Raw genomic sequence first — 288,358 nt, 5'->3', positions numbered from 1 at the left:
GCATATAGGTGTTGACACTATTATTATTACTAAGTGATGAAAACATGTTTGGGTTTTGTGTTAGGGTTTGTTATCCCTGCGTGGGTTTATTGGCTAATTATTTTCCCGAGTAAAGTACATTATTTTACTCAGTTCTGTGTCCTGTGCCTGACTCCGTCCTCACCTCTGCACAACTGACACTTGACAGAATCACGCACCACTTTTTTATGGAGTCAGCAGGTGCACCCAGTCCTCCGGTACCAGTGGAGGAACACGTCCAGTAGCACGCAATGATGCTCCAACATCTTGGCACAGCCATGGATCGCGTGCTGCTCACCATGGAGCGATGGGGAAAAGTTTTTTTTCCCACAACCCCATCAACTTCACTCCAACCAACACCACAACCCACACCGCTGTCCACCCCTCCGTAACCTGGACCCAGTGGGATTCGGCTCTCGCTCCCAAGCGCTTATGATGGGACAGGTGCCAGGGGTTCCTGCTCCAGTTGGAGTTCTACCTGGCGACCGTCCACACGGCTCCCTCGGGATATGAGAGCGTGTCCGCCCTCATCTCCTGTCTGTTGGGGAAGGCGCTTGAGTGGGCCAACTCGGAATGGGGAAGTATAGACGCAACATTGGTCCACTATGAGGATTTCACCCGGTCTTCGATCATCCACCTGAGGGGAGAGCGGCGGGGGAACGCTTGTTCCATCTCAGACAAGGGATGAGGAGCGCACAGGAATTCGCACTGGACTTCAGGACACTGGTTGCTAGCGCGGGATGGAATGAGAGGGCCCTGATCGACCATTACCGGTGTAGTCTACGTGAGGACGTTCGTCGGGAGCTGGCCACCCTTACCCTCGACGACCTGGTGGATTTATGCATCCGGCTAGATAACCTGTTGGCCACCCGCGGACGTCCGGATCGGGGTCCGTCTATTCCATCCCCCAGCACCTCCGATTCTACACCTATGGAGCTCGGAGGTGCTGCTCTAAGGGTGACCGGAGGGGGGGCTGTTTCTTGCACTACCTGTGGCCGCAGAGGACACACTGCTGGTCGGTGCTGGAGAGGTTCACCAGGAAGTCGAGGCAGCAGGCAGGGCACTGGTGGATCATCCCAGGTGAGTATGCACCCAACTCACCCAGAGCTTCCTGTTGCGCACGTATATATCTATAGAATTTCCTGAGTTTTCCCCGCATTCCCAGCATAAGGCACTACATTTACATTTACATTCACGTCATTTAGCAGACACTCTTATCCAGAGCGACTTACAAATTGGTGCATTCACCTTATGATATCCAGTGGAACAACCACTTTACAATAGTACATCTATATCTTTTTAGGGGGGGGGAGGGTAGGGGGGTGGGTTAGAAGGATTACTTTATCCTATCCCAGGTATTCCTTAAAGAGGTGGGGTTTCAGGTGTCTCCGGAAGGTGGTGATTGACTCCGCTGTCCTGGCGTCGTGAGGGAGCTTGTTCCACCATTGGGGTGCCAGAGCAGCGAACAGTTTTGACTGGGCTGAGCGGAAACTGTGCTTCCACAGAGGTAGGGAGGCGAGCAGGCCAGAGGTGGATGAACGCAGTGCCCTTCTTTGGGTGTAGGGACTGATCAGAGCCTGAAGGTACGGAGGTGCCGTTCCCCTCACAGCTCCGTAGGCAAGCACCATGGTCTTGTAGCAGATGCGAGCTTCAACTGGAAGCCAGTGGAGTGTGCAGAGGAGCGGGGTGACGTGAGAGAACTTGGGAAGGTTGAATACCAGACGGGCTGCGGCGTTCTGGATGAGCTGTAGGGGTTTAATGGCACAGGCAGGGAGCCCCGCCAACAGCGAGTTGCAGTAATCCAGACAGGAGATGACAAGTGCCTGGATTAGGACCTGCGCCGCTTCCTGTGTAAGGCAGGGTCCTACAGGATCGGGTCACCACCTTGATGTTAGCGGAGAACGACAGGGTGTTGTCCAGGGTCACGCCAAGGCTCTTAGCAGTCTGGGAGGAGGACACAATGGAGTTGTCAACCATGATGGCGAGATCATGGAACAGACAGTCCTCCCCGGGAGGAAGAGCAGCTCCATCTTGCCGAGGTTCAGCTTGAGGTGGTGATCCGTCATCCACACTGATATGTCTGCCAGACATGCAGAGATGTGATTCGCCACCTGGTTATCAAAAGGGGGAAAGGAGAAGATTAATTGTGTGTCATCTGCATAGCAATGATAGGAGAGACCATGTGAGGATATGACAGAGCCAAGTGACTTGGTGTATAGCGAGAATAGGAGAGGGCCTGGAACTGAGCCCTGAGCCCTGGGGCAGCGCAGCTGGGAACTTAATTGACCGTTCGTTTGCTCGTAGATTAGGTATCCCTATTGTTCCTGTTGATGTGCCCTTCCCTGTACATTCCTTAGATAGTCGTCCTTTAGGGTCGGGTCTGATTAGGGAGGTCACAGCTCCACTATGTATGATAACGCAGGAGGGTCATGAGGAGAGAATTAGTCTCTTCCTGATAGATTCTCCTGCGTTTCCTGTGGGGTTGGGGTTGGGGTTTCCCTGGTTGGCCCATCATGACTCCACTATTTCGTGACAACAGAGGGCTTTCAAGGGATGGTCACGTCAGTGTTCAGGGAGGTGTAATGGTGTCTCCATAGGTGCAACTACAGTGGAGAGTCCAAACCAGGTCTCTACCATGCACATCCCCCTGAATATGCCGATTTGGCTCTCGCCTTCTGTAAAAAGAAGGCGACTCAACTACCACCCCATCAACGGGGGGATTGTGAGATAAATCTCTTGGTAGACGCAGCACTTCCCAGGAGTCACATGTATCCTCTGTCACAGGTGGAGACGGTGGCTATGGAAACATATGTCACCGAATCTCTGGGACAGGGATACATTCGGCCTTCCACTTCACCTGCCTCCTCGAGTTTCTTTTTTTGTGAAGAAGAAGGATGGAGGTTTACGCCCGTGCATTGACTATAGAGGTTTAAATCAGATCACGGTGAAGTATAGTTACCTTCTGCCTCTCATAGCCAGTGTGACCAAGTCATTGCATGGGGCGCGCTTCTTCACCAAATTGGATCTCAGGAGTGCTTACAACCTGGTGGGTATCTGGGAGGGGGATGAGTGGAAGACGGCATTTAGTACCACCTCTGGGCACTATGAGTACCTCGTCATGCCGTACAGGTTGATGAATGCTCCATCCGTCTTCCAATCCTTTGAAGACAATATTTTCAGGGACCTGCATGGGCAGGGTGTAGTGGTGTATATAGATGATATTCTAATATACTCCGCTACACGCGCCGAGCATGTGTCTCTGGTGCGCAAGGTGCTTGGTCGACTGTTGGAGCATGACCTGTACGTGAAGGCTGAGAAATGTCTGTTCTTCCAACAGTCCGTCTCCTTCCTAGGGTATCGCCTGTCCGAGTCAGGGGTGGAGATGGAGAATGACCACATTTCAGCCGTGCATAATTGGCCGACTCCAACCAGGGTAAAGGAGGTGCAGCGGTTCTTAGGGTTTGCCAACTACTAACGGAGGTTTATCCGGGGCTTTGGTCAGGTAGCAGCTCCCATTACCTCAGTGCTGAAGGGGGGACCGGTGCGACTGCAGTGGTCAGCTGGGGCGGACAGGGCTTTTGGTCACCTGAGGGCTCTGTTTACCTTGGCTCCTGTGTTGGCTCATCCTGATCCCTCCTTAGCGTTCATAGTAGAGGTGGACACATCCGAGGCTGGGATAGGAGCTGTGCTGTCTCAGCACTCGGGTAAGCCACCTAAACTCCGCCCCTGTGTGTTCTTTTTGAAGAAGCTCAGCCCGGCGGAGCGAAACTATGATGTGGGGGAACGGGAGCTGTTGGCTGTTGTCGGGGCTCTGAAAGAGTGGAGGCATTGGCTTGAGGGGGCTAAACACACTTTTCTAATTTGGACTGACCACCGCAATCTGGAGTACATCCGGGCGGCGAGAAGAATGAATCCACGCCAGGCAAGGTGGGCCATGTTTTTCACCAGTTTTGTGTTCATTCTATCCTACAGACCATGTACCCAGAACACTAAGGCAGATGCACAGTCTCAGATGTATGACACAGAGGAGCGGTCCACGGATCCCACTCCCATAATTCCGGCTTCTTGCCTGGTGGCACTGGTGGTATGGGAGGTTGACGCAGACATCGAGCGGGCGTTACGTGCGGAGCACACTCCCACCCAGTGTCCAATTGGACGTAAATACGTTCCGTTTGATGTTCGTGATCGATTGTTCTGTTGGGCTCATACGTCACCTTCCTTTGGTCATCCTGGCATCGGTCGGACAGTGCGCTGTCTTAGTGGGAAGTACTGTTGGCCCACTTTAGCTAAGGACGTGAGGGTGTATGTTCCCTCCTGCTCCGTGTGTCCCCAGTGCAAGGCACCTAGACACCTGCCCAGAGGGAAATTACAACCCGTACCCGTTCCACAACGGCCGTGGTCACACCTATCGGTGGATTTCGTGACGGATCTCCCTCCGTCACAAGGAAACACCACGATTCTGGTTGTTGTGGATCGGTTTTCTAAGTCCTGCCGTCTCATTCCTTTGCTCGGTCTCCCTACGGCCCTACAGACTGCGGAGGCCCTGTTTACACACGTCTTCCGGCACTACGGGCTGCCTGAGGATATAGTGTCTGATCGGGGTCCCCAGTTCACATCAAGGGTCTGGAGGGCGTTTATGGAATGCCTGGGGGTCTCGGTCAGCCTGACCTCAGGGTTTCACCCCGAAAGTAATGGGCAGGTGGAGAGAGTTAACCAGGATGTGGGTAGGTTTCTGCTGTCTTATTGCCAGGACCGGCCGGGGGAGTGGTCGGCTTTCATCCCCTGGGCAGAGATGGCCCAAAACTCCCTCCGCCACTCCTCCACTAACCTGTCCCAGTTTCAGTGTGTACTAGGTTATCAGCCGGTTCTGGCACCGTGGCATCAGAGCCAGATCGAGGCACCTGTGGTGGATGAATGGTTTTGGCGCTCGGAGGAAACCTGGGACGCTGCCCATGTACACCTGCAACGGGCCATCAGGTGACAGAAGGCGAGCGCCGACCGCCACCCTAGTGTGGCACCGGTTTAAGCACCGGGAGACCGGGTCTGGCCCGGGTCTGGCTCTCGACCCGAAACCTGCCCCTTCCCCTGCCCTGCCGGAAGCTGGGTCTGCGGTTTGTGGAGCCATTTAAAGTCCTGAGGAGACTGAACGAGGTATGTTATAGGTTACAGCTTCCCCCTGATTATCGTATTAACCCCTCGTTCCATGTGTCTCTCCTCAGGCCGGTGGTGGCTGGTCCGCTCCAGCAGTCTGAGGTGCGGGAGGTTCCTCCGCCCCCTCTGGACATCGAGGGGGCCCCAGCGTATACTGTGCGAGCCATCATGGACTCAAGGCGTCGGGTGAGGGGCCTTCAGTACCTCGTGGACTGGGAGGGGTACGGTCCGGAGGAGAGATGCTGGGTGCCGGTGGAGGACATACTGGACCCTTCCTTACTGCAGGAATTTCACAGTCTTCACCCAGATCGCCCTGCGCCTCGTCCTCCGGGTCGTCCCCGATGCCGGTGTTGGCGCCCTGCTGGAGCCGCGCGTCGGGGGTGAGGGGGGGGTACTGTCAAGACTTCCGCCGAAGTTGGTGCCACTCCTTGTTCGGGCGGCGTTCGGCGGTCGTCGTCTCCGGCTTTCTAGCTGCCAACGATCCACGTTTCTTTTTCCATTTGTTATGTCTTGATTGTTCACACCTGGTTCCCATTACATCATTATTATTTCCCTATTTAACCCTCTGGTTCTCATTATGTTTTGTGCGTGATTGTTTCCTGGTTTTTGTGTTAGTCTTTTGTGTAAGGGTTTGTTATCCCTACGTGGATTTATTGGCTAATTATTTTCCCGAGTAAAGTACGTTATTTTACTCAGTTCTGTGTCCTGCGCCTGACTCCGTCCTCACCTCTGCACAACTGACACTTGACACCCTGGCCTGGACTGTGTCGAACAGGGCAGAGCAGAGAAACTCTCAGTTATTCATTCAATTATGAAAACGAGGCAACCCAGAACCTCCCTGTGCATCCAACAGATCTGCTGTTTGTTTATCCTCTTAGGGCTAGGGGGCAGTATTTACACCGCCGGATAAAAAACGTACCCGATTTAATCTGGTTACTACTCCTACCCAGTAACTAGAATATGCATATACTTATTAGATATGGATAGAAAACACCCTAAAGTTTCTAAAACTGTTTGAATGGTGTCTGTGAGTATAACAGAACTCATATGGCAGGCAAAAACCTGAGAGATTCCTTTACAGGAAGTGGCCTGTCTGACCATTTATTGGCTTTCTTTGACATCTCTTTCCAAAACAAAGGATCTCTGCGGTAACGTGACACTTCCCACGGCTCCCATAGGCTCTCAGAGCCCGGGAAAAAGCTGAATGTCGTCATTCCAGCCCCAGGCTGAAACACATTATCGCCTTTGTCAAGTGGCCGATCAGGGGACAGTGGGCTTAGGCGGGTGCACTGGTCGCCCCCGTCTTTCTTTTTTCCTCTATTTACCGAAACGCAGATTCCCGGTCGGAATATTATCGCTTTTTTACGAGATAAATTGCATAACAATTGATTTTAAACAGCAGTTGACATGCTTCGAAGTACGGTAATGGAATATTTAGACATTTTTTGTCACGAAATGCGCCATGCTCGTAACCCTGATTTACCATTTCGGATAGTGTCTAGAATGCACGAACAAAACGCCGCTGTTTGGATATAACGATGGATTATTTGGGACCAAACCAACATTTGTTATTGAAGTAGAAGTCCTGGGAGTGCATTCTGATGAAGAACAGCAAAGGTAATAACATTTTTGTTATAGTAAATCTGATTTTGGTGAAGGCTAAACTTGCTGGGTGTCTAAATAGCTAGCCCGTGATGGCTGGGCTATGTACTTAGAATATTGCAAAATGTGCTTTCACCAAAAGCTATTTTAAAATCGGACATATCGAGTGCATAGAGGAGTTCTGTATCTATAATTCTTAAAATAATTGTTATGCTTTTTGTGAACGTTTATCGTGAGTAATTTAGTAAATTGTTAGTAAATTCCCCGGAAGTTTGCGGGGGGTATGCTAGTTCTGAACGTCACATGCTAATGTAAAAAGCTGTTTTTTATATAAATATGAACTTGATTGAACAAAACATGCATGTATTGTATAACATAATGTCCTAGGTGTGTCATCTGATGAAGATCATCAAAGGTTAGTGCTGCATTTAGCTGTGGTTTGGGTTTATGTGACATTATATGCTAGCTTGAAAAATGGGTGTCTGATTATTTCTGGCTGGGTACTCTGCTGACATAATCTAATGTTTTGCTTTCGTTGTAAAGCCTTTTTGAAATCGGACAGTGTGGTTAGATAAAGGGGAGTCTTGTCTTTAAAATGGTGTAAAATAGTTATATGTTTGAGAAATTGAAGTAATAGCATTTTTAAGGTATTTGAATATCGCGCCACGGGATTAGACTGGCTGTTGCGTAGGTGGGACGATTTGGTGCCACCTACCCTAGAGAGGTTAAGGAGAAGAGGGTCTGCGAAGGGATAATTATCTTCAAGGAGGACAGGCCAAAGGATTATTAAACCGAAACAAGATAGATGTAAGAGAAGGAGGTGAGAGAATTTACAGATGCTCTACCCCTATAGAGTACTGAGCATTTTGATGTGGTAGGGATCCAAAATAGAGAACGGAGGGGAGGAAGGGAGGTTGCTGTAGGATATTCAGGAGAAAAACATAAGTAATTGAAACGATCCACAATGTTGAAGTTCAAATGAAGTTTATATGAATAAAATTACGCAATGAGCTAAGCACTTCCATCACTCCTATTTTTTTTCTCTCTCACAATTTCAGTCTTCAATACAACCCTAATTTTGTATTCAGAATGCTGTTTGGAGAATACGATCAGTATGCAATCTAAGTATTTATTAATCACACAAAGACCCCTGATATGCTCCCCTCTTTTCCCCTCACACCATCATATTTCACACAGTGTCAAAGCAACCCATGAGTTCTTTGTCATGAATTTATAGGCCGGCAGCAGCTAAAAAAAATCTTCCTGCAGAATATGATAGCCTGAAGTGCAGTGACATAGATAAGTTCCTCATTAGTAATCACTTGAAATATTCATTAGAGGGGGCGATGCAGCAGGATGAGCAGCATGTTTGAATGTTCCAGAGGTTAAGACACTCACTGTTTCTTTTTTCTGGTATATTATACAGTAGACTACACATATAATGATGCATTATTGATGCTTAAAGTCTTATAATGCACTAGGATTGTGATAAAGGACATCGTAAATGAATTGTACTCAAGTGTTATCACAAATGTTTCGAAATATGCTGTATTACAGTGCAGTACATCTACGTTTATTTCAGGCAAGTCATTTGGCAATCTTCATTTTCACTATGGTAGTTCTCTGCTCTCTCTTCAGCTACTCCTTAGTCTAGCCTTGCATCCGTTCAGTAAGTACAGAGACCGAAACTGGAGACCAGATTCTTCTGATGGTTCTAAATGAGACCATAGAACCATAATCCTGTGTTGCTACTGACACAAAGTACTTTTTAATACCGCCATTAATCAGGATGTATAGTCATTTTTGGGCCTAAGCCATCCTGATATGTGAACATGTTGAATATGGGCTTTGTTGAGCCAAGGTCCTCATCATGTCTGGATGTGAATTGGAGTGTTAGGAAGGATGGAGATACAGACAGAACACAGTCAGGGGATTAGCGCCACTACCTCAAATGACACTAAAATTTCCTTAGTTGATTTTTACTATCTGTCTCTAGTTAATTTACGAACCCACCATATAATTATACACAGTAGCTTAGATTAATTAACGTAAAAGGAAAGGACCAACAGACCAGCTAATTTACATAGCTTGGTCGATATCAAACTCTAGTCCCAAGTCAAATCCAGTGTTTGGTATTGGTGTTACAGGTTGAATAAGGGATGTACTGAAGGCATTATGGAAAGATCCCTCTAATCCCATCAACAACATTCATCCATTACCAGGTTCCATCCTGTGAATACAATGTCCTTGGTCACAATGGGTTTACCCACACTCTTTTGTTGTCTCTCCTTAGAGGTGGACAGGGGACTATAAATAGTGTTGTTGTGTACCGTAGGATCCTCTGAGCTAATGGTGACAAGGAATGTGAGTGAGTCCGTTCCAGGAACCAAAGGCTTAGTGGGCTGGCCTGCTTATGGAGGTAACCAGGTTCAGAGTCACCAGCCCCGAGACCATCAGCTTCGCCTCATCGGCTTTATCTCCCTGAGCAATCAGTGAAAGGGGATCAGAGGTCGATGACCTCCCTTGACATGCTGCAAAAGCATCATGACCTATGTATGTGTCATTAAGGAAAACACAATGGAGCGTATGCTGGGTCAGGCTTAGCAAGGCGATACAAAAACATTGAGGCATGTTTGCTGTATGATGAGCTATGGACTGTAAAACTTAAAAGGGTTTGCATTAGAGATTAGTAATCTGAGAAGTTATAGGTTGAAGGTTTAGGGTCAACTGTAATCACAGCTGCCTGGACACACAATAACATAGGGAAGGCCAATATCCTTGAGATTAGATGCAGCAATCAATCAATGTGGCACAGCAGTCACAATGTTATTCTTCCCTTGAGCAGCTTTACCCCAGTGCAGGTTTGATTTAATTTCTGCTTTTGACTGCCAACAAAGCCAAATCCAACAACCATATTTCAGTTAAGCTCACTGCAGCATTGTGAAAATACCATAGTCATACATAGCAAACGGATTCAATAGTTTTCTCATCACAATACACAACTCACAAAGCACAACACTTCAGTAAAAGCTGCTGAATCCAGCTATCCATTTTATACAGTGCCTTGCAAAATTATTCACCCCATTGGCATTTTTCCTATTTTGTTGCATTACAGCCTGTAATTTAAATGGATGTTTATTTGGATTTCATGTAATGGACATACACAAAATAGTCCAAATTGGTGAAGTGAAATGGAAAAAAAATCAAAAAAAAAAAAATGAAAACTGAAAAGTGGCGAATGGTGGAAGCATCATGCTGTGGGGATGTTTTTCATCAGCAGGGACTGGGAAACTGTTCAGAATTGAAGGAATGATGGATGGCGCTAAATAAAGGAAAATTCTTCAGGGAAACTTGTTTCAGTCTTCCAGAGATTTGAGACTGGGACGGAGGTTCACCTTCCAGCAGGACAATGACCCTAAGCATACTGCTAAACATTTGTATTCACCCCATTTGCTATGAAGCCCCTAAATAAGATCTGGTGCAAACAATTGCCTTCAGAAGTCACATAATTAGTTAAAAGTACTTAAAATATTAAATAAACTCCACCTGTGTGCAATCTAAGTGTCACATGCTCTCAGTATATATACACCTGTTCTGAAAGGCCCCAGAGTCTGCAACACCACTAAGCAATGGGTATCTCCAAGCAAGCGGCACTATGAAGACTAAGGAGCTCTCAAAACAGGTCAGCGACAAGGTTGTGGAGAAGTACAGATCAGGGTTGGGTTATAAAAACATATCAGAAATTTTGAACATTTCACGGAGCACAATTAAATCCATTATTAAAAAATTGAAAGAATATGGCACCACAACAAACCTGCTAAGAGAGGGCTGCCCACCAAAACTCACAGACCAGGCAAGGAAGGCATTAATCAGAGAGGCAACAAAGAGACCAAAGATAACCCTGAAGGAGCTGCAAAGCTCCACAGCGGAAACTGGAGTATTTATCCATAGGACCACTTTAAGCCATACTCTCCACAGAGCTGGGCTTTACGGAAGGGTGGCCAGAAAAAAGCCATTGCTTCAAGAAAAAAATAAGCAAACATGTTTGGTGTTCGCCAAAAGGCAAATGGGAGACTCCCCAAACAAATGGAAGAAGGTACTCTGGTCAGATGAGACTAAAAATGAAGCTTTTTGGCCATCAAGGAAAACGCCTCTCATCACCACAACACCTCTCATCACCCCGAGAACAACATCCCCACAGTGAAGCATGGTGGTGGAAGCATCATGCTGTAGGGATGTTTTTCATCAGCAGGGACTGGGAAACTGTTCAGAATTGAAGGAATGATGGATGGCGCTAAATAAAGGGAAATTCTCCAGGGAAACTTGTTTCAGTCTTCCAGAGATTTGAGACTGGGACGGAGGTTCACCTTCCAGCAGGACAATGACCCTAAGCATACTGCTAAAGCAACACTTGAGTGGTTTAAGGGGCAACATATAAATGTCTTGGAATGGCCTAGTCAAAGCCCAGACTTCAATCCAATTCAGTATCTGTGATATGACTTAAAGATTGCTGTACACCAGCAGAACCCATCCAACTTGAAGGAGCGGTTTTGCCTTAAAGAATGGGCAAAAATCCCATTGGCTAGATGTGCCAAGCTTATAGAGACATACCCCAAGAGACTTGCAGCTGTAATTGCTGCAATAGGTGGCTCTACAAAGTATTGACTTTGGGGGAGTGAATAGTTATGCACGCTCAAGTTTTCCGTTTTTTTGTCTTATTTCTTGTTTGTTTCACCCCAAAAATATTTTGCATCTTCAAAGTGGTAGGCATGTTGTATAAATCAAATGATACAAACCCCCCAAAAATCAATTTTAATTCCAGGTTGTAAGGCAACAAAACAGGAAAAATGCCAAGGGGGTGAATACTTTCGCAAGCCACTGTGCCTTCAGAAAGTATTCACACCCCTTGACTTATTCCAAATGTAGTTATGCTACAGTCTGAATTCAATTTTTTTCCTCACCCATCTACAATACCCCATAACGATAAAGTGAAAACATGTTTTTAGACATTTTAGCAAATTTATTGAAAATGAAATACAGAAATATCTAATTTACATGACTATTCACCCCCTTAGTCAACACATGCTAGAATCTCCTTTGGCAGCGATTACAGCTGTGAGTCTTTTTGGCTAAGTCTCCAAGAGCTTTGCACACCTAGAATGTGCAATATTTGCACATTATTGTTTTAAAAATTCTTCAAGATTGTTGATCATTGCTTGACAGCCATTTTAAAGTCTCGCCGTAGATTTTCAAGACGATTTAAGTCAAAACTGTTACTATGCCACTCAGGAACATTCAGTGTCGTTGTGGTAAGCAACTACATTGTGTAGTTTAGCCTTGTGTTTTAGGTTATTGTCCTGCTGAACGGTGAATTTGTCTCCCAGTGTCTGTTGGAAAGCATATTGAACCAGGTTTTCCTCTAGGATTTTGCCTGTGCTTAGCTCTATTCCGTTTATTTTTATTCTAAAAACTCCCTAGTTCTTGCCGATGCCATGCATACCCATAACATGATGCAGCCACCACCATGCGTGAAAATATTAATAGTGGTACTCAGTGATGTGTTGTGTTGGATTTGCCCCAAACAGAACGCTTTGTATTCAGGACATAAAGTTAATTTCTTTGCCACATTTTTTGCAAATTTACTTTAGTGCCTTATTGCAAACAGGATGCATGTTTTGGAATCATTTATTCTGTACAGGCTTCTTTTCACTCTTTCATTTAGGTTAGAATTTTGGAGTAACTCAAATGTTGTTGATCCATCCTCAGATTTCTTCTTTCTCCTAACTCTGTAACTATTTTAAAGTCACCATTGGCCTCAGGGTGAAATCCCTGAGCAATTTCCTTCCACTCCGGCGACTGAGTTAGGAATAATGCCTGTATCTTTCTAGTGACTGGGTGTATTGATGCACCATCCAAAATATTATAACTTCACCATGCTCAAAGGGATATTCAATGTCTGCTTTTTTTGTTGTGAAAAATTATATAAACATAATTCCGCTTTGATATTATGGTGTATTGTGCTACATGGGGCTGTAGTCTTGTTAATCCTCTGGAGCCTGTGGCCATGGGAGGTGTCACTGGTCCTTTTGTAATGAGGAATCTGTATGGGGTGGTGTTGAGCTGGAGGGGAGTAGCATGACACAGCTCTCCCATAATGGTGACAGGCCACCCTGCAGGTCTATTAACAGAGCTCAGATAACCCATTGTGACATCTCTCCACGCCAGGCTGTCCCTGAGGGTGAGAGCTACCTCACCCCTTTTTTTTCTCTCCCCTACTTCTCAATTTTTACAACTTGGCCAGCTTGCCACAGTGCAGCATCAAACTGCTGTGCCGACACATAGCCGGAGAACATTCTGTCTTAAATGAGAGAGGTCTGAGACTAGCACCCACACTGGCACAGTACACTATGTTCCAGCCAGGGAGGTTGGTTATGGAACAGATAATAGAGTCATGATGGCACATTCACTATTCCGCACACAGCCTCTGCGTCAGGCAACCCCTAAGCTATGGCTTCTGTCCCAAAACATTTTATATTTATGCAGAGTGTACGTGCATCGAGACTCACTATTTAATCTCATCAGATCCACAGTCAAAACACAGGACCGTTTTGGTGTGCGCTCTGACAAAACAGGTTTATTTACAGCGTCCTCAAAACAGGTAACAGGTGCGTGACAAATATGTAATATCTGACTACATTACAGAGATGAGGAAAAAGCTAATTTACATTTCTCTATGTCTAGGTCTTTGGGTTGGAGATATCGGACAGTTTTTATCCTCATCACAATGAAACCGGATGATCGAACATCCTGCTACTAAACGTGTCATAACCCCATTGATCACAATCAACGTTCATTATGTCCTTTACCAAATGGCCCTACCCAGTAGTACATGCAGTCCTGTACTGTTTTTAGAGTGGGTTTGGAGGTTTTGGTTTGTTTGGTTCTTTTGTCAGATGTTCCTGGCATGGTACAGATATTTCCACAGCATTGCGAGGCGTGGGTGTTGATCCTCCTGAGGTGACCACTTTGTAGCTCTACACCAGCCGTCTACTGCAGACCCAGTGTGGGTGTGAGGAGCATGGTTACACCTGATGCCAACAATCAGAAGGCTGAAGCCAAGCTGCAACTACAGAACAGACCCCTTGTGTAGGTGCCAGATGCACAAATGGTACTTGGGGAGTTACTAGGCTATGTAAAACAAAAGTATTACTGTTAGTCTGCCAGGGAATGATCACTGTTTAATCTAACTGCTCTGTCCAATTTACAGTAGTTATTACAGTGAAAGAATACCATGGTATTGTTTGAGGAGAGTGCACAATTTTGAACATGGAAAGTTATTAATAAACAAATTAGCCACATTTGGTCAGTCTTGATACAACATTTTGAACATAAATGCAATGGTTCATTGGATCAGTCTAAAACTTTGCACATACACTGACACAATCTAGTGGCCAAAATCTAATTTGCACCTGGGCTGGAATAATAACAGTTTTTTTCTTTGTATTGTCTTTTACCAGATCTATTGTGTAATATTCTACTACATTCCATAAACTTCAAAGTGTTTCCTTTCAAATGGTACCAGGAATATGCATAACCTTGCCTCAGGGCCTGAGCTACAGGCAGTTAGATTTGGGTATGTCATTTTAGGCTTGTGAAATATTTAAACTTAATAGGCATTTATACTCACATCAACGGTTAGCCAATTGATGTTACATTTTGGCAGGTAATGACTTCTGAGCATTACAGAAATGTCTTAATTGTGTTCAAACTTGGCTTTCAAGTGTTCTCCTGTTATTATGCATTTACGCCTCTACACTGTTTCATGGCTTGTCGCTGGGGATAAGTGTCAACTAAATCACACAATGCAAATATTCCCCGGCAGGTTATTCAGATTCAGGGGGGAGGCAATCTGGTTTGCATCTCAGTTACTATTTCTAGTTGTCCCACTTATAGTTCATTGCATTTTCTCTCACCTCCAATATTCAGAAAACAACACACTAAGATGGTCACATTTAGCATGATACTGCTAACAACTGCTTATTAAACTAAAAGTTCCTCCAAAGGCAATTATCTTGAACATGATACCTCTTCTGGACGTGTTGAAGAAGAAGTAATTTGGGTTGGAATTATTTGTCATGGCTTCTCAAAAGAACACGTTATCTCAACTGTTGTGAATTTCTGAGTAATTTGGATGCAATCTGCTGCTCTTTCCCTTCTCTGAACACAGAACAAGTTAGGCAATCATTCAGGGAAAATAGGTCATTCACAGCAGACCCAAATTATGCAATGCACAAATCTCCTAAAGGAAAATGTCTGGGGCTCCAAAGCACTTCACATTTTACAGAGACTTGAGGGAGAGGAGCACAGGGCAGGCAAACACTTCAGAGGACTAAAAGCACAATGACAACAAAGTGTGTTTATACGAAGAGATAAGGACATCCTGTGCGGCTACCCCATCAGGGAGTAATCAAGTTAAACTCTCTTTAGTCATTGACCATCCAAAGAAAACATGCAAAGAGCATGTGGCGGAAAAGGGGAGAAGTCTGGCAATGAAATATAACCTCTTGTCTCAGAGGTGACTGTAATTCTGGAGCCAAGATTGCAACAGCCCAATGATGGGTGAAGTGGGTTTCTCTGCACCATTCCCATGGCAACCAGTCACATGACTTCTGGGAAATGGCAGCATGGTCTCTTATTTCATTATGATGAGACAGACGGCCCCTCCTCCACAGCTCCTCTCTACACTATCCGCAGCTCTCATTCAATTCACATATTGATTCACTAACAGAAAAAGAGCTACACACGTAAAATGCTCCTTCTTAAAGCAGAAGATTTTAAAGCTCTTACTTGAATTCTCTGAAATGTACCTAATGATTCTAGACAGCTTCCATGCATTATTTACATGAGGTAACCAAGAGACAGACTACTACTGATCATACAGGCACGTTGTTCATGGAAAAGGCCTGTGATGAGGTGATTCATAACAAACTGCCTGGTTTAACACATAGGGAAGTTGAATGTCCAGTCAACCAAAATAAATACTGAATAAATTAATCATGAACGTAATGGGCTCTAATGAAAATCACTGTGTCTCAGGGGGCCAGAGCTGAGACCACTTAGGTAGGAGGGGAAATTGTATAATTGCCTCTGACATAATAACAAATGATATGATTGTTGGTGGTGATGTGTGTGTGTGTGTGTGTGTGTGTGTGTGTGTGTGTGTGTGTGTGTGTGTGTGTGTGTGTGTGTGTGTGTGTGTGTGTGTGTGTGTGCGTGCGTGTGCGTGTGTGATGAATGGAAAAGGTTCTCTCGTTTATACAGATTATGGTTTGCAGAATTTGACAAGTATGTTATGCTTTCAGATGTCAAAGCTCCCTCATCCACTCAACACCCAACACCTAACTCCCTAGCCACCACCCCCAGACCCGACGCCATTAAGTCACGGCAGTTTAAATCAGTGAGGGGGCACAATTTTGAGGGTTATTGTATTGGAATTATATTGAATTCTGCTTATATCAAGCTATACCATTATAAACATAAAGTTCAAATGCCTAGACTCCAAAATCATTGAGTGCTTTTGATGTGACAGGTAGGCTACAGATTTTGTGCCAATCTCTGCTGCGCTATCAGCACAATGGACAGCGACCTACATGCTAAAGCACGGCCGTTTTGGTAATGAATATAGGCAAAAAGATAGATGGGGTAATTCACCTATTACAAACAGCCTATGTGAATGCAACCATACACACAGTTGTCTTCCCAAAACAATGCAAACTACATGCTGAAAGTAGTAGCCTAGTTATTCATGCATACTAACAAAAATACATGCATACAAACAAAAATACAAATGTGAACGCAAACAAATTAATGTCAATAGAACAAAACAGCGATATCAAGTAGTAGGCCTAGTAAACAAAACATAAAATCTATAAAGACATGACACAATCTAGATTTATTTAGGCTAGTTACATTAACATTAAACAAATGCAGTAAACAAAAGGTGAATGGAGATCCAAATAACCAAAACATAGCCTATTACATTGAGATGCAGCAATGCACAGCTGTCTTAAATAAATAAATAGAACTATAGGCCCGCTTCAAACATGGAAAGTCATGCTGCTCATGAGTTCAGCAACATATTGTGATATGGCACAATACACTTCTGTGAATCAAAATCGAACACGTTTCCAATACATACAGTTCCATTTACAACCATGAAATCAAATAGGCTACAAGAAACCCTTAATAGAATGTATCTATGTCTATGATGAAATAAACCCAGGGGCGTCATTTGGGTTCTTGTATTGTAATTATATTGAATTCAGTTATTTATTTATTTATACATTTTTTATTTCACCTTTATTTAACCAGGTAGGCTAGTTGAGAACAAGTTCTCATTTGCAACTGCGACCTGGCCAAGATAAAGCAAAGCAGTTCGACACATACAACAACACAGAGTTACACATGGAATAAACAAACATACAATCAATAATACAGTAGAAAAATCTATATACAGCATGTGCAAATGAGGTAGGATAAGAAAGGTAAGGCAATAAATAGGCCATGGTGGCAAAGTAATTACAATATAGCAATTAAACACTGGAATGGAAGGATGTGCAGAAGATGAATGTGCAAGTTGAGATACTGGGGTGCAAAGGAGCAAGATAAATAAATACAGTATGGGGATGAGGTAGATTGGATGGGCTATTTACAGATGAGCTATGTACAGGTGCAGTAATCTGTGAGCTGCTCTGAGAAATGGTGCTTAAAGCTAGTGAGGGAGGTAAGAGTCTCCAGCTTCAGAGATTTTTGCAGTTCGTTCCAGTCATTGGCAGCAGAGAACTGGAAGGAAAGGAGGCCAAAGGAAGAATTGGCTTTTGGGGTGACTAGTGAGATATACCTGCTGGAGCGCGTGCTATGGGTGGGTGCTGCTATGGTGACCAGTGAGCTAAGATAAGGCGGGGCTTTACCTAGCAGAGACTTGTAGATGACCTGGAGCCAGTGGGTTTGCCGACGAGTATGAAGCGAGGACCAGCCAACGAGATCAAACAGGTCGCAGTGATGGGTAGTATATGGGGCTTTGGTGACAAAATGGATGGCACTGTGATAGACTGCATCCAATTTGTTGAGTGGAGTGTTGGAGGCTATTTTGTAAATGACATCGCCGAAGTCGAGGATCGGTAGGATGGTCAGTTTTACGGGGGTATGTTTGGCAGCATAAGTGAAGGATGCTTTGTTGTGAAAAAGGAAGCCGATTCTAGATTTAATTTTGGATTGGAGAAGTTTAATGTGAGTCTGGAAGGAGAGTTTACAGTCTAACCAGACACCCAGGTATTTGTAGTTGTCCACATATTCTAAGTCAGAACCGTCCAGAGTAGTGATGCTGGACGGGCGGGCAGGTGCCGGCAGCGATCGGTTGAAGAGCATGCATTTACTTTTACTTGCATTTAAGAGCAGTTGGAGGACATTGAAGCTCACCTGGAGGTTAGTTAACACCGTGTCCAACGAAGGGCCAGAGGTATACAGAATGGTGTCGTCTGCGTAGAGGTGGATCAAAGAATCACCAGCATCGAGAGCGACATCATTGATGTATACAGAGAAGAGAGTTGGCCCGAGAATTGAACCCTGTGGCACCCCCATAGAGACTGCCAGAGGTCCGGACAACAGGCCCTCCGATTTGACATACTGAACTCTATCAGAGAAGTAGTTGGTGAACCAAGCGAGGCAATCATTTGAGAAACCAAGGCTATTGAGTCTGCCAATAAGAATGTTATGATTGACAGAGTCGATAGCCTTAGCCAGGTCGATGAATATGGCTGCACAGTAATGTCTCTTATCGTTTAGGACCTTGAGCGTGGCTGAGGTGCACCCATGACCAGCTCTGAAACCAGATTGCATAGCGGAGAAGGTACGGTGAGATTCGAAATGGTCGGTAATCTGTTTGCTAATTTGGCTTTTAAAGACCTTAGAAAGGCAGGGTAGGATAGATATAGGTCTGTAGCAATTTGGGTCTAGAGTGTCTCCCCCTTTGAAGAGGGGGATGACCGCGGCAGCTTTCCAATCTATGGGAATCTCAGACGATACGAAAGAGAGGTTGAACAGGCTAGTAATAGGGGTTGCAATAATTTCGGCAGATAATTTTAGACAGAGAGGGTCCAGATTGTCTAGCCCGGCTGATTTGTAGGGGTCCCGATTTTGCAGCTCTTTCAGAACATCACCTATTTGGATTTGGGTGAAGGAGAAGTGGGGGAGGTTTGGGCGAGTTGCTGTGGGGAGCGCAGGGCTGTTGACCGGGGTAGGGGTAGCCAGGTGGATTTTTTTTATACCAAGGTATACCATAATAAACATAAAAGTTCAAATGCTTTGACCAAGAAGTGACAGGTTAACGTGAAATCTCCACTGTGCTCTGTCAGCACCATGCACATCGCCCTAAAAACTAAAGCAAAGTTTTGATAAAAAAGAATCAGCTAGATTGCTTCTTACCTTTTCAGAAGAGCCACATTTACATGTCCTTAAAAAAAATGGTGTTTCAATCTGTAGAATATGCCAAAACTTTATAGCCTACTGTTTTATTGTTCCTAAAACAACAATTGTCCAACTCACGGTTCAGCTGTTTTGAGCACTAAATGCATCAGGGCATTAAATGCATAAGCCTATTGGCTTAGGCGTCCACTGTATTAATATCAAAAAATATATATACAGTACCAGTCAAACGTTCGGACACAACTACTCTTTCAAGGGTTTTTCTTTATTTTTACTATTTTCTACATTGTAGAATAATAGGGAAGATGTCAAAACTATGAAATAACATATGGAATCATGTAGAAACCAAAAAAGTGTTAAACAAATTGAGATTCTTCAAAGAAGCCACTCTTTGCCTTGATGACAGCTTTGCACACTCTTGGCATTCTCTCAACCAGCTTCATGAGGAAGTTACCTGGAATGCATTTCAATTAACAGGTGTGCCTTGTTAAGTTAATTTGTGGAATTTCTTTCCTTCTTAATACATTTCAGCCAATCAATTGTGTTATGACAAGTTAGGTTGTATACAGAAGATAGCCCTATCTGGTAAAAGACCAAGTCCATATTATGGCAAGAACAGCTCAAATAAGCAAAGAGAAATGACAGTCCATTATTACTTTAAGACATAAAGGTCAGTCAATTCGGGAAAATTTCAAGAACTTGTAAAGTTCCTTCAAGTGCAGTCGCAAAAACCATCAAGCTGATTTGAAACTCATGAGGACCAGCACAGGAAAGGAAGACCCAGAGTGAACTGCACCTCAGATTGCAGCCCAAATAAATGCATCACAGAGTTCAAGTAACAGACACATTTCAACATCAACTGTTTAGAGGAGACTGCTTGAATCAGGCCTTCATGGTCGAATTAATGCGAAGAAACCACTACTAAAGGACACCAATAAGAAGAAGAGACTTGCTTGGGCCAAGAAACACAAGCAAAATACATGTCCTTTGGTCTGAGATTTTTGGTTCCAACCACTGTGTCTTTTTGCAGAGTAGGTGAACGGATGATCTCCACATGTGTGGTTCCCACTGTGAAGCATGGAGGAGGAGGTGAGATGGTGTGGTGGCGCTTTGCTTGAATTCAAGGGACACTTAACCATCATGGCTACCACAGCATTAGTGGGATTATCATTTGTTTTTCAACAGGACAATGACCCAACACACCTCCAGGCTGTGTAAAGGCTATTTGACCAAGAAGGAGAGTGATAGAGAACTGCGTCAGATGACCTGGCCACCACAATCACCCGACCTCAACCAAATTTAGATGTTTTGGGATGAGTTGGACCGCAGCATGAAGACAAAGCAGCCAACAAGTGCTCAGCATATGTGGGAACTCCTTCAAGACTGTTGGAAAAGTATTCCAGGTGAAGCTGGTAGAGAGAATACCAAGAGAATGCAAATCTGTCAAGAAGGCAAAGGGTGGCTACTTTGAAGAATCTAAAATCTAAAATATATTTTGATTTGTTAAACACTTTTTTGCTTACTACATGATTCCATATGTGTTATTTCATAGTTTTGATGTCTTTACTATTATTCTACAATGTAGAAAATAGTAAAAATACAGATAAACCCTTGAATGAGTAGTTTTGACGAGTACTGTGCAGTGCCTTCAGAAAGTATTCAGACCCTTTGACTTTTTTCCACATTTTGTTACGTTACAGCCTTATTCTAAAATGGATTAAATAAGAAAAATCCTCGGCAATCTAGACACAATACCCCATAATGATGAAGTTAGAGCAGGTTTTCTAAAAATTTTGCAAACATATTAAAAAAAACATATTTACATAAGTATTCAGACCCAGATGTATCCTGTTTCCATTGATCATCCTTTAAAATGTTTCTACAACTTGATTGGAGTCCACCTTTGGTAAATTCAATTGATTGGACATGATTTGCAAAGGCACACGCCTGTCTATATAAGGTCCCATATTTGACAGTGCATGTCAGAGCAAAAACCAAGCTCCGAGACAGGATTGTGTCGAGACACAGATCTGGCAAACGGTACTACAACATTTCTGCAGCATTGAAGGTGCCCAAGAGCACAGAGGCCTCTGTCATTCTTAAATGGAAGAAATTTGGAACCACCAAGACTCTTCCTAGAGATGGATGTCCGGCCAAACTGAGCAATTGGGGAGAAGAGCCTTGGTCAGGGAGGTGACGAAGAACCCGATGGTCACTCTGACGGAGCTCCAGAGTTCCTCTGTGGAGATGGGAGAAACTTCCAGAAGGACAACCATCGCTGCAGCACTCCACCAATCAGGTCTTTATGGCAGAGTGGCCAGACGGAAGCCACTCCTCAGTAAAAGGCACATGACAGCCCGCTTGGAGTTTGCCAAAAGGCACCTAACGACTCTCAGACCATGAGAAACAAGTTTCTCTGATCTGATGAAACTAAGACTGAAATCTTTGGCCTGAATGCCAAGAATCACATCTGGAGGAAACCTGACACCATCCCTACAGTGAAGCATGGTGGTGGCAGCATCATATTTGGGGGATGTTTTTCAGCGGCAGGGAATGGGAAACTAGTCAGGATCGAGGCAAAGATGAATGGAGCAAATACAGAGAAATCCTTGATGATAACCTGCTCCAGAGCGCTCAGGACCTCAGACTGTGGCGAAGGTTCACCTTCCGTCAGAACAATGACCCTTAGCACACAGCCAAGACAACGTAGGAGTGACTTTGGGACAAGTCTCTGAATGTCCTTGAGTGGCCCATCCAGAGCCTGGACTTGAACCAGATCGAACATCTCTGGAGAGACCTGAAAATAGCTGTGCAGCGACGCTGCCCATCCAACCTGACACAGATTGACAGGATCTACAGATTAGAATGGGAGAACTCCCCAAATACAGGTGTGCCAAGCTTGTAGCGTCATAACCAAGAAGACTCAATGCTTCAACAAAGTACTGACTAAAGGGCCTGTATACTTATGCAAATGTGATATATATATATATTCTTTTATTTTTATTACTTTGCAAAAAAAAATGTTTACTGTTGCTTTGTCATTATGGGGTATTGTGTGTAGATTGAGGAAAAATAACTATTTAATACATTTTTGAATTAGGCTGTAATGTAACAAAATGCATTTCCAAAGACACAGTATATAAAGGAAGAGAAGCTAAGGCCTAGCCCCAGAAAGAGAGAGAGAGACAGAGATATGCCGGCAGCATGCTATTGACATTGACATGAATTTCTTCATACTTGTCAGATAGGCTACTGCGTCTGCTATACAGATATAGGCATTCAGAAGGCGGCTATATTGTTTGTTATTCTGGTAGGCCTAAAACATTCTTCCACACCTCAAGTGCAACAGTTAGAGCTGTCGGAGTCATTTGGAGCACCCGTTGCACACTGCCTTCATACCATAGGACTGTAGTATAAATCCTCTTTGGGCTAGGGGGCAGTATTTTCACTTCCGGATGAAAAGCATGCCCAAAGTAAACTGCCTGTTACTCAGGCCCAGAAGCTAGGATATGCATATGCATGGTGGTATTGGATAGAAAACACTCTAAAGTTTCTAAAACTGTTAAAATAATGTCTGTGAGTATAACAGAACTGATTTGGCAGGCGAAACCCCGAGCACAATACATCCAGGGATTTTTTTTTTTAGGTCATTTTGTTTTCCAATGTTTTTCTATGGGAAACCTGATTTATTAGGACCCAGATTGCAGTTCCTATGGCTTCCACTAGATGTCAACAGTCTTTAGAAATTGTTCGATGTTTTCCTTTTGAGAAATGAAGAAGTAGTCCTATTCTTTCCATGTGTCACTCAGATGGACTCAAGTCTTTTGGTGCGTGTCAACAGGAGCTCTGCCTCAGAGGTTGGATTAGAAACTTTGTTTGAAATGTTTGGACCAAGTTTACAGGTAACTTATTAGATACTTTGTAGTCATGTTGGGCGAGTTGGAACCGGTGTATTTCTGAATCAAATGCGCCAAATAAATGGACATTTTGGGGATATAAAGAAGGAATTTATCGAACAAAACGACCATTCATTGTGTCACTGAGACATTTTGGATTGCAAAAAGATGAATATCTTCAAAGGTAAGGCATTTATTACATCGCTATTTCTGACTTGTGTCGCACCTGCCTGGTTGAAAAATGGTTTTCATGTTTTTGTATGCGGGGCGCTGTCCTCAAATAATCGCATGGTGTGCTTTCGCCGTAAAGCCTTTTTGAAATCTGACACAGCGGCTAGATTAACAAGAAGTTAAGCTTTATTTTGATGTATTACTCTTGTATTTATATGAATGTTAAATATTTATATTTCTGTAGTTTGAATTTGGCACTCTGCAATTTCACCGGATGTTGTCAAATCAATCCCGGTAACAGGATTCGAGCTTAATGGATCCCTAAGAGGATTTATATAATAGGCTAATAGCCACAACAAACCTTCACAAAATATTCTAAACTTTACTAGGTTAATATAAAAAGTAAGTCAAGCCATTGTTTATAGGGAAAATAAGAGCAGGATATTATATTGCGGCAAACACAACATTACAGTTGGAACTTAATTTTGCCAAAGAAAATGGCTTGAATGAAACAAAACACTTGATCTGGTTTAAACCTTCACAAAAGTTTTGAAGAGGCTATTTTGCAGCAATTAACAAGAAAGGCTTGTGCCTACCATAAGCAAAAATGACAGCAATAGACTACTGATATTTATTTTACAACAGGCCTACTTATAACCCATCTTAAACTAAATACTGATCACACAATTAAAAAACAAAAAACAGATCAAACAATTCAGCCAACAAAAATGTCTCAACACAACAAAGAACAGGTTTGGATTATTAAATAGGCCTGCAATAATAACAATGGTATACAATAATTGTCACGTCCTGACCAGCAGAGGGAGTAAGTGTATAAGTTTTGGTCAGGGCGTGGCAGAGGGAGTTGTGTTTTGTATGTGTGTCTATGTTCTGTCTAGGTTGGGTTGTTCTATGTATAGTTAATTGGGGTGGACTCCCAATTGAAGGCCGGTGTGTTGTGTTGCCTTTGATTGGGAGTCCTATATTAGTAGGGTGTGTTTGTCTGTGTGTTTGTGGGTAATTGTTTGTGAGCACTGCTTGTTTAGCCTGCCACACTGTTTGTGTCGTGAGTATCGTTTGTTTTTTCTGTGGATGGTTTAAGTATTTCATTAAAAGAATGAGTATCCACATATCCGCTGCAGTTTGGTCAATTCAACACGGCAATTTTTGTGATAATAATGATAAAACAAATGACTATAAATACCAAAAAAATCTATAAATTAAAGTTCCAAAATGGCATCCTACCTGAATAGCGAGATTCACAATAGCCTGCTTTGGCTGCTCCAACATTCTTCTCATCTCCAGGGCTCCAGACTAACAATTTTCATTTGGTGGCACCAGCCCATAATTTGGTCGCAGCAATTTTTTGGTGCAGCATCATGCAATAGAAAACACTAGTAGGCCTTTCATCTTATGAAGTCATTCACAGTGCTTTATTAAAAACTGTAATAGACCACTGAGATGGTATTGAAGAAATATGTTATTTCATAATTGTGTGATGTTATTCAACATATTTTAATGTGTAACTTATCAGTGAATGTCATGATTTTGGATAGACAATTATGCTACTGTTAGATATTTTTTGTTGAAAAAAAATATATATATATTTTTTAACATTCAAATAGAGATACATTTGCCAGCATCTTTATTTGCTCTAATATAATAGTCAAAATTATTTGGGGCTAATTCACCACCTAAGTAAGTGGAAATTCAAAACACATTAGCTAGATCACTAACTCTAAAGATAATACCCACTCATAGTAGCCATGTATTAATCAAACAGTACATTTAATGTCCAAATGAGGACAATGAACTCGCAATGGTGGGCATTTTGCATGCCCCATATCTCAGTCATATCAAATATCTTTGTAAAATAGTTGCTATTGAGCTCATCATTGAGTTGAGAAATAAAAAGTATGCCTAAAGAAAGGTGAGAACATCCTCTCTCCATCTGTGACAACAGGATAGCTATTTTTTCCCAGCAATTGGATTTTAAAATGTTATACAATCCGAACACTTTTCTTTCTCCAGGAGCATTTTTTGCCCCCAGGAAACGTGAGAAAAAGAATGGCTCACTCAACACAGCAGCAGGTCCCAGCAAAACAGGTACAGGGGCAGGCAGGCAGACACTTTCATTACAGGATAATGTACTTTACTGTTTGACCAAATCATGGTTTTTGCCACCTAAAAAATAGAATGTTTTTAGTGGTTAACCCTTTCACACGTACCATCACACGGGTGTGATCTTTCTACAGTGGTCCCTGAAGCGTACGATCACACCCGTATGATTAGAATGCTTATTTAGAACGCTTATTTAGAACGGCCAGTTTCGAATGACGCAACAATCAGCATTTGAGCTGGCCATACTTTTTTCAGAAACTATTTACACAAACACTGTCCTTACAAAGTTATGTCCAGAATGTGAACAGTTTATTTTTGGATGCAATGTTCAGATATTCGCAGAAGTATCTATAGCATGACACAATCATCCAAACCAGAAAAATGTAGGCTACAGTTGTCATATTTTATAACTCTCGGCTGACATAAACTACAATATGAATTAGCTAATAGAAATTACTATTTATAATTAATCACATCACGGGTGAGCTCACCATTGATCTAAATAATTGAGTAAAACACTTTCTAGAGATCAAAAGTAATCCAACGATGATTAGTTTCAGTGCGCCGCCATGCTTTCTTTCCTCACAGAAACCAAAAATAAGAGAAGACAAGATGAGTTTGGTCTGTTTATAGTATGCATGTTGAAGGGGTGTGTCATCTACCATCGTTCACATCCCACCATTCACTTCTTGAAGTTCTCAAAAAAAGAGTGAACGCTTACTCACCTCCTTTTGTTATAGAATCTTTGGTCCGACAGACGACTACGTGAAACCCAGAATGCATTGTATGTCAACAAACATGGCTCCACACATAGCTGGAATTAGCTTAGCTCATCATAATCAGTACAACCTTTAAAAAAAGTATTTTACACATATAACATCACCGGTACTTGAAAACATGTGAATAAAACAGTAAATATATCAATAATTACCACACAAAACATTTTCTGATAGTGATTTATTGATACAAATGACGCATGCAGGCAGTCAATCACGTAACCTCTCACTCCCACTCTGAGCCATTCAGTGTTGTTGTTTATGTATGTAGCTAGTGAGCTAAGCTGTAGCATTAGCAATGTTTTTCAAAAAGAGACAACTCACAAATGTGGAAATTCTGGAGATTTTTTAAAGTCAGGAATCAGATTCTGATAGTGACAGTGAGGAGCTTCCCCCAGCCATTGACAACCCTGAATCTGAGGATCCCTTGTCCACTGACGAAGTTCCAGGTCCCTTCGAAGATGCTGGTGGTGATGGAGGCAGACCGACAGTGGATGAAGTACAGGAGTTCTGTGGTAGCTGGAAGGCTGCCAGCCATTTCACCCCTCCTGGCCCTGCTGTTGCTTTGATGAGTCCCAGTCTGGAGTGCAACGCCCCTTGCCATTTCCATCTGAGGCAGAGTGCTTCAAGTTGTTTCTGACAGAGGAGCTGGTGGGAGACATAGTAGAGACCAATTGCTATGCCTTGGAGCTACAGGAGAGGAGAGAGCCAGGAGTGGGGGGGACAACCACAACTAGTATACCTTCCTGGTGACAGTCCTTCTCATGGGGATAGTAAAGAAGAACTCCCTAAGAGAATACTGGAGCACAGATCCTATGTTTGCAACTCCCTTCTTTGCCACCCTCTTTTCCCAAGACTGCTTCCTAATTCTGCTGTGATGACTGCATTTCATCAACAATGCTACTGCCATCCTAAATGACCCGTTATACAAAATAAGAAATGTCAACAGCTGGCAGTAAAGTGGCATGACAAACGAGATATCCATGTCCTCTCTACTGTCCATACAGCAACCATGTCGGCCACAGGGAAGGTGGACCACCTGACGGGAGAGAGAAAAATCAAACCAGACTGTGTACTTGACTATAACCTCAAAATGGGGGCAGTGGATAAGGCGGACATGATAAACAGCTTTGTGGAATGCACTCAGAAAACAACCAAGTGGTATAAGAAGATATTTTTCCATCTGATCAATGCAACCCTCAATGGCCACATAGTTCACTGCCAACTAACAGGTGAGATGATTACTGAACAAGGGATTTTTTGTAGTTGGACAAATAGTTCACATGCAAATCACATACAGAAACTATTAACATATTAAGGCACTTACTTTGATAGAAACACTGCCTGGATTTGAACCAGGGTGTCTGTAGTGACACCACTAACACTGAGATGCTGTGCCTTAGACAGCTGCACCACTTGGGAGTCATAAGGGCAGGGTAGCTTCAAAATACAACAAGCCAATACTTCTCTGATGCAATTAGCATTGTTTTTCAGAGTAAATAGTAGAATGTAGCCAGCTACAGAAGCACGATTGAATATAACACCATAAAGGTTATGAAATGAGTAACGTTACCTCGCGTGTCCACGGTTATAAGGAATATACACAGATATATTATGCTCCATACACACAGTGAGCTACAGTATAACACAACATACAGAAACTATTATAACGTAATAAGGCACTTAGTTTGATAGAAACGCAGTCTGGATTTGAACCTGGGTGTCTGTAGCAATGCCTCTAGCAGATGCTGAGACGCTGTGCCTTAGACAGCTGCACCACTTGGGAGTCGTAAGGCATCTCTCTCGCTTTCTCTCTCTATCTCCTCAGCAGAAGGGCAAAAGCGGACAATATGGCTTGCTACAATTTTATCTGCTTTTTATTTATTTGATCGTCCAAAAGCCAGCAATTACCAGCTAACAGAAATCCTGCGACCCAGTGGCTTTCCATAACCCCTCAAACACTGCGACGCTCTCTGTTCATTGTGTTGACACAGCGCAGCGGAGATACAGATTTTGCACCAACTTGTCACTCAATCATTTGAACTTTTTGGTTATTTTTATATAGGGACATAAAACTTAAACTGTGGTTGCACAAATCTCAACTGAGGGGGCTAAGCCCCCTTTTGCCCCCACATGGATCCAGGTATGCACCCCCTTACTCTAAAGCAATCCCCATTTCTCTGTATGGCATAACGGATACCTTATATGCCAAAATACATCTTGGAGTCCACAGTTGTGTACTAATCATTACATATTGTAGGACATTCACACACAGACCCACACTCATGCACAGCTACACACAAACACACATGCAGTACAATACACTTCTGTTTCCACACACACACACATACACGCAAACGCGCACACACATTCCCAAACACAAACAGACTGTCTTTGATGAGAGTGCAGGCTTGACTGGGTTGCCATGCCAACAGGATAGAACAAAGACTGAAGCCATAATGCCAGCGTTCATGCGAGATGTAACAGCTATCGCTGTAGCCTCTGAGCAACCAGAAATAGAAAAGCAATTAAATCGTTCAATTCGTGTCTGGGCTTTTTACTCTTATTTTTCTGCTTTACGTAACCTAGATTGATTTCTCTAACAGGTTGTATTCTGTATTCGACTGTGGCTTGAATGAGATATCTTCTAATCAGAATAGGTTTCACTCCAGCTGGGCATCTCAGTGAGAAAATGATTAATGTGGTGGAGCTGGTGACATATCTCAGTCATAGTGAAACACCAAGAGCATGCAAAGAGGAATCACCAAAGGCCTTGTCTTTCCCCATGCTGTTTTGAACTTGCAAATCCTAGCAGGTTTTCCTTTCGTTTGAAATGTGGGAGGTGCGGGATGGAGCATCCCACTGCGACCGTCGCTGACAACTTGTTTTTCAGACGCCACTCATATCTCCCTGTGGGATAAGCCTCTAGTGTCCTCTGTTCTGTTCTGACTGCAGCAGCATTTCATCAATTCACATAACACCACAGTTAAAGACCAACCCCCATTTAAAACACCTGAACACCACTGATATATTGTATTCAACACTGACAACATGCTAATTACTATCTGAGCGTGGCGAGCATGACCATAAACATACAGTATGGCCCTTGTAATGCACTGCAATAAGCACATGGCTTCCAGGGCACATACAGTACATTCTTATGATCTGTGTTTGAGTCTGCGCCAACATATCCTCTGCATGAGAGAGTTTCCGTGTCAAAAGTCCCAGCTATTTTTATCTCAGTCTTAGCTGGTATTTTCAGTCCTGGGGGATTTGCTGTTGTTGCTTTTTTCCTTTTAATCTAAAGGCTGCAGTGAAGTGTAGTGCCAATGCTAAACAGTTTTAATTAGTCTATAATGCAGTGGCATATTTACAATAAACAAAAATAAAAATGCAACATGCATCAATTTCAAAGATTTTGCTGAGTTACAGTTCATAAGGAAATCAGTCAATTGAAACAAATTCATTAGGACATAATCTATGGATTTCGCAACTGGGAATACAGATATGTATCTGTTGGTCACAGATACCTTAAAAAAAGGTGGGTCAGAAAACCAGTCAGTATCTGGTGTGACCATCATTTGCCTATTGCAGCACGACACATCTCCTTTGTATAGAGTTGATCTGGCTGTTGATTGTGGCCTGTGGAATGTTGTCCCACTCCTCTTCAATGGCTGTGCGAAGTTTCTGGATATTGGCGGGAACTGGAACACTCTGTCTTACACGTTGATCCAAAGCATCCCAAACATGCTCAATGGGTGACATGTCTAGTGAGTATGCAGGCCATAGAAAAGCTGGGACATTTTCAGCATCCAGGAATTATGTACAGATCCTTGCGACATGTGGCCGAGCGTTATCATGCTGAAACATGAGGTGATGGTGGCGGATGAATGGCACGGCAATGGGCCTCAGGATCCCATCACGGTATCTCTGTTCATTGAAATTGCCATCGATAAAATACAATTGTGTTTATTGTCCGTAGCTTATGCCTGCCCATACCATGACCCAACCATGGGGCACTCTGTTCACAATGTTGACAACAGCAAATCACTCACCCACAGACGCCTTAAACGTGGTCTGTGGTTGTGAGGCCGGTTGGACGTACTGCCAAATTCTCTAAAATGACATTGGAGGAGGTTTATGGTAGAGAAATGAACATTCAATTATCTGCCAAGTGCTCCGATGGACATTCCTGCAGTCAGCATGTCAATTGCAAGCTCCCTCAAAACTTGAGACATTGGTGGCATTGTTTTGTGTGACAATACTGCACATTTTAGAATGGCCTTTTATTGTCCCCAGCACAAGGTGTACCTGTGTAATGACCATAATGTTTAATCAGCTTCTTTATGTGCCACTCCTGTCAGGTGGATGGATTGTCTTGGCAAAGGAGAAATGCTCATGAACCTTTTAAGGATAGGGGGCAGTATTCGGAACTTTGGATGACTGAGATGCCCAAAGTAAACTGCCTATTACTCAGGCCCAGAAGATAGGATATGCATATACATGGTAGTATTGGATAGAAAACACTCTAAAGTTTTTAAAACTGTTAAAATAATGTCTGTGAGTATAACAGAACTGATTTGGCAGGAGAAATCCAGAGGACAATCCATCCAGGAAATGTATTTTTGAGGTCATTGGACTTTCCAATGCTTTTCTATGGGAAAGCCTAATTATTAGGACCCAGATTGCAGTTCCTATGGCTTCCACTAGATGTCAACAGTCTTTAGAAATTGTTCAATGTTTTTTTTTTTTTTTAAATGAAGAAGTATTCGTATTCTTTCTAAGTGTCACTCAGAAGGACTGTAGTCTTTTGGTGTGCGTGAATGAGTGCACGCTCCTCGTTGTTTTTCTCCGGTATTGAAAACAGTTTATTCCGTCTTAAATTTTATCGATTATTTACATATTAGGGTACCTGAGGTTGGATTACAAACATTGTTTGAAATGTTTGGACCAAGTTTACAGGTTACTTTTTACATTCCTTTGTAGGCATGTTGGGTGAGTTGGAACTGGTTTATTTCTGAATCAAACGCACCAAATAAACTGACATTTTTGGATATAAAGAAGGACTTTACCAAACAAAACAACCATTCATTGTGTAACTGGGACCTTTGGGATTGCAAAAAGATGAAGATCTTCAAAGGTAAGCGATTTATTTTATCGCTATTTCTGAGTTTTGTGATGCATCTGCTTGGTTGGAAAATGTTTGTGACGCGCTCCGGTGAGGGCGCACGCTTGGTTATTGATCTCCGGTATTGAATATACTATTTTCTGTCTTAAATCATATAGTTTATTTACATATTAGGGTACCTGAGGATTGATTAGGAACGTTGTTTGACATGTTTGGACCAAGTTTATTGGTAACGTTTGGGATTCATTTTGTATGCATTTTGAACGAGGGGAAATAGGTGGATTATTGAATGAAGCGCGGCAAATAAACTTACTTTTTTGGGATATAAAGGACTTTATCGAACAAAAGGACCATTTGTTATGTAACAGGGACCCTTGTAATTGCAACCAGATGAAGATCTTCAAAGGTAAGGGATTTACTTTATCGCTATTTCTGACTTTCGCGATGCATCTGCTTGGTTGGAAAATGTTTTTAATGCTTTTGTATGCTGTCCTCAGATAATCGCATGGTATGCTTTCGCGTAAAGCCTTTTTGAAATCTGACAAAGCGGCTGGATTAAAAGGTTGACTATAAGAGATATTTGTACTGAGGCGAGTTGGGAATCACCATACACTTTTGTGAGGTTTGAAGGTTTGAATCCGAGCCTCACGCTTATCACCTGTGGAAGATTGGACTTCCAGCAAGGCGTGGATTTCCTTTGCCCTGTCAGGCTTGATTGTAGATGCTTCAACCGAAGTCGCGAGTGTGTGGCTCCCCATAATATTTTGTACCTTATTTCCCTCCTTCAGGGAAGAGTAGTCATAGTCATAACCTTACGATTTACAGTGGTAGCATTTATGCATGGGGCATACCCTCACCAGCTCTAACACAATGGGTCAAACCAAACCACACCACAGCAGAGCATGTTGAGTCAGCCACATGCAGCCAGGGGAGGGCTGAGGAAGAGGGGCCTTTGTGAGAAAGTGGCTGTCACATGGTAAGCCACACCGCCCCTAGGCATCACTGCCACAGTCTGACTCCTGCCAGAAGCTCCTTTTCCTGAAAACAAACCCCTGCCACATGTAGTGTGGACAAAGCACTGTCAAGAAGAAAGTTAAACAACCTACATCTCTGCTCTGTAATCCCACTCTCTTATTCCGTCTCCCCTCTCTTTCACTCACACACTCCCCCTCTCTCTCTTCCTCTGCCGCTCTCACTCTTTCATGCGCTTTTCCGTCATGAGATTCACCGTTGATGGTGGAGCCACTTGGTTGGTCGGCTCACATGAATAAGCAGTTGACATTCCCTGAGCATGATCATGGCTGGCCTGTCTCTAGATTACAGACAATTTGGAAGGAGGGTGAGGGCAGGCATGTAAATAGCAGTCTTATGGGTGGCTAAGAGAGGCCTCCAGTTCCAGGCCACGTGGGTCTCCCTCCAATGCTCCACTCCACCAATCTGACCCACATTGTCTGTACTACAGTACCTCTCCCTATCACCAACATGAGCTCAACACACCACAACTACAATGGATCCCCCACAACTACCTACATCTCATTACTGATCATGCCGGCATCCAGGCTACATCACTTGCCTAGTTAAATAAAGGTTCAATAAAAATTTAAATAATAATAAATAAAATAAATCCTGTGTTAATTTGTACACAAACGCATTACGCTGGTTAATGGTGTTAAAATGGTCTCCGTAATTGGAAGTCAATGGATATATGTGATTTCACCATTCGAATATGTTTTGTTGATCCCTCTAGTGCCAATGTTTGGGGACTTTTTATGTGAGTTTGACCACATCAGAAGCCATTCCCGTTAAGAGGCCTTGATTTAAAAACTAAGCAACACCTTAAAATCAATGTTCAATGTATGGTTTTGGAAAATAGAGGACCAAACCCAAGGGGGGAAATAAAAAAGAGACGTCACTGCTGGAGTTTTTATGGAAACAGACACCAAATTGAAGGCAGCTGAAGCACAAACTGTTCAGAAGAATGGGAAAAAATGTAGGCTGTGCCCAATAGAAATGAATGGTAAATAATTTATTGTGTCATTTTGGAGCCACTTTTATTGTAAATAAGAACAGAATATGTTTCTGAACACTTCTACATTGATGTTGATGCTACCATGATTACAGATAATCATGAATGAATGCTGAATAATGATGAGTGAGAAAGTTAGGCACAAAGTTCATACCCCTAAAACCGCTCACCATTACCCATAACAAGTGAGGTTAGCAGTTTTTTGGGGGGGGATTATATATATATGTACATTTCACACTAAGTGAAATTGTCCAAATACTTATGCACCTTCAAATGGGTGTACTAGGGCGGCAGGTAGCCTAGCGGTTAGCCAAGTGTTGGGCCAGTAACTGAAAGGTCGCTTGTTCGAATACCCGAGCTGACAAGGTGAAAAATCTGTCCATATACCCTTGAGCAAGGCACTTAATGTCAAGTCTCTCTACGAGAGGTGGGTGTAGAAGTCAGGCGCAAGAGAGGGGTAAATACGAAGAAGGCAGATTTATTAACAGTTCATAAAAACTTACAGGCACAGACTAAATAGCAGTCCACAAAATCATCTAGAACATAGTCTAGGAAAAAACACCTGTAAAAATGAAACAAAAAAATACACCACCCAAAACCAAAGACAGGAAAACACAAACAAACCCGCATGAAACAAAATGGGTAGGGCGAGATAAATTCCCCAACTAATCAACCTAAACTAGACACAGGTGAACAATCAAAACAGACATGACCAAACGAAAAAGGATCGGTGGCAGCTAGTAGACCGGCGACGATGACCGCCGAGCACTGCCCGAACAGGGAGAGGAGCCACCTTTGGTGGAAGTCGTGACACTTAACCCTAATTTGCTCCAGTAAAACAACACATTTAACTGCACCTATATGACAACAAACCATCCTTTTAGATACATAAAGTGCTTTAATTTCTAAATGGTAAAACAGATAGATACTGATACTGAACAAGAATATAAACGCAACATGTAAAATGTTGGTCCCATGTTTCATGAATTGAAATAAATGATCCCAGAAATTTTCCATATATACCAAAAGCTTTTTTCTCTCAAATTTTGTGCACATATTTGTTTACATTCCTGTTAGTGAGCATTTCTCCTTTGCCAAGATAATCCGTCCACATGACAGGTGTGGTATATCAATTAGCTAAATAAACAGCATAATCATTCCAGACACGTTATACTGAGGACAATAAAAGGCCACTCTAAAATGTGCAGTTTTGTAACACAACACAATGCCACAGATGTCTCAAGTTTTGAGGGAGCTGAATGCTAGAATGCCCTCCAGAGCAGTTGCCATGTTCATTTCTCTACCATAAGCCGTTTCCAACGTTGTTTTAGAGAATTTGGCAGGACGTCCAACCAGCCTCACAACTGCAGACCACGTGTAACCACACCAGCCCAGGACCTCCACATCCAGCATCTTCACCTACAGGACCGTCAGAGACCAGCCTCCCGGACAGCTGATGAAATTGAGGATTGTTTCTGTCTGGAATAAATCCCTTTTCTTGGGAAAAACTAATTCTGATTGGCTGGGCCCTGCTCCCCAGTGGATGGGCCAGTCTCCCATGTTGTCAAAATCGGGTGTATGAGAGGCGAAGTCAGGTGCAGGAGAGAAGCGAAATGTAACCAAGCACACTTTATTATAGTTCCAAAATACGAGAGCACTACGTAAAATAAAAATGCGCTCAAAACCACGGAACATAACCAAAGTAAAGCGCGTAAATCAAACACCACGAAAAACATGAAACAATTACACACAAAACATGATGGGAAACAGAGGGTTAAATACAAGTAGATTGATTGGGGAAATGATAACCAGGTGTGTATGGAAACAAGGCAAGACAAATGGATAATAGAAAAATGGAGCGGCAATGGCTAGAAAGCCGGTGACGTCGATCGACGAACGCCGCTCAAACAAGGAGAGGAGCCGACCTCGGCGGAAGTCGTGACAGTACCCCCCTTGACGCGCGGCTCCAGCGGCGTGCCGACACTGGCCTCGAGGACGACCCAGAGAACGAGGCGCAGGGCGATCGGTGAAACTCCCGCAGCAGTTCAGGATCCAAAACATCTGCAACCGGAACATCTCCTCCGGCCCGTACCCCTCCCACTCCCACTGAAGGCCCCCCACCCGACGCCTCGAATCCAGGATGGAACGTACGATATATGCCGGGGCCCCTCGATGTCCAAAGGGGGCAGAGGGACCTCCCGCACCTCAGTTTCCTGGAGCGTACCAGCCACCACCGACCACGATAATCAGAGTGAAGCTGTAATCTATAACATACCTCGTTCACCTTCCTCAGGACTTTAAATGGCCCCACAAACCGCGGACCCAGCTTCCGGCAGGGCAGGCGGAGGGGCAGGTTACGGGTCGAGAGCCAGATCCGGTCCCCTGGTGCGAACACTGGGGTCTCACTGCGGTGACGGTCCGCGCTGGCTTTCTGGCGATGCGCGGCTCGCTGCAGATGGACACGGAAAGCTCCCCATGTCTCCTCCGCGCGCCTAAACCAGTCATCCACCACAGGAGTCTCGGTCTGACCCTGATGCCATGGTGCCAGAACTGGCTGGTACCCCAATACGCACTGAAAGGGGTAGAGGTTAGTGGAGGAGTGGTGAAGCGAGTTCTGTGCCATCTCGGCCCAGGGCACAAACACTGCCCACTCCCCCGGCCGGTCCTGGCAATATGACCGCAGAAACCTGCCCACATCCTGGTTAACTCTCTCTACCTGCCCGTTACTCTCGGGGTGAAAACCTGAGGTAAGGCTAATCGAGACCCCCAGACGTTCCATGAACGCCTTCCAAACTCTCGATGTGAACTGGGGACCCCGATCCGACACCATATCCTCAGACACCCCGTAGTGCCGGAAGACGTGTGTAAACAAGGCCTCCGCAGTCTGTAGGGCCGTAGGGAGACCAGGCAGAGGGAGGAGACGACAGGACTTAGAAAAACGACCAGGATCGTGGTATGTCCCTGTGAGGGAGGAAGATCCGTTAGGAAATCCACGGACAGACCAAGGTCGTTGTGGAACGGATAAGGGATGTAGCTTACCTCTGGGCAGGTGTCTCGGAGCCTTACACTGGGCACACACCGAGCAGGAGGAGACATAAACCCTCAAGTCCTTAGCCAAAGTGGGCCACCAGTACATCCCAGTCAGACAGCGCACCATCCGACCGATCCCCGGATGACCAGAGGGAGATGTGTGGGCCCAAGAGATCAACTGGTCACGGACAGCAGACGGAACGTACTTACGCCCAACGGGACACTGGAGGGGAGCGGGCTCTGTACGCAACGCCTGCTGAATGTCCACATCCAGATGCCACACGACCGGCTCTACCAGGCAAGAAGCCGGGAGTATGGGAGTCTGATCCATAGGTTGCTCCTCTATGTCATACAGCCGGGACAGTGCGTCTGCCTTCTTATTCTGGGAACCTGGTCTGTCAGATAGGGTAAACACAAAACGGGTAAAGAACATGGCCCACCTTGCCTGACAAGTATTCAGTCTCCTCGCTGCCCGGATGTACTCCAGGTTGCGGTGGTCAGTCCAGATGAGAAAAGGGCATTTAGCCCCATCAAGCCAATGTCTCCACGCTTTCAACTCTTTAACCACAGCCAACAACTCCCGGTCCCCCACATCATAGTTACGCTCCGCTGGGCTGAGCTTCTTCGAGAAGAAAGCACAGGGACAGAGTTTCGGTGGCATGCCCGAGCGCTGTGAGAGCATGGCTCCTATCCCAGCCTCGGACGCGTCCTCCTCCATTATGAATGCCAAAGAGGGATCTGGATGGGCCAGCACTGGAGCCGAAGTAAACAGAGCTCTTAGTTGCCAAAAAGCCCTGTCTGCCTCAGCCGTCCACCGCAACCTTACAGGACCCCCCTTCAGCAGTGAGGTAATGGGCGCAGCAACCTGACCAAAACCCCCTGATAAATCTCCGGTATTAATTGGCAAACCCTAAAAATCGCTGCACCTCCTTTACCGTGGTGGAAGTCGGCCAATTACGCACGGCTGCAATGCGGTCCCTCTCCATCTCCACACCTGATGTGGAAATGTGATACCCTAGGAAGGAGACGGCCTGCTGAAAGAACAGGCATTTCTCAGCCTTGATGTACAGGTCATGCTCCATCAGTCGTCCAAGTACCTTGTGTACCAAAGACACATGCTCGGCGCGTGTAGCGGAGTAAATCAGAATGTCATCGATATACACCACTACATCCTGCCCGTGCAGGTCCCTAAAAAACTCGTACGGCATGACGAGGTACTCATAATGCCCTGTGGTGGTACTGAACGCTGTCTTCCACTCGTCTCCCTCCCGGATACGCACCAGGTTACACGTACTCCTGAGATCCAGTTTCGTGAAGAAGTGCGCCCCATGCATTGACTCAATCGCCGTGGCGATAAGAGGTAGCGGGTAACTGTACCTCACCGTAATTTGATTGAGACCTCTATAGTCAATGCACGGGCGTAAACCTCCATCCTTCTTCTTCACGAAAAAGGCACTCGAGGAGGCGGGTGAAGTAGAGGGCCGAATGTACCCCTGACGCAGGGATTCAGAGACATATGTATCCATAGCCACCGTCTCCGCTTGCGACAGGGGATACACGTGACTCCTGGGAAGCGCAGCGTCTGCCAGGAGATTTATCGCACAATCCCCCCGTCGATGAGGTGGTAATTGAGTCGCCTTCTTTTTACAGAAGGCGAGAGCCAAATCGGCATATTCTGGGGGGATGTGCACGGTGGAGACCTGGTCTGGACTTTCCACCGTGGTAGCACCAACAGAAACCCCTATACACCTCCCTGAGCACTCTCGCGACCACCCCGTGAGAGCCCTCTGTTGCCAGGAAATAGTGGGGTTATGCAGAGCCAATCAAGGAAGGCCTAGTACCACAGGAAACGCGGGAGAGTCAATGAGAAAATGACTCCCCAGCATAACCATAGCAAAGGAGATGGTGGCCTCCTTGATTAGCCCGGACCCTAATGGTCGACTATCTAGAGCGTGTACCGGGAAGGATCTAACTATAGGAAAAATGGGGATCCCTAACCTAATGGCTAATGCTCTGTCTATAAAATTCCCAGCTGCTCCTGAATCGACGAGCGCCTTATGCTGGGAATGTGGGGAAAACTCAGGGAAACGAACAGGCACAAACAGTTGATCAACAGAGGACTCTGGATGAGTGTGCTGCAAACTCACCTGAGGTGACGTCAGAGTGCCCTGCCTGTTGCCTTGACTCCCAAAGGAACCAACACGGCACCAACCGGCAGTGTGTCCTCTGCGGCCACAGATGGCGCACGTGATGGATCCTCCTCCAGTCTCCCTATGCAAATCAAATCATATCAAATCAAATCAAATCAAATTTATTTTTATATAGCCCTTCGTACATCAGCTGATATTCTCAAAGTGCTGTACAGAAACCCAGCCTAAAACCCCAAACAGCAAGCAAAGCATGTGAAAGAAGCACGGTGGCTAGGAAAAACTCCCTAGGAAAAACTCCCTAGAAAGGCCAAAAACCTAGGAAGAAACCTAGAGAGGAACCAGGCTATGAGGGGTGGCCAGTCCTCTTCTGGCTGTGCAGGGTGGATATTATAACAGAACATGGTCAAAATATTAAAATGTTAAAATGTTCATAAATGACCAGCATGGTCAAATAATAATAATCATAGTAGTTGTCGAGGGTGCAACAAGCACGTCCGGTGAACAGGTCAGGGTTCCATAGCCGCAGGCCGAACAGTTGAAACTGGAGCAGCAGCACGGCCAAGTGGACTGGGGACAGCAAGGAGTCATCATACCAGGTAGTCCTGAGGCATGGTCCTAGGGCTCAGGTCCTCCGAGAGAAAGACAGAAAGAGAGAAAGAGAGAATTAGAGAGAGCATATTTAAATACACACAGGACACCGGATAAGACAAGAGAAATACTCCAGATGTAACAGACTGACCCTAGCCCCCGACACATAAACTACTGCAGCATAAATACTGGAGGCTGAGACAGGAGGGATCAGAAGACACTGTGGCCCCATCCGATGATACCCGGACAGGGCCAAACAGGCAGGATATAACCCCACCCACTTTGCCAAAGCACAGCCCCCACACCACTAGAGGGATGTCTCCAACCACCAACTTACCGTCCTAAGACAAGGCCGAGTATAGCCCACAACGATTTCCGCCATGGCACAACGCAAGGGGGGGGGGCGCCAACCCAGACAGGAAGACCACGTCAGTGACTCAACCCACTCAAGTGACGCACCCCTCCCATGGACGGCATGGAAGAACACCAGTAGGCCAGTGACTCAGCCCCTGTAAAAGGGTTAGAGGCAGAGAATCCCAGTGGAAAGAGGGGAACCGGCAAGGCAGAGACAGCAAGGGCGGTTCGTTGCTCCAGCCTTTCCGTTCCTCTTCACACTCCTGGGCCAGACTATACTTAATCATAGGACCTACTGAAGAGAGAAGTCTTCAGTAAAGACTTAAAGGTTGAGACTGAGTCTGCGTCTCTCACATTGGTAGGCAGACCATTCCATAAAAATGGAGCTCTATAGGAGAAAGCCCTACCTCCAGCCGTTTGCTTAGAAATTCTAGGGACAATTAGGAGGCCTGCGTCTTGTGACCGTAGCGTACGTGTAGGTATGTACGGCAGGACCAAATCGGAAAGATAGGTAGGAGCAAGCCCATGTAATGCTTTGTAGGTTAGCAGTAAAACCTTGAAATCAGCCCTTGCCTTAACAGGAAGCCAGTGTAGGGAGGCTAGCACTGGAGTAATATGATCACATTTTTTGGTTCTAGTCAGGATTCTAGCAGCCGTATTTAGCACTAACTGAAGTTTATTTAGTGCTTTATCCGGGTAGCCGGAAAGTAGAGCATTGCAGTAGTCCAGCCTAGAAGTAACAAAAGCATGGATTAATTTTTCTGCGTCATTTTTGGACAGAAAATTTCTGATTTTTGCAATGTTACGTAGATGGAAAAAAGCTGTCCTTGAAACAGTCTTGATATGTTCTTCAAAAGAGAGATCAGGGTCCAGAGTAACGCCGAGGTCCTTCATAGTTTTATTTGAGACGACTGTACAACCATCCAGATTAATTGTCAGATTCAACAGAAGATCTCTTTGTTTCTTGGGACCTAGAACAAGCATCTCTGTTTTGTCCGAGTTTAAAAGTAGAAAGTTTGCAGCCATCCACTTCTTTATGTCTGAAACACAGGCTTCTAGCGAGGGCAATTTTGGGGCTTCACCATGTTTCATTGAAATGTACAGCTGTGTGTCGTCCGCATAGCAGTGAAATTTAACATTATGTTTTCGAATGACATCCCCAAGAGGTAAAATATATAGTGAAAACAATAGTGGTCCTAAAACGGAACCTTGAGGAACACCGAAATTTACAATTGATTTGTCAGAGGACAAACCATTCACAGAGACAAACTGATATCTTTCCGACAGATAAGATCTAAACCAGGCCAGAACTTGTCCATGTAGACCAATTTGGGTTTCCAATCTCTCCAAAAGAATGTGGTGATCGATGGTATCAAAAGCGGCACTAAGATCTAGGAGCACGAGGACAGATGCAGAGCCTCGGTCTGACGTCATTAAAAGGTCATTTACCACCTTCACAAGTGCAGTCTCAGTGCTATGATGGGGTCTAAAACCAGACTGAAGCGTTTCGTATACATTGTTTGTCTTCAGGAAGGCAGTGAGTTGCTGTGCAACAGCTTTTTCTAAAATTTTTGAGAGGAATGGAAGATTCGATATAGGCCGATAGTTTTTTATAATTTCTGGATCAAGATTCGGCTTTTTCAAGAGAGGCTTTATTACTGCCACTTTTAGTGAGCTTGGTACACATCCGGTGGATAGAGAGCCGTTTATTATGTTCAACATAGGAGGGCCAAGCACAGGAAGCAGCTCTTTCAGTAGTTTAGTTGGAATAGGGTCCAGTATGCAGCTTGAGGGTTTGGAGGCCATGATTATTTTCATCATTGCGTCAAGGGATATAGTACTAAAACACTTTAGTATCTCCCTTGATCCTAGGTCCTGGCAGAGTTGTGCAGACTCAGGACAATGGAGCTTTGGAGGAATACCCAGATTTAAAGAGGAGTCTGTAATTTGCTTTCTAATGATCATGATCTTTTCCTCAAAGAAGTTCATAAATTTATTACTGCTGAAGTGAAAGCCATCCTCCATTTGCGAAGGCTGCTTTTTAGTTAGCTTTGCGACAGTATCAAAAATAAATTTCGGATTGTTCTTATTTTCCTCAATTAAATTGGAAAAATAGGATGATCGAGCAGCAGTAAGGGCTCTTCGATACTGCACGGTACTGTCTTTCCAAGCTAGTCGGAAGACTTCCAGTTTGGTGTGGCGCCATTTCCGTTCCAATTTTCTGGAAGCTTGCTTCAGAGCTCGTGTATTTTCTGTATACCAGGGAGCTAGTTTCTTATGACAGATGTTTTTAGTTTTTAGGGGTGCAACTGCATCTAGGGTATTGCGCAAGGTTAAATTGAGTTCCTCGGTTAGGTGGTTAACTGATTTTTGTCCTCTGACATCCTTGGGTAGGCAGAGGCAGTCTGGAAGGGCATCAAGGAATCTTTGGGTTGTCTGAGAATTTATAGCACGACTTTTAATGCTCCTTGGTTGGGGTCTGAGCAGATTATTTGTTGCAATTGCAAACGTAATAAAATGGTGGTCCGATAGTCCAGGATTATGAGGAAAAACATTTAGATCCACAACATTTATTCCATGGGACAAAACTAGGTCCAGAGTATGACTGTGGCAGTGAGTAGGTCCAGAGACATGTTGGACAAAACCCACTGAGTCGATGATGGCTCCGAAAGCCTTTTGGAGTGGGTCTGTGGACTTTTCCATGTGAATGTTAAAGTCACCAAAAATTAGAATATTATCTGCTATGACTACAAGATCCGATAGGAATTCAGGGAACTCAGTGAGGAACACTGCATATGGCCCAGGAGGCCTATAAACAGTAGCTATAAAAAGTGAGTGAGTAGGCTGCATAGATTTCATGACTAGAAGCTCAAAAGACGAAAACGTCATTGTTGTTTTTTTTTTGTAAAATGAAATTTGCTATCGTAAATGTTAGCAACACCTCCGCCTTTGCCGGATGCACGGGGGTATGGTCACTAATGTAACCAGGGGTGAGGCCTCATTTAACACAGTAAATTCATCAGGCTTAAGCCATGTTTCAGTCAGGCCAATCACATCAAGATTATTATCAGTGATTAGTTCATTGACTATAACTGCCTTGGAAGTGAGGGATCTAACATTAAGTAACCCAATTTTGAGATGTGAGGTATCACAATCTCTTTCAATAATGGCAGGAATGGAGGAGGTCTTTATACTAGTGAGATTGCTAAAGCGAACACCGCCATTTTTAATTTTGCCCAACCTAGATCGAGGCACAGACACGGTCTCAATGGGGAAAGCTGAGCTGACTACGCTGACTGTGCTAGTGGCAGACTCCACTAAGCTGGCAGGCTGGCTAACAGCCTGCTGCCTGGCCTGCACCCTATTTCATTGTGGAGCTAGAGGAGTTAGAGCCCTGTCTATGTTCGTAGATAAGATGAGAGCACCCCTCCAGCTAGGATGGAGTCCGTCACTCCTCAACAGGCCAGGCTTGGTCCTGTTTGTGGGTGAGTCCCAGAAAGAGGGCCAATTATCTACAAATTCTATCTTTTGGGAGGGGCAGAAAACAGTTTTCAACCAGCGATTGAGTTGTGAGACTCTGCTGTAGAGCTCATCACTCCCCCTAACTGGGAGGGGGCCAGAGACAATTAATCGATGCCGACACATCTTTCTAGCTGATTTACACGCTGAAGCTATGTTGCGCTTGGTGACCTCTGACTGTTTCATCCTAACATCGTTGGTGCCGACGTGGATAACAATATCTCTATACTCTCTACACTCGCCAGTTTTAGCTTTAGCCAGCACCGTCTTTAGATTAGCCTTAACGTCGGTAGCCCTGCCCCCTGGTAAACAGTGTATGATCGCTGGATGATTAGTTTTAAGTCTAATACTGCGGGTAATGGAGTCGCCAATGACTAGGGTTTTCAATTTGTCAGAGCTAATGGTGGGAGCCGTCGGCGTCTCAGACCCCACAGCGGGAGGAGTAGAGACCAGAGAAGTCTCGGCCTGCGACTCCGACTCGCTTAATGGGGAGAACCGGTTGAAAGTTTCTGTCGGCTGAATAAGCGACACCGGTTGAGCATTCCTACAGCGTTTCCCTCCAGAAGCCATGAGAAAGTTGTCCGGCTGCGGGGACCGTGCGAGGGGGTTTATACTAACGTTACTATCTGTACTTACTGGTGGCACAGACGCTGTTTCATCCTTTCCTACACTGAAATTACCCTTGCCTAACGATCGCGTCTGAAGCTGGGCTTGCAGCACAGCTATCCTTGCCGTAAGGCGATCGTTCTCCTGTATATTATAAGTACAACGACTATGCACAGCCTCTCCAAGCTCCATGGGCATCAGAACGGGGGTGCTGGATGATGGAACCGACAGAGCCCCCTTTGGACGTCCGCGGGTGACCAGCAGGTTATCCAACCGGATGGACAAATCCACCAGTTGGTCAAAGGAAATGGTCGCATCCCTGCAGGCCAGCTCACGTCGGACGTCCTCTCGTAGGCTGCAGCGATAGTGGTCGATGAGGGCCCTGTCGTTCCAGCCTGCTCGGGCTGCCAAGGTCCGGAATTCCAGAGCGAAGTCCTGGGCGCTCCTCGTCCCCTGTCTCAAATGGAAGAGCCTCGCCCCCGCCGCTCTGCCCTCAGGTGGATGGTCGAAGACGGCCCTGAAGCGACAGGTGAACTCCTCGAAGTGGTCTGGTGCCATGTCTCCTTCTCTCCACACGGCGTTTGCCTACTCCAGCGCTCTTCCTGTGAGACAGGAGACGAGAGCGGCCACTCTCTCCCCTCCTGAGGGAGCTGGGTGCACAGTGGCCAGATAGAGATCCAGTTGTAACAGAAATCCCTGGCACTGTGCTGCTGTTCCATCATACTCCCTGGGAAGGGAGAGACGCATCCCATTGGAATTCATTCCGGATGGAACGGGTGGTGACAACCACTGTCTCTCCCAGTGGTCCATGGTCTGGACAACGCGATCCATCATGGCACCAAGATGATGTAACATGGCCGAATGTTCCTGGACGCGCTCCTCGACTCCTCTAACCGGGGTACCTGCTCCTGCTGACTCCATGGTAGGTGTGTAATTCTGTCAATATCGGGTGTATGAGAGGCGAAGTCAGGTGCAGGAGAGAAGTGAAATGTAACCAAGCGCACTTTATTATAGTTCCAAAATACGAGAGCACTACATAAAATAAAAATGCGCTCAAAACCACATAACATAACCGAAGTAAAGCACGTAAATCAAACACCACGAAAACATGAAACAATTACACACAAAACATGATGGGAAACAGAGGGTTAAATACAAGTAGATTGATTGGGGAAATGATAACCAGGTGTGTATGGAAACAAAACAAGACAAATGGATAATAGAAAAATGGAGCGGCGATGGCTAGAAAGGGTGGGCCCTCCCAAGCCCACCCATGGCTGTGCCCCTGCCCAGTCTTGTGAAATCCATAGATTAGGGCCTAATGAATATATTTAAATTGACTGATTTCCTTATATGAACTGTAACTCATAAAATAATTGAAATTGTTGGATGTTGTGTTTATTTTTGTTCGGTATATATGAAAGTATCATGAAAAAGAAGGTGACATTCTGAAATGTCACCTCATATAAAACATTTGATCTCAAATCCAAAAGTTTAGAGCCAATACCAATAGGAGTGTACACCAAAATACACTGTGGTTTTATGTGTTGAATGTGCCATGTTTATGAAAGATCATGCTGTTATTATGGCAGTGTTAAAATGCCTCTAATGTAGCCTTGTGTATCATGTGATGTGATAGCAATTTTAATCTGAAAGCCAGACTTTGCCTCACTGATAAATGTATTAAACTTCACATTTTATGTTGTGTTGTGTTGTACATGATTTTCCAGATAAGTTTCTGGTGAAACAGCCACTGTAAGAACATAATGTAACCTTCCTGACGTATGAATCCATACTGTACAACCCTCTAGTGGAATAAAGGAATACAACTAAACATTTTTGTTCCTTTCATATCAGAATATGTCTAACTGCTCCTCCTACTGATGAAATCAGGACACTGAAGTGTGGTTACCTGTTTCCTGTAGCCCTTACAGGATTTACAGATATGTAAAACAAGAGGCTACCGGTATATATTTAAATGTATAATCAGTACATTATGCAAATGTAAATAAAATAGTCCCAATTAAAGAAGCATAACATACCCATATACTCATAATATCCTCATCTGTATGCAGACAGCAAGACTCGTGCCTGTTCATTGATCATTTATTTGACATGAGGTAACAGACAGCGAAAGTACAGTAAAGGATGATACTGTACTAACTATACAGACAATTGGTCAAAGTCCACTCGCAAATGCCCACTAGCAAATTTGGCTTGACATGCAATTTGTTACCATGGCTCTTACTAGTGACCTTTCTGCACTAACATAAGAACATCCTCCATTTCTTGGAAGAAAAAACACTTCAGGCCCTAGCAGAGTACAACGCAATGAAACAAAGCAGTTACACCAGGCGACACAGAGAGAGAGTGGGGTCAGCTCGTCTTCTTTTTTATTTAGCCTTTGAAGAAATTATTATTGTGGCTCCTGTTGATGGACCTCTGATTACTCTTAGCTGTCCTGTACTATGACTCTAGATCAGTGCTCTACAAGAGGGTACTATTAGATTAACAATTAGGACAAACATGATAAGGAATGAAGATATTACACTATCACTTTTATGTAATGACAATTACATTTCGGGACTTTTACTATCTGTAAGCCTGATTTTAGGAGTGTAGACCAAACAAGTGAATGTCCAGTCACATACACCTGTCATAAAGCCACTCAGTCAGGGTTCATGTTGATGTTCAGTTACATGTCTGGAACAGTGTTCTGGAGCATTATACTGTCTTTTCTAACTCAGGATTGCATTGGTGTACTTCTACCACTAGATGGTAATAGAGGAGTGAGTAGAGACATGGTCCTCATTAGACATAGGTGCTGTCACTGTGCCCATATACCTTACCTTACATTACATACATTCAGTGGATACAGCAGGACGGTAGAACGTTTGGGATTGCTTAAATACACTTGTGACAAAACATTTTCTAGTTCTGTTTTTTTTTATAATGCATTGGGTGTATGACCTCTTACTTTATGTCTTGAAAAAGGGTTTATTAACATTAAACAAATGTCTGACTGAAAATCCAAACTATAAATCCAAAATATGGACTTCAAGAGCCAATATTCAGATGACTTTGCTTCTGTCAGAAATCCACACAAAAAAACACAGCATCTCTTTCTCACACTCACACTCACACACACACACACACACACACACAAGACACACACACACACAAACTCATTTTAAGCATGAGTGAGGGGTAGACAGTCCATTGTGCCAATCACTCACATTGCACTGTAAGTTATGTCAAACATTTTGAGCACACATGCTTACAAAAGGAGTTAGCGGGGCTATGTCACTAATAGTCCTCAGAAACTGGCTTAACCAACAGGACATCTGCAGAGAAGTTCAAGCAACTGCTAACAGTCTCATCTCCTCAACTTGGTATGGGATTATCAATAAGAGAAGTTTAAGTAAAAAAATCTAGACAGATTAAGGTAGGACCTGGCAAAGTCTCAGCACCAAAACGAAACACTGTTTCTACTGCCGTTTCCAACTGCTTTGGGGGACTTAGACAGATAGATGGAAATGCTCTTGTGAACTGTTACTAAACATAGTTATTGTACATTCATTGAAGATCTTAGCTCATTGTTTGATACATTGTTCATGACTTAATTGAATCACTGAGAGTAATGTAACTGGTCTTTCCTTCTGTCAGTCCAGTGTTGTGTATGATGTACTATCGTTGTTGCTTCTTTTGCATGAACTTGCAATGGCATTTTTTCAGTTTAGTTTGTGAGTTTATTTGATTGCTTGCAAGGGGGCAGAGAAAGAGTAAGTCTAAATGCCATTATGTGCATCCATACCAAATGTTAACAGCCTAGAGATAAGAAAGAGATAATGTTACTATTTTCCACTTTCACCCTCATATTTAGGATTCCTCTACATCCCTAATTAGACTTAGAGTACTTTTTGAAGGTTCCTGAAAGCTTTGATTGTGTTCTTCCATGATTTAAAATCATTGTATTACATTTGCATACATATGCACCACACAGAACGCAGTGCAACTGCCTCTGCAACACAATGCTGCAAGGCAAACGCTGCATTCCATTGGAAATTAATATATTTCTGGTGTACCAAAACGCAATGACGCTGTTGGTGTGTTCGAGGCGTTACCGCACAGTCTGCGCAGACAGCCAGAGCAGCCCAGCCCGTTAGCATGTAGTACGCGGGAGACGCTGGCACGCTCACCACAGACATCCTTGTCAATCCAGCTGGGGAAATGAATGGTTCAGGTAAATATAGCCTATAGAGGAGGTAATGCCTACCCACCTCTTACTCTGAACTCGACCCGGTTCGAGCCAACACACGCTCTGTTGATGATTCTGAATGGATTTGTTCATCTGGGGTTGGTATTGTAGCTCAATTATATCCAGTCATGTGATGACTAAATTATATAAAAATGGCTTGAAAGCCTTCTGGTGAATGGATGCAGTAATGGTCCAACGATGACCTCTTTTCCCGTTGTCTTAGGGATTCTTGATATAAATCTAGAGATGTTATCACTTTTAATGAATAATGATCAATAATACATGCAAGAGCTTCCTGGACAAAGTCCCAAAACATCTGTATGCCTGTACGGCAGCAGTCCAATTAACTTAACTACATAGCAGGACTGCTTCATATGTTCCTGATATGCAATACAGCTGTCAATACTGTCTTCACTGTTAGTATTCGGTACATTTCAAGTAATCAAATAGAAAGCCTAAAGGTATGCTATTTAACTTATAACACAAAGGAAAGAATACTGTCTCAAGCCCATGCTGACTAAACAGTCAGGTGCCAAGTGCAAACTGCACATCCAGCAGACAGAAATAGCACTCCAGAAACAGTCAATGACATCATGGGTTTTCTCTAGTGGGCATAATGTGGGGGGTGTTTTAAATGATGAACATTTCAACTACGATAGCCACACAGTTTTAGCATATGACAACACCAGTCTGTTCAGTGTGCACTCTGTTTGCCACCTGATGCAAGAGCGAACAAGTCCTGGTGGGTTATTTGTTGTTGTGATACATAGTGGGGACGAGGGATGACTTTTGACAAATCTTTTGGCAAAAAAAATGTGTGTATTCTCCACAATATACACCTTGCACTGTTAAGAGTCAGCTGCCGCCCGCTCTGCTGTGTGTTGGCGCTACTATTAGGGGAATTCCTGTCCAACATGCAGACCATTTAAGCGTTTGACCACAGAGCCATGCCTGCCGTGCCCCTGTGACACTAGAGAAAGGCACACGCTGCCAGTGACCTTTTTAAGAGAGGTGATTATGAAGGCTATTTAAAATAACAACAGTCACCAATGAAACACTATAATATCCCACTATCAGATTTTTTTTAAAAGTATAATTTAACTAGGCAAGTCAGTTATGAACAAATACTTACTTACAATGATGGCCTACCCCGGCGACACTGGGCACTGCCCTATGGGACTCCCAATCACAGCAAGTTGTGATACAGCCTGGATTTGAACCAGGTTTGGAAATGAAGCCTCCAACACTGAGATGCAGTGCCCTAGACCGCTGCACCACTCGTTCAGACAATCATGCAACAATCCATTTATACTGCATGTTTCGTGGAATCTACGCATCTTTCCGTAATTCTGATTGCCACTGTTTGATGGATTGGGGTAGTGATTTGAGTGGAACTTTTCTGGTAATGCAGAAGAAAACACCTTTGTGTCAATACTGTGTCAAATTGATTTTGGGACAAAAGACACAGAGGAGTATATTACTGCTGTGGAGCTCAAAGAGTTTATTGAGGTGAAATGGATGCTGAATGGAACTTCATAAGTGCTTTAATGACAGCGATTCTGATAGTGGGAGGAGAAATAGCAAGGAACATTTCCAGAATTTGCCTTAGTAGGGAGCTGCTGCCAGCAGTAGACAATATACAAACAAGTCATCTTACTCTGCTCTCTATACCCACAGCACAGATATCATGGCTTGGTCTGAGCTCACTGAATAGCGACTACAGGTGTGAAGACTGCTATTGGTCTACAGGAGAGTCTTGTTATTGTGCTCTGCTCAAGACCAGGATACTGGAGACATCTTTAGCTACAGTGCCTTCAGAAAGTATTCACACCTCTTGGCATTTTCCCACATTTTGTTGTGTTACAGCCTGAATTTGAGCTTTTGTGTCACTGGCCTACACACAATACCCCATAACGTAAAAGTAGAATTATGTTTTTAGAAATGTGTACAAATTAATACAAAATGAAAGGCTGAAATGTCTTGAGTCAGTAAGTATTCAACCCCTTTGTTATGGCAAGCCTAAATAAGTTCCGGAGTAAAAGGTTGCATGGATTCATCTATCTGTAAGGTCCCTCAGTCGAACAGTGAATTTCCACCACAGATTGAACTACAAAGACCAGGGAGGTTTTCCAATGCCTCACAAAGAAGGTCACCAATCGAGGGTGGGGGGGCCAGAAGCTTAGTATCCTTTTAAGCAAGGTGAAGATATTAAATTCACTTTGAATGGTGTCACAACAATGATACAGGCGTCCTTCCTAACTCAGTTGCCGGATAGGAAGGAAACCACTCAGAGATTTCACCATGAGGCCAATGGTGACTTTTAAACAGTTATAGAGTTTAATGGCTGTGAGAGGAGAAAACTGAAGATGACAACAACTTTGTAGTTACTCCACAATACTAACCTAAATAACAGAGTGAAAAGAAGGAAGCCTGTACAGAGTAAAAATATTCCAAAACATGCATCCTGTTGCAATAAGACACTAAAGAAAAACTGTGAAGAATTTGAAAATTAAATCTAAATCAAATCAAATCAAAATCAACTTACGAGCTCCTAACCAACAATGCAGTAAAAAAAAAAAATAGGAATAAGAAATAAAAGTAATTAGTAATTAAAGAGCAGCAGCAAAATAACAATAGCGAGACTATATATATGGGGGCGGGGGGGGTACCGGTACAGAGTCAATGTACAGGGGCACCGGTGAGTCGAGGGTAATTGAGGTAATATGTGCATGTAGGTAGAGTTATTAAAGTGCCTATGCATAGATGATAACAACAGAGAGTAGCAGCGGTGTAAAAGGGGGGGGGGGCAATGCAAATAGTCTGGGTAGACATTTGATTAGATGTTCAGGAGTCTTATGGCTTGGGGGTAGAAGCTGTTTAGAAGCCTCTTGGACCTAGACTTGGCACTCCGGTACCACTTGCCGTACAGTAGCAGAGAGAACAGTCTATGACTAGGGTGGCTGGAGTCTTTGACAATTTTATGGGCCTTCCACTGACACCGCCTGGTATAGAGGTCCTTGATGGCAGGAAGCTTGGCCCCAGTGATGTACTGTAATGGGCCGTTCGCACTACCCTCTGTAGTGCCTTGCGGTCAGAGGCCGAGCAGTTGCCATACCAGGCAGTGATGCAACCAGTCAGGATGCTCACGATGGTGCAGCTGTAGAACCTTTTGAGGATCTGAGGACCCATTCCAAATCTTTTCAGTCTCCTGAGGGGGAATAGGTTTTGTCGTGCCCTCTTCACGACTGTCTTGGTGTGCTTGGACCATGTTAGTTTGTTGGTGATGTGGACAACAATGAACTTGAAGCTCTCAACATGCTCCACTACAGCCCTGTCGATGAGAATTGGGACGTGCTCGATCCTCCTTTTCCTGTAGTCCACAATCATCTCCTTTGTCTTGATCACGTTTGTTGTCTTGGCACCACACGGCCAGGTCTCTGACCTCCTCCCTATCTCGTTGATGTTGGTGATCAGGCCTACCACTGTTGTGTAATCAGTAATCTTAATGATGGTGTTGGAGTCGTGCCTGACCGTGCAGTCATGAGTGAACAGGGAGTACAGGAGGTGACTGAGCACGCATCCCTGAGTGACCCCTGTGTTGAGAATCAGCGTGGCGGATGTGTTGTTACCTACCCTTACCACCGGGGGGCGGCTCGTCAGGTCGTCCAGGATCCAGTTGCAGAGGGAAGTGTTTAGTCCCAGGGTCCTTAGCTTATTGATGAGCTTTTAGGGCACTATGGTGTTGAATGCTGAGCTGTAGTCAATGAATAGCATTCTCTCATAGGTGTTCCTTTTGTCCAGGTGGGAAAGGGCAGTGTGGAGTGCAATAGAGATTGCATCATCTGTGGATCTGTTACGGTAGTATGCAAATTGGAGTGGGTCTAGGGTTTCTGGGATAATGGTGTTGATGTGAGCCATGACCAGTCTTTCAAAGCCCTTCATGGCTACAGACGTGAGTGCTATGGATCGGTAGCCATTTAGGCAGGTTACCTTAGTGTTCTTGGGCACAGGGACTATGGTGGTCTGGTTAAAACATGTTGGTATTACAGACTTGGACAGGGAGAGTTTGAAAATGTCAGTGAAGACACTTGCCAGTTGGTCAGCGCATGCTCACAGTACACATCCTGGTAATCCATCTGGCCCTGCGGCTTTGTGAATGTTGACCTGTTTAAAGGTCTTACTCACATCGGCTGCAGAGAGCGTGATCACTGTCTTCCAGAACAGCTGGTGCTCTCATGCATGTTCCAGTGTTATTTGCCTCGAAGCGAGCATAGAAATAGTTTAGCTCGTCTGATAGGCTCGTGTCACTGGGCAGCTCTCGGCTGTGCTTTTCTTTGTAGTCTGTAAGAGTTTGCAAGCCTTGCCACGTAATACGATTCGATCTTAGTCCTGTAATGATGCTTTGCCTGTTTGATGGTTCGTCGGAGGGCATAGCGGGATTTCTTAGAGTCCCGCTCCTTGAAAGCGGCAGCTCTAGCCTTTAGCTCAGTGCAGATGTTTCCTGTAATCCATGGCTTCTGGTTGGGGTATGTACGTACGGTCACTGTGGGGACGACGTCATCGATGCACTTATTGATGAAGCCAATGACTGATGTGCTGTACTCCTCCATGCTATCGGAGGAATCCCAGAACATATTCCAGTCTATGCTAGTAAAACAGTCCTGTAGCTTAGCATCTGCTTCATCTGATCACTTTTTTATTGATCGAGTCACTAGTACTTCCTGCTTTAATTTTTGCCAAATGGAGGGTGAGGGAGAGCTTTGTATGTGTAAAGGTGGTCCAGAGTTTTGTTCCCCTCTGGTTGCACATTTAGCACGCTGATAGAAATTTGGTAAGACGGATTTAAGTTTCCCTGCATTAAAGACCCCGGCCACTAGGAGCGCCGCCTCTGGGTGAGCGTTTTCCTGTTTGCTTATGGCGGAATACAGCTCATTTAATGCGGCCTTAGTCAGTCTGTGGTGGTATGTAGACAGCTACGAAAAATACAGATGATAACATTTTAGGTAGGTAGTGTGGTCTATAGCTTATCATGAGATACTCTACCTCAGGCGAGCAAAACTCAGAGACTTCCTTAGATATTGTGCACCAGCCGCTGTTCTATCCTGAACTTTATGTCCTGAATACCAAGTTATATATTGTGGCAAATCCAACATAACACATCACTGAGCACCACTCTTCATATTTTCAATTATGGTGGTGGCTGGATCATGTTATAGGTATGTTTGTCATCAGCAAGGACTAAGGAGTTTTGTAGGATAAAAATAAATGGAATAGAGCTAAGCACAGGCAAAATCTTGGAGTAAAACCTGGTTCATTCTGCTTTCCAACAGACACTGGGAGACAAATTCACCTTTCAGAAGGACAATAACCTAAAACACAAGGCCAAATGTACACAAAAAAAAACTTTCAAAAGTTTGGGGTCACATTTTTGAAAGAAAAGCACATTTTTTGTCCATTAAAATAACTTAAAATTGATCAGAAATACAGTGTAGGTATTGTTAATGTTGTAAATGACTATTGTAGCTGGAAACGGCAGATTCTTTATGGAATATCTACATAGGCGTACAGAGGCCCATTATCAGCAACCATCACACCTGTGTTCCAATGGCACATTGTGTTAGCTAATCCAAGTTTATAATTTTAAAAGGCTAATAAACCCTTTTGCAATTATGTTAGCACAGCTGAAAACTGTGGTTCTGATTAAAGAAGCAATAAAACTGGCCTTCTTTAGACTAGTTGAGTATCTGGAGCATCAGCATTTGTGGGTTCGATTACAGGCTCAAAATGGCCAGAAACTCGTCAGTCTATTCTTGTTCTGAGAAATGAATGCTATTCCATGCGAGAAATTGCCAAGAAACTGAAGATCTTGTACAACGCTGTCTACTACTGCCTTCACAGAACAGCACAAACTGGCTCTAACCAGAATAGATAGAGCAAAAGGACAAGTACACTAGAGTGTCTAGTCCTCAACTGGCAGCTTAATTAAATAGTACCCACAAAACACCAGTCTCAACGTCAACAGTGAAAAGGTGTTTCCGGGATGCTGGCCTTCTAGGCAGAATTGCAAATAAAAAGCCATATCTCAGACTGGTCAATAAAAAGAAAAGATTAAGATGGGCAAAAGTACACTGGACAGAGGAACTCTGCCTAGAAGGCCAGCATCCCGGAGTCGCCTCTTCACTGTTGACGTTGAGACTGGTGTTTTACTTATGTAAGTTAGATATTTCTGTATATACTGTATATATACATACAGTACCAGTCAAAAGTTTGGACACACCTACTCATTGAAGGGTTTTTCTTTATTTTACTATTTTCTACATTTTTACTATTTTCTGCCATCTGCTCGGTACAGTTGAAACCGAGATTCATCCTTGAAGAGCACACTTCTCCAGCATGCCCTTGGCCATCAAAGGTGAACATTTTCCCACTGAAGTTGGTTACGACTCCAAACTGCAGTCAGGTGAAGACCCTGGTGAGGACGATGAGCACACAGATGAGCTTCCCTGAGACGGTTTCTGAAAGTTTGTGCAGAAATTCTTCGGTTGTGCAAACCCACAGTTTCATCAGCTGTCCGGGTGGCTGATCTCAGACGATCCCGCATGTGAAGAAGCCGGATGTGGAGGTCCTGGGCTGGTGTGGTTACACATGGTCTGCAGATGTGACGCCGATAGACGTACTTCCAAATTCTCAAAAATTACATTGGAGGTGGCTTATGGTAGAGAAATTAACATTTTAATTATATGGCAACAGCTCTGGTTGACATTCCTGCAGTCAGCATGCCAATTGCACACTCCTTCAAAACTTGATACATCTGTGGAATTGTGTTGGGTGACAAAACTGCACATTTTAGAGTGGCCTTTTATTGTCCCCAGCATAAGGTGCACCCATGTAATGACCATGCTGTTTAATCAGCTTCTTCATATGCCACACCTATCAGGTGGATGGATTATCTTGGCAGGAGTATAAATGCAGCTTAACGTGCTGTGTCCTCTTGGTTAGGAAGTCTGTGATCCACCGGCAAATACATTCAGCTGGGTGAGTTTGTGCTGTAGCAGGTCCGAAATGATTGTGTTGAACTGCTGAACTAAAGTGAAATAAACAATATCCTTATGTATGTCCTTGGATTCTTGAGGGGTTGTAGGATGTAGCGAATGCCCATGTTGACGGCATAGTCCACAGACCTATTGGCTCGTTAGGCGAACTGCATGGGGTCAAGGAGGGCGTCAGTGGTGGTTTTCAGATGGGACAGGACGAGGTGCTCAAAAGGTTTTTATGGTCATAAAAGAAAAGATTGTTGACAAACAATTCTGTATTTAGCTTATTGTGCACAGAAGGTGATGGGATGTTTTGTTTGTGTTCTACCGGTGTTTAGTCTTTCCTAAGTACTGTTTGACTAATTGGCTAATTCCTGAGAGATATTCTGCAAATTACATTGAATCAAACTCTGAATCAGTCATTCAGAACTTCTGACAAGCAAAACAAAAATAAGATATTTACAGAACTCAAGCAACCAAACCTATCCAAGTAACGTATTATTCAAGTTGCTTATTTGCTTTAGGGTGATGTAAACAGTAGTGTAAAGTACTTAAGAAGAAATACTTTAAATGAAATCAAATATTATTTGTCACATGAGCTGAATACAGCAGGTGTAGACCTTACCATTAAATGCTTACTTACAAGCCCTTAACCAACAGGCAGCCTAGTGTTTAGAGCATTGGGCCAGTAACCGAAGGTTGCTGGATAAAATCCCCAAGCTGACAAGCAAGGCAGTTAACCCACTGTTCCCTGGGCGCCTGAAGACGTGGCTGTCGATTAAGGCAGCCCCACGCACCTCTCTGATTCAGAGGGATTGGGTTAAATGCAGAAGACACATTTCAATTGAAGGCATTCAGTTGTACAACTGACTAGGTATCCCCTTTCCAATGCAGTTCAAGAAATAGAGTTAATAAAATATTTACTGAAGTTCTAAGAAAAGGTAACACAAGAAATGTACATAACAATAACGAGGCTATATACAGGGGGTACCGGTACCAAGTCAATGTGTGGACGTACAGGTCAATGTAAATTGTGCGGGTGGCCATTTGATTAGTTTAGTTGTTCAGCAGTCTTATGGCTTGGGGGAAGAAGCTGTTAAGGAGCCTTTTGGTCCTTTACTTGGCGCTCCTGTACCGTTTGCTGTGCAGTAGCAGAGAGAACAGTCTATGACTTGGGTGACTGGAGTCTTGACAATTTTTTGGGCCTTCCTCTGACACTTCCTAGTATATAGGTCCTGGATGTCAGGAAGCTTGATCCCAGCAATGTACTGGGCCGTACGCACTACCCTCTGTAGAGGTAATGCAACCGGTCAGGATGCACTCGATGGTGCAGCTGTAGAACTTTTTGCGGATCTGGGGACTCATGCCAAATCTTTTCAGTCTCCTGTGGGGGAAAGGTGTTGTCGTGTCCTCTTCACAACTGCCTCGGTGTGTTTGGACAATATAGTTGGTGATGTGGACACCAAGGAACTTGAAACTCTCGATCCTCTCCACTTCAGACCCGTCGATGTTAATGGAGGCCTGTTCGGCCTTCCTTTCTCTGTAGTCCACGATCCACTACTTAAATCGTTTTTTGGGTTATCTGTACTTTACTTTACTACAGTGGCTTGCGAAAGTATTCACCCCCATTGGCATTTTTCCTATTTTGTTGCCTTTTAACCTGGAAATAAAATATTATTGGGCCTGGGGGGGGGGTTGTATCATTTGATTTACACAACATACCTACCACTTTGAAGATGCTAAATATTTATTTATTGTGAAACAAATAAGAAAGAAGACAAAAAACTGAAAACTTGAGCATGCATAACTATTCACCTCCCCCAAAGCCAATACTTTGTAGAGCCACCTTTTGCAGCAATTACAGTTGCAAGTCTCTTGGGGTATGTCTCTATTAGCTTGGCACATCTAACCACTGGGATTTTTGCCCATTCTTCAAGGCAAAACTGCCCCAGCTCCTTCAAGTTGGATGGGTTCCGCTGGTATACAGAAATCTTTAAGTCATACCACAGATTCTCAATTGGATTGAAGTCTGGGCTTTGACTAGGCCATTCCAAGACATTTAAATGTTTCCCCTTAAACCACTCAAGTGTTGCTCTATCAGTACGCTTAGGGTCATTGTCCTGCTGGAAGGTGAACCTCCATCCCAGTCTCAAATCTCTTGAAGACTGAAACAGGTTTCCCTCAAGAATTTCCCTGATTTAGCGCCATCCATCATTCCTTCAACTCTGACCAGTTTCCCATTCCCTGCTGATGAAAAACTACCCACAGCATAATGCTGCCACCACCATGATTCACTGTGGGGATGGTGTTCTCGGGGTCATGAGAGGTGTTGGGTTTGCACCAGACATTTTCCTTGATGTCCAAAAAGCTACATTTTAGTTTCATCTAACCAGAGTATCTTCTTCCATTTGTTTTGGGAGTCTCCCACAGGCCTTTTGGCGAACACCAAACATGTTTGCTCATTTTTTTCTTTAAGCAATGGCTTTTTTTCTGGCCACTCTTCCGTAAAGCCCAGCTGTGTGGAGTGTACAGCTTAAAGTGGTCCTATAGACAGATACTCCAATCTCCGCTGTGGAGCTTTGCAGCTCATTCAGGGTTATCTTTGGTCTCTTTGTTGCCTCTCTGATTAATACCCTCCTTGCCTGGTCTGTGACGTTTGGTGGGCGGACATCTCTTGGCAGGTTTGTTGTGGTGCCATATTCTTTCAATTTTCAGGGCAGTCTGGCCACTCCGGCAGTTCAGGGCAGTCTGGCCACTCCGGCAGTTCAGGGCAGCCTTCCCTGTGGCTCAGTTGGTCGAGCATGGTGTGTGCAATGCCAGGGTTGTGGGTTCGATTCCCACGGGGGGCCTGTACAAAAAAAAAAAAAATGCATGAAATGTATGTATTCACTACTGTAAGTCGCTCTGGATAAGAGCGTCTGCTAAATGACTAAAATGTCAAATGTAAAAAAAAATACGATTCTGCTGTCCGGTTTGCATAACAAACTCAGCAAAAAAATAAACGTCCTTTCACTGTCAACTGCATTTATTTACATTAACATTTGTATATATTTGTATGAACATAACAGGATTCAACAACAGATATAAACTGAACAAGTACCACAGACATGTGACTAACAGAAATTGAATAATGTGTCCCTGAACAAAGGGGAGGTCAAAATCAAAAGTAACAGTCAGAATCTGGTGTGGCCACCAGCTGCATTAAGTACTGCAGTGCATCTCCTCCTCATGGATTGCACCAGATTTTCAAGTTCTTGCTGTGAGATATTACCCCACTCTTCCACCAAGGCACCTGCAAGTTCCCAGACATTTCTGGGGGGAATGGCCCTAGCCCTCACCCTCCGATCCAACAGGTCCCAGACGTGCTCAATGGGATTGAGATCCGGGCTCTTCACTGGCCATGGCAGAACACTGACATTCCTGTCTTGCAGGAAATCACACACAGAAGGAGTAGTATGGCTGGTGGCATTGTCATGCTGGAGGGTCATGTCAGGATGAGCCTGCAGGAAGGGTACCACATGAGGGATGAGGATGTCTTCCCTGTAACGCACAGCGTTGATATTGCCTGCAATGACAACAAGCTCAGTCCGATGATGCTGTGACACACCGCCCCAGACCATGACGGACCCTCCACCTCCAAATTGATCTCGCTCCAGAGTACAGGCCTCGGTGTAATGCTCATTCCTTCGACAATAAACGCAAATCCGACCATCCCCCCTGGTGAAACAAAACAGCAACTCGTCAGTGAAGAGCACTTTTTGCCAGTCCTGTCTGCTCCAGCGATGGTGGGTTTGTGCCCATAGACAACGTTGTTGCCGGTGATGTCTGGTGAGGACCTGCCTTACAACAGGCCTACAAGCCCCCAGTCCAGCCTCTCTCAGCCTATTATGGACAGTCTGAGCACTGATGGAGGGATTGTGCGTTCCTGGTGTAACTCGGGCAGTTGTGATGGTGTGCAGGTGTGATGTTCGGATGTTCCGATCCTGTGCAGGTGTTGTTACACGTGGTCTGCCACTGCGAGGACGATCAGCTGTCCGTCCTGTTTCCCTGTAGCGCTGTCTTAGGCGTTTCACAGTACGGACATTGCAATTTATTGTCCTGGCCACATCTGCAGGCCTTAGGCATGCCTTAGGCACGTTCACGCAGATGAGCAAGGACCCTGGGCATCTTTCTTTTGGTGTTTTTCAGAGTCAGTAGACAGGCCTCTTTAGTGTCCTACGTTTTCATAACTGTGACCTTAATTGCCTACCGTCTGTAAGCTGTTAGTGTCTTAACGACCGTTCCACAGGTGCATGTTCATTAATTGTTTATGGTTCATTGAACAAGCATGGGAAACAGTGTTTAAACCCTTTACAATGAAGATCTGTGAAGTTATTTGGATTTTTACGAATGATCTTTGAAAGGCAGGGTCCAGAAAAAGGGACGTTTATTTTTTTGCTGAGTTTATTATAAGGAATTTGAAATTATTCAAATTTTCTATTAAGGTATCTTTTATTTTACTCAAGTATGACATTTGAGTACTTTTTCCACCACTGGATATAAAACATATCAGTGTCACATAAAATCTTTCATTAAACCTTTGCCTCAATAGCAAAACAGTTGACACAAACAGTTGAGACAAAGGCAGTTGTGCTTGCGTATGTAGCTGAAACAGTGAAGGAAATGACACTTTCAGGATACGTATTATTATTGGCCAGTCTTGATACGTGGTCTTTGTCGGTGTGTTGCTGCAGCAAGGCCTCTGTGAATGGGTCTGAATGAGTGTGATTAAAAGCCTGCTGGGTGGATTCCTGCCTGGAGGCATGGCCTGAGGAACACCACAGGTTTTACATTAACCAATTGATGGCTGCTGCCGGAAGCCTCCTCTTTCCACTCACAACAATATTGACAAATGCTCAGACTGCATTGACAAGAGTGGTGTGTAAATCTTGCTGCCTGTCGCTATCGAATAGTCTACTGGCAGACAGTGCATGGGAAGTCCCAGTGGTAGTGTAGCGAGCGGCCATGTTGGATGACTCACCAGAAACACTGACCCCTGACTCTGCTGCATGCCCATCCTCTGGAACAAAGGTGAGATTCAGGCTGTTTTGATACTTAGGTTTAGGGCTACTCTCAGTCTGGTTTCTCCTCTGCTGCATGGTTAGAAAAGGCTGAAAGCTCAGTGAAACAGGCAGGGCTTTACCATGAAGAGCCTGAGTCACCTGAGTGCATGCTCACCCTCAAACAAATATTTACAAGGACCTCGCTTACATTGATCACACTCATTTCTTCAGCAGCTACAGTATGTCTTTCATGACACATTTACTAATAAAGTGAACATGCTGTTGGAAGGTTTCTTTGTTCAATATTTAGTCCAACGTACTAACTCCCATTCCAGTTATAACCAGGTTCTTACAAATGGTCCCAAAAGACCAACCATGATGTCACATGATTGTAAATTGGGAGTGATTGTGTACTTGGTATAAATTTAAGATATGGATGAGGAATGTTTGAAACAAACAAGGTAAGCTACTGTGTATCCACTACATTTCTCTTTTTGAAGTGAACATTCTACAATATAATCTCTTTGTAGAATCAACAAGCCTTGTGTTGTCGTCTGGAATGGAGGACCAAAACGCAGCAGGAATGTGGATGCTCATCTTGTATATTTATTTAAACAACAAGAACAACAAAACAAACTCACGAACAACAAAACAGTCTTGTCAGGCACACTCAGCAAAACAAGAAACAATCTCCCACAAACACTAAACCAAACACATACCCATATATAGGACTCTCAATCAGAGGCAACGAGAAAGCACCTGCCTCCAATTGAGAGTCCAACCCCCATTAACCTAAACATAGAAATACAATCAACTAGACTAAACATAGAAATACATAAACAAGGAACAGTGCCCCAAAACCCCGGAATACATAAATCAAATACCCTTCTCCAAAAACACCACCCCGAACCACATAAAACAAATACCCTCTGCCACGTCCTGACCAAACTACAATAACAAATAACCCTTATACTGGTCAGGACCTGACATGTGTATTGATGGTCCTGGGTATATAAGCTGCGTGTGTTTGTTGCCTTCTACTTTTACAGTGTCCTGCTTGACACAAATATTTTAAGAAAATGTGTTGAACATGTACTGTCTGGGCTGCTACATCCTACACTATATGATGCCCCAAAACTGAAAAAAAATATATAAGTCTAATTTAAGCTTTTTTTTTATTGTTCCATGGTAAAAAGCAGAGTCCTAATTAGTCTTAAACGAACAATGCATCCGGTCTGGATATAAACACTTGCAATGTGTTCTTTATTCAGTGTGTGCCTTATTACAAAAAGTAGAGTGAGTAAACTTAATTTCCAAAACAACTCTGAATTTCTTACAATTATGTATTTTCCCTATGATAAGTCACGGGAGCATGAACTGTTACTTTTTGACACATACTGCATACTTCATGTCACACTGCTATTAAGTTGTGTTTATTATCTCACTACTAGGATAAGACATGACATTGAACAGTCAGTCCAAGAGAACCACTTTGTCCCTCACAGATTTGTCTTTAATGGAGAATGATTGATATCAAAATGACAGGAAGAATAGAAGGATCTTTTCAAGATGCCTCAGAGGAAGGTCAAAAACACAATTATAATCATAATGACACTGCCATAGCCTGCTATTTCTAAATCACGAGAACTAAAAATATCAAATATATAACACACACCATGTTCCAAGTGCTACTGATTCAATGACATAAATGTCCTCAGTTTGAAAGCTTAACTGGGGCGCTAAATGTTACCCCTGTGCCCAGTTATCATTCCCTAATCATGCCCTCCATGGACAGGCTCTGCCCACCCTGCCTGGGTCCCTGTAATTTGGCTTCCCAGCAGCTCTGGAGAGAAGCCTGGACCAATGGATTGCTGTAGTGGCCCGGCACCAAGTCCTTAGCCTCTATTTACAGACCACAAATAGTACAGCACCTGCTTTTTAAACACACCCCCTGCTCTCCATCCATCGATGTAGAATTCCAACCCCTTCGCCCTCCTCACTGACTCTGTTACTATCACATAGGATCATGGTGGTATTTGGGAGTGATTATGGGAGTGATTGACGTACATTTTGTGTTTTTGAAATCCAAGGAATGTCTTATTGACGCTATGTTGCCGAAGCCAGCCCTCTTTCCCCGTACAGGAGGTGTCAAAGATCTTCTGGCACTATGCACCTTCAGGAAGTCCAGTAGGGTACTCTCTCCCCTTTCTTACAATACTTTGAACTTGACCAATTTGAAATAAACTGGCTTTTTGTGAGGAAAAATCTCATACTGGATTCAAGCCATTACTGTAAAAAAATGTTTAACATTGAGACAGAAGCCTCAGCCCAAAATGGCCACTCAGGCAAGCAGAGCTACAGTAGTTTAGTGCTCAGGTGGAACCAGGTTGATGCTTAACACATTTAAGCATTATGGATTTGTTTTTATGAGCTCATTAAAGTCTCTCTTTTTGGCAGCTAATGCCTAATTAGTTCTAATTTTGCAGATGCACTGCCATGGCCAAGCTGGAAAGGACTGCAAGTAGACGCAGGGCTTTTAGATGTAAGCAACTGGCTGGCAATGTATAAAGATGAGCGAGAGGGACGGGGAATGGAGAAAACTCTCTACATTTCCCAGAGAACAACTTTATTGAAAGCCATAAAACATTTTAAGGGTTCCCCATGTTTTGGTTATTTTGCTTAAATAGTACAAGTCTACCTGCTGGTAGCCTACACTTTAAAGTCACTGCATTACTCATGCACTTTGGAGGCACTATTTGAGTTCTGATGAGGATACTGTGGAATATATATGATTGTCTCCATTTAGCTAAAAGAAAGGAAAGTGCAAAGGGAAATACGTAGGGGTTGTACAGAAGATTTGTCTGGGGGAAGTTTTTAAAGATATTCATTTAAGGACAAACCTGAAAGTCACTGTGTGTGTCACGCTGGTGTCCAGGGAGTGTTGCTCAGAAAGCTCTGGAGGAGTTTCACCCAGCTGACCTTGACATATTTTCTGAATGAACAACATGGTTTTTCCACATGGCCTTAAGGCTTAACACAGTGGAATGGTTGGCATATGCTGCTGCCTGCATGTCAGCACCATACGCTGTCTTGGAGCACTGTCCTGTTTTACTGTGACACCCCCCTGAGTCATTGATGATGCGGTCTGGCAGATGCCTCCTGGTAGTTCTCTTAAATCAGGATTGTAAAACATGAGAGCACACCATGGTCCTGTGTGTGGAGACACCTGTGTCTGCCTATATGTCCCAGGCAGCAGAGCTGTTGGATGCTCCTGTTCACTCTGCAGCCATTAGCCTCCGGCAGTGGATAAAGTTTACATAATGAAATTCTAATTAAAGCAATAGACCTGAAAAAATGCTCCCATTAAAAGATCATAATAATTGCCTGATGATGACAGTAGATGAATACATGCAGACAGGGCAAGGTTTGCTTTATTATTGTGTAAAACTTGCAAGAGAGTGTGACAGACAACAAGCATCTAAATGAAATGTAGTACTAGTGGCACAGGTTCTTTGAATTAATACATCTTTGTAGACAGTCTTCAATAGACGGCTAAACACATTTTATATGTGCAAAGGCAGACTTTAGTGAGACAGACAACAATGAGCAAGCACATTCCAGTGAATCCCCTCATGTCATTTATCGTATTACCCCAGACTCCTGACTTTTCTGTCAATACTTCATGACACTAGGCACAGACTCAAGATAAGGCATCAGTCTGTGATCACTCTGATTCATCTAATTGGTCTGCTGTGAACAGAGATGCAGCTATTTCACAGTAGCCAGAAATACTGTCAGCATCTAAGTGAAGGCACAAATTAAATAATAGGATACAATACCGCTTTATCTCTATGTTTTAATCTCATCAACAATGTTCTCCTTTGGAGTTTACCTTTGGTAATGTCATTAGCGCAATTTCATGCAAGATTAGGCATGTAATTATGTGTTAAATATGAGAGGTGAGCAAATCACAGGGCTAATGAAGCCATCTCTGCCAATGGGACACTATGGACACTAGATGCAACATAGCTAATCATCCTGCTACTATAATAGGAGGCAACAGGTTGCCATTTTAAACGGGATGCATTGTTTTCTACATTTGGTCTGACTCAACAGCAGGCATATAAGGTGCATTCTAGTTACAGTGTGTAGTGTACTGTGCACATTGTGTTGGTCTCATGTACAGTATAACTACCCCTCTTGATGAACTTGTCAACAATTGTCCTTTCATAAAGACAGAGCTCATATGCAGGACTGTCCCTAAAAAACACACTGCTAAATAGATTATCCTATGTGCCACATCAGACATCCGGCAGGTAGTTAGGTGAGAATAGTGCAATAATCTGTTCTCGTTTCAATGTGTCAGGGCTCCAAAAGGCAGCATTAGCACATCGCTTGGCTAAAGACACCGTGACAGAAAGGTACGCCCCCTCAATCTGCTTCCAGGCATCCCCTGACTAGTGTGTGGAGCCATGAAATAACAATGTTTATTTAGAGAGAACACTATTGAATGTAGAGAGAATATGGTTACATGTACTGATTGGTTTGAAAGCTTGAAATTCAATGTCTGATATTTTGTTTATTTATACAAGTTTTAATCTGTAATCACTGTGCTTCATGATTTGATTTGATTTTTTTGATTTCATCTAATAGCACAACCAAAATGACCTGGATTGCAGTTGAGATTACATTAAAGTACATGGTGCAAGTCATAAATGCCTTGCAGAATATCATAGCATTTGTGAAGATTTCCATAGACCTGCGACCTTGAACATGTAGGCTTTCTATGATTACATAAGAATATATTTATTGATACAGTAACCTCAAAATGTGGCCATGGTGTGTTACTCATTTTAAGGATGAATAAATACTGTTACATTCGTTTGTAAGATATCCTTAATTGTAGGCTACTTACTATATTATAAAGGTAATATTGAGTTTGGTTGTGTTTGGTTGACAACGCAACCAAATATCAACATTTAAAGGAGATGTATTTACTGCTGGGATAGTTCCATCTGAGCTACTTGCTTAATTATACTCTTTCACTTGTATTTTTGGTTGAGAAGTAAATCCAACATAACATTTGTTAACTTGTCAACAAGTTAATAGGTTATTTACTGTATCTTGTATCAAGTTTATCTTGCCCCCATGCACAGTGAGGAAAATAGTTCAGGAGGCAAAGAAAAATCCAAGGTCCAAAGTTGGAGAATTACAGAACTTGGTCGCATATTTGCGTTACCAGGTCTCCAAATAAAATTAGACGCCACCTCCATGCCGATAGGCTCTTTGGAAGGTTTGCCAGAAAATATTTTTTATTGAGAGCAACCAGCAAATGTATCATCGCTCATTCAATAGCCAAGCATGCTCGAAAGTAAGTATTCAAAATATTTCACAGTATGGGTAGACTATTCCTGTGCGATAGGAGCACAACATCATAGCCTATTTATTCATCTCAGAGTCTTTACTAAGGCAGGAGATAGAATGACGTAAATGTAAATGTAAATGAAACACAATAATCTATTGATAAGCAAAGACAGACACACACACACAAACACACACACACACACACACACACACACACACACACACACACACACACACACACACACACACACACACACACACACACACACACACACACACACACACACACACACACACACACACACACACACACACACACACACAATCAAAACCTTCTCTATGAACCTTATCTACATAATGAGAGTGGATGTTTGTGTTTAAATCTCCTAATATGAACAAAAAGGGTCTGGGCAATCCCACTACTTTCCTTACTACTCCGAGCAGTTATTAATTTTCCCTGAAAACTCCAATGCAACTACATTGCTAGGAGGCTCTCCATTATGATCAATCAACAGAGAGAGGTTGGGGAGGAGGTTCAGGGGAGGAGGGAGGCTTTGAATGCCTCTCGCCTCAAACTGCTGAATAGTCGGAAGGGATCAATGCTTTCGCAAGTCCTCTGCGCCTTGAAACCTCATCATTATTCCACCAGCCCGTCACCGTTGCTCAGACTATGAATAGTCAATAACAAATGAACAGGCAGGAAATTAAGTGCCAGACGAGTGGGCTTGAAGCACACAGGAAGGCGTGTGTGCCATGAGTGCTGTTCGTGTGCCTCAGGTGGATGCGTGCTGCTGCTGCTCCCTCTCTGCCTCTGTGAACTCCAGCTCTTCAAACATTCAAAAGATGATTCGCCTTGGTGACTATCCTAGTAGATGGCGAGTGGCTCTAAACTCTGTGGAATACGTGGCTTTTTCTTTCTGCAGAAGATGAATAGGGTTGATTAAGTCCTTCAGTGAGAAAACTCTTCTCACCTGGCTGTGGGGTATCCTGACCAGGCTCTGAGGGGGTGGCACTTCCAGCATAGGTGTGTGGAGACTGAGGGGCACATGGGTCACTGAGTGTTTGTGTCTGTCCCTGGCAGGTGGTCTCAGCAGCCCTGTGTGACACCCTCTGTGAGTGGTAGTGGGCACAAAGAGTCCTCAGAGAGGATGTTCCTATGGGCAGGAAGCAAAGGAGCTCAGGGATCAGGAAGTGAGAGAAGGTATGGTACCCTTTATACTTTACACAGCACAAAGAATCATGGGGCAGATCTATGATGCACTTCTGAAAAGTTTGTAATTTTGTTTTTGAGAGGGAACAACAGACTTAAGACATGAAATTTGTCACCGTAACAAATGCTTGGTAAATCTGACATTGAGTTTTATATTAGTTTTTTTAAATCAGAAATCTAGTTAATGTCATTATACTTACATCTGTAACAAGCTTTACTAAGATTGGGATGTGCTTAATTCTACAATGTCAGATTTTTTTTGTTGGTTTGTAAAAGCTTATCAGCTTAATTACATCAATGAGAATCAAATTTGTGCACCCAGCTTTAAGCTACAATAATTTTGAATAAAAGGGAAAATCTGTCAGTTTGTATTTGGAAAAACGAATATCTCATTATCTACTGGTCTACCAGTCAACAGTAATATTAGCTATGACGTTTTCGCATTATTCGTGATGGAAAGTAAATCACATGATCAGTGTGCAAAATGTAAAAAATCATTTATTTCAAGCGTTGCATGTCCATGCCCAAGAGAAGAGAATTAAATTCATATTGACCCTTAAAAGGCTATTAATTATGTATTGATTTGACTAATTCCATTTGGTCAAGCCAGATGACCTCATGATGCAACCCTGTTAAGTGTGTGTGTGTGTGTGTGTGTGTGTGTGTGTGTGTGTGTGTGTGTGTGTGTGTGTGTGTGTGTGTGTGTGTTGGTAATGTATGAATCAGGACTATTTATCAGAAGGTCCGGGAATATGACGTGCTAGACAAGAGGAAGACAGTGACAGCGCTGAAGGCTGGGGAGGACAGAGCTATTCTCCTGGGACTCAGCATGATCCTCTTCTCTGTGATGATGTACTTTGTGCTGGGCATTACCATGGTGCACTCCTACTCAGACAGGTAATTTGCTCTCACTCACCAAGTCAATCACAATGTCCTGAAGTTTGTTTTCTTCATGTAGCCACATGCATGTCAAAGAAAAAGCTGCTGTTAGATCTTCATCATGTGTCACCATGTGTATATTACTTTGGCTAGTCTAGGATAATGGCTCAAATGCTGTCTGAACTGTCACTGAAACACACCTGTTAGCCAAACTGTCTTTAAAGTGCATGGCAAACTATACAATCCCCCTATATTAGCCCCTCCCGGGAGCTAGAACTGTGTAGCTAAAACTGTGCATTCCAAATGGTGTGGTCCCTCTATACTTTAGTTGTGAACATAAATTGCAGTCAGAGGCATTTAAGATGCCAGCTGAGGCTTATGAGTAGCATTTGCGCTATGAGCTCAATGTAACTGTTACAGCATGAAAGCAAGGGACACAGGGGACAAACTTCAGTACACAATAGCCTATCACAATACAGCACCAATTACACTGCAAGGCACCAACGTCATTCCAAACCACAGTGTGCTGCAATTTTTTATTTAATTCCACCTCAAGTCGTTCCTTTTCTATTTGGATTCAGTGAAAAAGTAGTGCAACATTTATCCTTAAAGAGAAAGTTAAAAGCAAGTTATTCAGAATATTACTTTTCCCAAGATCTTAGATTAATAAAAAAATGTCAGTATGTACACTATAAAGCATGCTGGGCTATTCAGACTTTGTAATTCAGCTGGAGATAATCACTATAATCTGCTATTTGCTAGTGTTGTCGATCTTTTCTCCCATTTCTACTACTCAACTGATTCAGTCTGCTTCATATCATGCAGTATCCTGAAAATTCCTACAACTTCTCCTTTTTCATTTAATTCATTGTTAGCCATGGGTGTTGTGTTGTTGGATACAGTTGTTGTTGATGTTGAACTTGCTTGTGTGGCATCCAGACAGCAATATGTCAGAGAGCACCGGGGTAGAGCTAGCTATACACAGGTCAGTAACTCTTTAATTCTGCTCCCTACCCTCCCCACCCCTATGCCATGTAGTGTGTGGACGGAGGAATCCAGCTGCACTGTGCTCAACTCCACCATCGTGGCGGAGATTAACTGTACCTACAGCTGCGGCTCCGAGTGCTGGAAAAGCTCCAAGTACCCGTGCCTACAGGTGTTTGTCAGTCTCAACACATCTGGAAAGGTTGTCCGACTCTCCCACAATGAGGAGGCACAGGACACCAACCCAGAGGTGAGACAGAGGACATGCCTAAACGTAACATGTCTAACAGTAACCCTATATTTCATTATCTTGCTTCAGCTACAGAAATATACACCGGGTTTGATCTTTACTAGCAACTTATGTGGTAGCAATGTGCAATCAAATGATTCAATACAAAACAGTATATAAGCACAACTATGAAATATGTATTTACCATGTCATTAATTTAATGTAGGGCAGTTCCATGGTAACAGAATGATGCTGAGACTCAGATTTTTTTACTTTAAAATGTCTATCAAAAACCAATGATTGCAAAGTTAAACAAACCATACAACTCTATGCACAAGGACTACTTTTAACAATTTCCACAGAAAATTGTATAAAAACACATTTACTTGAAGAGCAGTGCAGATGCGAAGTTTGGTAACAGAATGGCGGCACCAACAGCACAAAACCGTCATTCTGTTACCATATTTTGCATTCCCACTAGGCACAAATTGGTTGAATCAATGTTGTTTCAACATAATTTGTCAGCGTATTGTGATGTGGAATTTAAGTGGAAAATACATTTGATTTAAAAAAAAGTTAGCAATTCTTGTTTTGAGGCTGAAATTTAAAGCACAGGATTATGTCATCACTATGATCAATTTTCAACATAGGCAAACCTGGCATAAAATATGTTGAATTTGTACCTTTGAAACTGTATATCCACTATCAGAAAAACAATTATAGTTGGGGAGCACCTCTTACTGGTGAATTGATCTATCCACAGCTATTCATTTGGTATCCCATCCTGGGTTTTAACTATGCCCAGTCCTGCTTCGCTTTGATATTTGTCACTGACTAATACCAATGTGCTACCATGAGAATGATTGTTGAAAGATCTCTTAATAAATCAATATATTCACTGTGTTGCTATCAAAGTCATTCCAAAGGGTAGGCTTACCAAAGCAAATTAAATGTTTCCATACTTTATAAGTCATGTATATCATCAATGATACTATTTAGGCCTATACAGTGCATTTGGAAAGTATTCAGACACCTTGACTTTTGTCACATTTTCTTTACGTTACAGCCTTTTTCTAAAATGGATGAAATAGTTTTTTCCCCTCAACAATCTTTGCACAATACCCCATAAAGACAAAGCAAAAACAGTTTTTTCGACATTTTTGCAATCGGTGTCATGACTTCCGCCAAAGTTGGTCCCTCTCCTTGTTCGGGCGGCATTCGGCGGTCGAAGTCACCGACCTTCTAGCCATCGCTGATCCTCTTTTCATTTTCCTTTGGTTTTGTCTTGTCTTCCATCACACCTGGTTCCAATCCCATCAATTACATGTTGTGTATTTAACCCTCTGTTCCCCCTCATGTCCTTGTCGGTGATTGTTTATTCTAATTGCTTGTGCACGTCTGTTCTGGTGTGCGTCGGGTTATGTACCCATTATTTAATTGTTCTGTTTTCCGGTGTTTTTTTTGTTATTAAACTGCAACGTTTGGAAACACCGTTTTTGCTCTCCTGCGTCTGACTTCTCTGCCGCCAGTACGCACCCTTTACAATCGGTCTGAATACTTTCCGAATACACTAGGTAGAATTTGCAAAGTTATCATCAACTATTGTTTCAATTCAACCTAGGGTTCAACTAAAAATAGACAACACATATCGGCCTAGGGTTTCTGAACTTTGGTTGATTTCAAATGTAATCCTTAAGTTAATCATTAATATGTTGGATTCACGTCTCCATCTCAAACAAAAATCAAAGTTATAACCCCCAAGGTCGATGTCCGCGCCCCCGCGGAAATCTAATTAGCATAATAAAAAAATCCCCATATTCATCTGTCAGTTTAAAATAGAGATATCTGGTTTTACATTGGATGCGTCTCAATCAACCGCATTCGCTTATATCGTACTTCCACATCTGGGGTAAAAGGTGACAGAGCTAGAGCAGTGTTGATCAGACCATGATACATCCCGAAAAAAAATAAAAATAATCTGTAGCGTCTGAACGGTTTGACCTACAAAGTATTATGACCACTCTGTGGAAAGATGAGATACACAGTACCAGTCAAAAGTTTGGACACACCTACTCATTCAAGCGTTTTTCTATATTTTTACTATTTTCTACATTGTAGATGCGTTTGAGCCAATTAGTTGTGTTGTGACAAGGTAGGGCTGGTATACAGAAGATAGCTCTATTTGGTAAAATACAAAGTCCATATTATGGCAAGAACAGCTCGAATAAGCAAAGAGAAAAGACAGTCCATCATTACTTTAAGACATGAAGATCAGTCAATCCAGAACATTTAAAAAAAAATGAAAAATTCTTCAAATGCAGTCACAAAAACCATCAAGCGCTATGATGAAACTGGCTCTCATGAGGACGCCACAGGAAAGGAAGACCCAGAGTTACCTCTGCTGCAGAGGATAAGTTCATTAGAGTTAACTGCACCTCAGATTGCAGCCCAAATAAAGTAACAGACACATCTCAACATCAACTGTTCAGAGGAGACTGCGTGAATCAGGGCTTAATGGTTGAATTGCCACTACCAAAGGACACCAATAATAAGAAGAGACTTGCTTGGGCCAAGAAACACAAGCAATGTACATTAGACCGGTAGGAAATCTGTCCTTTGATCTGATGAGTACAGATTTGAGATTTTTGGAGCAAGGATGAGGTGTGATGGTGTGGTGGTGCTTGCTGGTGACACTGTCTCCAACTAAACCAAAAATAAAAGTCACAGAATAGGATTAAGCCAGTGGCTCAGTTGAAACTATCCAGGCATTAGATATCCTCCAAATGTTGATATTTGGTTGCGTTGTCAACCAAATACAATTTATTATTTATTTTGTAATAACCTTAAATTGAAGCAATTTACTTTGTCTTACAAACTAATGTAACGATATTTATTCAACCTTAAAATGAGTAACACATCCATGGCTACATTTTGAGGTTAGCCTACTGTAACTATAAATGTCTTCTTATTAAGTAATCATAGAAATGTGCATGTTCAAGATAGCATGCAAAGGTCACAGGTCTGTGGAGATCTTCATAATTGCTATAACTGCAGACACTAGGCACTCCATAGAATTAGTTTGACACCCCTGTTTTAATGTAATCTCAACTGCTATCCAGGTCATTTGGTTGTGCTATTAGGTGGAGCACTATCAGGTTTCAGGTAAGACCCAAGTGCATACTGTGTTGAAGTAACAATGTTTATTGCACAACAGGGGCAGGCAAACAACAGGTCAAGGCAGGCAGGGGTTGATAATCCAGAGTAGTGGGGCCAAGGTACAGGATGGCAGGCAGGCTCAGGGTCAGGTCATCCAGAGGTCGGTAATCCAGAGTAGGGGCAAAGGCACAGGATGGCAGGCAGGCTCGGAATAAGGACAAGCAAGGGTCAAAACCAGGAGGACGAGGAAAAAGAGAGACTGGGGAAAAGCAGGCGCTGAGACAAAACGCTGGTTGACAATCAAAGCTTGATGCCCTTCATCTCACACAAATTATCAATGGACCTAACAGGTACAACCCCAAATCCGTAAACATGGGCACCCTCATAGATATCATCCTAACCAACCTGCCATCCAAATACACCTCTGCTGTCTTCAACCAGGATCTCAGCGATCACTGCCTCATTGCCTGCATCCGTAATGGGTCTGCAGTCAAACGACCACCCCTCATCACTGTCAAACGCTCCCTAAAACATTTCAGCAGGCAGGCCTTTCTAATCAACCTGGCCCGGGTATCCTGGAATGATATTGACCTCATTCCGTCAGTAGAGGATGCCTGGTTATTCTTTAAAAGTGCTTACCACACCATCTTAAATAAGCAGATATAGACCTTGGTTCACTCCAGACCTGACTGCCCATGACCAGCACAAAAACATCCTGTGGCGTACTGCATTAGCATTGAATAGCCCCCGCGATATGCAACTTTTCAGGGAAGTTAGGAACCAATATACACAGGCAGTTAGGAAAGCAAAGGCTAGCTTTTTCAAGCATAAATTTGCATCCTGTAGCACAAACTCCAAAAAGATATGGGACACAGTAAAGGCCATGGAGAATAAGAGCACCTCCTCCCAGCTGCCACTGCACTGAGCCTAGGAAACACTGTCACCACCGATAAATCCACGATAATTGAGAATTTCAATAAGCATTTTTCTACGGCTGGCCATGCTTTCCACCTGGCTACCCCAACCCTGGTCAACAGCCCACAGCAACTTGCCTAAGCCTCCCCCATTTCTCCTTCACCCAAATCCAGATAGCTGATGTTCTGAAAGAACTGCAATACCAGGACCCCTACAAATCAGCCGGGCAAGACAATCTGGACCCTCTCTTTCAAAAATTGTCAGCTGAAATTGTTGCAACCCCTATTACTAGCCTGTTCAACCTCTCTTTCGTATCGTCTGAGATCCCCAAAGAATAGAAAGCTGCTGCGGTCATCCCCCTCTTCAAAGGGGGAGACACTCTAGACCCAAACTGCCACAGACCTACAGTTGAAGTCGGTAGTTTACATACACTTAGATTGTAGTCATTAAAACTCGTTTTTCAACCACTCCACAAATTTCTTGTTAACAAACTATAGTTTTGGCAAGTCGGTTAGGACATATACTTTGTGCATGACACAATAATTTTTTCCAACAATTGTTTACAGACAGATTATTTCACTTATAATTCACTGTATCACAATTTCAGTGTGTCAGAAGTTTACATACAGTAAGTTGACTGTGCCTTTAAACAGCTTGGAAAATTCCAGAAAATGATGTCATGGCTTTAGAAGCTTCTGAAAGGCTAATTTACATCATTTGAGTCAATTGGAGGTGTACCTGTGGATGTATTTCAAGGCCTACCTTCAAACTCAGTGCCTCTTTGCTTAACATCATGGAAAAGTCAAAAGAAATCAGCCAAGACCTCAGAAAAGAAATTGCACACATCCACAAGTCTGGTTCATCCTTGGGAGAAATGTCCAAATGCCTGAAGGTACCACGTTCATCTTTACAAACAATAGTACGCAAGTATAAACACCATGGGACCACGCAGCCGTCATACCGCTCAGGAAGGAGACACGTTCTGTCTCCTAGAGATGAACGTACTTTGGTGCGAAAAGTGCAAATCAATCCCAGAACAAAAGCAAAGGACCTTGTGAAGATTCTGGAGGAAAGAGGTAAAAAAAGTATCTATATCCACAGTAAAACAAGTCCTATATCGACATAACCTAAAATGTCGCTCAGCAAGGAGAAGCCACTGCTCCAAAACCGCCATTAAAAAGCAAGACTACAGTTTGCAACTGCACATGGGGACAAAGATTGTACTTTTTGGAGAAATGTCCATAATGACCATCATTATGTTTGGAGGAAAAAGGGGGAGGCTTGCAAGTCGAAAAGCACCATACCAACCGTGAAGCACGCGGGTGGCAGCGTCATGTTGTGGTGGTGCTTTGCTGCAGGAGGGACTGGTGCACATCACAAAATAGACATCATCATGAGGAGGGAAATTATGTGGATATATTGAAGCAACATCTCAAGACATCAGTCAGGAAGTTAAAGCTTGGTCGCAAATGGGTCTTCCAAATGGACAATGACCCCAAGCATACTTCCAAAGTTGTGGAAAAATGACTTCAGGACAACAAAATCAAGGTATTGGAGTGGCCATCACAAAGCCCTGACCTCAATTCTATAGAAAAGTTGTGGGCAGAACTGAAAAAGTGTTTGCGAGCAAGGAGGCCTACAAACCTGACTCCATTACACAAGCTCTGTCAGGAGGAATGGGCCAAAATTCACCCAACTTATTGTGGGAAGCTTGTGGAAGGCTACCCGAAACGTTTGACCCAAGGTAAACCATTTAAAGGCAATGCTACCAAATACTAATTGAGTGTATGTAAACTTCTGACCCACTGGGAATGTTGGTTAAAGAAATAAAAGCTGAAATAAATCATTCTCTTTACTATTATTCTGACATTTCACTTTCTTAAAATAAAGTGGTGATCCTAACTGACCTAAGACAGGGAATTTTTACTAGAATTAAATGTCAGGAATTGTGAAAACTGAGTTTAAATGTATTTGGCTAAGGTGTATGGTAACTTCCGACTTCAACTGTATATCTATCCTAACCTGCCTTTATAAGGTCTTTGAAAGCCAAGTTAACAAATAGATCATCGACCATTTCGAATCCCACCGTACCTTCTCCGCTATGCAATCTGGTTTCCAAGCTGGTCATGGGAGCACCTCAGCCACGCTCAAGGTCCTAAACGATATCATAACCGCCATCGATAAGAGACAATACTGTGCAGCTGTATTCATCGACCTGGCCAAGGCTTTCGACTCTGTCAATCACCACATTCTTATCGGCCAACTCAACAGCCTTGGTTTCTCAAATGACTGCCTTGCCTGGTTCACCAACTACTTCTCAGACAGAGTTTAGTGTGTCAAATCGGAGGGCCTGTTGTCCGGACCTCTGGCAGTCTCTATGGGGTGCCATAGGGTTCAATTCTGTATACATCAATGATGTCGCTCTCGCTGCTGATGATTCTCTGATCCACCTCTACGCAGACGACACCATTCTGTATACTTCTGGCCCTTCTTTGGACACTGTGTTAACTAACCTCCAGATGAGCTTCAATGCCATACAACTCTCCTTCCATGGCCTCCAACTGCTCTTAAATGCAAGTGAAACTAAATGCATGCTCTTCAACCGATCACTGCCCGCACCTGCCCGCCCGTCCAGCATCACTACTCTGGACGGTTCTGACTTAGAATATGTGGACAACTACAAATACCTAGGTGTCTGGTTAGACTGTAAACTCTCCTTCCAGACTCACATTAAGCATCTCCAATCCAAAATTAAATCTAGAATCGGCTTCCGATTTCGCAACAAAGCGTCCTTCACTCATGCTGCCAAACATACCCTCATAAAACTGACCATCCTACCGATCCTTGACTTCGGCGATGTCATTTACAAAATAGCCTCCAACATTCTACTCAGCAAATTGGATGCAGTCTATCACAGTGCCATCTGTTTTGTCACCAAAGCCCCATATACTACCTACCACTGCGACCTGTATGCTCTCGTTGGCTGGCCCTCGCTTCATATTCGTTGCCAAACCCACTGGCTCCAGGTCATCTGTAAGTCTTTTTCTAGGTAAAGCCCCGCCTTATCTCAGCTCACTGGTCACCATAGCAGCACCCACCCGAAGCACACACTCCAGCAGGTGTATTTCACTGGTTACCCCCAAAGCCAATTCCTCCTTTGGCCGCCTTTCCTTACAGTTCTCTGCTGCCAATGACTGGAACAAATTGCAAAAATCCCTGAAGCTGGAGACTCATATCTCCTTCATTAACTTTAAGCACCAGTTGTCAGAGCAGCTCACAGATCACAGCACCTGTACATAGCACATCTGTAAATAGCCCATCCAACTACCTCATCCCCATGCTGTTATTTATTTATTCTATTTTTTGCTACTTTGCACCCCAGTATCTCTACTTGCACATTCATCTTCTGCACATCTATCACTCCAGTGTTTAATTGCTAAATTGTAATTATTTCGCCACTATGGCCTATTTATTGCCTTACCTCCCTTATCTTACCTCATTTGCACACACTGTATATAGACTTTTTTTCTATTGTGTTATTGACTGCATGTTTGTTTATTCCATGTGTAACTCTGTGTTGTTGTTTGTGTCTCACTGCTTTGCTTTATCTTGGCCAGGTCGCAGTTGTAAATGATAACTTGTTCTCAACTAGCCTACCTGGTTAAATAAAGGTGAAAATAAATAAATAATAATAATAAAAACTTGAACAAACAAGACGAACTGGCACAGACAGACAGAAAACACAGGTATAAATACTCAGTGGGGAAGTTGGGCGACACCTGAAGGGGGGGTGGAGACAAGCACAAGGACAGGTGAAACAGATCAGGGCGTGACAGTGCACAGTGATAATACATGAACTTGTGGTATAAACACAACATATCTGACATTGTATTACCATTTGAACTTTGTTGTGCTTTTAAATTGTTGGATGCGCACTGAAAACACATTTAGATGACAACTAAACCAAAATCAGACACTGTTTTTCTATTGGAATTTGGTTGTTCTTTTAAAGATGGTTGAAAGCATAGTGATAACACATTGGGAATTCAACAAACTTCTGGCTGTCTTTTTGAGTGGGTGAATAAAGGTTGAAATCTCATTGATCAACTTCTCAACCAAATATTACCCACATTTCCACGTTGAAATTATGTGGTGTGCCTAATTCTTCATGTTAATGTGTTTTTGTAAAATTGTCTGTGAAAATTGTTAAAAGTAGTCCTTGTGCATAGGTATTGTTTGTTTTACTTTGCAATCATTGGTTTTTGTTTGACATACATTTTAAAGTGAAAAATAAAATATATATTTTTTTTATTAACTGTGATCTGATTCTCAGCATCACTCTGTTATCGTGGTATTGCCCTGTAACAATGAGAAAACAATATGGTTTAATCCACCATAATTCGCTAAAAATAAATAAATAGTTTATCACATTGCACCCACATAAAAACACTAGAAACGGAAGGACATTGAGTTCTAATTAACTTCAGACGACTCCATCTCAATACATTACGTGAGGTGAGGGGAAATGGGGGAAAAAACTTGCAGCTGACAACAAATTCTAGAGGTTACATTTCAATTCAACTCATCCAAGACACGCAGTTAACCCACTGTATTCATAATAAATCTGTCTTTGTTCTCTTAGTGCTTCTATGTGCCCAAATGCCAGAAGGACTTCAATGCGATCCACACTGTAGTCATGAAAATCTTGGAGCGTCTGAAAACACAGCAGCAGGTGCTATGTTACATGGACCCAGGTGAACAGCAGGACAGTGCTCTACTGACACGCATCTATGGACGATTGGCAGTGTTCCACTCACTCTTTTGGCCAACCTGCTCCCTCATTGGTGGAACCATCATCATCGCCATGGTGAAGCTCACCCAGTACCTGTCCATCATGTGTGAACAGCTGGGCAGAATCAAAAGGTGAGAGACAGGGGACAGGGGCCAGGCTACAAGGCCAGGGCACAGGGGCCAGGCTACAGGGGCCAAGGGATAGGCTACAGTAGCAGCACAAGGCCCTGGTTTTCATACGCAGCCTAGGAACCTTAAGGAAGCTCTTTATATTCCATTTGTGCTAAAGACTTGTGTACGAGAGCTGAGCAACAGGGGATCTGGGGGCTTATATTCCCCACATGATTCTTCTAGGTCTTCTGAGGAAATCAATAGGACTGATATGAGCTCCCGGTAGCTGTGTCATGGCAGGTGAAAGTCAATGACTTTGGGGCACACTGATTTTTCATGGGATCTCTTTTCTGCACCTCCATAAGTGGCATAATCATAATAAGTGATGGCTTGAAAGAAGTGGCCAACACTGGACCTAATCTGCCCTTGAACCCATAGTCAGCATTGATGATCCATTCACACTGCGACAACAAGGCAGTGACGCCAAGCGAGTTTGACCGAGACAACTATGTCAAAGCATTGTCCAAAATACTGATCTAAACTTGGCTCCTTGTGTTACTGGTATTGGGTGGAGGGTTACACAACTACAGGCGGCTGGGGGCGACACCCCTGAACGAGGTGTTGACTATCTATGCTGTAACCCTGGATCTGTAGAGACTCCATTCCAAGCTAATAGTTTGGGATAAATACTTCCTTGCAATATGGTGTAGCAGTAATTACACATCACAATAGGTCTTAGTCACTAGGATGCTTAGATCGAAGTACAATGCAACTTCCCAGGGCATCTGTTCAATACAAAATGCCTTAATTTCTGGCCCTAAGACTGTGATAGATTGCTCAGCATTTCAGACAGGAATTCTACAGGACCTTCTCTGAAATGGGTAGATATACTGAGGCAAACTGTATTTTCAGTGCCTGGGCCTGGCTGCATAAAACACCTTAAGTTAATTTCCCCCTCATCTTTTCCTTTAAAGTTTCCTAAACTTTAAGTCAGTTGCACAAAACATTTTAAGGTGAATTTCCCCCTTAAATTTAGTGAAAATTTAAGGGTTCCAGTGAGGTCCTTTTAAGTGTTTCATTCACTATGGATATCAATGTAAACAGCATTTGTGGAGGTGAATGTTGCTTTCATCTGCTCTGGTGACAAAAGGAAAACATCAACCAGCTAGCTACTTAGCTAAACAATGGAAGGTGCACAATCCATGGATACAAGCTAGCTGGCTAGTTAGCTATAGCTACCCTGTAAGCTACTGTGGCTTGACGTACTATAAAGCAATATAAACAAGTTGAGAAAAAAGTATCTACAAGAAAAGCGGTTTATTATCTTCTGAAGCAATGTGGTTATCCTGTCTTGATTGTAGAGGTTATATTTTGCTTTCTCACAAAATCAAAGCATCTCTTTGACCAGACATTTATTCAGTGAATCAGGCTGTCTCCATGGTAACAAGATACTCTTTCTGCCATACATGCCTTCAAACTACCATAAAGCCCCTTTAAGTATGCCCTTAACTAATAAAATATGTGAAACGCCTTTAAACAATTCCCTTAGGTAAGGGGAAATTATTCCTTAAGGTAAACCCTTAAAGGAAACTCTTAAGATGTTTTATATAAAACACCTTAAGTAAATTCCTTACCTTTAAGTCAGTTGCCCTGGTTGCAAAAGGAAAATGTCAACCAGCAAGCTTGGTGTATAGCTAGCTAGCTAGCTACATAGCTAAACAATGGAAGGTGCACAATCCATGGCTATAAAGCTACCTGGCTAGCCCGCTAGCTACCTACTAAGTGCGTTAACTTGAGGTGGTAGAAAGTAATAGAAACAAGTTGAGAAAAAAGTAACAGCAAGAAACGTGTTTTTTCTTCTGAATCAATTTGTTTCTACTCTGTTGAATGTAGAAGTTCTATTTTGCGATCTCCCAAAATAAATGGGATTTATTTGACCAGAGATCACATTCAGACAGTGAATTAGGTCATCTCCATGGTAACCAGAGACTATTACTGCCGTACATGCCTTCAAACTACAGTAAACCCCCTTCAGTATGCTCTTACCTAAGGGAAATGATTGAGGTGCTCTATGCAACGCCCTTATAGAATTCCCTTAGGTAAGTGGAAATTATTACTTAATAAGGGAAAGCCTTAAGGGAAACACATAAGATGTTTTATGCAACCAGGCCCTGGAGCACACGTTTAATTGAGAAGAAGCACAAATCCATGATGGAAATGAGTCATGGCATGTTTTACCACAAATATTTACAGAATGATGATTGCACACATTCAGACCAAACTGGGTAAATATTGACAATATTTCATTATTGGTTCCATGATCACTATTATTACTGTTTGTTAATATTATTTTGCTGTCACTGTCATCTTATGCGGTCATCAGCAGTTTATCCCTGACTATAATTGTTACATTGACTGTTGCTTACTTATCAATTGATACAAACCAATTGTAAATACAATCTTGTCTTGCATTCATACATTTAAAGGCAAACTCCGCAATTACAGAACATCCCTGGTTTGTATTTAGTGATCATTGGGTTGGTCAAAGCCGTTCTAAGGTTCAAGAAATCCACTAAAAACTGAGCCTTACTATAAGACTAACGTCTGTTAACTGAAACCAGGTCAAATTTGCTGGTATACTGCCTTACTTTATGATTGATAGAGTGTGTGGATGAACAGCTCATGTCTGTCCTCCATTAATCCTACAGTTTACTGTACAGCACGGTCCTTGGGATTTGAAGAGTTTCATTCCAAAATGCTATATATCCATTTCCATTAGCTTTTGTTGTTTAAAGAAACTGTAAAAGAGATTGGGGTGTTTTTTTACAATCTAATCATAGTTTGGAGTTGTTCAATGACAGACATGTAGTTGTTTAAAATGTATCACTTGATGGTTTCATTTCAGAGAGACAAATACTCATGTTTTCTTTGCAAAATGCTATATATCCGCCTCACTCAGAGAAATAAGTAGTACTGCTAGGATTTACACAGTGAAATGTAACAAATAATTACATTTTTAATAAAGAACTGTACACATTTGTGACATCAATATATAAAAAAAAACCTAAATAATTGTCACAAAAAGAGCCGTGTTGAATAGACCAAACTGCAGCGGGAATATGGATGCTCATGTTTTAATTCAAAAAAGGAGTAACGCATCCACTGGAAACCAATATACACGACAGGAACAGTTTTGCAGGCACACAACACGCAGTGCAAAAACAACTACCCACGAAAACCAAACAAACACACTACTTATGGGACTCCCAATCAGAGGCAACTAGAAACACCTGCCTCCAATTGAGAGTCCAGCACCCAAAACTACACAGAAAAACAAACCTAGAACCTATACCAAACTAATACACCCCACTACACCACACACAAAACCCCATAATACAAAACAAATATACCTCTGCCACGTCCTGACCAAATATAATAGAAATAATAGCTAAATATTGGTCAGGACGTGACAATAATTCTATACAGTAATATGAGATCTGTATGTAAAACTATTACATTTGTAATTTAGCAGATGCTCTTATCCAGCGTGACTTATAGTAAGTGCATTCATCTTAAGATAGCTAGGTTAGACAACCACATACTGTATCACAGTCAGATATACAAGATATGAGCATTCCATTCCAGCTAAACAATGGATATATAGCGTTTTGCAAAAAACACAATTTCATACACATCTAAAATCTATTCATAAAAATCTGATAACAATAACATTTTACAAACACATGAAGGTACCCATAAGCAATCATTTATGATTTAAAAAAAACACAAATGCAAAAAATGTGTGAATATACTGTAGCAGTACTTGACTTGGACTGAAATAGGTTCCTGTACTCATTTTGAAGCTCTGCAATACTTTTGAGCTAATATTCTATAAGAGGAACAGGAGCACAAGCAGTAGGACATTTGAGGTGCTGGTACTCAGCTCTGCTAAGCTCCTGCCCAAGTCAAGCACTGTACTGTAGCATTTTGGAAATAAACTCTTAATTTACTCTCTCCTCAGCTCAGCAGTATTTCCAGACAGACCAGTTGATTTTGGTACCTGAATAGTGTCTTCAAAGGGCACCTTATTTAAAGTATACTGACTGGCTGTGATGAATCTGTAGTTGGAGAGTAATCAGTCACTGGGCCTGTACGTGCTTTCCACAGGTGGCTGGACCCAGCTCTGGTGACAGCAATCCCTCACAAATAGGTCCTCGGAAATCTTCCTTTCATTGAACAATTTCCAGTGTACAATTTCCAATGTAGTGATTTTAATAGGAATGACTAAAAAAGGGAAGTGCAGTCCGAGTGCTTGGTGGTTTGAGAAAGTGTGGGTGTTTGTCATTGACAGGGGATAAATGCCCTGGCTGATGCAGACGGTGATACGTTCCCACTTCTTGTGCGAGTGAGAGAATGGTACAATGGCCATGTCATTTCATTCTTTCCCCATTCCATTAGAGACGGGGCACTATTAGTCACAAGGTAGCCAGTGCTGCTGACACCCAGACTGCTGTGGGGATTATAGTGTGAAATGAGACACTAATCGAACCAATGCAGTCACATAGACCACATTTTATACTATTGATCAAAAAGTAAATGACAGGAAGATATCTACTTTACAAAATAAAGATATTCCCATTGAATTGTACTTAACATAGCTCTGTCAATTACATAGTAGCTCAGAAGAGAGTGAGAGTCAGAGGATGCTATTGATATATTTGGCACTATATTTAACATTTCTTATATCTCACTATGAATATGGAGTAACATAAAAGTCACCAATAAGTAGCCCCAAATTGGCTTTTTGGCTCAATTTTGGTATTCAAACAATGAATGAGTAATGAATACTTCACTATCATACTGTATCTGAAAACAGTGGTGGAAGGAGGACGCCGAAGGGACATGGGGTCAAGGGAGGGTATTTCACAACTATGGAGAACAAAAACTGAGCAGTGGTCATTGTGTCAATTGAACCAGCCTGCTCACCTTAACCAATGTACACAGCATAGCTCTAGGAGGCTTGAGGAAACTCAGTGCTTCCTCTCCTTCCTCCCCAGCAGCGGAAGAACTTAAGCCAGTGCGAGACTTGCTTAAAAATGTACACTTCCTCTGTATTACCATGGGAACATGGTAATTTTTTTCCTTATCTAGAGGGACCTGTTTAAAATCCAGAGTGCTATTCCCTAAGAGGCCAGGGGGGAATTTGACAAGGGTGGATAGCATTTCTTATGGTACTTCACATGAGAGAACAGAATTATTATGAAAACAAGTCTCCTCATCTCTCAAATATGGCACTCTCCAAGCTCAGATACCCCACATGTCACTTGGATACAGAGCACTTAGTGCCTGCTGGTTCCAGCTCTTAATGAGGGTATATTTTTTACAGAACCCACTTTGCCCCTTTCCCTTGGTGACCAACAGAGAGTCATTCTACATTTTAGTCATTTAGCAGACACTCTTATATCCAGAGCAACTTACTGGAGCAATTAGAGTTAAGTGCCTTGCTCAAGGGCACATCAACATATTTTTCACCTAGTCGGGTTATGGATTCAAACCAGCGACCTTTCGGTTACTGGACCTATGCTCTTTTCTGCTAGGCTACCTGCGGAGTCCACAGCTAAATGCAGGATCTCTATGGCGTGGTAAGGACAGATCCATAGCCCCCCTCTGATTTCATTGTGGGGGACAATAACAATGTTTAACCTTCCACATGAAAATAGAAATAAGAAAGATAAAATTGAAAGAACAAGCCCTCCACACAACCTATCCAATCAGTCTTACAAGAGAAAGAGCTTGGTGACAGCTTGGTAAGTGAGTGCTGTCTCGCATGACTGCTAGGTGTATCACTAACCATGATCAAAAAAGGCAACAGTAAAGATGTATGTAGTTCCCCATGAAAGATGCAGCGCCCCCCTTGGACCAATCAGTGTAATTTTGTAAATGACAGATCTCTATGGCAAGACTCATCATTCACCCAAGTTTTGTCAAAATCGGGCCAGTGGTTAAGATATCGCGTGTGGCTAACTTATGTAGAGTTGATTACTATAGCGCCCCCCTTGGGCCAATCAGTGTAATTTTGTAAATGCCGGATCTCTATGGCAAGATGCATCATTCACCTAAGTTTGTCAAAATCGAGCTAACGCTGTCTGAGATATCGCGTGTGACTAACTAACGTACGTACGTGCAAACGTACGAACAGAGACAGAGACACAGTCGCCGCCCCGATTTCATCACGGAGGACAACTAGTCCAGAGGTCACGCCTATCACCATTAGCTGTTTGCAGGTCTGTGACTGTGATTACTCTTGTGATGTCAAGTGACGAGTGTAGACTAAATGTGACCCTTTGGCACCCTCTGCTGTGCAGGAGTCAGCTTTACTTCAGAGCCATAACAGTTCAGAGAGCTAGATCCCTTGATATATATATATATCAAATAATACTGTAGGTGGTTTGGTTGTGAATCCTGCCCATGCATTTAGGACAGTAGTCCTAATGTCCGAAAAATACATTCAATTGATGTATTTCCTTTTATGTTGCACTGACAATATCACAAAAGGGTTGCTCTCCCCAATTGGCACCTTTAAGTTTGGGTAAAATCATAAATATTTTCCACAGACAGTTATAAAACATCTGAGGTCCATTTTATGTCTCTGTCAGGCTCCTGAGGTCACTATTGGCTTCAGTAGGAAAATACCCTAACATCTATCAAGGCTTTTTAGTCTCCCTTTGGGAAAAATTTCAACTCTCAGGAGACTTCAAAAGCAATATTCAAAAACAAATCTGCCATTTTTCAACAAGCGAGAACATGAGAGAATCTTACAGTACTAGGATGTTGCCTGGGAACTCCAGGTATCTGAAACTGAGGTTATCCATCTAGTTACTGCATCTCAGTGCAAGAGGTGTCACTGCAGTCCCTGGTTTGAATCCAGGCTGCATCACATCAGGCCGTGATTGGTAGTCCCATAGGACGGCGCACAATTGGCCATAGCGTCGTCCAGGGTAGGTTGCCATTGTGAAAAATAATTTGTTCTTAACTGACTTGCCTAGTTAAATAAAGGTTAAATAAAATAAAACATTTAATTTAGATCCTGTCAGTTACTGTTGCCTTTCAGGAGTTATTCATCAGTGGTTTCCTATTATGAGTATGCTATTAGCCTATACAAATACACCAGCATATGGTGGAATTATACACATACCAACCTGATTTCCTGGGACTGCAGGCCTTTTAGTTTGAGGGTTCTTTAGATGATGGATGGATGACTATGTAGACAAACACTAGGGGCACTATTTTCGGCTGCCGTTAAGCCAGCTCAATTGTCAAACACATGTTTATTTGCAATTCCGACCTGTTAAAGGCGGCGTTCTTCTACACTGAACAAAAATATAAACGCAACATGTAACAATTTCAAAGATTTTACTGAGTTACAGTTCATATAAGGAAATCTGTCAATTGAAGTAAATTCATTAGGCCCTAATCTATGGATTTCACATGAGGAATACAAATATGCATCTTGTTGGTCACAGATACCAATGGTAGGGGCGTGGATCAGAAAACCAGTCCGTATCTGGTGTGACCACCATTTGCCTGCAGCGCAACACAGCTCCTTCACATAGAGTTGATCAGACGGTTGATTGTGGCAGGTGGAATGTTGTCCTCCAATTCCTTTTCAATGGCTGTGTGAAGTTACTGGATATTGGTGGGAACTGGAACATGCTGTCGTACATGTCGATTCAGAGCATCCCAAACATGCTCAATGGGTGACATGTCTGGTGACTACGTAGGCCATGGAAGAACTGGGACATTTTCAACTTCCAGGAATTGTGTACAGATCCTTGTGACATGGGGCCGTGCATGCTGAAACCTGAGGTGACGGCAGTGGATGAATGGCATGACAATGTGCCTCAGGATCTCATAACGGTATCTCTGTGCATTCAAATTGCCATCGATAAAATGCAATTGTGTTTTTTTTCTGTACCTTATACCTACCCATACCATAATCCCACCGAAGATCCCGCAGGTGAAGAAGCCGGCTGTGGAGGTCCTGGTCTGGCGTGGTTACACATGGCCTGTGGTTGTGAGGCCGGTTGGACGTACTGCCAAATTCTATAAAATTATGTTGGAGGTGGCTTTTGGTAGAGAAATTACATTCAATTCTCTGGCAACAGCTCCTGTGGACATTCCTGCAGTCAGCATGACAATTGAACACTCCCTCAAAACTTGAGACATCTGTGGCATTGTGTTGTGTGACAAAACTGCACATTTTAGAGTGGCCTTTTTTTGTCCCCAGCACATGGTGCACCTGTGTAATGATCATGCTGTTTAATCAGCTTCTTGATATGCCACGCCTCTCAGGTGGATGAATTATATTGGCAAAGGAGATATACTCACTAACAGGAATGTAAACAAATTTATGTACAACATTTGAGAGAAATAAGCCTTTTTTGTGGGTATGGAACATTTCTGGGATCTTTTATTTCAGCTCATGAAACATGGGACGAACACTTTACAAGCTGCGTTTACATTTTTGTTCAGTATAATTTCTTGCAATAACCATCTGTGACTGTAAAGAATATTTCTCTCAAAACTGTGATTCCTAAAAGATTTGTCCGGAGATTTGGTCAACTCCGTCAGATTTGCCTAAAATCCTAAATTAATCAGGAATGAGCAGGGTCAGCTATACCATAAGGACCACTAATTCATGTCCTCATTACATGTAGTGCAACAAGACAACTCATAGTCTGTAAATTTAAACTAAGAATATTGGAATCACAATGGTCACAACCAAAACTGTCAACTCCATCTGCCTGATAGATTAAGATACATTTAGTTAGGTTTTAGAGTCATAAAGCAACTGAGGAAAAACACAATTGCTACTGTGTATTCCCCATGAATGAAGCAGAAAATGCAATTTTTGTCAAATCAAATCAAGCTTTATTTATACAGCACATTTCAGACATGGAATGCAACGCAATGTGCTTCATATTGTCATCTACCTAAAACATAAACTCAGTCAGATTTTTGTATAACGTCAACTCCATCAGAGTGCTGAAAGGTCTGATGGTATGGTTATGATTTAATTGGGGATTTTCAAATTAATTATTTTCGATATTTTACAAAAAAAATGCCTGTTTTGAGAATCTGTTGTCAACTCCACCAGTGGCTTGTCAACTCCGTCATTGATGGCTAACCCATGTACAATAGATTATTTTTGTTCAATATTCTGTTTTTTTATCACTGTTCTAAAAACATATGCTTAAACAATTGAAGTATTTGCAATGCTAGCCCTTAGGGATAGGCTAATGTTTGCTTTATAAATGTACTTTTAAGTTCTAAATCTAGAAAAAACATGCCAAAATGCTAACAAAATTAGCCCTGGAGCATTAATGCTTTTAAACAAAACAAAAAACAGTTTGGAGAGTTGTATTAAATATTTGAATAATCTAATGTTAGAATTAAACAATCAAGGCTTTTAAACACTTGTTGGACAATAATTGTAAACATTTAATTGCTTTTATGGTGTCTGACAAAGTTGACATAAATCCAGTTAGATTATTATTTTTTATTTTTTGGGGGGTTGGGGGGGTTGTTGTTCCTTTACATGGTTTGTCCCCACTTTCAAGAATCCCTGAGCTCTAAAAAAGCTAAATTGTCTCTCAGCCTCATGGCAGAATGTGTAAAATAGCATGAGATTAGCTATAAAACAGCACATTTTTATTTCTGACCACTTCTACATTAATGTGGATGCTACCATGATTACGGATAATCATGACTGAATCATAAATAAGGATGAATGAGATGATACAGAGGCATAAATATCATACCCCCTGAAAAACGTTACAGATGCATGATTTTTGTAAGTTTGTAAGTTAAGCACTCATCATTGATCACGATTCATTCATGATTATCCGTAATCATGGGAGCATCAACATTAATGTAGAAGTGTTCAGAAACATTTTATATTATTAATTACAATACAAGTGACTACAAAATGACGCAATGCATTATTTACCATTCATTTCTACGTTTTAGCATCATTGTTCAAATAAATAAGTAGGGGAGTGTATATATGAAGGGTTACAGCAGGTTACAGCAGCCGGGTCACACTTTTCGCACCACTTCAATACAAAGTGATTTTCGTAGCAGTTTAGGATAGCATTTTTGTTAAGCCTTGCCCTTTTCCTAACTTTAACCTCAGTCTCATAACCTGCTATGTTAATTCTCCTAAACTGCTGCGGAAATTCTCCTAACTTGCTACCATCCATATAACATAACATATAACATAATTACTTCCTGTTATCCTCCAACAATTGACAAACCAATCAGAATAGAGCAAAGTAGTTACTAGGTCAAAATTTGATTACCATTACGATCCCAAAACAACTGATTCATCATATTTTAGAACTACACAACATTTAGAAAGCAATGTCTCCTATAAAATAATCCTAAACTCCTTTCAGTCATGCATTCAGAAAACATAACATTTGCCATAGTTTATCTGAGCAGTAGAGGGGGAAAAAAAACAAAGATACTTTAGGGTCATATCTTGCCATACATACTGTACACTAATCAAGATTAACATTTCACTAGAGAGATGCTTTATTTTGATCAACGCAGAGTATTAGAGCAGTATTTATGTCTGGGGGCATAATCTGTAGACCACAATATTAACGGGGAACACAAGTTTGTCAGCTGATCCTGTCATACAATGCACACATTCTCTCTCACACACACACTGCCACCATGCAACTCCCAATCCCCAACCCAGTTTCTCAACTCAATACATCCAGACAAATAACATGTATAAAATTTTTTTATTAAATAGTTAGTCAATATTGTACCGTGACCAAAATAGGTGCTTCAATTGTTTCTAAAACAACTGTTGTCATTCTGTTATTCTTCAAATATACGTACATTCAAGACATTATAGAATTATTTTCTCTAAAGGGAAGTCAATTCAATTTAATTGGGATCTTTGGATCCCACATTTGCAATATTGCACCAGAGGCAATATTTCTGCCTCCAATGGAAATGGAGTTGATTGTTCTTGAGAATCATGTTTGTGCCGAAGGCAGCCATGAGATCAGATGTGATTGTGTGACATTAGAAAGGCACTGCAGCTATCCCTTATTTTCATCCCTTATCCCTAGATATAGTTCACTTCTTTCGACATTTATAAATCCATCTGTCTTTGAGAAATTATATTTCTGAACAACAGATAAAGCGAGCCAAACTCCTGGCCAGCCATGCATAGCGGACAATGATATCTTGTTGGAGGAGAGGAGAGTAGGAAATCAACAATGGTCTGAGTACATAGATAGGTCCATTGGATAGTGTTTGTTGTGCCTGTGTGGATCTCCCTGGGGTATGGCCTGTTCCCATGCCAGGTCACACTCCCTGATAGAGCGGCAAACAGATGTGCTGCTGCAGCACTACACTACTCCCAGCAAGGAATGGCTCCTGCCTAATACCTCAGAGGACAGAGCACAGACTGCACAGCCACAGCCATAAAACTAGCATGGATGGATGTGTAGCAGCAGGCAAACACAACTCCACTTACTTAAACAGAAATAGGGCATCGAATGAGATGACTACTAACATTGGACTAAGGAATTGCACTCAGACCCACACTGTATACTCTGAGATACACACTCCCCTTTTAAGGGGTATGTTACATATTATTATGAAAGTGGTTAATTCCACTGCTGTGCTAGTTCCAGATAGAAATAGCTTATTTGCTCTGGGTGGTTAAGCTGAACAATATAGATCACTTAATGTGTAACATAATTAATGTATCCCATTTAATGAGTGGTTTCAACTTCCAAGAAAATCACAGCCCTGGGTGCAGTCCATCACAAAATGAAGGTTGAGAGGCACTGAATATGTATTAAAACAGCTTGAAAAAAAGTGGAGATGAGATTGCTGGGAGAGTTCCAGTAGGCCATTGCAATACAAGACAAATTAGGTTTAAGGAACGGGCAACATGTGGATGGACCCAACATTAAATGTGATCAACTTCCCTTTGGACCACTCTCTGTAAACATTTGATACAAATCAGATCGAGAAACATCAATAGAACTTTAACAAATAACAATAACTAAAGCAAATCCTGTAATCGTGTAATGTTGTCTCCGGCTGGAGAAGCCTGCTACTTTTAAATATCTAACAAATTCAATCAATCAATCAGTATGAAACTCCACCCACTCCTCTATAACAAGGGCAATACTCCTTCCCATACACTACCTTGTGTCCAATATAATGGTCCCTTCTCTATCTCTCGCAAACTGGCCTAGTTCCTCCACTCCCACTAGTAGCATATTATGAATACTTAAATATATTTCTATTCTGATAATATCATGCACACATGTACATTGCACAAACATAATTTATACAGTGAAATATTAAAGTATAATCAAGTGTATACAAATAAAGTGATGTTGCACATGAAGCTCCCCCCTACATTAGATAACAGTAGATATTTTCTCTGGCTAATTGTCTATAAAAACAAACACTCATAAAGACAAAACGATACACAGTAAATCTTATAAATCAAAAGGCAATGTTAAATTAAGACAAATAAACCATGGTCTGACTAGAACTACAAAAAAAGGCCATTTTAAAATAGGTTACAAGAGCATTTATGAAAAACACATCATCTGAGAGCCAGAGAGAATACACTGTTAACGAGCGATCATTTTTCTGTGACTGCAAAAAAAAAAGAACCAGACAATGAATGCCTAAATTTACTTGTACACATGCATTGGATTAAGGGGTAGATATATAGGAACAAGAACTCAAGCTTTGTGTTCCTCCTCTGAACAAATTGGGCTTTGAACAGCCTAAATCCCCTTTTCTCTAAATTAAACAGAGTAGAGGTCATGTGGAAATAACCCTAAATCCCCCCAATTAAAGCTAGTCCTGCTCTGGCCTGCTCTATATTCTCCTGAGTTACTCTGCTTTTCAAAAAGCACACCTCCCATAGGGAAGTCAAGGGCTGACAGCAGCTGGCTTTTATAGCATCCCAAAATAATAAGGGACCAGGACCAGAGGTTGAGTTGACTGGCATGTCCAAGATGCTTGGAGTCATACCAAACCCATGTAAACACAGATGAGGAAAGAGAACAGTCAGTCAGATTTTTACAATTGAAAAAATACCTATCACTTAATAATTGTCATCGCAATCACAGTACATTCACCTGGTCTGGTAGAAGCCTGTAATAGAACTTTGCTTTCCTCTACTACACATAGCAATATTCAGCTACTCAAACTCAAGTAATAACAAGGTTTAAACTGGGGAAAGGAAACCGATTGTGAGATAAAGTTCCCCAATACCCCACAGCCTGGTGGGTTCTTTCTATACTATTGGCAAAATTCAGTGTGAATCCACCCCCCCATTCCCCTCTCCTCCCCGTGCTGCGGCGCTGCCCTCCTAAGTGTAGCCCAGATTCTCCATCTCGCTGCGGTAGCGCTGCTCCGACACCTTGCTCTTGTGCTGCTTGCTCTCCAGGTGAAGGCGGAAGTTGGCCTCCTCGCTGGCCCCAGAATTGCACATGGAGCAGTAGAACTGGCCACTGGGCGTCACACACATGGCCAGGTCTCTGGGGATCCTCTGCCTGGGCCGGGGGTTGTAGTAGGGGGCTGGGTCACACATCAAGACATACACACCATAATGATGGCGAGTGAGTGATGGAGTGAGTGTTGAGCTGCTGCTCACCAGTGAACACAGTGTGAAAAGATGAGTGTGGCAGATAGATGCCAGGCACTGCAGGGGATGGAAGGCTGGCTGTGCATAGGATGAGCTTTCCACTGCCATGTCCATATGAATGTTACAAGAAGAAATACACGTGTCCCTCATTAGAAGAAGGGAGACATACTGTATGTTGGTCAGAAAATAGATGCTCTGCTGTATCTGTGTGTATGGCTGGAGGCAACCATCACAGGCCCTTGCAGAGTAACTCTGACAGACAAAGCACATTTCTCTGCGAGAGACTGTTACACAGTTCTATTTCTGGAATTAAATCAGCAAAGTCTCTGTGCCCTGAGGGAAGGGAAGGGAGTGGTTGCAGTTGTGTCCTATGATCCAGGGGGAGAAGGCCATGGTGCAGGGTATGTGGAGTGGGGTGGTGGGGGGTTGGGGGTGGATAATAATAATTCAAAACAATTGGTGGGAGTTTATATTTGTCCTATTTCACACATGTACAATTCTGTATTAATATGCATATCGCAACTCTTCGGAGAGTGGTAAGGGGATGAACAGTGGACTGTGAGGGCTCTGTCTGATGGACACCTGCCACCTGAGCAGGCTGTGTCTGTGGATCAGCAGAGCGGCCGTCGGTTGCTGTACTAGTTTACATATCCAAAGCGCTGGGCCTGTGCTTAGTGAGTTCACAGTGACTAACCAGCCTCAGCCTCGGCCACCCCCTCAACTTTCCTACGACATTTCCCTGGCAAAGGTGGTGATGAGAGAGGGGTATTCACTGCTGCTACGACCATGGAGCAAAAAACAATAGCCTCCATCTGCTGGCTGCCTGGACATGTGATATTTACATTTCATACATATTCACATGCATATCAGTCTCATTCACTAGCCGTCAAAGGCTTCATTAGTATCAATGAAAAGGAAATGGGCAACCACATCTACCCTCAAACATATACTGTACCTTCTGAAGACTATGAATATCCCTGAATTCATCTGATCGTTATGGGCCGTTCTGGCTCTGACAAGGCTTACTTGTCCAAGGCTTACTTACTTTACTTACATCTGATCTGTACATCAAAATTGTGGAACAACAACACATTTTTCCTTACATATTGTTAAAAGTTATTTGCTGTTTGGTCATACTTTATTACTGGCATGTCTTTGGTTCAGTGTGCTGTACCTGGCATGGCAGGAGGCACCTGTGAGGTCCTGCGGTTCTTGATCAATTTGTACTCGCTCCCCTCTTTCTTCGGACGCCTCTGGACACACTCAGTCGACTCTCTGAAAAAATGATAGATCACGTTACTGAGAGCAAGTCTTTAAAGTAACCCATGTGCAGTTTATAAACCGAACAATCCTTAAATAGCTAACAATCTAACAATAATAGCCACTATGATGGACAACATAATGGAATGCATCTTTCAAATGCTATTGCATTTTTCTTTAAATGGAAGCATTGAAACATAATCTGGATTGCATTTCATATAAGAGGGCATGGCTGAAGGGGCAGGATTTCTGTGTTAAGTATGGTTGGTTTAATAGCCATGTGCACATTGCATCTGTTGTTTGTCTTCCTGGTGGTAGGTGGGGAGGCAGTAGAAACACCCACTCACATGATGCTACTGCTCTGCTGGGCCTCAGCCAGCCGCAGTCTCTTGGCATGGTTCTTGCCCTGGTAGTGCGCCTGAGCCACGGCAGGTGAGCTGAACGAGGCGTCACACAGCTTGCAGTAGTCGTTCTCCGTGGCTAAGATCACCCTGCTGGCACCGTTAAATGACACCGGCTGAACAAAAAACAATGAGTGAGTTTATACAAAGGGCTCTTTCACCAGCCAAAATGACACTCTTGCCAGTTCCAACGCTACATATCAAAAGAGTTAAAAACTTCAGTGCTGACAGTTTTCTACAAACCATCATGGATGTTTCTAATGAGGAGATTCTATTTGATTGCGGTTCTCTAGATCAACAACAGAGATCCAAACAGTGAATGTGCTGAAAATCCACAGGCCTTGTACTTGCTCATACAGTACTATACTTTGCTGAACAATAACACATTCCTTGTGCCAACGCCAAGCGTTACCTGTTTTGGAGTTGCACTCTCAGTTGGTGCAGTCGTGAGGGGTTGCTGGGAAACTGGTTCTATTACCTCTGTAATCCTGATGGCAGGCAGCTGCTGGCTGCCTGCATAAAAATTTCTCAACTTCTTACTGTGGTTTTTACCCTGGAGAAGAGACAATGTATGATTCAATCCCACAGCCACAGTTCAGTCCACTCATCGCACTGTCATTGTCATAGTGTCATATAGCAAATCATTGCATCATCAGTGAGCGCATGGGTTAAGCATTCTATTTTCTACTTACATTTATGAGGGGATAACAGTGATGACTGACATGCCAAATAAACAAACATGGAATATACACTAAGTGTACAAAACATTAGGAACACCTTCCTAATATTGAGTTGCACCCCCCTTTGCCCTCAGAACAGACTCAATTTGTCAGGGCATGGACTCTACAGGGTGTTGGAAGCATTCCACAGGGATGCTGGCCCATGTTGACTCCAATACTTTCTACAGTTCTGTCAAGTTGGCTGGATGTCTTTTGGGTGGTGGACCATTCTTGATACACATGGTAAACTGTTGAGCGTGAAAAACCCAGCAGCTTTGCAGTTCTGACGCATTCAAACCTGGCACCTTCTACCATACCCCATTAAAAGGCACTTAAATCTTTTATCTTGACCATTCACCCTCTGAATGGCACACATAGACAATCCATGTCTCAATTGTCTCATCTACACTGATTGAAGTGGATTTAAGTGACATCAATAAGGGATCATAACTTTCACCTGGATTTGCCTGCTCAAGTCAATGTCATGGAAAGAGCAGGTGTTCCTAATGTTTTGTACACTCAGTGTAGTTGACGTGCATGAGAAACATTTTCTGCCATCAAAATATATGTGTTGGGGTAGGCCTACAAGTAAGCTTGTCCCCAGGCTCAATTGCTAACACATATAGAAAGAGAGAGAGCCTGCTGGTGGACGAGATTAGGGTACAAGCTACATGTACAGTAAATCAGCTCACCTGGTAGTGGGCCTGTGCCTGCTGGGCAGAGTTGAGGGTGACGTTGCACAGTTTGCAATACAGAGGCTTACACAGCTCATCCAAGGTAGCGTCCTGGTCTGTGGCCCCGATCTGAGCTTCTTCCTCCTGGGGCTTGGTGCTGAGGGCCACCTGGGCAGTGGGAGGTGGGACAGGGCAGGGGACAGGGCAGGGGGGGCCCTGCATCAGCTGGAGGTGAGCGGGTGGTTTGGCAGACAGAGGGCTGTAGAGGGGGAAAAGGAGGGGGTCTGGGGCCACTACCACTGGTCTAGACGGCCTGAGGGTCTGTGGAGGGGGTCCAAGGGTATGTGTAGAAGGCATTGGCTGGAACAGCGGCTGTTGCTGGCCAAAAAGGCTCATTGAAGGCGTCAGCATAGACTCTGGTCCTGAGGGCCAATGCAATGATGGCAAAGTATGTATTAGACTGGATTCTACACTTATTATAGCCATGTAATAGCTGTATAACATTGGGAGGAAGCAAGAACTACAGTCATCAACTGTGTTCATTTCTCCCTGGTGAAACTGACACTAACAAATAGAACAATGGTGGGTTTCACAGTCCAGAGGTCATTGTGAAAATTACGCTTCCCATGCAGTCAAGCATGGGCTCTGCTCCTTGCAAAAATAAGTTCCTCAATCATCTCTTGATCTGGCGCTGATTCAAACAGACTATTGCTTGCTTGACTGGATACATTTCAGGCAATCATGTGCGGCCACATTTTTTCTGCATAAGGGTTGATGTGGGGGATGGGTCAGTGACTGCGCTCATGTCTGATGTTTCTGCTGCATCAACTCAGATTGGAGACCCAATAACAGTGTGGGATGTTTTTGATTCCAGCAGCCATGCAGTGACACCAAGTGAATGGCATGCTTGAAATGGAACTTTCCGATAACAAACAAAATTATTTTCCCGGCAATACTAGGCCCACTGTGTACATCAATGTTATTCTGATAAATGACAAAATGTAATCCAAACACCTGAAAATTCTCAAATATGAGCGTGAAAAAAATTATCCAAGAAAATAGCTTACTTAATACATGTCACATCCTGACCAGCAGAGGGCGTATTGCTTAGTCTTGGTCAGGATGTGGCAGGTGGTTTGTTTGTTTAATGTTGTGTTGGTGATTGGGACTTCCAATTGAAGGCAGGTGTGTATAGTTGCCTTTGATTGGAAGTCCTATATAGGTGTGTGTGTTTGTCTTTGGGGTTGTGGGGAATTGTTCTTGCATTGCGTTCTGTGTGCCTGTAAGACTGTTCCTGTCGTAGTGAGTATTGTTTTTGCCTGTGGATGCTTTACTTAAGTTTATTAAAAAACTATGAGTATCAACATTCCCGCTGCGCCTTGGTCCTTCTCTCTCACATACGACATATTCGCCGAAGAGTACGACATATTCGGTGACAGAATTCCCCACCAAACCAGGACCAAGCAGCGGAAGAAGTCTGGCGAGGACTGGGGAACACGAAGGGTAAGGGAGACCGAGAGGCACCCCCAAGATTTTTTTAGGGGGGGGCACAAGGGCTGTTTGACAGGGCAAGACTGGAGTGCCAGTCAACAGTTACCAGAGCTGCCCGCCAGTCAACAGTCACCAGAGCTGCCCGCCAGTCAACAGTCACCAGAGCTGCCCGCCAGTCAACAGTCTCCAGAGCTGCCCGCCAGTCAACAGTCGCCAGAGCTGCCCGCCAGTCGTAAGTCGCCAGAGCCGCCCGCCAGTCGTAAGTCGCCAGAGCCGCCCGCCAGTCGTAAGTCGCCAGAGCCGCCCGCCAGTCGTACGTCGCCAGAGCCGCCCGCCAGTCGTACGTCGCCAGAGCCGCCCGCCAGTCGTACGTCGCCAGAGCCGCCCGCCAGTCGTACGTCGCCAGAGCCGCCCGCCAGTCGTACGTCGCCAGAGCCGCCCGCCAGTCGTACGTCGCCAGAGCCGCCCGCCAGTCGTACGTCGCCAGAGCCGCCCGCCAGTCAGGAGCCGCCAGAGCCGCCCGCCAGTCAGGAGCCGCCAGAGCGGCCCGACTGCCAGGAGATGCCAGAGCGGCCCGACTGCCAGGAGATGCCAGAGCGGCCCGACTGCCAGGAGATGCCAGAGCGGCCCGACTGCCAGGAGATGCCAGAGCGGCCCGACTGCCAGGAGATGCCAGAGCGGCCCGACTGCCCGGAACTGCCCGAGCGGCCCGACTGCCCGGAGCTGCCAGAGCGGCCAGACTGCCCGGAGCTGCCAGAGTGGCCAGACTGCCCGGAGCTGCCAGAGTGGCCAGACTGCCCCGAGCTGCCAGAACCGGAGCCACCTCCAGATATAGGTGGGTTGGAGAGGGGGGGTGTAGCACAGTGCCGTCGGTGACGGCAGCCACCCTCCCTTCCCTCCCTTTTTGTTTAGGGGTTATTGTTTGTTGGTTTTGTTGGGGTATTGGGGATTTTCTTGTGTTTTTCTTTTTTAGGTGCATCCCGGAGTCTGCACCTTGAGGGGGGGTACTGTCACGTCCTGACCAGCAGAGGGCGTATTGCTTAGTCTTGGTCAGGATGTGGCAGGTGGTTTGTTTGTTTAATGTTGTTGGTGATTGGGACTTCCAATTGAAGGCAGGTGTGTATAGTTGCCTTTGATTGGAAGTCCTATATAGGTGTGTGTGTTTGTCTTTGGGGTTGTGGGGAATTGTTCTTGCATTGCGTTTTGTGTGCCTGTAAGACTGTTCCTGTCGTCGTGAGTATTGTTTTTGCCTGTGGATGCTTTACTTAAGTTTATTAAAAAACTATGAGTATCCACATTCCCGCTGCGCCTTGGTCCATTTCTGAAGACAGATGTTACAATATACATGTTTTCTGGGTTTTGCAATGAAGTAGAAACAAAACTGCTAATCTGCTTAGCCTTGTAGTGCAGTATACTGTAAACTGCTTTTCTTTCCCCATGCAGAGTAACAAGGAGACAAACCTGAATCACATGCTCATTGGAGAATATAGCCTAATCCCCAAAATAGTCAGGAACCTACATTGTCATCGCCCAAGGTCAAAGTAAAAGTAATATTTTAGAATCTTGAGTATAAAACACTTCTCCTGAGACTTAAAACACTGGGATCTCAAGTAAAATGCAAGTCCTGGGATATTAATGAGTATAGTAGTCATTGGCCATGTATCATGAGGGATGGCCTTGGGACTCTGAGTTGGAGCGAAGTATCTTAATAAGAAAAGTATTTTAGGGTTTTAAAGGACAGGGTTCTAATTCCATCATTTGGTATCTGTGCAGAAGAAAAAAATAACCAAGAACCTTCAAAAGTTGAATAGCCCTTCACACTGAGAGGTTTTTGTCCACATACTTATAGTTATTTCATGCCTTTTATACTGTCACCTATGCCACATCAATTATGGAGTGAAGAGTGTATCGCTCATGCAGTGGAATCAAGTGCATGACTAGTCTTTGAATGGAGAAAGGTTGAAGGGAACTCATAAGAACTTCATATTTTAATTTCAGAATTACAGTCCTCTTATTCTGACAAGCATTTCGCTACACTCGCATTAACATCTGCTAACCAAGTGTATGTGACCAATACAATTTGATTTGCGAAATGTTCAATGCCTTGCAAAGTCTCAAGATAGACATGGTTTTAGCATGGAGATGTGTTGAAAGACCCTGAGACCTATGGTATTTTGTTAATACTCAGTCATGCAGATAAAACAGATTAATTGCGGCTTAAATGTACCCATTAGTTAGCCTAGTTAGAAATGGCAACACAGCAGTTAGGCTATTGAGGTAGCAGTCTGAAAGGGCTCATTATTGCCAGTTCAAGTGAGGGATAGTTGATAAGAAGACTATAGGCTAAGATTAGGGGGCAGCTTGGAGGCTGTCATAAAACAAGACTGAATGATTAAATCTGTCAATACTAATGTTTACCAATAAAGCTATATGAAATCAGGGTAAAGTACAAAATGAAGTTGCTTATCAAGCATTTATAACATCTCCAGGGATGTGACCTGCCAGACTCAGCTCTCTCGACCTAATTTAGTGGACAATGCCATTTCATATGATTACAGCAGACTGAGTAGACCTATTCAATACAATTAGGTCTGGAAAGATGATGTTGCAAAATATGCTATATAACAGGTTTAATAACTTAAGAGAATATTGCTTGGATAACAAGGTAAACTCAAGTCCAGACCCAAGCTGTTATTCATAATAATCCTTATCAACACCATTATCATCATGTGAATAATGTACACTACACCATGTGTCAACGAGCTTGTGCCATGACAAGAGTAGACAGATTTCAAGAGTTGGGAACCGAGACTGAAAAACATGGTCCTCCCCCTAAACAAGGGGACCATCATGTCATTCTACACCCACCGGTCTGACCATTATTACTTTTGCTGATTTTACATGAAACACCAGTCCACCGCATCACACCTGCACTGAAAGAGAATGAGGAACAGAGAGGGTGCTGTGGATATAGCAAATCAACTAATTTAGGTTGACATATATATTTTGGGTTGAATTGATCAGCAACCGATTATACCTCTGATTACAGATTTAATTTCAACATGACTGTTGGTCTAATCTCTTCAAATTAATGAGAAGGCTCAACCTCGACAAAAATGTTTTATAGCTGTACACTAGGCTAGTACAACATACAGTATAATACCAACATGTTTACACCCTCTTCAATCAGCAAACTGCACTGGTTACATTGTAGCTGAGGCTGCATGCATCCATCCATTCGCAATGTCACGGCTACTGACAGCAATGAATGCGACCCTTTTCCTACCTGGTAACCGGGCGAAATAATGTCTGTTATTCCGATAGTTTAAAGGCACCGAATTTCTGTAATAATCGGCACTTTGATAATAAGCAGCATCTCTATTCTTGACATGTAACGCCATCATTGCATCCTGGCCAACTTCGAACCAGTTTAGACGTGAGAACCCAGCAAGCTACTTTCACCAGGGAAGAGGAGGGGTGTGTTTTCAGAGTTATACACTATTCTTTTTACGTTGGGCTACATTTTAGTAAAGCCTATCATAATAAACCCCAAACATGGTAACTACATATTTAAAACATTTGGTAAAGGTGCATCTTTGAAAAATATGCTTTATGAGTGTGTTGTTCTCTTGTTGGTACAGTCCACTTACTGCATTCAAGCTATCCGACACTCGGAAATTCATGGTCACCCTAGCGTCAACACACTACATTTAACGATATGATATCACACCGAACACAGTTGATCAGAGCTGTAGGATTTGAATGACATTTTGGATGACATTTTGGTGTAGATAAAATACCATACTGATAACTCTTTATACTCAGTATTAGGGTGGTATGGGATTTGATCTTGAATAATCCAGGGAAATTATGAACTCGACTAGCTAAGGGACAGTTCGAGGTGTCATGAAAAAAATGCATCCCCCAACGTGAAAAATATTTTCACATGACCCTCCCCTTGTACTGTAAAATAAATTGTGCACCCCTCATAGAATTAACCCAAAATAATGTTTACGACCACAAATATCAATAACAGTAGCGACCCTGTGTTTATAAACGTGGATACTGATTTTGCTACTTAAACATGTTTTTGTGGCATGGTCGATGCCACGCAGGGCTGTGGGCTGGATAATGAGGCACATATATAAAAAATAGACAGATATTTCACCGGATGTAAAAATGTGAAGCATCCGCTTGGCATTTCGACTCACTACAAAATGTACTTGTGAGAGGAAGCCAAGTGGCCAGCAGTTGGAAAAGATGAAAGCAGATGGATTTTGGCCGGTATTCTGCTAATTTTGTCATTGATAAAACATTTGATCTCAATACCGTTTGCTGTTCCCAAAGCTAGAATCTGTTTTGAACAGAGTTGACTAAGTTTTGTATACTTTGCCCTTTGCCAAAGTTTTTACAAATCATGTTGTTTAGAAGTGAAAAGGTGAATTGAGTTATTGCACACGCGCACTTCACAGTGCAGGCATTCCCTAACGGAAATATGCAGATGTATTCTAGAACAGGCAAACAGGATCTCGCTAGCTCCCTCCTTGATTGTTCTGCCCACTATGATTTATTTGTTCCCATTGAAAACAACAGGATATGGTCTATCTTTTAGTTATAAAAATCTTCGTTTGAGGGTTCGCGGACCACCACGGACATGCGTACTCTCCATGCCTGTTTCTTTACACTATGCTCACAGCCGGCTGCAGACATTGATCAGCTGGGATATCAGATTTTCTACATGTTGATGCCATATTTCTAATCATATAAAATATATGCAACGAATTAATTTTTCCACCAACATGTTTCCGTGCCAATGCACCACGCAACCAATAAACAAAGCATACCTTCTTCGGGCACTTCAGTATCATAGTTTGCGTTTTCAACACCACAATAAACTATGTCAATCTCGACACGCAGATAATGCATACCACCCAATCTTTGTAGGTTTACCCAATTCGAAGGCTTGGTTTGACAATCTCTGAATGTCATTCAACTGTTTGGTGTTTTGTAACAGATGTCTCTTTCCATTCATCAAATGGCCAGCTGCACAGTTTGGATTAATTTATTTCATTTGTCAATTTTTTTTTAAATACATTGATATACACACACAGTACATTTTTAAGTGACCGGGATTGCACAATAAATCTGGGATTTATTTCCATTGTGGTCCCTATTTTTTACATGAACACATTTACATACTGTAGATACAGACACATTATAGATTGGAGAAACAAATGCTCGACCTCCAAATGACTATGAGGGGAGAGTTTAAGTACAGTACTTACAAGCTTGTTTTGGTTGGTCTGTAGTTTATTCTTTAGATGTTTGGGGCTGCTGGTGAACCATGATGTGCAGGCATCATCAAAGTGACACTAGACTAGCAATTTGCCAGTCGATAGGCTGTCTATAGCTAGATTTCCATCCAATTGGCGACAGATTTTCATGCGAATAGACTAGAATCTGCAACAACAAAAAAAAGATGTGCATTTTCCCATCAGAGTTGTGTTTCCATCAAATTGACTTGTTGCGGATAAAAGTCTACGCATAAATTTGTAGTGCACATGAAAACAACGTATGCAGCTAAATTCCCATACCAAATAAAAAATAAAAATGTATCGTTTTCCATCGAATTTTCAACTCCAGGCCTACAGATGGTTTTGACACTGTCACGTCCTGACCAGCAGAGGGCGTATTGCTTAGTCTAGGTCAGGATGTGGCAGGGGGTTTGTGTTTGTTAAATGTTGGGTTGATGATTGGGACTTCCAATTGAAGGCAGGTGTGTATCGTTGCCTTTGATTGGAAGTCCTATATAGGTGTGTGTGTTTGTCTTTGGGGTTGTGGGGAATTGTTCTGTGTTGAGCCTATGCTTTGCCAGACTGTTGGTTGTTCGTTCAGTCTTTGTTATTTTGGGTGTTCATTTTTGATAGTTAATAAAAGTCAAGATGAGCCTGCACATACCTGCTGCGTTTTGGTCCTCTTCTCTCCAGTACGACATTTTTAAGGATGAGTACGACTTATTTTATGACAGACACAAAGAATGTTGATTAGGTATGTGGCACATGCGCTCTAGCCAACAGTTTGCAGATACAGTGGGGGAATTTGGGGTATTTTGGATACCTAATGAGAGTATTATGGACAAAAGTGCAAGATCATTTTTATTTGTCAAACTGCAGCCAAACATCATCATGTCACCAGAATAAGACCATCGATATTTACTGAAAGGAGCATCAAGCTCATCACCATGCACTTTCACCACCCTGTGAAGTTCATATTTTATTTCATCTGTAGCCTAATAAACTGCATGCTTTCCCGTGATGTCGTGACATTTTATCTGACGTACTTTACTCGCATAAAAAGGTTAGATGGAAACATGGTTAATGTCAAGTCATTTTGAGGATGCTGGAATTATAGGCTATTTTGGACCAACATGCACATGCCTACAGGATTTTTTTTAAAAGTAGCCTCATTAGATTAAAACATTGTGACTGGTTGTGTTTATGCCACATGAAACAGTTACATTAATAATATTTAGGCTACATTGAAGAGCCTGATACATTTTCCTGAATAACCAACCTGGTTGGTATGATATGTTACGTTTCTTATGTTATGTATTAATTTGTAGATGTCCGTCACCATAGCTACAGGAAGAAGTTCGGGGTGTGTGTGTGTGTGGGGGGGGTTAAAAAAGATTTACATTTATACAGTACCAGTCAAAATTTGGACACACCTACCCATTCAAGTGGTTTTTCTTTATTTTTACAAAAAATTGTCCCAATAAGCGCAAACCAGATGGGATGGTGTATCGTTGCAGAATGCTGTGGTAGCCATGCTGGTTAAATGTGCCTTGAATTCCAAATAAATCACTGACAGTGTCACCAGCAAAGCACCCCCACACCATTACACCTCCTCCTCCATGCTTCACGGTGGGAACCACACATGTGGAGATCATCCGTTCACGTACTCTGCGTCTCACAAAGACACGGCGGTTGGAACCAAAAATGTTACATTTGGACTCATCAGACCAAAGGACAGATTTTCTACCGGTGTAATGTCCATTGCTTGTGTTTCTTGGCCCAAGCAAGTTCCTTCTTATTATTGGTGTCCTTTGGTAGTGGTTTCTTTGCAGCAATTCAACCATTAAGGCCTGATACACGCAGTCTCCTCTGAAAAGTTGATGTTGAGAAGTGTCTGTTACTTGAACGCTGTGAAGCATTTATTTGGGTTGCCATTTGAGGTGCAGTTCACTCTACTGAATTTATCCTCTGCAGCAGAGGTAACTCTGGGTCTTCCTTTCCTGTGACGGTCCTCATGAGAGCTAGTTTCATCATAGCGCTTGATGGTTTTTGTGACTGCACTTGAAGAAACCTTGAATAAACTTTAAAAGTTCTTGACATTTTCTGAATTGACTGACCTTCATGTCTTAAATTAATGATGGTCTGTCATTTCTCTTTGATTATTTAACCTGTTCTTGCCATAATATGGACTTGGTGTCACGCTTATCGACGGTGAAGGAGGACCAAAACGCAGCAGGCATGCGGTTGTTCATTTTGAACATTTATTAACGCCAAAATGAACACAAAAATAACAAAAGAGAACGAACGATAAACTGACAGTCCTGTAATGTTGACAAACACGGAACAATCTCCCACAAATGACAAACACACCCTAATATATGGGACTCTCAATCAAAGGCAAATAGACAACACCTGCCTTCAACTGAGAGTCCCAACCCCAATTAACCAAAACATAGAAACAGACACACTAGACTAAACATAGAATACATGAAAACCAAACAGTGCCCAAAAACCCCGGAATACTTAAATCAAATGCCCCTTCAACAAACACACCACCCCGAACCACATAAAACGAATACCCTCTGCCACGTCATGACCAAACTACAATACCAATTAACCTTATACTGGCCAGGACGTGACACTTGGTCTTTTACCAAATAGGGCTATCTTCTGGATACCACCCTTACCTTGTCACTACAAAACTGATTGATTCAAATGCATTAAGGAAAGAAATTCCACAAATTAACTTTAAACAAGGCACACTTGTTAATTGAAATACATTCCAGGGGACTACCTCGTGAAGCTGGTTGTGAGAATGCCAAGAGTGTGTAAAGCTGTCATCAAATCAAATCAAACGTATTTATATAGCCCTTCTTACATCAGCTGATATCTCAAAGTGCTGTACAGAAACCCAGCCTAAAACCTCAAACAGCAAGCAATGCAGGTGTAGAAGCACGGTGGCTAGGAAAGACTCCCTAGAAAGGCCAAAACCTAGGAAGAAACCTAGAGAGGAACCAGGCTATGAGGGGTGGCCAGTCCTCTTCTGGATGTACCGGGTGGAGATTATAACAGAACATGGCCAAGATGTTCAAATGTTCATAAATGACCAGCATGGTCAAATAATAATAATCACAGTAGTTGAGGGTGCAACAGGTCAGCACCTCAGGAGTAAATGTCAGTTGGCTTTTCATAGCCGATCATTGAGAGAATCTCTACTGCTCCTGCTGTCTCTAGAGAGTTGAAAACAGCAGGTCTGGGACATCAAGGCAAAGGTGGCTACTTTGAACAATCTCAAATCTAAACTATATTTTGATTTGTTTAACACTTTTTTGGTTACTACATGATTCCATATGTGTTATTTCATAGTTTTGATATCTTCACTATTGTTATTCAATGTAGAACATTTTTTTTAAAATAAAGAAAAACCCTTGAATGAGTAGGTGTGTCCAAACTTTGAACTGGTACTGTACATTTTTCATTCAAATTTATCAGGGGGGCTGCAACACCCTCAGAACCCCTACTTCCAGCAGCTATGTCCAACACTAATTTCGTATGATATGTATGGAATAATACAAAATGCTCTGAGACCAGGTTGCTCTAAAACACGGAGCGCGAAAGATCAGCAGACAAACCATAGCTTCACTTTCTGTGAGATGTGTGCAGCTGAATCATGATTGGTAGGCTACCATGCATTTGTTCGTTATTTTTTATAATGCAATTTCATTGCAACTGCTAGCTATGGTAAAATAAAAAATAAAACAAGATTCATCATGGATGATAGGATAAATCTGCTGTCAAGTCGTGAGTAGCCCAAAGCCTCGCACTTGAGTTGTATAATCGAAGGAGCAGTTTGTGCCGGGGAAACAGTCGTCAGTCATTAGTTAACACCAAATCAGATGTTATTAGTCACATGCGTCGAATACAACAGGTATAGACATTACAGTGAAATGCTTACTTACAAGCCCCTAACCAACAATGCAGTTTTAAAAAATGAATAAGAACAAGAAATAAAAGTTACAAGTAGTTAAAGAGCAGCAGTAAAGTAACAGTAGCGAGACAATATAGTCAATGTGTGGGGGCACCGGTCAGTCGAGATAATTTAGGTAATATGTACATGTAGGTAGAGTTATTAAAGTGACTATGCATAGATAATAACAGAGAGTAGCAGCAGCGTAAAGCGGTAGTCTGGGTAGCCATTTGATTAGATGTTCAGGAGTCTTATGGCTTTGGAGTAGAAGCTGTTTAGAAGCCTCTTGGACATAGATTTGGCGCTCAGGTACTGCTTGCTGTGCAGTAGCAGAGAGAGCAGTCTATGACTAGGGTGGCTGGAGTCTTTGACAATTTTTAGGGCCTTCCTCTGACACCGCCTGGTATAGAGGTCCTGGATGGCAGGAAGCTTGGCCCCAGTGATGTACTGGGCCGTACGCACTTCCCTCTGTAGTGCCTTGCGGTCAGAGGCTGAGCAGTTGCCATACCAGGCAGTGATGCAACCAGTCAGGATGCTCGCGATGGTGCAGCTGTAGAACCTTTTGAGGATCTGAGGACCCATTCCAAATATTTTCAGTCTCCTGAGGGGGAATAGGTTTTGTCGTGCCCCCTTCACAACTGTCTTGGTGTGCTTGGACCATGTTCGTTTATTGGTGAGGTGGACACCAAGGAACTTGAAGCTCTCACCAAGGAACTTGAAGCTCTCAACCTGCTCCACTACAGCCCCGTCGATGAGAATGGGTGCGTGCTCAGTCCTCCTTTTACTGTTGTCCTGGCACCACACGGCCAGGTCTCTGACCTCCCTATAGGCTGTCTCGTTGTCGGTGATCAGGCCTACTACTGTTGTGCCATGGTCAAACTTAATGATGGTGTTGGAGTCATGCCTGGCGGAGCAGTCATGAGTGAACAGGGAGTACAGGAGGTAACTGAGCACGCACCCCTGAGGGGCCCCTGTGTTGAGGATCAGCGTGGCAGATGTGTTGTTACCTACCCTTACCACCTGGGGGCGGCCTGTCAGGAAGTCCAGGATCCAGTTGCAGAGGGAGGTGTTTAGTCCCAGGGTCCTTAGCTTATTGATGAGCATTGAGGGCCCTATGGTGTTGAATGCTGAGCTGTAGTCAATGAATAGCATTCTCACGTAGACATGATGAAGGTGATGAAGCTAGCTTGCGCGAGCTGTTAGCAAATGAGGTCTAATCGCAGTGCCAGTAACAGGCAGCATGCCTAGGTAAATGGTAACATTTAACGCTAATAGCTGGTTAGCAAAATCTTATTAAATTAACTAGCTAGATAGATATCTTTAGATTTCAATGATAACTCACTGACCATAACCAGAACAGGAGCCTTAGCTAACTAACACGTAACATTGTTGGCTACCGTTACCTGGTTGCTAACGTTACGTTAGTTAATATCAAAACAGATCATGAGTAGGAAAGGTCAGCTTGCAAATATCTTGTGAATGCCAACTATAGTACTTAACGGGATTTTGTTTTCTTAACTTCTGACTGTGAATTATATGATCTAGCTAACTATAGTTAAGTCACAGCTAGATTTACTAGTTGTGATAATATTGTATGGCTATTGCAATCCATCTAAAGTTAGCTAGCTATCCAACTAACTAACATTATTAAACACAGCTGTAACCTTATGCTATAACTTGGTGTTATTAGAATAACAGTCTTATCATGAAACTACCAGCAGAGTCGTTAGTGAAATTTGCTACATGATTAGGATTGGACTGTTATTTATCTCCCTCTTGCCTTGGTAAGCCAGCTACACACACCCACTCATTGCTGCATGATTTTCTTGCTCGAGCTAGCTACCTACATTTGTTGAGGGGTTGTATCACAGTTTGATGTGGGCAATTTATTGTGATGATAACGATTCTGCTTCTTCCCTGTCTTCACACAGTCTGGTATCACAGACTAGACGTAACATAGTAAACGAAACACGGGGACACTCAAATTCCTATATGTTATGTTTGGTGTGGTTCCATGAGACAGATGGTTACTTAAAGGAGAAGTTTAATTTTTTTTACTACCAAATCAAAAAAAATATGTAAATGGCAAGTTATTGAAGGGTCCAGACACGGTTCCTGATTTGACCTCGTTTTGAAGATTACTCATTAAGAAATGCTAGCAGCCATGACTTTTTAGTGATTTCCCATGTTTTTGAGAAACTTGCCCCAAACAGAAAATCACTTCCTCATCCTCGTTGTGTAGTATGGGGGCCCTGGAAAACATCCAAATACATCCTTTTAGAAAAGCCAAAGTCATATCAGTTTCTACAAGAAAGCGCATTATCAAATTTGATCACATTTCTGTAGAAGTGTTGGCAGAATGTTTTAATATTTTGCATAGAATTTTTACAAACAAAAGTGCATACCACCTGTAGCGAGTACCAAACGCTGGCCGCACATTCTGCATGATTGATTGTTTATTGGAACAATTTAAAGTAGGGGAGTGCTGGTATGAAAGTAATATGGGGCGAAAGTAACACAACCATTTTCTCAGATAACGCTAAAGCTAGAATGACGTAGTGAAGTCAGCACGTTCCTAATGTGGAGGACGAGCTCCCTGCAAAAAAAAAGAGGCCCATTCTGACTATGTTTCACCGGGTTACCAACAAAAAGTGTTTTTCAGTTGTATAGTTGTTTAAGGTTCCAAACATATTGTCATTTTCGTAACCCATCGAGTGACTAAATGACAGCATATGTTTCAAATGTCATACTAGCTAGTTTGGGTGTTAGCCGGGGAGGGATGGGTGGGACGAAAGTAACACAATGTAAATTGATGACCTGGAATACTTTTTTTTGTGACTGAATGTTTGAAAATTATGACATCATTAGAATTATGCCTTCATCAATTGACTTGATGGATCAGCTTCTCACAAGCTTTTATCGGCAGGTTAGTGGTTAAAAATATTATTTATGATTCTGGGAGTCAATTACCTTATGTCAAGCCATGGAAATTGGATAAGTATGATGAGTTTTCTGTTTTGTGAAGAGAATAAAGACAATAAAGAGGTTTATTCTATCAAGACCCGAGAAACGCACTAGCCGGCTACCACCGGGTTACTCAACCCTGCACCTTAGAGGCTGCTACCCTATATACATAGACATGGAATCACTGGCCACTTTAATAATGGAACACTAGTCACTTTAATAATGTTTACATAGTGCTTTACTCATCTCATATGTGTATACTGTATTCTATTCTACTGTAATTAGTCAATGCCAGTCCGACATTGATCGTCCTAATATTTATATATTTCTTATTTCGCTTTTACATTTGTGTATTGTTGTGAATTGTTAGATATTACTGCACTGTTGGAGCTAGGAACACAAGCATTTCACTACATCCGCAAAAATATCTGCTAAATATGTGTATGTGACCAATACGTTTGATTTGATTTGACAAGGCCAGCTGGAGCGCACCTGACTGGTAGGGCTAGGCATGAATAGTCATTGAAAATTGTGAAAAACATCTACTTGTCACGTCGGTTGAAAGGAGAGGACCAAGATGCAGCGTGGTGAACGTACATATTATTTTTATTAGAAAAGGCGCCGAACAAAACAATAAACACTACCCAACAAACCGTGACGCTAAAGGCTATGTGCCATAAACAAAGTCAACTTCCCACAACACAAGGAGGGAGAAAGGCTACCTAAGTATGGTTCCCAATCAGAGACAACGACAGACAGCTGTCCCTGATTGAGAACCATACCCGGCGAAAACATAGAAAATAAAGAACATAGAAAAATGAACATAGAATGCCCACCCTAGTCACACCCTGGCCTACCCAAAATAGAGAATAAAAAAACTTCTCTATGGCCAGGGCGTGACACTACTACATTCCCATTAAAGTGAGATGAGAAAATTATTGTTAATATAACTATTATGTGATCCATTTTAGTCAAAATAGGCAAAAAATTGTTGTTGCGCCACATTGCGATGTTGACGCATGGTTTATTTTTATACATTTTGAAGCTATAGCATTAATTATTCAATTGATACGAACATTAAATTATGGCTAAAAATACATTTGTTGAAAGTAATGAGCATTACAAACCAGAAACATGAAGATAAGAAAGATTTTGTGCCCTTCTCGCCAGCTGTTATTTCTGTTTCAAGGCTATTTCACTCCCGCCCCGCTGGGAGGTACAAAAGTAACATTGCGCTAGTTCTGTTCTCGGTCTATTTCATTTAAACTCATTTACCCTAGAAATGAAATTACAGTTGCTTATGCTAGAGGACATATATACGTTTTGTCATAAAATATGGTGTCTCTAGCTCTATCGATCTCTATGTAATTAGGGAAAAAAAGAAAAGTGTTACTTTTGTCCTGGTTCTCCCCAAAATGCTACAGCCCACACATCTTTGTAAAAGAGGAATTGTTGTTCAATATTTTGTTTATCATTAGGTGATTGTGTTTCTATCTCGTGTCTTGGTATAGGCTCTGAGATTAAATGGTAGGCTATATTATGTTGTGCTCCTATCTCACAGCAATACTACAGCCTAGGCTTACCCATACTGTCCAGGCTACCGGTCTATTTACTTTCGAGCATGCTTGGCTATTAAATGAGCGATGGATAAATGGTAGCCTAATATCTGTTGTGTAGCGGGAATAAACCAGTATGTCAGAAAATATTATTGATTTTAGCTCTATACAATAAGTCAATCAAACATATTAGGCTACATGTTGCTATGCAATCTTCTTACCAACGGCAAATGCATCCGTTTTATCATTAGGCAATTTTTTATTGTTTTTAAAACATATTTTTTATTATTGTGTGTCAAACACCTCCATTTCACCCAAAATAACAATATTTGCTTGTAATACAATTCTTAACCATTTTAAGTTGTGCGTACTCATGGTCTGAGATTTGAGTGGCGATAGGCACACTTTCCTTTCAAATTGAAATTTGATAAATACCAACAGTTTGTGGGAAAAATGGCGCACGCAAGGTTTAGAGTCTTTTTCGTGTGTGTGCAGATTTAATAATTGAGGCCCCCGTTCTTTTTAAGGTAAGAAGCCAAATCTGTTTGATTTGTCAATTACCGAAGTCTTAATCTCTTTTTTTTTTGTCTATATCCTCAGCTGTACATGTTTCTGTATTCAAATAAACTAGGTTTAGTGTTTCTTTTCTCCACATCCTGTGTTTGAGGAAGCTCCCTCATTTGGCTTACACCCTGATGACAAGACTGGCCTTTCACATTGACCAGAGCACAACTGTTTTCCTTGCCATACAGTAGTTGTCACTGTTAGCTGCATGTTTACTGCCATTAATGGTTTTAGACAGTGATAGCAAAAAAAGTTAAAGGTCTTGTAGAGCTTACCTTGTATAGCATAGGGCTACTTGTTGTTGCACTCTCAGGGAAAGGGAAAACTTTGGTATTTGGTGACAAATGTTGTAGGCTCTCGCTGTATGTGGAGGAGAAATAACTTCACTCCCGGAGACGGATGCATTTCTGTTTGTCATGTGACTCACAGACTGAGTAGGCTAGATCATCATGGACATTGATGGAAATAAAAATGATTTGGCATAGCTGCTATCAAAACATAGGTTAGTTTGTCATTGGGTGTAGTGTTTTCATGCATTAGGGTCTACTGGTGAGTCGTGGCTAGTTATTCTGCTGCCCAGAAGGGGTGTGAAACTCTACACAGTCACACTACAGCAAGAGGCGGGGCTGGATATAAGCTACTGTATGATATTTGTTTTCATAATTAAAATGTGCTCTTTTTTTGTTCTTCAGGAGATAAGGAACTATTCTCTATGAACTTTGTCTGAGTGTGGACTGTAGAAATGCCTCCTAGACCATCTTTTGGTGAATTATATTTGATGCCCCCCAGGATCGTTGTGGATTGCTTGTTACCAAAGGGATGATCCTGACCCTCGAGTGCCTTCGTGAGCCCACGCTCATCGCCATCAAACATTAACTGTTCAAGGAGGCCAGGAAGTACCCCCTGCATCTCCTACTACAGGAAGAGACTTCTTACATCTTTATCAGTGTTACACAGGATGCAGAGCGAGAGGAGTTCTACGATGAAACTAGGAGATTGTGATCTCAGGCTCTTTCAGCCTTTTCTGAAGGTCATGGAACCCGTTGGCAACCGAGAGGAGAAAATTCTTAACAGAGAAATTGGTAAGACTTAGGCTACTTACTACCCTGCCTCCTCTTTGTAGAGAGTAAAAAAAACTTTTCAACAGGCTTACGTTTATATTAGATATCTTCTAAAACATCATATCTGTGAGTTTTGTTTCAGGATTCGCAATATGTTTACCCTCCCAATGTGGAATCGACACAAGAACCTCCAAAGCACATCCATGGCAATCTGGACAAAGGTAGGCATTGTTGTATCAATTAAAATCAAGCAATGTGATTGTAATGTCATGATACTGCAATATGGCTAAGGCAGATCTAGTGGGTGTCAAACATCAACCTGTTTTTACTTTGTCAACACATATGCTAACACATTAATAAGCAACAAACAAAATTATCCTTATTCCTTTTCATGATAATCTCTTTCAAGGTTGTTCTCAGCCTGTGTGTGGTAATGATTATTCTCTCTTCTGTTCCTTATTTTATAGGTCAAATCATTGTAGTGATTTGGGTGATCGTCTCTCCCAACAACGACAAGCAGAAATACACCTTGAAGATCAACCATGATTGTGTGCCAGAACAGGTGATAGCCGAGGCCATTAGGAAGAAAACCAGGAGCATGCTGTTGTCCCCTGAACAACTCAAGATGTGTGTACAGGAGTACCAGGGCAAGTACATGCTCAAAGTGTGCGGCTGTGACGAGTACCTCCTGGAGAAATGCTCCCTGAGTCAATATAAGGTTTGTTGGGCCCTAGTGAGCACTGCATGTAACCAATGCATATACATTGAAGCCTAACATTAGTTCTGACTCAGGTCTATATCTTAAAGGTCCAATGCAGCCATTTTTATCTCAATATCAAATCTTTTTCGAGTAGCAATTAAGTACCTTACTGTGACTGTTTTCAATGAAAATGGTAAAAAACTACAATTAAAAACAGTTTCTTAGCACAGAGCAATTTCTTAAGCAAGAATTTGGCTAGGATTGTCTGGTAGGGGTCTGAGTGGGGAGAGGAAAACTGAAAACTAGCTGTTATTGGCAGAGAGGTTTGGAACTCTCGTTCTTATTGGTCTATTAACTAGTTTACCGCCTGGTGATGTCACCAGGCAGGCCAAAGCGCCATCCCACCACAACAGGCTGAAATTTCACAATTTCACAGTATTATTCCAACCTCATAGTGTGGAGAAGAAAAAATAAATATATACACTACCATTCAAAAGTTTGGGGTCACTTAGAAATGTCCTTGTTATTGAAAGAAAATTAAATTTGTTGTCCATTTAAAATAACATCAAATTGATCATAAATACAGTGTCGACATTGTTAATGTTGTAAATGACTATTGTAGTTGGAAATGGCAGATTTTTAATGGAATATCTACATAGGTGTACAGAGGCCCATTATCAGCAACCAATGGCACTTTGTGTTAGCTAATCCAAGTTTATCATTTTAAAAGGCTAATTGATGATTATAAAACGCTTTTGTAAATAATATAAGCAAAGCTGAAAACGGTTGTTCTGATTAAAGAAGCAATAAAACTGGCCTTTAGACTAGTTGAGTATTTGGAGCATCAACATTTGTGGGTTCGATTACAGGCTCAAAATGGCCAGAAACAACTTTCTTCTGAAACTTGTCAGTCTCGTACAATGCTGTGAGCTACTCCCTTCACAGAACAGAGCAAACTGGCTTTAACCAGAATAGAAAGAGGAATGGGAGGCCCCGGTGCACAACTGAGCAAGAGGACAAGTACATTAGTGTCTAGCTTGAGAAACAGACGCCTCACAAGTCCTCAACTGGCAGCTTCATGAAATAGTACCATCAAAACACCAGTCTCAACGTCAAGAGTGAAGAGGCGACTCTAGGATGCTGGCCTTCTAGGCAGAGTTCCTCTGTCCAGTGTCTGTGTTCTTTTTCCCATCTTTAATCTTAAATTTTTATTGACTAGTCTGAGATATGGATTTTTCTTTGCAACTCTACCTAGAAGGCCAGCATCCCGGAGTTGCCTCTTCACTGTTGACTTGAAGAGGCGACTCCCTATTTTTTTCTTGTCTATTCTTCTTGTTGTCCATGAAGATTTATGTGCGAATCGGCATCTACCATGGAGGGGAGCAGATTTGTGACAACGTGAACACGCAGCGTGTGCCATGCTCTAATTCCAAGCTTTACACACACACAAAATACGTGGTGTCACAAACAGTGACTCACTCATCAAGATATATATTGTTGCTATTCATCCGATGGTAATGTGTTAATCTGTGATTTTTACACTTATAAGTGGTTCAGGGTGATTTACCGTGACTGTGCTTGTCTCCTAGGTGGAACGAGTGGCTGACCTACGACATGTACATTCAGACATCCACCGGGCGCCCGCCTCTGTCTCTCCATCTGCTCTGTGAAAGGCAGGAAAGGGAAGAAGGAGGCAAGCACTCAGTTTAATCAGACACCCCAGATCTTTAAGAGTTTAAATGATACCCTCTGGCTAGAACAGTGTTGAATGGTCTTACTTGAATGACCCGAGGTGTCCTCTATGTGCATGTTGAATTACTTATCGACTTGTGGCGTGGAGCGATCATGGCTGTGTAACCTAGGCATGAAGACTGTAACCAACACCTGGGCTGAGTGATATCACCTGAAGGTCGGAGAGATGGGTTTTCGTGCCTATGATGAATTAGAGATAAATGTCTCTAAAGGCCATCCTTTGCGAGCAACCCACTTTACACCTCGAAGCTAATTAACTTGAACTAAAACATAGTCTGTTTGTTTGCCTCCTATTCTTGTCAATTCAATTCAGTACGACTTTTATTCCACAAGGGGGCAATTAGGATGTTTGTGTTGTTAGTTACAAGTACCCTATATAACATTAACCCAAGCCTGTAGGAATGCATTCACTATTCTTTGTGGAAGGATGGCCATTCACAATATGTGTGTTAGTAACCGAAGCCACCCTTTGACCATGATCCTCTCCTCAGGAGCATTGTCCACTGGCATGGGGGAACGTCAACCTCTATGACTGCACTCACACTCTGGTGTCTGGGAAGATGGCTCTGAACCTGTGGCTTGTACCCCACGGCCTAGAGGACCTACTCAACCCCATCGAAGTCACAGGCTCCAACCCCAACAAGGTAAACATGTTAGTTAGCATGTTAATATGACCACTCTATATTTCTGTGATCTTCAGTTCCTATTACAGTATAATGCCTATATTCCGCACACACAGGAAACGCCCTGTCTAGAGCTGGAGTTTGACTACTTCAACTATCCTGTCAAGTTCCCAGACATGACCACTGTGGAGGAGAATGCTAACTGGACAATATCCAGGGAGCTGGGCTTCAACTACTACCAGTCAGGCCAGGTAATAGCATACATGGATATACACTGAGTGTATAAAACATTAGGAACACCTGCTCTTTCCATGACAGACTGACCAGGTGAAAGCTATGATCCCTTATTGATGTCACTTGTTAAATCCATTTCAATCAGTGTAGATGAAGGATAGGAGACAGGTTAAAGAATGATTTTTAAGCCTTGAGACAATTGAGACATGAATTGTGTGTGTGTGTGCCATTCATAGGGTGAATGGGCAAGACAATATATTTAAGTGCCTTTGAACGGGGTACAGTAGTAGGTGCCAGGCGCACTGGTTTTAGGGGGTCAAGGACTGCAAAACTGCTGGGTTTTTCACGCTCAACAGTTTCCCGTGTTTATCAAGAATGGTCCTCCACCCAAAAGACATCCAGCCAACTTGACAGAACTTTGGGAAGCAATGGAGTCAACATGGGCCAGCACCCTGTGGAATGCTTTTGACACCTTGTAGAGTCCATTCACCTGAGGAATTGAGGCTGTTCTGAGGGCAAGAAGGAGTGCAACTCAATATTAGAAAGGTGTTCCTAATGTTTTGTACACTCAATGTGCATGGTAGCTGGTCTGATGTGATGTCTGATCCTTTGCAGAGTAAAAGAGTGGCGCGAGACCACACCTTAACAGACAGTGATAGCGAGCAGCTGAGACAGGTGTGCAACCGAGACCCCCTGTTTGACCCCCATTTTTTAAAGACACTTCTTTCAAAAATGGAGAGTGAAAGAAAATGTACTCTGAAAGTCTTCAGTCACCTTTCTGTGAACTCTTGTGGGAATTGAATCCTCTTCTACTGCAGCACTTCTACCAATGTAATAGTGGTGAAGTTACTGTTGTTTTTCTTGCTCTTAGATGTATTGCCTTCTGAAGGATTGGCCAGCAATAAAACCAGAGCAAGCCATGGAGCTGCTGGATTGTAACTATTCAGACCCAATGATCCGTGACTTTGCAGTTCGGTGCCTTGAGAAGTACTTGACCGATGATAAACTCTCTCAGTACCTCATTCAGCTGGCCCAGGTAGGATTTATTTGTCTTTGGCTTCCAGAGTGACTTTCCTATCACGTTTCTTTGATTGTTTGGACGGTTGTCAAATATAAAATGTCATAATGACTATAATCTCCATACTCTCTTGTCAGGTTCTGAAATATGAGCAGTACCTTGATAACCCACTGGTACGATTTCTGATGAAAAAGGCCTTGACTAACCAAACGATAGGACTTATTTTTCTGGCACTTAAAGTGAGTTACTAATAGTAACTTTACTGAGTCAATTCCATTACTTTCACAGAGTTAACTAATTGCTAATGCCCTATAACTCATCCACTTTCACTGTCCATTATGTGCCCTAGGTCTGAGATGCACAATAAGACGGTGAGCCAGCGGTTCGGCCTGCTCTTGGAGTCCTACTTCCAGGCCTGTGGCATGTACCTCAAGCACCTATGCAGACAGGTGGAGGCCATGGAGAAACTCATCAACCTCACTGACATCCTCAAACAGGAGAAGAAGAACGAGACTCAGAAAGTAACCCAGCACTCCCTCTCTCTCCAATACACTCAGGCTTATTGTGCAACATGATGATCTGTTAGAGAATCTCTGTGGTTTCAGCTTACTGTTCCGCGTTTCTGTTTCATTTCCGAAACTGACATCAGTGGCTCTGTTTACCTAATGTTGTGATTACTAGGCTTCACATTTCAAATAGGACATCTATCTTCACAGCTTGCTCTGTGTGGCCCTTGCAGGTGCAGATGAAGTTCCTGGTGGAGCAGATGAGGACGCCAGACTACATGGATGCCTTGCGGAACTTCACCTTCCCCCTCAACCCTGCACACCAGCTGGGAAACATACGGTGGGCATGCCACACTGGCACTCCTGTGCCTTACCCACATTCTGTATATAGACACTATTGAAACTGTAGATGGGGCATTCTGTTTCAATGGCTAAAATGGTCAGCAATCTCTCTTAAATGGCCCTAGTGGGAATATTACATTAATTTGATCTAAGAGAGAGAAGGTAACCGTTCTAGTTCCCCATCATAACGTTCTGCTCATGCATGAAAATGTGAAATGTCATCGGTAAACCGATTGTCAACCAAAGTGCTCAGCCGCTGGGCCCCTCAGTGCGGACGACTTGCACTCTAACACTGTTCATCCAATTGATCAATGAAATTAATGCAGCTGCATGTGTTGCTTGCACCTTGTAAAGTGCTCTGACACCCCCAGGCTTGAGAAGTGCAGAATCATGTAATCTGCCAAAAGGCCACTGTGGCTCAACTGGGAAAAGCCTGACATCATGTCCGAGCTCCTCTTCCAGAACAATGAGATCATATTAAAAAATTGAGATGTAATGTTGTACTGGATCAGTTTGGTTAAATGGATGGAATGTATTTAAATTCTGCCATGGCACACTGAATATGACTTTGTTTGTTTCAGACCTGCGACAGAACATGCTAACACTTCAGATCATCAGAATCATGGAGAACATTTGACAGAACCAGGTTCTAGACCTGAGGATGTTGCCGTAGAACTGCATGTCTCTAGGTGACCGTGTGGGGCGGAGCTCTCACGTCATGCAGATCCAGTGTAAAGGTGGCCTGAAGGGGGCACTACAGTACAACAGCTCAGAACTACACAAGTGGCTCAAAGTCAAGAACAAAGGAGAGATGTGAAGAAACTATATGTCGTTTGGTCACTTTCCTTCACAATTGTGTTGGTTTGAAAATCGTAAATCATAGTGTGTCATGGCTCAGATTTGACATTGTAACTCTGTATGTAGGTATGACCTGGCCATTGGCTTGTTTACCTGATCCTGTGCTGTGTATTGTGTGACCACCTTCATCCTAGGCATCGGTGACAGACACAACAGTAACATAATGGTGAAGGACGATGGGCAGGTAGGACCTGAGTTCTCAACAAGCTATTGTCATGATTTTTTACTACTGATTTAACAAATGGACTGATATCAGTATCTACTGCTAAATCAACCATTTTCAACATAGACTATATATTTCAATGGCCAAATTTATGCTTGGGATGGATTTTTTGAGGCTAGAGAATTCAGAGGCAACAAGGAGAATGGTATGTACTGATTCTTCTGCATTTTCACTCCTATTCTGTTTCTCAGGTTCTAGGAGATGTGCTATAAGGCCCACTTGGCCATCAGGCAACATGCCAACCTCTTCATCAACCTGTTCTCCATGATGTTGGGCCCCCGGGATGCCTGGGCTGCAGTTGCCTACATTGCCTACATCTGTAAGACCCTGGCACTGGACAAGACTGAACAGGAGGCCCTGGACTACATCATGAAGCGGATGAATGACGCCCACCACGGCGGCTTGACCCCCAAGATGGACTGGATCTTCCACACCATCTGCCAGCACGCACTCAACTGAGCCCAGGCAGGGATACCTTCACCCAGCCCAGACCTGCCAGACACAAACATCATTTGTAAGAAATAAAAAAACGTTCATATTCAGCTTCAAAAGTGACTTGAAATGTAATTGTTCTGAACCACGTTTGTATGTTGAAAACAACGTTGTCATGGCCATTTGATATATAGCACGGAGTGTTAGCACAGGGAAATCCATACCGATTGTGAATGTTAAAATAATTTGGTCATCAAACAAGTCTCTTTACAGAAGGAAATTCTAAGAAATGTGTCAACTTATTGGGCTATACATTGGTGTAAAAGGAAATAATCATTTTGATGTGTAAATGGTGTAATTGTTATTTAAGAACAAGGTTCAAGGGTCATCTTTGTTACTCCTCTTTATTTAATACAGTACTTTTATTCTGACAGGTTTATAGAGATATTGAATTATATTTTTAATATACTGTATTGTATTTTGTCATTACTATCAACAATGCTAATATGATTGTATTTATTTCGCAGTCATCTTGCATGAGAGTTGGTTAAAATAATATTGTTTTAGTCATTCTGCTAAACAGTTGTAAAGAAAGTTTGATGCTATAGGAACAACTAATAATACTTCTAACCAGTGACATCTGCATTATTAAATACAGTATACTTAGTGTTTCAGTTTGTTCCTCAGTTAAATACTTGCATTGTATCCAGACTGACTAGAATTATTTCAGAGTTATGTGACAGTGTACAAATAAACTTCTCAGTTAAGTACTTGCATTTGTGGATAGTGTGTTGCTTTACAAAACAACAGCACCCAGCACAATTTAATTCATTTAGTTATTTGTTTTTCGTATCAAATGGCTAAACAGTCAAGATGCACTTTGACAAATTTGAAGGAATACTAAAGCAAGATTGAACTGCATTGTCAAAAAGAGAAAATAAAAGCATGGTCATTTTTTATTTCAAATCAGCAGGTGTGCTTATGATACAAATGCACTATACAGCATGCACTTATTTTTTCCCCAGCAAGTCTAAATCACTTAAGCCCTCCTCTACCACTGGCAAAGGTGTTGGGCTTTTTTCCTGTGCAGGCCTCAGGGTTGTTGGGGGGACAAACTGCTTCCAGGGCTTGGAGGGGCAGTGGAAGGGGCTCTCAGCAGCAGTGGTGGGGGCCACAGAGGGCAGGGCTGGCTCTGGGTCTGTGTTAGCCATGGTCACAGCAGACGGGCTGCGCTCCTGAGACTCCTCTGATGACTCCTCTTTGGCTGAAGCAGTAGAAGCTTGGGTTGTTTTAACTTCAGCAAAATTGTTGAAGTTCCTCAAGGGAGACCAACCAGGAGGTCTTCTTCTAAAGACGTCCTGTGAATGGAAAGATTTTTCTTGTCAAAATCCTCCATCATTTAGCACAAATCCCCAAAATGTATTGCTACACATCACTACCCTATTCATTTATCAGATTTTCTGAGCATCATTAATATGCTATAGTAGTACTGTTTGCACAATGTCTCACAAAATTGTCAAGGGGACCCGGTGCACATTCCACATTTGCTTCTGCAGTCTCATGCCTCCAAGGTGCCACATCTACTGTGGAATTGCAGTGAGCGAGTTCCTAGAGAGATAGCATACAAGATGATAGCGATGCCAGGGACAAGCATTCATGATACAACACATGACAGTGAATTATTGTGAAATGTATTTCATTTACATACAGAAGTATTACAACACCAGAATCATATATTAGATCAAATACAGTAGGTTATTTAAAAAATACTATGAGCTCTAATGTAGTTTACCACATCAGGATCTGGATGACATTCGTCGTTCAGCTCTTTGTGGTCTGCTTTGGAGCAATTGCTTTTCCTCATATCGAACATCAGTCTATACCTGAATCCAGCAACCACCTGAGAAGAGCGTGTGAAAGAAAGTAGAAGTTATTCAAATACAATAGTTTGAGCCCCCCCCCACTCAGTGAACTCTGGAATGACACTCCTAACACAAACAAGTGCATTGTAGTCCAACGGTCACAGCCATAAAGATTTCGCCACACGCACCACACCTCCCAATGCCAGAACCAAGGTGATGATTTGGTGTGTATTTCCATTGGAAGGGATGAGCAAAGATACTTATCTTCTTACAAAATATGATATTTTTTCTAAATCTCTGTTTCTTTGTGTTGTTTGTCATTGTTGTAAGGCCCAATACCCCCGATCCCAACTGGTTACGCTGTTACCTGATTCACACTATAGAGCGCCAACCGTACAATGCTGGCTCTGATATTTTCTTTTCGCAAGTTCCTTTCCAGCATGGGTTCCGAATCTATGGTGGATGCGTAACCAGGTCAGCCCTGTCCTAGTTCAGCTCAGCATGATTTGACTTGGTTGGGCCCAAAAGTGTGAATCAGGCTTGAATTGAATTAGGTGTTTAGAGTCATGGTGCTTAACCTTCCAGCAGGGGGTGTAGTTGGCTAGACTTTGTAATGTTTAATAACTCCCAGTGAGATTTGCAACTGATTTACATGTACCTGTCTAGTAGCGAAGCCAACACTGTTCAGGATGAAGTGGTGGCTGGAGTCAGAATCAGCATTGAACCTGGTGATGGAGTATGTCAAGGGATCCTTCAGGTCTTCACTCTCCACATCAATCTCCCTAGGACACCCCAGACATGTGGTCCGTTCAGCAACAACAGGGGCCTCCACTGGAAGTCAGAGAGGGTTGTCAGTATCACAGTTTGTCTCAGCTGCTCAATAGAAAATTATTTTAGCCACATTTTTCCCAGAATGTTTGGGTGATTCCAGTCACTGTAAATACATATTCTGCAGCATGAGTCATTCTATGGTCAATATTTATTGGGTTGTCTAGAAATAGACTTGTCGGTGTTGTATGGCTTGGTCTACTTGGTGTGAAGTGAAAAACTAACCACCTGGGTCACAGAAAACTGCCAGGACCTTTTTATCTGTCTCTGACATGTGGACTGTTGCCTTACAAGGCCTTGGCACCTGATAAACAAAGAAAAAGTGAAAAAAAACTTTCATTGCAAAGAGATGTAATCAAATAACAATGCATTCTTCACCTAGTGAAATTATTAAAATGTACAGTTACCTTGTTCCCAGTAGGGAGGTAGTCACAGTCTCTCCAGACTTTGTCTCCCCCTGCTGGACAGTCAGTGACCCTGCTATTGAATTCCACAAAGTACTGAGTGCATGAGTCATTCTGAGCCTACAAGAGAGGAACGCAATACTGGACTGTGACTCGGTGTAGGAATGTTCGTATTCCCTCTTCAACAACAGAGTGAACTCAAGATGTATACAAATAGGACAGGTTAAATAACTACATATAAAATTACAATATTCTCAATCACTAAGCCACCTACCTTTGAGGACTCCAGAATCTGGTAGAGTGCTAGTTGATTTCCATAAGGAAGCTTCTGATTATACTTGACTAGGGCCAAGTCCACAGCTGCCTCCACATCTTTGTCATCACAGAACGCCAGGACCTGCTCTGGCTCCAGCTCCTGCCCCTGTCCTGGACCCCAAAGCTGGAGAGAGAACACCACCAGCACACACAGTCTCACTCCAAGTTTCATAATGAATATATGTATGTCCCAGGTCCAGAGAGAATAAAATGTGAGACCAGATTTCGTTCCCTACTGGACTCCTACCTCTGAAATTATTGACTGTAGTCTATTCGCCTACACAAACCTGTTCAAATAAAATGAGACTGTGCCCCCCCAAAAAAGAAAGCCATCCAGGCAGTCCCAGTGACAGCAGAGTAAATGTTTACTTATCAGCTGTCACCACCATGCCTGCGCTCTTTAAAAATCAATACCCTTTTCTGAGTTGTAGAGAGTTTATGGCATGCAAGAAAAATAATGGACATGTTTAAGTAGATATTATCCTCCTACAGTCACTTGTTGTGATACCAGTCTGTTTGACACATCTAAAAAGATCCATGCATGACTGATAACAAACTATGTAAGAGTCAAGTGTACGAGTCAACTGTGTTAGATTCACGTTCCTGAGGAGGGTTTATTTTCCTGTCTCCTCTATAATGTAAGGAATTAAACCTATCTTACTGTGCTGTGAATGTGCTGGTAAAATGACACATTGTCCCAAATGAATTACCTGTAGTAGCCACTTCATATCATGCAATGACTATATCAAAACCTTTTGGTCTAATGAAAATTAATTGTCTATCCCTAAAGTAAACATAAATATAAGTTTAGTTTTAAGTGGGTGTCATACGGTAATACAATAATAAAGGTCTCTGCTATTTAGATGTAAATGGGGAGGGAATAAGACAACCTCTAAAACCACAATAAAGACTTTGGAAGGGTAAATATGACGCCTAACCAGACACTTTCCAAGCCTGACCTGCATTGACACTGCTGCAGTACTGTGTATTTTAGGAGATACTTTGTCCCTCTCTACCTTTGACCCTGATTGCCTCCAATGCCTGCCTACGCACAGTTTGATTTCCCCAGCTCAGCCATTCCCAGAAACCAACTACAACTCTGGTGCAATAAAAATACAAATGCAATCTTTGATTAACCAATGGAAAACATATTTTCAATTTAGAGGCTAACATCTTCAACTCCTGGCTAATGCAAACAAGTAATTGTCATAAGAAATGCGAATTCAACAGACCAGATGGGCTGGTCCCTTTTTGACCTAGTGGGCCTGTTTAATTTTTTTTTGGGGGGGGAAGAAATTGACCGTTTCTTTTTCTCAGAAATACCAGAGACGATTTCTGGTACCAGTCCGTTCTGATTCAACATATGACCTTTACATGAACCAACCTATTTTTAGGCTATGATTTTAGGTTAAAAAAAAAAAATCTTTTTATTTAACCAGGTAGGCTAGTTGAGAACAAGTTCTCATTTACAACTGCGACCTGGCCAAGATAAAGAACAGCAGTTCGACACATACAACAACACAGAGTTACACATGGAATAAACAAACATACAGTCAATAATACAGTAGAAAAAAAGAAAAATCTATATACAGTGAGTGCAAATGAGGTAAGATAAGGGAGGTAAGGCAATAAATAGGCCATGGTGGCGAAGTAATTACAATATAGCAATTAGACACTGGAATGGTAGATGTGCAGAAGATTAATGTGCAAGTAGAGATACTGGGGTGCAAAGGAGCAAGATAAATAAATAAATACAGTATGGGGATGAGGTAGTTGGATGGGCTGTTTACAGATGGGCTATGTACAGGTGCAGTGATCTGTGAGCAGCTCTGACAAATGGTGCTTAAAGCTAGTGAGGGAGATATGGGTCTCCAGCTTCAGTGATTTTTGCAGTTCGTTCCAGTCATTGGCAGCAGAGAACTGGAAGGAAAGGCGGCCAAGGAGGAATTGGCTTTGGGGGTGACCAGTGAGATATACCTGCTAGAGCACGTGCTACGGGTGGGTGCTGCTATGGTGACCAGTGAGCTGAGATAAGGTGGGGCTTTACCTAGCAGAGACTTGTAGATGACCTGGAGCCAGTGGGTTTGGCGACAAGTATGAAGCGATGGCCAGCCAACGAGAGCTTACAGGTCGCAGTGGTGGGTAATATATGGGGCTTTGGTGACAAAACGGATGGCATTGTGATAAACTGCATCCAATTTGTTGAGTAGAGTGTTGGAGGCTATTTTATAAATGACATCGCCGAAGTCGAGGATCGGTAGGATGGTCAGTTTTACGAGGGTATGTTTGGCAGCAGGAGTGAAGGATGCTTTGTTGTGAAATAGGAAGCTGATTCTAGATTTAATTTTGGATTGGAGATGCTTAATGTGAGTCTGGAAGGAGAGTTTACAGTCTAGCCAGACGCCTAGGTATTTGTAGTTGTCCACATATTCTAAGTCAGAACCGTCCAGAGTAGTGATGCTGGACGGGCAGGCAGGTGCGGGCAGTGATCGGTTGAAGAGCATGCACTTAGTTTTACTTGCATTTAAGAGCATTTGGAGGCCACGGAAGGAGAGTTGTATGGCATTGTAGCTCGTCTGGAGGTTAGTTAACACAGTGTCCAAAGAAGGGCCAGAGGTATACAGAATGGTGTCGTCTGCGTAGAGGTGGATCAGAGAATCACCAGCAGCGAGAGTGACATCATTGATGTATACAGAGAAGAGAGTCGGCCCGAGAATTTAACCCTGTACCACCCCCATAGAGACTGCCAGAGGTCCGGACAACAGGCCCTCCGATTTGACACACTGAACTCTATCAGAGAAGTAGTTGGTGAACCAGGCGAGGCAATCATTTGAGAAACCAAGGCTGTTGAGTCTGCCAATAAGAATGTGGTGATTGACAGAGTCGAAAGCCTTGGCCAGGTCGATGAATATGGCTGCACAGTAATGTCTATTATCGATGGCGGTTATGATATCGTTTAGGACCTTGAGCGTGGCTGACGTGCACCCATGACCAGCTCTGAAACCAGATTGCATAGCGGAGAAGGTACGGTGGGATTCGAAATGGTCGGTAATCTGTTTGTTGACTTGGCTTTCGAAGACCTTAGAAAGGCAGAGTAGGATAGATATAGGTCTGTAGCAATTTGGGTTTAGAGTGTCTCCCCCTTTGAAGAGGGGGATGACCGCAGCAGCTTTCCAATCTTTGGGACGATCTCAGACGATACGAAAGAGAGGTTGAACAGGCTAGTAATAGGGGTTGCAACAATTTTGGCTGATAATTTAAAAAAGTGAGGGTCCAGATTGTCTTGCCCGGCTGATTTGTAGGTGTCCAGGTTTTGCAGTTCTTTAAGAACATCAGCTATCTGGATTTGGATGAAGGAGAAATGGGGGAGGCTTGGGCGAGTTGCTGTGGGGAATGCACGCCTGTTGACCGGGGTAGGGGTAGCCAGGTGGAAAGCATGGCCAGCCGTAGAAAAGTTCATATTGAAATTCTCAATTATAGTGTATTTATCGGTGGTGACAGTGTTTCCTGGCCTCAGTGCAGTGGGCAGCTGGGAGGAGGTGTTCTTTTTCTCCATGGACTTTACAGTGTCCCATAACTTTTTAGAGTTTGTGCTACAGGATGCTAATTTCTGCTTGAAAAAGCTAGCCTTAGCTTTCCTAACTGCCTGTGTATATTTGTTCCTGACTTCCCTGAAAAGTTGCATATCACGGGGGCTATTCGATGCTAATGCAGAACGCAACAGGATGTTTTTGTGCTGGTCAAGGGCAGCCAGGTCTGGAGAGAACCAAGGGCTATATCTGTTCCTGGTTCAAATTTTTTGGAAAGTGGCATGCTTATTTAAGATGGTGAGGAATGCACTTTTAAAGAATGACCAGGCATCTTCTACTGACGGGATGAGGTCAATATCCTTCCAGGATACCCGGGCCAGGTCGATTAGGAAGGCCTGCTCGCTGAAGTGTTTCAGGGAGCGTTTGACAGTGATGAGTGGAGGTCGTTTGACCGCAGACCCGTTACGGATGCAGGCAATGAGGCAGTGATTGCTGAGATCTTGGTTGAAAACAGCAGAGGTGTATTTGGAGGGCAAGTTGGTTAGGATGATATCTATGAGGGTGCCCGTGTTTACGGATTTGGGGTTGTACCTGGTGGGTTCATTGATAATTTGTGAGAGATTGAGGGCATCAAGCTTAAATTGTAGGATGGCCAGGGTGTTAAGCATGTCCCAGTTTAGGTCACCTAGCAGCACGAGCTCTGAAGATAGATGGGGGGCAATCAGTTTACATATGGTGTCCAGGGCACAGCCTGGGGCAGAGGGTGGTCTATAGCAAGCGGCAACAGTGAGAGACTTGTTTCTGGAAAGGTGGATTTTTAAAAGTAGAAGCTCGAATTGTTTAGGTACAGACCTGGATAGTAAGACAGAACTCTGCAGGCTATCTCTGGAGTAGATTGCAACACTGCCCCGTTCTATCTCGTCGGAAAATGTTATAGTTAGGGATGGAAATTTCAGGGTTTTTGGTGGTCTTCCTGAGCCAGGATTCAGAAACGGCTAGGACATCCGGGTTGGCAGAGTGTGCTAGGGCAGTGAATAAAGCAAACTTAGGGAGGAGGCTTCTAATGTTAACATGCATAAACCATGGCTTTTATGGTTACAGAAGTCAGCAAATGATAGCGCCTGGGGAATGGGAGTGGAGCTAGGCACTGCAGGGCCTGGATTAAACTCCACATCACCAGAGGAACAGAGGAGGAGTAGGATAAGGGTATGGCTAAAGGCTAAAATAACTTAGTGAAATAAGGCAATAAATACTAAACAAAACAGCAATGGACAAGACATATTGATGTTAGCGAGAGGCATGCGTAGCCGAGTGATCATAGGAGTCCAATGAGTGGCTTCAGGCAGCTTGCAGGCCGGGGCTAGCAAGCTAACAGAAGGGCCTTGGAGGGACGTCGTGACGGAAGAAAGTCTGTTGTGGCCCCCTTGTGCTATTACATCGGCAGACGGATCAGCAGGGCTCCGTGTGGTAAACTAGGCCAATTGGCAGAATAGGTATAGTGGCCAAAGAATTTGTCCGATGTGCTCTGTACAGCTAGCAGGCCACGGCTAGCATGCTAGCGGATGGGATTTCAGGGGACGAAGCGACGGCGGAGCCCATTGACAAAAACCCCATCGGGCGAATCACGTCGGTGGTCCAGTCGTGATGAGTCGGCGGGGGTGCAAGTCAGTTGGCAAAAAGAGGTATTGTAGCCCAAGTAGTGGCTGATGGACCTCTTTGGCTAGCCGGGAGATGGGCCTAGCAAGGCTAGCTTCAGGCTAAAGAGTTGAGTAGACACAAAACAGAACATATCTGACCTACAACAGCACAAGGTGCAGTTAGTTACATCATATACTGTCCATCAGCCATTTAAATAATTTAAAAATGAAACACTCTTTGCCCCTCCCCTTGAATGTGCTCATCACTTGAGCAAGATGTTTTGGGCTTCTGGAGAGGAATTCACCACATCACATCTCACAACCCACATTTGGTGACAAACAGCTAACTGAACACACAAGAAGACAGACAAACTCAGCAACAACATGCATCGTGAAACAATACCTTTTCTACTGGTTGTGATCATAATGGGTGAGTTACATGCACCTTTATCTAATAATGTCTAATAATGTTTAATCTATTCAGTGTTAGTGGTAGTCTGATATAAATTGAAACTGGGCAATGCTGCAATGCAATTAACCACGAAGTATGGAATCGTTAATCCGCAAACAGAATAATACAGGCCATTTGAATCTGATTTTGATTCTGAGATGATAACAGTGGTACTCTATAACAGTGGTCTGTTGAGTGCACTCAGAAAAAAAGGTGCTATATAGAACCTAAAAGGGTTCTTCAGCTATCCTTATAGTTTCCAGGTGGAACTCTTTTGGTTTCCATGTGAAAACCCTTTCCATAGAGGGTTCTACATGGAACCCAGAAGGGTTCTACCTGGAAACAAAAAGGGTTTTCCTATTGGGACAGCCGAATAACCTTTTTGGAACCCTTTTCTCTATAAGTGTAAAACATTGCTCGTAAACTTCATAACATTTTATAGACATAATCATGACCACTTCAACACATGTAGTAATACCAAACAAGTTGTTAGAATAGCTTATTTAGGTTTATTGTAAAAAAAGAAGAAGCAGCTGAAGCCAAAGGAGGTGCTTGTGAATGGTGCCTTGTGGTTTCTGTAAGCTGTTTCACTTTACACTTCACTGCATACCCCTTTACAGGAAACAGCCTCATGACTGCTGCATTGGATCCTAAGCCCACTGAACAGGCCAACCTACCTAAGAGGCCTGTCCTTCAGCCCAAAGAGACTGTTCCTGTCACCGGAAACTATGTGCTGAAAGACTCTGCAGGCACGTCGTGCATCAAACTCTCCATGGGAGTTGAGTACATAGTTATTGAGAAGAAGGTAGGGGCAGTCACTTTCTCAGCACTTTTTGTTTAGTACATTTCAGCACTTCTTTGTCAGGGGTGAGATCTCATGTGGGTTGCTACCTAAGCTGTGAAAAATAGACAACAGTCACAAAAAAAATGCTACAGATTAATATTATATTATAAGTAGCTGTAAATCCTACAACATCACTTGTTTGCTATTGTTTTTATCCTTTTCCAATCCAATGCTACGTTGATTCTTTTTTTTTCAGAAACCTTCCTATTTCAACTTAGACCCTACCACCACCAAGACTACTGGTAGATGTGCTGAAAAAGAGGCAGTTCTCTCCCTGGCTTTTCAAGGAAAGGGAGGCTATCTGAATCTCACCTTTGAAAAGGTACAAATTCAGAAACTTCCTTTTTCTCATGTCTGACACATATGGCCACATTTTATAACTGGAAAACCTTTTTAGCCCCATATCTTTCTGACTCATACTGAGATAATGACTGTGAATTCACAGGTTGACCACAGTACTTTTCCATAACGAGCAGAAGCAGAGCCATAGATTATACATGGCTCTGAGTAGAAGCATACTCATTCAAATACATTTGCATGTTTGGCTTTGAATAAACACTTAAGTATTTGTCCACCCACAGGAAGGGAACCTGACCTATGTGTCAAAGATCACAGCTAATTTGGCACCAGGCAAAGGTAAGTAAACCATCATGATCTCACAAAATAGACACATGATGTGAAACAAATGCATATATATTTTTCTACAGATGTCATTGTCAGAAAAACAAGGCTGAGCTTATTCTTCCACAATTAGGAATTAAGAACTATCCTGGGGTAATAGAACATGAGAAGCTGTTCCCAACTGTCGCTGGCCGCAGCCTCAAGTGCTACTCTCAGACCGAGTTTCATCTGTCTGAAAACCTTCGAGTGAAGATTGTGTCTCTTCAGTTCCAAGCTTTCAAACTCACCAATGGGAAGTTTGGAAAGGGTAGGTCACTTTACCTGGGGCCTTTCTGTTCACGATTTACAAAACCATTTTATTTATGATTTTACTGTAGGGTTATATATGGTTTAATGCTCTTTGAAATGTAACATTGTAAACGTAATGTTTTGCCCTTTCAGCCCATCAAAAACAATTATTCAAAGTGCTAAGATCCAGATATTGTTTTCTAATGTCCCCCTTATGGCATTTCAGAGGTTGAGTGCAGGGCTGACTTCATCAAGAAGATCATTCCCATTATTTTTGGTGCCACGGTTGTGGGACTCTTGCTGATTGCTGTCCTGTCCTTCCTGATAATCCGGGACCACCACAGACAAGCTGGCTATGACAGGATCTGAGAATGCTTCATGCAAAAAACATGAACACTTTTTATAGCCATGTTTTGTTTTTCCTAAATGGTTTTTAGACTTTTATTGTTTTTTATCCATTACTCAATTATACACTATTTATTGTTGTTTTTAAATATTAAATATTTCTGCAAAGACATTATAAATAACATTATTACAGTAAAAAATATGTGATTGTGGTTAACACCTATAGGAAAGCTCTGTGTAAGTTTTCAATCATAATCAGCAAATATGGTCTGAATAATGTGGCTTTGTTTTAGCAATTAGAATTTTGATGCTTCCTAATGTTTGGAAATTATATTCTGTTTGAAGAGTGCATGTATTCACGTGTGGCTTTATCCAACTGGATTGAAATACATTATCTTCAAATGCACGTATAAGTATAGATTTCTTGAATGCCTTTTTATTAAAACACACTGCCCAAAAACATATAATTCTGTAAGACATTGTTAATTCGGTCTTGAACCTCTCTGTGACCTCTCCTGAGGGTTAGTGCTATTCGGGATCCTTAGTATTTCCCGACCTTAAACACTAACCATAACCACTAACCATAACTATTTTACATTTCAACTTCAATAGTGTAGGGACACTCGAGGATCCCGCAAAGCACGGCCAGTCCAGAGACCCGGTTGACACTAGATAGAACATTCCACAAAGTCATAAACCTCGTCTATTTCTACAATGTATCTTCTTGATTTGAAACCTAACGCTAACCACACTGCTAAAATCATGCCTAACCCTTACCTTAAATTAAATTAAGACCAAAAAGTAAATTTTGGGTTTCGTCCATTTTTACGATATAGACTGATTTTACTTTGTGGCTGTGGTAACTAGTGGAAACGCAGAGACCCCACCTCCGTCTCGACCTTTTCTATTGGTTGATCATCTTACGGGTACACAAGAGAGACAGTCTTAGCAAATGGAACTCTGTATTTGTTGTTATTTTCACCAAACTAACAGCATGTTTTAGTTTTATAATTTCATAGAATACCAGTTCCACCGATCAACTCTAGTTTATAATACTTATTATAAAATGCAGTATCGTAACTAGCTAAGGCTTAATTGGTAAATCAAAATAATCGATTTCATAAAGGCAAACGCTTATAATTTCCTCAATCGGCTGCAACTAGACAGCAGACATGTTTGCTGTCCTGAAAGTTCAAACCCTACAGGGTCTAAGAATATTTCAACAGTAAGTCGATAATGCTTATCATATGTTGTGTTATGTTTACTATTACTGCAAGTTATCTATTCTAAATAAATGAGCTGCTAAGAAGAAAATACAAATGTTTATAGCTTTTTGTTCTAGACAGTTGGCTAGCTAGCTAACTAGTTAGCGCCGCTAGACAGCAAGTCGAACGTGCATCAGAATATTGTAGTTATCATCTTAGTGTTAAACAAGTAACGTTAATATGATATATCCAAAACGACTAAGTCACTATCTTGTGTCGTGTATTTCAACATAACTAACGTGTTTAGCCTAATTACTTTTTAATATGCACCGATTTTGTGCAAGGTTAAATAAAGGTAACTAACTTAGCATAACAGCTAACAAACCAGCTAGCTTAACCGTTTGAATGGTGAAATGTTTTGTTTCCAAAGCAATGGGCAGTTCAGTTAATGCATATATATCAGCTAGCTAGTTAGTTAGATAATAGTCATTGTCTTTGAGCAATGGTCATTATGGATTCGAGTATTAGCCAGCTGTGATGAAGGCAGCCACCTGCACTATGGTACAATTAGCATGTCTGCCCTTGAAAGCCATTCATTTATGTAAACGGCTGTAACTACCGTAGGTGCTCTCTTGACATGACCTGTCCAACCAAGGTCTGTGTCCTGCAATGACCTGTGATTGTCTCATCTTAGGAAATGTATATGGACCAAAGGATCTGTCCGGTTTGCCTCAGTTGGTAAGTAACATGGGACAATAATATTCACAGAAGTGCTGATTTTAATATTCTCTTTTTCTTTCCATCTAGATTGAACTGCAGAGGAAGCATTGTAAACTTAGCAAAAAAAAGAGAACGTCCTCTCACTGTCAAGTGTGTTTTATTTTCAGCAAACTTAACGTGTAAATATTTGTATGGACATAACAAGATTCAACAACTGAGACATAAACTGAACAAGTTCCACAGACATATGACTAACAGAAATGGAATAATGCGTCCCTGAACAAAGGGGGGGTGAAAAGTAAGTCATTATCTGGTGTGGCCACCAGCTGCATTAAGTACTGCAGTGCATCTCCTCCTCATTAACTGCACCAGATTTGCCTGTTCTTGCAGTGAGATGTTAACCCACTCTTCCAACAAGCCACCTGCAAGTTTCTGGACATTTCTGGGGGGGGGAATGGCCCTAGCCCTCACCCTACGATCCAACAGGTCCCAGACGTGCTCAATAGGATTGAGATCCGGGCTCTTCACTGGCCATGGCAGAACACTGACATTCCTGTCTTGCAGGAAATCACGCACAGAACGAGCAGTATGGCTGGTGGCATTGTCATGCTGGAGGGTCATGTCAGGATGAGCCTGCAGGATGGGTACCACATGAGAGAGGAGGATGTCTTCACTGTAACGCACAGCGTTGAGATTGCCTGCAATGACAACAAGCTCAGTTCGATGATGCTGTGACACACCACCCCAGACCATGATGGACCCTCCACCTCCAAATCGATCCCGCTTCAGAGTACAGGTCTCGGTGTAACGCTCATTTCTTCGACGATAAACGCGAATCCAACCATCACCACTGGTGAGACAGATCCGCGACTCGTCAGTGAAGAGCTCTTTTTGCCAGTTCTGTCTGGTCCAGCGACGGTGAGTTTGTGCCCATAGGCGACGTTGTTGCCGGTGATGTCTAGTGAGGACCTGCCTTACAACAGGCCTACGAGCTCTGTCCAGCTTATTGCAGACAGTCTGAGCACTGATGGAGGGATTGTGCGTTCCTGGTGTAACAAGGGCAGTTGTTGTTGCCATCCTGTACCTGTCCCGCAGGTGTGCATTCGGATGTAACGATCCTGTGCAGGTGTTGTTACACGTGGTCTGCCACTGCGAGGACGATCAGCTGTCCGTCCTGTCGCTCTGTAGCACTGTCTTAGGCGTCTCACAGTATGGACATTGCAATTTATTGCCCTGACCACATCTGCAGTCCTCATGCCTCCTTGCAGCATGCCTAAGGCACATTCACGCAGATGAGCAAGGACCCTGGGCATCTTTGTTTTGGTGTTTTGTCAGTAGAAAGGCCTCTTTAGTGTCCTAAGTTTTCATAACTGTGACCTTAATTGCCTACCGTCTGTAAGCTGTTAGTGTCTTAATGACTGTTCACAGGTGCATGTTCATTAATTGTTTATGGTTCATTGAACAAGCATGGGAAACAGTGTTTATACCCTTTACAATGAAGATCTGTGACGTTATTTGGATTTTTACGAATTATCTTTGAAAGACAGGGTCCTGAAAAAGGGATGTTTCTTTTTTTTTCTGAGTTTAATTGACTAAATTGGTACGTGTTACATCACTCATAGATCAGGTCTCTTTTCCTTTAGGGCAAGGCAGGATAGAGAAAGTACTCATTGCCAACAGAGGAGAGATTGCCTGCCGTGTGATGCGAACAGCAAAGAAGATGGGTGTGCGCTCTGTGGCAGTATACAGTGATGCAGACCGTCATTCCATGCATGTGGCCATGGTATGTCAACGCTGTCAACTTTGACCCCTCAGTGTTATGCTTGTAGATGCAACTGTATTGATGAGGTTTCTCTCGTTCCTTAGGCAGATGAGGCCTATAACATTGGGCCAGCTGCATCCCAGCAGAGTTACTTGTCAATGGAGAAAGTCTTGGAGGTTGCCAAGAGATCTGGATCACATGTATGTCAAGTGCAGTATTGTATTTGTAGTATTTTTCGTTCTCATTTATTTTGACAATCCACTGTTTCTCAAAGTCGCCATACCGGCTATCACTGAAGAATAAGTTGATGTTTGTAATTGTGTTTTTGTTATAGGCTGTCCATCCGGGATATGGCTTCCTGTCAGAGAATACAGAGTTTGCTGAGGCGTGCAAACAGGAGGGTATCATTTTCATTGGTCCTCCATCATCTGCCATCAGAGACATGGGTATCAAAAGGTATAGTTAAATGACTCCTCTCTTTTCAAGTCACTTTTCAGTTTTGTATGTTGTAAGTCTGATCTGAATAAGGGTTATTCAAAAGTTCAATCTTAAATCTATTCCTTTTCTTTTTCCTAGTACATCAAAATACATTATGTCAGCTGCGGGTGTTCCTATCATCGAGGGTTACCACGGAGAGGACCAATCGGATGAGAAGCTCCAAGCTGAGGCTGTCAGGATTGGCTACCCAGTGATGATAAAGGCTGTGCGTGGCGGGGGTGGTAAAGTAAGTAAGATATTGTAAATTCGGTTTTGAACCTCTCAATGTACAAACCAAAATGATTGTTTCATGGTATGATAGTGTGGTTTGTGTTTCAAGGCTCCTATGGTTCTGATTGGTTTATCTAGGGAATGCGCATTTCACACACTGCTGAAGATTTCCATGAGCAGCTTGAGTCTGCGAGACGAGAGGCTCGCAAGTCCTTCAACGATGACGTCATGCTAGTGGAGAAATTTGTAGAGGACCCCAGGTATGTAGAAGACGCTGTATGTCTATTTCTTTTGGAGATTCAGACAATACCCTTGTTTAGATGTCGTGTGACCAGATTCCTTCCCTGACCAGACACGTGGAGGTCCAGGTCTTTGGGGACCAGCATGGAAATGCTGTTTACCTGTTTGAGAGGGACTGCAGCGTGCAGAGAAGGCACCAGAAGATCATTGAGGAAGCACCAGGGGTAAGTGCAGGGTACAGGACTCCGCCCAGTATCCTGCCCTGAACTTTAGTCACTGTTACTAGCCGGCTACTACCCGGTACGCTACCCTGCACCTTAGACTGCTTCGACACTGGTATTTTTTTAAATAATGTTACATACTGTTTTACCCATTTCATACTGTATTATAGTCAAAGTTAATCCTATAGAACTACTGCAGTACACACCTTTTCTATCCATATACTGTCCACAATGTCTATACACACCATCATATATACATATACACTGAGTGTACAAAACATTAGGAGCACCTTCCTAATATTTCCATCGGAACAGCCCCAATTTGTTGGGGCATGGACTCTACAAGGTGTTGAAAGCGTTCCACAGGGATTCTGGCCCATGTTGACGCCAATGCTTCCCACAGTTGTGTCAAGTTGGCTGGATGTTCTTTGGGTGGTGGACCATTCTTGATACACACGGGAAACTGTTGATCATGAAAAACACACTCAAACTGGTGCGCCTAGCACCTACAGTACTACCATACCCTTTTCAAAGGCACTTAAATATTTTGTTTTGCCCATTCACCCTCTGAACACACGTATACACAATCCATGTCTCAATTGTCTCGTCTTAAAAATCCATCTTTAACCTGTCTCCTCCCCTTCATCTACACTGATTGAAGTGGATTTAACAGGTGAGGGGTCATAGCTTTCACCTGGCCAGTCTGCCATGGAGAGAGCACTCGGTGTATATTTATATTCCGGACACTGACACTGCTCATTCTCATATTTCTTAATTCCTTCTTGGGATTTGTGTGTATTGTTAGGTATTACTGCACTGTCGGCGCTAGAATCATAAGCATTTTAATTATTTAACTAGGCAAGTCAGTTAAGAACAAATTCTTATTTACAATGACGGCCTACCAAGGAACAGTGGGTTAACTGCCTTCCTCAGTGGCAGAACGACAGATTTTTACTGTGTCAGCTCGGGATTCGATCTAACAACCTTTCGGTTACTGGCCCAACGCTCTAACCACTAGGCTAGCTGCATTTCACTTGACCCGCGATAACATCAGCAAAATATGTACATGCGACCAATAACATTCGATTTTTGCTCTAAAGTAACATGTCTTGGTTTCCTGTGTAAATGCTGAATAGGAGACTTGACTGCACTATGGTTTGAACAACCTAGGCCGTGTGTGTGTGTGTGTGTGTGTTCATTATTTTTTGTTTGTGTTTGCACCGGTGCTTGTAGCCTGGTATAAGCGAGGAGGTGAGGTGTAAACTGGGAGAGGCAGCGGTGAGAGCAGCCAAAGCCGTCAACTATGTGGGAGCAGGTGAGCAGAGAATGGACCTCAAACGTTGTTGCTTTGAACACTCACTCACTAGAGGGTTATGAAATCATCTGTTGTAATGTTTTAAATAGAGGCTTTCCCATCCTTTGCACTACCCTGTGCACCGGTGTGACAACCACATTTACAGTATGTCCCTGATTCTATGCAGGCACTGTGGAGTTCATCATGGATGCACAGCACAACTTCTACTTCATGGAGATGAACACACGTCTGCAGGTGGAGCACCCTGTGTCTGAGATGATCACTGGAACTGACCTGGTGGAGTGGCAGCTCAGGGTAAGATGGAAAGAGGGATGCCATCGGAAAGAGGGGGTTGGGGACATCAATGTGTTGTAATACAATGGGTGTACAAAACATGAACACCTGCTCTTTCCATGACATGGACTGTCCAGGTGAAAGCCATGATCCCTTATTGATGTCACTTGTTAAATCCACTTCAATCAGTGTCGATGAAGGGGAGGAGACCGGTTAAAGAAGGATTTTTAAGCCTTGAGACAGTTAAGATATGGATTGTGTGTGTGTGTCATTCAGAGGGTGAATGGGCAAGACAAAAGACTGAAGTGCCTTTGAACGGGGTATGGTAGTAGGTGCCAGGCGCACCGGTGTGAGTTTGTCAAGAACTGCAAAGCTGGTCGGTTTTTCACGCTCAAGAGTTTCCCATGTGTATCAAGAATGGTTCACCACCCAAAGGACATCCAGCCAACTTGACACAACTGTGGGAAGCATTGGAGTCAACATGGGCCAGCATCCCTTTGGAACGCTTTCGACACCTTGTAGAGCCCATGTCCTGATGAATTGAAGCTGTTCTGAGGGCAAAAGGGGGTGCAACTCAATATTAGGAAGGTGTTCCTAATTTTTTGTAGACTCAGTGTGTTGAGTGTATTTATGAGCTCCTGTAGAAGGCCTCATAATCCCAGAGATTATGGATTTTAATCTGCATAAAGATTAAATGAACAATTTGTTAAATCACCACCCTGATGTAGGGCTCCACGATATGGACAGAAAATCTTTTAGCAATCTTTTTTTATTTTCGATTTGTGATATAGATCAAACCACTTGGGTGAATTGTTGGAATCATAGGAATATAATTATTTACACTGAATGTACAAAACATTAACAACACACTGAGGTAGCGTGATGTAGCCTGGCCACCACTGTGGGCATTCAGAGGTACATTAGATGAGTAATAACATGGGCTTTCTCTCTGAGGTTACGCAGCACAGCGGTAATGATAGCTAGCCACAAGATTACCACGTTAGATTACAGAGCAGTAATGCTATCACACAGCAGTCCTAAAGATAAGCTAACCATCAATGAGATGATTCACCCCAGCCATTACCAAATGTTCATACAATGCAAACTAATATTTTGTCCTCAGAACAGCCTCAATTTGCCGGGGCATGGACTCAACAATGTGTCGAAAGCATTCCACAGGGATACTGGCATAAGTCTTCAAAAATCCTTCTTTAACCTGTTTCCTCCCCTGAAGTGGATTTAACGAGTGACATCAATAAGGGATAGCTTTCACCTGGTCAGTCTGTCATGGAAAGAGCAAGTGTTCTTAATGTTTTGTACACTCAGTGTATATTAAAAAGCTAAATGGAAAGCAGCATCGTTCTTCTTTGGATCAATCTGTTGACTGCATTTGACCTAACAGAACAGCATGCAAATCTATAGTGAATCTAACAGCGATGCGGAGGAACTGTGTTGCTTGAGTGACAGGGCGAGGCTTTGTGTGTGGGAAGCAGCCGCAACAGGAGAGAGACGACAAACCGAGTCAACTATAAACTACTTGGCTCTCAGGTGGCTGCAGGCGAGAGGCTGCCCCTCCTGCAGGAGGAGATTGAACTGATGGGCCATTCGTTTGAGGCCAGGATATACGCTGAGGACCCCAACAACGACTTCCTCCCTGGGGCAGGACCCCTCCTTCATCTGTCTACACCCCTGGCAGACGAATACACACGCATCGAGACGGGCGTCAGGGAAGGTACAGTACACCCAGCTTACCTGTGACTACTTACACCTATTTTACGCTAGACTGTCAGACAGAACTCTTGATATAACCACATAGTGATGCTGTACCTGTCTGTGTTCTCAGGAGATGAAGTGTCAGCCCACTACGACCCCATGATCGCTAAACTGGTGGTGTGGGGAGAAGACCGATCTGCTGCTCTGAAGAAGCTCAGATACTGTCTACGCCAGTACAACGTAAGAGCATTATATACACACACTGGACACATCCCATTTCTGTTTCTGTCAGAGACTTTTCATTGACTTATGACCACTGATCCCGGCAGATCGTAGGCCTCAACACCAACATTGACTTCCTGCTGAGTCTGTCTGGACATCCAGAGTTTGAGGCGGGGAATGTGACCACCAGCTTCATCCCCCAGCACTATGAGCAGCTGTTCCCTAAACCCATCCCTCCCTCCAGGGCCACACTGTGTCAGGCTGCCCTGGGCCTGCTGCTCAGAGAGAGGGCCAGCACCCAGACCTTCAGAGACCAGTCCAACGGTGAGGAACAACAACAGGCCTGTCTTTACAGGTCACTGAGAACTACGCTACATGACGAAAAGTATGTGGACACCTGCTCGTCGAACATCTCATTCCAAAATCATGGCCATTAATATGGAGTTGATCCCCCCCCTTTGCTGCTATAACAGCATCCACTCTTCTGGGAAGGCTTCCCATTAGATGTTGGAACATTGCTGCGGGGGACTTGCTGATTTTCTGTCACAAGCATTTGTGAGGTTGGGCACTGATGTTGGGCGATTAGGCCTGTCTCACAGTCGGCGTTCCAATTCATCACAAAGGTTTTTGATGGGATTGAGGTCAGGGCTCTGTGCAGGCCAGTCAAGTTCTTCCACACCGATCTTTATAAACCATTTCTGTATGGTCTTCGCTTTGTGCACAGGGGCATTGTCATGCTGAAACAGGAAACAAAGTTGGAAGCACAAAATCGTCTAGAATGTCATTGTATACTGTAGCATTAAGATTTCCCTTCATTGGAACTAAGGGGCCTAGCCCGAACCATGCAAAACAGCCCCAGACCATTATTCCTCCTCCAAACTTTACAGTTGGCACTATGCATTGGGGCAGGTAGCATTCTGGCATCCGCCAAACCCAGATTTGTTCGTCAGAATGCCAGATGGTGAAGCGTGATTCAAAGAACTCGTTTACACTGCTCTGGAGTCCAATAGCGGCAAGCTTTACACCACTCCAGCCGACGCTTGGCATTGCGTATGGTGATCTTAGGCTTGTGTGCAGCTGCTCGGCCATGGAAACCCATTTCATGAAGCTCCCGACGAACAGTTATTGTGCTGACGTTGCTTCCAGAGTCAGTTTGGAACTCGGTAGTGAGTGTTGCAACCGAGGGCAGACAATTTTTATGCGTTTCAGCACTCGGCGGTCCCATTTTGTGAGCTTGTGTGGCCTACCACTTTGCGGCTGCGCCGTTGTTGCTCGTAGACGTTTACACTTCACAATAACAGCACTTACAGTTGACCGGGGTTTTACAGTTTGGCAAACTGACTTGTTGGAAAGGTTGCATCCTATGATGGTGCCATGTTGAATGTCACTGAGCTCTTCAGTAAGGCCGTTCTACTGCCAATGTTTGTCTATGGAGATGTTATACACCTGTCAGCAACAGGTGTGGCTGAAATGGCTGAATCCACTAATTTGAAGGGGTGTCCACATACTTTTGTATAGTGTGTGCGTGCATATGTACATATACCTGAGCCAAATTTAATCCTAGTAAAAATTCCCTGTCTTAGGTCAGTTAGGATCACCACTTTATTTTAAGAATGTGAAATGTCAGAATAATAGTTGAGTGATTTATTTCAGCTTTTATTTCTTTCATCACATTCCCAGTGGGTCAGAAGTTTACAATACACTCAATTAGTATTTGGTAGCATTGCTTTTAAATTGTTTAACTTGGGTCAAACGTTTCGGGTAGCCTTCCACAAGCTTCCCACAATAAGTTGGGTGAATTTTGGCCCATTCCTCCTGACAGAGCTGGTGTAACTGGGTCAGGTTTGTAGGCTCCTTGCTCGCACACGCTTTTTCAGTTCTGCCCACAAATTTTCTATAGGATTGAGGTCAGGGCTTTGTGATGGCCACTCCAATACCTTGACTTTGTTGTCCTTAAGCCATTTTGCCACAACTTTGGACGTATGCTTGGGGTCATTGTCCATTTGGAAGACCGATTTGCGACTAAGCTTTAACTTCCTGACTGATGTCTTGAGATGTTGCTTCAATATATCCACATAATTTTCTTTCCTCATGATGCCATCTATTTTGTGAAGTGCACCAGTCCCTCCTGCAGCTTAGCACCCCCACAACATGATGCTGCCAACTCCGTGCTTCACGGTTGGGATGGTGTTCTTCGGCTTGCAAGCCTCCCACTTTTTCCTCTAAACATAACGATGGTCATTATGGCCAAACGGTTCTATTTTTGTTTCGTCAGACCAGAGGACATTTCTCCAAAAAGTACGATCTTGGTCCCCATGTGCAGTTGCAAACCGTAGTCTGGCTTTTGTAATGGCAGTTTTGGAGCAGTGGCTTCTTCCTTGCTGAGCGGCCTTTCAGGTTATGTCGATATAGGACTCGTCTTACTGTGGATATAGATACTTTTGTACCTGTTTCCTCCAGCATCTTCTCAAGGTCCTTTGCTGTTGTTCTGGGATTGATTGGCACTTTTCACACCAAAATACGTTCATCTCTAGGAGACAGAACGCGTTTCCTTCCCGAGCGGTATGACGGCTGCGTGGTCCCATGGTGTTTATACTTGCGTACTATTGTTTGTACAGATGAACATGGTACCTTCAGGCGTTTGGAAATTGCTCCCAAGGATGAACCAGACTTGTGGAGGTCTACAATTTTTTTTCTGAGGTCTTGGCTGATTTCTTTTGATTTTCCCATCATGTCAAGCAAAGAGGCACTGAGTTTGAAGGTAGGCCTTGAAATACATCCACACGTACACCTCCTATTGAATAAAATGTCAATTAGCCTATCAGAAGCTTCTAAAGCCATGACATCATTTTCTGGAATTTCCCAAGCTGTTTAAAGGCACAGTCACTGGAATTGTGATACAGTGAAATAATCTGTCTGTAAACAACTGTTGGAAAAATGACTTGTCATGCACAAAGTAGATGTCCTAACCGACTTACCAAAACTATAGTTTGTTAACAAGAAATTTGTGGAGTAGTTGAAACACTTAGGTTGGAGTCTTTAAAACTTGTTTATGTAAACTTCCGACTTCAACTGTACGTCATACAGTACCAGTCAAAAGTTGACACATCTACTCATTCAAGGGCTTTTCTTTATTTTTATACTATTTTCTACATTGAAGAATGGTGAAGACATCAAAACTATTAAATGACACACATGGAATCATGTAGTAACCAAAAAAGTGTTAAACAAATCAAAATATATTTTATATTTGAGAATCTTTAAAGTAGCCACCCTTTGCCTTGATGACAGCTTTGCACACTCTTGGCATTCTCTCAACCAGCTTCACCTGGATTGCATTTCAATGAACAGGTGTGCCTTATTGAATTTCTTTCCTTAATGTGTTTGAGGCAATCAGTTGTCTTGTGACAAAGTTTGAGTGGTATATCGAAGATGGCCCTATTTGGTAAAAGTCCATATTATGGCAAGAACAGCTCAAATAAGCAAAGAGAAACGACGGTCCATCATTACTTTAAGACATGAAGGTCAGTCAATCTGGAAAATTTCAAGAACGTTTAACGTTTCTTCAAGTGCAGTCGCAGAAACCATACCATTAAGCGCTATGATGAAACTGGCTCTCATGAGGACCGCCAATGGAAAGGAGGACCCATAGTTACCTCTGCTGCAGAGGATAAGTTTATTAGAGTTACCAGCCTCAGAAATATTAGCCCAAATAAATTCTTCAGAGTTCAAGTAACAGACACATCATCAACTGTTCAGAGGAGACTGTGTGAATCAGGCCTTCATGGTCGAATTGCTGCAAAGAAACCACTACTAAAGGACACAACTAATAATAATAAGAGGAGACTTTCTTTGGCCAAGAAACATGAGCAATGGACAATAAATAGACTGGTAGAAATCTGAGTCCAATTTTGAGATTTTTGGTTCCAACCGCCGTGTCTTCGTGAGACACAGAGTAGGTGAACGGATGATCTCCGCATGTTCATGATGGCGCCGGAGGGGATGGCTGCCGTCTTATCGGCTCTTAACCAACCATGCTATTTTGGGTGTTTTTTTTGTTGTTGTTTAACTTGTTTTGTACATAATGACTGTCTCTTATCACTGAAAAGAGCTTCTGGACATCAGAACTGTGATTACTCCCCTCAGATTAGACAGAGTTTTTCTTCAATGAGTCAGATGGGATTGATATACTACAGACACCTGACCAGCCCAGATCTCCTTCATTCGCTGGAGAAGGAAACTGAGATTTTGTGGAAAAAGATCAGGGTGCCTTGTGAGGATCTGGTGACGAGTGGCTAATCTGCCTTTGCCTTCCGTCCTGCTAGCTAACGTGTTGCATGCCGCACCAACAATTTGCATACCACAAATAGATCCACAGATGATGCAATCTCTATTGCACTCCACACTGCCCTTTCACACCTGGACAAAAGGAACACCTATGTGCGAATGCTATTCATTGACTATAACTCAGCGTTCAACACCATAGTGCCCACAAAGCTCATCATTAAGCTAAGGACCCTGGAACTAAACACCTCCCTCTGCAACTGGATCCTGGACTTCCTGACGGACCGCCCCCAGGTGGTAAGGGTAGGTATCAACACATACGCCACACTGATCCTCATCACGGGGGCCCCTCAGGGTTACGTGCTCAGTCCCCTCCTGTATGCCCAGTTCCCTCATGACTGCATGACTCCAGTACCATCATTAAGTTTGCTGATGACCCAACAGTGCTAGGCCTGATCACCAACAACGAAGAGACGGCCAATAGGGAGGAGGTCAGAGACCTGACTGTGTGGTGCAAGGACAACAACCTCTCCCTCAATGTGATCAAGACAAAGGAGGTGATCGTGAACTACAGGAAAAGGAGGACCGAGCACGCCCCCATTCTCACCGGCGGGGCTGTAGTGGAACAGGTTGAGCGCTTCAAATTCTTTGGCGTTCACATCACCGACAAACTAACATGGTCCAAGCACACCAAGACAGTCATGAAGAGGGCACGACAAAACCTATTCCCTCTCAGGAGACTGAAAAGATTTGGCATGGGTCCTCAGATCCTCAAAAGATTTTACAGCTGCACCATCGAGCGCATCCTGATGGGTTGCATCACTGCCTGGTATGGCAAATGCTCGGCCTCCAACTGCAAGGCACTAAAAAGGGTAGTGTGTATGGCCCCCCGTACATCACCGGGGCCAAGCTTCCTGCCATCCAGGACCTCTATACCAGGCGGTGTCAGATGAAGGCCCTAAAAATTGTCAAAGACTCAAGCCACCCTAGTCATTGACTGTTCTCTCTGCTACTGCATGGCAAGCGGTACCGGAGCGCCAAGTATGTCCAAGAAGCTTCTAAACAGCTTCTACCCCCCCAAGCCATAAGGCTCCTGAACAGCTAATCAAATGGCAACCCAGACTATTTGCATTGCCCCCACCCTCTTCTACGCTGATGCTACTCTCTTATTATCTGTTTGTCACTTTAATAACTGTACCTACATGTACATGTTACCTCAACTAACCGGTGCCCCCGCACATTGACTCTGTACCGGTACCCACTGTGTATAGCCCCACTATTGTTATTTACTACTGCTCTTTAATTATTTGTTGTTCTTACTTTTTGTGGTAAAGGGCTTGTAAGTAAGCATTTCACTAAGGTCTACACCTCTTATATTCGGTGCATGTGACAAATAAAATTTGAATTGATCTGTGGTTCCCACCATGAAGCATGGAGTAGATGGTGTAATTGTGTGGGGGTGCTTTGCTGGTGACACTGTCTGACATTTATTTAGAATTCAACCAGCATGGCTACCACAGCCTTCTGCAGCGATCCGCCATCCCATCTGGTTTGCGCTTAGTGGGACTATCATTTGTTTTTCAACAGGACATTGACCCAAGACACCTCCAGGCTGTGTAAGGGCTACATTTTGAATTAGAAGATGAGTGATGGAGTGCTGCATCAGATGACCTGACCTCAACCCAATTGAGATGGTTTGGGATGAGTTGGACCGCAGAGTGAAGGAAAAGCAGCCAACAAGTGCTCAGCATATGTGGGAACTCCTTCAAGACTGTTGGAAAAGCATTACCCATGAAGCTGGTTGAGAGAATGCTAAGAGTGTACAAAGCTGTCATCGAGGAAAAGGGTGGCTACTTTGAAGAATCTCAAATATATTTGGGTTTAACTTTTTTTGCTTACTACATGATTCCATATGTGTTATTTCATAGTTTTGATGTCTTCACTATTATTCTGCAATATAGTAAAAATAAAGAAAAACCCTTGAATGAGTGGGTGTCCAAACTTTCGTGTGTGTATAAATATACACACACAATTCTATTTTACTTGGTATTATTGTTTCGCTCACATCTCTGACCTGTATTGTTGGAGCTTAAGAATTGCACTGAACCCTGCAATTACAGTACATCTGTGACCCTGTGCATGTGACTAATAAACTCTGATTTGATTTACTCAACTGTTGGAGGAGATCCTAAACTGTCCTTTTCTCCCATCGCAGATCCCTTCTCTCCTTTTGCCTCCAGTAATGGCCGGAGGGTGAACATCCTATACAGTAGGAATATGACCCTCCACCTGGGTGAAACTAGTGAGTCCGAACCTCCTTCACCAGGTCATAGACCAGTGGTCACCAGCCTTTTCTGAGTCAAGTTCACTTTCTGAGTTAAAATGAATGCCCAGATCTACAGCTCAGAGTTTTTGGTTCATGACACAAAAAGCGTAAGCCTATGCAACATTATCCTATTGAAAACAGTATTGTAGCATTGAGTTTTGCGGTAGGCCAGGGATCATCATCAACTACTGTAGATTCAACCGCAGGACAATTGTTTTATAAATTCTTGCGCGGATGGTCGGGGGGCTGGATCAGAATTACAAATCATTTGTAGACTGCAAAACGCCCAAAGAAATATATTTGACTAAAACATAATTTCTCAAACCTTGCTTACATTTGTATACGATCATGTGTCTCTTTTATTATGTGTGAATACTTTGGAACCGATTTTTACAAAATTAAAATCACTTAGAGCTGATTTCCTGGTGTTTTTAGTCTTATGCAAAATAAATAAATACATTCTCAGAACTTGGGGGGACAAATAAAACAACTCGCGGGCCAAATTTGGGGATCCCTGCAGTAGGCTATAGGCCCAATACATTATCACCACATATTGGCTGTGCTTGAATTGCCCTGCTAGTGCATTGTTGTTCAGACCATTTTTAAAAATATATATATATTTCGAAATTTGATGTAGACAATATGATCACACCGGTAATAGATCAGTTGTTGTATTACTTGTTAGGCACAGCTGAGTGAGCATACATTTACATTTTTATTTTACGGGGCTGATGGTGCCATCATCAGTCTCAGCGAAGGGAAAGAGCAGCAGACTGAGGGTCCGCCTCTCAATGTCCCTCCGCTCTCCCTTTCCTCTGCTGACACTGACCAAAAAGGGACACTGTCTTCCAGCTGATGGCGAAACTCGAGTCGCACCGCATTATTACACAAATTCATGTTCTTACTCCTATGAACAGAGAAAGTGCCTCTATTAAAAAAAGACCCAAGCCACTAATAATAAAACAAGCCTATCGATACATGTTCCTACTCATTAATTACAGCTGCAGTGCTGGTTGTAGCGTGAGTGGAAGTAGGAAGAACGCGCATTTTATTGCTTATAAAAGTGTTGAATAAAAAGTGTTGCCAGTGCTGAGTAAAAACTTAAACCATGCAGTCACTCAAAACCAGCAGCTCTTTGCTGTATTCTTTGACAGTCTCTCTCTAGTCATGGTTTTAAACGTTTTTAAATCTCACAGTAGGCTATCAACTGTGCTGTAGCTTTCAATAACGCCTGCTACGTTACTGCAGAAACAGTATTCTGAGCCATCCAATGGGCCAGAGGAAGGCCTATAGTGCACTTGATTTGCTCTCTGGGACCGCCGGAAGGCAGAGTTGGTACCTTCAGACATGAAAATGGTTATAAATGGGAATACTTTGCCTACCCGGTGCACAGGGCAGCTGAATCGGGTGAACTTACTGCCAACAATGTGAGACAAAAAAAATAGTAACGCAAGGCTTTATCGTTTGGGATTTTTACAGATATGTTTGCAGATCGACTAGGAATGCCTAGAAGGTCGATCACGATCGACTAGTTGGTGAACACTGTCATAGAGAAAGCAGCCAGTAGAACCTGGTTTGATTGAAATGCTAAGTCAATCTTCATGTTGATGAGGAGCCGAAGTCTGTCCTCCTAGACCTTATTCTAATGACTGTTTTAAGTAATTCATGTGGTAATGACATTGATTAATTAGTGTGTCTGATTCCTCCCAGTCTATAAGCAAGCCAATCTCCTCACTATAATTGAACTTTCAGCAGTCCATATGACATCATTAGTCACTCTCATCCTCATGTTTCACTGTTGCTGAGAATATTTATTTTAATACAGAGAAAAGTACTTTAAGAGCTTTTAATCTGCTTTTTGTTTACTTGTCACATGAAATGTATGTCATTTCCACTGAGGAAAAAAGTTATTCATGTTTTATGTCCATACAAAAAAAATCTTTAGGTTAACATCATATGCATTTTCTATAAAGGCAAATCTGAGTCCATTAATCAAGTGGCAGAGGAAAGACTTCACACACAACTTTTTTTCCTCTGCAGAAGTGGAAGTAACGGTTACGTACAATTCAGATGGGACTTACTCTATGGAGGTACATGTTCTGTGTGTGTTGTGTTGTAAAAATTGCCATATGTCTAAGTTCTCTGTGGCACATGATTTGCAACTGATGGGTTTTGTCCCCTTCATCAGATTGGAGGGGAAGTGTTCCAGGTGTCAGGGGAGGTGGAGACAGAGGGACAGACATCATTCCTGCACTGCTCTGTCAACGGGGTGAAGTCCCGGCCCAAACTGGTCATCCTTGATAACACAGTATACCTCTTTTCTATGGTGAGTCTCGCTCCACTACAGCAGGGTTTCTCAAACTTGGTCCTGGGGCCCCCTGGAAGCACGTTTTGGTTTTTGCCCTAGCACTACACATCTGATTCAAATAATCAAAACTTGATGACTTGGTTATTTGAATCAGCTGTGTAGTGCTAGGGCAAAAAAACGTGCACCCAGGTAGGGCCCCAGGACCCTGCTCTAGAACACTGTCACTTTCCTTCTCAGGTCCTCTAATCCATCCTCTTCTCCCCATCAGGAGGGCAGCGCAGAGGTGAGCGTTCCAGTGCCCAAGTTCCTGGCTGGTGTGAGCACAGGAGCACAGGGAGGAGCTGTGGCACCTATGACCGGGACCATTGAGAAGGTAATAAATTATGGATCATCCCTTTTCTCTCTCACCACCATTATTTCTGTCTATAAAAGCTGACCCAGCCACGCTGACAGATGATCTTTAATATGTTGCTCTGGGATATGATTTCCTTCCAGATGGTCAGTTAGCACTCAGGCATGCTGATTCATGGGATATTAGCTCACTCAGCAGCTAATGTCAGCACATTATTTAATCTGTACCTCCTATTGATGACATGGTGTGCTTCGTTCAGACGTGCCAATTGATAAATGTCAGTTGTGGAAAAACAGACATTGAGACTCCTGTCCTAACAGGGCCATATATTATCTCCTCTTCCTCTAGGTGCTGGTGAAGGCAGGAGACACTGTGCAAATTGGAGACGCCTTGATGGTGATGAATGCCATGAAAATGGAGGTGAGCTTGTCATTTCCTACACTGAGGAGTCTACTCCCAACCCACACACTCGCTCACCCACGTTGACTTTTCGAACCCTGTAGCCACTTATATTGTGCTGTAAATGAACTGTGGGTCCTCAGACTGTGTTCTCTCGCTCTCTGCAGCACACCATCCGAGCACCTAAAGCTGGAGTTATCAAGAAGGTGTTTTTCAAGGAGGGCTCCCAGGCCAACCGACACGCAGCCCTGGTGGAGTTTGAGGAAGCTGCTGAAGAGGAATAATCTCGTGTGAATATCCATGTGTGAACTTTCAGAAGCTGTAAGAGTTACTGTAGAAATCATAGGAAAGAGGCATTTACTATAGGGGTCGCAAACTGCTGTACCATCCTACAGGAACACACTACAGGTCCATGTGGATCACACTGTACACAGTATGAGATGCCAGAAAATTCCCTTTGAGTTGTGGCAAATGTAGATTTAACAATACTGGTATATTTGCTTTGGGTTATTTTATCTTACATTTTCAGATGGCTGTATTAAAGTAGACATCTGGCTTTTGTAGTGTCCTCTGCAAAGTGCTCTTGTAGTCTGTTTCTCTATGCAGCTTGGCTCATGGTACTACTGTAACTACTAAACCACTAGCTTTTTGGTGAGTGTTCTTCCTCTCCTTCAAACTTTTCTTTTTCTAGCTTCACTATAGCCTGGTCCCATATGCTCTTGTCAAGCCAAACATGCTTTAATGATAAGGAGTTGGCATGATAGCACAAAGGTCTAGCACTCAGGCTACATCTCATGATTCAGATTCACTCCAGGCTGTGAAATTCAAATAAGGGCCATTTGCTGCTAATAGCCTCGCCTCACAAGCCCACCATGTTGTGTTTAATGACCAGAATCTGGTTACTTTACAGTCCAATAGCTAATACCAGGGCAAAGATGGCCTGTCATCTGAATTCATTTAACACGGTCATCTCTCATCGTGTGACATACAAAAAAGATTGACCATCAAATAACCAAGAAGAGAGAAGGGCCAGAGCACATGTTTTTATCGGTGTTGTAATATGTCAGCGTTAGTGTTGAATCCCCGCAAGCACACAGTCCTGTGGTGAGTTATGAATGTCTACTAAACTGTGCGGTCATCCATTCAGTAATGCATTATTCACATTGATTTGTAATTAGCTGAGGGTTGTCATTGTTTTTCTAAAAGATCATTTCAGATAAACTTTCTCTAAATGTCTCATTCTGTGGTTTTATAGAGGTATACTACTATGCTGGTCAAAGTTGTGTGTGTGTGTGTGTATATATTAGTTGCATACACGATCTGCTGGAAAGGACAAAGGTTACATGCTTTTTAAAAACATTTATTCAGTAAACAGAATTTGCTTTAAACATCAGCAATGAAACCGTTTCACTGACAGGTGAGTAACAGAACTTTTTTTTAAATTAACATGATCAAGAGATAGGAACATGAACAGCTGACTTCATTGTCCCTAGTGCAGATGCATCCTTATTGCCAATGAAAATGGAGACTTCAATATTCAAACACCTCTTATTGAGTGGCATGATTAGAAGCTCTTTGTCAAATTTTGCCTCAAGCCAGTATTCACCATCTGAACTAAAAGCTACATATATAAAACTGACAAATGATAACCGTAGCATACTAGTACACTAAGTATACTTCGCCAGAGTGACTAAATCGTGCCAGATGTACTTACAAATATTGGTACCGTGCAAAGAAAAAAAAGCTCCACTGACTACTTGGACATTTCAGTGTCTCCCACTTCAAGCTGATGAGGTAACCGCTACAAATGGCAACCAAATAATTCCCACGATTTTATATGAACTTGGGCCATATTCGAATAAATCTGTGTGTGCGGGTGATGTGCATAAGTCACGGTCATTGATAGCAAGTTTAAAACGGTTGTCTCAATGACCCTCTAGACTCGACTCTGGCATTTCCGTTATTGTGGGCCAAAGGCCCCAAAAGATAGGATGCAGTTGAGTTCAGTCAGGTGATGGAAATAAATACGCAAACAAACATGAAGTGGTTAATAGCATAGGGGGGAAAGACACACAAACAAAAACATGATTTCAATGGTAATTAGCAATGGAAGGAAAATAACAATATTTGGGATTTTAAACAAGAACTGTAATATGTGCAAGCCATATGCTTTGACAGCTATTTAATATCTCATTGGGAGCTATTAAATGGACATTCTCTTGACATTTCTGAACAAACGTACTACTAACAATCTGCAGAAAAGGCATATTTTAGGGACAGTTATCAAAAAAAGCAGTCTCGAGACCTGATCATCCAACTGCTTTCACATTTTCATACCTTGAAAAATCAGGTCGTAAAATGGAGGATATGGCTATAACGAGGCCCACCTAATTTCCTCAGGAAAGATGGCAGGCCTTCCACAGTCAGGTGAAGCAGCAGCAACACTAACCTACAGGCGTAAAGAAGTAGACCATGTTCTTTTTCACTCAAGTCTGACATTATTTCATCTTTGGTACCATCTTATTCCCTTTTATTATTTACAGGAAGAGAACAGAGGCCCATGTAGCATCTCTCAAAGTGGTGGTGCAAAGCATCATGTCATTGCTGGTCAGCCCTGGGCTGTATGGTGAGTAGTTCCTCTCCGTGTGGCAGGGTGGCACTACTGCTCTCTGCTACCTTAGCAATGAGCGGCCTCCATGGGTGCGAGCGTCAAGATGCTCCGATCGTTGGAATAGAAGGGGTCCGAGTCGCTCCATGATCTAAAAGCATCAACGACAGAGGAGTGAGGGGTATGGGAGGAGGACTAAGCTGAAAACCTGCCTTAGGTGCTTCAATCCATCTCGGACCTGCCTAAAATACCCTTTTATTTACTGTTGGCTGTGACATCCATCTTGCCATGGCATGGTACAGTAGGGTGATGGTACAGGAGTAGTTGAAGACCTTATCTGTATTAATATGAGGAGGCCCTGCCTTGGAACTGAAACCCTGTCATTCTGCTCATCTTCTATTGGTTTCCTGCCCTGTCACCAGACTTGTTTCCTGCCCTACACTTCAATCTACACGGGTAGCAGCACAAGCAAACAGAGTTCAACTCAAAAGGAGGAGAGAGAATAGGGTGATTACAGTGAGGGTTAGTACAGGATGATTTAACATGGATGACACAAACAGTCAACTTCCTCCTCTCAGTAATGTCACTATATGCATAACCAGGTATACTAAATACTGTTTCTTTGAATGATATAAAGCTCAGACCTTGGCTATACATGTGAACAATTTACACTGACTACCTACTGCTAATAGGAAAATATCATATAATCAATATATCGAAGACATCTTAAATATGTGCATATTTATAGTAAAATACATATCTAATAAAGAGCCCTTGAAAAGAGGGCTCTCAACTGTCCTTCGGGAAAGGCACAAGGCCCCTTCCGATCTATCAGCCTGTATAAACTAACATTGCACCAGGGGGCATAGTAGGGACTTGCCATATCTCAACCATATTCAGACTCCTGTAGAATATAATAAATCATCTTGTTCCTCACTATACCCATTTTATCATCTTTGCATCACAAGTATCAATACCCTATGCATGCTATATGGATTATAAGACAAAGACAACCGTTTTAAGATCTTGTATGTACATGGTGCTGTATGACTTCAAAAATAGGTATTTCTTGATAAATGTGTATGTTGGTGTGAATTGTCTAGTCTAGTGGTACTCGCACTTGATATCAAGCTATTAGTCCATTGTCTATGGCGATCTATCAGAACAGAAAACCAGGCAAGCAGCAGAATATTAGATTGAATAGTGACGCCAAGGTGATATAACAGCTGCATATGAATAACGTAGATGGGGGAAGTTGAATATCTAGATTTTAGACAGAGCGGCAACGACGAGAGGTTCAGACAAAGTGCAGCAAAGCAGGAGGAGGACCGTTATAGAAAAGATCAGGACACACGTGAACACATAAGGTCTGGTTACTCAGCATACATAATACCAAAGGCAGCCCCATGCAACAAGACAGTTCTCTTCTCAAAAGCACCTAAGGCTTCAAATACTTCACTTTATCAAATAAATAGCAAAAAGACTCCTATTCTCGTTTTGAGACTACGGTTTTCCAGTACATCTCTGTCAGGGAGTGTGGTCCCCGTGTTTCAGCTTAGGCACACCGACACCAAACACTGCAGCATGTCAAAACACAAGCATCATTCAGTAACAATACAGGGTACAGTAAAGTAGGGCTGATGTACTGCCATGCTGCCAGTCAGCGAGTATGGCCGATGGTGGGGTCTCTCTCCCACCGTGCACTGGCAGTATCCTAGCATTAAGGCCGGAACAAGTCTCAGTCTAACTTTGACTATTTTCTTTCTGAGTGCTCATCTCACCTCACTGTTGAGAGAGTGAGGGTGTGAAGTAGATGTGTGGGCAGACAAGGAAGGGGCTGAGAAAGCATTACACTGGCATCATGCTGTCATTGTCCATAGATACACACATACAGTATAACAAACTTTGGCAAGTCAGAGACCAAGAGTACAGTCGTGGCCAAAAGTTTTGAGAATGACACAAATATTAATTTTCAAAGTCTGCTGCCTCAGTTTGTATGATGGCAATTTGCATATACTCCAGAATGTTATGAAGAGTGATCAGATGAATTGCAATTAATTGCAAAGTCCTTCTTTGCCATGCAAATGAACTGAATCCCCCAAAAACATTTCCACTGCATTTCAGCCCTGCCACAAAAGGACCAGCTGACATCATGTCAGTGATTCTCTCGTTAACCTGTTGGGGGTAGGGGGCAGTATTTACACGGCGGGATAAAAAAACGTACCCGATTTAATCTGGTTATTACTACTGCCCAGAAACTAGAATATGCATATAATTATTGGCTTTGGATAGAAAACACCCTAAAGTTTCTAAAACTGTTTGAATGGTGTCTGTGAGTATAACAGAACTCATATGGCAGGCAAAAACCTGAGAAGATTCTGTACAGGAAGTGCCCTCTCTGACCATTCCTTGAGCTTTTTGACTCTGTTTACTGAAGACTGAGGATCTTTGCTGTAACGTGACACTTCCCGCGGCTCCCATAGGCTCTCAGAAGGCGGGAAAAAGCTGAATGATGTAATTCCAACCACTGGCTGAAAAACATTAGCGCTTTTGGCAAGTGCTCTATCAGAGGACAATGGGCTGAGGTGCATGCACGAGTCGACCCCATGTTTTATTTTCTTTCGTCTTTGAACCTAAACACGCTTTCCCGGTCGGAATATTATCGCTTTTTTACGAGAAAAATTGCATAAAAATTGATTTTAAACAGCGGTTGACATGCTTCGAAGTACGTTAATGGAATATTTAGAATTTTTTTGTCACGAAATGCGTCGTGCGCGTCACCCTTATTTACCATTCGGATAGTGTCTTGAACGCACGAACAAAACAGAGGATATTTGGATATAACTATGGATTATTTTGAACCAAACCAACATTTCTTATTGAAGTAGAAGTCCTGGGAGTGCATTCTGACGAAGACAGCAAAGGTAATAACATTTTTGTTATAGTAAATCTGATTTTGGTGAGTGCTAAACTTGGTGGGTGTCTAAATAGCTAGCCCTGTGATGCCGGGCTATCTACTGAGAATATTGCAAAATGTGCTTTCACCGAAAAGCTATTTTAAAATCGGACATAGCGAGTGCATAGAGGAGTTCTGTATCTATAATTCTTAAAATAATTGTTATGTTTTTTGTGAACATTTATCGTGAGTAATTTAGTAAATTCACCGGTAGTTTGTGGGGGGTATGCTAGTTCTGAACGTTACATGCTAATGTAAAAAGCTGGTTTTTGATATAAATATGAACTTGATTGAACAAAACATGCATGTATTGTATAACATAATGTCCTAGGGTTGTCATCTGATGAAGATCATCAAAGGTTAGTGCTGCATTTAGCTGTGGTTTGGGTTAATGTGACATTATATGCTAGCTTGAAAAATGGGTGTCTGATTATTTCTGGCTGGGTACTCTGCTGACATAATCTAATGTTTTGCTTTCGTTGTAAAGCCTTTTTGAAATCGGACAGTGTGGTTAGATTAACGAGAGTCTTGTCTTTAAAGTGGTGTAAAATAGTCATATGTTTGAGAAATTGAAGTAATAGCATTCAACTGGCTGTTGAGTAGGTGGGACGATTTCGTCCCGCCGACCCTAGAGAGGTTAACACAGGTGTGAGTGACCGGGAGGCCCATGGGGCGACGCACAATTGGCCCAGCGTCGTCCGGGTTAGGGAGGGTTTGGTTGGCAGGGATATCCTTGTCTCATCGCGCACTAGCGACTCCTGTGGCGGGCCTGGCGCAGTGCACGCTGACCAGGTCGCCAGGTGTACGGTATTTCCTCCGACACATTGGTGCGGCTGGCTTCCGGGTTGGATGTGCATTGTGTCAAGAAGCAGTGCGGCTAGGTTGGGTTGTGTTTCGGAGGACGCATGGCTCTCGACCTTCGCCTCTCCCGAGTCCGTACGGGAGTTGCAGCGATGAGACAAGACTGTAACTACTACCAATTGGATACCACGAAATTGGGGAGAAAAAAGGGGTTAAAACAAATAAATAAAACAGGTGTGAGTGTTGATGAGGACAAGGCTGGAGATCACTCGGTCATGCTGATTGAGTTCGAATAACAGACCGGAAGCTTCAAAAGGAGGGTGGTGCTTGGAATCATTGTTCTTCCTCTGTCAAACATGGTTACCTGCAAGGAAACACGTGCCGTCATCATTGCTTTGCACAAAAAGGGCTTCACAGGTAAGGATACTGCTGCAAGTAAGATTGCACCTAAATCAACCATTTATCGGATCATCAAGAACTTCAAGGAGAGCGGTTCAATTGTTGTGAAGAAGGCTTCAGGGTGCCCAAGAAAGTCCATCAAGCGCCAGGACCGTCTCCTAAAGTTGATTCAGCTGCGGGATCGGGGCACCATCAGTACAGAGCTTGCTCAGGAATGGCAGCAGGCAGGTGTGAGTGCATCTGCACGCACAGTGAGGCGAAGACTTTTGGAGGATGGCCTGGTGTCAAGAAGGGCAGCAAAGAAGCCACTTCTCTCCAGGAAAAACATCAGGGACAGACTGATATTCTGCAAAAGGTACAGGGATCGGACTGCCGTGGACTGGGGTAAAGTCATTTTCTCTGATGAATCCCCTTTCCAATTGTTTGGGGCATCTGGAAAAAAGCTTGTCCGGAGAAGGTGAGCGCTACCATCAGTCCTGTGTCATGCCAACAGTAAAGCATCCTGAGACCATTCATGTGTGGGGTTGCTTCTCAGCCAAGGGAGTGGGCTCACTCACAATTTTTCCTAAGAACACAGCCATGAATAAAGAATGGTACCAACACATCCTCTGAGAACAACTTCTCCCAACCATCCAGGAACAGTTTGGTGACGAACAATGCCTTTTCCAGCATGATGGAGCACCTTGCCATCAAGCAAAAGTGATAACTAAGTGGCTCGGGGAAAAAAACATTGATATTTTGGGTCCATGGCCAGGAAACTCCCCAGACCTTAATCCCATTGAGAACTTGTGGTTAATCCTCAAGAGGTGGGTGGACAAGCAAAAACCCACAAATTCTGACAAACTCCAAGCATTGATTAAGCAAGAATGGGCTGCCATCAGTCAGGATGTGGCCCAGAAGTTAATTGACAGCATGCCAGGGCGGATTGCAGAGGTCTTGAAAAAGAAGGGTCAACACGGCAAATATTGAGTCTTTGCATCAACTTCATGTAATTGTCAATAAAAGCCTTTGACACTCATGAAATGCTTGTAATTATACTTCAGTATTCCATAGTAACATCTGACAAAAATATCTAAAAACACTGAAGCAGCAAACTTTGTGGAAATTAATATTTGTGTCATTCTCAACTTTTGGCCTCGACTGTACAAGTAAAAAGCAGAACGAGAATGCTACATCTTTAACAATGATCAAATAAATATAGCGTTACCTCAATTAGCATTCTCTTGAATAGATTTTGCAGCATAAACACATTGTCATAGATCAATAGAGACTTAGAGTCTGAACCTGGGCTTTGCCTACACTGTGAAGGACAAACACACTGACTCAGCAGGCTTTGGAAAAGTTAAAAGCACAAAACTTCAGACAGGTGACAGAAAGCCCCCGAGTGAAAGAAGACTTGCATACGAGTACAGACTTGGAAGGAGAGATTACATAGACACATGGCTACATTGGTGAACATGTTGTCCCACTGAATATAGAAGACAAATAGACTAGAAGGACTCCATGAAGTCGATCATAGCATACGAGATAAATATGTCTCTATTAAAGAACATTTAAGATCCAGGATCCAGATACTAGTCTCCCTCCCTACAAACCTTTCGCTGTCACTGGGGTGCCTGTCCTACCAGTAAGACCTTAGTCTAGTCTACCTCTCTCTACTAGGCTAGGCCTTCACTACTCCTGGGGAGCAGTGGGCTCATCCTGCTCCAGCTTGTAGGAGATGCGCCTGCAGCAACAGAGGCTACAGAGTGTGGGGTCACACCTGTTGGCGTAGGCAGGGTCGCAGCGGCCCATCACTTGCGCCACCATCCGGCCCAGCCGGGCGCACCCGTTCTCCCCCTCTGAGTAGCAACACATGGAGTCCACACAGCCGATGCCCTGGTAGTTAGTCTCAATAAGCTGCAGAGAGAGAGAGAGAGAGAGAGAGAAAACAAAGGAATGGCAAGGAAGGGGAGACAGAGGGGTGGCAGAGCACAACAGAATATTAGAATCAGAACACACAGGTCACGCCAATATCCACAAAACAGCCCAATGACTGTCCAGGGAGCCAGGAGGGGATTTTGGGGATTCAGAGCTCTTCAAAACAATAAGAGGTGGGTGATGATGCACAAGGTGTCAGACACAAATGTACATGGCCAAGCTGGGGAGGAGAAAATCAATCAAATAAAAAAAAACTCAAATCTATACATTTTTAAAAAAAGTTATAAACGATGTAGTATTTTCCAAGGCAAGGCTGTCCTTGTCCCTGGCGTGGCCAAGCCTTGAAGGCACTAATCAAATCACACAGGAGTTACAGTGTTGCCATGCCAGTCTGATGTGTGCTTAAAATCCTATTCTCACATTAATCTCAGTCAGCTCAGCTCCACATAACAATGATAAATAACGGTGATTCACTCGCAATCAAAAAATCTACGGCTGCAAATGAATGGCAAAGGCAGAGAATTTTTTGAATATAAAATGCATAGCATTAAGTGGAGGAAAGTCGATTCCTAGACGACTCTGATCTCTTACAGCCAATTCCTGATTTTCCCGAGTAAGCACTTGCGCAGTGAGTGCTTGCGCACTGCTAAAGAGGCAGTCCTGAACACATCCCAAGACTATCGACACTGGTTTGGGGTTACAATGCTCAATTCCCTCCTCTCCCTACCACTCAGAAACTACTGCATATTTGCAACAGCAGCAGAAACAGTGGTAAGAAGAGTGAGAATTAAATAGGTATTAGACTACACTGCCATGGATGCATCATTCTACTGTATCCTACATTAAACACTGTCCTCCAAATGTTACTGTATGAAAAACTGATGTGCAAAGGCAAGCCAGTTTTCAGGAGATATGTATATTCTTCTCAACAGGACTGATTACACAAACTTCCTTCATGTTGTTTCCACCTTGACCTGTAGTTAGGGGACCACTAACATGGTTGGAGGTGGTGATGATGATTGACAGTTAAAGTGACTGTCCAGTGTTTCCAGATTTGTAGAAAAACATTGTTTGATATAATGACTGTTGCTGGTTTAAAGGCATTCACAGACAGACAGGTGAAAAATGACACGAGTCATGATTAAGTAAGGTTGGGTTTTGTTTTCAAAAACTAAAAGCATTGTATTTGGGACAAATCATTCACTAAACCTCAACTAAATCTTGTAATGAATACTGTGGAAATAGAGCAAGTTGAGGAGACTAAGCAGCTAAGATGGGTAGAAGTCTGTCCGTAATAAAGTGTTGCTCTGCTTTCTTAACAAGGCAGGTCCTATAGGCCCTAGTTTTGTCGTACCTGGACTACAGTGGCCCAGAACAGGGCAGCACGGTGTCCCTTTAATGTAAACGGAGAGCTAACATTAATAATATGCATGTCAATATCTCCTGGCTCAAAGTAGAGGAGAGATTGACTTCATCACTACTTGTATGTGTGAGAGGTATGTTGAACGCAGCAAGCTGTCTGTTTAAACTACTTGCACACAGCTCAGACACCCACGGGAGGGGCAGTATTACATAGAGCCATGACTACATGGAAATCTATTCCACATCAAGTAACTTATGCAAGCAGTAAAATGTCAGATAAAAAAACTGAGCAATGAGCCTCCCAAGTGGCGCAGCGATCTAAGGTACTGTATTACTACAGACCCGGGTTCGATCACGAGCTGTATCACAACCGACCGTGAACGGGAGTCCCATAGGGCGGAACACAATTGGCCCAGCATCGTCCGGGTTATGGAAGGGTTTGGCCAGGGGACTTTACTTGTCTCATCGCGCTCTAGCGACTCTGTGGCAGGCCGGGCACCTGCAGGCTGACCTCGGTCATATGTTGAACGGTGTTTCCTCCGACACATTGGTGCGGCTGGCTTCAGGGTTAAGTGGGCGGGTGTTAACTTCTTTGGGATAGGAGGTGGTATTTTGACGTCCGGATGAAAAGCGTGCCCAAAGTAAACTGCCTGCTACTCAGGCCCAGAAGCTAGGATATGCATATAATTGGTAGATTTGGATAGAAAACACTCTACATTTCTAAAACTGTTAATTTCAATGGCTGGCACTTTTATAATAGGGCAAAATCGTCCCCGATTGCAGTTCCTAGGGCTTCCACTAGATGTCAACAGTCTTTAGAAAGAGTTTCAGGCTGGTTTTTGGAAAAATGAGAGAGAAGTTGTAGTTTTTCTAAGTGGCTCCCATTTTGGCTGTAGTGTTTCCAAGCGCATGGCCGAGAGAGCACGTTCTTTTTGTTTATCTCCGGTAAAGACTAACGATTCTCCGTCTTAAATTTGATCGCTTATTTGCATATTAGGGTACCTAAGGTTTGATTATAAATGTTGATTGACTTGTTTGGATAAGTTTATTGGTAACGTTTGGGATTCATTTTGTATGCATTTTGAAGGAGGGAAACAGAGTGGATTATTGACTGAAGCGCACCAGCTAAACTGAGTTTTTATGGATATAAAGGTCTTTATCGAACAAAAGGACCATTTGTAATGTAACTGGGACCTTTTGGAGTGCCAACAGAAGAGGATCTTCAAAGGTAAGGCATATATTATATCGCTATTTCTGACTTTCGTGTCACAACTCCCTGGTTGGAAATAATTTGTTATGCATTTGTGTGCTGGGCGCTGTCCTCAGATAATCGCATGGTTTGCTTTCGCCATAAAGCCTTTTTGAAATCTGACACAGCGGCTGGATTAACAACAAGTTACGCTTTATTTTGATGTATTGCCCTTTTGATTTCATGAAAGTTAAATATTTATAGTAATTTAATTTGAATTTCGCGCTCTGCAATTTCACCGGATGTTGGCCAGATGGGACGCTAGCGTCCCAATGATCCGCAAGAAGTTAAGAAGTGCGGTTTGGTCGGTTCATGTTTCGGAGGACGCATGACTCAACCTTTGCCTCCCGAGCCCTTTAGGGAGTTGCAGCGATGAGACAAGATCAAAATTGGGAAGAAAAAGGGGGTAAAATACAAAATAATTCAAACAGAGCAACATGGGGATGGGTGGACAGGGGAGGATCCACACACACAGAGGCCTGGCCTGGCTGGGCCAGGGAAGCAGTAGGGTTACTACCTTGGCAGCAGCTAATGGGGATCCATAATAAATACAAATACTACCTAGGGGAGCATAGGGCTGGGCCTTGGACGGGGGGAGGAGAAGCAGCTAGCAGTTGCCAATTGTCCTCCCCTCGGCTCCTGCCTTCAGCAGAGTCATATTCTGAGCTGACTGAACTCTTATCCTCTTCCATCTGGAAGCACAAAACAACCCATTAAGTCTCATGCACGGAATAAAACAAGACAAATGAGCACAAAAACCACTCCCACATCCATAGGAGGTAGAGGATAGCCGCATAGCAGCACTGATCAATTCGTGTCCAAAACAATTAGTGTACACTAACATTTTAACTAGGAGACTGGGCACAAAGATGTTCCAATGAGCCAGTTTAGTAATTTCAGTGTACTCTCAATTATGTAAATGTATCACTTTTAACTGGATGATTGAGGAATTAATTTAGAATTTGGCTTAGCAATTATTCTGTAAACATGTCAATCCAATTAGGAAATTGATCACTTGCTTTTGGATGGAGTGGTTGTCATTTTCTCTCCTCATTTTGCATATCTTAAGAAAATAATGCTATTGTTTAAAAGCATGCTGTCCAGAATATGATCTGGAGATACAGTGAATAAACTACTATGAAAATAGCATTCACCAGCTAGCAGCTTTTGCTCACTATACTTTTGGGCCTCAGAATTACTGTATTAGCAGCATACATTAAACAGTCTCAAGCTGTGCTCCACATGCTGTTATGACTGGAACTTTATATCAGGGCTGCTGCAGTGAGAGGCTGCTCTGCCCAATGCAGAGTGCACTAGGCTAAACTAAAGTGGCATGCAGTTGATAGACAATTTCCTAGAGCCAACATGCAGGGGTGCATAACAAAATGCCTTAGCCTTAGCCTTATCTTTCCCTTTCTTTTTTACCCCTATCCCTTTTTCCTAGAAAGCTGGTTAGTTAGTTTGTCGTCTGCATGGGTAGGCCGTCATTGTAAATAAGAATTTGTTCTTAACTGACTTGCCTAGTTAAATAAAGGTTAAATTAAAAAATATATTCTTATAATAAAAATGTAGTAGGGCCTCTCCTACTCTACCTAATTTTCCCCAGCTGATTCTTGGCTCTGGAAAGAGGCTGCAGTGCGATGAAGTCATCACCTATGACGACTCGATTGGAGTACATCTACAGAGCAGAGGGAAGGAGGCAAGGGCCCAACACAGAGAAGGTCAGTTAGGAGGGAAGACGACATACACAGTAGACACAAACAGAGGTTGATCATAACACACTCGTACAGACACACACGGACACACACCAGCCTGAGAAAGGAAGAAAATCATCTATCACAGAGACAGGAAATGAGACTCAACCCTGAGAAAGAGATATTTTATCTTCTAAGACCCACTGAGCAGCACTTTAACACTTAACTTTCTCCATCACAGATGCTAGAATTGCTGACTCGCCAACTATTTGATGCAAAAAAAGGCTTAATACGTGTAAGTAAACAAACAAAAAGAGGGCGTGTTAATATCAACCTTTTAAGCAAAGAGGAAGTTGTGACCACAAAAATGGAACTGCTCAAGAGGCTGTTTTCAAAAAACAGTTTGTTCAGCAATATGCTCCTACCATATGGCATCCACTGTCTAGCTCTCCCACCTATCAGACATGCTACAGTAGATTAAGATCTGGAACAGAGATGCACCCGCTTTGTTTGGAGCATGCCTTTGTCAGTTGCACAGTGAATTGTTGTTCTTGTGTTGTCTGTGAGGTGAGAAGCCATGCTTTGGTGTCATGCGTTTCCTGTCAGTGTATAGTTTATTACCGCAACCCACCCCTTCCCCCTCCTCTCCTCTGTCCCTGGGTGTCCTACCTGAGACTTCTGGGTGCTGGTGGGCTGGAGGTGCCTATAGATCACCTTCTTGATGATGTCGGGGAAAAGGCAGGCGATGAGGATGATGATGATGGCGAACCAGGCAGAGCCGCTGGAGAGCAGCTGGACAAAGACAAAGTACATGTCCTGGGTGTGGAGGAAAGGCCTGGAGGGGGGGGGGGCAAAGGTCAGAGAATCACACTGTTAGCCAGCCAACATCTGTTCAGGCTTAACTAACCCTGTGAGTAGAACACCCTGTGAGTAGAGCCTGGAATAGAACTTCAAGGTTTTCGACTGTCTGGCATAGACAGTCACTGAGGTGAAATTCTAAGTAGACTGTATGCCACATGCAGTACAATTACACTTGTTGATCTTATCACATACTACCATAATTTCCGGACTATAAGCCGCAACTTTTTTCCCACGCTTTGAACCTCGCGGCTTAAACAATGACGCGGCTAATATATGGATTTTTCCCGCTTTCAATTTTTTTTTAAAGGAGATGACTTCAGTGGTTTCAGTGCACAGGAGGAGGAAGATAGTGACCAATGACTTTCTTGGTAGGCTACTGTTTACTGCAAATTATTATTTTTTTGTTACAAGCCGTGTTTCGTTAAAGCCTATTTATTTTTGTTACAAGCCGTGTTTCGTTAAAGCCTGTGTAAAGTTAATTTGTTTCAATGTACCGGTAGGCACCTGCGGCTTAAAGACATGTGCGGCTTATTTATGTTCAAAATAATATATATTTTTTAATTCAGTGGGTGCGGCTTATATTCAGGTGCGCTCAATAGTCCGGAAATTACGGTATATAATGAAATGTCATGTGTATTAGAGATACACCAGTTGTGTGGGAAAGAGATGGCAGCTCAGCTCACCAGATGATTCCTCCATAAAACAGGGAGAAGATGAAGTAGAAAGCGATGGAGCCCCAGGTAACAAAGTGATTCATCCACGTCCAGAAGTGGGTCTCCAAGGCCAGCTGTCGACAGAGTGAAAGAAAAAATACATAGTTGGGTCAGAAAAGCATGTGAAAAGGTCATAGGAGAGTAGAGAGGCGTGAGGTGACTGACAACAATATCAACAAGTGACAGATTTCATGTGAGATTGCTTTAAGAATTATTTATGAATTGAAGAATTGCAAAAACTCAACTGACATTATTTACCTTCAATGTAACAGTGATAACCATTACTGTGAATACCAAAGTGCCAAAGGTCCAGTTTCCAAACATCTACAAGAAAAATTACATTAAAAAATGTAAGAATTTTCAAAGAGACAATACAATGGCTTAACATCCATCATAGGAATACTGCTTTAATATTGATGTAGATCGAGTCACGTGTTAGTAGTCACATATTTCCAGAAGACTAGGCCGAAGCCCTCTAAGCTAAATTGCTGACAAACTTGTGGAGACCCTGGAAGTTACTGACTCGTCATCACGCACCCCTTGAGAAACATGGCACATCAAAAGCATAACCAAGCAGGGTGTTCATACAGAATGGACCAATGACAGCAACAGATGTTAGGGGGGTAACTATGACAGGGGTACGCATCAACTGTGATTCAGTCAACTCTTACCAGTTGTCTTTTAGCTCTCAAAATCTGATGGCATGCAGAGCATGAAAAGAGGGAGGAGGTGAAGAAGAGAAATGAACAAAAGAAAGCGAAAAAGAGCAACATGGTGACTGACACAGACAAACAGAAGAGACAGGAGAGAGAGGGGGCTGCAGCCCAAATAGAAAAATCAAAAACAGCACAGCCTCCTAGAACAGTCTGGAATGTACTGCCATCACACTGCCCAACTTAAACTGAAAAGGAAATATTTCATATTACTGTGCACCTTGGTAAAAGACCCAATCAATATTCCCAGAGATCCGCACAGAACATTCAAAATCAGCTTCAAAGTCAAGTTCCCCTTGGAGCCAAGCTAGGTGGGGGGGGGGGGTGGATCTCCTTACGCTTCCCTCCCCCGGCAGAACCACTACCAGAGGTAGAACAGATAGTACAGTACATGCAGCCCAGCCCACCTCACCTGTCCATTCCCCATGAGAGACGTGTCCTCCCCCATCAGGATGTAGGAACCAAAGAAGAAGACAAAGGCGTGGCAGAAGCCCAGCAGTGTCCAGTACAAAAAGGTCTTGAAGGAGAGGAGGGAATTCTTGCTGATGTCTCTGTTGGTGTGAAAGGATACAAAGCAACACGGTTCTGTCCGTAGCAAATGCTTGTTGTGTTTTCATGTAAATGCATCCAACGGAGGTACAGCCTCATTCTGTATGGAACAAATATGTCAAATAGAACACCATGTCCTACCTGTAGAGCACTGGCTTACTCTGCAGCATGTGTGGATGGACCTGTTGCTCAAACAGGCTGTACACCAGTATGGGCAGGGAGGTGAAACAGATGTTGTAGAGCGTCAGGTAAACGCTGTCATACAGAGTCTGGGGAAACAGGGAGGCAACAACGAGGTAGGACAAGATTGGCACATCACCCTGGGCCATGTACAACACAGCACACACTCACACCTGCCAAGATCTTTTTTCCCCCCACCGTCAACAAGGGCCTAGATTTGGCTAACTCCTTCTGTATGTTGATGATTCAGAGATGGACAGTTCGAGTTGATGATCCCTCAGGGGGAGATATAGCTACACGTGGTACATTCAGAACAGGCATGTATATCACACAGAACAAAGTACACTGAAACAACACTCACAAAGCAACAGTAATAAGGGACCACAAAAAATGAACAAATAGAACTAATGAGACACTGAAAGACACTTACTTGTTGTGAAAACAGACAGAAGAACTGGTATAAAAACTGGGGCGTAATAAAGCACACATTCTAAAAGAAGACAAAAAGGGATTTAGACCCGAGACAAGCACATCTAGCTCCTGTATTGATTATCATTGTGTAAGACACCGCAAAGCATCCTTAAACATAGAACTCACCTTGTAAAAAAAGTACTGTACAAGGGTTGCAATTCTAATGTAGTAGAAGTGGCCATGGACGAGCAGTAACTTGGAAAGAAATCTAAACCTTGCTATTGCATAGTCACTGTTTCGTACTGCTTGTCTTCCCTCCTTGCCCATGATACCTGAAATTTTTGTAAAGTCTGTTATTAGCCACTTAGTTCTGAAACTACAAGCAAAATGCACTATTGAGTAATGGGTTATTGTAATTTGATAGGGTGGAGGACTTACCTATGCCAACATGGGCCTCTTGAATCATGCTGACATCATTGGCTCCATCCCCAATGGCTAAAGTGATGGGTTTCTCTGGAGACGTTTTCAGCAATCTCACCACCTGCCAAGCACAGGATTCTCATTAAGCAGCCCAAATGAGACCAGGAGCATGTCCATGGCAATTAGCCTTTACTGTAACACCAGCTACCGCAGATAAAACCACAGCACTGGGCAGATGCTCTACTCTCCCCAGCCATGACTACAAATATAAAAGTCAGAAACCAAAAGACAAAAACTGAAATAGCTAGCCATCTTAAGGAAGTTTTTCTAAACAATTTCAGTAAGTGTCACGTAAGTGCACTGTTGTAAGTGAGTTGTAAAGGAGTCTACAGACCTTATGCAAACTACAGAAACACAGCGCAACAGAGTACTTGAATGTAATTTTGCGTTACAAAATGGGCGGTTCCTTGAAGAACATAGTTCTGCCTATGTCGTTGCGTCGCTACGTCGACAAATCACGTTTTGGACTGCCCTAAATGAACCAAATATTAGTATCCCCCAAAAAAGGTATTTTGTTGAGAAGTGAAACAGTAAAAACAGCTGGTAGCTATGTACCTTTTCTCCGTAATATATGATGACATTCTATTTTTAGCTGATGGGAGAGAATACATTGAACCAGCATATCAAATTCAGATAATGTTGTAGGTTACACTGGCAAATATAAGAATATTTGCCAGGGCACATTATTTAATTATAAATCTCATTATTTCACATTGAATCTAAAAAGGGTAGTTGTTTTGCTGTGTTTTTATCTAGGCTAATGCCCACTAGCTACTACTAGCAAGGGAAGACCACTCTTAGTTTTATTCACCACAAATGAGAAGACAAAAAATAAACTCTGCTATTGCCCGCTTTTGAATGGGAGTCTAGGAAAGACGGACCGTGCATTGCTCCAAAAAATCTGATTCACCCAGGCACACACATACGGTAAATGACAGTGACCACTGTTGTAATCATAAATCATCTACTTCAATCACGTTAATTCTACTAGTAGGTGTTATGTATTACTATAAAATTATTTATTTATACTAATGTATTATTATTGCTAATTTATTTAGGCAATTATCTTTACATTAACAATACATTTGTCTTAAATACTTGAGGGCATAAGAGATATGAGATTGGCGCTGTTGACTGATTAATTGATAAAGGAAAGCCCTAAAAGGCTGGTAGTGACAGTGAGGGGACTTGCCTTGGCCTTCTGCAGGGGCGCCATGCGGCAGCACAGCACGGCAGAGCAGTTCTTGCACACCTCCATAAAGAGCTTCTCGTGCCCCCGCAGTGCTAGAGACAGGCTGGCCCCGTCCACCACCAGGCCATGCTGGATCACATTGTCCTCTCTGATCCTACACACACACACACACACACACACACACACAAGAGCAGGTATAACTATACAGCACTAACGTGGAGGTCCTCGACACACACACACACACACACACACACACACACACACACACACACACACACACACACACCTTTGTTTTACTATCCTTGTGGGGACAAAATAAAATTGATTGAGTCTCATTCAAAATCCTATTTTCCCTAACCCTAAAAAAGCTTTTTTCCTTGTGGGGATCAGCGAAATGTCCCCACTTGCCTGAATTTTCCTTGTTTTATTATCCTTCTGGTCACCACCAGGATAGTAAAACCACACACACACACACACACACACACACAAGTCAACAGTGCATCTCACACTAGAATGATTATGCATCATCTTCCAACATAAATCCACTTATTTTAAATGGAGTATAATAAAAAGCTTAATTGTCTTGATTTCTCATAACCATTTCGAACCTTTGTCACACGACGCGGTATATAGGATGTGTCGTGATTACCAAAAAAATGTAATTACATTTTTAAAAAAAGGTTCCGTACTCTTCCCTGGTTTCCAGACTGAGTCATCTGCAATGCATCGTGCCTAATGACACTATCCCCCCAGGGGACCATAAACAAGACTCCTTCACCATTAATAAGCCAAGGACCATTGGAAAAGGGACTGCATCCGTGGGCAAGAACAAATCTCTATATATCAGTGGTGATAAACAACAGAAGGTTCCCAGAGCTGCTCTGGCAACATCCTGACATGTTTAGGCTACACATAGCCCAGAATTCTCAACTCCACGATCCCCGATGGAGTGGAGTGCCGAGGCTATGAGGTTTATAAATAAACTATTGCAGCACCCAAAGAAAATAATGCAACTAAACAGGACAAACGTAGGTACAAGTTATGCATGAAATAATTCTTTTTTTTTTTTAAGTACCGACTGATACGGACTCGATGTAGCTGGACGTAGACTACACTCCTCGCCACTCAACTCCGTGGAGTTTAGAATTCTTGGCTAGGCTACACAGTGATTCTATTAATTGGAGCACTGTCCTTAACACTCATAACTGATTACAATAAATATGAAGTTAAACTCTGTCTCCTATAGTTCTTTATTGCACCCAGACCTGTATATTACCCTGAATACATTAACATGCTGATGAGGGCTTGTAGACTAGTTAACCCAGAAGGACACAACATGGACCACAGACATGGTGAGTGACTGACGTGAATGGCATGGGGAGACATGGTGGTAGATGTTAGTGACAGTGTCCTACCTCCTGGCCAGTTGTCTGAGCTGCTCGGCACACTCGTTGTCAGACTTCTGCTGCACCAGCTCCAGGATGTTCATGGTGCGGTGGAAGTGCCCGCAGGACAGGCTGACACTGACTGCCGTCTCGTGCTTGTCCCCGGTCAGCACCCATACCTTGATCCCAGCCAGACGAAGCGACTCGATGGTCTCCTGGACCTTCTCCTGCAGCCTGGGGACACAGACACACACCAGTCACAGCAAATTAGCCTCCATGCCATATGAAGAACTAAAAAAGGTAGCCCCGGAGGTGGGTTAATTTCCAGTAAACAGAATCGCCCCGGTATGACTAGTGGGAGGCTCTGTACGAGTGCACTGCACAATGATTGCAGAAAAAGGAATAATGTTAGTTATATGTGCGTGTCTTTCTTTCAGCTTCAAATGTTTTATCCCGCTACCACATAATGCAAACAAATGATAGGTTAAATGTGAAATCAATCTGATTAGCTTTAAAAAAAAGGGCCAATCCACAGATGAAACAATAACAAAGCAGGCTCCCCGCCTCTCAATATGCCGTTTCTCTAGAGCGAAATCAAATTATTCACGAGAGAAATCAAGTCAAGTACTATGTGGGATGATGGGCTGAAGGAAGTTGTAGTTTTCATTAAGCAAATATTCAACTTAGTTCAGCGCAGAAACATGGTAATTAATGACAATGACCATCATCCATTGTGCCTGCTCTTTCCGCCTCAGAGATGGATACACTTAAGACTGCTATGTTAGGTTAGATACACATACTGCATGAGAGAAGAATGTACACAACAATGAGAGAGAGGGATAGAGACAGTTTGTGAAAGTATGACTTATCTACTTTGAAGAACTAGTAAAAGGATTTCATCAGACAGCTCTGCAGCATACTTTAGGCAGGTTAGCCTAGCTAAATAGAATGACTAAAGACAGTACAATATTGGGAGCACAGAAATAACGTCTGGCTGGCTGCTACTGCCTGGGCAGAGATGAGATGATGACTTTAAGGAATAAAAAAAGAATAAAGTCATCAAATAAAAACCAAGTAATACACACACACACAAACACACACACACAACTGAAATATTTTATTATTTCATTGCAATTTCCTATTTTTCTATTGATATCTACCCAATGTGGACCTGAGACAATGGAATATTTTCAATGTTTTGGCAAATGAATGTTTCCAATTTGGTGCTTTGGGATAGGGGGCAGTATTTTCACGGCCGGATAAAAAAACATACCCGATTTAATCTGGTTACTACTCCTGCCCAGAAACTAGAATATGCATATAATTAGTAGATTTGGATAGAAAACACTCTAAAGTTTCTAAAACTGTTTGAATGGTGTCTGTGAGTATAACAGAACTCATATGGCAGGCCAAAACCTGAGAAGATTCCATGCAGGAAGTGCCCTGTCTGACAATTTGTTGTCCTTCTGTTGCATCTCTATCGACATTACAGCATCTGTGCTGTAACGAGACACTTTCTAAGGCTTCCATTGGCTCTCTAAAGACGCCAGAAAGTGGAATGGGGTGTCTGCTGTCTATGGGCAAAGTACAGCAGCAGAGTTTGTAAGTGGTCAGCCTGGGGACAGTGAGACTGGAGATGCGCAGTCACGAGACTTCTCCATTTTTTTCTTTCAGCCTTTGAATGAATACAATGTTGCTCGGTTGGAATATTATCGCTATTTTACGAGAAAAATAGCATAAAAATTGATTTTAAACAGCGTTTGACATGCATCTAAGTACGGTAATGGAATATTTTGAATTTTTTTGTCACGAAATGCACTCGCGCGTCACCCTTCGGATAGTGACCTGAACGGAGGTATTTGGATATAACTATGGATTATTTGGAACCAAAACAACATTTGTTATTGAAGTAGAAGTCCTGGGAGTGCATTCTTACAAAGAACAGCAAAGGTAATCCAATTTTTCTAATAGTAATTCTGAGTTTAGGTGACCCCGAAGTTGGCGGATGTCAAAATAGCTAGCCGTGATGGCCGAGCTATGTACTCAGAATATTGCAAAATGTGCTTTCGCCGAAAAGCTATTTTAAAATCGGACATAGCGATTGCATAAAGGAGTTCTGTATCTATAATTCTTTAAATAATTGTTATGTTTTTTGTCAACGTTTATCATGAGTAATTTAGTAAATTCACCGGAAGTTTTCGGTGGGTATGCTAGTTCTGAACATCACATGCTAATGTAAAAAGCTGTTTTTTGATATAAATATGAACTTGATTGAACAAAACATGCATGTATTGTATAACATAATGTCCTAGGAGTGTCATCTGATGAAGATCATCAAAGGTTAGTGCTGCATTTAGCTGTGGTTTGGGTTTATGTGACATATATGCTTGCTTGGAAAATGGCTGTGATTATTTGTGTCTATGTACTCTCCTAACATAATCGAATGTTTTGCTTTCGCTTTAAAGCCTTTTTGAAAATCGGACAATGTGGTTAGATTAACGAGAGTCTTATCTTTAAAATGGTGTAAAATAGTTGATTGTTTGAGAAAAATGAATTGTGGCATTTTAGTTGGTTTTGTATTTCGCGCCGTGCGATGCCATTGGCTGTTGGCTAGGGGTTCCGCAGGCGGAACGGGGTTCCGCTAGCGAAACGTCTGTCCTCAACAGGTTTTAATGTAGACTTAAAAAAAAAAAAAAACTCTAAACCGAAATCCGTGATCATTTTAAAAATAATTGAACCGAAACTGAACCGACCTCAAAAAGCACTAGTCGCTCAGCACTACAATGGGTATACTTTTGGTTACTAATCCAATGCTCTAACCACTAGGCTACCCGTGCCGATGCCCAACTATTAAAAAAAGGTACAGGCTGCTATTTGATACTTGCCGTTTTTATTTAAGTTTTACATTATTTCAGTCATTTATAAGTCCAAAAATGGATGTACAGTAGCAACTGCAGATTGACCCTTTAATGCTGCTGCAGCTAATTGGCACACATCCATATTCCATAGGAGTGTATTGAGATCATCCTCCTGAAGTAAACACGTAGGGTGTGGCTCATCATGACTCAAACCAATCACTTAATTCAGTTTCATTTACCATTTAATTTGCTATGGATGTTGATATGATATCAGAATCAATAGAGAGGGCATCAATGAGATGTCATAGTCAGACCAAGCCATTAGTCAAACTAACTAACAAGACTTAATCTTACAGTCAATATCCTTCACCCTAAGCTTGTTGTACACTAGAAACACTGTAATTTGAATACAGAGATAGAAATGTTAAAGTTAAGTGGTAAAAGCCAGATTGATTAAGAGTCTAAAGAGTGGGTGCTTAAGATTTATCATTTTGAGGCTTGTTCCTTTGAAGATTTTTGGGGGTGAACAGAGCAGCATCCTCTAAGTACCATTACTACTGGAGGAGGGAAAGAGAGAGAGTATGATGGTGTGGGCTGTCTGCGTCTCACTGCAGAGCAAGCGCACACACACAAATGCCAACAGAAAGTCTCTCCCAGACTGCCACTCACTGACCAATGATCAAATCCAGACTGCCTCTGCTTTAGTGTCTCCACAGCCACTCTGTTCAGTATGTGTGAATGACATGGAGCTACACCAGACAAGTCTGAGGCATTCTATATAATACATGTAGTAATCAGCATAGATGTGGATCGTCATTTTATGATGCATGCAAATCTAACCCAGAGGCAGCTAATGGCAAGTGAGCCCTTGTTACATAATTGTTCTAATGGAGCATGGATACGTCCCATTACATTTCATTGTGACGGCCCCCTCAACACAATCGCAAAAAACGAGCTACAATGTTGGATCCTGAGCCTTTGTAAAGGCTTGCCTTGAAGCCCCTCTAACACAATTTTAAGGAGCCTATATCCCTAAATTCGGACACCCTCTCCCTTTCAGCAGCATGCTTGCAATGCCTTTGTGTTCAGCAGCAGCATACTAGGCAGGGATGCATGTAGAAAGGCATGAGTCATGTTTTGAGTGGCTAAGTGCATTAGACCCAGGAGGGCTGAGCCCAGCCCCCGACCCCCTACACAGGGAGGCTGCTGCACAGTGCTGGTGAGTCACAATGTGCTGTCAAGGTAAAAAAAAATAATATGTTGACAAGGAACAGAGGAGGAAGCGATCTGCCACTAGTGCCATCTTAACAATGGCTGAGCCTCAAGTCTGTTTTCACATTGACGATAGCAAAGGGACATTTTAGAGAGATCAATTCTTGAGACAATACTGCTGTGTAAAGCTGCTAAATTAGCACGTCCAGAGGTCGCGCATCACACTCACCTGACAGTTGCCCCCCTCCGAGCAGAGCAGGGCAAACAGAAAGAGCCAGACCAATGTTTTTTTGGGGTCCGACAAAATGTACCGAAACCGATATACAGTGAGCTCCAAAAGTATTGGGACAGTGAATTTTGTTTAAGCCTCTGTAATCCAGCACTTTGGATTTGAAATTCTACAATGACTATGGAGGTTAAAGTGCAGAATGTCAGCTTTAACTGTAAGGTATTTTCATCCATATCAGGTGAACACTTTAGAAATTACAGCATTTTTTGTACATAGTGTGTGTGTGTGTGTGTGTGTGTCCGTCCGTCAAGGGACCAAAAGTATTGGGACAAATTCACTTGTGTATTAAAGTAGTAAAAAGTTAAGTATTTGGTCCCATATTCATTGCACGCAATGACTACATCAAACTTGTGACTCTACACATTTGTTGGATGCATTTGCTGTATCTAACGATATAGTGTTTGACGCCAGGGAAATGAAAGAGTAATTGTCATTAAAATCAGCAATAGTCCAAGAATTATGCTTCAAATGTTGATTTCTTACATTGTGAAATGAATGATATCATGAGAAGTGTTCATTCAGATAAGCATGAGATTGCTTTTTTTTTCTCCATACTATTTATTGAATATCGGTGGAATTATTGGCTGATACCGATATAGCAGTAAAAAGCCACTATCAGCAGATAATATTGGTGAACCGATATATCGTTCAGGCTCCAAACAGAATTGTCTCATTGAGCTCAACACTCCTACAGTATAAATGGTAATACCAGAGCAATGTTTTTGAAACAACTGAAATTGCAGTAACAGCCTGTTAAATACTAAAATTGTAACAGTCGCTGACGCCTGCTGGTTGCACTGAGCCACGTAAAACTATGGAAGCCCATTCCCACAGGCATTTTTTTGGGTGTCGATAGGCCTACCACAGACGTAGGCAATCCTGGTCCTGGAGTGCTGTCGGTACATTACATGACCAAAAGTATGTGGACACCTGCTCCTCGAACATCTCATTCCAAAATCATGGGCATTAACATGGAGTTGGTCCCAACTTTAAAACACATTTCATGAAGCTGCTGAGTGTTGCAACCGAGGACATACGATTTTCATGCGCTATGCACTTCAGCACTCGGCGGTCTCGTTCTGTGAGCTTGTGTGGCCTACCACTTTGCGGCTGAGCAGTTGTTGTTCCTAGACGTTTTAACTTCACAATGACAACAGCACTTACAGTTGACCCGGTCAGCTCTAGCTGGGCAGAAATTTGACGAACTGACTTGTTGGAAAGGTGGTCACTGAGCTCTTCAGTAAGGCCATTCTACTGCCAATGTTTGTCTATGGCTGTGTGCTCGAAGTGTCAGCAACGGGTGTGGCTGAAATAGCCACACCTGTTGCTCATTTGAAAGGGTGTGCACATATTTTTTTATACAGGGCATTCGGAAAGTATTCAGACCCTTTGACTTTTTCCACATTTTGTTAGGTTACAGACATTCTAAAATGGATTAAATATAAAAAAATTCTCAGCAATCTTCACACAATACCTCAAAAACAAAGCGAAGAAAAAAAAGGAAAAGAATTGTTTGCAAATGTATTAAATATAAAAACAGAAATACCTTATTTACATAAATATTCAGACCCTTTGCTATGATACTCGAAATTGAGCTCATGTGCATCCTGTTTCCATTGATCATCATTGAGATGTTTCTACAACTTCATTGAAGTCCACCTGTGGTCAATTCAATTGATTGGACATTATTTGGAAAGGCACACCTGTCTATATAAGGTCCCACAGTTGATAGTGTATATCAGAGCAAAAACCAAGCCAGGTAGGTCGAAGTAATTGTCCGTAGAGCTCCAAGACAGGATTGTGTTGAGGTACAGATCTGGGGAAGGGTACCAAAACATTTCTGCAGCATTGAAGGTCCCCAAGAACACAGTAGCCTCCATCATTCTTAAATGGAAGAAGTTTGGAACCACCAAGACGCTTTCTAGAGCTGGCCACCCAGCCAAACTGAGCAATTGGGGGAGAAGGGCCTTGGTCAGGAAGGTGACCAAGAACCCGATGGTCACTCTGACAGAGCTCCAGAGGTTCTCTGTGGAGATGGTAAAACCTTCCAGAAGGACAACCATCTCTGCAGCACTCCACCAAATCGGGCCTTTATGGTAGAGTTGCCAGACGAAAGTCACTCCTCAGTAAAAGGCACGACAGCCCGCCTGGAGTTTTCCAAAAGGCACCTAAAGACTCTCAGACCAGAAGAAACAAGATTCTGATGAAACCAAGCTTGAACTCTTTGGCCTGAATGCCAAGTGTCACATCTTGATGAATGCCCCTCAAGGACATTCATCAAGGAATGTAATGATGTCTTCAGTATTATTCCACAATGTAGAAAATAGTAAAAATAAAAACACCTGAATGAGTAGGTGTGTTCAAACTTTTGACTGATAATGTACGTACATACATACCTACATGCATACAGTATATTTGTAACTCATGGATTATATTTTAACTGCTTATAAGTGGGGCAAATCTGTACATTTTCCTGTTTCAAAAATATATTTTTCAGTGACTACCAGCAGAAGCAGCTCCTCCTCCGTGAGCGCACAGGCCGTGTGAACAATGCTTAAATTGTTTTTCCAGCTATTTGCTATGGGATGGAACTGCCCCAATGAATTCGGAGGACTTCATAGCATAAATTATAACGGCAAAGTAAATGGACCAATCCTGGGGCACTCAAATGTGTGTCCATTCCGTTAGAACTTCTGGATGTGCTCTAGTCTCCATCACAATGAGTCTCTTGCGTAACGGCTTACTTCCACACGTGAGACTAGATCTGCTCTATCAGGTACAGATGGGGCTAAACCAAAAAGCTAATTGTAATTTACTTGTAAATAAATAATCATAACAGTCACGGGAGCATGGGACCTGATAAACCAGAGGGATACACTAGCTAGAACCTTATCGCGGATCTGGTAGGACAAAAAGCATGACCAACTTTGTTGTTCATCAGGTTCTACTGTAGGTGACAAGGCGACATTGTCTGGACTAAAACAGCATAAAATCAGGTGTATCGCAAAGCATGATCAAATTAATTTGCGAGCTACAGTAATGTTGATAAACATTGAGAAATGGTTTGGTCCCCAAAAAAATTGGAGGGGGCCGTCAAATTAACCAGTTATCAACTTTTGAAAAGCAGCTAGCTGTTAGCTTGCCAGCTAGTTAACGCCCATGCCAATTTCAAGTCTTTCTAAACTAATATCTGACTAGCTCGGAAATATGAAGTTACTTCAGAATAAAAGTTAACTGGCTAGCCATCATACTGTGACATTATGAGCTAAATGATGAGTTCAGTGATTAGTCTTCCAGGTCGTGAAGTACAGTGTATACAGTGCCTTCGGAAAGTATTCAGACACCTTTCGGATATCATTGCTTGGTGTTCATAATGAGCTATCCCTTGACCAGACAGACACCAAACAGTGTTGTTGACATACTTGTCTTCCACCCCGGTCGCTCCCAACAGCTCCAGGTCCTTTTCTATGAAGCTGAAGACCTCAGCCAGCCTCTCCTCTCTCTGCTGCAGGGCCGCGCGGGCCTCGTGAAGCCGCCGGTCCACCTCCTCATACTCCTCCACATTGAAGTGTCTGCAGGCCACCACCAACGTCCGCAAGCCCTTCTGAAGAAGGGGAAGAAAGAGAAACGAGTAGCTGACAGGGACTGGCTTTATATCAAATAAACACAAAAACAAATCTCTGTAGATCCTGATGTCTGGATAAATTGTCTGTTAAGTTGCAGGATTTATTGATTTTCTGGGGGAAAGGACCACAAGTAATATTTACACTGCTGTAAAAAAATAAAAATACTAAAAAAATGTAAATACAAAAAGAGTCAAATCGGCCACGAGAGCCCTCGCATGGAAAAAAAGACAGGAGGCGACCCAGCTGCACTGGTGCTCTTCAGCACATACAATAAAAGATGTCATTCAGCGTAGCAAAAATCTGCTGTACATAAGGGCTGGAAATAGTGCCTTGTCTAATATGATGTGATGTGGTATACTCACCAAGGCAAATTCATCTACATGTACTCTTGTTTTGTCAATTTCTCCACTTTTAGTAAAGGGAAGAATGGCGGACTCAGCTCCCTTTGTAAATAGTACTTTCTCCCCCTACAGCAATAGATAAAATATATTGCATTGTTATAGTGAGTATGGGCCAGATATGAAATACAGGGTAGCAGTAACAGTTAGGGAAATGAACTGAACATTGTTGCAGGACCAAATCAAAGGTGGGTTACATAATGTAATGATATCCTAATACAATGTTTATGAATGAGCCATTTGTATAATATGGAGAGAAATCACTGTACCTGAGGGTGTCTGTAATATGACACTCATTCTCCTTCGGGTTGCATCAAACTCTAGTACATGGAGTAGTTTATACCTGTGGGACAAGGGAATAATAGGTTTTACATCACTTTCTATGCATAGTACAGGTTCATCATCGACATTAAATGTCTGCCTTTTTAACCATAGAAAATTATACTTACTTTTCTGACGTTCCAAATGTTTTTATTTCCATAACTTCTCCATGGCTACCAATAAAGGTTACCCCCATCCTGCAATTAAATTGTTTCATGTGACATTGCTGACCATAAATACTGTAACATGCAGACTGTCGCCCATACATAACCCATGACTATAACTGTAATATGCAGACTGTGGTCTGGAATGTGGTGAACCTCAAACTATTTGACTCAATAAATGTTAATTTGTCTGAGTGCTTGTATGTCCATAAAGACCTGTGTGACCAGCATTGGTCATGTCATACTGCTCAAAAAAATAAAGGGAACACTTAAACAACACATCCTAGATCTGAATGAAAGAAATACTTTTTTCTTTACATAGTTGAACGTGCTGACAACAAAATCACACAAAAATAATCAATGGAAATCCAATTTATCAACCCATGGAGGTCTGGATTTGGAGTCACACTCAAAATTAAAGTGGAAAACCACACTACAGGCTGATCCAACTTTGATGTAATGTCCTTAAAACAAGTCAAAATGAGGCTCAGTAGTGTGTGTGGCCTCCACGTGCCTGTATGACCTCTCTACAATGCCTGGGCATGCTCCTGATGAGGTGGCGGATGGTCTCCTGAGGGATCTCCTCCCAGACCTGGACAAAAGCATCCGCCAACTCCTGGACAGTCTGTGGTGCAACGTGGTGTTGGTGGATGGAGCGAGACATGATGTCCCAGATGTGCTCAATTGGATTCAGGTCTGGGGAACGGGCGGGCCAGTCCATAGCATCAATGCCTTCCTCTTGCAGGAACTGCTGACACACTCCAGCCACATGAGGTCTAGCATTGTCTTGCATTAGGAGGAAACCAGGGCCAACCGCACCAGCATATGGTCTCACAAGGGGTCTGAGGATCTCATCTCGGTACCTAATGGCAGTCAGGCTACCTCTGGCGAGCACATGGAGGGCTGTGCGGCCCCCCAAAGAAATGCCACCCCACACCATGACTGACACACCGCCAAACCGGTCATGCTGGAGGATGTTGCAGGCAGCAGAACGTTCTCCACGGCGTCTCCAGACTCTGTCACGTGCTCAGTGTGAACCTGCTTTCATCTGTGAAGAGCACAGGGCGCCAGTGGCGAATTTGCCAATCTTGGTGTTCTCTGGCAAATGCCAAACGTCCTGCACGGTGTTGGGCTGTAAGCACAACCCCCACCTGTGGACGTCGGGCCCTCATACCACCCTCATGGAGTCTGTTTCTGACCGTTTGAGCAGACACATGCACATTTGTGGCCTGCTGGAGGTCATTTTGCAGGGCTTTGGCAGTGCTTCTCCTGCTCTTCCTTGCACAAAGGCAGAGGTAGCGGTCCTGCTGCTGGGTTGTTGGCCTCCTACAGCCTCCTCCACATCTCCTGATGTACTGGCCTGTCTCCTGGTAGCGCCTCCATGCTCTGGACACTACGCTGACAGACACAGCAAACCTTCTTGCCACAGCTCGCATTGATGTGCCATCCTGGATGAGCTGCACTACGTGGGCCACTTGTGTGGGTTGTAGACTCCGTCTCATGCTACCACTAGAGTGAAAGCACCGCCAGCATTCAAAAGTGACCAAACATCAGCCAGGAAGCATAGGAACTGAGAAGTGGTCTTATATACATACATACATACATACATACACACACTCACACACACGATTTACCAACAACAGTACAAATGGGTTGAACAGCGAAACATGACAGCTATCCTCCTGGGTACCTTTTAGTGGCTTCCACCAGTGCTTTCTCATCCGGCGAGGAGGCATAGTACTCCATCTGGGAGGAGAAGCCATTAGCGTGGGAGAAGGGGTTCCCCGGGCCGTCGCCTGGCTGCTCGTAGCTGATCTGCACTGTGTGACACAGCGATACTGCCTTCAGGAACAGCAACTCCTCCCGACTCTGAGAGGTGGCAGACAGACGGAGAGCGAGAGAGAGAGACATGAGAAAAGTACTTAGAGTCATCAAACCATTGCGAGGGTCCAAATCCATGAGGACAGTCAATTAATAATTGTTTAACACATGATTGGAAATACAGACCTAACCATGTATATTTAATGAATGCACAGACAAAACATGTATAAATAATGTATTGCATGTATTGTGGGCGATATGGTGTTTACTAGAGGAGGCACAGATCCGTCAGGCGAGTCATCCGTCATCCCCTCGTGTATAAGCTTTCCATTGATTTCCTGGTATTTGATACCATTGATTGAACATTCACGGAACAGCATCTCATTCTCCGTCAGGGTGCCGGTTTTATCCGTAAACACGTATTCCACCTAGAACACACACACACACACACACACACACACACACACACACACACACACACACACACACACACACACACACACACACACACACACACACACACACACACACACACACACACACACACACACACACACACACACACACACACACTGATCATAACACACAAACTCTGCGATGACGTTGAGCATGGGGCGCCATAAACAGTAGTGAAGTGCTTTATGTCCAGACCTGTCCCAGCTCCTCGTTGAGGTCAGACGTGTTGACCTGAGCCATCTGGTCGCTCTCCTCATGATAGAGGTCCAAGTCCCAGCCAATGAAAAACGAGCCCAGGAATTTCTGCATCTCCACAGTGACGTAGAGTGAGATGGGGATGATAAAGTTGTACAGGACCAGAAATGCCAGGAAATCAGAGATGAACTTCAGGATCTGTCAACAAGGAAGTGGGTGGAAAATAATAAAAAGAGGGAAATAATAGTATAGTGTATTTTATTGAAGTTAAGACTGATGTAAAATAATTTGTATTCTATTTTTTATTTATAGTATTTATAAATAGATAAAAGTCAATTCATAAAATAAATAATCCCCAAATACAAGGAACTGGAACACAAAAGTACTCAAAGCCCGAAATTAGGCAGGAATCAACAAGGCAGAAATAAAAATACTTCAAAGAGAGGACATAGAAGGCACAGTACGTGGGTATGCATGGGTGTATATGTGGGGGCAGTGCGGGTGTGTTGGAAGATGGGGTGCCTGTGTGTTTTGTGTGATTAGAAAAGTTTGATGAGAAAAGTGAGTAAGGAAAATTGTAGCAAATACCAGAGCCCATGTGTGTCTGCGAGCAGGAGTTGTAACAGAGAGAGTATTTGCGCAGATATGGGATATACATTTTAAAATAAACAGAGCAGCGCAAACTGGCTCTAACCAGAATAGAAAGAATGGGAGCCCCCGGTGCACAACTGAGCAAGGCGGCCAGCAACCCGGAGTTGCCTCTTCACTATTGACCTTGAGACTGGTGTTTTGCGGGTACTATTTCATGAAGCTGCCAGTTGAGGACTTGTGAGTCATCTGTTTCAGTTGTGCACCGGGGCCTCCCACTCCTCTTTCTATTCTGGTTAGAGCCAGTTTGCGCTGTTCTGTGAAGGGAGTAGTACACAGCATTGTATGAGATAGAGTTTCTTGGCAATTTCTCGCATGGAATTGCGTTCATTTCTCAGAACAAGAATAGACTGTCGAGTTTCAGAAGAAAGATCTTTCTAACCATTTTGAGCCTGTAATCGAACCCACAAATGCTGATAATCCAGATACTCAACTAGTCTAAAGAAGGCTAGTTTTATTGCTTCTTTAATCAGAACCACAGTTTACAGCAGTGCTAACATAATTGCAAATGGGTTTTCTAATGATCAATTACCCTTTTAAAATGATACACTTGGATTAGCTATCACAACATGCCATCGGAACTGATAATGGGCCTCTGTACGCCTATGTAGATATTTCATTTTAAAAAGAATCCGCCGTTTCCTGCTACAATAGTCATTTACAACATAAACAATGTCTACACTGTATGTCTGATCAATTTGATGTTATTTTAATGGCCAAAAAATTTGCTTTTCTTTCAAAAACAGAGGACATTTCTAAGTGACACCAAACTTTTGAACGGTAGTGCACGCACGCACGCACACACACACACTTGAAGTCGGAAGTTTACATACACTTAGGTTGTAGTCATTCAAACGGGTTTTTCAACCACTCCACAAATTTCTTGTTAACAAACTATAGTTTTGGCAAGTCGGTTAGGACATTACTTTGTGCATGACACAAGTAATTCTTCCAACAATTGTTTACAGACAGATTAATTCACTGTATCACAATTCCAGTGGGTCAGAAGTTTACATACATTAAGTTGACTGTGCCTTTAAACAGCTTGGAAAATTCCAGAAAAGTATGTCATGGCTTTGGAAGCTTCTGATAGGCTAATTGACATTATTTGAGTCAATTGGAGGTGTACCCGTGGATGTATTTCAATGCCTACCTTCAAACTCAGTGCCTCTTTGCTTAACATCATGGGAAAATCAAAAGAAATCAGCCAAGACCTCAGAAAAAAAATTGTAGACCTCCACAAGTCTGGTTCATCCTTGAGAGCAATTTCCAAACGCTAGAAGGTACCACATTCATCTGTACAAACAATAGTACGCGAGTATAAACACCATGGGACCACGCAGCAGTCATACCGCTCAGGAAGGAGACGCGTTCTGTCTCCTAGAAATGAATGTACTTTGGTGCGAAAAGTGCAAATCAATCCCAGAACAACAGCAAAGGACCTTGTGAAGATGCTGGAGGAAACAGGTACAAAGATATCTATATCCACAGTAAAAATGAGTCCTATATCGACATAACCTGAAAGGCCGCTCAGCAAGGAAGAAGCCACTGCTCCAAAACCGCCATAAAAAAGCCAGACTGCGGTTTGCAACTGCACATGGTGACAAAGATAATACTTTTTGGAGGAGAAATGTCCTCTGGTCTAATGAAACAAAAATAGAACTGTTTGGCAATAATGACCATCGTTATGTTTAGAGGAAAAAGGGGGATGCTTGCAAGCCGAAGAACACCATCCCAACCGTGAAGCACGGGGGTGGCAGCGTCATGTTGTGGGGGTGCTTTGCTGCAGGAGGGACTGGTGCACTTCACAAAATAGATGGCTTCATGAGGTTGGAAAAATATGTGGATATATTGAAGCAACATCTCAAGACATCAGTCAGGAAGTTAAAGCTTGGTTGCAAATGGGTCTTCCAAATGGACAATGACCCCAAGCATACTTCCAAAGTTGTGGAAAAATGGCTTAAGGACAACAAAGTATTGGAGTGGCCATCACAAAGCCCTGACCTCAAACCCATAGAAAGGTTGTGGGCAGAACTGAAAAAGTGTGTGCGAGCAAGGAGGCCTACGAACCTGACTCAGTTACACCAGCTCTGTCAGGAGGAATGGGCCAAAATTCACCAAACTTATTGTGGGAAGCTTGTAGAAGGCTACCCGAAACGTTTGACGTAAGTTAAACAATGTAACGGCAATGTTACCAAATACTAATTGAGTGTATTGTAAACTTCTGACCCACCGGGAATGTGATGAAAGAAATAAAATCTGAAATCTGAAAATAAATAAATAAATTCACTCTACTATTATTCTGACATTTCACATTCTTAAAATAAAGTGGTCATCCTAACTGACCTAAGACAGGGAATTTTTGCTAGGATTAAATGTGAAAACTGAGTTTAAATTCTTTTGGCTAAGGTGTATGTTAACTTCTGACTTCAACTGCACACACACACACACACACACACACACACACACACACACACACACACACACACACACACACACCTAGTGTTCAGGGAAACTCCAACTCATTTTCTGGTGCATCAAGGTATGGATATGTAACCTGATACCGCAGTCCTCCGATTTAGCCTAACAGAAGTTGATTTATAAGCAAATTACCTCTACCTGCATTGCTCATCGCAATGGCCGCCGGTCCCCCCCATTATGCCATCATTGACTTGAATGGAGACACCCATTCTATTAATTTTATTTCTACAGCGGCACATGCAGTCAGGAGAGGAGGAGAAAATGTGTGTCTTAAATTATTATTTTAGCTATTCAAATGGTTATGACAGTGACCATTGTCATTTGGCTGGCCAATTACCATCATACAAAGATCCATGACCGTCACCGCCCAAGTGAAAACATTTTCCCACCTTCACTCATTCACTGCATTATCCACAAAAACAACAAACTATTTGCAAATAAAGAATACGTATCCAAGAATCCTATGAAATTAAAGATCATCAGTTTCAGAGAGTGATTTACCAGTGTGAATAAAGTGTCTCAGACAGTGACTGACCTGGCTGCTGTTTCTCTCCTGCTCTGTCTGCTTGTTGTAGAAGGGCTCGTCCCACTTGTTCTCAGCCTGCCAGGCGTACTTCAGGATGGTGCTGAGGATGGCCTCAAACAGCAGGATGCCCAGGTAGATGAGCAGAAAGGTGTTCATGGACCTGAGAGAAAAACACCAAAAGATACACACTCTCTGATATACTTACTGTAAAGCTGAACCTGAATCAAGAAGAAACTCAAAAGAAGTGTTCAGTGTTGCTGTAGAGGTGCAGAATATCCTAATGCTCACTTCTCCACAGCAGAGCGCTTCTGGGATTTGCACTTGTAGTTCAGGGCCATCTTGGACTCCATCCCAGTGTAAACTGCCACACCTGCAAATCAAGAGTGGAACTTTACTGAACCTTGCATAGACAACAACCAACTGGGCAACTAGGGACAAAAGAAGATAACTGAGGACAGAAAACAATATGACGACAACAGTGAGAGCAAGAAGCCACTTACCAAAAATTTCTTTGGTATTTTTCAATCTTGCTCCTCGAAGCAGCAGGTTTTCAGGTCCAAGGGGTCTAATGAAGCAGATACAACATAATAACTTTTCTTTCACCAGCAAATGGAAATAATGTGCTATTCAATCCATGCAACCCAGATAAAAATCCAATCAACTAGAAATGGCGAATTTTGCAATCTCACCTTACAATCTCTTCTTCTTGTTGCGTTACCGTTATTCGCCCAACAAACCTGAAAGTAGAGGCATTTCTTCTGAGTGGGAAGAGTTACAGAGTAGCAGTGAAACTGCAACACCCACAATCCCTAAAAGTACCTCCATTCCGGCCAGTAGAAATGTGAAAAATAATAAGTGGTCCTTTTCAGTTATGGTAGTGGGCCCCATTGCGCAGCCCGCTCGCGGTGATTTTCTTTTGTTCCATTCATAATACATAACAATGATACATACAATTTCAATTCAATGTGTTTAATGCAGTCCTGAATCACTAAACTGAATATATCTATTGTTCCCTGGATGGTAGATAGATGGCAGTATAGCGCAGCTGTTGAACAGAAAGGCCGAAATATAACTTTTGCCGATATAGAATGCAACTGCTCAGCTACAGCGACCGACACATATCAGTTTGCTACTAGCTAATTTTGCAGTCTGGTTGATATGGATCGATTTATTGCAAAGAAGAAACGTAAATCTATTGACAATGAAAATGAGGGGGAAAAGCTGGAGAACAACGTGACAGCAATGAACGAACAACCACTGGAGAACCAGGAAAATCAGGAAGATGGCGGCGGGGTAATGCAGCTAGCTAACGTAGCTCCGGTGCCTAAGAAAAGGATACGGTCGATTCAAGAACACAGAAATTTCCAAGAGAAATGGACAGACAAGTATTTTTTTGTACTGCATGCTGGGACTAGTTTTGCGTTATTTGCCAGAAGGCAGTCAATTGTTTTAAACGAGCAAATTTAGAGCGACATTTCCAGTCACACCATGCCCACTTTGACAAAACATTTCCGCCACAAAGCAACCTCAGAAATAACAAAATAGCGCAACTCAAAGGACAGCTCAAAGGAAAACAACAAACGATGGACAGATCTAGCACTGTTGCAGAGAAAACGGCAGATGCAACATATGAGATTCTCGTGAGAAACAAGAAGGCCTTCACAGACGCGGAGATTGTCAAAGATGTTTTTTGGCCTTAGACTGACCAATGCACACCTGGATCGCCTAACAAGGATAGCAACAACAGACTATACATTTAGAATGAATTCATTCAAGGAGCAGAAGGGACATTTTCGCTCATCCAACTACTGAGGTAACCCTTGATATGGGTCTTATACATGTGATGTAGCCTATTTGATGTGTCCATGTATACATTTGTGATGCGCTGAGCATCAAATCAATTGCATGTGCTCTATTGCTCTGAATTTGCTCTCAATTTATAATTGATCATATTGGAAGAAAAAGTACAACAAATTAAAGATCTGTGCAGCCCTCTGAATGATTGTCTCAACTCAAAGTGGCCCCCTTACAAAAAATTGTGAGTAACACGGAGTTATGAGGACAGTGAAAGGACAGCTCAGCGTTCTGACTGGCCAGTAAGAGTAAGGTCTTCTGTTCTGGACTGTAGCTGTGACAATACTGTACCTATAAAGATCTGCATCTGGCTGCTGACACTCCACCACAGCATGTAGGGCCTCTAGCCTGGATACCGACTGAGACACCAATGTCTCTGGCACAGAGTAATGAGTCTACAAGACCAAAGAGAGAGTAGGGATATGTTCATGGAAAGGGACAAAGTTATCATTTTTATAGAATATAAATAAAAACATTTACAATGTGACAGTGAGCCTAGACGACAAAGAAATAGCCTAGTACATTGTAATGATTTACCAATGAAGGTAGCTTAATAGTGCCGTACAAATTGCAACAGTTCCACAGCTCCAGCCTCTGTCTACTGTTTGACAGGTTGAAGGCCACGAGGCTTGTTGGGTTTCCATTTATAATTGAACTGAACCACTTATGACTGCTTGAGGGGCAAAATCCAATCTGGAGGCTAAAGGAGTCTGTCCGCATGCTTTCCAGCTGAAACAGTTTGTGCATATATTATGATGACATTTTGTGACATTTTCGGTTGTTGGTGCACACAAACATTTTAATGGAGGCAAGCCAAAGTCGGTAGCCGAGGTCTATGGCACTTCGTTGGTGATTAGTCAACAGTAGGGATTCTTCAATGAAGTGTTTTATTGAATCATTCTCATGCAAATTTTTGCACTTGAGAAATACTGCACCAAAACATATTGTGTTAGATGTAAAATTGCATGACTCTGCAAAAATATCAAAATCAATTACGTTTTCTTGAGTTATCTAAGATTAATATAGACTATTTTGTGGCAGGGACTGGCTACGGCATCTCAAGATGGACAAACAGTATTATTTACGCTTTTTTTGTTTTTAAGCGAAGGTCTTTTAAGGGAGTATGCGAGCACACTCGTTCGCTTAGCAGAGTTCGACTAGGCGCCAGGCGAACAGAAGCATGCTGACGCCTTTACCCATGTGCAACCTTTTGTTGCTCTAACCCCCTCAGTGAGAAAGCTAGTCCATCCCCCATTGGATTCTAATGTCATTACTGCAACACAAACAGCCATAAAAGACAAGTAGCTGGCACAGAAAGATGTCAGAGGCTGTACTCCTGAGATTGCACAAGAAAGAATATATTGCAGTTGTCAAAAAAATCTTCTGTTTGTGGCAATATACTCTTCAAATGTCAAATTTCCAGAGTGGGCTCCCAGATACTTTTAATGATATGACCAATTTATTAAAAGAAAAAAAAAAGTATAAATAAGTTATATGACAGAAGCATTTTGATTAGAAGCAGATAATTAGATATTGCCTCTGGCAAAAACACGATATCTCGATAGAATGCATAAGTACTAGTTCAGGGAAATGAAAGGATGGAGACGGGCCATGAAAAGAGCAGTTTGTCCTCCCTCTATGAGAGGGGAAAGCTAATCCTTTTAGGGCTCAGAGAGAACGAAAGCGAGAGCGGGGAAAGAAGATTAAAAGCCCAACCTTCAGATTAGTCTCTCCGTCCAGGCTGGTTGTGGTGATGTGACAAGTCCCCTCGGCTCGGTCCGATGATAAGAGGACCAAGTCCACTGGGAATGTCTCATCTTTGGCCACCCGGACTATATCCCCCACCTGAGCAGACAGCACAGAAAGACACGTCACAACAGATGAATGAGAAGCAAAACTCCCCCATGATATCCACGACCTCAGAATCCAATATTTTCTGAAGACAAGGACAGTGTAGTTCATTAGTGAATGCCACCATGCACTGTTTAAAAAAAAAAATAGTACAGTTTTTCCCATGTGAAAACTGATACATTCCAGCTGCAGAACTGTTAAAACAATAAACTAAAACAGCCCTTGAATACACTTCTGGAATCTTCTGGCAGTTTAATGTATGATTTATTTTACCTTCAAAATGGATTATCAAAATAAACGAAAGATTAGTGCTAATCTTTCCCTTTCAAGACGATTCGATATGCATCTAGATACATGGGCTCCGATACGATACAGGAACAATACGTTTTAGTTTGAAACAATTCAGTGCGATTCGGTTTGATTAGAGAACGAATCGATGCCATACACTAACATTTGTTGCAAAACACATTCATTTTCCATTCTAAATTAAAATCTGCTGCTGATGGAGCTCATGAGCTGGATCTGTCTGAGCCGACTTCTCTAACTGTGTGTGTAAATGATGCATGTCTATGGTGCATGCACTATGTAGGCACTGGAGCTGAAGGGAGACTAGGCATCTACCACCCCACTACCACTATCAGATTACAGGGGGCAATATAGCCTTTGTACCCACAGTTTGGCGCTGAAATCACCGTCACCCACGAATTAACTTGGCCTTTTTGCACATTAAGTGTTTTAGCTAGTAATGTGTCAATATTTATTGTTTACAAAATAGCTATGGTACTGCCAATGAATATATAGCACAACTTTGGATTACACCCCCTCTCTCAAAATCGAATGGTCTTGAAGTTTGGACGTTTTTAATGGAGTGATCTTCTCCTCTCGCTTCGGCCATGCAGTGTGCCTCGCAAAAGAGATTGGTGTCCTCGTTGTGAAATGATCAACTTCACCCTGTATATCTAAAAATGACCATATACATTGATTGTTTAAAGCAAAACTACCAAAACTATTTGCTGATGGTGAACCTGAACAATCAAAATAAAATCTATTTTAAGCCCCGTTCAGCAGGTACAGTATAGCCAGATGAGATATGTCTCCGGTAGCTTACTTTTATTCCGATAAAACACAATTCTCAACAATGCACAGATAACAATAAACTAGAAAATTACAAAGGTTGTCACTCAATTAATAAAGCCTAATATCAGGTGTACCTTGCGTTGGTAAGCGCGCAAAGCTGGGCACAGTGAGCAGTTTGACTAGGCTGCTGATAATGCCTGGGGTTGTTCGTCACGCAAAATGACTTGTAGATCAATTACTGTCAACACAGTTACATGCAATTCGACAATGAAGAGGAGAGGACGCATTTTGGACGCATCCTGATTTTGGGATCCGCGGACCGATGCACTTGCATCTTAAACATTTGAAATCGGGGACCGATGCATATAGTTGGCTAACATTTGCCTAACATTTGTTAATTGGGAACAAATCCTCTTATTCAATAACTACCTGGTGAGTAGATAACCAACATTTAGGCAAATAATGTAGCAACTGAGACTTGTCTGTGGGGGGGTACCTTGTTTTCACATTCCTGGCCTGGTCAATTGGTTTACTGACAAATCTTTAACACAGTGGTACAAAGCACCAGCCAAAAGTGGGAGTTATATGAAATATAACCATTTGTGTGACATCTGTGTGTGGGTGTAAGGTTTGCTAAGTGTTAGGACGGTGTGCTGTACAAGGCAGGACTCATTATGACAGTGAGGTGACTCACTCGTATGTTCTTTGAGCGAGTCTGCACAAGGCTGCCACTGCGAACCACAAACACAGGCGCCCCGTTCACCTCGTTGTCTGCCTTGTGCCTCAGCCAGTCCTCATAGCCCTGAGTGGTGGGGGGAGGGAAGGAAAGAAGGGATGAGATTAGACTAGGGCTGCCCAACCCTCTTCCTGGAGATCTACTGTCCTGTGGGTTCAGTCCAACCCTAATTTAACACACCTGATTCTACATATAATAGCTGCTCAACAAGACCTTAACTAGCTGAATCTAATACGCTATATTAGGGTTGGGCTGAAAACCTACAGGACAGTAGATCTCCAGGAAGAGGGTTGGGCAGCCCTGATCTAGACATTCTGACATCTAGACAAAGTATATATGATATGCAGTCATATTTAATTTGCTGAATATACAGTTGATGTTTTAGAAAAAAAGAGGAATTAAACATGTTAATACTCTCACCTGTTTGATGGCAGTTACTGTGATGACAAAGAACAGAGGAAGTCCGCTGGTGACAGGGGAAGTGGGGGTATCTATCATTAGCTGGAAAATAAAGAGATTATGTCAAAGGAAACAACAGCTGGCAATAATGTGGTTTCCTCATATAACCTGAAAACACTCTGGCCATTCATAAGCTGATGCCATCTATCGCAGAAAATGCATCATGAGTAAGTATAACGAATGAACAAATGTAGAATTGGACACAGTAGTGGCCATAGAAAGCTTCAGAATATCTGAAGAAACCGTGTGGTCTCTGTGTAGCCTGATACATACTGAAGGTTAGCTGCTTGGGACCTCCAGCCACAGTATGCTCAAGAGCACACAGCAATTGTTGGTTACTGCGCACTGAATAGAACTGAGTTACGTCACACAGGCCAGCAACAATGAGAAACATAGTCGACTGGGTGCTGAGGAAAGCCCTTACCTGGACCAGGAATATGATGAGAAAATAAAAATTGGCTATTCTTCTGAACTGTTCAAACAGATTCTTGGGAACAAAATTCCAAACGGTGTACTAAAGAGGGGGGAGGGGAGAACAGGAACGTCAGAGTGTGAGTTGTTTGACACTGAAAGAAAGTGGTTGAGTAACTTGAACATTTGTTGACACTTTTGACACAAAAGCTAGGGATTCAACACCTCTGCCTTACCTTGGATGATATGATTCTGTTGTCTGCAAACCGCTGAGGGACATAATGGCCATGTCGAGGGAAGCGGTTTGCAATGTAAACCGTTCTGGTATCACTTTGATGGGGAGGGTCAAAGCCCTGGAGGAAAGAGAAGAGAGGGTAAGCAACAGGTCAAACTTATACAACTTACTCAGAACCAATATGGACAACTTTTACCTAGAGACTGCCTGGTCAGAAAAATGACAGCCCATTTTTGAAGAGCACTGTGTCTGTAAGTCTATATTTAAGACATGTTGAATGCAAACACTACTTTGCACTCTGATTATCTGTCAGAAACACACAGGCTAGATTATATCCTGATTATAGTCTGTAGCCAGTGATCAGGCATTGTACTGAACAAAATATCTTTGACCGAATTAGCATAATTCTACAGCTGCACCATTGAGAGCGTCTCGACTGGCTGCACCAACTGCAAGGCACCCAACCACAAGGCGCTACAGAGGGTGGTGAGTACGGACCAGTACATCACTCGGGCCGAGCTCCCTGCCATCCAAGACCTCTACACCAAGCGGTGTCAGAGGAAGGCCCAAAAATGGTCAAAGACTCCAGCCACCCAAGCCATGCTACCGCACTGCAAGCGGTACCTGTGCGCCAAGTCGGGAACCAACAGGACCCTGAACAGCTTCTAAGACAACTAAAGAAGACTAGCTATTTAGCAATCAAATAACTACCTGCATTCACCCTTTTTTGCACTAACTCTTGCACACACACTGGACTCTACCCATGCACCATGCACTTACATCCCAACACACACACGCATACTGACACACACGCATACTGTTGGAAAAGGAGTTCACTGTTAGTCTACACCTGTTGCTTACAAAGCATGTGAAAAATACAATTTGAATTGATATGAGCCTATTCAAGTCAATGACACTTCTCTCATGGGCTGGTCAATAACTTCCTTATTGCAGGGAACTGAAAAAAAAAATCATACAATTCTAATCCTAAAATGCTATAGGCTAGCTGTATCTTAAAATTACATTTCTGTACGCAATTTTCAAAAGAGTAAATTAATCTGGGTCACATGATGGGGAATAATAATGAAGACAGAGTGTGTGTGTCCATTTCTCATGAGTATTGAGAATGAGTGGGCCATGTCACCGATGCCAGACATCAGCACATGCATTCAATTACTGTCCCAGCTCACCCTCCTCAATGGGCTTTTGTGTTTGCACAACACTCTCACACACCGCACTCCCCATCTTGGCCATGTTCATTGCACCCAGGCAAAATCTCTCATCTAATGATCTGCCTGTGCTGCTAAGCCCCAAGCACATTTAAAAGCACAGTCTTAGTCCTCCTTGGTGATCAAACATCTCCATCTGTGGTCACTAGTTTGAATCATAAGCTATGTGTACAGAATGTGCTGCAGCAGGGAATGTCAGAGGGGAGGAGCCGACAATGTTACAAAGACTACAGTTGTATTTTCGCCAGGCAGGCATGTTGACAGAGTTTCTGGAAATTCTTGTGTAACCAGTATCAGTGTCAATATGGCTGTCTGGGCCAGGGAATGAGTGACTAATCAACACAGTTAATTCATTGATAGACATCTGCATACGGTAACTCCTTGTTCTGAGATAATTATGTTCTATTGTTAGAGTCGGCCTACTACCTTTGACAAACTACTATTTACTTGAACAAAATTGCTTTTGTCACCTGGTCTGTTGTGCCCCTCATACCCCAAATAACTGTTAAGTTATTTCATGCTCTAACAAAGCCTACAACTCCCATGATATCTTGAGGGAAACCCCAGAGCCCAGCTACATAGAGGGGATAATGAATGAGGAGCTGTAGTAAATCAAACAGGGTAAATCCATTTGAATTCAATCACTTTTTGACAGCACCCCTTTCGATTTGAATGAAACCTTCCATACATATTTGCCCATTTTACATTAAGGTTTTTGGGTTATGCCCGCCATCGGTTGAGACACAACATGCTCTTGAATACAGGGTGGGTGTCATGTTTTGGCTAATAAATGTACTAAAATGGAAGCAAAATACAAATAACGAATTTCAAAATGGTACCAAAAAGATGGAGGTCTACACATCAGAGAATGTTGACTTGAATGGGAATACCTGTTGTTTTTAAATATACTGTCAATCCCCTAGAGGAAACCTATTGAAATCATATAAATATAGATAATAGAATAGACATGGCCATATAAAGTTGACATTCAACGTGGGTGGACCGGCGGCCATCTTTGTTGTAGTAATTAAAGGTGAACATTTAATTTATAAATGTTTTATAGATGTTTCATTTTTTTTTACCCCTGATACAAACAAGAACATCAATTTACAGATTAACACAAACAGTGACTACGTCTCATCTGCCCAGACCTGCATGCTCACACCCCCATCCCTAGTGCCTGCAATATATTTTACCACATGGCCTTAAATTGTACTCATTTGTTTTTCCTTTGGTTGCCCATGCTATTTCAATATGTACATAATAAATCATTAGCTTTTTCCATTGTGTTAATGGAAGATTTCCACATTCTTACCCATCATATGAAAAGCATTTTCTGACATAAATAACACTCCCTTAAGGATGCTTATGATATGTAGCTTAAGTTGCATGTACTATGTATATGTATTTTATATCTACATTTGTCAATCCAAAATTTATTTTTAATTGTGTCATGGAAATACATTTATTTCCTGTTACCAAGTAATTTACGGTTTTCTATGTCTTTACTTTTCCATGTGGACCAATTTATCTGTGAATTCTGAAAATATATCCAAGGATTGTTCCATAGAGTTGTGTTTTTAGGGAGCGATATTGATTCTTGTAGAATAGATTTAATTTTCTTCCATATTGTTAGCGTTTAACTATGAAGTTGTTAATGTTCTTAGCTTTATCCTTTGAAAATAGACACGTACAAATATTCTGGGGATGAGCATGCATTCTTCAATATGTACCCATTGTTCCTCTTTAGTGCATTTAACTATATGTCCCATGTAAAAGCCTTGGGTAGCAAGTTGATACAATTCCAAGTCTGGAAGGTTAAAACCACCCACAGATTAGGTAGATGTGAAACTTTATTTTTAATTCTATATGCCCATAAAATCTGTTATGACAGATCATACTTTTTTAAAAGAAAGTCTTCACTGGTATTTCTGTGCTCCACTTTTTGCTTTGCTTCCTGTCTAAGTTTGGTGTGGGTTTTTTCTTTTGTTTGCCTGTTCTTGGGAAAAGTTTGTGGGCGCTCATGGTGTCTTAAGTCCCACTTGTTGCTCGTCAACGTTCAGTGGACACCCCCCATGAGTGTCTTTCAGAACCCCTCCCCTCCTTTGTTCTTAAATGACTTGCCTAGTTAAATAAAAATGTTTTTTTTTTTTAAAGATAAGATTTTAGTGTATTCAGAAAATATTTTTAGCAAAGGGGGCATATTGGTCAGGTATAAATCAGGAGATCATCTGCAAATAAGTTTAGTTTATATTCATGTTTACCAATACCTGTTACGTTTGGGTCCTGTCTAATTCTTTCTGCAACCGGTTCATTGGCCAGTGCAAACAGGAAGGGGGAGAGGGCACACCCCTGTCTTGTGCCCCTTTCTAAAGCAATTTCATCAGAATACATTATTTGTGTATGTTTTTGCTTTAGGACATTTGTAATAATTTCTATAAAATGTATTATTTCCACTGGAAAGTAGAATGCTTCCAAAGTTCAGAATTAAAAAAAAAGTTAATTCAAGACGGTCAAAATAATTTTCGGCATCAACAGACATTGATCTATATCCAGTTTCTTTGCGTATTGTATTAAACTGAAACATGCTCTTGTATTTGTTTGTAAGTGTCGAGTTTTAATAAACCCTGTTTGATATGTATCAAGTCTGGTAAGACTTTAGCCATTTTATTGCTTAAGCTTTTTTATTATTTTGTCACAATTTATTAAAATGTAGGTCTATAAATCAGCAGGGGACTGGTTTTAATATAACTGAAATAAAACTGCTTGATGTTGTTTTGTGTAAATAGGGGCGCAATTTTGTTCTAAAATGCTGAATAGAATTCTAATCGGAAAGCCATCCATTCCTGGTGCTTTTCTCCGTGTGAATGTTTTAACAGTATATAATATCTTTTTTTTGGGGGGGGGGGGTGATCTTGGTTTTTAGTGATTCTTTGTCCACTGATAATTGCTTCAGGGTTGTTGAGTCTAAGAAGGCTAGAGGATCCGTCCTTCTGTTTAATTCTGATTTACATACATTTTTCATAACGCTTTTACAATTGTTATTAATTGCGTTGGTTCTAATTACCGCATTTGTATCTTTTAAAATTATAACTGGCTTAGTGTGTATTTGTTTTGTGAAAGCTGCAAGATATTCACCAGGGGTCGGCTTTTCTCGGTCCAAAATACATTTTGGTTCTGTTCCTTCTCCAAATTCTGTCACTAAGTGTATTTTCTATTGCTGTAATTAAGAATGATACCGTAATGAAGCATGCATTTTAATCCAATAAATTGTTACATCCATTTTAGGAAATAAAAATGTAGTTAATTCTTGAATAGCTTTTCTTACTTTAAGAAAAAAAGAATAGTATTTTGTAGTTGGAAATAGTAATCCAGGTGTCCTGTAAATTATTTGTAGAGATTACATTTTTCATTTTTCTTTGGACTCTCTCTAAATGTGCCTTTTTTAATACTAAGTCTGTCAATCTTATTGAAGGTATGATTTAGGTCAACTGCGAAAATAATAGTTCCTGTCTGGATTTGATATAATTTACTGTATATTAAGTGCATTCGGAAAGTATGCAGACCCCTTGACTTTTCCACATTTTATTACGTTACAGCCTCATTCTAAAATGGATTACATTTACATTTTAGTCATTTAGCAGACGCTCTTATCCAGAGCGACTTACAGTAGTGAATGCATACATTTCATACATTTATTAATTTTTTTCCCCGTACTGGTCCCCCGTGGGAATCAAACCCACAACCCTGGCGTTGCAAACACCATGCTCTACCAACTGAGCCACACGGGACCACGATTACATTGTTTTTTTCCCCCCTCCCTCAAGCTACACACATTACCCCATAATTTTTGCAAATGCATAATACAAAAAAACGGAAATATCACATTTACATAAGTATTCAAACCCTTTACTCAGTACTTTGTTAATGCACATTTGGCAGCGATTACAGGCTTGAGTCTTCTTGGGTAAGATAGAAGCTTAGCACACCTGTATTTGGAGAGTTTCTCCCCTTCTTCTCTCCCCTTCTTCTCTGCAGATCCTCTCAGGCTCTGTCAGGTTGGATGGGGAGCGTTGTTGCACAGCTATTTTCAGGTCTCGCCAGAGATGTAAGATCGGGTTCAAGTCCAGGCTCTGGCTCGGCCATTCAAGGACATTGAGACTTGTCCTGAAGCCACTCCTGCATTGTCTTGGCTGTGCGCTTAGGGTTTCTGTCCTGTTGGAAGGTGAACCGTCGCCCCCGACTGAGGTCCCGAGTGCTCTGGAGCAGGTTTTCATCAAGGTTCTGTCTGTACTTTGCGTCGTTCATCTTTCCTTTGACCCTGACTAGCCACCCAGTCCCAGCAGCTGAAAAACATCCCCACAGCATGATGCACCAACATGCTTCACCGTAGGAATGGTGCCAAGTTTCCTCCCAGACGTGACGCTTGGCATTCAGGCCATAGAGTTCAATATTGATTTCATCAGACCAGAAAATCTTGTTTCTCATGGTCTGAGAGTCCTTTAAGTGCCTTTTGGCAAACTCCAAGCAAGCTTTCATCTGCCTTCTGAGGAGCGGCTTTCATCTGGCCACTACCAAAAAAAATCCTGATTGGTGGAGTGCTGCAGAGATAGTAGAACCTTCCAGAAGGATAACCATCTCCACAGAGGAACTCTGGAGCTCTGTCAGAGTGACCATCGGGTGCCTGACCAAGGCCCTTCTCCCCCAATTGCTCAGTTTGGCCGGGCAGCCAGCTCTAGGAAGAGTCTTAGTGGTTCCAAACTTCTTCCATTTAAGAATGATGGAGGTCACTGTGTTCTTGGGGACCTTCAATGCTGCAGAAATGTTTTGGTACCCTTCCCAGATCTGTGCCTCGACACAATCCTGTCTCGGCACTCTACGGACAATTCCAAACTGCCTCTGGAAGCAACGTCAGCACAATAACTGTTCGTTGGGAGCTTCAAGAAATGGGTTTCCATGGCCGAGCAGCTGCACACGAGCCTAAGGTCACCAGCAAAACCAAGTGTCAGCTCGAGTGGTGTAAAGCTCACCGCCATTGGACTCGGGAGCAGTGGAAACGAGTTCTCTGGAGTGATGAATCACACTTCACCATCTAGCAGTCCAATGGACTAATCTGGGTTTGATGGATTCCAGGAGAACGCTACTTGCCTGAATGCATAGTGCCAAATGTAAAGTTTGGTAGAGGAGGAATAATGGTCTTCAAATACCGTAATTTCCAGACTATTAAGCGCACCTGAATATAAGCCGCACCCACTGAATTTAAAACAAATTATTATTTTGAACATAAATAAGCCGCAGGTGCCTACCGGTACATTGAAACAAATTAACTTTACACAGGCTTTAACGAAACACGGCTTGTACCAAAAAATACAACATTTACAATGTCTTATCATCGACTCATTAAGACCAAGCTCCCGTGCAGCAGCTCTATTTCCTTTTCCAACAGCCAGATCAAATCGCCTTCAACTTGAAAGCTGCATCATATGCATTTCTCCGTGTCTTTGCCATGATGAGGGTGACAAAATGACTACCGTAATCAGAATGATGGGAAGTTTGAGAGCACTCGATTTAATCTAAACAGTAAACTAAAAAGTTGTTTGACCTTAACCCGTTCGGCAATTTCATTGGTCTAATGAAAGCTTCATGCCGCCAAAAAAACTGAGAACGTCACAGAATGTGTTTTTTTTTTTTTTTTTAATTGAAAGCGGGAAAAATCCATGTATTAGCCGCGTCATTGTTTAAGCCGCGAGGTTCAAAGCCTGGGAAAAAAGTTGCGGCTTATAGTCCGGAATTTACGGTACTATTTGATTTAGTATTTTAGGACCCCTTTAGGTATAAAAATAAATACATTTGGCCTTTACTACTATAGCCCAGAGAGACCCATTGAATAACATTCATAAATAGCAACAATACATTAAAAAAAAAAACTAAAACACGGTTTTGAAGTGTTTTCCCTATAATTTTTTTTAAAAAGCTCAGGAAATACAGCTCTGGAAAAAAATTAAGAGACCACTGCAAAATTATCCGTTTCTTCCATTCATGTGTCCTTCACAAAGACAAATCTGCTCGATCCTCCACCAAATTTCAGTGGGTGCGAGACCTGGAGAGGCCTACAAGTCACAGTGTCTTGCACCCACTGTGAAATTTGGTGGAGGATCGGTGATGATTCCTGATTCAGCAAGGCTGGAATCAGGCAGATTTGTCTTTGTGAAGGACGCATGAATCAAGCCACGTACAATGTTGTCCTGGAAGAAAACTTGTTTCCTTCTGCTCTGACAATGTTCCCCAACTCTGAGGATTCGTTTTTCCAGCTGGACAATGCTCCATGCCACACTGCCAGGTCAATCAAGGTGTGGATGGAGGACCACCAGATAAAGACCCTGTCATGGTCAGCCAAAATCTCCAGACCTGAACCACACTGAAAACCTCTGGAATGTGATCAAGAGGAAGATGGATGCTCACAAGCCATCAAACAAAGCCGAGCTGCTTGAATTTTTGCGCCAGGAGTGGCATAAAGTCACCCAACATAAATGTGTAAGACTGGTGGAGAGCATGCCAAGACGCATGAAAGCGGTGATGGAAAAATCACCAAATATTGATTTCTGATATTGATTTAAACTCTTCCTAAGTTAAAAAATTACTATTATGTTGTTTAAAAATTAATATGAATTATTCGAGGTCTGACAACACTGCATCTTTTTCGCTATTTTGACCAGTTGTCATTTTCTGCAATAAATGCTCTAAATGACAATATTTTTATTTGGAATTTGGGAGAAATATTGTCAGTAGTTTATAGAATAAAACAAAAATGTTCATTTTACCCAAACACATACCTATAAATAGAGCTCTGTGTGTGTGTATATATACACACAAAATTAAGGGAACACTTAAACAACACAATGTAACTCCAAGTCAATCACACTTCTGTGAAATCAAACTGTCCACTTAGGAAGCAACACCGATTGACAATAAATTTAACATGCTGTTGTGTAAATGGAATAGACAACAGGTGGAAATTATAGGCAATTAGCAAGACACCCCCAATAAAGGAGTGGTTCTGCAGGTGGGGACCACAGACCACTTCTCAGTTCCTATGCTTCCTGGCTGATGTTTTGGTCACTTTTGAATGCTGGCGGTGCTTTCACTCTAGTGGTAGCATGAGACGGAGTCTACAACCCAGACAAGTGGCTCAGGTAGTGCAGCTCATCCAGGATGGCACATCAATGCGAGCTGTGGCAAGAAGGTTTGCTGTGTCTGTCAGCGTAGTGTCCAGAGCATGGAGGCGCTACCAAGAGACAGGCCAGTACATCAGGAGACGTGGAGGAGGCCGTAGGAGGGCAACAACCCAGCAGCAGGACCGCTACCTCCGCCTTTGTGCAAGGAGGAGCAGGAGAGGCACTGCCAGAGCCCTGCAAAATGACCTCCAGCAGGCCACAAATGTGCATGTGTCTGCTCAAACGGTCAGAAACAGACTCCATGAGGGTGGTATGAGGGCCCGACATCCACAGGTGGGGGTTGTGCTTACAGCCCAACACCGTGCAGGACGTTTGGCATTTGCCAGAGAACACCAAGATTGGCAAATTCGCCACTGGCGCCCTGTGCTCTTCACAGATGAAAGCAGGTTCACACTGAGCACATGTGACAGACGTGACAGAGTCTGGAGACGCCGTGGAGAACGTTCTGCTGCCTGCAACATCCTCCAGCATGACCGGTTTGGCGGTGGGTCAGTCATGGTGTGGGGTGGCATTTCTTTGGGGGGCCGCACAGCCCTCCATGTGCTCGCCAGAGGTAGCCTGACTGCCATTAGGTACCGAGATGAGATCCTCAGACCCCTTGTGAGACCATATGCTGGTGCGGTTGGCCCTGGGTTCCTCCTAATGCAAGACAATGCTAGATCTCATGTGGCTGGAGTGTGTCAGCAGTTCCTGGAAGAGGAAGGCATTGATGCTATGGACTGGCCCGCCCGTTCCCCAGACCTGAATCCAATTGAGCACATCTGGGACATCATGTCTCGCTCCATCCACCAACGCCACGTTGCACCACAGACTGTCCAGGAGTTGGCGGATGCTTTAGTCCAGGTCTGGGAGGAGATCCCTCAGGAGACCATCCGCCACCTCATCAGGAGCATGCCCAGGCGTTGTAGGGAGGTCATACAGGCACGTGGAGGCCACACACACTACTGAGCCTCATTTTGACTTGTTTTAAGGACATTACATCAAAGTTGGATCAGCCTGTAGTGTGGTTTTCCACTTTAATTTTGAGTGTGACTCCAAATCCAGACCTCCATGGGTTGATAAATTGGATTTCCATTGATTATTTTTGTGTGATTTTGTTGTCAGCACATTCAACTATGTAAAGAAAAAAGTATTTAATAAGATTATTTCTTTCATTCAGATCTAGGATGTGTTGTTTAAGTGTTCCCTTTATTTTTTTGAGCAGTATGTATGTATGTATGTATGTATGTATGTATGTATGTATGTATGTATGTATATATATATATATATATATATATTTTTTTTTTAACATATTTAACTCCTTTTGGGGTAGGCACAAAACTACCTTCATATATTAAAAAAAAAGAAAAAGGTTACCTTCAGATGAGTCCCGAGCAAAACGGAGTGTCCCCTTTCCATAGTGGTCATAATAGTTTGTAGGTCAAACCATTCGGACGTTAGACCGGTCTTCTCACGAAAACGTCCAACAAACACTGCTCTAGCTCTGCCACCTTTTCACCCCAGATGCAGAAGTGCAACATCGGTGGATGCAAAAAAACATCTCTAGCTTAAACTGACAGATTTGGCTGGGGATTTTTTTATTATGTTACTTAGATTTGGTGCATCAATCGACTCTTGGGGGTTAAAAAAGCTATAGAGTTCAATGAATCTGACTGGAGAAAACTAAGGATGGATCAACAACATTCTAGTGACTCCACAATATTGACCTAAATGACATAGTGAAAAGAAATACAAATCTACTGAAAAAAAATTCTAAAGGCACTAAAGAAAAAAAATTCTCAAGGCACTAAAGTATTACTGAAAAAACCCCACAAAGGAATACCCTTTTTAGCCTAAATGCAAAGCCAACACATTACTGAGTAACTGCCTCCATATTTTCAATTCTGGTGGCTGCATCATGGTACAGTATGGATATGCTTGACATCAGCAAATACTGGAGTTTTTCAGGATAAAAAGAAACAGAACAGAGCTAAGCACAGGCAAAATCCTAGAGGAAAACCTTCAGTCTGATTTACACCAAAGATTGGAAGAGGAATCCACAAATATGCAGAACAATAAACTACAACACAAGGCCAAATCTACACTGGAGTTGCTTGCCAAGAAGACAGTGAATGTTCCTGAGTGGCCAAGTTGCAGTTCTGACTTAAGTCTGCTTGAAAATCTATGTCAAGACTGCTGTCTAGTCATGATCCTCAACAAAGTTTGTCACGTTCACCGAATACAAGAAGTGTAGACCTTACAGTGAAATGCTTACTTACACGCTCTAACCAACAGTGCAAAAAAAAAGGTATTAGGTGAACAATAGGTAAGTAAAGAAATAAGAAAAACAGTAGAAAGACAGTGAAAAATAACAGTAGCGAGGCTATATACAGTAGCGAGGCTATAACAGTAGCGAGGCTATATACAGGCACTGGTTGGTTAGGCCAACTGAGCTAGCATGTACATGAATATATAGTTAAAGTGACTATGCATATATGATAAACAGAGAGTAGCAGCAGCGTAAGAGAGGGGTTGGGGGGGTGGGCACACAATGCAAATAGTCCGGGTAGCCATTTGATTACCTGTTCAGGAGTCTTATGGCTTGGGGGTAAAAACTGCTGAGAAGCCTTTTTGTCCTAAACTTGGCGCTCCGGTACCGCTTGCCATGAGTTTGAAGAGAGAACAGTCTATGACTGGGGTGGCTGGGGTCTTTGACAATTTTTAGGGCCTTCCTCTGACACCGCCTGGTATAGAGGTCCTGGATGGCAGGCAGCTTAGCCCCAGTGATGTACTGGGCCGTACGCACTACCCTACCCCAGTCAGAATGCTCTCAATGTTGCAGCTGTAGAACCTTTTGAGGATCTGAGGGCCCATGCCAAATCTTTTTAGTTTCCTGAGGGGGAATAGGCTTTGTCGTGCCCTCTTCACGACTGTCTTGGTGTGTTTGGACCATTCTAGTTTGTTGTTGATGTGGACACCAAGGAACTTGAAGCTCTCAACCTGCTCCACTACAGCCCCGTTGATGAGAATGGGGGCATGCTCGGTCCTCCTTTTCCTGTAGTCCACAATAATCTCCTTAGTCTTGGTTATGTTGAGGGATAGGTGGTTATTCTGGCATCACCCGGCCAGGTCTCTGACCTCCTCCCTATAGGCTGTCTCGTCGTTGTCGGTGATCAGGCCTACCACTGTTGTGTCGTCTGCAAACTTAATGATGGTGTTGGAGTCATGCCTGGCCATGCAGTCGTGGGTGAACAGGGAGTACAGAGGGGACTGATTACGCACCCCTGAGGGGCTCCAGCGTTGAGGATCAGCGTGGCAGATGTGTTGCTAAAAGAATAATAGGTGAATATTGCACAATCCAGGTGTGCAAAGTTACTATAAACTTACAGCTGTAATTGATGTCAAAAGGTGTGTCTAACATGTATTGACTCAGGGAGCTGAATACTTATGTAATGACTATATTTTAGTTATTTAATTGTGATCTAAAAATCCATTTTCATACCACTTTGTAATAAAATGTGAAGAAATACCTGGAAGTTGCATACTACGTCACATCTGTGCAGATATGTGCACCACGTTGTTGCTCTCTCTCTGTTGTGGGTGCATGATGTGCAAGGGGCGCTCAAGATGGCGGCATGAGAGGGTGTAACATTTCTAGCTGAGGAACAATTTTAGGGTTCTCTCAAAGTTTATAGTTTTAGACTGCAGTTGCAATTAGTTTTTTCACAAAAAATTATATCTAACCATACAATGTAGCTATTTTGAATAATTGTGTAATTAATCAAACCATTGAAATATATTTGACGATTTCTAACGAACAAGCTAGCTATCGAAACGTTTCAGCGAGTGTAGTTAAGTTAGCCTGCTAACGTCTTCATAGCTAGTAGCATGGAATCAGGACATGACCAAACTTTTGCTGAGATAATGGATGTTGAAACTTCCAAGGAGAAAGGAGGCATTGTTGAAACTCACTCATATGCTTGCAGTGTAAAAAAAGGGTGGTGAATGTGATTCATACTCAAATACCCCAACCAAGGAGCAACTTCCAAAGAAGCTGAGAAGTGAACCATCAATGAGCCAGCTACAGGACACCGTCCGCATCCTCACGGCTAAAATCAAAGAGAGCACAGATGACATCATGGATTTGGTGAAAAAGAACACTAACAGTATCGTTAACCTGAAGAAATCGATTGATTTCAATGCTGAGGAAGTAAAAACTCTGAAGCAGCAGAACGCAACATTAAATTCAGGTTGCAAAGCAGGAGAAGAAACTCACTGAAATGGAGTCAAAAGGTAAACGAGAATGACCGGTATGGTTGGAGATGGAATATTCGAATTTATGGAATAGCGAGAATCTGACGAGAACATCAAAGCAAGAGTGAAGGACATTTGCAGGGCAATAGTCCCAGAGGAGGAGCGAAATGTTGTTGCAGGTTCTCTGGATGTAGTGCACCGCCTGGGTAGGCTGAGAGATGGGGAAAACAACCAGCCTCCACGACCAGTGATCATGAGATTCATCTCCAGAACAGCAAGGGATATGACATGGAAAAGTGCAAAGAAAAATGACTATGTAAAGAAGAACAACCTAAGGTTCATCTGAAAGCATTTGACAAAGAAGCTTGGAATCATCTGTGGCCGATGATTGAGAGTGCAAGGAAGGAAGGGAAAAGTGCATACTTTGCGGGAGCCAAGGCTTTTGTTAATGGAAGGGAAATTCCCGCTGACGCCTAGCTTGTTGACTGCTGGATTTATCAAGTGAGTTGTGCAGGACTGAGTTTTATTTGCATCTGATAAAACTCTATATTTCTTGAGGATAGAGCATTGTTTATGTGAGCCAAACTATATATTCTCTTTATGGCAGGGAAATTCGCACTGACACTTAATGTTAGCTTGATGGCTATTCGTTTTACCAATCTATGGTACAATGTTATTTGCAATTGTATAAATATTATATATAATTTAGGTCAACCACTTGCGTGGTGCAAAGGACTGTTTTTATTTGCAACTAGTAAGAACTTTTCTTTTTGTGAGAACCCGATTCATGTGAACGTATACAAGTTTAATATTCTTCATATAGTCAATGTGATAGTAAATGTCCATTTCTGTTTTTTCTATTAATGCCAGGGGAATCCGTAATATTTTGAAAAGGAAATCTTTATTTTTGTATTGTATGGGTAAGAGTGCCGACTTTTATTTCATTCAAGTAACTCATGCCTGTTCCACAGATACTGCGTTTTGGAAGTGTCAATGGGGGAATGATATTTGGTTTTCATTTGGTACTAATCGGTCAGCAGGTGTCGCTAATTTAAAAGGCAACTTTAAGGGTCATATATTGAGTCATGAAGCAGATAATACAGGGAGATGGATTATACTATTGGTAGATGTCAAACACATTCAAACTCATTGTTGTAAATAGTTATGCTTCCAATAACAAGTCAAGTAGCTATATTTTATTTATAGACATCGAGAGAAAAACAAAGTCAAATGTCTAAATTTCCATTGGCCAAAGTAATATGGGGTGGAGATTTTAATACAGTATTACGTGATAATCTAGATAGATGGCCTCCTAAGGATAGCAATTCTGTTTGTGAGATAAGGAATAGATGTCTAAGGTTAGGTGTTCTAGATATTTGGAGACATAAGAACCCAGATAAGATTATGTTTACATGGAGTACCAAAGATGTATCTATACAATCCCGTATTGATTTCTGGCTGATATCTGAAGATATCTGTCAAATCTTGGGTGAGAACCTCCTTCCCTCAGCCAGGGCATTGAAAATGGGTCGTGGATGGGTATTCCAGCATGACAATGACCCAAAACACACAGCCAAGGCAACAAAGGAGTAGCTCAAGAAGAAGCACATTAAGGTCCTGGAGGTCTCCAGACCTTAATCCCATAGAAAATCTGTGGAGGGACCTGAAGGTTCGAGTTGCCAAACGTCAGCCTCGAAACCTTAATGACTTGGAGAAGATCTGCAAAGAGGAGTGGGACAAAATCCCTCCTGAGATGTGTGCAAACCTGGTGGCCAACTACAAGAAACGTCTGACCTCTGTGATTGCCAACAAGGGTTTTGCCAACCAAGTACTAAGTCATGTTTTGCAGAGGGGTCAAATACTTATTTCCCTCATTAAAATGGAAATCATTTTATAACATTTTTGACATGCATTTTTCTGAATTTTTTAATTGTTATTCTGTCTCTCACTGTTCATATAAACCTACCATTAAAATTATAGACTATTAAAATAATTACAAATTATTAAAATTATAAATTCCATGATGTTCATGGAGGCATTATTTGCAGAGGCATTATTTGCAGAATAAATGGATGCAGTTCAATGTATGATTAATATAATTCACCAATACATTTCTTGGTAGTCCAGAAAAATTGCTATCAGGTTGTAAATTACAGCTGGCCTGGTACATTGTTTGCTGCCTCCACCCATTCGGGATGCACCGTTTCAAGTACTCAATATTTTTTACAAAAAAAAAGAGACAAATTTAAATAAGGCTGGTAATGTCAATACAATCTAACTAGCAAGGGCAATGATCATAAGTCAGTCTTTACATGGCTAAGAGGCTAGCATATCTATTTATGTAGCAAGCTAAAAACACGGAGCCTAACATTAGCCAGCTAGCTATCTGCTGGGATGTCATGTCATTGGAGGAGTGGGTGACTGACCAACTTTCCCCCCTCATATCGTTTTTTAGTGGCTACTGCTAGAGATGCAGGTGTCATTTGGTTAGCTAGCAAGAAATGTGAATCGCTTTGCTAGCTATCTATGCTGAACTTGAATGACTGTTATCCAGTTAACACATCTCTTGCACTTGTAAATTCACTGGCTATCTACTCAGATTTCTGAGCACTCTTGTCTGATTGTGCATGAGCGCATAATAACTGATGAATTTACGAACACACGCTGAATATGACCGGTGTCAGTAAACTTCAGCAAAAAAGTTATACAAAAAGTTGTTGCCTGCAGCACAGTTAGTCACTAAAGCTCTAGATAACATGTAAACTGGCTCTGCTAGGGCGAGTAAAATGGTCAGTGAGGCGCTCTCTCATTTGAGTCTGGAAGTAGCTAGCAATCTAGCCAACTTTAGCCAGTTAGCTTGGTCATTGACTTCTGTTTGAGGAACGTTTGGCTCAACCATACTCCTCAACCAGTGTCCAGTGTCAATAGTGCAGTGTACGCTCTGAATTTATGAACAATGTGACAACGCTCTGAATTTACAAATGCAGAGCACACTAACACATAGGAGGCAATTTACAAAACGGATCCTTGTACTTGTCATCGATCTTGTCATCGATCATATGGGCAGGCAAGTTCCCATTCAGTTGTCAAAACGTGGGTTGGGACATGCATGCATTGACAGGCAAGCTGCAGACACACGAGCAGGCTACTATTCCCCATCATTTATAAGTGCAATTTTGACAGCCAACTAGCTGAAAAAGTTTGAGAGGGTTTATCTAATGTTCCCTTGTTAGATTTTAGCTCATCTCGCTCTGGCTAGCATTAGTTGTTGATGTGCATAACTGGAGGGAGAGAGAGCCTACCTTTTCAAGGTTGTTTAAATCAATAGGACTGTAAAGTTCCAAATGTAACATATTTGAAGAAATCCATTCAGGTGTATTTTGTGCGAGTGAGCGTTGTGGTCAGCATGTCAGGGTCACAAGCAGCTTATCGGCAAGAGTTGGCAAGATGAGAGGAAAAGTTCAGCTAACAAGGGCAACTACAAGGAGCTTGCAGAGGTAATTGCACATTACGATGCTTTACTTTCTGAGCATATGGAAGCCCCTACAGTCTTCTCTAGGTTGTCGAAATCAATTCAGAAAGATTTGATCACTTCCATTAAAAGTGAGATTAAAAAGAGGTTGACGCAGCGCATAGTTTTGTGCTCAAGTAGACTTTCCACTTTCCTCCGGTATTTATTTAGCAAAGGTGATAACACAATCACTCCTGACAGACCGACTCAAACTCTTCACAGAAATGTTGCAGCAGCCTAGGCTACACCTAAACATTAGAGATCTGACATGCTGTATGGGATGAAATCAAGATGATTTTTCAGTCTTATCAACTGCAGGCTACTAATAATAACAGCTGCATACAGCCTATGCGCCATGTCCATCTGGCTAGGGTAAACAAATTGGTAACGTTATGTATTTGTAGTCCATTTGTTTGTCAGGAGGAAATGTGGGAAAAAAAGGTTTATTCAAACTTGAGCTGACTAGGCTGACTATAGCTTTTCAATCCAAAATTATTAACTGGAATGAATCAATCAACATAGTGATGACAAACTGAATTAATTTTTAATTAGAACTACAGTTGCATAGGCCTGTATGACGCAAACACGCATATAGCAAATTCAGCCCTGTGAGTTCTATTGTCCATCAATTGTGGTCTCTGTGTGGAATAAACCCCGTTAGTCTAGTATAAAACAGAGGTGGGACCAAGTCACAAGTAAGTCTCAAGTCTTAGCACTCCAAGTCCCAAGTCAAGACAGACAAGTCCGAGTCAAGTCTCAAGTCAAGACTGCCAAGTATAGAGTCAAGTTTCAAGTCCTAAACAAGTCATAATGTGCTCTACCATTTCATATTTTGAACAAGAGTAATAGTTAGCATATTACATTCATGCAAATCATGAATGCTTTTCAAAATATCTATACATTTATTACTTTCCAAATAAACGTTATATATTTCCATGGAAATACATGGGTAGCCATGAGAAAGAGACATACACACACAACCCCCCCCCCCGAGGATAGCTATGGAGCGCAATCGGGCGATGTAGGCTTGTACACAATCGCCCAAACTTACACACACTCTCTCTCTGTGGTTACAGTAGGCTAACGTATGTCAATGGTTTTAGGAACAGCAGTAACATCAGACAGGATTTAGGCTACCAACTGCCTAGCCAGTTGTAGCTCAATCTTGGGTGCAATGATCATGTTCCCGCACTGACTGACTGTGTGGAGGCTCATTGATTTAACGTTACATTAGCCTACATGATACACTAGTAAAGTAATAAAATATATAGCTGTCGGCTATATTAGCCACGACTTACCGTTTTTTGTGCAGCTTCAAATGTCGAACAAAATTGGAAATTGTTGCACCTCCGTCTGTAATTTTCTTCCCGTATTTTTTGCAATTTGCAATCCGTTTTTTGTTGATACAGCGTCGTCTTTATATCCGTAAATAATAATTTTGGGTGATAATCATAATCATCTTTCCAAGGGCTCCATCTGAATTCACCCGCCGACGTTCCTCTGCACTGCCACGCACAACTTTTTCTCAGCTGGCACAATTTGATTGGCTGCTGTCCGATTCAAACTGTAATCCGTTAAATGAAGAGTTGATGCGCTGCACACTTTCTTTAATAGCATCATTTTTAATATTTGGGCTTGGGGAGGGTATCAAGTCAGGTCGAGTCATAAGGCACAAGTACAAGTCAAGTCACGAGTCATTGGTGTCAAAGTCGAGTTGCAAGTCATCATATGTGACTCGAGTCTGATTCGAGTCCAAGTCATGTGACTCGAGTCCACACCTCTGAATATAAATATAATTAAATTTGAACAAGTATAAGGTTGCTGCAGTTTGACAGGGTTTTCATCCTCCCCAGGACCAGGAGTTTTTTTAAACCATGTGACCTGATTAGAAAAACTGGTCCCATCATAGCTGTATAAAACCTTTTTAGAACTGATTAATCATTGTCATACCCTATAGGGTCTGGCGTTTTCCTGGTTAGGTTACAAGATAAGGAAAAACACCGGGCCCCGGGGGGGAAAACAATTGTCCCATCACTCTGGGACCTATGGTGCCACCAGTCTGCTCGCAGTTGTCAGTTATCGTCAGGTACAGCGCATTCGGAAAGTATTCAGACCCTTTGACTTTTACCACATTTTGTTAAGTTACAGCCTTATTCCAAAATTGATTAAATTCATTGTTTTCCTCATCAACCGACACACAATACCCCATAATGACAAAGTGAAAACAGGTTTTTAATGCTCAGACCCTTTGCTATGAGACTTGAAATTGAGCTCAGGTGCATGCTGTTTCCATTGATCATACTTGATTGGAGTCCACCTGTGGTAAATTCAATTGATTGGACATGATTTGGAAAGGCACACACCTGTCTATATAAAACGTCCCACAGTTGACAGCGCATGTCTGAGCAAAAACCAAGCCATGAGGTTGAAGGAATTGTATTTAGTGCTCAGTGACAGGATGGTGTTGCGGTACAGATCTGGTCAAGGTTACCAAAACATTTCTGCAGCATTGAAGGTCCCCAAGAACACAGTGGCCTCCATTCTTAAATGGAAGACAATTAGAATCACCAAGACTCTTTCTAAAGCTGAGCAATCAGGAGAGCTGGGCCTTGGTCATGGAGGTGACCAAGAACCTGATGGTCACTCTGACAGAGCTCCAGAGTGGAGATGGGTGAACCGTCCAGAAGGACAACCATCTCTGCAGCACTCCACCAATCAGGCCTTCACGGTAGAATGGCCAGACGGAAGCCACTCAAAAGGCACATGACAGCCCGCTTGGAGTTTGCCAAAAGGCACCTAAAGACTCAGACCATGCGAAACAAGATTCTCTGGTATGATGAAACTAAGATTGAACTCTTTGGCCTGAATGCCAAGCGTCAGGTCTGGAGGAAACCTGGCACCATCCCTACGGGGAAGCATGGTGGTGGTGGCAGCATCATGCTGTAGAGATGTTTTTCAGCGGTAGGGACTGGGATACTGGTCAGGCTCAAGGGAAAGATGAACGGAGCAAAGTAGAGATCCTTGATGAAAATCCATCCAGAGCCCTCATGACCTCCGACTGGGGCCAAGGTTCACCTTCCAACAGGACAACGACCCTAAGCACACAGCCAAGCCAACGCAAGAGTGGCTTCGGGGCAAGTATCGATGTCTTTGAGAGGCCCAGCCAGAGCACGGACTTGAACCCGATCGAACATCTCTGGAGAGACCTGAAAAAAAGCTGTGCAGCAACACTCCCCATCCAACCTGACAGCGCTTGAGAGGATCTGCAGAGAAGAATGGGAGAAACTCCCCAAATACAGGTGTGCCAAGCTTGTAGTGTCATACCCAAGAAGAATTGATGCTGTAATCATTGCCAAAGGTGCTTCAACAAAGTACTGAGTAAAGGGTCTGATACTTACATAATGTGATCAGTTTTTATTTTCTAAATTTGCAAAAATGTCAAGTTTTATTGAGGGGGGGAAAAGGGTCTGAATACTTTCCGAATGCACTGAATGTGGATGATCAGGGCTTTACTCAGGAAGGTTTCTTGGGCTACTTTGTGTCAAGTGGGTAGCAATGCGCAGCCTGTTAGACTATGAATTCTGAGATGTCTGAGTTTAACTTCATGGAGAAAGTTGTTGCCCAAACCTATCATGGCGCTGCTGTAATGGAATGTGTCTGCGATTTGTATTTACAGCTAAGTCCCCTCCTGTTCCCTGATTTAAGAAGTGATTACCCCTCCAATCCACTACCATTGTCAATTCTCTCCTGACAAGAACTTTAGGTCACATGTGCTCTCTCATCCACTGGCACATTGAATGTTTCCTCTCCAAGCACTGAGTAGGCCTGTTAATTCTCTCATTACTGTATGTAGAGTCAATCACATTACACAGATCATTTTACTCCTTGCATGGACTAACTCATTATTAGCCCTTGTCTAAATGTGTTTGTTGTCTTCCCAGTCAAATCCTGTCCTGCCCTCAGTGGAAAAGTTGATCTCTTCTCCAACACCATCCATGATGAGCCTGTCCTGCACTGAAGCCTACAGTATAAACACCTCAACTCATGCCTCATACCCTCACTGCTGTAATCCCGTCCCAACACTAAGTAGCCCTCATTCACCATAATATTGTAATATAAATATTTGTTCAATTCTTTAGGTAACAAAAGTGAAACACGCTTTGTCGTCTGTGGTCCGCACCTATGTTGGTCTCCCATCCTCATAATTTGTTCATGTGCCACTAGCGTCTAATTGTCCAAATGCACGGCTGCGTTCACACTGTATTGCAATAGAATTTTCACAAATGCCTTTGTCATTCCCAAACATTCTATGAATTTATGAATGACCATATAAGTGCTTGCGTGTCAAATGTACAAAACGTGTCATTCTTCCTGGGCTGGGGGTGTATTATGAACAGATTTAATAAGAGTTAATCTGGCTAAAACGCTGTCAGTTTCACTTTAAGATGAATACACTAATTGTAAGTAACGTTAACTAACTCTCGATAACGTCTGCTAAATGACTCAAATGTAGCTAGTTATAGTTAGCTAGTTTAGTATAACTAACTGGCCAACAGCTTAGCTCGTCGTACAGAACAGCCAACTTGCTAGATACATTTGAGTTACGTTAGAATGTATAAGTGAGCCCTGGTTGGATTAATGCAGTAGCTAGCTGCTAGCCCTGCTCATCTTTGGTAAATAAACAAGCCAGCTAGCTCAGCGGCGAACTTACACAGGCAGCCAGCCAGTTGGTCGGATTCTTAACTCTTCAAAGCAACCAGGTTGCTTTATCATATTGTTTCATGTGCATCAACGTCTTTCTCAATAGAAAAGTCCACTTGCTAGCGGATATTTCTAGCTAGTTAACGAGTATTTCTAGCAAGTTAACGAGGATACTTTACTTACCAGCTGTTGCCGTATCCACCGTAGCAGCATCCTTGCCAAATGTCATCCAAAGTAGCCAGCAAGGTGGCTAGCTAGCTATTCCCGTAAACCCTTCCCAAACCATAAATATTTCCTTTTACAGGCAGGTCTTGTGTCCGTTACACAAAACATCCAGGCTGTGTGATTATGTGATCAAAGATGATCTCTACCATTACGTGGAAGTAATTATGTCCCTATTAATGTGACGGCTGCAAAGTCTGTCTCGCCCATAGAGAATGATAGAGGCCTCTAGTGGCCAAAAATCCGTATTAGCATGGGCAGCGCCATTCAGGGCTTCCACCATTTTAATGTAGTCAACTGGGTGACCCTGTTGGGGTCATATCCAACCGGTTCATCAGGAGTGATAAGCCAATTGTGAAGGACATTTAGTACTTCAAAATGTGACCCACCACCTAGACTGGGTCCTATGTAACAACATTTGAAATTGTGTTTTTTACATTGGATAAAAGTAGAGACTCGGAACTAGAACATTTTATATTAATGGGAAAGTAATTCTGCTTTGAAAGTTGCTAAAAGTTTGAGAAATGGCCTGGGAATGTTTTGGTACACCTACTGGCGAGCTCTTTGTCTACACCCATTCAGCATTGTTCACACCCTCTTAAGCCTTAGCCCCACTAGTCTCTTTAAGGATTCACAGTGTAGTAAACAACCAAAGATTTCAAGACTAAGTGGTGAAAGTAGTAGCAAAAAGTAGTAGTAAAAATACACAATCTAATCCTTGATCTATATCCTAATCTGATTTTGGTGCAGGCTATGTTCTTCACATTAGTCTCTGGTAAGCACACACTATATCAAATAGAATCAAGGTTTACTTGTCACATGCACAGGATACAGAAAGTGTAAACGGTATAGTTAAATTCTTACTTTCATAGTGGAGTCTTGTTTAGACATGTAGCTAGCTAGCCAAACAATGAACCATAATCCCAACTCTAATGCTGCGTTGAAAACAACTGTGAACTCTGGGGGGAATGGCTCCGACTGGGGGGAAATGTATTTGAATGGTCATCCAACTCAGAATTCCATTCCGGGGGGGCGGGGGGGGGCGGACTTTCTAGAGCTCTGACTTTCCGACCTGAAGATCAATGACGTCATGATTTGACTTTGCATTTTTCCAAGCTCCCAGTTGTTTCCAATGCTGCAATACTACCATGCATGAATCTGCAAGTAGCTAAACAACTAGGTTAAATTTTAGCTATCAACGCAAATGGCTTTCTGAGACTACACAGATCATACACATAACGTTAGCTCTCCTATGAAGTAGTGATGTGCAACATACGCCTAGCTTCTTGAAACGGGTCACACATGCTGTCAGACGCTAAGATAGCACAGGTGCAAAGATGAGTCCTCTGTCTAGCTCTATGGTCTTGTGTCTACTGTCCCACATCCTTTGTGGACCCCAGGAAGAGTAGCTGCTGCATGTGTGGAATGCCATTTAGGTCTTTGCGTGTCAAAAACGATACATGTCAAATAACGCTTGTTGACCAATCATGATCTGTATATGACTACACGTCACAATACTTTTTTTTTTTACATCGTCTTTACACATTTATTACACTAGCACTCATATTTCATGCCAGTGATTCAACGATACCTATGCAATGATGCTGGTAAAGTTGTTGCACAACTGCCATTGCCGCACAAGGGAGAGGCAAAATGACCTCATCTGTTGCATTAGCGATGGTTGTGAACGTGGGGCATAACCATGCTATACAGAACTAGGACACTCAGAAATGTACGACTTGCTAACTGGTTGTAGTTGTACATTTGCCGAGGTTAACGAATTAGCAAATAGAACGTTTCCTAGTTCTGACTAGCATGTGAATGCAAATGCCGCGTTAAAAACAACAGGGATCTCAGGAAATCTGACTTCAAACTACAGTTTGTTCAAGACAACTGGCAACTCTGGGGAGGGCGAATGGGGGGAAAATAGTTTAGAACTTTCTGACCTTAGGATCAATGATGTCATGATTTGACCTCGTTTATTTCCAGAGTTCCCAGTTGTCTTGAAAGCACCATAACGATCTAGCTAGGTGTCATCTAAAGAACCCCTAATTTTATAAGACAGTTTTTGTATTTGATTGAATATTGTCAGACCTGGTCTGGTCAAGCCATGCTTATACGTTTATCTTGGGGCAACATTGTAGCTGGGAAGCTTATTGCTAAGAATATCAAATTATTGCAGTTTCTGGTCATTGTTTTCAGGCTGGTTGGATTGACGCGAGATAGGTATCTACCCCAGAAGTTGCCAAACACATCTGAATCAAAGATATTTGTGAGTGACTTTTATTCTGCAAACTGAAGTCAACATAGTAGGTAGACTGCTTACATCCAGTTAACAAGCTGTTATCAATGTCGACAAAATGCTTGATTATTAGTCTGTATTTTGACCGTCCGGGTTCCACAAGGGGGCTTAGCCCTCTCATTCACTTGTGCCCCACAGTATTAGTTTTGTCACTATATAAACAAATGTAATGATTGCGTGAAAGGTTGCCACAAAATGTGTATCTCCACTGCTCTGTCAGCACAATGGACAGAGCGTGCTACGGTATGTGTAAGGGGGCTAGGGAAAGCAACCCATACAGAAAAGTAACATATTGCAATATACAGTGCCTTCGGAAAGTATTCAGACCCTTGACATTTCCATATTTTGTTATGTTACAGCCTTATTCCAAAATGGATTGAATAAAAATCTTCAAAGTGAAAGGTTTTTTGGACATTTTTGCAAATGCATTAAAATATAACTAATAGCAAAGGGTCAACACCTATGTAAATAAGACTCGGAATTGAGCCCAGGTGCATCCTGTTTCCATTGCTCATCCTTGATGTTTCTACAACTTGATTGGAGTCCATCTGTGGCAAATTCAATTGCTCGGACATGATTTGGAAAGGCACACACAGGTAATATAAGGTCCCAAGGTTGACAGTGCATGTCAGATCAAAAACCAAGCTACGAGGTCGACGGAATTGTCCGTAGAGCTCAGACAGGATTGTGTCGAGGTACAGATCTGGGGAAGGGTACCAAAAAATTTTTTGGGGGCGGCATTGAAGTTCCCCAAGAATACAGTGGCCTCCATCATTCATAAATGGAAGAAGTTTGGAACCACCAAGGCTCTTCCTAGAGATGGCCGCCCGGCCAAACTGAGCATTTGGGGGAGAAGGGCCTTGGTCAGGGAGGTGACCAAGAACCCAATGAGAGCTCCAGAGTTCCTCTGTGGAGATGGGTGAACCTTCCAGAAGGACAACCATCTCTGCAGCACTCCACCAATCAAGACTTCACAGTAGAATGGCCAGATGGAAGCCACTCCTCAGTAAAAGGCACATGACAGCCCGCTTGGAGTTTGCCAAAAGGCACCTAAGGACTCTCAGACCATGAGAAACAAGGTTCTCTGGTCTGATGAAACTAAGATTGAACTCTTTGGGCTGAATGCCAAGCGTCACATCTGGATGAAACCAGGCACTGCTCATCACCTGGCCAATACCATCCCTACTGTGAAGCATGGTGGTGGCAGCATCATGCTGTGAGGATGTTTTTAGCGGCAGGGACTAGGAGACTAGTTAGGATCAAGGCAAAGATGAACGGAGCAAAGTACAGAGATCCTTGATGAAAACTTGCTCCAGTGCGCTCAGGACTTGACTGGAGTGAAGGTTCACCTTCCAACAGGACAACGACCCTAAGCACACAGCCACAACAATGCAGGAGTGTCTTCGGGACAAGTTCCTGAATATCCTTGAGTGGCCCAGCCAGAGCCCTGACTTGGACTTGATCAAACATCTCTGAAGAGACCTAAAAATAGCTGTGCAGAAATGCTCCCCATCCAACCTGGTCAGAGCTTGAGAGGATCTGCAAAGAAAAATGGGAGAACTCTGCAAACAACTGTGCCTTTTTTTTTAGCGTCATACCAAAAAGACTCAATGCTGTTATCGTTGCCAAAGGTGCTGCAACAAAGTACTGAGTAAAGGGTCTGAGTACTTATGTAAATATCATATTTCAGTTTAATTTTTAATATATTTGCAAAAATGTCTTAACCTGTTTTTACTTTGTCATTATCGGGGATTGTGTGTAGATTTGTGGGGGGGGACGACGACTATTTATTTAATACATTTTAGAATAAGGCTGTAACGCAAGTTCTACAGAGCATCAAGGATGCTCCAACTCCTTCTGAAAAGCTGGTTGATTTTTATCAAAATCTTGCTTTGGTGTGTAGGGCACTGTCCATGTTGACAGAACTCAGCAGAGATTTTGTGCGACTTGAACTTCTGTTTATTGTGGTATAGCATTATATAAACAGAATTCAATATAATTCCAATGCAACAATCCAAATGACGGTTAGCCTATTGGTTTTTGTGGTTGTAAATGAAACTGTATACATTGGAAACATGTTAAGGGTAGGCTGGCATTGCTTAATTTTTTACGTGGGTTGAATTTGTGTATTGTGCCACATCACAACAAGCCTATATGCCTATTTATTTGGTAAGACAGCTGTGCATGGCTGCATCTTACTGTATTAGGCTATTTGGATCTCCATTCGCCTCTTTTACTGCATTTGTTTACTCTTAATGTAACTAGCCTAAATATAGGTTGTATAATGTCTTTATCGAGCTGATATTTTGTTTCCTAGGCCTACTACTTGGTAGCTTGTTTTCTGTTTGCATTCCTTTGGTCGCATTTGCAGTTGTCAGTATTCTAAGCTAAACTGCTAGTCAGTATTTTTGTTTGCATGCATGAATAACTAGGCTACTTACTACTTTCAGAATTTAGTTTGCATTATTTTGGTGAGATACACATATGCCACACATGTCAGATGGATGGATTATCTTGGCAAAGGAGGAAAGCTCATTAACAGGGATGTAAACAAATTGGTGCACAAAATTTGAGAGAAATAAGCTTTGTGAGTCTGGACAATTTCTGGGATCTTTTATTTCAGCTCATGAAACATGGGTCCAACACTTTACATGTTGTGTTTCATATTTTTGTTCCGTGTATCTTGTAGCCTATATTCATTACCAAAACAGCCTTAGTTTACTGTGTAGGATACTGTCCATTGTGCTAACAGTGCAGCAGAGATTTTGTGCCAACCTGTCACTTCAAAAGCTTTCAATGATCTCGAAGTCTCTGCATTTTAACTTTGTTTATTTTTGGTATAGTGTGATATAAGCATAATTCCAATGCAAGAACCCCCAATTGATTTTGACTCTAGGATGGATAAGGTCTAACTGCTTGGGATATGTCGGGCTGGCTGGCAGGATCACCATCCTTTCTCCCCTGCCTCTGAGATGGTTGCATGGCAGGGAGAATGTTGGACAAGCCTACCTAGCTATCATTTTTGATCCTGCTCTTATTTCAAGTACTCAGACGTTTTCCAATTGGTTGTACAAATAATGGTGTATTATGACCAGTGTGTGTGCTTCTTTGCAGTGTTTTTTTATTTAAACTATTTTTTTTTATTTTTTTATTACAGCTTTGACAGCGCTACTGACCCAAGTGGTAGCGCTTGGCTTGCTCTTGCAAATTCAGCATACACAATATTCTCAAATATAATTTTGTTATTTTACACGTCAAATTAAAACCTTGTTTTGCACGTAGCTAACTGGGATCCTAGTAAACTAAAATAAACTTTCTCCCCAGCTACATCCCTGTCGTGACTAGATTCAATACGGCTAAAGATGAGCTTTACCATAGAAATACCATGATAGTTATAAAAATCTTTGGTACAAACTATCTGTGTTTGGACGTTTTAAAGCCAGACAGCAACTTGCCGTTTTTTGTTGTTATGGCGATAGCTACCTAGAGGTAGGTTAGTTTAGTAGTAAACAAGCTAGCTAGAGTCCCTCCGCAATGACAGAAATTATTTTTAACCACACAATCGTCATCTGTGATGACAGCTAGCTAGGATTTATATGGATGTGACAATTAGCTAACCTCACTGCCCTCAGGATGCACAACGACAAGCTGGTGCAAATGACTAATGCACCGGTGTTGTGTCGGTACTTTCATCAAATAAATAATACACAACATTATTTTGTGTAAAACTATAACCACAGTCACAAAGTCATAATTATGGCTTAACCCTGCCTATTCCTAAAATGTATCTCATTAAAATCTGATTTTAAACCTAACCTTAACCGTATGCCTAACCTTAAATTACGACAAATCTATTTAGTCAATACAGGACTAAGATTGAATCGTACTATACCGGCTCCGACGCTCGTCGGATGTGGCAGGGCTTGCAAAGTATTATAGACTACAAAGAGAAGCACAGCCGCGAGCTGCCCAGTGACACAAGCCTACCAGATGAGCTAAATGACTTCTATGCTTGCTTCGAGGCAAGCAACACTGAAGCATGCATGAGAGCATCAGCTGTTCCGGATGACTGTGCGATCACGCTCTCCGTAGCCGACGTGAGTAAGCCCTTTTAAATAGGTCAACATTCACAAGGCCGTATCTAATCTTTATTTTTTTTTAAATTATTATTATTATTTATTTTTTTACTTAACACTTGTAAGAAAAACAAGCCCTTAACCATCAATGCAGTTAAGTAAGCATTTCACTGTTAGGTGTTGTATTCGGCGCATGTGACAAATAAAATTTGATTTGATTTCTGGCTGTGGAATCTGACGTTGTGGTTTCTAGCTGAAACCGCAGTCCGTGGCCACAGGGTTTCCCCTGTATAACACAGCCACAAAGTCAAAATTGGCTACAAAAAGTTTGGGTCAGGCATAAGGTTAGCCGTGTAAATTTAAGGTTAGGGTTCAGGTTTAAAATCAGATTAAGAGGTGTAGAAATGGGCGGGTTTAGCCGTTAACTTTAGAAAATAAAACATTTATGTGCAAGAAACTCAAAAACAGAGGGGTTTGCTTTAGCCGTCCTATCAACTGGGATAAGTCAGTGCCGATTGGGAACAATGTCGTACAGAATGGAGACCCGAGGAAGGTCTCGAAGATGGTGAAGGACGAATTCGGAAAGGTGGAGTCGGTCAGAGTGACCAAGAGCAGTATGATAGTGATTTCATGTATCGAAAGAGCAAAAAGAGAAAGCTCTATAAACATTCAACGTATGAAGTGTAGAGTTATGATTTTCAGAGTAGGGCACCAAGGAAATGTGTCTTCTCTGGCGTCTCGCTGGATAGAGGCTTCTTGGTATAGGGACAACATGACGGGAATAGTTGGGTCATGTCGATTAAGCCATACTGTGAATGGAAAGGAGGAAAGACATTTCTGTACTATTGATGTTTGGTGAAAAGTCTCTCCCGACCCATGTAACGATATGTGGTCTGAGCGTATGTACAAAAACCGCTACACTGTCATAAATTTAAAACGTTGGCCATGTGTCAAGTATTTGCAGACGGAATATCAGTGTTGAAGAGTCTGAGGATGCACGATGCTGCAGCTGTGATGGGAATCATGTTCCAGAGTTCACTGAGTGCCCTGTTAGGTTGAAGGAGGTCAAAGTAGCGAGGATCAGGGCTGCAGAGCAGGTCTCCTATACGGAGGCAGTAAAAATTGTTAAGCGAGTAGATGACGCTATGGCAGTGGATGAGTAGCAGCCTGTTGCTGTTGTTCATCAGCCAAAATGTCCTGAAATACTAATGAAGGTTTATTTTAAAAAAATTAACGTTCATTGTGCTGGTGATTACTTTGTACAGGACAAACAAATAAATTTAACTGGATATCACTGTGAAAGCAGCAAAAAGGTTATTCGATCTTCAGGACTTCACGGCTGAAACATTGCAGGGAATATTGTCGGAAGATACTCCCCCTCAGGCTCCAGAGCCTGTGTAGGGATCTGAGTTGACATTTGAAACTGAATGAAGGAGTACATAGTTATTTTGGGGGGGGGGGATAATGAGATTGAGAATACTGAGTATGTTTTGCACCCTTTCCCTTTTTTATTTTCTTCCTGCGTTAAAGTTTCTCAGTTTTCACCCCACCCAGTAGGTGGCAGCAATACACCTTTTAGAGTCCACCAATAAAAATTCAAAGAATTAGAAGAAGCGCTCAATAGCTGCCTAATGCAATATGGTATCCAACGGAAAACAAGGCAGACAGCGAGGCTGACGAGGCCATAGGAAATTGATCAACAAATGAAAGTCTATTGTGCACGCGCAATGCGAGCAGTACAACATGCACACGAGTTGGACAATAAAGATCACTTGCCAGTTCTGCAGGCTGATCCTCAAGCATATAAGTCTCCTCTTCTGTTTGTCTCTGCCAATGACTTTGACATCTATCTCACTAAAACATGGCACAGAGAGGGTGACTTTTACCATTTTAATGAAGCAAATATACTGAACAAACGCAACATGTAAAGTGTTGGTCCCATGCACAAAGTCTATTTCGCTACAATTTTGTGCACATATTTGTTTACATCGCAGTTAGTGAGCGCTTCTCCTTTTCCAAGATAATCCATCCAATTGATAGGTGTGGCATATCAAGAAACTGATTAAACAGCAAGATTATTACCCAGTTGCACCTTGTGCTGGGGACAATAAAATTCCACAGATGTCTCAAGTTTTGAGGGAATGTGCAATTTGGCATGCTGACTGAAGGAATGTCCACCAGAGCTGTTGCCAGAGAATTTCATGTTCATTTCTCTACCATAAGCCACCTCCAATGTTGTTTTAGAGAATTTGGCAGTACGTCCAACCGGCCTCACAACTGCAGACCACGTGTAACCACGCCAGCCCAGGATCTCCACATCCGGCTTCGGGATTGTCTGAGAACAGCCACTCGGACAGCTGATGAAACTGAGGAGTATTTCTGTCTGTAAGAAAGCCCTTTTTCTCAGGGAAAAACTCATTCTGATTGGCTGGGCCTGGCTCCCCAGTGGGTGACTCATACTTTTATATATTTGACTCAAATATCAAAAGTGAGTGAAAGCTTAAAGATAATTTGCTTTTACTGTAGATGAATACATTAGTATTGCTATAACAGAATATTACACTATTTTCTTCAAATTGCAGAGGTCTAGGCAGTTTCCTCCATATACATTTGTGGCCAAAAGTTTTGAGAATTACACAAATTTATTTTCACAGTCTGATGCCTCAGTTTGTATGATGGCAATTTGCATATACTCCAGAATGTTATGAAGAGTGCTCAGATTAATTGCAAAGTCCCTCTTTGCCAAGCAAATTAACTGAATCCCCCAAAAAACATTTCCACTGCATTTCAGCCCTGCCACAAAAGGACCAGCTGACATGTCAGTAACTCTCTCGTTAACACAGGTGTGAGTGTTGATGAGGACAAGGCTGGAGATCACTCTGTCATGCTGATTGAGTTAAAATAACAGGCTGGAAGCTTCAAAAGGAGGGTGGAGCTTGGAATCATTGTTCTTCCTCTGTCAACCATGGTTACCTGCAAGGAAACACGTGCCGTCATCATTGCTTTGTACAAAAAGGGCTTCACAGACAAGGATGTTGCTGCCAGTAAGATTGCACCTAAATCAACCATTTATCGGATCATCAAGAACTTTAAGGAGAGCGGTTCAATTGTTGTGAAGAAGGCTTCGGGGCGCCCAAGAAAGTCCATCAAGCGCCAGGACCGTCTCCTAAAGTTGATTCAGCTGCAGGATCGGGGCATCACCAGTACAGAGCTTGCTCAGGAATGACAGCAGGCAGGTGTGAATGCATCTGCATGCACAGTGAGGCGAAGACTTTTGGAGGATGGCCTGATGTCAAGAAGGACAGCAAAGAAGCCACTTCTCTCCAGGACAGACTGATATTTTGCAAAAGGTACAGGGATTGGACTGCTGAGGACTGGGGTAAAGTCATTTTCTCTGAATCCCCTTTCCGATTGTTTGGGGCATCCGGAAAAAATCTTGTCTGGAGAAGACAAGGTGAGCGCTACCATCAGTCCTGTGTCATGCTAACAGTAAAGCATCCTGAGACCATTCATGTGTGGGGTTGCTTCTCAGCCAAGGGAGTGGGCTCACTCTCACAATTTTGCCTAAGAACACAGCCATGAATTAAGAATGGTACCAACACATCCTCCGAGAGCAACTTCTCCCAATCATCCAGGAACAGTTTGGTGACGAACAATGCCTTTTCCAGCATGATGGAGCACCTTGCCATAAGGCAAAAGTGATAGCTAAGTGGCTCGGGGCACAAAACATCGATATTTTGGGTCCATGGGCAGGAAACTCCCCAGACCTTAGTTCAATTGAGAACTTGTGGTCAATCCTCGAGGCGGGTGGACAAACAAACAACCCACAAATTCTGTCAAACTCCAAGCATTGATTATGCAAGAATGGGCTGCCATCAGTCAGGATGTGGCCCAGAAGTTAATTGACAGCATGCCAGGGCGGATCGCAGAGGTCTTGAAAAAGAAAGGTCAACACTGCAAATATTGACTCTGCATTAACTTCATGTAATTGTCAATAAAAGCCTTTGACACATATGAAATGCTTGTAATTATACATCAGTATTCCATAGTAATATCTGAAGACACTAAAGCAGCAAACTTTGTGGAAATTAATATTTGTGTCATTCTCAAAACTTTTGTCAACAACTGTATGGTGACAAATGGTGTGTTATTGATGAAGCAGCAATAATATTTTGTATAAAAATGACTGATGTAGACCACCCAAAACTGAAAGCATATTTACAGGTAATTGTTTCATTAAAGTGTTGTATGTATAACATTTTTCAGAGCAGTGTATGACAATAATTACTCAAGTTTCCATTTCCATAATTCTATCATTCTCCCACATGATTACCCGAATGCAGCACCTGTCTAGCTGATAGACTTACTTTATGTTGGTTTTACAGTACACTTACACTACCTCAGATAAACATGCATCAGGCATAAAATAAAACATGCTTGTTATTAAGACCAACATCTGAATCATTTTATTCTGCGTTCTCTCCTCCTGTACTGAAGCATGGTTGTGAGGCCCTGTGAGGAGCTCTACATGTATGTGTAAGTGGATTTAATTATCACTCGCTACATGAAGCACAGACTTTGTTTTTTATAAATATATATATATATATATATATTTTTTTTTTACAATTTGTGCACTAACACTCGCACTTTCCTCCTGGAGATATCCCAAAGCACAGAAGCAGGTGAGAATCACACACTACGTCTGATTGATGTGATACTTTATATTCTCACTAGAGGGCAGTATTTGCTTAAATAAATCCTTCCCAATTTAGGAAATCTGATGACAAAATTGTGCACCCATTGCCTTCCTCATACAGGTAGATATCAATGCATGTTCGTGAGCTCAGACAGAAAATCTATTGAGTAGGCCTGATTTCAATCTCTTTCCTTTCATGGAAATGACAGTCAGATTTATTGGGGTCTTTCATTCAGTTCTTTGAGGTCCAACGCATCATCATGATAAGATGGACACAAGACTTTGTGGGTGGTATGAAAGGACCTCCTTCCTGTTTCTGTAATTTTTAACTGAATGAAGATCAGTATCTCTGCTGTGAGCCTGTGGCGAAACCTTTGTCAAAGATTATAAAAAGAGACACGGAGGAAAGAGAAGTACATTGGTCATTTTAGTGTCATTGAAAATGGTTTTCTATGTATGGTGAATCTTAATGCCATTTATTCACCTTTTTGAACACAAAGACAGTATATTATATTACTAAAACTCTATTCACTGTTTCTAAAGCCTTTAAGCTTTTGTAAGCTAATTTAGCATAGTTCTTTCATGGAGTACTATTTAAATGAATGACTATTGAATCCATCAATATGGATGTAGTCCTATCATTGTAATTATGTGCTTTCTCTGTATACAGTTGTAATGATCAACTGAAATGGGTTAAAAGCCGAGCATGTGAATGCTGTGAAAATGAGACGCTGGGTATAGGTCGTAGAGCATCCCTGCTTTAAAGGAAATCAGTCAGTTTGGGACACATTCATTAAAGTATAAATACAAGTCGAAAATGGAAATGTGTGTTCAAATTGCAGCTTGTGTCCTCTTCCATAATGAGAAATAGTTTTTGGCGATGGTTGGTGCTAATGCCCTCTGATCCTTCAATTTGGATTAATTCTCAGTGCAATGTTTTCCCTTTTTTAATTAACTCCTAATATTCTAAATACAGTCATTATGTAGATTAAAAGCTCTCAGAAGTAATTTGGGATTATTTGATGAAAAGGCCTAATATATATTGTAGATGTCCATTTAGACTCCATAATCATTATAGTACCATAAAGTGCAACATAATTTTGCTGTGCATTAATATACTTTTCAGTATAGTACACCTGTACCTTTTCAGTATAAGTTTTACCAAATGTTTGAGTATATTAACATTCAAAGTAACCCTTGTCAGAGGAAGGCCCTAAAAATTGTCAGACTCCAGCCACCCTTGTCATAGACTATTCTCTCTGCTACCGCAGAGAGCGTCAAGTCTAGGTCCAAAAGGAATCTCAACAGCTTCTACCCCCAAGCCATAAGATTTCTGAACAGCTGATCAAATGGCTACCCAGACTATTTGCATTGCCCCCACCCCCACACACACACACTTTTACACTGCTGCTATTCTCTGTTTATTATCTTTGCATATCACTTTAAATCTGCCACAGGGTTCAATTCTTGGGCCAACTCTTTTCTCTGTATACATCAATGATGTCGCTCTTGCTGCTGGTGAGTCTCTGATCCACCTCTACGCAGACGACACCATTCTGTATACTTCTGGCCCTTCTTTGGACACTGTTAACAACCCTCCAGACGAGCTTCAATGCCATACAACTCTCCTTCCGTGGCCTCCAACTGCTCTTAAATACAAGTAAAACTAAATGCATGCTCTTCAACCGATCGCTGCCTGCACCTGCCCGCCCGTCCAGCATCACTACTCTGGACGGTTCTGACTTAGAATATGTGGACAACTACAAATACCTAGGTGTCTGGTTAGACTGTAAGCTCTCCTTCCAGACTCACATCAAACATCTCCAATCCAAAGTAAAATCTAGAATTGGCTTCCTATTTCGCAACAAGGCATCCTTCACTTATGCTGCCAAACATACCCTCGTAAAACTGACCATCCTACCGATCCTCGACTTCGGCGATGTCATTTACAAAATAGCCTCCAATACCCTACTCAATAAACTGGATGCAGTCTATCACAGTGACATCCGTTTTGTCACCAAAGCCCCATATACTACCCACCACTGCGACCTGTACGCTCTCATTGGTTGGCTCTCGCTTCATACTCGTCGCCAAACCCACTGGCTCCAGGTCATCTACAAGACCCTGCTAGGTAAAGTCCCCCCTTATCTCCGCTCACTGGTCACCGTAGCAGCACCCACCTGTAGCACGTGCTCCAGCAGGTATATCTCTCTAGTCACCCCCAAAGCCAATTCCTCCTTTCGCCGTCTCTCCTTCCAGTTCTCCGCTGCCAATGACTGGAGCAAACTACAAAAATCTCTGAAACTGGAAACACTTATCTCCCTCACTAGCTTTAAGCACCAGCTGTCAGAGCAGCTCACGGATCACTGCACCTGTACATAGCCCATCTATAATTTAGCCCATACAACTACCTCTTCCCCTACTGTATTTATTTTGCTCCTTTGCACCCCATTATTTCTACTTCGCACTTTCTTCCACTGCAAATCTACCATTCCAGTGTTTTACTTGCTATATTGTATTTACTTTGCCACCATGGCCTTTTTTGCCTTCACCTCCCTTATCTCACCTCCATTTGCTCACATTGTATATAGACTTATTTTTCTACTGTATTATGGACTGTATGTTTGTTTTACTCCATGTGTAACTCTGTTGTATGTGTCGAACTGCTTTGCTTTATCTTGGCCAGGTCGCAATTGTAAATGAGAACTTGTTCTCAACTTGCCTACCTGGTTAAATAAAGGTGAAATAAACTAAATAAAAAACGCTACCTACATGTACATATTGCCTCAATTACCTTGACTAACCGGTGCCCCCGCACATTGACTCTGTACCAGTACCCCCAGTATATAGCCTTGCTATTGTGATTTTACTGCTGCTCTTTATTTTTTACTTGACACGTATTTTTCTTAAAACTGCATTGTTGGTTAAGGGCTTGTAAGCAAGCATTTTACTGTAAGGTCTACACCTGTTGTATTCGGCGCATGTAACAAATACAATTTGATTTGTTCTATTCCACTCTTATCTGTCTTGTTTTAACATTTATTTATTTTTAGGTCATGCAATGGTAATATGCTGATGACGGGACCTGCGCAGTAGGTGTCCTTGTAAATGGGGCCTGTCATGCCAAATACTCTCTGCCTGCCAATTCGTGTACCCCCATGCGTCACATTAGGATTCGATAAGCTGTTAACGTCTGTTGCTATGTCAACGGTGTGGTGAGCTAATGCGTAACATTTTGGAAAACATTGCAGCCAAATGGACATTGTTTTCAGCAGAAGAGTCAAAGGCCTTCAAGGACATTCAAACTCATACAACTGGCAGTCTCAACAGAGAGAAACAAAGACACACAAATGCACAGCTTCAATACATTTCACAGCCTGTCCATCTTTCTACTTTTCTCACAGTGGACCAACCAAAGGTGAGAAATATGACGACAGAAATGGAGGATGATGAAGAAATAACGTTACCAGATAACTGGGTTCTAAAGCTGAACACAGAGAATGTACACCTTTTCGAGAATCACTCAATTGGTATGGCACTAACTGCTGTATTCTTGAATAGAGAGCAAATGAGAAAAACAAGTGGAATTTCTAATACTCATATCTGAATGCAGAAACAGTTTCAATGTTGTGTATAAACTGAGTTGTGCTTACTGCCCATATGTTAATCCAGTGACAATTTGGTTCTTACTTGTGCCTCTTGTTTTGTGTTTATAAATATTTGTAGATGAGGAACTACCTCCTATTAAACAGGGGGGATGATCACAGACAGACGCAGCACCTTCCAGCCACAACTACCCACTGTGGTAACACCTAGACAGCTGCTGTGCAGGACAGGCCCTCACCTGTCTCGCTCCTCTTGCTGACTATAACATATTCCTATTCTGTCACATCTCACAGTTAGGCTTGTGATCTACTTTCCTAAGAATATCCAAAAGACTATGCTAGACAATGCAACCTTGGTGGGAGACCGAAGTAGCTGTCAGTGAAGCTCATGTGGGGAGGATGTAGTTTCAATGCTAATGTAACTCTGATATGGAAAACTAACACCCTCAGGCTTTACTTTGCTGCTCAATGCTCTCAGGTTAAAAACAGAAAGAGCTGCTTTAAACATATCTTACCTTCCATCATAAGCAGTTTAGACAGTGATAATTATGTAATTTCCTGGAGAGTACATGAACTGTGTCAATGTGATTACAGTACACATTGTACAATAAGTTAACTATTAAACCACTGTATGCTTCTCTTTCTACATGCTGTACATTTTCAGTATTACAATACTCACCCAATAGGCTATTCTTGTACAAAAACTGTTTTTATAAACTTTTGAAATAACGTTATTTAACATATTGTCATGAGTGTAAGTCAACAGCACCTGTCAGTCTTTCAAAGACACCTATCTTAGTCTTTCTGTTAGATACGCCATCCGTTTGAAGAGTAATCAAGCAGATGTGTTAAATGATTACCCTCATCCACACAAGTGTTTTAAGATGAGAGTGGGGAACTTTTCTGAGTTTACTTTTCTGAGAACCTGTACTCTGTTAAAAACAAGCCGCCTCCACAGGATAGATAATAACAGGTTATAATATTCACAGTTTCTGTAAATCAACCTAATCACACGGTTGATCACTTGTTATTTGATGATAATATAATCTGTCGTGGACAGATTCTGCGTGTAAAACAGGAAGTGACAAACTTTCACAATAATTTTACTTCAGGGTAATTGAGATTAAGGCTAATATAAAAAGAAAGACAGGCGTGTAATTTCTATCAACATAGTTCATTACAGCTCTTAGAGGTCAAGTACAAACCGGGCTGAAAATAACAGCCTTTCATAGAAGAAAATTAGGGGTATGACAGGTGTGTGTGTGTGTCCTTGTGTCCTTGCATGTGTGCTAACAGGTGTTTGTGGGCGTGCGTGCGTTTGTGTGTGTGTGTGCTGTAAGTAAGCAGAACGGGGCTATGCTAGGTTTAATTAATTAGATCAAGAGACTTTATGAGATGCTTGATATGCTTTATAGGTAGCCATTAACCTGGCAGGATATGGTGACATTTAGAGCATTCAAATGTTTCCTTCGAGGAGACATGCCGTTTACAATACTGACATTCTGAAACTAAAAGTCAACCATCTTAAACCTGTCTCCCTTTTATTGTAGGATATACTGTGAGGACAAGCAGAGTTTCCTGCAAGACCGTGAGGATGATGGAGATACGACAGCAGGAGGACAATTGCTTCACTTACTACAGGTGCTTTGCTCTGTGTCCACTTTACTTCCTTCCCTTTGGTGCTCTATTCAGTATTCACGTGGTTGCCTCATGATATCCCGCCTGCTCAGGGACCCATTTTAAGTTTTCAACCCAACCCTCTGTGGTCTTGGGGTTCACTGACCCTCATTATATATATTATATATATATACTTGAATATTATGTCAAGTCCAAGGTAATATACATTATTTCCTATTTAGTATTTCACTTGGATACTGCATTCTTAATGTGTCCTTGTTCTCTCCAAGCACGCTTATTCCCAGGGTGCAGTGATGATGAGATGCCCTTTAAACTGACTGGGATATAGAAGGGGGCTTCTGTCTGTTCCTTAGCAACCCTTCCACCAGAAACAAATTAAAACCTGCAAGGTGACTTTATGTAAACTTTCACTCCAAAATAATGGCTTGAGACGAGGAACAAACACGTTTAGTTTTGCAGCACAGGAGCATAAAAACATAATTGAACATAAAATCCACATGGATGACAATGACACACAGTTCTAGTGAATACACTGAGCTAGGACATTAAGTCAAGACAGTTATCAATACTAATATATATAGTAGGCCTACTAGTGATCAACATTAGCAGCAGCACAAAAGTATAGCAAGCCAAAGTTTCCTAATAGGTAAAGTGCTCTTCGCGTTCTTAGATCATCTGGTCAACAACATATCAACAATGTGCTGACAAAAACATAATCAACATCACCTTCATCAACAACAACATATTACCATCGTCATCCTCAAAATCATCATCATCCCTAGCCTACCTCCTTCTATTCTCTGTATTCAAATGGCCAATGACAGTCAAAAGCGTACATTCTCTCCACAAACTATGACCAAACAAACATTGAAAGGCAAACAGGTCAAATCAAATCCAACAAAAAAGTGTGAAATGGTTTTAAGAATCCAAGGTCCAGGAAAACCCTTGAGACATTCATCCGAAACAAACCAGAAATATGTTATTATAAACATGCTTCAAGCAAAAGGGCCTTCAGAATAGACAGAGAGAACTCACACAGCGGTTTGTGTGTTGGCACCATAACACACACACACACACACACACACACACACACACACACACACACACACACACACACACACACACACACACGTCTACTAACTTTACCCTGTCACTGTTTGAAGGCCAATCTGTGCTGTAATTGGTGTCAGTGGAAACAAAATAAGATGCTGTAATCCAAACTAAATGTTGCATTCAAGCAAGCATTCAATCCTGCCCCAGTCAATACCAGTTGGTACAGACTGAGGCTCCAACAATTAAATCATTTCCAAAATCGTTTTCATTCCCTCTGTTTCATGCGTTCGTATTCACGCACATCATCAGCCAGCATTAATGACAAATGTCAGACTATGACAGTGGAGTGCACCACTGTGAAATGCCTCATTGGATTTCTCTGCTGGAGTCCAGAGCCTTGTTTACACATTTCTCAGATAAATCTGCCTTTTGATTGTAGCCCTTTGCCAGAAACAAAAGCAATGGACCATGTCTGATTGGGAGAAGACATCTTGAGAGGAAGTTGTACTGAGCTGAACCCCAGAGGACTTTGCTTTATCTATGCTCTGGACAATCTGATTTTGGATTATAGGTCGCAGTGAGTCTGTTCAAGTCAGTCTGCCTACTTAGTGAGGTGTGTTGCTAACTAAATATGCAATATTGAATATCAAATGTGCTTCCCTCCTACAAGGGATATGATGTGTGTGTCAATGAGGGATGGTCAAGAGCTGGTCACATGTCATCATCCTCTCATTGCCACTGAATCTGACCCAACGAGTGAAGAGAAGAACCTTCCGTCTAATGCTCCCCCTCATACTCAAGTGCCTTTTGGGTAATATTCTGATTAATGTTCTACTCACGCTTCTCAACACTGACAGGCAATTTACTTCGAGGGCTCATTCTTAATCTGTTCTTTTCTAATCTCTTTTCCTCTCAGTCCCCTTCTCCATTTCCTCATTTAGAATTGAGCGTTTATTCAACTCTGGGGTACGGATGTGAAGTGTGTAGCGGAGAATAAAGGCACACGTTTTTTAATACAGTAAATAGGCAGATGGCATTGGCACTGTCTCCCATGCTGCGTGGAGGGCTCTTGATTGACAGCAGAGGGGTTGAGGCAGATATTCTCCCGGATAAAGCCTTATTCTTTGCGATGCAACTTGTGTCAGCTGCAGAGCTGAAACCAGACATCCAGGGGGTGTTCACTAGTCATCCCCTGTCACATGTGGCCTGTCAATCATCATGCTAATCATCACATCGTCTTTGGTATGACAGATGAGGTGCTTGGGTACATGAACCAGTGACCACAATGTTGCTCATCTAAATCGCCAAGCACACTGTTGTTGGACCACTTAGAGAGTTGACATAAACCATCTGTCGAGGGAAGATAATGTCAGTTATTAAGTCTATCTATATTTTGCCATGGGAACAAGTGGTTTTGCAAAACGATTCTCTCTGTATGCTGATATCTTTGTCATGGAAGAGGAAAACATGTCTGTATTCTTCTGTTTATTGCTTAACATCGGTTTTCTAATCTTTCTCCAAACAGCCATTATATGTAATTAATATCTGTCATTTGATGATGTGATTTTTTTCCAGCCCTCGTCGGGTCTATGTCAAACCTATGTTGTCCTAACAACAGAGCACAAGCACACACAATCATCAACATCCACACATATACAGTGCATTCTTTTTCTACATTTTGTTACATCACAGCCTTGTTCTAAAATGGATTAAATTAAACATTTTCCTCATCAATCTACACAAAATACCCCATAATGACAAAACTAAAACAGTTTTTTAGACATGTTTGCAAAAAAACTGTTTTTGCTTTGTCATTATGGTGTTTTGTGTGTAGATTGATGAGGGGGGAAAAAATATTCAATCAATTTTAGAATAAGGCTAAAACGTAACAAAATGTGGAAAAAGTCAAAGGTTCTACTTTCGGAATGCACTGTAAATCATGTGCCACTGCTATTCCCACTGTGCCAACACCACTCTGTTGTCCCACCTCAGATCCTGGATGTGCGGAAGGTAGTTATCTCGCTGGTATGGAGGGATTCTGCTGGGTCCAGACCGTTTCAAACACATCAACAACTCTGCCAGAAACATCCTGGTCCAGGAGGGATACACTTCCTCTGCAGTGAGACCCTCTCTCCCTATTAGCAATGTGTCCAAGTTTGGCACAAGTCCACACTAAAGTGTGTATATAAGTTCAGTGACTTTAGTCTGAATGTTGAACAATTCCTTGAAAGCTGTTTGAGTTTCATGGGAAAATGTAAGTTTAAATGTTTGTTTCTAATATCAAGCTTGATGGGGAATTGTTTTTGTGTTACTCGTTGTTGGAAGCTTTGAGAAAAGCAGCATTAAAGAGGCATATACAAAGACACTAATCTGAAAGTTGAATGAAAACTTTCCCCTCTCCGTATCTGAAACAAATGCTATTTATGGAAAATTGTGATGAAACCAGGTCAGAGAGTATTAGATTTTCTACTCTGAGATAAACTGTTTGTTGTTCTGTTTCCCCTAATTTCTGTGCAAATGAGGACTTTGAAACAGGTGTCAGGATTGTTATCATTGGTTACGCTCAGGTTTGAAGATGCTGGCACTCTATTGTTCCTCTGGTCTGTAGTCTGTACTTCAAAGGTGCATCAGAAAGAGCTGGGGAAAATACTCTCATTGTTTGGTTTTGATTGAATTATCTACTTAAACAAAAAACAGTTCATTCAGAACATGTATTATTTTTTACAAGTCAATAACAGTTGGGCAAATAACCAATTGAAGATGGTGTCCAACTTTACACTTTGTAGTCATAATTGCTGTTATTAATATGTAAAACCCTTAGCCACGACAAGGACTTGTGTGTCTCTGAAGGAAATTATGCATAACTCCTTCAGATCCTCCAGATCACAGTGTGTTTATCCGCCTTTATGACTGCTTCTCTGTTATTGTTTTAGAGTGCAGCACGATGGGAACCATTCATTCACAAGCTAGAGGTCATGTACAGTATTATGGAGTAGTGGCAGAGTGCCACTTAAGATATTAAGTATAAGTAGGGGAGTGGAAGCATTTACCATTTACTACACACTAGACCCAAATCCCAGCCCAAACAATACTGCCATGAGATGAAACAGCATCCAATGTCGTCTCTCGTAGGCTAGCGCGAGGACTCGCTCTTTGAAAGGATGGAGTTGTGTAACGGCCCTGGTTTTACAAACGCGGATATCGACTCTGCCACAGGAGCATACTTTTGTGGCACAGTTGATGGCGCGCTGGGCTTCGTGCCAGAACGTGCACACAAATGGCGTGCAGTGCCTACAGCTAGGGCTGTTACTGTGACCGTCTTACTGCCACACCGGCGGTCACGAGTTATGACTGCAGTCAAATTCCATGTGAACGTTTAGTCACATAACTAGGCTTCTCCAAGCTCTGAGGCTGCTGATGGTCATTAGTAGCACTTTATTGTCCCTCTAATCACTCTGACATCAATGCAAATGTTCTCAAAAATCAAATCAAATACTTAATGAGATCCCATGAGCTCAACATTTCTATAGGTTATGCAATTGCATTAGAAAACAAGAGTTTTGATGGCCTCTATTAAAAAGAGGAGGATCCCATCAGCTTTCTATAGGCTAGGCCTCCTATATTTATTTCTCAACTTTCTTAATATGAAGCACATTGCTTCGCTTTACAACAGGAGTAAAGCCTACCTGGCTGGCATGAAAATGAATCATGGGAAAAGTGTACTCCATCCGCTATTTAAGTGCATAGATGGCATGTATTGTTCTGAGACAGGTGCATGAAAATGGTCCATTATATATCTAAACTAATTTTAAACATACATTATATTACTTAGCACTTGTAAAGACTATTAAATCAAGAATAGTCTGAAGGGTGACTATTATCCTATCACTTGTGCAGTAAGGCAAGAAACAGCGCATTGCTTTTTTTGCATCTTTTTAAAATTATAGTCGCACACCTCATGTAGCCTAGCCCATAGGCCTAATATGTTTTGATTTGGTTTGTAGGTTTGTAGGGTTTGTATCACAACTAAAGTGGGCAAATAACTTCTTAAAATTAAGCACTTTAATCCACTTTACAACTGATGTAGAGCCTAACTGGTATACATAGGCGACGCGTGAGTTTCATGTTTGGGGAAGACAAATACCTATTTCCCTCATTAAAATGCAAATCAATTTATAAAATTTTGACATGTGTTTTTCTGGATTTTTTGGTTGTTATTCTGTCTCTCACTGTTCAAATAAACCTACCATTAACATTATAGACTGATCATTTCTTTGTCAGTGGGCAAACGTACAAAATCAGCAGGGGATCAAATACTTTTTCCCCCTCACTGTATACTGTAGGAGGACCTGTTTCTTTGTTAACCGATAAATTGAGCTGCATGTGTGCAGTCCCTTGGAAATCGTTTGGAGAAATATCCTTTCTATTTTATTCAGCTATGTTCAAATGAATTCTTCATAATATAAACTATATAAAATAATGCCACAGAATTGTAAGCAAATTTTTTCTTCTAAATAAACGAGTGTAGCCCACAGCCATATCAAATGTATTTATAAAGCCATTTTTACATCAGCAGAGATGAGTCTTCAGTAAAGACTCTCATATGGATAGGCAGACCATTCCATAAAAAGGGAGCTCTATAGGAGAAAGCCCTGTCTCCAGCTGTTTGCTTAGAAATTCTAGGGACAATAAGGAGGTCTGCGTCTTGTGACCATAGCGTATGTGAAGGTATGTACGGCAGGACCATATCGAAGAGATATGTAGGAGCAAGTCCATGTAATGCTTTGTAGGTTAGCAGTAAAACCTTGAAATCAGCTCTAGCCTTAATAACAGGAAGCCAGTGTAGAGATGATACAATTTTGGGGTTGTAGTCAAGATTCTAGCAGCTGTATTTATCAGTAACTGAAGTATATTTAGTGCTTTATCCGAGTAGCCAGAGAGTAGAGCATTGCAGTAGTCTAATCTAGAAGTGACAAAAGCTTGGATTCGTTTTTCTGTATCATTTTTTAACAAAACGTGTCAGATTTTTTGCAATGTCAGGAAGATGGAGAAAAACTTCCCTTGAAAAATTATTGATATGTTTGTCAAAAGAGAGATCAGTGTCCAGAGTAACGCCGAGGTCCTTCACAGTTTTATTTGAGACAACTGTACAACCTTCAAGATTAATTGAAGAACAGTTTGCAGTTCTCCCAGGGTCAGCTTGATGATTGTGGAGGCCAGATGACCTGGCCTCCACAATCACCCGACCTCAACCCAATTGACATGGTTTGGGATGAGTTGGACTGCAGAGTGAAGGAAAAGTATCCAACAAGTGCTCAGCATATGTGGGAACTTCTTCAAGAGTGTTGGAAAAGCATTCCAGGTGAAGCTGGTTGAGAGAATGCCTAGAGTGTGCAAAGCTGTCATCAAGGCAAAGGGTGGCTACTTCGAAGAATCTCAAATATATTTTGATTAGTTTAACACTTTTTTGCTTGCTACATGATTCCATATGTGTTATTTCATAGTTTTGATGTCTTCACTATTATTCTACAATGTAGAAAATAAAAGAAAAACCCTTGAATGAGTAGGTGTGTCCACATTTTTGACTGAAACTGTATATTAGCCCTTACTGAGACTCACTTAGATAATTCATTTGATGATACAGCAGTAGGAATGCAAGGATATAACATCTATCGAAGAGACAGGAATGCTTATGGAGGAGGTGTTGCTGTATACTGTATATCCAGAGCCATATTCATCTTCTGCACATCTACCACTCCAGTGTTTAATTGCTATATTGTAATTACTTCGCCACCATGGCCTATTTATTGCCTTATCTCCCTTATCTTACCTAATTTGCACTCACTGTATATAGACTTTTTGTTTTCTTTTTTTCTACTGTACTATTGACTATGTTTTGTTTATTCCATGTGTAACTCTGTGTTGTTGTATGTGTCGAATTGTTATGCTTTATCTTGGCCAGGTCGCAGTTGCAAATGAGAACTTGTTCTCAACTAGCCTACTTGGTTAAATAAAGGTGAAATAAAAATAAATAAATAAATATTCCTGTAATGCTTAGAGAAGAGCTTATGTCAAGTGTTATTGAAGTGTTGTGGTTGCAGGTTAACCTGGCACATCTAAAGCATTTTCTTTTGGTGAGGTGCAAAAAAGTCAGTATCTAAATAATATGTGTGAAATGCTTGATAGTGTATGTGATGTTAACAGAGGTCTACTTTCTTGGGGACCTGAATATTGACTGGTTTTCATCAAGCTGTCTGCTCAAGAGGAAGCTTCTAACTGTAACCAGTGCCTGTAACCTGGTTCAGGTTATTAATCAACCTACCAGGGTGTTTACATACACTACAGAAACAAGATCATCCGCATGTATTGATCCCTAATACTGTAGAACTTTGTTCTAAAGCTGTATCCGTATCCATTGGATGCAGTGATCACAATATAGTGGCTATATCCAGGAAAGCCAAAGTTCCAAATAGCTGGGCCTAAAATAATGTATAAGAGAATCTACAAAAGATTTTGATGTGACTCTTATGTGGATGATAAAAATATTTGTTGGAACATCCAGACTCTGCACTTGGTGCATTTATGAAATTGCTTCTTCCAATTATTGATAAACATGCACCTGTTAAGAAACGGACTGTAAGAACTGTTAAGGCCCCATGGATTGATGAGGAATTGAACAACTGTATGGTTGAAAGAGATGGGGCAAAAGGAGTAGCTAATAAATCTGACTGGCTTACTTACTGCAAAGTGAGAATTATGTGACTGAACTCAACAAAAAGAAGAAACTCTATTATGAAGCCAAAATCAGTGATATAAAGAATGATGGATAAAAACTTTGGAGTACTTTAAATTAAATGATGGGCAGAAAAACACATTCAAATACATATTTAATGTAGAGATGGCTTATTGATCACAAAACCTTTTGATGTTGCAAATTATTTTAATTATTACATCTTTGGCAAAGTGGGCAAACTTCGGTAGGAAATGCCAAGTACAACCAATTGGCAAACATACTGCAAATTAAGAAATCATGTGACTAAACTGAATAAAAAGAAGAAGAAACTACACTATGAAACAAAGAAATTACATAAAGAATGATAGTAAAAAGTTTTGTACCATGACATTTTGGGCAAAAGGCAAACTCCGCTCCATCATTCATTGAATCAGATGGCTCATTTATCACAAAACCCACTGATATTGCCTTTAACGATTTTTTTCATTGGCAAGATTAGCAAACTTAGGCATGACATGCCAGCAACAAACGCTGACACTATGCATCCAAGTATATTTGACCAAATTATGAAAGACAAGCATTGTAATTTTGAATTCCGTAAAGTAAGTGTGGAAGAGGTTAAAAAAATATTTTGGTCTATCAACAATGACAAGCCAGATACAATGCTATTTCACAGTAAACAAAGGAAGGACATTCAACAAGCACAGCACTTACACAAATGACTGATGATTGGCTGAGAGAAATTGCTGATAGAATATTGTGGGGGCTGTTTTGTTAGACTTCAGTGCAGCTTTTGAAATTATCGATTATAGTCTGTTGCTGGACAAATGTACATTACCGTTCAAAAGTGTTGGGTCACTTAATAATTTCCTTGTTTTTGAAAGAAAAGGAAATTGTTTGTCCATTAAAATAACATCAAATTGATCAGAAAGTGTAGACATTGTTAATGTTGTAAATGACTATTGTAGCTGGAAACGGCTGAATTTTAATGGAATATCTACATAGGCGTACAGGGCCCATTATCAGCAACCATCACTCCTGTGTACCAATGGAACGTTGTGTTAGCTAATCTAAGTTTATCATTTTAAAAGGCTAATTGATCATTAGGAAACCCTTTTGCAATTATGTTAGTACAGCTGTAAACTGTTGTTCTGATTAAAGAAGCAATTAAACTGGCCTTCTTTAGACTAGTTGAGTATCTGGAGCATCAGCATTTGTGGGTTTGATTACAGGCTCAAAATGGCCAGAAACCAAGAACTTTCTTCTGAAACACGTCAGCCAATTCTTGTTCTGAAAAATGAAGGCTATTCCATGTGAGAAATTGCCAAGAAACTGAAGATCTCATACAACGCTGTGTACTACTCCCTTCACAGAACAGCGCAAACTGGGTCTAACCAGAATAGAAAGAGGAGTGGGATGCCCCGGTGCACAACTGAGCAAGAGGACAAGTACATTAGAGTGTCTAGTTTGATAAACAGACACCTCACACGTCCTCAACTGGCAGCTTCATGAAATAGTACCCGCAAAACACCAGTCTCAACGTCAACAGTGAAGAGGCGACTCCGGGATGCTGGTCTTCTTGGCGGGTTTCCAGGCATGTTTAAGTACCTGTTCTGACAGAGCTGACTAAAACATCTTGAAAGGGAATGAACCAGTGTTTTGAATCTGTTCAGACCCAGAAACGTGTTCCTGAAATAACATCAAACTGCAAAAAAAAAGTGAGGAGGACATGCCTTTCACGACCATGGTCATGCATTGGGGGCAGTATAGCTTGCAAATAGGTTGCCTAATGTGACCATATTGTTACCTTTTTTCATAGAAGGCTAGGTTGGGCTCCAATCTATTTTGATAAACGACCAAGTATGCTTATTGCAATTTTCAGGCTTGAACTATATCATTTTACCACGCTGTGAAGTGGTTGGCTGATTAACAATCAGTACATTGAAATGATCACCAGTTTAGCTGTACAAAGCTTAGCAGGGAACATGACATGAGGCTTCAGACAATTTTTATTTGACCTTTATTTTAACAGGGAATCCCATTGAGATCAATCTATCTTTCTCAGGGGAGCCCTGCATGCACACAAAAGTACAATAGAATACAAAATCCCAAACACACTCAAGAAAAACAAACAAAGAATCACATTCCTCATAAGAGGTCCGCAATATACATGTTGAACTGCCCAAGAGGCATCAGTACATCCAGTTGTAGAGAACTCTGTAGACTGTTCCAAACAAGTGGTGCAAATAAACTAACAGCTGATTTAGCTAACTCTGAGGAGAGAACAAAGTAGACATAGTTTTAGCTAGAATATGGTTGCACTTTTCGGTAGTGAGTAAACCAATGCACTGATCAGTGATGAGTGGACCAGTGGTCGTTCTGCCCTTGAGCAAGGCAGTTAACCCCCAACCTAACTGCTCCACAGGCGCCGATGATGTGGACGTTGATTAAGGCAGCCACCCGCACCTCTCTGATTCAGAGGGGTTGGGTTAAATGCGGAAGACACATTTTCGGTTGAATGCATTCTGGTTGAATGCGTTCAGTTGTGCAACTGACTAGGTATCCCCTTTCCCTTTTTCCGCAATTTGGTCTTCTTGTGAAATAATGAACGATTTCTCATTTCCAGATTCAGATCAGAGAAATATGTAATAATGTGAAACGTGGATAGGCATTTGCTATGCAACTGCAGTCGTGGCCAAAAGTTTTGAGAATGACACAAATATTAATTTCCACAAAGTCTGCTGCCTCAGTTTGTATGATGGCAATTTGCATATACTCCAGAATGTTATGAAGAGTGATCAGATGAATTGCAATTAATTGCAAAGTCCCTCTTTGCCATGCAAATGAACTGAATCCCCCAAAAACATTTCCACTGCATTTGAACCCTGCCACAAAAGGACAAGCTGACATCATGTCAGTGATTCTCTCGTTAACACAGGCGTGAGTGTTGACGGGGACAAGGCTGGAGATCACTCTGTCATGCTGATTGAGTTCAAATAACAGACTGGAAGCTTCAAAAGAAGGGTGGTGCTTGGAATCATTGTTCTTCCTCTGTCAAACATGGTTACCTGCAAGGAAACACGTGCCGTCATCATTGCTTTGCACATAAAGGGCTTCACAGGCAAGGATATTGCTGCCAGTAAGATTGCACCTAAATCAATCATTTATCAGATCATCAAGAACTTCAAGGAAAGCGGTTCAGTTGTTGTGAAGAAGGCTTCAGGGCACCCAAGAAAGTCCAGCAAGCGCCAGGACCGTCTCCAAAAGTTGATTCAGCTGCGGGATCGGGGCACCACCAGAACAGAGCTTGCTCAGGAATGGCAGCAGGCAGGTGTGAGTGCATCTGCACGCACAGTGAGGCGAAGACTTTTGGAGGATGGCCTGATGTCAAGAAGGGCAGCAAAGAAGCCACTTCTCTCCAGGAAAAACATTAGGGACAGACTGATATTCTGCAAAAGGTACAGGGATTGGACTGCTGAGGACTGGGGTAAAGTCATTTTCTCTGATTAATCCTCTTTCCGATTGTTTGGGGCATCCGTAAAAAAAGCTTGTCCGGAGAAGACAAGGTGAGCGCAACCATCAGTCCTGTGTCATGCCAACAGTAAAGCATCCTGAGACTATTCATGTGTGGGGTTGCTTCTCAGCCAAGGGAGTGGGCTCACTCACAATTTTGCCTAAGAACACAGCCATAAATAAAGAATGGTACCAACACATCCTCCGAGAGCAACTTCTCCCAACCATCCAGGAACAATGCCGTTTCCAGCATGATGGAGCACCTTGCCATAAGGCAAAAGTGATAACTAAGTGGCTCATGGAACATAACATTTATATTTTGGGTCCATGGCCAGGAAACTCCCCAGACCTTAATCCCATTGAGAACTTGTGGTCAATCCTCAAGAGGCAGGTGGACAAACAAAAACTCACTAATTCTGTCAAACTCCAAGCATTGATTATACAAGAATGGGCTGCCATCAGTCAGGATGTGGCCCAGAAGTTAATTTACAGCATGCTAGGGTGGATTGCAGAGGTCTTAAAAAGAAGGGTCAACATTGCAAGTATTGAGTTTTTGCATTAACTTCATGTAATTGCCAATAAAAGCCTTTGGCACTTATGAAATGCTTGTAATTATACTTCAGTATTCCATAGTAACGTCTGACAAAAATATCTAAAGACACTGAGGCAGCAGACTTTGTGTTAATATTTATGTCATTCTCAAAACTTTTGGCCACGACTCTACACTGAAAGCATAGAAAACTGATACACTGACAACAGGGTGAACAACTCACTGGTTGTCGACGAATACTATTTGTTTTCCATCTACGTAATGAAGTGGTGCTCTTCGAACTCTTCTCTTTTCCCTCATTTATTCAGTGTTATTTTCCTTTATTGTTTTGCAGGATGAGACATCCAAAGCTGGGGAGAAGAACAAAAAGTCAAAAAGCAAGGAGACAAAGTAAAAGTGATATCCTCTAAATCAGGATTTTGAAATTCAATGGAGGGCTGCATTCTTTTGGGGAACCAATTGTTTGTTAAAATCAATTTGCAGGGGCCTCTCGAGTGGCGCAGCGGTCTAAGGCACTACATCGCAGTGCTTGAGGTGTCCCTACAGACCCGGGTTCGATCCTAGGCTGTGTCACAGCTGGCCGTGACTGGGAGACCCACGAGGCAGCGCACAATTGGCCCAGCATCGTCTAGGTTAGGAGAGGATTTGTGCAGGCCGAGATTTCCTTGTCCTGCGCTCTAGCAATTCCTGTGGCGGGCCGGGCGCATGCACGCTTACACGGTCGCTAGGTGTACAGTGTTTCCTCTGACACATTGGTGGGGCTGGCTTCCGGGTTAAGCGGGCATTGTGTCAAGAAGCTGGGTCGTTTTTCGGAGGACGCATGGCTTTCGACCTTTGCCTCTCCCGAGTCCGTATGGGAGTTGCAGCGATGGGACAAGACTGTAACTACCAATTGGATACCACGAAATTGGGGATCATTTTTTTTAATGTCTCGCGAGCCGGATAGAAGTGCCCGGTGGGCCGTACTCCCCCCCCTTTCTCTAAAGGCTAGTTAGTGTCAATGCTCTATGTAATATTGTTGAAAGGTTTACAGAAAGGAACAGACATTTATAACATTTTCCTATATGATGCAATAAACTGAAAATGGGACTTTATTACTTGTAATCATCTGCCAATGGAAACTATGTCATCATAGTGTCAAAACATTAATCACCATAATGTAAAATGAATGTGTGAGTCATTTATATTCATAAAAAAATGCTGCGTACATGATTAGGAAAGTGCATTAAGTAGTTCTCAGAACATTGCTGTAATTTTTGGGGATTGTCGGACTAAATCTTTTTTTTATAATTTTTTTTTATAACCAAAATGTCTTCATTTCCAAAAAGTCGCTCTCTTTCTGTATCCCTCACCATTCCCTCCGCTCACCAATGTGTCTAGATGTTTTGATATTTGAGGACCTCTGTCGTTGACTCCCCACAACCTCTTGTCAACAGAACTGCTGTTGAATCAGCAACATAGTGTTCAATAGACACTTCATCTGGGTTTCACAGACAATAAAATCACATTTCCAAATGACCTGTACATTATGCTAAAACATAGACAGTTCTGCTTTAGTAGCCTTAATGTCCATTACCATGCCAACTGTATCAGGGAGTCAATCTTCTTTTGTAGCTCAATGTGTCCGTCCAGGTTTATGAGTAGAGATTTGCTGTTTTCAGTCAGATTTTAAACCTGAAAATTAGTGGCGGTTCAGGCGGCATAAAAACATGTTTTGAAATCCTCTGTTGGAATGGTTTCTCTGTTAGAGGTGTTGGGAAGGCTTTCCAACACTCTCTTTTCATACAGAGTCAGTTTATTTTTCAATATAGTCCTAAGTGAGTCTTTAAATATGAGTTGTGAATTATAATTCCACACCTCCATTTATTTATCATTTACATGTCAGATTACACATATACTTTATGCAGTGCTGCTCAATTATTGCTGCTCTTTCTTGCTAATTCTTGCTTTCAAAACGGTTTTGGAATATATATATATATATATACTGAAGAAAAATATAAACCAACATGCAACAATTTCAAAGATTTTACTGAGTTACAGTTCACATAAGGAAATTAGTCAATTGAAATAAATAAATTACGCCCTAACCTATGGATTTCACCTGACTGAGAATACAGATATGCATTTGTTGGTCACAGATACCTAGTAGGGGCGTGGATCTATAAAACCAGTCAGTATCTAGTGTGACCACCATTTGCCTCATGCAGCGCGACACATCTCCTTCGATTAGAGTTGATCAGGCTGTTGATTGTGGCCTGTGGAATGTTGTCCCACTCCTCTTCAATGGATGTGCAAAGTTTCTGGATATTGGCAGGAACTGGAACACGCTGTTGTACACGTCAATCCAGTGCATCCCAAACATTCTCAATGGGTGACATGTCTGGTGACTATACAGGCCATGGAAGAACTGGGACATTTTCAGCTTCCAGGAATTGTGTACAGATCCTTGCAACATGGGGCCGTGCTTTATCATGCTGAAACATGAGGTGATTGTGGCGGAGGAATGGCATGATAATGGTCCTCAGGATTTCCTCATCTCTGTGCATTCAAATTGTCATCGATAAAATGCAATTGTGTTCGTTGTCCGTATCTTATGCCTGTCCATACCATTCACAACTTTTATTGACAATTTTGATACCTTCTGGAAACAAAGCTCATATTTCAAGGAGAATGGGATCCACCCAAATCATTTGAGTTCCTGGATCCTTTCACAGCATTATAAGGCTGCATTGAAACAATGACTTATCATTGACCCAAGTAATGTATGTGATATCAGTAGAGAGGTATATTTTTGGGGTGATTTAAATATTGACTGGCTTTCATCAGGCTGCCCACTCAAGAGAGAGTTTCAAACTGTAACTAGTGCCTGCAACCTGGTTCATGTTATCAATCAGACTACCAGGGTAGTTACAAACAGCACAGGAATGAAATCATCAACATGTATTGATCACATCTTTACTAATGCTGCGGAAATTTGTATTAAATCAGTATCCAAATCCATTGGATGTAGTGATCACAATATAATTGCCATATCTAGGAAAACCGAAGTTCCAAAAGCTGGGCCTAATATAGTGTATAAGAGGTCATACAATAACTTTTGTAGTGATTCCTATGTTGTTGATGTAAAGAATATTTGTTGGTCCGTTGTGTGCAATGACGAGCAACCAGACACTAGACACATTTATGAATCTGCTTATCTCAGTTACTAATAAGCATGCACCCATTTAGAAAATTACTGTAAAAACTGTTCAATCCCAGTGGATTGATGATGAATTGAAAAATGGTATGGTTGAGAGGGATGCAGCAAAAGAAATGAGAAGTAATTCTGGCTGTACAATCGATTGGCAAACGTACTGCAAATTAAGAAATCATGTGACTAAACTGAATAAAAAGAAGAAGAAACTACACTATGAAACAAAGATAAATGACATAAAGAATGACAGTGAAAAGCTATGGAGCACCTTAAATGACATTTTGGGCAAAAAGGCAAACTCCGCTCCATCATTCATTGAATCAGATGGCTCATTCATCACAAAACCCACTGATATTGCCTTTAACTATTTTTTTTTCATTGGCAAGATTAGCAAACTTAGGCATGACATGCCAGCAACAAACGCTGACACTATGCATCCAAGTATATTTGACCAAATTATGAAAGACAAGCATTGTAATTTTGAATTCCGTAAAGTAAGTGTGGAAGAGGTTAAAATTATTTTGGTCTATCAACAATGACAAGCCACCGGGGTCTGACAACTTGGATGGAAAATTACTTAGGATAATAGCGAATGATATTGCCACTCCTATTTGCCATAACTTCAATTTAAGCCTACTAGAAAATGTGTGCCCTCAAGCCTGAAGGGAAGCAAAAGTTATTCCCCCTACCTAACAATATTAAAGCCCCCTTTACTGGCTCAAATTGCCAATCAATCAGCCTGTTACCAACCCTTAGTAAACTTTAGGAAAAAAATGGTGTTTGACCAGATACAATACTATTTCACAGTAAACAAATTGACAACAGACTTTCAGCATGCTTATAAGGAAGGACATTCAACAAGCACAGCACTTACACAAATGACTGATGATTGGCTGAGATAAATTAATGATAAAAAGATTGTGGTGCTGTTTTGTTAGATTCAGTGCGGCTTTTGACATTATCGATCATAGTCTGTTGCTGGAAAAATGTATGTGTTATGGCTTTACACCCCCTGCTATATTGTGGATAAAGAGTTACCTGTCTAACAGAACACAGAGGGTATTCTTTAATGGAAGCCTCTCCAACAAAATCCCCAGGGCAGCTGTCTAGGCCCCTTACATTTTTCAATCTTTACTAACGACATGCCAACACTGAACAAAGAGCTGCATTAGTCTCAGAATGGGTGGCAAGGATATGTTAGTCCTAAATATTTCAAAAACTAAACTTTTTAGATTCTTCTATTAGAAGTGTTTAGACTCTTGTTGTTCATGTTTTGCTGTGTTCTAGTGTACTATGGAATGTATTGCTTTCTTATTCTTGACACTTCGCCCAGACATATTTAAGGTTAGAACTACCTTTCTAAGTGTTCTGATACTTCTAGTTTGGAGTTACATTTTTATGATAACATAGCTGCAGCATTTCACTTTAAAGTGTGTATACTATTGCTTACTAGGTGTGTCCAATCAATTTTAACCACTCCCCCTTCTAATTAGGGTTAATTGGAAAAGCTGTTAAACAGAGAACATTGTATTATTTCTTTGTACACCCTGATGAAGGCCATGCAGCCGAAACGCGTCGTTTTTTTAAAAACATTGTTTCTATTGAACATGCCATACTAATAAAGGCATTTTAATCAATTATATGAAGAGTGCATTGGTCCTCCTTTCTTTTTGAAGACTGCTTTGCACACTCTTGCCTGCATCTAGCTGATCTATCATGTAATGGTTTGTCAAACAGTTGCAAATGTGAGTTTCTATTGGACAAATTCAGGTATTTTTATCCCTGTTTCGTTCCGTTTGGTTCTGTTTAAGAAACATTTTTCCACAGAATCGGCAGAATGAATACACCACTGATCTCACGCAAACACAGTTCACTTTCATAGCAGCGACATAAAAACAGCATGATCACTTTGCTCGTTGTATATATATAATGTTGTATATATAATTCCTTCTCGCAACTATCTACGTGCTCTCCTCCTCTAACCTTTTGCCTTTGCTTGTGGACTTCAGTGCACAACACATCAGCTGTCTGTGACCAGGCGAAAAAACCTTTCCAAGCCAAACCTTCCTATCATGACTGCTAAACGCTTCACACAGCCTTCACCATTGTCACGTCATAGTCAACACAGCTACTAGAACAAACGCATGAGTGAACCTGCTAGAATCATGCAATACAGTGTACAGTCAAAAAGCAGTTTAGCAGTTACACCGGCAGGCCCCGGTGGCAATAAATTAATCAAACCAAAAGCTTACTTTGACTTGGAAAAGTTCCAATGTTGGATAGCCATAGCCAGCTAGCTAACATAGCATCCCTCTCTGTTTGAGCCAGGTGTTTAAGTAGGCTAAACTAACTAGCTGCATTTCTAGCTAAGTGAAAGTGAATTAATTTGTTAAAAACTGTTCAACTATTGTCTTTCTCTCTCTTTGAGTCAACTACTCACCACAATTTATGCACTGCAGTGCTGGCTAGCTGTAGCTTATGCTTTCAGTACTCGATTCATTCTCTGATCTTTTGATTGGGTGGACAACATGTCAGTTCATGCTGCAAGAGCTCTGATAGTTTGGAGGATGTCCTCCGGAAGTTGTCGTAATTACTATCTAAGTCTATGGAAGGGGGTGAGAACCATGAGCCTCCTAGGTTTTGTATTGAAGCCAATGTACTCAAAGGACAGAGCTAGCTCTTGTGCTACCCTACAGAGTGCAGCTGAGACTACTGTAGCCCTCCATTGCAAACAGTGTGTTTTAATCAATTATTTGTTGACGTGAATATACACTGCTCTAAAAAATAAAGGGAACACTAAAATAACACATCCTAGATCTGAATGAATGAAATAATCTTATTAAATACTTTTTTGTTTACATAGTTGAATGTGCTGACAACAAAATCACACAAAAATAATCAATGGAAATCCAATTTATCAACCCATGGAGGTCTGGATTTGGAGTCACACTCAAAATTAAAGTGGAAAACCACACTACAGGCTGATCCAACTTTGATGTAATGTCCTTAAAACAAGTCAAAATGAGGCTCAGTAGTGTGTGTGGCCTCCACGTGCCTGTATGACCTCCCTACAACGCCTGGGCATGCTCCTGATGAGGTGGCGGATGGTCTCCTGAGGGATCTCCTCCCAGAGCTGGACTAAAGCATCCGCCAACTCCTGGACAGTCTGTGGTGCAACGTGGCGTTGGTGGATGGAGCGAGACATGATGTCCCAGATGTGCTCAATTGGATTCAGGTCTGGGGAACGGGCGGGCCAGTCAATAGCATCAATGCCTTCCTCTTGCAGGAACTGCTGACACACTCCAGCCACATGAGGTCTAGCATTGTCTTGCATTAGGAGGAACCCAGGGCCAACCGCACCATCATATGGTCTCACAAGGGGTCTGAGGATCTCATCTCGGTACCTAATGGCAGTCAGGCTACCTCTGGTGAGCACATGGAGAGCTGTGCGGCCCCCCAAAGAAATGCCACCCCACACCATGACTGACCCACCGCCAAACCGGTCATGCTGGAGGATGTTGCAGGCAGCAGAACGTTCTCCACGGCGTCTCCAGACTGTCACGTCTGTCACATGTGCTCAGTGTGAACCTGCTTTCATCTGTGAAGAGCACAGGGCGCCAGTAGCGAATTTGCCAATCTTGGTGTTCTCTGGCAAATGCCAAACGTCCTGCACGGTGTTGGGCTGTAAGCACAACCCCCACCTGTGGACGTCGGGCCCTCATACCACCATGCTCTGGACACTACGCTGACAGACACAGCAAACCTTCTTGCCACAGCTCGCATTGATGTGCCATCCTGGATGAGCTGCACTACCTGAGCCACTTGTGTGGGTTGTAGACTCCGTCTCATGCTACCACTAGAGTGAAAGCACCGCCAGAATTCAAAAGTGACCAAAACATCAGCCAGGAAGCATAGGAACTGAGAAGTGGTCTGTGGTCCCCACCTGCAGAACCACTCCTTTATTGGGGGTGTCTTGCTAATTGCCTATAATTTCCACCTGTTGTCTATTCCATTTGCACAACAGCATGTGAAATTTATTGTCAATCAGTGTTGCTTCCTAAGTGGACAGTTTGATTTCACAGAAGTGTGAACTTGGAGTTACATTGTGTTGTTTAAGTATTCCCTTTATTTTTTTGAGCAGTTATATTTAGTGTAGCTTTATCTAAAAAGGATAACTTTTTAATGTTTGACTATATTTATTTTTATGAAATTCACTGAGGAAGATGGTCCTCCCCTTCCTCCTCTGAGGTACCTCCACTGATGCATTTGCAGTTTGTTTTGGTTGCCTCGGATTATGTTATGCCCAATAGAAATGAAAGGTAAAAAATGTATTGTGTCATTTTGGAGTCAGTTTTATTGTAAATAAGAATAGAATATGTTTCTAAACACGTATATATTAATGTGCATCCTACCATGATTACGGATAATCATGAAGAAATTGTGTTTAATGATGAGTGAGAAAGTTAAAGAGGCATAAATATCATACCCCCTAAATAAATGCTAATCTCTCATCATTACCAATAACAGGGGAGGTTAGCATTTATTTTGGGGGCATGATCTTTGTGCATCTGTAACTTTCTCACTCATGATCATCACAAAGGCCACCATAGGAGAGCTTTTTAAAGTAATATGCAGATTTTTCAAACAATTTCATAGGTGCAGATTTTCATAGGTGCTTAAAATATATTGATCAAAGAACAACAATAATAAAACATTTTGAAACACTAAGACTAATTTCAGTGGCAAATGTTGGAATATTAAACTATTGTTTATTCGACGTGGTCTGTATCTGGGTCTTACCTTCATACTTGATAGTTATCGCTTAACAACTGTCATTACATTGAATCACTATGCTATTTAAATCAGTCTCATTTGGCTGTGTCACTGACATTTCAATGCACACTAGAGAGCTAGGGCTTTTTGCAGTGATACAGTGATACACAAACGAGGTTCAAATACAGTATTCCATCCACACACAACTGTGTTCATTGTGTACACTACACAACCAAGAGTATGTGGACTCGTAGTCGGCTTTCCAATTCATCCCAAAGGTGTTCGATGGGGTTGAGGTCAGGGCTCTGTGCAGGTAAGTTAAGTTCTTCCACACCGATCTCGACAAACCATTTCTGTATGGATCTCGCTTTGTGCGCAGCGGCATTGTCATGCTGAAAGAGGAAAAGGCCTTCCCCAAACTGTTGCCACAAAGTTGGGAGCAGAGAATCATCTAGAATGTCATTGTATGCTGTAGTATTATGATTTCTCTTCACTGGAACCAAGGAGCATAGCCCGAACCATGAAAAACAGCCACAGACCATTATTCCTCCTCCACCAAACTTTACAGTTGGCATTATGGGCAGGTAGCGTTCTCCTGGCATCCGCCAAACCCAAATTTGTCCGTCGGACTGCCAGATGGTGAAGTGTGATTCATCACTCCAGAGAACGCATTTCAACTGCTCCAGAGTCCAAATTCTCGACACCACTCCAACCAACACTTGGCATTGTGCATGGTGATCTTAGCCTTGTGTGCGGCTGCTCGGCCATGGAAACCCATTTCATTAAGCTCCCAACGAACAGTTATTGTGCTGACGTTGCTTCCAGAGGAAGTATGGAACTCGGTGGTGAGTGTTGCGAACGAGGACAGATGATTTTTACATGCTACGCGCTTCAGCAGTCGGCGGTCCCGTTCTGTGAGCTTGTGTGGCCAACCACTTCATGGCTGAGCCGTTGTTGCTCCTAGACGTTTCCACTTCCCAATAACAGCACATACAGTTGACCGGGGCAGCTCTAGCAGGGCAAAAACTTGACAAACTGACTTGTTGGAAAGGTGGCATCCTATGACAGTGTCACGGTGAAAGTCACTGAGCTCTTCAGTAAGGCTATTCTACTGCCAATGTTTGTCTTTTAAACACCTGGCAGCAACGGGTGTGGCTGAAATAGCCAAATCCAATCATTTGAAGTGGTGTCCACATACTTTTCTATATATAGTGTATGTCGTAAAACTGTCAGTTTTACGATATATAGCTAGAAGGTTTGAGTGTATCTCCTACTGATAGGATGTTTGACCTGGATTAAAATAATAAAGGAATGGTAATGCATAAGTCATTTTTCTTTTCTGTGAAGTGGACCGATGAGGCTCAAATGAGTCCAGACCTTTCATTTCTGGCATCAATCATAGGGGGCTTTGGGAAGGAAGTGTTGGGGGAAACCGTAGAGACCATAGAAGTATATAAACCCAAAATGATTAGGGTCTGTATGGAGGAGAATGTGATGGAACTGGGTTAAAATAATGATTATAAACTGGGTGGTTCGAGTCCTGAATGCTGATTGGCTGACAGCCGTGGTATATCAGACTGTATACCATGGGTATGACAAAACATTTATTTTTACTGCTCTAATTACATTGGTAATCAGTTTATAATAGCAATAAGGCAACTTTGTGGGTATATGGCCAATATACCATGGCTAAGGCCTGTGTCCAGGCACTCTGCAATGCGTCGTGCCTAAGAACAACCGTTAGCCTTTGTGTATTGGCCATATAATTGTGTGTTTTATTTTAGGATAAAAACACACACAAAAACAAAGCTAAATGAAGCCACCTTATTTTACATTCTCCCTTCATGGCTGATTTCTTTCTCATAGGCTACCTCTGTATAAAAGGGATTCAATCCAGCCACCAGCCTTACTTTCTCTGTGCACATTGTGCAATATCCAGTACATCTCTCTCTCTCTCGCTCAGAAAGGTGAAAAGGTCATGATTGTGGTCAGGCTATAGCCTATGTTAACAGGCAACGCATTGTGTCAATGTGTCTGTTGGATAATATCATGCCAAATCATATGCAATGATCCGTTTTATATGCAATGGTTTTATTCCAACTATAATACTAAATAGGCTACAAACAAATGTTAAAGAAATCCCGGTGCGCGCTAGTGGTGGATATTTTTGTCCCATACCACCCATTGCAATGCGACTTCACAAAAAAGTAGCGTAGCACATGAACCCGAACCTATGCGCCAATAACCCGCCTGTTTGATAACGGAGAAATCACTGCATCCTCCTCCACGAGAGCAGACACGGACGAATGTAGTTTTACAGCTGGGGAAATATTTATTCAGAACGAAGCTTTTATTTCAAAGACATCTTTCGTATTCGTGTTTCTGCCTCTCTTAACAAGGTTGGAAGATATCTATGGAAATCACATTGATTCAGAGTTTCAAAACTAAGTCAAGTGTAATGGGTTTATTGTAGGATTAACTATGGGAGTTTATATCCCGGAATCTAATACAAGCTCCAACTTCACTCCCGGCAGCGACTCGGCCACAGTCCACGAAGCTGGAGCGGCTCTCCCGGGCTATATGATTGTGATCCTGGCCGTGCTCATGATAACTCTGGTAGTCGTGGTTGTGGCTGGTAACGCACTTGTTATCCTGGCTTTCATTGTTGACAAGAGCCTAAGAAATCAAAGCAACTACTTCTTCCTCAACCTTGCTATTTCAGATTTTCTTGTTGGTGAGTAGTCTGCCTGCCTGCCTGCCTGCCTGCCTGCCTATCTATCTATCTATCTATCTATCTATCTATCTATCTATCTATCTATCTATCTATCTATCTATCTATCTATCTATCTATCTATCTATCTATCTATCTATCTATCTATCTATCTATCTATCTATCTATCTATCTATCTATCTATCTATCTATCTATCTATCTATCTATCTATCTATCTATCTATCTAGTAGGTCTCTGTTGTGGGATAATGCCAATGATTTGTTCATTTGCGTAGTTACAGTATATAAGACACTGTGAAGTGCCATCATAATGGATAATACATGTGGAAATATATGTTTTTTGGAAATTATCTTTGAAAGTTCATCATAGCAAAGGATTTTTAACTGATTTATACAACTCTTAAAATAATTCATGATGGTTCCTGAATGCAAATTGAAACACATCTTTGGCCATTATTTATACACACAATTCTGCCACTTGCCAACAGGCTTGTTTTGAAGTTACTCAGCTGTGAAAATTAATTCTGGCATTGATTATGGAGCTATGCAATCATTGTTTGGGGATCAGTCTGTACACAGTGTGTATCCTTGCAGGTGCCTTCTGCATCCCTGTGTACATCCCCTACATCCTGACAGGCCGCTGGATGCTGGGCAGAACTCTCTGTAAACTGTGGCTCCTCATGGACTACCTGCTGTGTACTGCCTCTGTCTTCAACATCGTCCTCATCAGCTACGACCGATTCCTCTCCGTCACCAGAGCAGTGAGTATAGAGAGCCACTGTACCACACGAAGGCATGCATGGACAACATGCACCCACATACACCCAAGAATGCAAGCATGCACACACATTTGCACGCGTACACAAATGCGTTTTCAAATTTAGCTACTGTATGTTTTACTGTTCATGTGTCCATCCTTTCCTCACTGAAGAGGTTCACTAGGCCTGTTACCAATACAGAGATCCTGCAGAATGGGTTGACGACCACTGGCAGTAGGACTTTAATGTCTTGTTGGGATCCACAGTGTTGGGGTGGCAGTGACTCTGAATGAGCTCTGTTGGAAATCCAGACTGAGTGGGTTGGTCCTTGTGGACCAGCGTGCTACTCTCTGACCTTTTGTCTGCTTTTGAATGCTAGATAAACTATCCCTGGATATTCTAGTCTGAATACTAAACTGGACAATGGTTCACCTACCTTGCATTCTTGTCTGTGAGTTTGCAGCTAACATTGAACGTTATCTACATATAGGGCTCTATTCAATCCGTATCCTGGAAAATCATCAGTGTGATTGAAATTTAAAGGCAATGTTCCCACGTTAGCGGAATCTGCATTCACGGTAAACGCTGCAGATGTCGGCTCAATAGGAAATTACCTTTACATTTCTAGTGCGCTATCTGTAACACTTCAGCGATACAGATTGAATAGAGCCCATAATTTTGTTGCCCTGTAAGGGGCACTATTCTAATCATGAATACAGCCCAGTCTCTCACTATCATTCATCTGAAATGCTAGTTTTGGCAAATTAATACTGTTCATGACAGAGTTATGAACTAAAAAGATTAATGTTTCTTACATGGGACCAAGACTCTTACCAAAACATTTTGGACAGACTACGCAACAACAAATGGCGCCATGTTGTGATCTAAGAGGGGCTTTTGTCACTTTGTAACTGCTATAGCTAATTTCCTTCTGGAATTCATACTGAACAAAAATATGAACAATTTCAACTATTTTACTGAGTTACAGTTAATTTAAAATACATTCATTAGGCCCTAATCTATAGATTTCACATGACTGGGCAGGGGCGCCGGCATGGGTGGGCCTGGGAGAGCATAGGCTCACCCACTGGGGAGCCAGGCCCAGCCAATCAGAATGAGTTTTTCCCCACAAAAGTTCGTTATTATAGACAGAAATACTCCTCAGTTTCATCAGCTGTCTGGGTGGCTGGTCTCAGTTGATCCCGCAGGTGAAGAAGCCGGAGGTCCTTGACTGGCGTGGTTACACATGCTCTGCATTTGTGAGGCCAGTTGGACGTACTGCCAAATTCTCTAAAACGACGTTGGAAGCGGCTTATGATAGAGAAATTAACATTAAATTCTCTGACAACAGCTCTTGTGGACATTCCTGCAGTCAGCATGCCAATTGCACACTCCCTCAAAATTGAGACATCTGTGGCAGTGTGTTGTGTGACAAAACTGCATATTTAAGAGTGCCGTTTTATTGTCCCCAGCACAAGGTGCATCTGTGTAATGATCATGCTGTTTAATCAGCTTCTTGAGATGCCACACCTGTCAGACTGATGAATTATCTTGGCAAAGGAGAAATGCTCACTTATCAGTATCTAGACACACCCATGACAGAAAACAAAGAGCTCTATTCAATCCGCAATGTGAATGTTCAGCTTTACAGCATGATTGAAATTTAAAGGTAATGTTCCAGCTTTAGCGGAGATTGCATTCACGGTAAACACTGCATATGTCGGCTCAATCGGAAATGACCTTTACGTTTCTATCATGGAATCTGTAACACTTCAGCGTTACAGATTCAATAAAGCCCAATAGAGCCCAAAGTCAAGTTGTTCAGTTTCATGACACAGCCTGACTCTCATTCTCTTCTGGCTTCACTGACACACCATGGAGAAAAGGGCCCTTGAACCCTATTACCGAAGGAAATAATACCTTTCCCATATGTCCAAATAATGCCTCAGGTGCTTAATGTGTGGATCCAATAAACATCTACAAATTGAGAGATATGTATGGATTATGCAGATTATTACTTATGTATTATAATTATTTTATGATTGTTATATATGATTTTATTGTGAAGTATTGTATGGTCTTTTTTTCACTTCACCACTCTACTCACAGGTGAAATACAGAGCCCAGCAGAGCATGACCCACCATGCTGTGGTAAAGATGGTGACTGTGTGGGTGTTAGCCTTCCTTCTCTATGGCCCTGCCATCATCTTCTGGGAGCTGGTCGTGGGCAAAAGCATCGTCCATGCCGATGAGTGTTTCGCTGAGTTCTACTGCACCTGGTACTTCCTATTCATTGCGTCTATGATTGAGTTCTTCAGCCCGTTTATCTCTGTGGCCTTCTTCAACCTGAGCATCTACCTGAACATCCAGCGGAGAAACAAGAGCAGGGCTATCCGTAAGGAGGACACCAAGGCACGCAGCAACAGGGGCAGTCTCAGGGACGGGGGTGCTGCCTTGACTGTGTTTTTGACTTGCAAGGCATCATCGAGCAAGCCAGCTGCTGTTTCAGCTGTGATAGAGAAGGACGAGGAGCTGTCGCCGTCCTCCAGTGGGGAGCCTAGTAGCGGACACACCTTCATGCAGAGTAAGAAGGGCCCCACTTGCAGGATCACTTCCAGGCCCCTTCAATCCCCCACCGGGCCCTCCAGCAGGAGCTCACAGGGCTCCCGCCTCTCCCGCGACAAGAAGATTGCCAAGTCGCTGGCCATTATAGTGTGCATTTTTGGGATCTGCTGGGCACCCTACACCCTATTGATGATAATCCGAGCAGCCTGTAGTGGGCGATGTGTGGAGCACTACTGGTACGAGATTACTTTTTGGCTCTTGTGGCTGAACTCTGGTATTAACCCTTTCCTGTACCCTCTTTGCCACAGCAGCTTCCGAAGGGCCTTTGCTAAGATATTGTGCCCCAACCGGCAGTCTGTCCAACCTCATATTGAGACCCAGTCTTGCTAGTAAGACAATGTATGGCTGGATGAGAGTCATACTGGAGTGAGAAGACTACTGCAAATGGATGTGGATTGTCAAACATTCTGGATGTTGTGTATTTCAAATTTCAGCCATGAATAGGACTAACAAAACCTTTTTTAGTTGCTCACTATAAAAGGGTATAAAACATAATGAAAAAAGTGATTACTGATATCCCTATGTTTTGTTTGAGATACATCAAATCCTTCTTTCCTACTTTTTCCACTTCACTTCAGGCTTCTTTTCATTGAAAAGTTTAAAGTTCTTAGTCAGAAAAGTCTGTATTGCCTTCTCCCGCTAGAATGAAAGATATGCATCTTCTAGTGATCTATTGATAGGACAGGCACCTGTCAGTCACAAAGCGAGTGATGACAGGGAAACTGCTGGTTTGTCAGTCTGCTGTCTATCCCACCTCTCAATACCTGTGTTAATTTTGTGTGCTGTGGTTATCACGGAGGAGGGAGAGCATGATGCTTCTTTATCTCCTGTGAGCGAATTTACACGTTCCCATGTAATTTAAGTGGTAACGATGAGTTTAAATCCACTTAATTATTGTTTTGTGTGTATTTATTTTCTTTCGCGTGTTTCAACTTTCGTATATCCAGACATGGAGTCATGGCGCATAGGCTATTTATTGTGATTTGATTGACGACCGAACAGCAAGTGTTGACTAGTTTATAAAGCTGTCGAACTGACTGAATAAAGTCAATCTCCAATATCCCTTTTCTATTCATAAATCATACACCGTAGTTATAAGTCCATGGTATCACACCATGACAAATAAAACAAAGATCTTGTTTGTATTTTTGGAAGGTGGCCCATGTACTCCCCCTTCACACAGGTGGTGACCCTTGTGACCTAAATAATTATTGTCCTATTTATAAACTTTCTTGCCTAGCTAAAATATTAGAATCCTTGATGAATTCTCAGCTAAGATCTTTCTTATCTTTGATGTGTATTCTAAATCAGTTGGGTTTTAGACCAGGTCATAGCACAATCTCTACTGCATACCTAGTTATACATTATGTGGTTAACTGCATGGATAAAAGGCAACATTATGCTGCCCTCTTCATTGACTTGTCAAAAGCTTTTGATACTGTTGATCACTCACTGCTAATGCAGGGCTTTCCTCAATTGGCCTAGACCGGGCTGCATGTAACTGGTTAAAAAATTACTTGACAGATAGAACTCAATGTGTATTTACTGATGGTGTTAAATCAGGTTTCCTGGATGTTATGAAAGGTGTCCCGCAGGGGTCGATTCTGGGTCCTGTACTTTTTAGTGTTTACATTAACAATATCTACTTGTCTGTAAAAAATGCAGATGATACTGTTGGGTATGCTATTGTCCCCACGGTTGACCAGGCTCTATCTGAACTACAGTCTGCCTTCATTGTATTACAGAAAAACTTTATTGACCTGAAATGAGTATTGAATGCAGGTAAAACTAAGTATGTGTTGTTCTCTAGAGAGCATAAAAATAACTCTGATGATTTAAGCATATGTACTTTGGATAGTGTCCATATTGGTTGTGTCCCTGCTTACAAATATCTGGGCATCTGGATAGATGAAAAGCTGTCTTTTAAAAAGCATTTTGATGAGTTAGTTAAGAAACAGAATAAAAATAGGCTTCTTCTAGAGAAATAGATCCTGCCTCTCACTAAATAGTAGAGAGCAGATTATGCAGTCGACATTCCTATCGGTCCTACTGTAGACTATAGCGACATCATCTATATGAACACATCTGCCACTTCATTAAAGCCATTAGAGGCAGTTTATTGTGCACTTCGCTTTATTACCAGTGACAATTTTAGTACTCATCACTGTATTCTCTACCAGAAAGTTGGTTGGCCCTCTTTGATGTCACGTAGGTTGATACATTGCTATCTTAGAATTTTTAAAGTACTTTTACAAAAAGTCCCACTGTACCTAACATCTTTACTAAACTTTAGACATACAAGTTACCACACCCGGTCTCAGGGATGGTTAACTCTGGAAATTCCTTTGGTCTCTACTGAGTTAGATAAATCAGCTTTTAGTTTTCTTGCACCTTATTTGTGGAACAATCTTCAAAATGTTCTTAAATGTGATGTTTTGGTGCCTCTAAGACAATTCAGAAAGCTGATTGAGGACCTTATTATTGATGAATGTGTTTGTTTTTTATAACCGTGTTTTTCTTTCTGCTTGCATTTTGTATTTATACTGATGTGTGTATTTTCTGTAATTCAGGTCTTGTCTGTAAAAGAGACCATGGTCTCAGTATGACTCCCTGATAAAGGTTAAATATAAAATAAAATAAATTGTAGGATTCAAAGCCCATGTCCAAGACTTGCCAGTGACCGGTAAAGTGACTTGTCAGTGTAACCTAGTGATGGGTTGTTTGCGAAATAACACCTCTTTTTTAATTTATATTTTAAGTGAATGTCGAGAACCAAATCGCATCAGTGAGAGAGCGTTCGTTTCATTCCCTAATTTGCATACTAGTAGACTACTACTGCTTTTTAGCAATTATCTGGAGATAAATTATGAAAACATTCAATGAAGATGTTGAATCCTCACTGCAGGAACAATAGGTAGTGGGGAGAGGTCCAAAATATGATAAAAGAAAACAGATGGAAGATTTGCAAAGCTAATGATACTTATATGGTATTATTAAAGATGTTGATATAGGCCTACTGATTTGATTCATTTAAGTGCCTGAAAATGGAGTAGTAAACTGCTGTTTTCTGTGTAGCAAAGCCCATGTTTAACACCTGCTTCATTCTTCAAGCATACCTGTATTCATTGTCGCCTGTCTTTGTGCACCCCAAATTTTATACAATCTGATGGGGGGTCTGAGGGTCCTCCCCCTGAAAATGTTTTGCAGTTTTAAAACCATTTTTCTCCAATTCTATATTGTTTCTCAACAGGGTATCAATGTTTTCTTGATAGAACACAAACATTTTCGTAGGTTTTTGCCACAATAAACTAATGAAAGAGTAGACTAGATTAGTTTTTTTCTGACTAGATCACTAATCTAACGCCTTCCCCTTAAAGTCCCACCCACAGTGATTGATTGACAGGTATGAAACCCAACCAACTCTGTGACTCACAAACATCCTGCCCCCTCCCCTGTCAGTCCCAACCACAGTTATTGATTGACAGGCCAAACTGTTAAAGGGATAGTTCACCCAAATCACAAAATGAAACATCGGTTTCCTTAACCTTTGTGTCCACAGCCACACAGCCAATAAAATACATAATTTGAAGAACAAACATAATTGTGGAAATTCATATTTTGCAGTAAAACTGTAAATATGAATTTCATCTCAGGAGAAGACAGGTTTAATGTTAAAAAATATAATTGTACTTAGAAAATAGTCCTGATCATATAAGCCTCGGCCTAGACGATATCAAACACAACTAACAACACACTGACTTCATACATACATTAAGGTCTTTCTAATCTACTCAATACCACAACTAATTTGACCAATCTGGGAAGTAAAGTTGTTAAAGTATTCAATGATTTAGCTGTGTATTTCAGATGGAATCAAGGCATTAGAATGTACCAGAGGCCACCAAAATAGAGCTAATTCTGCTATTTATTTTCTTCCCCTGTTTGACTGGCCTCTTCTATTTGTCTGGCTACTCCATGGACTTAGGGAAAACACTGCTATCTATGTGCCAAGTCTGAAACTTTGACTTTTTTAGTGTTAGAACCAAGTGCTTGTATTTACATATCAAAGTGAATTAATGTAATTTACGTCTACTTGTTGTAGATATATATTTTGAGATGTTGCTACTCATAAGGATTTTGGTATGAATAGCAGAGGTGCAGATGTTCCTAGGGCTGGCAGGAAATCTCAACTCTTACTAGTGCTTTATGTCTGACAATTATAGATCTGAATGGTTCTGGTATACTTGTAAATGTTCTATGTAGGAAAAGATGTTCACTGTTATATTCAGTGAAATGTGAAAGAATAGTAGATAGTGTAATACCGAATCAGGTGTTCCTTGGTGTGATTTCTACATCTACAGCAATTTGATTGCAACCTATAAAACATGTGTGATTATTTACATACCAGTCAATCGTTTGGACACACCTACTCATTCCAGGTTTTTTCTTTGTTTTTAGAATAATAGTGAAGACATCAAAACTATGAAATAACACATATGGAATCATGTACAGTGCCTTGCAAAAGTATTCACCCCCTTGGCATGTTCCTATTTTATTGCATTACAACCTGTACTTTAAATTGATTTTTATTTGGATTTCATGTAACGGACATACACAAAATAGTCCAAATTGGTGAAGTGAAATGAAAAAAATTACTTGTTTAAAAAAAAAAGTGGTGGGTGCATATGTACAGTTGAAGTCGGAAGTTTACATACACTTAGGTTGGAGTCAGTAAAACTCGTTTTTCAAACACTCCACAAATTTCTTGTTAACAAACTATAGTTTTGGCAAGTCGGTTCGGACATCTACTTTGTGCATGACGCAAGTAATTTTTGTTTACAGACAGATTATTTCATTTATAATTAATTCACTGTATCACAATTCCAATGGGTCAGAAGTTTATATACACTAAGTTGACTGCATTTAAACAGCTTGGAAAATTCCAGAAAATGTCATGGCTTTACAAACTTCTGATAGGCTAATTGACATCATTTGAGTCAATTGGAGGAGTACCTATGGATGTATTTCAAGGCCTACCTTCAAACTCAGTGCCTCTTTGCTTGACATGATGGGAAAATCAAAAGACATCAGCCAAGACCTCAGAAAAGAAATTGTAGACCTCCACAAGTCTGGTTCATCCTTAGGAGCAATTTCCAAATGCCTGAAGGTACCACGTTCATCTGTACAAACAATAGTACGCAAGTATAAACACCATGGGACCACGCAGCCGTCAAACCGCTCAGGAAGGAGACACGTTCTTTTTGGAGAAATGTCCTCTGGTCTGATGAAACAAAAATAGAACTGTTTGGCCATAATGATCATCGTCATGTTTGGAAGAAAAAGGGGGAGACATGCAAGCCGAAGAACACCATCCCAACCATGAAGCACGGGGTAGGCAGCATCATGTTGTAGGGGTGCTTTGCTGCAGGAGGGACTGGTGCACTTCACAAGATAGATGGCATCATGAGGGAAGAAAATTATGTGGATATGTTGAAGCAACATTTCAAGACATCAGTCAGGAAGTTAAAGCTTGGTCGCAAATGGGTCTTCCAAATTGACAATGACCCCAAGCATACTTCCAAAGTTGTGGCAAAATGGCTTAAGGACAACAAAGTCAAGGTATTGGAGTGGCCATCACAAAGCCATGACCTCAATCCTGTAGAAAATGTGTGGGCAGAACTGAAAAATCGTGTGCGAGCAAGGAGCCTACAAACCTGACCCAGTTACACTAGCTCTGTCAGGAGGAATTGGCCAAAATTCACCCAACTTATTGTTGCTACCAAATACTAATTGAGTGTATGTACACTTCTGACCCACTGGGAATGTTGGTTAAAGAAATAAAAGCTGAAATAAATCATTCTCTCTACTATTATTCTGACATTTCACATTCTTAAAATAAAGTGGTTATCCTAACTGACCTAAGACAGGGAATTTTTACTAGGATTAAATGTCAGGAATTGTGAAAACTGAGTTTAAATGTATTTGGCTAAGGTGTATGTCAACTTCCGACTTCAACTGTATTCACCCCCTTTGCTATGAAGCCTCTAAATAAGATCTGGTGCAACCAATTACCTTCAGAAGTCACATAATTAGTTAAATAAAGTCCACCTGTGTGCAATCTAAGTGTTACATGATCTGTCACATGATCTCAGTACAAATACACCTGTTCTGAAAAGTCCCAGATTCTGCAACACCACTAAGCAAGGGGCACCACCAAGCAAGCGGCACTATGAAGACCAAAGAGCTCTCCAAACAGGTCAGGGACAAAGTTGTGGAAAACAAATCAGGGTTGGGTTATAAAAAAAAATCTGAAACTTTGAACATCCCACAGAGCACCATTAAATCCATTATAAAAAAATTGAAAGAATATGGCAACACAATAAACCTGCCAAGAGAAGACTGCCCACCAAAACTCATGGCCCAGGCAAGGAGGGCATTAATCAGAGAGGCAACAAAGAAACCAAAGATAACCCTGAAGAAGCTGCAAAGCTCCACAGCGGAGATTGGAGTGTCTGTCCATAGGACCACTTTAAGCCGAACATTCCACAGAGCTGGGCTTTACGGAAGAGTGTCCAGAAAAAAAGCCATTGCTTAAAGAAAAAAATAAGCAAACACATTTGGTGTTTGCCAAAAGGCATGTGGGAGACTCCCCAAACATATGGAAGAAGGTGCTCTGTTCAGATGAAACTAAAATGTAGCTTTCTGGCCATCAAGGAAAACGCTATGTCTGGCGCAAACCCAACACCTCTCAACACTCGGAGAACACCATCCCCACAGTGAAGCATGGTGGTGGCAGCATCATGCTGTGGGGATGTTTTTCATCGGCAGGGACTAGGAAACTGGTCAGAAGTGAAGGAATGATGGATGGCACTAAATACAGGGAAATTCTTGAGGGAAACCTGTTTCAGTCTTCAAGAGATTTGAGACTGGGACAGAGGTTCACCTTCCAGCAGGACAATGACCCTAAGCATACTGCTAAAGCAACACTCGAGTGATTTAAGGGGAAACATTTAAATGTCTTGGAATGGCCTAGTCAAAGCCCAGACCTCAATCCAATTGACAATCTGTGGTATGACTTAAAGATGTACACCAGTGGAACCCATTCAACTTGAAGGAGCTGGAGCAGTTTTGCCTTGAAGAATGGGGGAAAAAATCCCAGTGGCTAGATGTGCCAAGCTTATAGAGACATACCACAAGAGACTTGCAGCTGTAATTGCTGCAAAAGGTGGCTCTACAAAGTATTAACTTCCGGGGGGTGAATAGTTATGCACGCTCAAGTTTTCTTTTTTTGTCTTATTTCTTGTTTGTTTCACAAGAAAAAAAACATTTTGCATCTTCAAAGTGTTGTGTAAATCAAATGATACAAACCTCCCAAAAATCTATTTTAATTCAAGGGGGGTGAATACCTTCGCAAGCCACTGTAGTAACCAGAAAAGTGTTACACAAATCAAAATATATTTTATATTTCAGATTCTTCAAAGTTGCCACCCTTTGCGGCAGGTAGCCTAGTGGTTAGAGCGTTGGGCCAGTAACCGAAATGTTGCTGGATCAAATCCCTGAGCGGACAAGGTAAAAATCTGTCATTCTGCCCCTGAACAAGGCAGTTAACCCACTGTTCCCATTTGTTAACACATTGTAAATAAGAATTTGTTCTTACCTGACTTGCCTAGTTAAATAAAGGTTAAATCATTTTAAAAAATGCCTTGATGACAGCTTTGCACATGCTTGGCATTCTCTCAACCAGCTTCACCTGGAATGCTTTTCCAACAGTCTTGAAGGAGTTCCCACATGTGCTGAGCCCTTGTTGGCTGCTTTTCCTTCACTCTGCGGTCCAACTCATCCCAAACCATATCAATTGGGTTGAGGTCGGGTGATTGTGGAGGCCAGGTCATCTGATGCAGCACTCCATCACTCTCCTTCTTGGTCAAACAGCCCTTACATTGTCCTGTTGAAAACAATTGATAGTCCCACTTAAGCGCAAACCAGATGGGATGGTGTATCGCTGCAGAATGCTGTGGTACCCATGCTGGTTAAGTGTGCCTTGTATTCTAAATATATCACAGACAGTGTCACCAGCAAAGCACCCCCACACCATCACACCTCCTCCTCCATGCTTCATGGGAACCACAGAGATCATCCGTTGATGTAGAAAATAGTAAAAAATAAAGAAAAACCCTTGAATGAGTAGGTGTGTCCAAACTTTTGACTGGTAGTGTATGTCAGAGGGGTCCATAGATACAATAAAAGGTAATGAGTGATAATCAATCATTAACTATACAGTATACTAGAAGTAGATAATCAACTACACAGCAGGGAGTGGAGAGAGTAATGAAATGTTTGTGAGATCAAAGGTTTCATGTTGTGGGACATATTTAAAGCTTGCTATGGTGAAGTTTGGTTTGAGTTGGAGGAGTGTACATTTATATTACAGACATACTTCACTGATTTCATACATCATCTACAACATTATTGTCTGCACTGTAATGGAAACCGGTAATTTATACGGTATTTTGAGGTATTATCAACAGTGAGATATTGTGAAATGTTCTACTGCAGCATACTGCAATTTAAGGTGCATTGTGGCGAAGTTTTGTGGGCGGGGAAATAATTGCTGTATTTCAAATGGTACTGTAATTCCATCCCACAGAATACAGTAATTTACAATTTTTGGAGCGCCAAAAACCTGTTGACCACTAATGGGTGCATGGTATTACTGTTTGTGGCTCATTAACATATTTTTAGGCGTGCCTTGTAAGAGTCTACATTGGTTGCACCCGTTGGTGTGAATGCTGTACCAATTTAACTGGTATGTGGTAGTAGTCCCTCATCAATAAAAAATGTATAGGGGACAAATTGGTGTGGCATCAAGTCTGAAACCGTTAATGGTTGAGCATATTACTGTAAAATACAAACCCCAGCACCCCTCAATTAATTTGATTAATTCATCCATTAATTAATGTATTCATTCATTAAGATTACAGTACCATTTACGTATAAGTATAATACAGTGAAAATTGTATTTAACTATGTGTCATTACACAATACTTGCTTTGATACAATATTAAGATAACCGTAGTTGTACTGCAATATGAAATAGCATAACTTATCTACCACTAGCTCTACCACTAGCTGCCTGTAAGTTACTGTCAAATTACAGTGTGTGACAGTGTCAGTTTATAATAGAATGTATTGGCATTGTGCATCCTCCATACTCAATCAGATAACAGATTATATTGTAGCAGATTGTTTATGATAGGTCATAGGTCAATGTAATGTCTTAGTATCTATAGAAATATTTAACCTGGAGCATTTAACCATCCAACACATTACCACAGACACAAGTATAGTGTTTACAGTCTGCTGTTTTATACAATAAAAAAAATATGGAAAGATACACACTGCCAGATTACTGCCAGATTGACTATAAAAACAGCCTGTCCTGCCAAAATGGAAAGAGACAGAGCTGAATTTGTTATTTCCAGGAAGTCAACACAACATTGGTGAAAAAGATCATAAAAAAGAAAACAAATGTTATGTAAGGCAAGGACTTTTTTTTGATGCACCAGTGAGATGATACTGAATCGCAGACATTTCGGAGAGGGAGGCCATGTCAGTTCTCAAATTCTTTGACCTTGATGATTTTTTTCTGTATTAACAGAATGTCTAACATCCGTGGGGATTAGTGGAACGTCGTTCCTGGCAGTAAGACTGAGCTTTTGACATTCACAAGAATCACAATGGTTTATTGCAACACCAGAACCCTGGAAGAACCTATAAACTGTGAATACAAATAAGTACAGTCATAAGCTATGCTAGAAAGATAAAAATGATTCCCACATTTTTAAAACCTCAATCACAATATGTCCAATGCACAACTAATTGAAATGTATTTAAGTGTGATACCCATGTATTTCTGCTACTCAAATAAGAAACCTGGGGTTGAGATTTGGAGTACAGACATTTTGTAAAAACAAGGGAAAACTATTTAAAACAGTATTAAAACGTTCTTCAACTGCAGTTGTTTTGTTATGATTGAACTTATCATTAAAACACATGGGAAAACTTGTATGAGATGTTTTTATATTATTTAGTCAATGTATTTATTCATAGAGTATGACTGCCACAGCCTTTCTTTAAGTCTTTAACATTATTGTCAAAATAGAAGGAAGAACCCACTAGATTTGATGTGTTCATAAATCACATGCACAGGGTCCCAGATGTAATCGCAGGGTACAGTGAAATTCTTAAAAAGGTCAAAAAGGTCAAAGGTCAAAAAGAGCAGTAAATGAAACAATAATAATAATAATACAGTGCCTTCAGAAAGTATTCACACCCCTTGACTTTTTCCACATTTTCTTGTGTTACAGCCTGAATTTAAAATGGATTAAATTGAGATTTCTTTACACACTGCAGCATACTGTAATGCCAAAGTGGAATTATGTTTTCGGAAATGTTTACATATTAATAAAAAATGTAAAGCTGAAATGTCTTGAGTCAATAAGTATTCAACCCCTTTGTTATGGCAAGCCTACAGTAAATAAGTTCAGGAGTAAAAATCTGCTTAACAAGTCACATAATACGTTGCATGGACTCTGTGTGCAGTGATAAGAGTTTAAAATGATTTTTAAATGATTTTTGAATGACTACCTCATCTCTGTACCTCACTCATACAATTATCTTTAAGGACCCTCAGTCAAGCAGTGAATTACAAACACATATTCAACCACAAAGAACAAGGATATTTTCCAATGCCTGGCAATGAATGACACCTATTGGTAAATGGCAACAACTACAAAAAACGCAGACACTGAATATCCCTTTGAGCATGGGGAAGTTATTATGGTGTATCATTACACCTAGTCACTACAAAAAAACATCATCCTTCCTAACTCAGTTGCCAGAGAGGAAGGAAATCGCTCAGGGATTTCACCATGAGGCAAATGGTGACTTAAAAACAGTTACAGAGTAATTTAATGGCTGTGATAGGAGAAAACTGAAGATGGATCAGAAACATTCGAAACTCAGCAAAAAAAGAAACGTCCCTTTTTCAGGACCCTGTCTTTCAAAGATAATTCATAAAAATCCAAATAACTTCACAGATCTTCATTGTAAAGGGTTTTAAACACTGTTTCCCATGCTTGTTCAATGGACCATAAACAATTAATATGGAACAGCCATTAAGACACTAACAGCTTAGAGACAGTAGGCAATTAAGGTCACAGTTATGAAAACTTAGGACACTAAAGAGGCCTTTCTACTGACTCTGAAAAACATCAAAAGAAAGATGCCCAGGGTCCCTGCTCATCTGCTTGAATGTGCCTTAGGCATGCTGCAAGAAGGCATGAGGACTGCAGATGTGGCCAGGGCAATAAATTGCAATGTCGGTACTGTGAGACGCCTAAGATAGCGCTACAGGGAGACAGAATGGACAGCTGATTGTCCTCGCAGTGGCAGACCATGTGTAACAACACCTGCACAGGATCGGTACATCTGAACATCTATGGTGGCAAAATTGCAAGATTATGTTATAATACTTTTATTGCATCAAATGGTTGTTTTATTTCAACAGAATAGAGTATTCTTAACTATTGTGTGTGTGTTCTACTGAGGATGGGCCTCTGGGAGATAACACTGACAGGAGATTTACGATGTATTTTGGGTGATAAAACCTAAAGCGCATTCCAGAGCATGAGTTAATGTTTCTGTTCTATACCGTACCAGGGAGAGATGGTTCCAGTTTGGAGTCGGAGGGCCAGACAATGGTCTATACAATGAAAACTGTTGACACAGCAGATACTGTCTGCTATGTATTGTAGGTATCTTTCATACAAATCTTAACCGTGTGACCCATTCTATATCTGTTGTTCGTCATGTATGTTGAAAGGGGTGTATCTTGGCTATAAAAGACCTTTGTACTTTTGTCTCGGCGCTCTCAACGGATCATCAGAGACGGTGATTCGTCGACAAGTCATTGCTATTGCAAAGTACTCACCATTAAAGATTTAGTTTAAGTATAACTCTGACTTGTGTGATAAGTCTGTCTCTCCTCATTTGATTGTAAAGAAATTAACCACCACACATCACACCTGTGATACAGGTACAGGATGGCAACAACAACTGCCCGAGTTACACCAGGAACGCACAATCCCTCCATCAGTGCTCAGACTGTCCGCAATAGGCTGAGAGAGGCTGGATTGAGGTCCAGTCTAGGCAACAACGTTGCCTATGGGCACAAACCCACCGTCGCTGTGCCAGACAGGACTGGCAAAGGTGCTCTTCACTGACGAGTCGTGGTTTTGTCTCACCAGGGGTGATGGTCGGATTCGCGTTTATCGTTGAAGGAATGAGCGTTACACCGACGCCTATACTCTGGAGCTGGATCGATTTGGATGGTCCATCATGGTCTGGGGCGGTGTGTCACAGCATCATCGGACTGAGCTTGTTGTCATTGCAGGTAATCTCAACGCTGTGCGTTACAGGGAAGACATCCTCCTCCCTCATGTGGTACCCTTCCTGCAGGCTCATCCTGACATGACCCTCCAGCATGACAATGCCACCAGCCATACTGCTCGGTCTGTGTGTGATTTCCTGCAAGACAGGAATGTCAGTGTTCTGCCATGGCCAGTGAAGAGCCCGGATCTCAATCCCATTGAGCACGCCTGGGACCTGTTGGATCGGAGGGTGAGGGCTAGGGCCATTCCCCCCCAGAAATGTCCAGGAACTTGCAGGTGCCTTGGTGGAAGAGTGGGGTAACATCTCACAGCAAGAACTGGCAAATCTGGTGCAGTCCATGAGGAGGAGATGCACTGCAGTACTTAATGCAGCTGGTGGCCACACCAGATACTGACTGTTACTTTTGATTTTGACCCCCCCCCCCCCTTTGTTCAGGGACACATTATTCAATTTCTGTTAGTCACATGTCTGTGGAACTTGTTCAGTTTATGTCTCAGTTGTTGAATCTTGTTATGTTCATACAAATATTTACACACGTTAACTTTGCTGAAAATAAACGCAGTTGACAGTGAGAGGACGTTTCTTTTTTTGCTGAGTTTTGTTGCTCCACAGTACTAACCTAATTGATAGAGTGAACAGTGTGTGTGTGTGTGGGTCTACATACTGAAATAGCTGAATCAGCTAATCTGAAGCGGTGTCTGCAGTACATACTTTTGTATATATAGTGTTTTTAACAACTGTAACAATGATAAATATCCATTGGGGGTGGGGGCAGTGTAAATATCTGTTGGGGGGGGGGGGGGGGGCAGGTAGCTGCCTAGTGGTAGCTATTCAGCAGCCTGCTGGTCTGGGGGTAGAAGCTATTGGCCAGTCTGACAGCTATAGAGCCTTGCGGTCAGTGGCTGAGTTGTCGTGTCAGTATTCCTAAACAACCAGAAATGGTCAGGCCTCAAACCATGTTCTGTTCACTTGGAAATAATAATTTGAGTCGCCAGAGACACAGGTGGACCTGCAAATGGAAAACAAATTGAGCAGTAGCACTATTGATATTTGTTTCTGCTCACATCAGGAAACCTTGAAATCCAATATTCTCAGGCACTCAAAATAGAGTGGTCTAGCAGCTACTAGAACTTGGTATTCTACAACCAACCTACCAGTGTTACCGACAAAACTCGTGGGTCCTTTTTATCACAAGTGTTGGATCGTAGCATTTTTTTTTCTTCATTTATGAGAATTTCACAGGAAGTACTGTATCTAAGTGATGACAATGATAATGCTGTGTGCTGCGTGCTCACATATCGTGTGTGTGTGCTTCTGTTGTGTTACCATGGCAATTATGCTTCCATATGACGATACATTCTGTGGTCTGAGGAAGGACAGTAGTACTTTGCTGGCAGAGAAGATTTGTGTTTCCCATGACCTGCAAACTATAATGGGTGTACAGTCAAATCTGAGAGTGATGAATTCTGGTTAAAATACAGTGGGAATCTTCTTTAAATTTCTTGATGAATCAGGTAAGTAATATAGCAACACATATTTAATCATCATTAGTAGTCATAGTAATGGTATAGAGGTAACAAGGTAATAAAATAGTAGTCTTAGTAATAAACATATCTGAGTTTGTCTAGTTGCATGTTAAATAACTATGTATTTCTAATATTTGTCTTTCAACAAAAGCGTGAATATGGGGCCCAAATGGACATTTGTCATTCTTCTGATTGTCTACCCCAGCAAAGTGGCAGAAGCTCAGGGAGAAGGTAATCAAATATTTTCAGTAGTTTATCCTTATATAGTTAATTTGTAATGTTACACTATCATCAAGTTTGTGACAAATAGCTTTTCTTTCAGTTTTCCCACAGGGAGTGAAGGCTGATGTTGTTATCCTGATGGATGAATCTGGTAGCATAGGATATATAGAGTTTATGATGATGAAGGAGTTTCTGGATACCCTGGTGCACTCTTTGTTTGTGGGCACCGACCATATCAGAATCAGTCTGATGAAGTTTAGTTCATCCCCAGAAGTTGTGTTCAGGCTCAATGATCATATGAATAGAAGTGAAATCCTGAAGGGTATTTACTCTGTTGTACAAACGGGAGGTGCTACATATACTGGAATGGCCCTGTGGCATATGATGGCTCTGTTTCAGATGGTTAGAGGCAGCAGGGCAAGTGAGGGTGTTCCCCAAATTGGAATTGTCATCACAGATGGAAAATCCAATGATCAAGTTGAAGTGTCAGCACATCTTCTAAGGAAACATGGCGTTTCTCTCATGGGTATTGGTATTCAAGGCGCTTCAAAGGAAGAGTTGTTAATGATCACTGGCAATCCAGAGAATGTGTTCCTTATTGATACATTTGGAGACATGAAGAGCAGTGTCCCGTATGTTGCCCAGAGGCTCTGTGACCTGGCAGAGGAGAGGGTGTCCTGCAACCTGACAGGTACTTACACCAGCCTGGAGTGTGAATGAGTAGGAGTTATATTCAGGTTTCCTTCCCCTGAAATGTTTGTTGAATTAGTTTCCATTTCCATCCGTAGTGTATTCTAAACATATACGTTTTGCTATATTACAACATAATGCCATACGTTATGTTTTAAACAATTAGGTAGACTTGTAATTCATGTTTGTTCTGCCAGTCTGTTCCCAGGGAGCATCCATCGATATCATGATTATTCTGGATGACAGATCCCAGAGCATCATGCCTCAGGGGTTTGAGCTTATCAAAGACTTCCTCCGATCACTGCTGCACTGCTTCTACCTGGGGCAGGACCAGGTTCGAGTGGGCCTGGTTCTATATAGTCAACACAGTGACACGGCGGCGTTCAACCTCAGCACTCCCCTAAACAACAGGGAGATCCTAAAGCACATCTGGAATCTGAGACAGTCAAACAGTTCGACCACAGAGACTGACCCACACCTGGAGATGATGAGTGACCTTCTCAGGGAGGAGAGGGAGGGTGTCAGAGGAGAATCGGTGACTAAGGTTGGGTTGGTCATTATGGGCAGTGAGCTCCATGAGAATGTGAGAGCGTCACTGGAAGAGCTAAAGAATCATGGTGTGTCTCTGTATGCTATCGGGGGCGCCAATGCTTCCCTGATGGGTCTGAACAAGATCACTGGCCGTCGCGAAAATGTGTTCTTTGTCCAGAAATTCTCAGGCCTGCAGGAGATCTCTGAACGTATCAGCCAGGAGATCTGTAGCTCAGCAGAGGACAGGGGACAACAGGTCGTCCACGTGCCACCACCAGGTAACCTGCCCTCGTTATCTTGTCTTTGTCCACAGCACCCCAAGTCGTTATTACAATTACTTCCAATGAAGAACTGAGTGTCATCATCATGTCTCCCATAAACCCATGTTGATTTTGATTCAATCACCCTCCTGGTTTTAAGTGATTTAGCCCAATCTCTGCCAACATACAGTATGTAGTTGTTCTTCTCACAGGTCCAAAGAACAGTAACGTGACAGACAGCCAGGTCACTCTCTACAGGGGCCAGTCTCTCTCTGCTCTCTGTCCCTATGACCAGAGGTACAAGGAGGATGTGAAATACTGGTGCAGGATGAAGGGAGAGTTAGACTGCGCTACCATAGTGCGTACTGACTTTCCTTTGCGACGAGGGGATGTGTCCATCACAGATGACCCCAGCCAGCATGTCTTCACTGTGACCATGCAGAACCTACAGACTCAGGACACAGGGGAGTATGTGTGTGCAGTGGACAATGGAAGAAACCCCCTCTACATGGCATCTCTGTCACTGACTGTCACTGCAGGTGATATAATATTTATCATAGTCCTGCTTTGTCATGGTTGGATTTTAGCTACGCTTTCAAAAACAAAATGTCATTAACATCTCTGCAGGGTAAATTCCATTTCAATTGCAGTCAATTCAGGAAGTACACTGAAATTCCAATTCCAATTCTTTTCAAGGCTGCTCCCGAGTGGCGCAGCGGTCTAAGGCATCAGTGCAAGAGGCATCACTACAGTCCCTGGTTCGAATCCGGCCGTGATTGTGAGTCCCACTGGGCGGTGCACATTTGGCCCATCATCATCCGGGTTTGGCCGGGGTAGGCCATCATTGTAAACAACAATTTGTTCTTAACTGACTTGCCTAGTTAAATAAAAGTTCAATTAAAATTAAAATTAAAAATACAAAATTCTATGAGGAAAATTGGAATTGGAATTTGCAAGTAGCCTGCCTGAACAGCAACAACATCCTCATTAACGGTTACAGAAACATTTTACTTGCTATGACTGTGATATGTTGTTTATCTACCTTAATGGAATGCACTAACTGTAAATAGTAAGGGCTCGAGCCGACATACAGTATGCAGCGTTTAATCTGAAGGTAGTCTCCGATAAAGCGGGAACATTGCCTTTAAATTTTAATCACGCTGTAAAGCTGAACTTCCGCGATGCGGATTGAATAGAGCCCTAAGACACTCTGGATAAGAGTGTCTGCTAAATTACCAAAATGTAAATGTATTTGTGAAAATGAACATACCAAAATTAACTGCATTAGTGGGTAGTCATTATTGTCTTTGTTTCAGGGCATAGAATAATACTCAGCATCCTTTGCAATTGTTAATTTTTACATTACTACATTTATATGTAGTTCATTTTAGCAGATGCTCTCAGATGATCACATCATAGTTCCAACAGATTTCTGATACCAATGTAGGGTGAAAGGGGGCCACAGAAGTATTTGTTACAAAATACATTGGAGTCTAGTTCAGCCCAGTGTATTATAAATGACAAAATACTCTGAAGTAATTGAAATATATGTAACAGATATACTGCCCACCTCTGAATATACATTTAATCCACCCCAACCCTGGATCTCTGTGTGATGCGCGAGACTGAGCTTGCTTTGTCTGTATTGTTTCTGTGTTTCTATATTCCAGGCTTCCCAGATGTGTCAGTGAGGAGCAACATGGTGTCTGGTAAGGAGGGGAACAGCACCACAGCTGAGTGTCTCTACAGTGACATCATGGATGACAGTGAGAAGATGTGGTGTAGGAACGGGACACCTGCAGGGAACTGGAGCTCCTGCTTGACTGCAGAGGGAGAACGGGCGTCTCAGGACCGCATGGATTTGATCATCAATACATGGAGTCGCACCTTCACTGTGACGATGAGACATCTGGAGATGAACGATACCGACTGGTACTGGTGCATAGCAGGAGACAAGCAGATCCCGGTGTACATCTCAGTCCTCAATGCAACTAACGCATGTAAGCTGATAGACAGTCACAGATTCACTATCACTCACATTTAAGGCTTTGTAGCCCCCTTCAGAATACAAATAACGCAGACGAAAAACCATTGTATCTTGTACATCTTTCATTTTCAAGAGAGATTTATTGAAACAAGAGAATAATAATAATTATAATAACAATAATAATAATACTTGTTTATATATCATTTACAAGTGCTCTGTATGTGATGCTTGCTACACAAATCAATGACTCAAATGTCCTTTCCCTCACAGCAATATCTCCTCCAACCATGAACCTGATTACTTTCCCTTTGGTCTTGACTCTGAGAGCAACGGAGGATGATAACTCAAGGTGGAGGTGAAACTATAGCTTTTTTTCATTAGTGTAGATATACTGTAACAGAGAGGCTAATTTAGATTATATTTTTTTTTTTTCTAGTTGGATCTGGGAGAGATATCTGGATATTCTGCTGAAAGGTGCTGTTGGCCTGCTATTTTTGGCATGCACCATCCTAGCAGCTCTGGTGATGAGAGACTACCAAAGTAAGTGCTATGTATTTTTATCACTTAAATCGTTGAGTCCAAACATCTTAAACAAAATGACCATGTATGATTAGATTATACTTATTGACTTATTTAAGTGAAATTTAACACACTATTTATGTCAGACAAAAACAGGAAAGAACTCTAAGGAACAGGAAACAGGTAAATCAACGTCTCTGCATTTGTGTTTATTCTTCATTTAATGAACAAAATTAACGGAACATGACAATGTGTGTCATTTTGATCATTCGAATCCCCCTCACCTAGGGATGCAGTCTGTCTTAGGATCCATTCGATCATCTCAGTCTCCAGTATGTCAGGTTTTTGAAAGACATCGTCAAATGTTTATAGCTCTTTCAGTTCTGTTATAAAGATACAAACCTTACCTAAAGATGAATGCTATTGTACAATAATGTGTAGTCACATTTCTCTTTCTTGAACTTTTAATTCAGTTATTGATTTGTTTTGTAACGTTAGCTAATTACACATGACATCTATTTGTGTCTGCTCTTATGATGACAATTCTTTTTGAATGGTTCTTCATGATTTTGCAGCCACAACAGAATAATCTATTGAAATTGTTTAATGTTTCATGCATTTTTTTCTCTGTTCTCTAGCTAATTGTGTTATTGCTACAATCCATTTACTGTACATGTGATTATTTTGGTTGATATTAAAGCAAACTTACAGTAATTTTTATGATCCAAATTTATTTTTAGGCTCTTTTAATTGATATTATTGATCTTGATTTATCACCAGCTCAGTCATCTCTCCTTCCACAGGTCTGATATCTGACGGGAGATAAGAGAGAGACAAGTCAAGGGATGGGGTAGCTTTATAACAGTGATGAAATGGTCAGGTTAACAAATGAAACAGTATGTTCCCAAGAAAACACACAAAAAATGTATTTATTTATTTTGGAGCCGAAAGAGAAATGATAAAGTTGAAGGAGGAGAGCACTTACTATTCCTGGAATATCTATAGATGTTAACTGCAGCCATAACAACAATAACCAACAACACCATGGCCAACACAATGAGAATAAGAGCATGCCAGGGCAGGTTGCTAAAATAGAAAAAAACATAAAATCATGATCAAAGAATGGTAACAAAAAGAAAAGTTGTAATTTGAGGAAGCAGCACAAGTTAGAAGCCGTAACTTGACTCACATGTAAATCAATTTTCATACAGAGGGTGACATCTTGTGGCAAAGCATAGAAGTAATGCAGCAAAAATAGTGAACTTTGAATAGAATTCTTTGAGTATCAATCAAAACATACCTGATTTTCTTGTAAGTAGCTGTAGATTCAGTAGAAGGACAGCATGTAGGTTGTACTGTTGTTAGTGAAGAAGTCAGTGTGGAAGAATGGATTGTGATGTATGGAACTGAGACAGATGGATAGGGAGTTGCAGAGCCATATGAGGATGTTGTCAGAGCAGAGTCTACTGTGGCGGAAGGGTTTGTCTTTGAGGTAGAGGTAGCTGTGGAGTCTGCAAATGTCAAGAATGCGGAGTGTAACATGGGCAGCGTTGGAGTAGTCACTGCTTCTGTGGAAGGAAACATGGGTAGGAAGAAATTAAACCAAAAAATTGTTTCAGAAATGAAACAAAAAAAGAATCTTATTTTGCTTCAGAAATAATACTGCAAATATCAACTTCAGTGTTGGTGTTTTCGGTATAACAATGTTCTCACAAGCATAAGGTGGTGCAAACAAACTACAGCGTAACAGTGCTTCACTCTACCAGCATCAACTGACCTGCAGTGTTCCTGTGTGCTGTGGATCTCTGAGTGACGTTGATATGAACTGCAGCCTGTAGGTCTCCAACAGAGCACCAATACCAGCCTGCATCTTTCTTCTCTAGTTGTTTCATTGTCACATTGAACACTCCCCTCTTGCCATCACTGATCACAACAGATGCATTCTGGCTAGTATCTGTCTGTGTCTGACAGGAATGCCGGTCCCCACTCCTGCACCACTTCTTCTCTTTGCCTCTGAGTGTGTCACTGTAGAGACACTGTACACTGACACTGCCCCCCTCCTCACCAGATACCAGCTCATCAACCACTGACAGATCAGGAGAGCCTGATGGAAAAGATATACATTATTATTACTGCTGTAATATGCTACATTTCCCCAGACTTTTTACAGAAATGATGCAATGCAAAAAGTAGTGTAAGGTCAAAAATGTACATTCAAGTGGAGCTTACCTTGGGTGACTGTGAGGTCCACGGATACTTTGACATCTGGCTTGCCTATCCCACCCACTTTCAGAGCACACCAGTACCTGTTGGTGTCAGTCTCCTGTAGGTTCTTCATGGTCACAGTGAAGACCAGCTCCTCTGGGATGTCTGTGATTGACATGCCTCCTCTGTTCCGCCTTGGGTCGGTGCTTGCCATCACAGTACATAAGGGCCAGGTTCTGCCCTTACACCAGTATTTGGCATGGTCTCTGAACATGCGGTGGTAGTGGCAGGGGATTGTGATGGCTCCGCCACTCTTTGCAGTACTTTTTGTCACCGTCCACAGGCTGTTGCAACCTGTGTTGAATGAATAGATAGCAGACTGATCAGTGACATCCATTTCAAATATATTTGTGAAAGCTGTATTAGAATAAGCTGGATAATGGTTTATTCTGTCTATTGAAAAGCTAAAATATCAAATATTTGTTTGTATCTCTAAAAACGTGATTTATGAGTATAATACAATTTTTACTCAAAAGAAAAGGGGGGATATAGGGTGGACAGTGAGGTATTAAGACACCACAGGCCAACATTGCACAACAATTTCCTTTTTCTTCACAGTATGCTAATACTGCTTCCTCTAATACAAGAGAACAGTATTGAATGTAGCACATATTTCTAAAACATAGATTATTTTTCACTATGTGTAGGTCTATATTTTGTTGTTTAGGGAATGCAATATTTAGAAATTACCAAGGCAATTCTTAAAGGGATTTTGATGTAATTACCACCCAAGACTTAAAAACCCTTTAGAATCTGATTAACTATCAAAAGTTAGAGACCCCCAACACATCCATCAACATACAGTTTAATACAAATTCATTGTAAATGAGAGGCTCACCTGATGGTCCATGGACAAAGACAAGGATGAGAAGATAAAGAGAAACCATGTGTACTTATTTGTTCTAATTGTGTCAATACCAATGTTAGTCTACTCTCTCCTTAGTCAAATAGACGTGTACAGCATGTCAAAGTAATATGTAGATGGGTGAGCTGGTGCAATCCGCATCAGTGTGTCTGCTCACAGTGTCTCCTAGCAAATCAATCTTAACATATCAGTGGGTTTGATTGCATTTGCAAGGACATTGACTCTCACTTCCTAATGAGTGCGTCAGACACACAATGAAACTTCCTATGAGTAACAGGTCCGTGCATTATGGTAACCCATTACTGTGCAACACTGTACTGGAATGTCTACACGTGTTCATAAGTGTTGCAACTTACAATTGCCACAGTTTGTTTGGTCAGAATGAGGTTAGAAGATTATCAAGTTAGTCAATGGACAACCACCAATGGAAGTCTGTCTAAGTCACATCACAAGGAAAAATCATTTTATTTTAGTGTATTGGGAACTGAATTAGATGATTTCACTTAATGATGATCCACTTCATACCACTCTAATATAACTCATGTTGTGTTCTTGTAATTCATTATAATTCATATTAAGTTGTTTATTCACCTACTACTCACATTCATCATCATATCTGTACTTCTACAGATGGAGGTTCATTACAACTTTACTCTAATGTTGATTTTCTAAGTTTCATTCCTGATTGAACCTTTTCCCACAGTTAGAGCAGACTAGTGTTTTGGTACCACTGTGAATGAGATGGGTTTTCACGTGAGCCGCTCTGAAGAAACTCTTGTCACACTGACAGCATTGATACGTATTCTTCCTTGTGTGGCTCTGCTGGTGGCTGTTAAAATCTCCCCTTTGACATTTTCTCTGCTTCTGTTCTGGAGGTGTCTCCCTGTTGCAACTTATATGAAAGCAGATTGATTTTGATAGACTTTATCTGCGACTGCTCCTCTCTTTTATTCACCTTGAAATCCCCATTATAGATGGTGATGAGGATGGGATGCTAAGGTTTTCACCAGTGCTCGGTGAACAATGCTTCAGAATTAGCTTTCTGGAGGTGAGTCAAACGTGTTCTCCTCTTTTGTGGAGCATTCTGTGCATGGTTTCTCTCACTGAGAGGTTGACTTCCCTTGGTACAGTGCCTTCAGAAAGTATTCATACCCCTTGACTTATTCCACATTTTGTTGCGTTATACAGCCTGAATTCAAAATGGATTCATTTTTTTTCTCACGCATCTACGCACAATACCCCATAACGACAATGTGAAAACATGTTTTTGGAAAAATGTTATCGTGTGAATAACCATTTACATACGTATTCACAGCCCTGAGTCAATACTTTCTAGAAGCACCTTTAGCAGCAATTACAGCTGTGAGTTTTTCTGGGTAAGAAAGACTAAGAGCAATCCACTGGATTGTGCAACATTTGCCCATTATTGTTTTCAAAGCTCTGCCAAGCTCTGCCAAGCTCTGTCAAATTGGTTGTTGATCATTTCTTGACAACCATTTTCAGGTCTTGCCATAGATTTTCAAGTAGATTAAGTCAAAACTGTAACTCAGGGCCTCCCGAGTGGTGCAGTGGTCTAAGGCATTGCATCACAGTGCTAGCTGTGCCACTAGAGATTCTGGGTTCGAGTCCAGCCTCTGTCGCAGCCGGACACGACCAGGAGACCCATGGGGCAGCGCACAATTGGCCCAGCATCGTCCGGGTTAGGGGAGGGTTTGGCTGGCAGAGATGTCTTTGTCCCATCGTGCATTAGGTACTCTTGCGGTGGGCTGGGCTGACACGGTTGCCAGGTGTACGGTGTTTCCTCTGGTCACAACTTGCAGACTTGTTTACGCTGCTGTGCGTTTTGTTGCCGATCTTACTTTGCTACCTGACGGTTTTTTACTTTTTCATTACCGTATATTTTTACTTTTTCCCTCACTCAACTTTTTTCATTCAACTTTTTCACCCCGGAGGTTTTATCTGGACATGGTTCGTCAGGACTTCAAACAGCCGAAGCTAAGTAACATTAACATGATGCCTTCTAATTGCAGTCGTTGTACCTATAATATACAGGAGAACGATCGCCTTACGGCAAGGATAGCTGTGCTGCAAGCCCAGCTTCAGACGCGATCGTTAGGCAAGGGTAATTTCAGTGTAGGAAAGGATGAAACAGCGTCTGTGCCACCAGTAAGTACAGATAGTAACGTTAGTATAAACCCCCTCGCACGGTCCCCGCAGCCGGACAACTTTCTCATGGCTTCTGGAGGGAAACGCTGTAGGAATGCTCAACCGGTGTCGCTTATTCAGCCGACAGAAACTTTCAACCGGTTCTCCCCATTAAGCGAGTCGGAGTCGGACGCCGAGACTTCTCTGGTCTCTACTCCTCCCGTTGTGGGGTCTGAGACGCCGACGGCTCCCACCATTAGCTCTGACAAATTGAAAACCCTAGTCATTGGCGACTCCATTACCCGCAGTATTAGACTTAAAAGTAATCATCCAGCGATCATACACTGTTTACCAGGGGGCAGGGCTACCGACGTTAAGGCTAATCTAAAGACGGTGCTGGCTAAAGCTAAAACTGGCGAGTGTAGAGAGTATAGAGATATTGTTATCCACGTCAGCACCAACGATGTTAGGATGAAACAGTCAGAGGTCACCAAGCGCAACATAGCTTCAGCGTGTAAATCAGCTAGAAAGATGTGTCGCCATTGATTAATTGTCTCTGACCCCCTCCCAGTTAGGGGGAGTGATGAGCTCTACAGCAGAGTCTCACAACTGAATCGCTGTTTGAAATCTGTTTTCTGCCCCTCCCAAAAGATAGAATTTGTAGATAATTGGCCCTCTTTCTGGGACTCACCCACAAACAGGAACAAGCCTGGCCTGTTGAGGAGTGACGGACTCCATCCTAGCTGGAGGGGTGCTCTCATCTTATCTACGAACATAGACAGGGCTCTAACTCCTCTAGCTCCACAATGAAATAGGGTGCAGGCCAGGCAGCAGGCTGTTAGCCAGCCTGCCAGCTTAGTGGAGTCTGCCACTAGCACAGTCAGCGTAGTCAGCTCAGCTTTCCCCATTGAGACCGTGTCTGTGCCTCGATCTAGGTTGGGCAAAATTAAAAATGGCGGTGTTCGCTTTAGCAATCTCACTAGTATAAAGACCTCCATCCATTCCTGCCATTATTGAAAGAGATTGTGATACCTCACATCTCAAAATTGGGTTACTTAATGTTAGATCCCTCACTTCCAAGGCAGTTATAGTCAATGAACTAATCACTGATAATAATCTTGATGTGATTGGCCTGACTGAAACATGGCTTAAGCCTGATGAATTTACTGTGTTAAATGAGGCCTCACCCCCTGGTTACACTAGTGACCATACCCCCCGTGCATCCGGCAAAGGCGGAGGTGTTGCTAACATTTACGATAGCAAATTTCAATTTACAAAAAAAAAAAACTATGACGTTTTCGTCTTTTGAGCTTCTAGTCAAGAAATCTATGCAGCCTACTCACTCACTTTTTATAGCTACTGTTTACAGGCCTCCTGGGCCATATGCAGTGTTCCTCACTGAGTTCCCTGAATTCTTATCGGATCTTGTAGTCATAGCAGATAATATTCAAATTTTTGGTGACTTTAACATTCACATGGAAAAGTCCACAGACCCACTCCAAAAGGCTTTCGGAGCCATCATCGACTCAGTGGGTTTTGTCCAACATGTCTCTGGACCTACTCACTGCCACAGTCATACTCTGGACCTATGTTTTGTCCCATGGAATAAATGTTGTGGATCTAAATGTTTTTCCTCATAATCCTGGACTATCGGACCACCATCTTATTACGTTTGCAATTGCAACAAATAATCTGCTCAGACCCCAACCAAGGAGCATTAAAAGTCGTGCTATAAATTCTCAGACAACCCAAAGATTCCTTGATGCCCTTCCAGACTGCCTCTGCCTACCCAAGGACGTCAGAGGACAAAAATCAGTTAACCACCTAACCGAGGAACTCAATTTAACCTTGCGCAATACCCTAGATACAGTTGCACCCCTAAAAACTAAAAACATATGTCATAAGAAACTAGGTCCCTGGTATACAGAAAATACACGAGCTCTGAAGCAAGCTTCCAGAAAATTGGAACGGAAATGGCGCCACACCAAACTGGAAGTCTTCCGACTAGCTTGGAAAGACAGTACCGTGCAGTATCGAAGAGCCCTTACTGCTGCTCGATCATCCTATTTTTCCAACTTAATTGAGGAAAATAAGAACAATCTGAAATTTCTTTTTGATACTGTCGCAAAGCTAACTAAAAAGCAGCCTTCGCAAATGGAGGATGGCTTTCACTTCAGCAGTAATAAATTTATGAACTTCTTTGAGGAAAAGATCATGATCATTAGAAAGCAAATTACAGACTCCTCTTTAAATCTGGGTATTCCTCCAAAGCTCCATTGTCCTGAGTCTACACAACTCTGCCAGGACCTAGGATCAAGGGAGATACTAAAGTGTTTTAGTACTATATCTCTTGACGCAATGATGAAAATAATCATGGCCTCCAAACCCTCAAGCTGCATACTGGACCCTATTCCAACTAAACTACTGAAAGAGCTGCTTCCTGTGCTTGGCCCTCCTATGTTGAACATAATAAACGGCTCTCTATCCACCGGATGTGTACCAAGCTCACTAAAAGTGGCAGTAATAAAGCCTCTCTTGAAAAAGCCGAATCTTGATCCAGAAATTATAAAAAACTATCGGCCTATATCGAATCTTCCATTCCTCTCAAATTTTTTTGAAAAAGCAGTTGCACAGCAACTCACTGCCTTCCTGAAGACAAACAATCTATACGAAACGCTTCAGTCTGGTTTTAGACCCCATCATAGCACTGAGACTGCACTTGTGAAGGTGGTAAATGACCTTTAATGACGTCAGACCGAGGCTCTGCATCTGTCCTCGTGCTCCTAGATCTTAGTGCCGCTTTTGATACCATCGATCACCACATTCTTTTGGAGAGATTGGAAACCCAAATTGGTCTACATGGACAAGTTCTGGCCTGGTTTAGATCTTATCTGTCGGAAAGATATCAGTTTGTCTCTGTGAATGGTTTGTCTTCTGACAAATCAATTGTAAATTTCGGTGTTCCTCAAGGTTCCGTTTTAGGACCACTATTGTTTTCACTATATATTTTACCTCTTGGGGATGTCATTCGAAAACATAATGTTAAATTTCACTGCTATGCGGACGACACACAGCTGTACATTTCAATGAAACATGGTGAAGCCCCAAAATTGCCCTCGCTAGAAGCCTGTGTTTCAGACATAAAGAAGTGGATGGCTGCAAACTTTCTACTTTTAAACTCGGACAAAACAGAGTCTTGTTCTAGGTCCCAAGAAACAAAGAGATCTTCTGTTGAATCTGACAATTAATCTGGATGGTTGTACAGTCGTCTCAAATAAAACTGTGAATTACCTCGGCGTTACTCTGGACCCTGATCTCTCTTTTGAAGAACATATCAAGACTGTTTCAAGGACAGCTTTTTTCCATCTACGTAACATTGCAAAAATCTGAAATTTTCTGTCCAAAAATGACGCAGAAAAATTCATCCATGCTTTTGTTACTTCTAGGCTGGACTACTGCAATGCTCTACTTTCCGGCTACCCGGATAAAGCACTAAATAAACTTCAGTTAGTGCTAAATACGGCTGCTAGAATCCTGACTAGAACCCAAAAATTTGATCATATTACTCCAGTGCTAGCCTCCCTACACTGGCTTCCTGTTAAGGCAAGGGCTGATTTCAAGGTTTTACTGCTAACCTACAAAGCATTACATGGGCTTGCTCCTACCTATCTTTCCGATTTGGTCCTGCCGTACATACCTACACGTACGCTACGGTCACAAGACGCAGGCCTCCTAATTGTCCCTAGAATTTCTAAGCAAACGGCTGGAGGTAGGGCTTTCTCCTATAGAGCTCCATTTTTATGGAATGGTCTGCCTACCAATGTGAGAGACGCAGACTCAGTCTCAACCTTTAAGTCTTTACTGAAGACTTATCTCTTCAGTAGGTCATATGATTAAGTATAGTCTGGCCCAGGAGTGTGAAGGTGAACGGAAAGGCTGGAGCAACGAACCGCCCTTGCTGTCTCTGCCTTGCCGGTTCCCCTCTTTCCACTGGGATTCTCTGCCTCTAACCCTTCTACAGGGGCTGAGTCACTGGCCTACTGGTGTTCTTCCATGCCGTCCATGGGAGGGGTGCGTCACTTGAGTGGGTTGAGTCACTGACGTGGTCTTCCTGTCTGGGTTGGCGCCCCCCCCTTGGGTTGTGCCATGGCGGAGATCGTTGTGGGCTATACTCGGCCTTGTCTTAGGACGGTAAGTTGGTGGTTGGAGACATCCCTCTAGTGGTGTGGGGGCTGTGCTTTGGCAAAGTGGGTGGGGTTATATCCTGCCTGTTTGGCCCTGTCCGGGGTATCATCGGATGGGGCCACAGTGTCTTCTGATCCCTCCTGTCTCAGCCTCCAGTATTTATGCTGCAGTAGTTTATGTGTCGGGGGCTAGGGTCAGTCTGTTACATCTGGAGTATTTCTCTTGTCTTATCCGGTGTCCTGTGTGTATTTAAATATGCTCTCTCTAATTCTCTCTTTCTCTCTTTCTGTCTTTCTCTCGGAGGACCTGAGCCCTAGGACATGCCTCAGGACTACCTGGTATGATGACTCCTTGCTGTCCCCAGTCCACCTGGCCGTGCTGCTGCTCCAGTTTCAACTGTTCTGCCTGCGGCTATGGAACCCTGACCTGTTCACCGGACGTGCTTGTTGCACCCTCGACAACTACTATGATTATTATTATTTGACCATGCTGGTCATTTATGAACATTTTAACATCTTGACTATGTTCTGTTATAATATCCACCCTGCACAGCCAGAAGAGGACTGGCCACCCCTCATAGCCTGGTTCCTCTCTAGGTTTCTTCCTAGGTTTTTGGCCTTTCTAGGGAGTTTTTCATAGGGAGTTTTTCCTAGCCACCGTGCTTCTTTCACATGCTTTGCTTGCTGTTTGGGGTTTTAGGCTGGGTTTCTGTACAGCACTTTGAGAATATCAGCTGATGTACGAAGGGCTATATAAAAATAAAATTGATTTGATTTGATTTGACACATTGGTGCGGCTGGCTTCCAGGTTAAGTGGGCATTGTTTCAAGAAGCAGTGTGGCTTGGTTGGGTTGTGTTTCGGAGGACGCATGGCTTTTGACCTTCACCACTACCAAGTCCGTACGGGAGTTGCAGCGATGAGACAAGACTGTAACTACCAATTGGATACCACGAAATTGGGGAGAAAAAGGGCAAAAATATATATAAATGTAAACTGTAACTCTGCCACTCAAGTATATTCACTGTCTTCTTGGTAAGTAACTCCAGTGTAAATGTGTCCTTGTTTTAGGTTATTGTCCTGCTGAAAGATGAATTAATCTCCCAGTATCTGGTGGAGAGCAGACTACACCAGGTTGTCCTCTAGAATTTTACTTGTGCTTAGCTATAACAATTACAAGCATATCCATAACATGATGCAGCCACCACTATGCTTGAAAGTATGGAGAGTGGTACTCAGTAATGTGTTGTATTGGATTTGCCCCAAAGATAACACTTTGTATTCAGGACAAAAAGTTTATTGCTTTGACACATTTTTTGTATTATTACTTTAGTTATTTTGGAATATTTGTATTATGTACAGGCTTCCTTCTTTTCCCTTTGTCAATTAGGTAAGTATTGTGGAGTAACAACAATGTTGTCCCGTTCTGTGAGCTTGTGTGGCCTAACATCTCGCGGCTGAGCCGTTGTTGCTCCTAGACGTTTCCACTTCACAATAACATCCCTTAAAGTTGACCGGGGCAGCTCTACCTGGGCAGAAATTTGACAAACTGACTTGTTGGAAAGTTGGCATCCTAAGACAGCCATTCTGCTGCCAATGTTTGACTATGGAGATTGCATGGCTGTGTGTTCGATTTTATACACTTGTCAGCAACGGGTGTGGCTGAAATAGCCAAATCCACTAATTTGAAGGGGTGTCCACATACACTACATTTACATTTACATTTTAGTCATTTAGCAGACACTCTTATCCAGAGCGACTTACAGTAGTGAGTGCATACATTTCATTTCATGCATTTTTTATTATTATTTTTTTTGTACACTATATATACAAAGGTATGTAGATTCCGGTATAAAGAGCCTTGTTGTATCATCAAGTAATAATATTGGTCTTTAATATTGGTCTTGTTGTAGTTGACTTGGTAAAAAATGTATACCAGTATACCATCAGACACCAATGGCCTTTCTGTACCGTGGCAGATAGAGTCTGAACAAAGTCAGGAATTCTGTAAGTACAAGGTCAGCAGAGTGGAAAACCAAATCAGCTGTGTGTGGTTTGTGCGGTGGAGCTGCAAAACTACATCTTTAAAACTCGAGTGACATCCGCCTTGGCGGTGTTGACCTGGTGGAAAAGTAACCAATCGGTTTACTGACCACACAATTGTTAGAGCTCTCCGGGACCAGCGATTAGCAACCCCCGGCAGATCTCCTTTGTGATACTGCTATACCAAAAAAATGGTGTTACTGTGTGTATTTTGTGTAACAGGGTAGTGAAATTCTGTTCAGATTATTTTTAAAAGTCAGTCATAAAGAGCCTGTGTTCAGTGTCACGTTGTTGGTTCATTTTAGTGACTCGATCTGGTTCTGTGAAACCAGACAAGGGGGGAGCATCGGCCCGTTCAAGGTAGAATTGTGATTACTTCACTTCAACAAGCCGTTTACATCTCTAGGAGGTGCAATCTGCTGGGTTCTCTCTCTAATCTCAAGACTGATGGTCACAATTGTGAATTCTGTGAGTTTTGCTGTCAGGGACCGAGGTTTAGCAACTCCCGGTCTCCATTTTGATACTGCTTTGCAACGCTTGCAGGTAGTCACTGATTTCTTCCAAACCAATCATTGTTGAATTTGAGATTTCCAACTTGTTGTGTAATGTTTATGTCCAATGGCCGATGAGCACCAATACATTTTATCTATAATTTCTCTTCATATGACAAGGATTTGCCAGTAGATTTTCAACTTGATTCATGACGATGACTGCTTGTCTAGCTTGCTAGCTAAGATTTTGAAAGTATAATATTGACATGATCAATGCAATCAAAGTTTCGGTAGATATAACGTGATTTGACGTCATTTTATCTGTGGCCAAACGTCTTGGATGGGGACTTCTAATGTAAATCTATGGCAGCACCCAAGGGGCTTGAATTTCCGAGCTCTCCCTGTAGATTTTGTGGTGATGTAGTGTCCCCATGAGTGACAGAACACTGAGCCAATCACAGCACAAGTAGACAACATTACCAACCCCTACGCTCTGTATTTTCCGCTGGCTGACCCACCACCACCAAAAGCACTGAGCTAGGCTGAAACACCTTCATTTTGGAGCTGCCTTACTCAAGAAAGCAAAAAAAGAGACCATGTTTGTATGCGGCTTTATTAACTCAATGTTGTTCTTTTACATAGTTTGCAAACTGATATGTGACACGTATTAATGCAAAAATAACATGCAAAACCGGCAACAAAATATATATATATATATATATATATATATATATATATATATATACACAAATATATAACATATATATATATATATAAATATTTAACACACATATATATATATATATATATATATATATATATTTTTGCTAAACAGGTAGGCTCTACCCCACATGCCCTAAATGATGGGTTGCCACTGGTCTACTTTTGGAACTATGGTTCTATATTTGTGAATTGCCTTTCACGCTCCCCTATTAGATGTCTGCTTATTTTGTAACGGTAGAACAAAGTTACAAAAACATGGAGAAAAGATGGTGGTATGTGAAGGCTTTTGGTCGAAATATAAGAAAGATTAGACCGAGAAGGCAGCCGTGTTGATATGTGAAATTTCTCTAACAGGACAATAAATACTCTTGTCTTTTTGAGAGAAAAAAGAAAGTATGTGAAGCCCTTGAGTTGCCTGACAAATTGCATGACTATGATTGGTTTTGAAAAGCTGTAAGGAGTAGTTTAAGTGATAGTTACTACGTTTTTAATTTGGTGAACATTGATATATAGCTGATGTATTTTATAGTTACATATTAATTAAAAAAAAGAAGACATTTATAATATAGCAAATAAAGAATATCCAATGGAGATTGGTAATACATATCTACAGTAAAACTTAAGACTAAAATACAAACTATGCCTTTCAATAATGAGAAAGTAAAGGGTGCTGTGTCCTCCCTGTGAACAAAAGTGTTTCATTTTTTAAAACCTGTTGCGAGCCACTTGGTTCTCCGGCTTATAGAGTAAATGAAAATAGGAGTATGTGTAATTTGAGACACTTATTGGATAATCCTGGGGTATGGAATGTTTTACTTTTAGGTGGAGAAATGAAATAGAAATTATAACTAATATTACTTTTTGTTTGATAAAAAGGGTATCATTATAAATAAGAATTTGTTCTTAATTGACCTGCCTGGTAAAATAAAAGTAAAATAAAAATATACAGACAGCTCAGCACTGTGTACTTGAAATGTAATATATGCTGTATTTGTTTATCCTGAAGGAGATATACAAATATGATATTACATTTACATTCACATTTTAGTCATCTAGCAGATGCGCTTATCCAGAGTGATGTACATTTTCATATTTTTTCGTAGCGGTCCCCAGTGTGAAACTAACCCACTACCCTGGCTTTGCGAGCGCCATGCTCTACCAACTGAGCCACATAGAACCATATCTACATATCTAATGAAAAGGGGTTTAACCTCGTTCAAAACCAAGGGAAAAAATTAAATCAATGGGGGATCTGACAGTTCCAGTGGGAATGGTAGATAATTTGGTTGTGAGACAGAGTATAACTATGCCTGTGTTTAATCAAGAACGGAGACACATGTTGATGACTAATCATGTGTTTCTTGTTAAAGATTATTGTGTCAAGAATGTACTTGTGGTAATATGTATTTGTAATGGTCTAATTAATCTGATCATTTTCTCGAGGTGATGGCCATACAGCCTCCAGAGGGTACCTATATGCATCCGATTAATTTGACCAGATCAGTGCAAGACCCCAGCCTCTCTAACCAGCTGAAAAATAGCATCCACAACTGCTCTGTCCCTCAACTACTAGCCTGAGCGAAGCAACCTGTGTACAGCATCTGAGCTATCGATGCATGTGTCCTGAGACGAGGCACGTGGAGCAGGCATGGGGAGATCTTATCGAAACTTCTATCATGCTACTGGTGTGTGGGAGAATCTGACGAGGCAGAATGTGCAGCAGGTGATGGTGGTGAAAGCTTGTCTGGTTGGTTAAATACAATCTCCTGGACATTGAGACATCATCATCAAAGCCATCTCTAATAGTCATACATTTCATTTGTGCTGTTGTGAGTCTGAACTGTAAACAATTGGAAGAAGCCTGCCTGTAATTGATTTGGGATTGCAAACAATGTTGTTGTTGTTTAAATGGCAGGTTGATTGTGGGGGTCTACACACTGAAATTTGTAGTAATCTATATGCATGAAGGCATCTGTGGTTATAGGGAGTGACACGTATGTTTATGTCTGTTTGACCAAAGGGGGACTGTAAAGGGAAAATGAATTGATCAATTATTTTCCAGTATTTCATTTACTGATTATATTAATTGGTATGTAATAAGCATGATTGTATGTGTGGGAAGACGTTTCCCTTATTAGTCTACAATTATCCGTTTGGAACTAAGTAAAGATGTTCATAATTTTGACCTGTTTAACTACCAATATCAAATGTTACGGTTAAAGTTTGACACCAGACTGAGTCGGGGGCACACTGATAATGTATCTGTGACACTTTGCGATTCTGTAGCAGATGATATTGTGACTTCCTTCAAGCCTCTCAGGCTGGTGTTTATAGGACATTAGGTGCTGTGTGAACGATTTCTCCCCTGTATGTGTCAACTGATGTATGGTATGGTCTCTGAAAAAGCCAAAACAATTGTCACACAGAGCACTGAAAAAGCTTTTCTCCTTTGTGTGTTTTCTGGTGTGCTTTGAGAGCTTCTAGCTGGCCAGAGGACTTCTTACACCTGTGGACATTATAGGGTCTATGTCCAGTGTGGGTCTTCTTATGTGTCAACTGATGTCTCTTAAAGTCTCTGGAAAAGCAAAAGCATTTGTCACACTGAGAGCATTTATATGGTCTTCCTGTGTGGATCATTTCATGTCTAATCCGTTGGGATCGTTCTCCAAATCCTTTCCCACACTCAAAGCATTTATATGGTCTCTCCCCAGTGTGAGTCCTTCTGTGTGTTTTAAGTGATTCAGCGCAGACATAGCTCTTCCCACAGTCTACACAGTGATAGGGTTTCTCCCCTGTGTGAGTCCTCTGATGCGTTTGCATGACATATTTATTGTAGAAGCTTTTGCCACATTGCGGACATGTGGCTGGGGTCAGCTGTACACTGTTTTCTTTTTTTGCTATGATTTTCCCAGACTTCAACATTGCGATGTACTCTTTGGGGTGGTCCCTCTTGAGGTGCCCATGGAAAAAGCGCTCTATGGTGAAGCCGAGCGCACATTGGGGGCATGGATAGAAGGAGGACACGCCTTTAGAGTCACCTAAAGGAAAGAGAGAAAAACAAAAGGAATTGCAGTTCTATTTCATTAATGAGCCGTAGCTAACGTAACGCAATCATATTTCTACACAACAACTGCAATCCACCCCACCTATGTTACACACTGATATCAACATTATTTGTTTTCTCATCTGTACCTGGTTCAGTCCCTGGATCCAATGATGTCCTGCTGCAATCTTCAATCTTCAATCCTACTGAAACGTCATGCTCATCGTTTTCACAGTCCTTTGAAGCAGAGATGAGGGTGAATTCAGTTGAGTCCGAAAGTCAGTTACAATCAACAACTGGCTAAATACTAACTAGGCCCAGCACTCAAGCTAGTATCTGCTCAAGAAAGCTATGCTTTGTGTTTGTGAAATCTTAACTTTATTATGAAGCTATAGGCATTTTTCTGTTGCTCATGAAGAAAAACAAGATTTCAGTTTTGGGGGTGTGGTTCAATGTGGCAGTTATTGATGTTTGTCCCCCATGAGACACCATAGGAACAAAGCTAGTACCACTTCCTCAAAACAGTCAGAATGAATCTCAATTAATAAATTTTTACCGAGGAGGTTTTAGTGGCCCAATTTTACATCTAGCTAAGGTGTTTGGAGCAGTATATCTTAAGTACAAAAACGCGCTGTGTGTTGCCTTATGAAAAATTCCGAGCCAATCTGCTGCGCTGCTGGGCAGGTCTGTCTCACTAGGCAGGTTTCTATTGAACCAGGTTAATTTCACAAAAGAAATGTTGCAAAAAAAACCTCTAAAGAGCGACATGTCTCCGTTCGACAGGGGTGAATTTTTTGTTTTTTTGTCAAACTTTATCACAACAAATGATGATGGAAACAGTGTTTTTAGAATAAAGGATGCTTGCCGAATAGTTTGGATGGTGCACGTGATGTTATTACGTGACATAACTATGAAGCTCCACTCCACATTTAAATCTAAATTCCTACTCCTTTCTAGAGTTGAAGTCGGAAGTTTACACACACCTTATCCAAATACATCTAAAGTCAGTTTTTCACAATTCCTGACATTTAATCCTAGTAAAAAATCCCCGTTTTAGGTCAGTTAGGATCACCACTTTTAAGAATGTGAAAATGTCAGAATAATAGTAGAGAGAATTATTTATTTCAGCTTTTATTTCTTTTATCACATTCCCAGTGGGTCAGAAGTTTACATACACTCAATTAGTATTTGGTAGCATTGCCTTTAAATTGTTTCATTTGGGTCAAACATTTCGGGTAGCCTTCCACAACAAGTTGGGTGAATTTTGGCCCATTCCTCCTGACAGAGCTGGTGTAACGGAGTCAGGTTTGTAGGCTCCTTGCTCGCACACGATTTTTCAGTTCTGCCCACAAATTGTCTATGGATTGAGGTCAGGGCTTTGTGATGGCCACTCCAATACCTTGACTTTGTTGTCCTTAAGCCATTTTGCCACAACTTTGGAAGTATGCTTGGGGTCATTGTCCATTTGGAAGACCCATTTGTGACCAAGCTTTAACTTCCTGACTGATGTCTTGAGATGTTGCTTCAATATATCCACATCATTTTCCTTTCCTCATGATGCCATCTATTTTGTGAAGCGCACCAGTCCCTCCTGCAGCAAAGCACCCCCACAACATGATGCTGCCACCCCCGTGCTTCACGGTATGGGTGGTGTTCTTCGGCTTGCAAGCATTCCCCTTTTTCCTTCTAACATAGCGATGGTCATTATGGCCAAACAGTTCTATTTTTGTTTCATCAGACCAGAGGACATTTCTCCAAAAAGTATCATCTTTGTCCCCATGTGCAATTGCAAACCGTAGTCTGGCTTTTTTTTGCCCGTTTTGGAGCAGTGGCTTCTTCCTTGCTGAGTGGCATTTCAGGTTATGTCAATATAGGACTCGTTTTACTGTGGATATAGATACTTTTGTACCTGTTTCCTCCAGCATCTTCACAAGGTCCTTTGCTGTTGTTCTGGGATTGATTTGCACTTTTCGCACCAAAGTACGTTCATCTCTAGGAGACAGAACGCATCTTCTTCCTGAGCGGTATGACAGCTGCGTGGTCCCATGGTGTTTATACTTGCATAGTATTGTTTGTACAGATGAACATGGTACCTTCAGGCATTTGGAAATTGCTCCCAAGGATGAACCAGACTTGTGGAGGTCTACAATTTTTTTCTGAGTTCTTGGCTGATGTCTTTTGATTTTCCCACAATGTCAAGCAAAGAGGCACTTAGTTGGAAGGTAGGCCTTGAAATACATCCACAGGTACACCTCCAATTGACTCAAATTATGTCAATTAGCCTATCAGAAGCTTCTAAAACCATCACATCATTTTCTGGAATTTTCCAAGCCGTTTAAAGGCACAGTCAACTTAGTGTATATAAACTTCTGACCCACTGGAATTGTGATACAGTGAATTATAAGTGAAATAATCTGTCTGAAACCAACAATTACTTGTGTCATGCACAAAGTAGATGTCCTAACCGACTTGCCAAAACTATAGTTTGTTAACAAGAAATTTGTGGAATGGTTGAAAAACGAGTTTAATTGACTCCAACCTAAGTGTATGTAAACTTCCTATTTCAACTGTATATGTATTTTTCAACTATAAAAACAACGCTTCATTGCAGGACAAAGATTGTCTTGACTTTCAAGAATGCCTAAATTGCTTCAACTTTGTTTTCTGGTTTGCTTAATGCATGTTTCACCATCCAATTATTATTTCAGATCTACAGGAGTGAAAGTCTCACCATGGCACGGACTGTAGAATTATTAGAATATTGCAAATATTTGTAAATTCTCGCATTCTATCCATTCTGGCTTTTGCGGGCAACCTGAGACATGAAACAGATATGTGG

At 42.1% G+C, this 288,358-nt stretch overlaps 10 protein-coding genes and 2 pseudogenes across 21 annotated transcripts in view; 7 read left to right on the top strand and 5 right to left on the bottom strand.

Annotated features, from left to right (window-relative positions):
* Nucleotides 1-43,992: 43,992 nt before the first annotated feature.
* Nucleotides 43,993-77,729, top strand: LOC106584247 (calcium-activated potassium channel subunit beta-2-like). The gene is made up of 5 exons (XM_045705908.1): nt 43,993-44,273; nt 66,399-66,518; nt 67,254-67,424; nt 68,346-68,640; nt 77,333-77,729. Exons 1-5 carry the CDS (start codon nt 43,993-43,995, stop codon nt 77,615-77,617), a joined length of 1,152 nt encoding a protein of 383 aa, XP_045561864.1. The 3' UTR covers nt 77,618-77,729.
* Nucleotides 77,730-88,384: 10,655 nt separating this feature from the next.
* LOC106584304 (zinc finger matrin-type protein 3) lies at nt 88,385-101,344 on the bottom strand. 3 transcript variants are annotated; one of them, XM_045706342.1, is made up of 6 exons: nt 101,125-101,344; nt 94,367-94,770; nt 93,368-93,508; nt 92,902-93,071; nt 92,469-92,569; nt 88,385-91,227 (listed from the first exon to the last, which is right to left on the bottom strand). In XM_045706342.1, exons 2-6 carry the CDS (start codon nt 94,757-94,759, stop codon nt 91,019-91,021), a joined length of 1,014 nt encoding a protein of 337 aa, XP_045562298.1. In that variant the 5' UTR covers nt 94,760-94,770; nt 101,125-101,344; the 3' UTR covers nt 88,385-91,018. The 3 variants fall into 3 exon arrangements, with proteins under 3 accessions (XP_045562298.1, XP_045562297.1, XP_014024863.2); XM_045706341.1 differs by lacking the exon at nt 101,125-101,344 and adding an exon at nt 99,126-99,303; XM_014169388.2 differs by lacking the exon at nt 101,125-101,344 and having other exon boundaries at nt 94,367-95,577.
* Nucleotides 101,345-110,690: 9,346 nt separating this feature from the next.
* Nucleotides 110,691-118,406, top strand: LOC106584230 (phosphatidylinositol 4,5-bisphosphate 3-kinase catalytic subunit alpha isoform-like; annotated as a pseudogene).
* Nucleotides 118,407-118,871: 465 nt separating this feature from the next.
* LOC106584303 (kininogen-1) lies at nt 118,872-121,648 on the bottom strand. The gene is made up of 7 exons (XM_014169387.2): nt 121,302-121,648; nt 121,031-121,147; nt 120,852-120,927; nt 120,454-120,626; nt 119,726-119,833; nt 119,443-119,541; nt 118,872-119,291 (listed from the first exon to the last, which is right to left on the bottom strand). The coding sequence occupies exons 1-7, from the start codon at nt 121,512-121,514 to the stop codon at nt 118,944-118,946; spliced, it is 1,134 nt and encodes a 377-aa protein (XP_014024862.2). The 5' UTR covers nt 121,515-121,648; the 3' UTR covers nt 118,872-118,943.
* Nucleotides 121,649-126,768: 5,120 nt separating this feature from the next.
* LOC106584302 (lysosome-associated membrane glycoprotein 3) lies at nt 126,769-129,520 on the top strand. The gene is made up of 6 exons (XM_014169386.2): nt 126,769-126,939; nt 127,581-127,765; nt 128,001-128,126; nt 128,386-128,440; nt 128,559-128,732; nt 128,940-129,520. Exons 1-6 carry the CDS (start codon nt 126,894-126,896, stop codon nt 129,080-129,082), a joined length of 729 nt encoding a protein of 242 aa, XP_014024861.2. The 5' UTR covers nt 126,769-126,893; the 3' UTR covers nt 129,083-129,520.
* Nucleotides 129,521-129,977: 457 nt separating this feature from the next.
* Nucleotides 129,978-148,342, top strand: LOC106584300 (methylcrotonoyl-CoA carboxylase subunit alpha, mitochondrial). Its single transcript, XM_014169384.2, has 19 exons — nt 129,978-130,283; nt 130,958-131,001; nt 132,627-132,766; nt 132,850-132,945; nt 133,080-133,201; nt 133,322-133,469; nt 133,592-133,713; nt 133,806-133,917; nt 135,148-135,229; nt 135,396-135,523; nt 137,051-137,234; nt 137,346-137,455; nt 137,545-137,761; nt 143,937-144,023; nt 146,088-146,137; nt 146,236-146,373; nt 146,624-146,728; nt 147,056-147,127; nt 147,274-148,342. Exons 1-19 carry the CDS (start codon nt 130,231-130,233, stop codon nt 147,388-147,390), a joined length of 2,127 nt encoding a protein of 708 aa, XP_014024859.1. The 5' UTR covers nt 129,978-130,230; the 3' UTR covers nt 147,391-148,342.
* Nucleotides 148,343-148,445: 103 nt separating this feature from the next.
* LOC106584299 (phospholipid-transporting ATPase IF) lies at nt 148,446-209,554 on the bottom strand. Of its 4 annotated transcripts, XR_006761563.1 has the most exons (32): nt 209,290-209,554; nt 188,199-188,315; nt 187,976-188,065; nt 187,513-187,593; nt 187,051-187,158; nt 185,145-185,273; nt 183,720-183,823; nt 182,264-182,311; nt 182,075-182,139; nt 181,863-181,944; nt 181,584-181,734; nt 177,920-178,117; nt 177,538-177,696; nt 177,138-177,316; nt 175,412-175,480; nt 175,232-175,305; nt 174,927-175,030; nt 174,361-174,542; nt 166,610-166,813; nt 165,195-165,348; nt 163,961-164,063; nt 163,709-163,854; nt 163,542-163,601; nt 163,073-163,200; nt 162,795-162,933; nt 161,928-161,993; nt 161,640-161,743; nt 160,765-160,930; nt 159,994-160,079; nt 158,963-159,093; nt 155,633-155,769; nt 149,749-149,865 (listed from the first exon to the last, which is right to left on the bottom strand). XR_006761563.1 is itself a non-coding variant. In XM_045706421.1 (31 exons), the coding sequence occupies exons 1-30, from the start codon at nt 209,317-209,319 to the stop codon at nt 155,664-155,666; spliced, it is 3,432 nt and encodes a 1,143-aa protein (XP_045562377.1). In that variant the 5' UTR covers nt 209,320-209,554; the 3' UTR covers nt 149,601-149,865; nt 155,633-155,663. The 4 variants fall into 4 exon arrangements, 3 of the variants coding, with proteins under 3 accessions (XP_045562376.1, XP_045562377.1, XP_045562375.1); XM_045706421.1 differs by lacking the exon at nt 158,963-159,093 and having other exon boundaries at nt 149,601-149,865; XM_045706419.1 differs by lacking the exon at nt 159,994-160,079 and having other exon boundaries at nt 149,601-149,865.
* Nucleotides 209,555-220,204: 10,650 nt separating this feature from the next.
* Nucleotides 220,205-238,034, top strand: LOC106584229 (protein IMPACT-B-like; annotated as a pseudogene).
* A 9,466-nt stretch (nt 238,035-247,500) lies between these two features.
* LOC106584301 (histamine H3 receptor) lies at nt 247,501-254,229 on the top strand. Its single transcript, XM_014169385.2, has 3 exons — nt 247,501-248,194; nt 248,786-248,952; nt 251,059-254,229. The coding sequence occupies exons 1-3, from the start codon at nt 247,942-247,944 to the stop codon at nt 251,902-251,904; spliced, it is 1,266 nt and encodes a 421-aa protein (XP_014024860.1). The 5' UTR covers nt 247,501-247,941; the 3' UTR covers nt 251,905-254,229.
* An 11,170-nt stretch (nt 254,230-265,399) lies between these two features.
* LOC106584297 (collagen alpha-6(VI) chain) lies at nt 265,400-270,476 on the top strand. 5 transcript variants are annotated; one of them, XM_014169375.2, is made up of 10 exons: nt 265,400-265,541; nt 265,705-265,784; nt 265,876-266,466; nt 266,663-267,274; nt 267,469-267,795; nt 268,927-269,256; nt 269,514-269,592; nt 269,680-269,783; nt 269,909-269,945; nt 270,051-270,476. In XM_014169375.2, exons 2-9 carry the CDS (start codon nt 265,712-265,714, stop codon nt 269,929-269,931), a joined length of 2,139 nt encoding a protein of 712 aa, XP_014024850.1. In that variant the 5' UTR covers nt 265,400-265,541; nt 265,705-265,711; the 3' UTR covers nt 269,932-269,945; nt 270,051-270,476. The 5 variants fall into 5 exon arrangements, 4 of the variants coding, with proteins under 4 accessions (XP_014024850.1, XP_014024849.1, XP_014024848.1 ...); XR_006761544.1 differs by having other exon boundaries at nt 269,680-269,945; XM_014169374.2 differs by having other exon boundaries at nt 269,909-270,476.
* LOC106584298 (polymeric immunoglobulin receptor) lies at nt 269,957-273,088 on the bottom strand. Its single transcript, XM_014169377.2, has 6 exons — nt 272,866-273,088; nt 271,992-272,321; nt 271,540-271,866; nt 271,063-271,330; nt 270,748-270,848; nt 269,957-270,574 (listed from the first exon to the last, which is right to left on the bottom strand). Exons 1-6 carry the CDS (start codon nt 272,912-272,914, stop codon nt 270,519-270,521), a joined length of 1,131 nt encoding a protein of 376 aa, XP_014024852.2. The 5' UTR covers nt 272,915-273,088; the 3' UTR covers nt 269,957-270,518.
* A 10,353-nt stretch (nt 273,089-283,441) lies between these two features.
* Nucleotides 283,442-288,358, bottom strand: part of LOC106584296 (zinc finger protein 774) — a 21,770-nt gene continuing 16,853 nt past the window's right edge. For all 3 annotated transcript variants that reach the window (XM_014169369.2, XM_014169372.2, XM_014169370.2), the window contains exons 5-6: nt 285,669-285,756; nt 283,442-285,514 (exon numbers count right to left, since the gene is read on the bottom strand). In XM_014169369.2, the coding sequence (XP_014024844.1) occupies nt 284,895-285,514; nt 285,669-285,756 (708 nt within the window). In that variant the 3' untranslated portion in view covers nt 283,442-284,894. The remainder of the gene's footprint in view (nt 285,515-285,668; nt 285,757-288,358) is intronic.

This window comes from Salmo salar, chromosome ssa23 (assembly GCF_905237065.1).
Source record: "Salmo salar chromosome ssa23, Ssal_v3.1, whole genome shotgun sequence".
Taxonomy (NCBI): domain Eukaryota; kingdom Metazoa; phylum Chordata; class Actinopteri; order Salmoniformes; family Salmonidae; genus Salmo; species Salmo salar.
This window is presented reverse-complemented; position numbering and strand designations above follow the sequence as displayed.

Coding starts and splice junctions, on each gene's coding strand:
- LOC106584303 (XM_014169387.2), bottom strand. CDS start 121,514: ATGAAACTTGGAGTGAGACTGTGTGTGCTGGTGGTGTTCTCTCTCCAG. Junction 120,627..120,851: donor GGCAGTTTTCTGTGACCCAG/GTGGTTAGTTTT, acceptor TCTGACTTCCAG/TGGAGGCCCCTGTTGTTGCT. Junction 119,834..120,453: donor TTGGCTTCGCTACTAGACAG/GTACATGTAAAT, acceptor CGCTCTTCTCAG/GTGGTTGCTGGATTCAGGTA.
- LOC106584298 (XM_014169377.2), bottom strand. CDS start 272,914: ATGGTTTCTCTTTATCTTCTCATCCTTGTCTTTGTCCATGGACCATCA. Junction 272,322..272,865: donor CTTTGTCCATGGACCATCAG/GTGAGCCTCTCA, acceptor CATTCAACACAG/GTTGCAACAGCCTGTGGACG. Junction 270,575..270,747: donor CTATAGATATTCCAGGAATA/GTAAGTGCTCTC, acceptor ATCTCCCGTCAG/ATATCAGACCTGTGGAAGGA.
- LOC106584301 (XM_014169385.2), top strand. CDS start 247,942: ATGGGAGTTTATATCCCGGAATCTAATACAAGCTCCAACTTCACTCCC. Junction 248,195..248,785: donor TATTTCAGATTTTCTTGTTG/GTGAGTAGTCTG, acceptor GTATCCTTGCAG/GTGCCTTCTGCATCCCTGTG. Junction 248,953..251,058: donor TCCTCTCCGTCACCAGAGCA/GTGAGTATAGAG, acceptor CTCTACTCACAG/GTGAAATACAGAGCCCAGCA.
- LOC106584299 (XM_045706419.1), bottom strand. CDS start 209,319: ATGCTGCTACGGTGGATACGGCAACAGCTG. Junction 185,274..187,050: donor CTCGCTCAAAGAACATACGA/GTGAGTCACCTC, acceptor CTGTCTGCTCAG/GTGGGGGATATAGTCCGGGT. Junction 161,744..161,927: donor TTATCACTGTTACATTGAAG/GTAAATAATGTC, acceptor CTCTGTCGACAG/CTGGCCTTGGAGACCCACTT.
- LOC106584247 (XM_045705908.1), top strand. CDS start 43,993: ATGAGGGCCCTGTCGTTCCAGCCTGCTCGGGCTGCCAAGGTCCGGAAT. Junction 44,274..66,398: donor TCCCCTCCTGAGGGAGCTGG/GTGCACAGTGGC, acceptor TGTCCCTGGCAG/GTGGTCTCAGCAGCCCTGTG. Junction 66,519..67,253: donor GGATCAGGAAGTGAGAGAAG/GTATGGTACCCT, acceptor TGTATGAATCAG/GACTATTTATCAGAAGGTCC.
- LOC106584297 (XM_014169373.2), top strand. CDS start 265,712: ATGGGGCCCAAATGGACATTTGTCATTCTTCTGATTGTCTACCCCAGC. Junction 265,785..265,875: donor GGCAGAAGCTCAGGGAGAAG/GTAATCAAATAT, acceptor CTTTTCTTTCAG/TTTTCCCACAGGGAGTGAAG. Junction 269,593..269,679: donor ACGGAGGATGATAACTCAAG/GTGGAGGTGAAA, acceptor TTTTTTTTCTAG/TTGGATCTGGGAGAGATATC.
- LOC106584304 (XM_014169388.2), bottom strand. CDS start 94,891: ATGAACACAGTTGATGACTGTAGTTCTTGCTTCCTCCCAATGTTATAC. Junction 93,509..94,366: donor AGGCACAGGCCCACTACCAG/GTGAGCTGATTT, acceptor TCTCTTCTCCAG/GGTAAAAACCACAGTAAGAA. Junction 92,570..92,901: donor CAGCAGAGCAGTAGCATCAT/GTGAGTGGGTGT, acceptor TCATTTTTTCAG/AGAGTCGACTGAGTGTGTCC.
- LOC106584302 (XM_014169386.2), top strand. CDS start 126,894: ATGCATCGTGAAACAATACCTTTTCTACTGGTTGTGATCATAATGG. Junction 128,127..128,385: donor TGAATCTCACCTTTGAAAAG/GTACAAATTCAG, acceptor GTCCACCCACAG/GAAGGGAACCTGACCTATGT. Junction 128,441..128,558: donor TAATTTGGCACCAGGCAAAG/GTAAGTAAACCA, acceptor TTCCACAATTAG/GAATTAAGAACTATCCTGGG.
- LOC106584300 (XM_014169384.2), top strand. CDS start 130,231: ATGTTTGCTGTCCTGAAAGTTCAAACCCTACAGGGTCTAAGAATATTT. Junction 132,767..132,849: donor ATTCCATGCATGTGGCCATG/GTATGTCAACGC, acceptor CTCGTTCCTTAG/GCAGATGAGGCCTATAACAT. Junction 137,456..137,544: donor ACTGTCTACGCCAGTACAAC/GTAAGAGCATTA, acceptor TGATCCCGGCAG/ATCGTAGGCCTCAACACCAA.